Here is a 243,793-nt window from a genome sequence, read left to right on the forward strand (position 1 = left end):
GAAACTTGGTATTCTTTCAATAACAAAATAATATCAAAAAACATATCTAAACAAAGACATAAACTAGATATTAATAATACATGGCAAAAACACATATACCTTAAGAAATTATAGAAAAATTCTGGTTTTTGGTTCATTTTATAATTTAAACTTCTTGATAAATCTCTTGAAAACTACCTATTTATGCTGGTAAAAATAAAAGGATCAAATTGATCCAAATTTGGCAAATGATGGATCAAATTTCAAACTCTGGATGCACATTTTGTGATAATAAAAATTGTTAATTTGATCCACCCTTTGCAAAAGGATCAAATTTGGATTAATTTGATCTTTTTATTTTTGCCAGTGTATGTACGATACAATTAAAATTCTTATAAAAGTATAAACATGAACTCATGAGTATTTTCATAGAATTAACCACCTGTTAATTTATACCTGTTGAAATTAACTAATAAAACAATTCCCTTGACCCATTTTTAACATTTACAAGATACTCAAAACGATTGTCGTATAAATGGGTTTCAGAAACTGGTTAATAACTGGTAATAGCACTGTAGCAGGAAATAGACGGAGACACTGAACCTTTCTTGATTTTCACAATTTTATTCTCTACGACGTTTCGAGGATGGATGTCCTCTTCATCAGGTATCGAATATGGCAGGGAAAATCACGTACAGGTGGGAGTTGTTACACTGCACTTGAACTTTGATCACAAATTGATCTGTGATGTTCACCATTCGACTGACCGACACAGAATGAGTCGACACAGAATGAGACACAGAATTTCTGTGTCGGTCAGTCGAATGGTGAACATCACAGATCAATTTGTGATCAAAGTTCAAGTGCAGTGTAACAACTCCCACCTGTACGTGATTTTCCCTGCCATATTCGATACCTGATGAAGAGGACATCCATCCTCGAAACGTCGTAGAGAATAAAATTGTGAAAATCAAGAAAGGTTCAGTGTCTCCGTCTATTTCCTGCTACATTCTGTCGAACCGAAATTCTTCTGGGTAATAGCACTGTTTAAAAAAAAAACAATCATAAACATATCACATAAACCTATCAAAGGTATCACAAACTAGTCACATTTTGATTATTCACATGCTCTAACCCGATAGCAAATCTGTCATAAACCAACCAAAAATTAATCAAAAACCGGCAATAAAACTCGGCTGAAAATAATCATAAATTTGTCATAAAATGATCATATTTTTATCTTCTAAAATCTTGGACAAACCGGTAAAAATCTGTTATGAAATAATAATACAACTGCTTATGAATTACTTAAAAGTCTAAAAGTATAGGCTATCACAAATTGGTAATGATCCATTTAATAAAATGCTGCTTTGGACCTATAAAATAAAAAAAGTAATAACTTTATTTGTTTTGAGGTACGGGGGCATATTAGACTTTTTGTGCATTATTCCGCTTAAAAATGTTTATAGAATTTCCAATTGCTAAAATTAATAAAACATCAAGGAAAATTTAAATAGGATAAAATGGGATAATTCGGATCCAAAATCAATTCAAATTTGAAAATTTGAGATTTCCTGCTTGTTTCAAATGGGCAAAAAACCATGAAGCAGTAGGGGAAAGTGCCCATGCTTGATACCATTGGAAGCATTGTAATGACTAAATTTATCCTATGTTTCTCAATAAACGTGACTCCGCAGTATATTTTAAAAACTATCCACTTTCACATAGTTTTTAAAATTGCGATGTGATTAGTCACATATATACTGTGAAACATAGAAAATTTAGTCATTACGAAGCTTCTAATGGTATCAAGCATGGGCACTTTCCCCTAGGGGAAAGTGCTCTCCCTTCGAACATTCATGCCTTCGATTAATGTGAATTTCTTTTGTTTTTCGTAAGAGATTTCCACTAAATTATCATGGAATTATCAACAATTGATGATAAGTCAAGTAATATTTAATAGAAATATGTAAGTCTCTTAGGAAAACTAAAAGAAAATTCACATTATTCGAAGGCATGAACGTTCGAAGAAAGAGTACTTTCCCTTACATACTCTTGAGTGTTGAGCTAGGTTTTTCAGGACAATGTGTCCCTTCGGTGAACGTCAGAATCTGTTGATCAAATTCTATGAATCAAACGAACAATTTCACCAGAGCTTTCGACACTTATCGGGCCTTCCTCAGTCGTTTTTGGTTGGTGTTTTCTTTAGGATTTTGTCACTAATTCCTCTACTTTCTTATGCATCAGATTTTTGAATTTGGTTAGGAGCGCACTGACAATTTCGTGGTCTTCTTTACTGTTTTTCCATAAGAAGAGCAAATCTCAAAATCCCACATTAGAAATTATTAATCGTATCGAGATATTTATTACAAGGTAATCATTTTTACAATGCGTTATATCCCGTGTTGGAAGAATCTGCGAAGTCCATTGTAGACTGCCCAGGAGCGCCTTCCCGTAGTATGGTGAATGCTTCTTCCATGCTCCCGGAGTTGTTGGGCGAGGCGGTGCATTTTTATTACGTTATATCACAGTGAAAATGTCTTTTTCTAAACATTCAGATCTTTGCACCGGGCGGGACTCGAACTCACAACAGTGAATCGAGCTAGGGAATCGATCCGCCCAAGAGTCAACGGTCTTGCCTATTGCGCCACTGATTCCCCACATTAGAAATGATTTCGAATTACCCACTTTACCTTAAGTTTTTCACCTATTTCAAAACAAAACTTGATTTGTATACAATTGGGCGTATGCCCGAATGGCTCCTCACAGCTCAATTTGAGCTAGCCATTCTCATTTTTCTCTCACAATGCTTAAAACCGCGCAAGTTGCACAGATCAGTGTTTTTCTTGTTTCTTTTTCTTTACGATTTTATGTGAAAAGATTTTGTTACAAGGTGTTTTTTTTATCATAAATTTGATGAATTTACCATGGCATATAACAACCCACGAAAGATCTTTTCCACCGTTTTGCTCTGGAGGTTGGGCACCAACGCTAAGACGGCGGTGGACGCAAAGTCACAAACATCTCACAAAAATCCTATTGTAACGTGCTATTAAGACATTGTTGATGAAATAAATTATCTATCTATCTATCTATCTATCTACAGTGCCCGCTCTCTAATCCGGATCGTCGTAATCCGGACGAGTTATTGACGGTTCCTTTTTTAATCATTTTGAGATCATGTATGCATGTGTGTTCAGCAATGAAAATGAATTATACTGTGATGTTTTTGTTTAACAAATGAAGTATAATAGCATAGAATTCTCTAATTATGTCTTTTTAAGCTTCTTTAAAACTTTTATTCTAATCCTAGAAAAAAACTTGTATTATATTTTCGAGACGTTGAAAAAATTCAAAAAATCCATCCGGATTACGAAGCGGACATCTGTCATATTGCCTCCCAATCATCCGGATTACAAAACGAACACTGTATCTATCTATCTATCTATCTATCTATCTATCTATCTATCTATCTATAAGGATTGGGAGGTCCGAATCCAAAGACGAAACAGTGATTCCAAACACCTCAATATTCGTCTTTAAATTGTTCTTTCTATAACACTAGTCCCCTAAAATATTTTGCTATAAATCAAACTTGTCGATTCATTAAAATTTTAATGTATATAAATAGATTCAATGGAGACAAACATATCCAGCTAATCCAACATTTTCAATTAAAGTCTTCCATGGACGACAACAATTTCCTTCTGATCGGAGATTAATGGTGGATCAGGGAATGTTTCACGTCACCTAATTGGGATGCAAAGTACACAATTTCATTAAATTTAATTTTCATTTCATCTCTGTGCTGAAACTTCAACAAAGTGCGTATATAGAGTTTGTGAATAAACATGAAAGTCATTGCTGGGGGTATGGTTCGACAATTCCACCTCCTCCTTTAAGAAAATTCGGGAAAAAGGAATATTTAACGATAATATAACATTGGCCCCGCGGGGAGTCATTGAGCGAAATGTGAGGAGAATCATTCTTCCCCATTTATTATCGACATGTTTGATACACGGGGGCCAAAAAGGTAATAAAATCAAATTGTCTCGAGAGCCTTTTCCACCCTGAGATTCTGATGACTACATAGGTCCATATAGCCTTTGCATTATAAACGTTCAGTGTTTACAAATTACAAAATTAATACGACTTTGATTACAATTCGTTGTAGAGCTTCGAAGATTCTGTTAGGACTTTACCATGGAAGCTCTTGGCAGGAGGATGGGGATGGTTGGGGAGATGAAAAGGCAGAGATCCATTTCTATGGATGATTTCTTTTTTTTGGGGGAAAGGCAGGGCTTGGGTGGTTTGCTTAATGTGGCATCTGTACTTGTCGATCCCATCGATATGAATGGTATTCATTGTGGATGTGAGCAGAATTTACGATTCATGAGTGTCAAAACGTATTTATCTCATTCGCTATTTGAATAAATTTCTAATAACACGAAAATTTCTTTTTATTTCCATCCTATTGCCCTCGTACTGTGCTATGCTGTCTGTATATATCCAGAAAATCCTACAAAAGAGCCAGCATTTCCATTTTTTCGGTATGAGGCTGACAAATGCCACCAAAGGGATGGGTGGAAGCCCGTCGACTGGTTGTATCCCCCACCCAATACCCATGAAAATGCTAGGATTTTGATGCGAGGATATGAAACGCGACCAGAAGAAAAATGGCGCTAAAAATACAAAACGATTTTTATCGGAATGCCACGCCATTGCTACTCTTCTATCGCTAAAGCATCCCCCTTTTCATGCGAGAAATTTCTCCTGGCTTTCTCCGGGGGTTGGTAGGTAATACCTTAAATTTTATATCCCATGGCTTGACGACCCTCCCACATTTGCATCCCATCCACAGTTAAAAACGCTTACAAACCCCAGAACTGAAAAAGAGGGAATGGAAGGGAAAGATATCCCCCGAAATTGCGAATGCAAAAAACGTACTAGCGATATTGCCCATCGTAAATTTTGATATTCAAATGATATTCAGGGTACTTTTTAGGGTTGAGTGAAGATGGTGATTCTGTTTTTTTTTTCTGTTGGATATCCATAAAGGATATAGGAGAGGAATGATAAAAATATCAGAAACGCATGCGTGACAAGTGAAAAATTTCAATGCTAAAACAGAAACCTCTATCAAAGTCGATATTTTTATTATATCTACTATTTCCCCCAATTTTTTTCTTCTAAATCATAAATTAGTACGCCCCCAATCTGTATGAGTTTAGACATTACAGTGTCAAAACAAGTCATTAACTTCCGGCCTGGGGGCAAGAGCCGGAAGGAACATATGAAAATTCCTCCCAGTGCATTAACAGCAAAGTTTGCATTTCTGTGGATGGATGTGGCACGTGCCGATTTGGCGATTATTATATTTCATATTATCGTGTTATATTATGGTACAATTTGGGGTGTGATTGAGTGAAAATCACGGTCACGTGTCCGATGTCTTGTGCAATGGGTCGAAGCGAAAATGAGAAATATTTATATCATCACAACAATATTATTCCAATAGAACAACAACAACAAAAAAAAAGATGATAAACAGCTAAAAGTGTCAGAGGATTTAGGGACATTTTATTGGTAATCTCGACAGTGGTTCAGAAAAGAGTCAGATTCTTGTCAGTTGAGATAACATGGATTTCATTCTGTAATCCGACAAAATACCACTGCATAGTTGACTAAAGGAGATTCTCCCTCCTGGTGAATCTCTGTGAATCAGGATTTTAATCGGCAACCAAGAAAAGTTTCATACGCTAAGAGCCTAACAAACTTTGATGTCACATTACATTTCAAAATAAAATGGTAAATGATATAGGGGAAAGTGCCCAAGCTTGATACCATTGGAAGCTTCGTAATGACTAAATTTTTCGTATGTTTCTCAATAAACGTAACTTTGCAATATGTTTTAAAAACTGACCACATTCCCAAAGTTTTTAAAATATGGTGGCGATGAGTCACATATATATTGTAAAACATAGAAAATTTAGTCATTACGAAGCTTTCAATGGTATCAAGGGCAGTTCACACGGATAACTTTTTTCCTAAATACCTATCTACGAACTGTTTACAAGTTTTCAAGCTGAACCTATTTGTTTCTCTTATGGCCTCTACACATTGGGAGAAATTTTTGTCAAAAATTGCTTTTTTGAAGGAAATTCCCTGCAGCGTTGTAGGGGGAAACGTCAAATTTCTGTCAAAAACGCAATTTTTGACGAAAATTGCTCCCAATGTGTAGACGCCTTTAACTATGAACTATCTCAAAATGTTTATCATATTAGGGCGATTACGGGGGAAGTGGGGTACCTTTGAATTGAAGTACTTCTGCAGTAGGGGAGACTGGGGCAAAATTCATCAAAACGAAAATTTCAATATTCACTATTTTCAAAAATTAAAGAGACTAAGGCTTGAAATTTTTATTATAGATAGCCTTCATGAACTTTCTTAAACTTACAAAATTTCAAGGTTTCAAGGGATTCGAGGAAGGATTATGTAAAATAAAAAATAACGAAATTTTGTGCCCTATTTTTGGAATATTTGGCTTACAGAAAATATCAATACTGATTAGCTCAATTTAAGCACATTTCTCGTTGAGATAGAGAAAAATTATCTTCGACAAAGTTGTATCTGAATAAATTTCCTATAAAAGTACGTCTATTTCATATTTTTAACGTTTGCGAGAGTAAAACGTCACAGATTATCCGAAGACTAACAAAATTTGCCCCAGCAATTTTGAGAATCTCTACAAAATCGACTTTTAGAAAATGATTCGAAAATCACATTTCTTTCGAGATACAGGAAAATAGTCTTCTGCAATGTTGTAGAGCACTAAATTTTCTATAATAATATGCCCATTATAAAACGTTTAAGTTTTCTCAGAGCTCGTGAAAGAATTAAATATTTGTTTTGACAAGTTTTGCCCCAGTCTACCCTACAGTTCAAAAATTTAAAGACTTTTCGAATTAATTCGGATTTAAACGAACAGATTAAAATGGGCTTACATCTCAGCCCTTCAAATCACTTTCACTGAGAAATAACAGGGTACGAATTTCTACCAAAACTGAATCGGTTATACTGGTTTCAAATCTGACGTTTAGCTATATGACGGTAAAATGTATGACATATGACGGTAAAATTCAATAGCCCTATTTGTGAACATTCGTGAACAAGTGTTAAACCTTCAGCCTGAAGACCGGCTTACAATCGGTTCTGCATCGATAACGAACCGATTATGAATCAATTTCATCCGAAAATCAATTATATTACTCCTAAGCTATTTTGGGCGATGCTTTGAGCGATTTATAAATTGGTTCAAATCGGTTGTGAATAGGTAAGCAGTAAACTATACGAAAATGCTTTTAAGATACAGCATCGAAGTCACGAGTTAGAGAATTTAGCAATTTATGGGACGCATTGCCAGCTCTTTTTAATACATATTCCTTTGAGAAGAATTTCGGCTGCCATATTCCTTTGATGAATCTAACATAATCTTTCAAGAAATGTGTGACTGAAGATTATATAATAAAATAATATTACCAAAATAAGTCAGATTCATTAATTGAATATAGGAGAAATATAAAGAGTACAAAGCCATACTGTGTGCGAAACCTAAAAAACCTTCCCCTATATCCTTAAATTTATTCTGCAAATATTTAATAAAAGAATAAAATTTATTTTTTGTAATCAATCTTATTTTTAGACTTTTTTTTTTATTTTCACAGGATTAATATGAAGAATAATAATCCTAATGTTTTTTAAGCCTTAATAAGCGATAATATAAGAATTACCGTAAGTTCGCGTGACGACCCACTCCTGTTCGTAAGCTTTTCTTTAATTCTAAAACTTAAGAATGGTCTTTACCGATTCTATCTATCATGAGAGAGATCGAACCATTCTTAAACGTAAATCTAAATGTAAATCTTAAATGTAAATTGGATTGAAATCAATAAAGTTTTCTACAATCAATGCTTACAATAAGTCTCTAATAAAAAATCCTAAACTAAATGATGTTAAAGAATTAAATGCTTTTAAAAAACTTGGAACTGAAATAATGAAATAATCTTTCCTGTGTCAAAACAACTCTTGTGTTGCTGGCTTTTCTTTATTATTTTCAAACTTAATCATATATTAAAATATTTATTGTATAGTCCTGTTTGTTATATTATGTAACCCGGGCATCAATCAATAAATTTTTATTATTATTATTAAGAAAAAGTATTATTAAAAATCTAATCCAAATTTTTATCTTAATAAATGACTTCAACCTGATGATGACGTTATTTTTAAATATTATATTATGATGAAATAATAGGGGACGGCTTTCAAGTTTCGCACACAGTCTAACTTCGTACACTTCACTGTTTTGTCTATCTAAATCGTATTATATTAATGCCTTTCTTTCTTTAGGAACATCAGAAAAATAACGTTTTCAAATTATCCCCAACTCAATATAGCCCCACGTTCCCCTAGGTTATTCACTAATGATTAATCCTTTAAGGGCGATTGGATCACCGGTGACCCTAAAATAAAATTTTGCCTCCGGTCATCAAAAGTTCTGTTTCGTTCTAAGACCTCCGATTTTTGACCCTCTCATCCTTAAAAGGTTACAGGGAGAAATTCAAATTTTTGACTGGCAATTCAATGTTTTTTTCAAATAGCTGTGTTTCATGCATTCTCGAAGACAATTTTGTTAAAGAAACATGTAACAGATAGAATATAAATTTCACACTGAGAGAAATTCGCAAAAGTTAAAATAACATTCCGGAAATGTTAGTTTTACCCTGCAGTATTGATCCGAAATCGGTGTAAATATTATGCTTTTTAGGTGTATTATGGGTTAAAGTTACCCTTCTTTCATGTTGCATTTACCCTTAAAAGGTTTAAAATTAACATTAAAAAGGGTTGATATATTTTTACACCTAAAAAGTGTTATAGTTACGTGGAAAAAAAGTTAATCGCACCCCCTTTTTTTCTCAGTGGTATAATTACAAGAGTGGAACTTGAATGAATATGCTTTGTTATTTAATTTTTAACAGTTTCCATTGAACTACTTTCAATTGAAAAATTAAAAAAAAGATCTAGATGGATCGACTGCATTTTTTTTATAATCGGCTTTATCTACGAAAAGATATGAGATTACTGAATTAAATATCTAGATCGTATAGTTAGAAAATGCACAGTGGTTACATTCCCATGCTCGTCAGTCAAAGAGAATGTGTATGAGCATAGATATATAATATCTGCATTTGTGTTAAGGGTGAGAAAAGTTTCGCACCCTAAAATCATTTCAAATATTAGCTGCTTCTGTTCATTTATGCAGAAAGATTTCTAATCAATAACATATGTAAACACATAATTGCACTCTCTGTTCCACTCAGTTGTCGGTACGGTTGTCGTTGAGGATTAAATTGAGAAAAAAGGCGGAAAATGGGGTAGACACTAGGAGGATAAATAATATCATGGAATTAATGGAAAAATTATACAAGATTCATTGGTTGCAGGGAGATTTTCAGGATGTTTTCTTATTCACTGAAGCGTGCGGCAAAGAAAGAAATTGCAGATTTATGATTCAGCGATAAAAACATGACATTGCAAAAAATATAGAAAGTATTTCATATGTATAATATCATAATCATTCGCTTATTAAACAGGATGTTGACAAGGATTAAAGCTATAAATATAATTTTATTTTTCGTCGAAGTGCATAAGGAAGAGATTTTGTGCTTAAATTATGCTCATATGGATCACAATAATCATTATTGTGGGAGTTATCTAATGGGAAATTCATTAAGCATTGAAGATTTATCCTGATACATTAATCTGAAGATGTATCCGCCGGGGTCAAAATTAATAAGAAGACAAATTTTTATCTAGATCAATTCATCTCTTGGGATAGCAATCATTCCATATGGGATAACTCTGGCTATTCAGAGGGATATTTTGTGAAGTAGTGACCGCACCCCAATGCACACAATTTTCCAAATGTATAACCTCGAGGCTCCATTTACCTCCCCTTCTTTTCTGCTGTGATCATCACTCATGTCCCATTCGAATGTGCAACCCTTCGCCTTGCGTCCCAGCCCCACAGGGTCATGAGAAGGAGGACCAGAAACGAGAGAGAATCCACTTGGTATTCCGGTGGAGGATTCTGGTATATGAATGTGTTTGTGCGACGATATAGACTCGCCGCTATCCGCACTTATGATAAGGCGCTGCTGGCCAGTTGAGATCCGAGAGGGAGTTGCTAGGATACGGCCAGTGGCTTGCCTCCCCCTCCGACTGGACCCGACTGACTGCTGGTCATCCATTTATTATTAGTGTTCGTATCTCAGGGCTGTTCATATATGTGGCCACCATCCCCCTACAATTTCCTCAAATGTAGAAAGCGAATCGACTGAATCGACGTCGTTGTCGTCGTGGTGGTCAAATGGACACTCCATGGCATACATATATACAATTCCCAGTGAGAGCGCGAGAATTGTATTCAATGCACACACACGGGATTATATCTCATCCTCCAGGGCAGGACACCCACCATTGAGTGAGAGAGTTTCTGCAACAAAGGATCCTCAACCACTTTTCGCAATATAACCATAAGCACAATGTCTGAATCTCCAAGCAATAATTTGATTTCGAAATGGACGAATAATGGAAATAATTCAATTTTCACCATTCATTCCAACATTTTCTCATTTAAACTCCAATACAGATTCCCCTTTACAACATTTTCAGAAACATTTTACAAATAAATTTAATTTTTCCCCACAAAATGGGCAGTACAAAATACATAATATTCTTTCATTTGTAAAATTAACCCCCATTTGAATGCTTATTTTCTTTTTTTCAACGAGACGGAAACCCCAGCAATTAAAATTCCTTTTTAAATAACACCCGAAATTTTTAGGAAATTGGCTCAATTTATACCCCTGTGGATGAGAGGAAAAGTGCTAAAATGTTTCTCAGAATTGGTATGGAATGCAGGAAAAAAAAGTATCCAAACTAAACCTCTAATTTGAACGATATAACAAGCTTTTTCTTGCCTACAAATGGTTTGTTCAATTAATATTGGGAGTTAACGATAAGTTAATCTGGTTTTAAACAATAGTGGTAATGGGTTTGTTCTACAATGGAAAATTAACAACTTTGAAATATTTTCTTAGTAAAGAAAAGACTATGTAGGGCCAAGAGGAAAGCCTATATCGAGAAATTAACAAGACATAGAACTATTTTTAGAGTTTCAATCATTCGCTAATGCCAAGAGAAATTCTCAGTTGATTTTTTTTTTCAAATTAGTCAAATATTTCTAGTATTAGTTATTGATCCAATTTTAAACTACAGCTAGAGGAATTAGCAAAGGGAATTATTTATATCTATTAATCAAAACCTTAAATACCCATTTCAGATCAGGCATTATGAAAACTGAATTTTTAACATTCCAATAAAGCATTAGGGGAGACTGGGGCACATGTAACCATTTTCGATAGATGCGAATTTGAGGTGATTTTCCAAGGACACCGTAATTTTTTGGAAAATCTTTCTTAGCTCATGTTTTACCCTTGGGTATAGGCAATTCGTCGAGGGTAATGCGGATGCTGGAAAACAATTGAGTTTTCCATAAAAATAAAATTTGTGTCCCTGTGCATTTTTCTCTTTTCACAAAATACCTGGGGTAGAAGTAACCACTTTCTGGGGAGGAAGTAAACACCTTTTTTCCCACCCTTGAAATTAACTTTGCACCACTTTCGATTATTTTAATTACTTAAGAGATATATAAAGACTGTATATTTTTCAAAAAATCACGACACTTTTTACAAAGAATAATAAAAATAGAAAAAAAAACTGAAAGCATGCATATCAAAGACATTTTTCAATGGATTTTCCCCATATTTTGACATCATGTGACTTTTTATTGAACATAGCGCCACCAATTTTTTTCGTAGTCAGTGAATTATAGATATTTCGCATGAAGGTCAATTTCCCGCTCTTTTACCTACTCATTTTGTGAAATTGAAATTGCCTGTTTACATCTACCCCAAATGCTGTTTCCTGACCAATTATTAATTCTTTTGAAATAATGAGAATCTCAATTTGTCTAGTAAATGCATAAATATAATCCTAAAAGATGTTGGAAAGAACTGGTATTGCTACATTTCGATTATTTTACACAGTTTTTAATTTCCAGGTGGAAATCCAAATGACCTAAATAATCGAAATATCAACATTTTCGGGAAAAATGATTTTTATTTTTAAAGTATTAGGATTTTATTGACCAATTCATCTGTGGACATACATCCCCATGCTATCTATGAATGCTTATGGGTTTTATCCTCTGGAGTCTAAAAATTAATGAAAAAAATCACAGTGTTTACAACTACCCCAGTTTACTACTGCCCCAGTTCCCCCTATGCATCAACTATACAAAAGTTTTAAACATGAGAAAAATTTAAAATCCTAAATTTCGAAGAGGCAAAATCCCGAATGGGTCAAAATCCAGTAAAGCCAAAATTTCGAAAGTCAAAATCCCGAAAAGCTAGAATCCCTAAAACCAAAAATCCGAATGGTCATAATAATAATAATTTCACAAAAAACAGAAATTTTCTCTTTGCCTCCAACGAGCGCGAATCATTCGTGGAAATAGCTATGACAGCTTTAAGAATTCGAATTTTTGTCTTGCAGGATTTTGGCTTTTCTGGATTTAGACTTTTCGGATTTTGGCTTCTCGGAATTTTGCTTGAAAGAATTAGGGTGTTTCGGGATTTCAACCCAATCGAGATTTTTGCTTCCGAGATTTTGACTTTCGGGATTTTGGCTTTTCGGGATTTTGGCTTTCCGGAATTTGGGCTTCTCGGGATTTTCGCATTTCGGGATTTTGCTTTAGTGAATTTTGGCATTTCGGAATTTCGACCCATGCGAAATTTTTGATTTCGGGATTTTGCTTTGAGAATTTTGATTTTTGGATATTTTGGCTTTTCGGAATTTTGGCTTTTTTGAATGTGGGCTTTTTGAGATTTTGCTATAGGGAATTTTGGCATTTCGGGATTTCGATCCATGCGAGATTTTCGATTTCGGGATTTTGCTTTAAGGATTTTGGCTTTCCGGTTTTTGGTTTGGTGATTTTGGCTTCTCGGGAATTTAGCTTTTCGGGGTTTTGCTCTAGGGAGTTTTGGCGTTTCGGAATTCCAACGCATTCGAGATTTTGGCTTTTCGAGATTTTGGCTTTCGGGAATTTCGACCCATTCAAGATTCTGGCTTTCGGGATTTTAGATTGCCAGATTGTGAATATCCAGATTTTGACCAGTACCCGCGAAATTTATGTTATCAAGATTACTAAACACTTATTAGAGTAACTTTTATAACGTAAAAAGTACGTTTCTTCAAGTTTGTTGCTAATATAGTAATCAAATGCTACTTGGAATGTCTCAGTTGTAAGATGAAGACTAATTGTATGATAACGTGAAATCAAATACTCTCAAAGTTCCTTATAGACTTGATATTGGAAACGAAACTTCAAGTATTTAAATATTTTCATTTCTAAAACAGAAAATTTATAATTTCTTTAATAATTCTAAGGATCTGTGATGTATTAAAATGAGATTAATGCTATAAATAAATTCCCCTAGCTTTTATTTAACTCATAACTTCCCATATTACCAATTTAAAACGACATCTTTATAGAATACCAAAAACTTAATTCGGTTTTATCGTTTCCTAACCGCTTAAAAATGGTTTAAATTTGTCATATAATTTAAAGTTCTTTTCAACGAATTCAAATTTGTCCTGATTGGTTTAGATAGAACACTAATCTTACAAGAATTGTTTGTTATTTGGTCTTGAAAACCTTTTCAAAGCAATAAAGTAGGATCACTGTCTCATAAATCCGGAATAGACAGTCTATCAAAAGTCTGAACTTACAAAAGTCATTGCTAAGTTCGAAAACTGTAACTAAAAATTGTACACCGATCAGACGAGGTGAGATAGTTCCGGACGATTAAGGGAATTACTCGTCAAGATTGAGTGAGGATCGCAGCCGTTCGTGAGGAGGTAAGAGTCGAGGAATTCCTTCTTCGAGTTGAGAGATCACAACTTAGTTGGCATGGTCATGTTCAGCGTATAAATGAAGAAAGATTGCCCAGAAAAGCTATGCAAATCAATGTGAGGAGACCTCCTCAGGGTAGACCTAGGACAAGGTGGCTGAATCAAATTCACGATCTTGCCTTGGAGCGCCCTGGGATTTATGGCGAACATCTTCCTAAAGTGACGGAGAATCGACTGACGTAGGCTCTTAACCTGCGCGGTTGAAAATGATGATAATGCCGTACACCGCGTTATGCCTTAGGCACACTTACGACTTAAGCCGAGAGACGACTTAGGGAAAAATTATGGAAATGTAGTTTAACCATTATTTCAAATATAATTACGCTAATCCGTCTCTCGGCTAATCCTCAGGTTTGTCAAGGCCTTTAGAGTATCAGATTTGTCAGTCATATACCCTGTACAGTACACCCTATAGAACTAAACATAATAAATAATATCATTGAATACGATTCTAACTGTGTTATCACACTTGCATATTAAAATTTTAATATAATTCACATTATTTGTCGCTGGTGAGAGTCCAAATTTGTAATTTATGTGTTTGAATCATTTTATATACAAAATTTGATCTATTTGTTGATAAAAAGGTAGACTTGACGCGCAAAATTTGATATAAATTGATTTATAGCATTAATGCGAAAAATTAATGCGATTTTCTCTTTAATTTTTTAATGTGAAAAATATTTATGCTTTAGGTAAATTTAAACTTATTTTTGCAGGCCAAGTCCACTTCTTTATCAATAAATAGAAAAATACCCCAAATATTAAGTGACTCAAAGATACAAATAACATATTTGGACGCTCACAAGCGACAATTAATGTGAATCACATTAAAATTTTAATGTGCGAGTGTGATAACACAGTAACACTTTTAATGCCAGAAATTTTCTGCTCATTTAAAGGGACCCGTAGAAAATTAATAAAATTCTCATTATAATTCTCACAAATACTCTATAAAAAGAAATTATTTTTTTCCGATAAATCAACGGTACAGAATATAAAACGAATAAATCGTGAATGGCTATCTTTACAGGAGAGCGATTTCAAGCTGAGATTTTACATACTGAGCATAGGATTTTTAAGATTTGAAATCCCTATAACTTTGGGAATAATTAACTTTCCGGTATTATATAGGGTAAGGGAGGGTTCATAATTTTGCCCAGTCTGCTTATAAGCATCAATGTTCCAAGTTTGAATTGCGATATTTTCGATACACAGAATTCACAGAACACATGAAAGGTAGAGGATGTCAAGAAGTACACAAAAAACCAAAAAAAAAAACAATCTTGCAAAAAATCGACTTATTCGACTTATTTTCTTACAAATCGAAATTATATAATTAATTGGATATCCACGTACGCTTTACAAAACTTTACTAAATTGCAAAATATAACAAATACCATTTTAAGATTATAACACTAACCCTAGAAATCTCTGAAGGGGATGATGGAGAGTAAAATTGATGAAATGAGTGAAGAACCCAGAGAGGGTCAGGGGAAGTTACGTATAGAACTTTACTTGTCACACTTTCCTAGCAGAATCCACCCTCAGTGGAAAATCTCGTCAAGAGACACACGCATATTTTCATTCATCCCATTGTGTCAGTCTCTTATCTTTTGACGCCTCACCCTCGCCCCTTGGAAATTTACATAATGAATTGAACGTTTAAGGGTACTTATGACGATAAATGACGACGGGTGGCTCTTCGGTATGATTTATTATTTTGAGATTCATGCCAGAATATCTCTTTGAATTTTCCCCACAAAATTCAACAATATGAGTACTCAATTGGAAAATTGTCTCAAAATTGCCATCTGGCTCCTTCCTGGTTCATAGTATAACGAATATTTATAAATATTCGGTTAATACACAGCGGGCGAAAAGCAGAAAAAAAACATAGATATGAACTCGAAAGAGGGATGACACCCCTTTTAGTAGCAACCATTGAACAAGTGTATAATTTCACACTCTTCTGCAAACTTATTCATCACAAATTGGAAGAGTTATTTGTACATGCAGCTCCGGAGTGTTTTGGGTGCGTGAAAATCAAAAAGGAACAATTTGTTGATGCGCTATTTGTCAATTCTATTAAGAATATGTTCAAATGAAATTGAAACTTGCTCCCTCGAGACAATAATAGTGCACTTATGCGAAGGGGACACTCTTTTTTTTATTTACATATTCCCTACAATATCATTTCTTACTCACGACGAATTATTTCAACCCCTACATTTTTCTATATGCCATCATTTCATGCTGTCACTTCACCAGAAATAGCGAAAATATGTAAGAAAATTGATTTCAAACGGTATGCTGAGAATAATAAACTTGTAGGGGAAGATAGAGCAGTTCAGGCAGTCCATGCATGCATTACTTTGGAAAAAATTAAATTTTGCATAATTTGTCTGATAATTCCCAATAAAATTACATGATAAAAAAGAATTTGAGTAGGGTAAGTGTGCCAAATTTTGGCCAGCTTTGTGTTTCGGCCACTTTGAATGTAATTTCGGCCAAGTAATTAAATGAATTACAATTATGGATTTAATCTTCGAATAGTCAAGGAATTTATTTTGCTTTTAAATATTTATTCATTTCACGATGTATTAATACAAAAATCGTTAAATTTTAGGTGTAATTTGAATTTGAATTGTTTTGTCAGTGTGAAGAGAGTCTTACAAAAAATGTGACAGATCGCTCGTTTTTCTAGCAGTCTTGTGATTTGTGGTGAAGTGTAGAGGGTTTTCCTTCGATGTTTTTCATGAAAATTAATTAGTCTTGATTAAAGATTCTTTCTGTTTAAGTTAATAGTGAATCACACTTTAAATTTTGTGTAAAATTTCCCAACTGGATCCTGTACTTCGTGTAAAAAAGGTAAATACTTCGTGAGCGTCTATCCGGTGAAGTAATGTTGCCTATTCCGGCAACATCTCTTGCTTTCCTCAATTTTTTATTCATTTTATTTTTTTACAATTTCTAAGGTCTACAATGCCCACAGAAAAAAAGCATCGACTCTATGAAAAAGATGATGTGGAATATGCCTTGGAAGAGTTCAGGAAGGGCAAACTGCTACGGGAATCTGCGCGTAAATTTAGGATGCCAAGGTAAACTCTTCAGGTCTTCAGGACAAATTACACGGAAGATCTCAGGGCTTGTGGGTCATATAAACGTATTAAAGAAAATATTTTTAAACTCGTTCCTTATGACGTTTTGAAATTTTCTATCCGTTGCTTCACAAAAGGTGGTCACAAACAAGGTGACCGATATTACACTCAAAGTGACCACTCAAAGCAATGCTCATATTTTTATTAATTTTTCAATATTTTAGGAACTGATTTAAAGAAAACAAAGATGATAAACTAGTTTTCAAGGTTCCATACAACCCTCTCGAAAAGAAAGCAACAAGAAATTTCAATAGGGTAAGTGTGCCAAATTTCGGCATAGTTGCTCACAAGCGCCAAAGTCTCAAATTTGAAATGTAATATTTTTTATACAAATTGAATTTTTTATTACTTCATTTTAAGGAGTGTTGTTTGTAACCTTGTAGACAATTTATCATCTTTATTTTCTCTAAAATCATTCTTAATGCATTTTAAAATGCATAAAAAATGTAGACATAGCTTTGATGGCCTATTTCGACCACCTTGGTTCTCATAGTTCCGTGCCCTTCCGGAAATCTTTCTAGATCTTTATCACATCATCTCGATCGTAGAATGGACATTTTTTGCTATTATTTTGCATTGTATATTCTCTAGAGTTTGCAAAACCTAAAAATTCATCGAATTTTGAGAAGCTAAAGAAATGGCCGAAATTGCAAGCTGGCCGAAATTGCAAGCTGGCCGAAATTTGGTAAACTTACCCTATGTATTAAAAATATTGCATTTCAAACTTAGGACTTCGGTGCTTATTTGCAACTATGCCGAAATTTGGCACACTTACCCTAATCTAAAAATTCTATATATTTTAGGTTAATCTAATTACATATAACCTCAAATAGTAATACAGCATCGTGATGAAAGGATTGCAATTAAAGAATTCTCTCATGTCCTAATCAAGTAAATAAGCTGACAATTAAATGCACAAAACTAATAACACCTAAATCAAAATTAATGAATTTATGCTGGATTAGGAATTTTATCTGAAAACGACAAGCGCTATAAACGGTTAAATTTGTATTACAAATACAAGTAATGATGATTAATCATTCGTTTGGAATTTCATCTCTATCGTCATCATCAAGCAGTGGTTCGGATCCCATCCCCCAAAATGGGAATGGGGTGTTGTGTCAAAAGGGGTGGAAAGATAGATGAAATTAATGGGTGAGAGAAGCGTGAACGACTATTGGAAATATTTGTCTAATTCAATGTTAAATTGAATTGGAAATTTCACAACTCTCCCATTTCACCTCTCAACCCCACCCAACCCCCCCAAAAACCGTTCCCATCGTATGCTGAACAACCTAAACTATAAGCTTTCTATTTGTTGTGCTAGCATATGAGAGACATAGAAAATGAATGAGGTTGTAAAGTGTTTTTAAGTGGGAGGGAAAAGTGGGTGGTGTGTGTAGTATTATAAGAGAGCATGAGTACTCTCCATTTAACCCCAACATCGTCACCACTCAACCTCCCCCATTCTCTATTATTATTTCGAAATAAACGCATAACATGGTTTGGAATATGCCTCCGATGCAACTTCAGACAATTTTCCCACTTCCATCCCATTCATAACATTTCTCTAGTGTGCTATAAATTACATCTGATAATAAAAGCAATTAAAGCGAACGATTGTTGTAACATCGTGAATTATGTAATCAATTTTCCAGAGCCACTGTCTACACCCATCCCTTGAGCACTGAACCACCCCCGTATTGTATGGAAAACAACCCAGACGTGGCTATTATTATTGCTCCCCAACCAAAAATGTATAAATTTCGCGATGATGATAACAACTTTCATTGCATGAAATTCCACTCTTCATTATAAAAAACCATTCAAACTTCCCATTTTTTTCCTGTTCTACACTATTCCACTTAAAAATTCACTAAACATGCCAGTTAACCCTCTTTTATTTCGAAATATTCTCAATATGATTGAACAGTACTATAGTGACGTGTAAGTAAATAAATATTCAATTATAAACACAAAATTCTAATTTCAGAAAACATTGTAATGGAGGCTACAATAGCCTAACTCAGAACCTTCTCCAAATGAGAATACAGAATTTTTCTTCAATAAACACTAGGGGAATGTACGCATGGTTCGCACACAATGTTATCTGCAAACGATTCTAATTTTCTAGTTGGTTGCTAAGAACTAGTTCGTCATTTCTTATGCATATTACACTGAGAAAAAAAGAGAGTGCGATTAACATTTTTTCCTCATAAATTTAACACTTTTTAGGTGTAAAAGTATATCAACATTTTTTAATGTTAATTTTAAACCTTATTAAGAGTAAAATTAACATAAAAAAGGATACCTTTAACACCTAATATACCTAAAAAGGGTAATATTTACACCGATTTCGGATCAATAATGCAGGGTAAAATTAACATTTCCGGAATGTTATTTTAACTTTTTCGGATTTCTTTAGTGTAACCTAATGAGACGAGATGAGAAATGGTTTACAAACAAAGAGAAAATTCGTATCGTTTGAAGGTTCACTCACTATGCCTACATTCCCCTATATTTCCTTTTTCTTTATATTAATCTGATTAATCTATACTGAGAGAAATCCGAAAAAGTTTAAATAACATTCCGGAAATGTTAATTTTACCCTGCATTATTGGTCCGAAATCGGTGCAAATATTATGCTTTTTATTATGGGTTAAAGTTACCCTTTTTCATGTTAAATTCACTCTAAAAAAGGTGTAAAATTAACATTAAAAAATTTTGATATATTTTTACAAGTAAAAAGTGTTAAAGTTACGAGGAAAAAAAGTTAATCGCACCCTTTTTTCTCTCAGTGATGTAATAGTCTTATTATTTGATTCTTGCTCTCCAGAAAAATCGAAAGTCATCTGTTCATATTGATAAATTTTAGTTTTAAAAAAAACTATTTCGAGCAGGTGTTGAATTAAGTTCTACTAACTAACATTACCTAAATCTCATGACATAAGTGAGAATAGAAATGAACACAGCTTTGAAAACCTATAATTTAGCTGAACGACTGAGCTCGGCCTTCCTCAGCACGGTTCTGCCAAGCTCCTTCATAACTGCAGAAGCCTGACCAATTCGCGACGAGAGTTTTGCACCCATCCTACCATCGGTCGGTTTTTGAAGTGCCGTTGTCGTCGTGGTAGGCTTACCAAAACTGATGTCACTCTAGAGCTTCTTCCGTTACTCTGGTGCTCTCCTACCCTAGGACCAGCGATTGAAGCAACAGCTCGTCCATTGTCTCGCCTAGGTCATTCCCGGTGCAATCCATCCGTCATCCGAGGCTCTTTACCCAGGGCCTCCTTACTGTCACGTATTGACAAGATGTAAAAAGTGATAATGTATGGGTAAGCCCGACCCGGCTATAAAACAGAGTTCAAAACCGGATCGGGCCTCTTCTGCTATAAGCTTTTGAATAAAGGACATTTTACTTTCCAATGAGACGGGGTTTTGTGGTGGTCCACGGTTGAGTATTCACTAAGGATTTCTAGTAGACGCAAAATTTGCCGATACGTACATGTAGCTATTTCCAAAACCACTATAGCCAATTCTAGAACCAATTACATCCATTCCCATTGTAGTTGCCTAGTCTCGAACCCGAGACCTCTCAGTCATAGAACCACTAAACCTCCAAACCGAAATCAGTGCTACTTTACTTATTAAAGTCATATTCTAGATTAGGATTTCATCAGGATGGCTTTAGATTCTGATGGATTTCATCAGGATGATGATTTATAAATATTTCAAATTTAAGGAAAACAAGAGTTAGTTTCATTTGTGTTTTTAATAATAGAAAATCATTAAGCCCAACGCACAATAACTATTGTTTAGAAAGCATGTTTTGGAAATAGCCTATAAGTGTGAGCGAGATTGCATTCATTCTCACTGAAATGTTGAAAATATGTTTACAAAACAAAAGTTTGTGTGCTTTGGGCATTATACAAATCTTTTTCATCTGTGCACAAATACGATTGAAAACAAAACTTTTTTTATTTCAAAAAAATATTGCATTTACAATATAAATTATTAAGAATCTGATAGTTTTTGAATGTAAATATTACGTTTTTTAGTTTGTAAATATGTTTTCAAAATTCCTATGAGAGTGAGCGAGATGACTAGATCTAGATCTCACTCACTCTAATTGAAATGCCTAACACATGCTTACAAAGCAAAAGTTTTTGTGCGTTAGACATTAAGAATTCGCATTTATTTTTATAATTCTTCGTCAAAAGATACAATTGGAGAAAGCTATCTCAGCTTGTGTTTTGGTGTATTTATTATTTCACAATTCACTAATAGAATTATTTTTAAAGAACTTCGGAACAGTAAAAAAAACAGTAAAAACGTGTAGCAAGTCAAGCAGAGCATGTGGCCTCTAATAGCTCAGTTGGTGGAGCACTCGTCTAGTTAACGAGAGGTCTCCAGTTCGATCCTGGGTGAAGGCAGGAATTTTTCCTATCTCCACGTAAAAAAACTGGATGATTTGAGAGTCACTTGCTTAGATTGACGATTTCTCTGTACATAAATACAATTAACATTGAACTAAAGTTCGTAAAATTCTCACATTGTAAAATGTTAAATTCCGGACAACGCTGAATTTCGGACATACCATTTTTCAGATATCGGGCAGTTCTCTTGAAAACTTTATTTTAAAGAATCAATAATCTTTAATGTACTATAGAATTATAATAAAATTGCTGAATTATAACCAGATTATCAAATTTCAAACTTCCGGATTTGTCCGGAATTCTATATTTTCCTCTAATCATTTAGAGAATTCATAGCTAAGAGAACATGGCGCTTCCTTTGTACCACCGACATCTCAGGTTCTATTCGTGAGCCTAGTCTAGACTAGGTGCGCCTAGTGAAAAAAGAACAACTTTGAAAGAGCCCTAAGGTAATTTAGAATACCTACCAATTATAATGCATTTGTAAAGTTTGCAAACATAAGCTGTGTAAACATAGTTTGAATCACAAATCAATTCAACGAATTGGTGCACCTATGCAGCCCAGAATGGATCATTCTTATAATACGACAAATAGGTATCTAACAGAAGGATTGCAAAACTTTTTATCAGAATAAGGTAAATGTCCTAATTCAAAACCATTTCCAGATGCTTTAACTTTGACAGAAGATTCAACACATTAAGTTCATATTTCTTCTGAAGAGAATTACATAAATTTGCTCCTTGACTCTTCTAGAATGTTACTTTTTAGTGAAAATTCTTTAGACATAATTTAAAAACTTCTTAAATACAAGAAAAATACGCGAGCGTAAAATGCTTCTATTGGAAACAAATTAATCTAAATGGAGACAAGGGAAAGTTTCTAATTGGAGACAAACAGTGTAAGTGAAACCGTGACAAAAGGCTTCCAAAACCTTGTTGAGTTGCTCCTGAGTGCTGATTTGTTCTAATTCCTGGTCTTTTCTCCTTTCCCATCTAAAACAATAAAAAAATCTCTCCAAAAAAAATCATATTTCCAGGGTTTCCTATTGAAGCATTTGCAGACACTTCAGAAAAATCCTTTTTGTTCACGAAATAGGTAATTATTTCATTTGAAAACTTCACGTACCGTTAACAATGAAGATTAGCACTTAATTTAATTAAAATAACCCAGAAATATGACATAAATGCTAAACGAAACGAATAAACAACAGTCACCTCATTGTGTTTTTCATTGGAAAACATGGTCGATCGATGAAAAATTTGATGGTTAAAAGGTACACTTTTAATTTTTCTGAGATTTTAACAAATTAAAATTTGTGAATATGAATGAATTTTCGCCTTATTTGGAGCAAATTTAATTAACTATATAATGAAACTGAGGAATAGAAAATATATAAATATAGTAATTTAGTTGTATTTACAGTATACTCTCGCTAATTCGGTTCCTTTAATTCGGGCAGAAGTTAAATTTGAAAAAAGTTTGTTGATATTTTTCGAATTCGATTATGATTATCGAATGAAGCAAATAGGCTCAAACTTCCCATGCTTTATCTCACTTGTGATGTTATTTTGCATTATTAAGGGGCTTTCATGAAATTTACAGTTAATATGAGCATGTAAACTTAATATGAGTATGCATATCAACAAAAATCGTTGCATTTCAAACAATTTGATGCCCGAATTTCTCTCTAATTCGTCTGACATTTCGGTCCCAAATGTCCGAATTCGGGAGAGTCTACTGTATCATGAAAACAATGACATTTCCATTTGGAGTAGCGAAAAATTTCCATTTAGAGCAGGTTTTGAATTATCTTAATTTACCCTAAATAATTTCCAATAATATCTAAAAAAAAAGGGTTTAAATTATGCCTGATTTTGTCATCGTCTTTGTGAAAACTTTTGAACCACAAAGAAATTGAGCATTGAAAAACATTCTTCTTCTGTGTGAAAATAAAGAAGACCTTTCCACCTCGAAAATTCCCATCCAAATTTTTACTATCCACTTGCCTTATCATTGCACCCACTAGAAATGTCGGAAAAGTTTTGCTGGTCGTAAAGCATGATCTGTAGCTGTTCACCATTAATTTTGAACACTTTTCTCTTGCTCTTGGGTGCTGAAGGATATTATTTTTCTTGTCCCCCCTCGCCTCGCAACCATTTTGAGGTGAAGCCCCTTTTTTTTCCTGGGAATAGTTGAACCAACTCATGAAGAATGGGGAGGGCTAGAAGCGACGACCTGATAAAAAGTCCACGGGATCTGAGAGCAACATATTAACGGGAAAATACCCTTACATCGTTCTCTGGAGAAAGTTTACGACTTGCACTTTGCGATCTCATAACTCAGGAAGGAGCGCACCGCTAAAGTGCTGCCTAAAAACAAAAGCCCTCTCCATATCTGCAATCCCCTGCACTTCTTGTCGCTGGAATTGGCGGTGGGTCGGTCAGAATTCCAACGGAGAGTGCTTATACTTTTGTCACCCCATGCCCAGATGGTATCCCCAACCGTGGCCCGTTGTTTGGCCTCCCCCCATCTGCCCAGGTTATATGGAAACTCTCCATTGCAACTGGACTGAATTATTAAATGAAAAGCAGGAAGAGATATGCCGGTGTGACGAGAAAAATGTGATGCATCCGAAGAGGTATATCTGGGGTGAGTTGGTAACAATCCCTCTCCCCATAGCCCCATTCCACAAATTCAAGTCCTCTTTTTTTACCCCGGGTAAATAGCGTCTAGGATAGTGATTTATTCAGCAGATCCATTGTTTGATATTCTATTTCTCTCTCTTGATATGTAATCGTTTGAAACAATTGATCGGTGTCATGATTAATGCAGCAACTACACAGAAAGCAATTTATTTCCACAATCGTTTTGATTTTTATTCTCCCAATCACTCTGAATTTCTCCCGTGAAATGAATGAATGACTGTTTAATTGAATTATTCATTGGATGGCGTGTGCGTTTTTTTCCTCCCTATCCGCGTATATATAGAGTCTCCCTCAGTCGCCAAATGTATTTTAATAAAAGCCACTAAATTTCTTATCCTCACAAGAATAAACGGCCTTATGAACTTATGGTCGTTGAGATTCTTTACTAACCTCAAACACGGAATCAGTACAGCTTTTACAATTTCGATTGTTCCACAATCACTTACCGATTTTTAACATTAATCGTCGGCTCCAAAGAAGACTATTGTAAGTCTACTTACAATAGTATAAAAAGATGGTATCATTATAGATGCAGAAATCTTAGATCTACATCCCCACAAAATTTTATGTTGATTAAGATATTCCTGGAAAAGTTACAAGAAAAAAAATTAAAATCATCGTGCCCAATTATTGAGTTTTTTGCCCACAATTTTACTGCAAATAACTTAAAATTATCGTTAACCAGAAGATATTCAATGCGTAAGTATGGTACAATAGTTTCAAAAGTTGAAAGTAATTAATTGCAGTGAAATTAATAAAAATAAATTTTAGCTGTCAAACTTTAAAGCTCTCTCCTGTAAAGTTTACATTTTAGACTTACAATAGTCTTCTTCGGAGCCGACGATTTTTAACGTTATATTTAACAAGGTCAAAGTTAAGATAATTAGATCAACTATTTTAAACGCAAATAATTTTCTATACCTTTCCGTAGAACCTATTCTCCCTTTTGGCAAAGGATCTGTATGTAAAGAAGGGGATCACACGGGCTTCGGACCTAAGGTTTAGCCCTAGGGGAAAATGGGGCACCATCGTATTACATTTTCTTTGAAAGTGGCATTTTGTATTATTTTTAAAAAGAATAAAAGCTTATCATGATGCAATTTAGCTTCATAATGGGTTAGTAAAGCTAAATTATATAAAGGTTAAGATCAAGTTTTGTTTAAAAATTGGAGAAGAAATCTAATTTTTAAAGCTTCTCCAATTCAAAGGTACCCCACTTTCCTCTACCGCTTAACTACTTTAATTTTTTTTCAATCAAGATTTTTTAGAAACTTTGATCTAGAATTTGTTACTATTTAAGATTTTGAGACCTTAAGTTATTTGACTTAACCTCAAGCCTGAAGACCTCTTTAAATTCTGTATCTATACCCGTAAAGTAGTTCTACACCACTTACCTAGCAAATTAATTAAGGGTTTTAGGAGTTCAATTCACGAAGGAGAACTTCTTAAGAAGGACCTGGATAAGTGTTTCCCAAAGCGTAACTTTTTCTAAATCTCAAAAGATCACCTAAAATAGCTTAGAAAGTAGTACAATTATCTCAGGAAAAAAATCGATTTATAATTAATTGGGACAAAAATTCCAAAACCTTTCTAAAGAACCTAAACATGTCATATTTGGTTGAGAAATACACTTTCTGGATCCATTTCAAATTTTGATCCCAAAAACCAATATTAAGAACAATTCAAAGGTATACGAAATGTCTCATTAGGTAAGTTAGAAAATGTATTTCAAAAAAAGGAAAAAGAAAATGGCACAACACGTTTTCGAAAATCCCAAAAGAAATTACTTTGGAGGGAAAGGGATGAGGTGACAAGACAATGAAAGTAATATCAAAGTAATGTCTTTAGGTCGACAGTCGAAACATAAGGGAGTTCCTTAAAATTTCGAAATCTAAAAAACCTGAAACTTTAGATTTCGAAAATTTTATTTAAATTATATCGACCGCTCAGAATAAGAAACGAATAACTCGCAATAGGCAAATTTTACAGGAGAGCCATTTAAAGATGAGATTTTACATACAGAGTATAGGAGTTTTGATATTTAAAATGTCTATAACTTTGAAAATAATTATCTTTCTAGTATAATATTTACAGGGAAAGTTAGAGGGTATAAAGAAGTATCCAAAAAAGCGAATAAAATGAATTTTGTAGAAAATTGAGTTGTTCGACTTATATTCTGAGTCGTTGATATGACCTCTCTCTTTCTGAAGATAAAGATATTATAGTACTTAAGACTTGTCTTTAGACCATCCTTATCCTAGAAACACTTACGGCGTAACGAAATTATAATCAAAATAATGATTTCACTGAATATCCATCAGTTTATCACTAATTAAGCTGTTTCGCGACTCGAACCAATAAACAGATTAGTCAGAAATTGATCATTATTTGGATTATAATTACGTTAAACCATCTCCCGGGTTAAGTCGTAAATGTGTCTAAGGCAGGGGCATGACATTTCCTATGTTTTTCCCATATTTTTCTAGCGCGCCGAAAAAACTTTTGGGTCAGTGTAGAATGAATTAGCAAAAAATATATATGAAAAATAGAAGCCAACTTAATATTGAATAGGCAACCAAAAACCCCAAATTGGCAACCTACATAGTTTTGGAGATATCTCGTGAAATGTGTACGAAAACAGGGAAAAATTTACACTAAAACTGGTCGCATTTTTTCGGAGCTAATGTCACTCCCCTGGTCTAAGGTGTAAGTGTTCTTATACGGGCTTCAGACTTAAGGCTTAGCCATATGGCTTAACTGCTCTAACTTCTTATCAATCACAACTTTTTGGAAAAATTTACCTTAGGATTGGATTCTTAAAGATAAGTGACCTATTAGGTTTTGAGACCTTCGGGAACTAGGCTAAACCTCTAGTCCGAAGACCGCTTTATGGTTTTCAAACCATTCCTAAATTCTAAATGTAAAATCATCTGCGTCTACGATATCCGAAAATTGGGGGTTTATATACTGTTCTATCAGTAAAGTTTCGTGCAGTAACACGATTTTCACAGTCATTTTTTATGGTGAATTCGTTCCACCATTGGATTTTTCTAGATCAGAGAGGAGATGATAATCCGGCGAAGCATTGATCAGGGACTACGCGGAGAATACAGCAATGCATCGTAATATATCATTCCCTGTTAATCATTGGCTGTATGTTTTGCATAATTTTACAAGTGCTAAAAAGACCTAAGGTAGTTTATTTTGAAAGGCTATGTACCAAGTTCAGAGGGCTGCTCATCCAATCCATATGACATCAGTTACATAAATAAAGGTCGGGATAGATGATCTAGTTCAGAGTCAGGATCAACTTAGTTTGTAAATCCAAAAGTATTTAAACCCTAGCGAAAAAAAGCATTAGCAATCTAATAATAAAATAACGGAACAACGTAATATTATATTTTGTGTCAAAGATCTATTAATAGTGTCGGAATTCGTGTCAGCTCTTTAGAATATTTATGGATGAGGTATGATTTGCAGAGTCGCGTAATTACGAAAAAATCATAATTAACAATTTAGTAAATACCAGAGATCCGATCAAATTAGTAGGGCTTTGAATATTTCGATTTTCGAAATATTTTCGATCTTAGCGCTCCGGGCGATAATTACTCGAATTCAAAGTGTTTCATTCAGTATTTCATTCAGATCCTCGATAAATAAAACAGTCCTTCGCCACCTAGTTGATATGAACAATTTTGTCAAAAACCGCATGTTGATAACTCAAACCGTTCTTATGGATGCAAAATCGTTTTCTTCCAAAGTTTGGGCCCGATCGGACAAAGTCGAAATCCACCTCGGATACACAGAAGTTAAAGAAAGTCAGTTTACATACAGAAAAAAAAACATTTTATATAAAGTGGCATTAAGTTAAAAATTGCTTGATATCCTACAACATTCAACCAAAATGATAAATGATTGACGTCATTCATCTCTCTTTCGTTCCTCTACAACAGAGTCCTCAAAAGTGTGACTTTGAAAACTTCCTTGTCGCATAGCTGGAAATGGAAATGTCTCATGAATGCCCATGAAATGATAAATGACCACATCCAAATGACAAATCTACAGTGACGAGATCTGGAACCGATATATATAAAAGACGCTTTTTATTGCCATTTATTTTAGCCACCCTCCTCTAACCCAATCCCAAAGAACTTTGCATACAACCTAATTTGAAGCTTGCTGACACTCTCTCTTCTTGTATAAGAAATATAATTAATTCATCTTCACTGTGAATAAACAAAATCCCTTCTTATAGCACTTTCTCCATCCTCTTTTCACTCTTCTATCATTATTCGGATATTTTTAGACACGACAAAGAAGAATTTACCCTGGTAAGAATTCGATTCTAATAATTATTTCCTTCGCTTGTAACTTTATCCATGAGATGGGGTTTGATAGAAATTTTCTATGGCACGGAACGTTGACTGAAAAATTGTGCTATTAATGAAAAGATAATGGGTGGGATATTGCTGCCGTTTCAGGAGGAGAAACACTGAATGAAGTAACATTTATGAATTAATTTCAGATTATCTCACCCTCATTTGAATACCAATGCGATTAAAATAATCTTATGTCAGTGAAAAATCTCAAACGCAATAATCGGACTTCTTTTTTTTATTCTTATGGGCACCCTCAAAGTGAGGAAGCTGTCTAAAAATAATCCACTTTCCATTTTGTTGAAAGCACTTTACATTTTAATAAATCCCCAGAAGGGGTGAAAAATGGATAAGCAAAAGTGCAAATGAAGAAGGACAAATCTCTAATAGTCCTTTCTACTTGGAGTAACATTTTTATGAAACCGTCTTATCTTGAAAAACGAAACATTTGCAGAATTTATGTAATGATATAACCTATAAAGATAAGAACGACCTTAGAAGTGCTCAGACTCAAAAAAAAAGAAAAATATTAATCCTTCTACTTGTCTCGAGATACTTAAGACAGGGCAGTTTTAGTAGGGTAAGTGTACCAAATTCCGGCCAGCTTGCAATTCCGGCCACATTTTTATTCCTCAGATTTCCATGAATTCTTAGTTTTTGCATATTATAGAGATTATACTATGCAATAAATTAACAAAAAATATACCTTCTATAAACGAGAAGATGTTAAAACGCCTTTGGAAGCATTCCGGAAGGTCAAGGAACTATGAGAATGAAGGTGGCCGAAATAGACCGCCAAAGCTATGTCTATATTTTTATTCATTTTAAAATGGATTTAAAGTGATATTGGAGAAATTGAAGACGACAAACTCTCTACAAGGTTCCAAGTAACACTCCTTAAGAAAAATTAACAAAAAAATCAATTTATATGAAAAATATTACATTTTGAACTTGTTGCTTTGGCGCTTGCATGCAACCATGCCGAAATTTGGCACACTTACCCTAAGGGGTCGTTCTATCTTCCCGAATTTTTCAGATTTTCTAATTTCATGAAACCTAATAGACTCTACACACACACTAGAAAAATTTACGTCCATATTTGACCGTTTTTTCTACATAAGCATAACAGTTTGCTTCAATGTGAACATAATTTTTTTTAGTGTGTAGAGGCCATAACTTTAAAGACATTTCTTCCAAAATCGTTAACTTCGGAAACCTTTTTTAAACGGTCTTCATTCTTCTATCTTATTGAAATGAACGAATTAAAACCTGCATGTTAATTTCATTCACTAACTTTGTAGTTCATGTTAATTGAATTCTGTAATTTATTTCATAAATTTTAAAACATCTAATACATTAATAATTAATTAAACCTTAAAAAGGATCTTGAGGTGCTTCAAATACAAAAATATAATTTATCATTATGTAGTTTTCACGTTGTTTGAATCAAAATGTTTAAAGGAAACACGAAAACTTATCGCACTTCAAAGACGCCAGCCAAATTAGTAGCTAAATTAAATTTAAATTGCGAATTTGAATTTAAAAATAAAATCAAAAGAAAATAATCAGTCCTATGGCGGGTCTCAAGAAAAAGAAATCAGAGAATTTGAATACCAAAAATTGGATTGAAAAAGGCAATGAGTTCAAATAAATACTGATAAAATAAGCTTTTCAAAAATATATAACACATGCTTTGAAGTTAGGGTAAGTGTGCCAAATTTCGGCCAGTTTCTAATTTCGGCCACTTTGAGTGTAATTTCGGCAAAGCAAATAAATTAATTAAAATTATGTATGTAATCTTGGAATAGTCAATGAATTCATTTTGCTTTTAAATATTTATTCACTTTAGGATGTAGTAACAAAAAGATTGTTACATTTTAGGTATAATTTGAATTTAAATTGTGTTGTAAAACTCAGTGTGAAAAGAGTTACAAAAAATGTGACAGATCACTTGTGTTTCTAGCAGTCTTGTGATTTGTGGTGAAGTGAAAAAGGTTTTCCTTTGGTGTTTTTTAATGAAAATTGATTAGTCTTCATTAAAGATTGTTTTTGTTTATGTTAATAGTGAATCAATCTTCAAATTTCGGGTAAAATTTCCCAGCTGGATCCTGCATTTCGCATAAAAAAAAATTGTGAGCGTCTCTCCGGTGAGGTAGTGTTGCCTATTCCGGCAATATCTTTTACTTTCCCAAATTTGTTATTAATTTTATTTATTTTTCCAATTTCTAAGGTTTACAATGTCCAGAGAAAAAAAAACATCGATTCTATGAAAAAGATTATGTTAAAAAGCCTTGGAAGAGTTCAGGAAGGGCAAATTGCTACGGGAATCTGCGCGTAAATTTGAGATTCTACTCTTCAGATCTTCAGGACAAATTACACGGAAGATCTCAGGGATTGTGGGTCATATAAACGTATTAAGCTAAATATTAAACTCGTTCCGTATGACGTTTTGAAATTTTCTATCCGTTCCATCACAAAACGTGGTCAGAAAAAAGGTGGTATTACGGTCGTTTTTCCATTTTTAAAAATTTAAAAATATTTCCAATGCGGCGTAACACTAGCCGCTCAATTATTTGGCGATCTTCGGGATTCTATGTTTTGTGTCTGTCTCTGTGTGAGTGCCTATCTTGTGGTACCGGTGGTGATATATCGTCCCCTCCCGCTGTCGAGAGGGCAGTGAGGAATGAGTTGTGAAGCTGGAGGGAGCTCAGCTCCCAAAACTTTTACTAAGTTTTAATAAAGTGATTCTCCTCAAAAATTAGAAAAAAGTAGATTCCCCATTCCCCGAGGAGAATGAGTGAGTGCCCCCCTGATCTGCGTGTGCAAGGAAGAAGGAGCTATGCGGAATTGGATTCATTATTCCTACGGAGGGAATAGTGCTTATGGAAACATCGTCTTTACGGATCACGTGCGCCCCTGAATTATCCAGCCATACTCTGTAGATTCTCCGGTTACCACAGGGCTCAGAGAAGATCGATAGAGAATTCATGAAACAACGCAGTGCCATCGTTAGAATACCTGGAAGGTAGAATTTCCCGAAAGACACTGGCCGGCTAGTAGGAAATCCCATCAGACTTGACTACAAACTTAACCTACAAAAGAGATGAGTACCGGAAAGCTTCGAGTCATGTCATTACTCCAGGCCTCTGAGCACCTCTACACATCATACTGAAAAACCTTAAGTACCTTGCATGTAGATTTATATATTTCTTTGTAAATTAAATTTTATCTTCACATGGGCCCACAAATAACTATATTTTCTAATAGTACAGTGAAATGAAGATCTTGGGAAGTGGGGCTCGGGAGTGTAAGAAGAAACTATAAGAAATAAATGATCTTTGTAAGAATATTACTAAGGGAAAAAGGTGGTTGTTATTTGGAGAAGAGGGAGGTGGTTGATCGGTAAGGTTTGGGGAGGTTGGAAATAGAACATGTGAAATTCAGTGAATTTGAAGAAATATAGTTGTGTCAGCTCCGGCAGCCTTAAACATCGTTATAGTGGCCTGTATTTCACTCAAAGTGGCCGGAATACTACCCAAATCAATGTCCACATTTTTATTAATTTTTCAATATTTTAGGAAGTGAATTAAAGAAAACAAAGATGATAAACTAGTTTTCAAGGTTTCACACAACCTTTCCGAAAAGGAAGTAACAAAAAATATCAATATGAATTAAATATATTGCATTTCAAACTTAGGACTTTGGTGCTTATATGCAACTATGCCGAAATTAGGCACACTTACCCTAACCAATATTTTTCTGAAATTTTCATTTAAGAATTTTAAAAATTCAGCCACTGGGACTTAATTTTCGAAGACAATTTTCGAAAAAGAACAATGTTTCTGACATAAAAAAAACTAAATATTTTTTGTTAGATGATGAGTTAAACTCGTACTTGAACGATAGGATTATTTTTATCTTAATCACAACTTATTTTGTAACACAAAACGTGGTGTAAAATACGACGAAAGTTGTATTTTTTGTATAAAATTCTGCCAAAAAAGAAAAGCATGTTTTTCAAAGTAAGTCTCTGAAAATCACGAGTGACATGATAGGGTAAGTGTGCCAAATTTCGGCATAGTTGCATGCAAGCGTCAAAGTATCAAGTTTGATATGTAATATTTTAAATACAAATGGATTTTTTTATTCTTTCTTTTGTAAGAGTGTTGCTTGGAACTTTGTAAAGAGTTTACCGTCTTTATTTACTCAAAATCATTCTTAATACATTTTAAAATGAATAAAAATATAGACATAGCTGTGGTGCTCTATTTCGGCCACCTTCATTCTCATAGTTTTTTGCCCTTTGGGAATTCTTCCAATATTTTTTTCACGTCATCTCCTTTGTCGAAACTACATTTTTTGTTATTCTTTTGCATTGTATAATCTCTAGAGTATGTAAAAACTAAAAATTCATGGAAATTCGAGGAACAAAAAAGGTGGCCGAAATTGCAAGCTAGCCGGAATTTGGCACACTTACCCTAACTTATTAGGTGAGATTCTTAACAATCTCACCTACTATAATCCTAACAAAATTTCATGTCGTCCGATCGACCTCAAATTTGGCCAAAATGTGTTTCAGCACTTCCTGATCACGAATATATATGTGGCTAATTTACGTTCCCGGCCGGCCGGCCGGCCGCTCTTTGGAGCTTAATAGCTCCTAAACTAAAAAAGATATCGACTTGCGGTTTTCGGCAAAGGTTATATATCGGGTGAAAATTGCAACTTGGTGCATAGACCCCCCACCCCCCACCCCTCCTTCCGCCATTTTGAAGACCCCCCTTTTTTTGTTTTCTCAATAGCTCCGCCCCTATGGCATTCAGCGGACTCAAATTTTAGTATGTTATAGCTGGGCCTTAGAGCTTTCCATCAATACCAAACTTAAGGTCCCCCGACCCCCCTGACCCGAGCTATAAGGGTCCAAAAAAAATTTCTTAAAATGGCCATAACTCCGGTTCTAATTGTCAGAATTTAAAAAGTGAGGGCTTTTTGGAAAGCTCTCGTGAAATTCCACTTCCCCTTCTAACATCGAAAGTTCATAAAACCACCGCTAGGGGCGCTTTTTTTAAAAAGAAAATTTTTAAATCTTAAAAGTTAAATAACTCGAAAATTCCATTGTGCATCGGGCTGAAAATTTAGTATGTTGTAGCCGTTGATTATACCTATCAAACAAAAAAAACCTTAAGTCGATCCATAACCCCTGACCCGAGCTATAAGGGGTCAAAGTTCGAACATTGACCGGCCTCTATCTCCGGTTCTAATTAACATAGCGACCTAAATTTTACCTTTTTGGTTTCGTCTCGATGAGCACTTTCAGATGGAAGTTCAAAAAGTCACCACAGGTGGCGCTGTGATAGCGTCAAAATTCATCGAAATTCAAAGTCACTTTTCTCAAAAACGGCATTGTGCAAGTTAATGAAATTTTAGTATGTTGTAGTCCAGTCTAGGACGTTTCCAAAATGGTGCGTATGCGCGCTGTGGTTTCAATAGAACCGGAGATATGAGGGGCCAAAGTTCACGAAATTCAAAAAATCATATCTCCGGTTCTATGTGACCGATTTTGATGAATGAGGGCTTAAACGAAAGATCTCACCAAATGCTACAACTTTCTAGAATGTTTGAACTTCGTGGGACCAACACCAGGGGCGCCACAGTCGAAAAACCAATTTCAATATCACATAACCTCAATTATCTCGACTGTCGCTGAACCGATTTTGATGATTACTTCAACATAATTGTAGAGCACATTTGTCTCTATATTTCGTCCATACATCATTTTCCGCTCAGACTACGCTATCACTCCGATTTTGCCGTTTAAGTGTGAAAAAATTGATTTTTCCCATAATAACGCTTTGAAATCACTCAGATGCCAATTTGACTGCCTCTACTCCACCAAGACACTTAAAATAGGGGTTTAAATGGAAAGTCCCGCAAAATACAACAATTCTTTGATTTAGTTGAAGTTCAACAAATGAACACTTGGGGCACTCTGGATGAAAAAACGAGTTAAGAAACAAAAAACCTCGCTTATCTTGGCTTCTGAGTAATCGATGAGTTCAAGTTCTACGGCAAAATTATAGAGAACATTCTGGTCTACATTTCACCCATATAACACTTTTCTGTCAGTTCATCCAAATCCTTGACATTTTGGTTCAAATACAAAACTTGTATAATTTCACGAATTTGGTTCAAGATAACTGAATGGCGTCTCCCTACTTCAGCATCAAATCGAATTTGCATGCACTCCGAGTTAGCTCACGTTAAGAATCTCACCTACATAAGCCGGTTAGGATTATCTGTCCCTTTTCGATACTATCGACTGTCGATTCTGAAAAATTTAAATAATAGCTGCACTTTCTGTAACTAATATAAATGTTAATCAACAGTCTCATTCTCTTAAGGATGTTGCAATGAATAGCCCAACAATGCGTAAAAGGTCGGTATTCACTTAATCTAGCATATATAGATTTATCGATATTACCGATTCGATAGTGTCGAAAAGTCATCATTCCATCGCAGATCTCAACGGCTGAATTTTAATGATTTTTAAATGAAAATTTCTGAAAATATAGTTTAAATGTTGTACTTTTATTTACTTAACCTTTTAAGGACGATAGGAACACCGATGTCCCATAAAGAAAATAATTTTTCCTGACTACCTAAAGTTATTTTTTTCTTATGTCTGTACATAATTGTGAAGTAGAAGGTTAAAGGAATCTAGAATATTTTTTGCAAGTCTCTAGCTATTTGCTATATAGTAAATATTTAAGCTAAAAAATAGCGAAATTTAAATTCTCAAATTCATAATTGATTTTATTTATTTTTTATACTTCCAATTTTTTTTAAGCGAAAACCTTTTGGTAATATAAACTATAATACTCATACGTAATATTTTTTTATTAAAGCGAAAAATATTATTCATTGGTTATTGTCAGAAAAATTACTTAAATGTTTGGGTATTTTTGTCCCTATCATCCATAGAAGCACAAAATACACCGAATCAGACTCTGTTGGACTTTTCAAGGTTAGATGTAAGACTTATCATCGATTATGTTTCTCAGTTTAATTTTTATTGTTGATTTGCAGTCCGTAAAAAGTGTCACGTCGTTAAAGGGTTAAGAACTTAAATTAAAATAAAAAGTTTTTATAACGAAAAAAATTAGGGAAAACATGATGTTTTCCAATCTTTTCGACCCACATAACCCCTTAAAAGAACACTAAGGTTCTGAAAATTAAGGTTCAGTAAGGATTCGCAACTTGGCCGAATAACAACATACTTATAACAAATTAGACCATTAAAATAGAAGACTAACGATTCATTTGTTCCACTGCATACAATTTAGTATTCATATTATGACTAAAATTAATCTAATTTTCAAGCATCTTATTCAAAATTTTCATTAATTTAACGCCATTTCCCCCATAATATTCATGTTATCACGTAACGACCTCCAACCATCATTTACAGTGACGAATAAAGAGATGAAGAAGACACTGCAGAAAAGGGAGTCTTTTGTATTAAATAATTTTATACATATAATACGAAATTAACGTACGTATTTAAGATGATTTCATTTCCTCACTCTGTGCCAGTATGAGCGTGAATGGAGCATTTACCTTGGAGAAATTCAATTAAATTTAATTTCAACCCTTATTATCTCCCAGACGTAGAAATCTTAATGTGGATGCCATAGGAGTTGAGTGTCATAAACTCGGTTATACCGGGAATATGAAGAAAAGGGGTGTAATTCTGTGTGAACGTCCTATTTTATAGTTATTATTAACACAACATATATACCGTATCACCTTTCGCCATATATATATAATACATAGATCTTCCGACCTAAGAGGCATTTCATATTCATGGAAAATTTCAGATGCTTCCTCACATCTTTCTCTAAAGTTATTTCATTCTACACAAATTCTTATTTAGAATATTCGTAGACGTAGCAGTGGCTTTTTATGGCGCTTTATATTTTATTCAAAATAATTAGGGTATGTTATTGAGGTTACATCACAGGTATATATATATACACAAGATCAATTTTTCAAATTCTGCCCAAAATTTCCCTGACGTTAATAGTTTTCAAAACGAATAAAGCATAATTCAACTTGGCAATCAGAAAAGTTTCATAAAAAAAAGAGGCAGATGAATTTGAGTTCTTGCAAGACAAATAAATCGATCTTTGAGTTTCAATTTCCCTTTATTTTCTTTATGGTTGGAAAGTTCAAGCATGGTAGATGGGAGAGGAAGGAGTAAACTTTTATATTTCCAATAGGAAATTAAAAATCTGTTTATGCCACACACAGATTGACCATAAATCACACATTTTCCTGGCCTTTATTCCTCAAACATGCTAAAGTATCATAAAAATTTTATAGATGAATTTTAGACTCTCTGAGGCAACAAATTAATTTGTGTTGAATGCATCAGTTTAATTTATTGTTTAGACAACCACAGTGATTTGATTTATTTATTCAAAAGTGATTCAGAAATGAAAGCATACCAATAAAAGAATCAGGATTTTTCACTCATCCAACATGGAAATTTTCATATAAATTTGCCATGAAAGAAAATTAAAATATAATATGAAAAATATAATAGGGGAATTCTGCAACAGTATGACAAGGTCATGACAAATTTTCATACTAAATTCTGGAGTAAGAGTATATATACTAAAGCCCAGTGAGCATCTAATGGCCACTGTAAACATCTCTGTGAAACACTCAGTAACTGATATGATCCACATTTTCAATTAGTTCTTCCAAATTTACTACATAAAAAATTTTAAATTTATCATATGACATTGTCATACTGTTACAGAGTTACCCATACACTGAGAGAAATACGAAAAAGTTAAAATAACATTCCGGCAATGTTAATTTTACCCTGCAGTATTGATCCAAAATCGGTGTAAATATTACGCTTTTAGGTGTATTGGGGGTTAAAGTTACCCTTTTTAATGTTAATTTTACCCTTAAAAAGGTGTAAAATTAACATTAAAAAATGTTGATATATTTTTACACCTAAAAAGTGTTAAGGTTATGAGGAAGAAAACTTAATCGCACACCCGTTTTCTCTCAGTGTACAGGTCTAAATTGTTGTGATATTTCTTTCCATAACGTTTTATAGTTGTGACTGCCGCCGTCTTATCAATAACGGCCTTATCAAGAAACAGAAAAAGACGTCTTGATTACAGCCAATATTGCCTACTCCCACAATTAAGGGAACTTGTTATAGACAGACAAAGTGTTACCAGGACACATAATAAGCGTTGTCACAACTAAAATCTAACACTCGAATCAACGGAATCAACCAATTACCCTCAGGTGAGGTTTGCTATTACGCTCGAGGTTTGTTCCAACACTAATGACGATAAATAGATAAAGATAATAAATAAATAATAAAGATAAGATAAATAAAGATAATCTGAACCCCAATTAGGATTGCTGTGACTTCAACCTAGAATACAGTAGTATATACCGTTTGAGTGGCACTCACCCGCCAATTCTGAACTCTGGACAGTGGTACCCGGCTCCGGAGGATCCCTCCACTCGTGAACCATCTGTGAAGAGTGCCACCGTATCGGATTCATTAATGTCTCCTCCTCGGTCTCTCCATTCAGCTCTCGTGAGGATAAATGCAAGCCTTATTCAGTGTGAGGATGTTTCACCTCGGTCATGATTACTGATCGCCGCGATCGAAGCAATCAGCCGATTTGCCGATCTGTAAGTCATCACAGCCAAAGCTCATTACAGGAATTAATTTAAGATTCACTTTCATCGTATCCTAATCATTTGTTTTAGTTTACAAAATCATCGACTTATACGACTACTGATTCGGGATTTCTGACGCCTTGCCTGATGAAGTCTTTTGTAAAGTCGGCGGTGATGATATTCTGTTCCATTTTTTACAATATATTGATTACAGCAGTGCTTGACCTTGATGCATAATCCCTAGTGATTTGAATAAAATAAACAAAAAGTCATTTAAAATAATAATTAAAAAAAACTCAATTTTTCTCTCAGATTTTTTAATGTGAATGGCGTAAATGCGTTTCTCATCTGAAGTATAGAGATAATATGTCAATTTCACTAAATCACCGCACTAACCCAGTGGAGCCCTGTACAGCATTCCTAAAGGACCTAAATAGACCCAGGCTGAGTCTCGAGAATATTTATCCTGTAAAACTTGGCAGTGAAAGATTAAGTAAAGGAAAGATTTGCAAATGACCTCTAAACGATGATCCTAACCCTTATGCCAAAAATCGACACAGGCTGATCCTCGAAAATACTCAACTCGAAAAAGTTGGCTGTAAAAGATCAGCCTAAACTATAATACACTGAGGATTTAGGACAAGACTAAGCGTTTTCTGCGTAAATTTCTATTAAATGTGCAAACCTTGATTGCTGAAAGACTTCTTATGACCAGCATCAACGGATTTTGCATACAGACAGGAACACTCGGACCTTTCCATTACTCCAAACTTCATGCATTTTATGATTTTGCAACATTGCGTATTTACTCGCCATGTTTTACTCACCCAATTGACATTTCGAAAAGTACCCAAAAACACCCAAAGTGAAGTTTTATATTTTTGCCACTGGCGCTGATGTCACAAATCCTCGTAAATTTCACTAGACCTTATGATCCTTGAGTGTATCGACACCAATCCTCCTTTTTCGGGCTGATCCCTAAGCCGATCTCCGTGTCTATTTTGGGCTTTAGTGAGTGATAGTTTGGGATAAATAATTACTGCCAAATTTTGGAGACTAAATATTCTCTAGGATCAGCCTGAGTCTACTTGAGCCAGGGATGAGCAAGAACCGTTTGAAACCGAATAAACGTCAAAATAAGTTTATCCAGGTAGCGTTTTCACCATTGACATACCATTTTCATTTGACATTTGTTTGGTTTCAAACGGTTCTTACTCACCTCTGATTTAAGCCCTTAAGCAGAGTGCACAAAAGCAGGTCTGCGTCTGCAACACTATTTACATATCTTTAAAAAAGAAACATAAATTTGAACTTTAAGATTTGCTCACTTATAAGATTGCTCACTTACCCGTAGGGTAAAGTGTTCTCCCTTCGAACGTTCATGTTCATGCTTTCGAATAACGTGAATTTCTTTTGCTTTTCGTAAGAGATTTACACTAAATTATCACGAAATTATCAACAATTGATGATAAGCCAGCTAATATTTAATAAAAATGTTTAAGTCTCTTTAGAAAACTAGAAGAAAATTCACATTATTCGAAGGTATGAACGTTCGAAGGGAGAGCACTTTCCCCTACTCATTTTCAGTCTGCTATTTCTCCTTGCCTATCTGACACTGTGAGAAAATCTCAAAGTCCAAGTTTATGTTCTGTTCAAAATTACCTCATTAGAGGAAAGTGCTCTCCTTTCGAATGATCATGCCTTCGACTAATGTGAATTTTCTTTTGTTTTTCTTAAGAGACTTGAACATTACTATTAAATATTAGTTAGCTTATCATCAATTATTCATAATTGCATGACAATTATGTGTAATTCTCTTTGGAAAAATAAAAGAAATTCGCATTATTTGAAGGCATGAACGTTCGAAATGAGAGTACTTTCCCCTATACCCTAATTTGGCAAAAGAAACATGAAAAAGTTAATATGCGTTCAAGTACTCCAACCAAACCCCAACCTCGACTATCTCAATTGGGCTATATGTATATTATCCCTCATTTAGCTGTGAGACTTTCACTGAAATTTCTGTGAATCTCAATATCGATTTCCATGTAATTTTCTTTGCTTCAAAAGTCTACTGCTATAGCGAAGTAGAATATATAAATTTCAAACATTCAAGAAGTAGTTCAGTGTGTAACGGACATAACGGTTTTGGAAAAACAAAGTAAAATTTCAAATATCAAAATCCAACGTTTACACCTTCATACGAAAAGGAAAATTGCGCATCTACTTGGAAGTGGGACGTTCCAAATATAATTTCATTTTCATATTTGCCCCACATACACTTCGCCCATAACCGTGGAAAGATATTCCATGGGAGGCGGGACTTTTCCATCTGCAGGAGGCCCATCAGAAAAGGAAATTTCTATGTACATTGCGATATCATTTCATATTTTCCGACACAGAGCGAGATGGAAAATCCGACCAATACAACCCACTATGCGCTCCAAGAAAAGTTATGACGATGAAATTTCATCCCAGCCACATTCACCGATCGTCGTTCTAAGGAGAATGTGTGTATTTCATACACGAATTATGCTTTTCCCTCTCACTTCCACCCACATCATCATGCTCTCGAGAAAGTAGGACCAAGTGTCGCATGCGCAGCCGGGAAAATACATTGTGTGGGGATAATAATATTATATCAGAGATTTTTCTCTTCGATAAAACTATAGGTAGACAGTTTGTGAGATATTCTCCTCGCATGGCAAGAGAAGCAAAAAAAAAGAAAAAGAAAAAGTTCTCCAAAAACTCATACTGCGAGAATGTTCTTATTCACCCCCTCGAAAAACTGCGATGTCTCTCATCTTCTCCCCAGATCTTTGGGTATCCAACAGAAAATTGTGTTTGCAGGCAATAGAATGAATTAAAGGCAATGAGGGTGGTTTTATATAAAAATGACTTGTGTAGAAAGTCACGTTCTGCTGAGGAAGCTTTATTAGTTATTCCAGTGGATAAACTTTATCCATAACACGTTTTCAAACAATCGTCATGACCAACAATCTCTCTCTCACTCTATTTGAGTATGTGTGTGGATGAAAAAGAATTTTCCACTGTACTCTTGGGGTGGAAAAAAAAGAAGAAAAAAATTTAATGCAATAAGATGAATATAGGAGCAAGCGAGAGCGAATCAAAGTAAAAGTTTTCCTTGCGGATGATAAGAAATTGAAAGACGAAGTCAATTCCCCCCAGAGGGATGTGAAATCCACAAGAGAAATATATATGAAGAAAATCTAATCAAACTTTCATATATTGATTCAACCTATACAATAAGTGGGGGGTTGAGCACTTTTCCAAAAGGTGCATCCCACAGACGGCAATCTCAAGATGATATTCTACGTCCCTTACCATTCAACAGTGCCACAAGGGGTTGAGATTGAGAATTCATCAATTCGTCTACATTTTTACACTTAAAATTAAGCATTGAAATCCTCCACTTAGATAGTACCTTCTTCGAAAATACTAATCTCTAGCCCACTAATCCCTACACCCTTTTTATAATCAGCAAGTAAAGCTATCATCCCTGAAAGAAACCGCTTCGCTACATCATAATTTCATATCAAACTATCATAATTTATATCTCTTTATAGAACTTTTTGTTCCACTGAAGTATACCTCTAAAAGGAAATTTTACCATTAAGGCGGGTGTGCAATCCAAAAACCAAAGAAAATAAATTATTGATCGAGAGGTAATTTATTGTAGAAAATAAACACAAAAGGAGACTGGGGCAGTAATAAACATTGAGTAGGGTGGAGTAAATACTTTTGGCCACTTTAAGGTTTCATGTGCTTGTAATTTTTATAATCTTTATTTAAATAAAATGAAATTTTGTACAAAGATACCTTAAAGCCGTTTCTTCCTATTAATCAAAGAGAATTTCCAAAATTTTTTGGATATTTTAGTAAAAAATTGTATTTTATACAACTATGCATATTTCAGTACTTTTGGACACTTTGTAAGCACTTTTGGTCATTGTGTGTAAGCACTTTTGGACACTTGTTTCCAAAAGAATTTTAATAAAATAACAGAAGAAATAGCTCTCGAAAACTTTTACAAATACACAGCACAAGTCCTATTCTTATTTAACACCAATTTTATGTGATTATTAGTGTATTTTAAACGATTTTTTGCACATTTTCTATTTGATGTAAAAATCAGTCAAAAGTCACAATTGGTTTTACTGAAATCCGCGAGGTGCGCCACGTTTAAAATGTACGGGAAAATGAATGGCCAAAAGTACTAACACAGCCTCAAAAAGTAAACTCTTTTAGCCACATCCGATTTTCATTTAATTTGTTAGAAAATCTTATGAGGGTGATATTACAATAAAATTCAGTTAATTAAGAAATGGACTTTCATTGAATAACATGAAATATTTTCATCAAAAATATGAAATAATGCAAAACAATTTCTCTTAACATTAACAAATTTCTCAAGAATCCATGTTTTTTTAGTGATTGATTACCTTGTCGAGAATTTCTTTCAATAACTTAGAATTAATCAAGTCGATACAAAATCAAATATGGTTTTCTGATTCGTTAGATTAGAGGTCACGAAATTAGACCCACTTTCCTGTTCTAAACAAACTCATAATTGCCTTACAATGTGATTTTACTTTAGGTGGCCAAAAGTGATTTTACTTTAGGTGGCCAAAAGTGCTTACATGGCCAAAAGGGCTGACTCTACCCTAGTTTTAAACACTGATTTTCATGTCTACACTACTTGAACTTATGTCAAACAATTTTTCAGTAGACAACGCTGCCAGAATTATGGAAACTTTACTGGGATCACAGAAACGTATGCAACAGTCAATAAAAAAAACGTTCTCAAAACCATAAACACCTCCACGAAACACATCTAAGGACCCCAGAAAAGTGAAAAGTTGTTAAATAGCACAAATGTATTCAAAAATGAGTGTCAAAACGTGTAATGGTGCTATTCCTATGAAAAAATGAGCATGTTTTTTTAGCACATTACTGTTCTCAAGTATTAAAAAGACTATAACTGTTCCCACATGTTATTTCAATTAATGTCAGATGGCATTGTAATCGGGTGAAACCTTGCTAGGTGTGGTTTAAGGTAAACTAAAAAGTGTTAAAGTTACGAGGAAAAAAAGTTAATTGCACCCTTTTTTCTCAGTGTATGTACCCCTTGTGAGTTGATATTCTAGTAATCCAGTATGATGTTATTCCAATGAAAAATGCGCATGGTTTCTAGCACATTACTTATTTTGACGTGCTTCTGCATTATCGACTTTTCTTTGTGTTGATTCCTGTGTTAACTGTTTTTTCGAGTCCTTGCCGTGTTCTAAAATGGTCAAACAGTCGTGACAAGAACCAACCTTAGGAAAAGTCGATAATTCAGAAGCACTTGCGAACGGTATAATGATAAAAAAAACACATTAATTTTTTCATTAGCACCATTACACATCTCATCTATCAGTCTTCAATGCTGCAGGATTAGAAAATGTCTACGCCAGAATCTGTAATAAGGAGTGCTCTTACAGTAGAGCCTCGCTATAAGCCATATTTGGTTCCAGATTTGACACTTGGGTCGCACTATAGTCCGACCAATAGATTGTAGTACTTGTCCTCGCTCTCTTCATTATGGATCACAGTTATCACAACTACTCAATAAAGTTTGCCAAAAATATTAAAATTATTATGATAACATTGCATGTCTCGTACTAAAAAAACACAACCTAACTTAAAATCATTGTTTTGAAATCAAGGGTCGATAATTTGTGGACTATAGAGCGATGGCCTATAGCGGGGTTCTACTGTAATGAGTAATGTCCATGACAATTGTTCTCTTGATTCTTTGATGCCTTGAAGAAGATCCCATTCAGGAATGAAACTTTGGCTAAATATGGATAAATTATATAGCATGAACCGGACCAAATTCTTGTCTTGATTCGGTAGCTAATTGAAATAGTTTTATTACATTGATGTGACTAATATTATTATATTATCATTATCACTAATATAAAAGAAAGGTCTAATGATACTAAAATCTATTAAATTGAAATATTAATTGGGTAGTCTAATAAAAACGTTATTTAAAAATTGCTATAAAGCTCTCTCTGCTTGCCCGATTGCTGTTTAAATTTGTTGAATCGAACAATTTATTCATTCTTCGAAACAGTAATTTCATGCAAAGTTTAGAAGGCAATTAATCTTGGGTCATGCAAGGCAATTCTGTAATAATATGACAATGTCAAATGACAAATTTAAAAATTTTCATGTAGTAAATTCGATAAAAAATATCAATAATCAGATTCTTATCAACTACTAAGAAATTAATAAAGCTCCTTGTAATGGCTGACCATTCGATGCTCATTGCGCTGTGATATTGTCCTGCACATGAATCCACCACCAAAATTTCTCATATGACATTGTCATGTTGTTACAGAATTCCTCTACGGGGTATCTTAATAATAAATCTAGCGTTTTAAAACTCACTTAATACAGGACTAAGTGATGACGGAAAAGAACTACACAGAAAAAAATATTTTGTAAAAATGCTCGTAAATGTTTGTAAATTCCTATGGGTGAGTTACAAAATGCTCGTGAATCGTATAAACCACAAACAAGTTCGTAAAAGTTTGTACTTTTTTTCACAAACATTGATCGTAACATGATCATTTCACGAACATTTTTTGTACTTTTACAAACATTTGTTCGTAAATGTTCGTAAACACACAAAAATATCCGTAAAATTTTGTCATTTGTTCGTAAATGTTTGTTTTAGAACATTTACGAACAAGTGACAAAATTTTACGAACATTTTTGTGTGATTACGAACATTTACGAACAAATGTTTGTAAAAGTACAAAAAGAATGTTCGTCAAGTGATCATATTGCGAACAATGTTTGTGAAAAAAGCACAAACTTTTACGAACTTGTTTGTGGCTTATACGATTCACCAGCATTTCGTAACTCCCCTATAGGAATTCACAAACATTTACGAACATTTTTACAAAATATTTTTTTTCTGTGTATGTTAAATATTATGGTAGTACATTAGACTCTCGCTTATCTGTTTATTTATGACTAAAGTGTCGTCTGGATTGACACACGTCAAACCGTTTAATCCAATAAATATTTTTTGTTTAAGTGTAGACTGTATCCTGACCTGACCTAATGGAAATTCTTCCTGAATATGCGGTATATTCCACCTAAAAGAGATTCGAACACATAACATTAGAATCATAAAGCGAAAGTTCTACCAATAAAATGCTATTTTTTCAATGTTATTCTTTCACTAACCATAAAATTTATTCTGATTATAAAAACATGGAAAGGTTCTTTGTTAAGTAACACGTGGACCATCAAACTACTCCTCGTCCCTAAAGGGTTAAGTATCTGATTGCTCCCTAAACTTCGAATACTAACTCAAATCATTTATATGTAATCCCCAACGGTAATATTATACCAAAGTAGTATACCACCTCTTATAAAGATTTATATATGTCAACCATATGATTGTAGACTGAGTTCATGGGGATTCATTGTAAATTGCAGAGACGTCGCATAAAGATGAGATATTCATTTTACCATTCAACTTACAATGCAATTCCTTACGTTGTGTGTAATCTCTTGCGTGGCTGAGGACACAATCCTGCAGCGCGAAAACTTTCCCCCAAGAATGAACAAGAAGCGCTGAATTCTTGAATTTTCGTCAAAAGTTGGAATGGGGTATCACCCAAAAAGGCATAACAACCCCAAGATAACAGTGTTCTCTATTTTGGTGTATTTGCTCAAAGTTACTCCCGGCATCTCTAGAAAGTCAGTGATGAAGTGAAATACCACCATGAGAATGGGTGATAGGGTGGTTGAGTTATGGTTCAATGTTGCTCCTTTGTTATTTCCTTTGTTCTCCCTATATTATTTCTCGCGAGTACAATCTTAGAATTGCAACCAGTACGCCATTATGATAAGTTTTTGTTTTTTAGATTGAAAAATGTTTTATGTAATAAATGTCCGGAAAAATCACAGAAACTCTAAATTGAGTAGTTCAGTCAAAATCTCGGTCGTTTTGTTGTATAGTGAACAGAAAACCAAAAAATTGATATACATTCTTCTTCTCTCAAAGCCTCTACTACGTACAATGAAACGTATGGCCCTGGAAAGCCTTGAAAGTGTTTCTCTGAAAGATAGAAAGAACAAATAAATTGCCATGGCTGTTCGAATGTCATGTAAATGTGCCATCGGAATTGTTACTGTAAATTTCAAAAGATTCCAAAACTATACACAGCAACTTGAAGTCACAAACTTTGACTTGGTTGTTGGAACAATGACATGAATTCCCCTAAAATCTCTTCAACAAGAAACCCGTCCAACCATCAGAGCATCTCATTGTTGTTCAAACAGGAACACAACTAATAAGAAGGACTGCTAGTAAAGATTTTCTCATAACGATTAATGACTACCAACTATGACTCCAATTCATCCCGAACTACCAGCTTGAACTCCTTGAACTCTAAAATTGGTGACGCCAAGATTGATACGAATCTTTCATACCTTTTCATACACTGAGTGAGAGAAATCCGAAAAAGTCAAAATAACATTCCGGAAATGTTAATTTTGCCCTGCAGTATTGATCCGAAATCGGTGTAAATATTACCCTTTTGAGGTGTATTATGGGTTAAAGTTACCCCTTTTTCATGTTGATTTTATCCTCAAAAGGTGTAAAATTAACATTAAAAATGTTGATATATTTTTACACCCGAAAAGTGTTAAAGTTATGACGAAAAAAAGTTAATCGTAGCCCTGTTTTTTTTTCTCAGTGTAACATTCAACTCATAAAAAATAAAATTTTTAATGGAATCAATGTGCAGTAAAACATACTGAATGTAATCAGAAAACTCTTAGTCCTAGAAAAATTCCTGGTCACTTAAAAGGGATTCAAACCCAAGACACTTGCATCATAACCCTAACACTTGATCAATTGAATATTTCCCTATAAATTTATTTAACTTCAATTTATTAAAATACATATCCTAAGACTATTTTTTCATATTTAAAAATATTATAATGCTAGCACATCAGTCCATTGAGGGAATAGGCCTCCCCCTGGTCCAACGAATTGCAAATGTTCTAGAAAGTCGTGGCATTTTGTAATAGCCTTCATTTGCGCCCTTACTTATTAAAGGCTAAAACATTTTTGGTAAGTATTTTGGCAAGTGAAAAAATCACTTGGTAAATAAAAAATCAAAAACGGTAAGTACAAAAATCAAAAATAGTAAGTAAAACAGTCAAAACTGGTAAGAAAAAATCAAAAAGGGACAGATAATCCTAACCGGCTTATGTAGGTGAGATTCTTAACGTGAGCTAGCTCGGAGTGCATGCAAATTCGATTTAGAGCTGAAGTTGGGAGACGCCATTCAGTCATCTTGAATCAAATTCGTGAAATTATGCAAATTTTGTATTTAAACCAAAATATCAAGGATTGGGATGAACTGGCACAAAAGTGATATATGGGTGAAATGTAGACCAGAATGTACTCTATAATTTTCCCATAGAACATGATCTCATCGATTACTCAGAAGCCAAGATAAGCGAGGTTTTTTGTTTCTTAACTTGTTTTTTTCATCCAGAGTGCCCCAAGTGTTCATTTGTTGAACTTCAACTATATCAAAGAATTGTTGTATTTTGCGGGACTTTCCATTTAAACCCCTATTTTAAGTGTCTTGGTGGAGTAGAGGCAGTCAAATTGGCATCTGAGTGATTTCAAAGCGTTTTTATGGGAAAAATCATTTTTTTCACACTTAAACGGCAAAATCGGAGTGATAGCGTAGTCTGAGCGGAAAATGATGTATGGACGAAATGTAGAGACAAATATCCTCTACAATTATGTTGAAGTAATCATCAAAATCGGTTCAGCGACAGTCGAGATAATTGAGGTTATGTGATATTGAAATTGGTTTTTCGACTGTGGCGCCCCTGGTGTTGGTCCCACGAAGTTCAAATATTCTAGAAAGTTATAGCATTTGGTGAGATCTTTCGTTTAAGCCCTCATTCATCAAAATCGGTCACATAGAACCGGAGATATGATTTTTTGAATTTTGTGAACTTTGACCCCTCATATCTCCGGTTCTGTTTTAACCACAGCGCGCATACGCACCATTTTGGAAACGTCCTAGACTGGACTACAACATACTAAAATTTCATTAACTTGCACAATGCCGTTTTTGAGAAAAGTGACTTTGAATTTCGATGAATTTTGACGCTATCACAGCGCCACCTGTGGTGACTTTTTGAACTTCCATCTGAAAGTGCTCATCGAGACGAAACCAAAAAGGTAAAATTTAGGTCGCTATGTTAATTAGAACCGGAGATAGAGGCCGGTCAATGTTCGAACTTTGACCCCTTATAGCTCGGGTCAGGGGTTTTAGATTGACTTAAGGTTTTTTTTGTTTGATAGGTATAATCAACGGCTACAACATACTAAATTTTCAGCCCGATGCACAATGGAATTTTTGAGTTATTTAACTTTTAAGATTTAAAAATTTTCTTTTTAAAAAAAGCGCCCCTAGCGGTGGTTTTATGAACTTGCGATGTTAGAAGGGGAAGTGGCATTTCACGAGAGCTTTCCAAAAAGCCCTCACTTTTTAAATTCTGACAATTAGAACCGGAGTTATGGCCATTTTAAGAAATTTTTTTTGGACCCTTATAGCTCGGGTCAGGGGGGTCGGGGGACCTTAAGTTTGGTATTGATGGAAAGCTCTAAGGCCCAGCTATAACATACTAAAATTTGAGTCCGCTGAATGCCATAGGAGCGGAGCTATTGAGAAAACAAAAAAAGGGGGGTCTTCAAAATGGCGGAAGGAGGGGTGGGGCGTGGGGGGTCAATGCACCAAGTTGCAATTTTCACCCGATATATAACCTTTGCCGAAAACCGCAAGTCGATATCTTTTTTAGTTTAGGAGCTATTAAGCTCCAAAGAGCGGCCGGCCGGCCGGGAACGTAACTTAGCCACATATATATTCGGAATCAGGAAGTGGCGAAACACATTTTGGCCAAATTTGAGGTCGATCGGACGACATGAAATTTTGTTAGGATTATAGTAGGTGAGATTTTGTTAAGAATCTCACCTAATAGTAGGTATATAAATCAAAATGGCAAGTAAAAAAAATCTAAAATGGTGAGTAAACAAATCATAATTTTAAGGAAAAAAAATCAAATTTAGTAAGTAAAAATTTCAAAAATGGTAAGTAAAAAATCTAAATATTTTTTCTTACTTACCAATTTTGATTTTTTACTTACTAAATTTGAATTTTTTACTTACCAATTTTGAATTTTTACTTACCAATTTTGATTTTTTACTTATTAAATTTGAATTTTTTACTTACCATTTTTGATTTTTTACTTATCCATTCTGAATTTTTGATTACCAGTTTTGGTTTTTTACTTACCAATTTTGAATTTTTACTCATCAATTTTGAATTTTTACTTACCAATTTTGATTTTTCACTTAACAATTTTGATTTTTCACTTATCAAATTTGAATTTTTTACTTACCATTTTACCAAAATACTTACCATTCTACTGCAGTCCTTATTAAATTCAGCCAAATTAAACCGGAAATACGGCGTTTTGAATTTCATGAACTTAAGCCTCATATGTCGGGTTCTATTTTAACCCCAGGAAACCCCCGACACTTTTTTAGAATTTAAGAATTAACAACCTAAGCTTTAACTCATATTGCGAAACCTTTGTCAATTCTCCGGAAAAACCTTCGTGAAACCTGAGAAATCCATTTTTTTTATTTTGAAATATGAGAAACCCAATTTTTCCATCGCGAAACCCATTTTTTGCTTTGCGAAATGCAAGAAAACCAATTTTTTTTGTATCGTCATACCCGAGAAACCCAATTTTTGCATTTCGAAACGCGATAAACCCAGTTTTTGCATCGCGAACCCCATTTTTTGCATTTTGAAACCCAAGAAACCTATTTTCTTCATTGCGAATCGCAAGAAACTTAATTATTGTATCGTCATACCCGAGAAACCCAGTTTTTGCATCGCGAAATTCGATAAACCCACTTTTTGCATTGCAAAAGGTGGGAAACCCAATTTTTGCTTCTCGAAACGCGATAAGCCCAGTTTTTGCATCGCGAAACCCATTTTTTGCATTGCGATACTCAAGAAACCCAATTTTTGCATCGCTAAACCCAAGAAACCCAGTTTTTGCATCGCGGAACCTGAAAACCCAATTTTTCCATTCCGAAACCTGAGAAACGCGACTTTTACATCTTGAAACCCGAGAAATCGAATTTTTCCATTGCGAATTCCAAAAAAAAACCGAATTTTTGTATTGCGAAACCCGAGAACCCCGGTTTATGTATTGCGAAACTCGAGAAACCAGAAACCCTTGGCAGTAAAAAAAGGGAGATGAGTTACCCCTTGACTACTATACTCTAAAATGCGGTCAAGTTACCCAATTAGTGCTCTTACAATAGGTGAATTTGAATTTTTAATTTGTTTTGGAAAAAAATCAAAATAACTAAGTTTATAGTATTTTTGCCTAATTTCCCGTATGGTCGCTAAACAACTTCGGCATTCCTTCTTAATGCATTTTTACGAGTTTTACTATAATCAGTCTCGAAAACTCAATCTGAATATTCGAATTTCAATTTGAATTTAACCAAAATCAATGGGATTTCCTCCAGATGCCAACTGAGTTGGCCTCAGATCAATGTCCAAGAAGGAGTACCCGCGACGAATTCCCGATTTTCCCTGTAAATCCTCATTTGGAGTAGTGGACAGACAGTGTGGACACAATTTCAGAGACAAATCACAGATTTGACCACTGCACAGTGGGGCCGTGACGGCCAAAACCTATTTTTTTCGATATTTTTAATCGGTCCAAAAGTATTTTTATTTGATTTGGCACTAATTGAAGATCATTTTCCCAAATTTTCACTAAGATCGGTTGGAAATTGTGGCCTATAGAGATTCTTAAAGTCACCACTTTCATGAATTTTTTCGTCATTTTTGACTCCCTGGAGATGTATGCATACACCGAAAATGATACAGATAATTGTATCTTCCTATAGGACTTATGCCATTTAGCATGTCTTTTTATATAGAAGAAAGACTCCCAAATGCAATAGTCATAATTTAAATTATCCTCGTAGTCCTCCTCTAGGACATTCTTTAATTTAGTCTTAACATTAGCCAAAAAAAACGTAATTCTCGGGATTCATCAAAGGTTCTACTTATGAAGCCGCAGAATGCCGGTATTCTGAATAGCATAGTTTGTCTCTAAATTTAATCTACTTTAAGGAGATACTAAGCTCATTTTGCGATTTTTTGCGATAAGGACCTTCCCAAGCAATTTTCTGAGACCATGCACACCTAAAGAACACTTTTTTCACGTAAATCAGTAGTCTTATTTTTTTATGCATTTTACAGATTTGCCTTCTTTTGTAAAAACACATCTAATTTATATATACATACATATATATATACATATATATATATACATATATACATATATACATATATATATGGATATAGCTATGGACACGAATGAATTCGTTGAAACTATTTGAGTCCAAAAAAATCTATTAAAATGGGAAATTCACGAGAGAATTAATATATTATTTGATGTTTGTAATAAAGCTACACTACTAGAATAATTCATTTAATTAACCTGTAAATGTAAATACTATTAAGGATTAATGAAAATCGAACATTTTTTATATTTATTTTATTTGAATTTTCATTTTATTTTAGTTCAAAATTTTATGGAGTTCTACAAATAAGAAATATAAAATTAAATCTGATGAGCAGAATATCATATTTAATTATTACTCAATTTAATTTAATTTAATTATTACTAAAGAGTTCTTTTTAATTTAATTATTACTAAAGAGTTCTTTATGAATTTCCAAGTAAGATAGCTAAAGTTTCTTTGTTTTTTCAAGAAATCTATGAGCCTATGCGTTGGTATTCTTCTTCTGTTACAATTTTTCCTTTTTTTCGTGTAGGTATGTCATAATACGATTCACTTTCGAATTAGAAAAACTTAGGAAAAATCCCTTAATCTCCGAAAAATCACTAAAAACTTATTAATATATCTCAATACACTTAATAGACTACAATTCTAGCTGAACTTTTTTATAAGGAAAAGATATTTGTGGAACTATAAATCTCAAAATGAAATTTTTTTTCCTGTTCACAACATAAAATGATTTTACAAATTTATAGAATTCTTCACAGAAAAATATGAGAAAAAATAATATAAAAATGCCTCAATTAACACTTTAAAAAATGAAAGAAACTTCAAGAAACTAAATTTTATTGGAAGCTAAATTTAAGAGATACTCTTTATTTCTCTACTTTTTTCCGTAATAACCTTTTTCGAGTTGTTTCGAGACATTTTTAGTATTTCAATTGAATTTATTAATTTATTAATGGTATAAGAATAGAAAAAAGAATTCTAATTGATTGAAGAAATAAAATTATTTTTTACTAAAACAATTAAATTGTTAATATCCGAATTTTATCATAATATTGCTATATCTTTAGATACACAATTTTTTATGTTAAAAATATAACGTTGGTTATTGGTATAAAAAAGACCATTTATCTTCGAAAATACTGTAAAACCATACAATGTTAGTTCAACAGTAAAGAAATGATTACATTATTGGAGTTATTGGAGACACCACAGAAGTTTATAGTGTAAATAAAATTACTATTGATACTATTGGAGATTAACACTACTTTATAATTATATATTAATTAACCTAATATTATAGGTATATTAATATACCTCGCGAGTTTTTCTTCGCTATTTTCTTCAGTGCATATGGCAAAAATGACCTATCTACTATCTAGAGAGAGTCGTCAATCAGAGCAAATGACACTCAAATCATCCAATTTCTTCTCAGGAGAGACTAGAAAAAATTCCTGCAGTTAACGAGAGATCTCCAGTTCGATTCTGGGTAGAACAGGAATTTTTTCCTGAGAAGAAATTGGATGATTTGAGTGTCATTTGCTCTGATTGACGACTCTCGTAATAAATTCTCACTATTTACTATCTATTTCAAATTTTCAACTAATAATCTAAAAATTGCTACTAAATCGCAATAGGTTTAGAAAATTATTTAATGCTCTTAAGTCATTTTTTTGTTTCTTGAGGTGTATTCTTCAACAGTTGATAAAGTGGTTTGTTTTATGTGATTCTTTGAAGTGTTTTCAATGAATATGGAGACAAAAGGTAAAGGTAATGTTTATCCTTTTATAGCCTTCTCTTAACAAATTTCCTTTCACTGTGAAAAAATAGACTTTGAATTGAAGATTGAGGATATTTTTGAGGCTGTCGCGAGCATCCCATTCAAGAACAAGAAGTATGAAATTGAAAAATTTGTGAGCACCATGTTAAATGGAGAATTAAAGGATGATAATAAGAAGCTAGTGGGACGTTTGTGGAAGCAATTTGAGAGGAGGTGGGCTGCCGCTCACAGGCACCCGGAAATTTTTAAGAGGGACAACGCCGTTTGGTTGCAATCAACTATAAAGTTCTGTTCTTCAGAGGAGATTGACAGTAATGTCGTCGACAAAGGTAAAAAAAATTATTGCATATAGTACTTTATAAAATTATTTTGTAGTTTCCTGACCTGACTCAAAATGCTACAATTTTAATTGCTCGAACTCGACGAGAAAGCAGTTTTTGTTATCCGATTTTTTTCAACCCTTAACTATTCTGGCTTCATTTATATTTAAGGCTAATATTTCTTAAAAAATACTTTCTAATTGATAGATTTTCAATTTTAGGCTGTTGTTATAATAATATATAGACAAATTTAAATCGATATTAAACTGATATGCACCAAATAAATTTTCGAAAAAGAATATTAGACAGAGAAAAGAAATGTCCAATCGTCTTGAAATTGTATTGCCTAAATTTAAAGACAGAGCAGTTTAGGGGAGTCTAAGGTAAAATTTGTCAAAATGCATGAGCACACAGAAAACTTAATCGATTTATAATAAGCATATTCTTATAAGATTATTCCAAATATTTCTGAATATTTTTCTGAAAACTATTTTTCTATATTTTGAAAAAATATGGTTTTTAAGCCATTTTCTAAAAAGTAAATTTTGTAGAAATTTTTCAAAACTTCTTGAAAAAATTTTGTCAGATATTGGATAATTTGTAATATACTGCTCTCACAAATGAAAAAAACCAAACTGACATATTCTAATAGGACATTTACTCCTCTAAAACTTTGTCGAAGGACATTTTTTCCAACAAGAAATAGGCTTTAGTTAAGTATATCAATATTGAGTTTTTCTATATGGAATACATTCCAATAATAAGACTGAAGATTTCAATTTTTTCCTATATTCCTTACTTGAATAACTTATAAATCGTAAGATTAAGAAGGTTATTGGTAAAAATTTAAAGCCTGCGTCTCTCCTATTTTGGAAAGTATCGAGTTGTTTTTTAATTTTAAATTTGATAAATTTTGTCACTATCTCTCCTATATTTCAACTTGTCACCATTTTGAAGCCTAAATCTAAAGGGAAATCGATTTCAGGTCTTTAATGACCCTATCTAAAAGAAAAGGGACAGATAATCCTAACCGGCTTATGTAGGTGAGATTCTTAACGTGAGCTAACTCGGAGTGCATGCAAATTCGATTTGATGCTGAAGATAGGGGACGCCATTCAGTTATCTTGAATCAAATTCGTGAAATTATACAAATTTTGTATTTAAACCAAAATATCAAGGATTTGGATGAACTGACAGAAAAGTGTTATATGGGTGAAATGTAGACCAGAATGTTCTCTATAATTCTGCCGTAGAACTTGAACTCATCGATTACTCAGAAACCAAGATAAGCGAGATTTTTTGTTTCTTAACTCGTTTTTTCATCCAGAGTGCCCCAAGTGTTCATTTGTTGAACTTCAACTATATCAAAGAATTGTTGTATTTTGTGGGACTTTCCATTTAAACCCCTATTTTAAGTGTCTCGGTGGAGTAGAGGCAGTCAAATTGGCATCTGAGTGATTTCAATTTCAAAGCGTTATTATGGGAAAAATCAATTTTTTCACACTTAAACGGCAAAATCGGAGTGATAGCGTAGTCTGAGTGGAAAATGATGTATGGATGAAATGTAGAGACAAATGTGTTCTACAATTGTGTCGAAGTAATCATCAAAATCGGTTTAGCGACAGTCGAGATAATTGAGGTTATGTGATATTGAAATTGGTTTTTCGACTGTGGCGCCCCTGGTGTTGGACCCACGAAGTTCAAATATTCTAGAAAGTTGTAGCATTTGGTGAGATCTTTCGTTTAAGCCCTTATTCATCAAAATCGGTCACATAGAACCGGAGATATGATTTTTTGAATTTCGTGAACTTTGACCCCTCATATCTCCGGTTCTATTGAAACCACAGCGCACATTTGCACCATTTTGGAAACGTCCTAGACTGGACTACAACATACTAAAATTTCATTAACTTGCACAATGCCGTTTTTGGGAAAAATGTCTTTGAATTTCGATGAATTTTGACGCTATCACAGCGCCATCTGTGGTGACTTTTTGAACTTCCATCTGAAAGTGCTCATCGATACGAAACCAAAAAGGTAAAATTTAGGTCGCTATGTTAATTAGAACCGGAGATAGAGGCCGGTCAATGTTCGAACTTTGACCCCTTATAGCTCGGGTCAAGGGTTTTAGATCGACTTAAGGTTTTTTTTTTGTTTGATAGGTATAATCAACGGCTACAACATACTAAATTTTCAGCCCGATGCACAATGGAATTTTTGAGTTATTTAACTTTTAAGATTTAAAAATTTTCTTTTTAATACTAGCGCCCCTAGCCGTGGTTTTATGAACTTGCGATGTTAGAAGGGGAAGTGGCATTTCACGAGAGCTTTCCAAAAAGCCCTCACTTTTTAAATTCTGACAATTAGAACCGGAGTTATGGCCATTTTAAGACATTTTTTTTGGACCCTTATAGCTCGGGTCAGGGGGGTCGGGGCACCTTAAGTTTGGTATTGATGGAAAGCTCTAAGGCCCAGCTATAACATACTAAAACTTGAGTACGCTGAATGCCATAGGGGCGGAGCTATTGAGAAAACAAAAAAAGGGGGGTCTTCAAAATGGCGGAAGGAGGGGTGGGGGGTGGGGGGTCTATGCACCAAGTTGCAATTTTCACCCGATATATAACCTTTGCCGAAAACCGCAAGTCGACATCTTTTTTAGTTTAGGAGCTATTAAGCTCCAAAGAGCGGCCGGCCGGCCGGCCGGCCGGCCGGGAACGTAACTTAGCCACATATATATTCGGAATCAGGAAGTGGCGAAACACATTTTGGCCAAATTTGAGGTCGATCGGACGACATGAAATTTTGTTAGGATTATAGTAGGTGAGATTGTTAAGAATCTCACCTAATATTATTATCTCGAATTATATTTTTGCATTATGTCTTAAAAATATTTAAGCTCAAAAATGACGATTTTTTTAAAATTCTCAAATTCATAATTGATTTTATTTATTTTTTATACTTCTAATTTTTTTTAAGCAAAACCGTTTCGGAAAAAGAAACTACAAGCCTCACACGTAATATTTTTCATTAAAGTCAAAATTATTATTGATTAGTATTGTTATATAAATGATTTAAATTTTTGGGCTATTTTTGTGCTTATCGCTCGTAGGTGCAAAAAATACACCGATTCAGACTCTATTGGACATTCCTAGGTTAGATGTAAGACTTATCATTGATTATGTACACCAGTTTCATTTTTATTGTTGATTTTAGGTCCGTAAAAAGTGTCTCGTCCTTAAAGGGTTAAAGTCTTCGATGTTCGATCAAGGGTTTGTAAACCTACTCGGCACTACTTTGCTTCCATCTCTGTATCTTAGAAAGTACTTCGAATTGGGTTTTAAAATTCTTCTTCGTATATTCTTACAGATTAGTTTATCTATCAATTTAAGCAAACCGATTTTTTCAGTCTTTTGACCCATATAAAATTCAAACGGTAAGAGATATCAACTTCCGGTCTTCGGTGACTCCACCTCAAATGACATTATCTCAAAAGTATTTTTTTTTTGTTTTTACCCTCTCCCGTTTCATGCGCTCCCTCTCCCCCAAATTTAACCCTACAATGCAGGGAACATCTTTACTTAATAAAAATGTATAAATATTTATAATTCTGTAGGAGGCCGGCCATCAGTGCCATTTGAAGAATCCTCCCTCCGAAGCAAAAGGAGGAAAACACAAGAGTTGAGAATAAACTACAGTTCAGAAGAATTGCAGTTCTCAGCAAATATGCGTGCACGAGTAGAGGGGAAATTGACAAAACAGTCGGGGTTTGAGGCCAGGCCACTCTCTAAAAGTGAGGCCTTGGCCAGATATGTAGAAGCGAAGATGACGAGGCACTCTTACAACATCTTTTACGAACCTGCCAAGTCGATCTATCCACCATACAAAAAAATTCAAGAAGCTAAAAAGCTGTGCTATCTTCCACAAAGCAGCAGTAGTGTTTCGGAGACCGAGTGTCTCTTGGACTTACAAATGCTATTGGATCACACTGCCAGAAGAATTGTGGAAGTTAGTGATATAAGTGGACTAGGCCAACACGACCTCCAATTATTTTGGAAGTGGGGATGCGATGGAGCAACAGGAATGAGTGAATACAAGCAGAAGTTTTTAGATCCAACTTCAAGCGACTCCGCAATATTCATGACCTCTGCTGTACCGTTAAAGATGTCAGCGTGCAGTGATGGCCCAGAGATCTGGCAGAACCCCCTGCCTGCGTCCCCAAAGTGGTGTCGACCTATACGCATCCAGTATGTCAAAGAAAATTCAACGGTGGTCCAACAAGAGTATGAGCGAATGATGGTGGCAATAGAAAACTTACAGCCAACTTCACTTGATGCTCAAAATTTTCACATCACTATTAAGCATCGGATGATGTTTACAATGGCTGATGTGAAAGTTTTGAACATAATAACATCTACTCCGTCCAATAAACACTGCTATGTGTGTGGGGCCAGTACGGCTCAATTCCACAAGTTCAGGGACATCCAAAACCTCACCCCGATTGATTCACATTTGAACTTTGGCCTTAGTCCACTTCACTGCTGGATACGAACATTCGAAGCCATTTTACATGTCGCCTACAGGCTCTCCTTTAAAAAATACTTCAAAAGACATCATGAGGATGAGTTTAAAGCAACAAAACTTCGCATCCAGCAGGAATTTTTTGAACAGTTGGGGCTGCATGTGGATAAGCCAAGACCAGGATCGGCCAATTCTAATGATGGAAATACCGCTAGGCGGTTCTTTGCTAATCCACAGGTAAAAAGTAAGCATAATACTTGTGAGATTTCATTAATGATCTTCCGTTTCAAATACCGCATGTACAGCATCACCTTTATGCTGATGATCTTCAGATTTATTATTCTGGTGATCCTCAAGCTCCTGCTTCAGCTTTTGCTCCTATTAATAACAGTTTGTCCTTGGTAAATAACTAGGCTGTTGCTAATTGATTGGTTCTTAATCCCAAAAAGTTCCTCTTCCTGTTAATTGGAAACAGACAAACTAAGCCCTCCCCCAGCCCTGTTTTACTCTCCGACGAGCCTATTCCTGTATTAAATCATACTCGTAATCTTGATGTCATTTTTAAGGACACTGTTACTTGGCATGATCATGTCTCAGAAATTTGCCGCAAGTTTAATTTCGCTCCTTACACCCTTCGTAGAGTCGCTTTTCTCTTGGTCCACTATCCGCTATTCAGATATTCGCTTGCTCTTGGTCCGCTCCCTTCTTGTGCCACACTTCCTCTATGCTTCAGGGCTTTTCTATTTCTGTGATACTGACTCAAATCAATTTTGTCGTTTTAGTGTAAAAACAATGATTTTTTCAATCCAAATCCTTGATATTTTGGTTTAAATACGAAATTTCTAAAATTTTACGAAAACTTGATTCAAGATCACTGAATGGCGTCCCCTATCTTCAGCTCTAAATCGAATTTGTAAGCATTCCGAGTTAGCTCACGTTAAGAATCTCACCACATAAGCCGGTTAGGATTATCACTCGCTTTCTATTTTCTTGTTTCATTACAGTAAACTCTCGCCGATTCGGCTCTTGTAAAATCAGAATACTTTTTAATTCGGGCAGTAGTTAAAATTTAAAAAATGCTTATCGACATTTATCAAGTTTTCGAATGAAGCAAATTCACTTAAATTTGCCATGTTTTGTCTCAGTTATGATGTGATTTTGCATTATTAAGTGGTTTTCATGAAATTTACTATGAATATGAGTACGGAAACATAATATGAGTTTGCAGAAGAACAAAAAAACGTTGCATTTCATACAATTTGACGCCCAAATTTCTCTTTAATTCGGGTGACAGTTCAGTCCCAAATACTAGAATTTGAGGGAGTCTACTGTTTTTTAAACAAGTGAATTATTGACATTGAAGACCTGTTGTAGTTTCAAAACTCTTGTATTAATCTTATATCTTAAATCGACAATCTGGTAGATTGTTGGAGAATAATATAAAAAATATATTTTTTAAATAAATAAATCATCTGTAGAAGTATTTTTCACATTCATGTTTAAAACACCAATCCTCAGGTTTCTTCTGAGATCACTGGCATCAAAGAAGAGCTCATTACACGATTGCGGAATTTGCTCTTGGCAATATCCAGTGGGAAACTTCTGGACCCAGGAAAATTCGAAAGATATGCCATGAAAACCGCAGAAATATATGTGAAAGAGTATGGATGGTATAAAATGCCTCCTACTCTTCACAAAGTCCTGTTTCATGGACACCAGGTTATTGCGAAGAGCCAATTTCCTATCGGGTATTTGTCTGAAGAACCGCAGGAAGCTCTCAACAAAGAAGTGTACCGGATTAGAAGAAATAATACTCGCAAATATTCGAGGTATATGAATAAAATCATTTTAATCCAATAGTAAAAAATATGTTTATATTTGTTAGTTTATTTTTATAATATTAATGTAGTTGTAAAGTTATAAAAAAATATAGTTAAGAAAAACGCATGGTCTATAAAAAGCACATGGTTACTCAAAATTGATTTTTTTTGTAATATTCCATTAAACAAAGAGATCCTTAGTTTATACTATTTAAGATTCAACGTAGTATTCTCCAGTTGTAGTTATCCTCAATGATTTCATTTTCGATCCTGATTCATTTATAAAGTCAAAACTCACACTTTTCACTTTTTACGATTTACTTTTGATAGTAGTGAGAAAAAGACATTTTTTAGAGACTAGCATCCAACTATAAAAGATAAATTAATAGGAAGGATCATTATGTAGCCGAAAAATTATGAAGCATACATAGAGCCTTCAATCTTAGAACGTTTCGCCAATAATTAAACAATTAATAGTATATTTAACCCTCTAATGATTAAGAGTCACTGCAGGGTAGCATCACAAAAATTACATTTACAACGACAATAAAGTTTTTATTTATTTAAAAGTGCAATAATATTCTCGGTAATAGTCTTCCTAACATCTTCTGAAGGTTTGAACTCATTTTGACTCTTCGTTTTGTTGCTATTCCCAGTTTTGTGTGACAAGTCAGAGAAAAAGAGGGAAAATTTTTTTGTGCAGAAAATCTCATTTCTAAATTCAAAAAAAATAAAGATTTAAAGTAATCTGACTAAAATAAGTTAATTTTTTACTGAAAGATATGTCATTCTACTTTGTAAATTATAATTTAGGAAATTGAAAAAAATTAAAATGTGAATTTTAGAAATTTCTGAATATTTTATTAAAGTTTTAAAACGAAAAAATGAACTTAGAAAAAAAAATAGAAGAATGAGGGCCGCAGAAAAAAAATTATTCGTTCACAAAGAAAATGAAGCATGAGCCATTTAAATTTTCACGGATCGACAAAATTTAAACTTGCTTTTATCACTACCTGACACCCATTTTTTGTATCATTGAAAATGTTTTATCATAAATAAATCAAATTCAAGTTTCTTTTTATTGATTAAGTTTCAAAAAATCGAAAAGTTGTGTCAAGCAGTACTAACTTTAAAAATTTTTATGTTTCTGTGATTCTCATCTTTTTAAAATTATATTTATTGCATAATAAAATACCATTTTATATTGTAGGACGGCCGCAAACCAGGATTTGATTAATGGTTTAATTGTTGGGTCAGATCCTGTAATCTCCCACTATCGCTATCACCAAATGGAGAAGAAAAAGACAGAAAATGTACTCCCAGAAGACGTGCAAGATTTAATAAGAACCTAAATCAAAAAATATATTGAAAAGGAAAATCAAAAATTAATTTCTTTGTTTTTAGTATTTATTCACTCTTTCACACACATGTGACGTAGAAAACTACCACACATGGATAAATGGTTTAATTGTACTATGGATATTCTAAAAGCAGACTCTTGAGGAGAAGAAACAGAACAAAAGAGGTGGCAATACGTTACAGCTTTGAATTTGAATTTGAAGTTATTTATGCCCAAAAAATACAAAGAACTTACATAGCGTAATTTTCAAACCCCATGACATAAAACCTTATAACGTGGGACTTTCACACATATTTTACATATTTTACTCCGGATTCCTTATTCACATATAAATTGTTTATAAACACCTTTTTAACGTCAAAATTAAAAAATGCACTTTTTGACGAAAATTGCTTCTAGTGTGTAGACGCCATAAGACTTCAACTTATGGCTAAAATCATCGTACTATAGTATTCGAGCATATAAAATAAAATATGTATTTCTTAGAGTTTTTATTTATATCTTCAAAGTGTTTTCAATTTTTACTGGATTACAATCGATTTGAACTGGTTCATAAATCACTCAAAAGATCCCACAAAATAGTTTTTGGAGTAATGTAATTGAATTTCGTATAAAAATTAGTTATCGGTTATGAACCGGTTCATTACCGGTTTAAAACCGATTGGAACCGGTTAAGTTTTGTCGGAAATTTCGAGACCTTTCCAACGACCCCAAACATGACTCCATTCGCTTGATAAATGCGCTTTCTAGATCCTTTATAACTTTTGACCTTGAAAATCCGTTATCAGGAATGATTCAACGGGATGTTCGTATATGGAGAAGATGTCCGCCTGTTTAATCTCTAAAACATATCCAAAAATGAAGACAATCGCACTGCACGTTTTCGAGATATCATAAAAAACATAATTTTGGTGGGTGGGCGAGGGGTGGGGGTTAAATGAGGAGCATATTAATAATCCCAGAGTAGACTTATGGGGGGGTGCCCGGAAGGTCCCAAATCTCTATCTCTAACCGTATGCCTTACAAAATATATTTTGTTGGTGTTTACTGGTTCTATGTAAGTTTACCCGCCTTTCCCCTATGATTTTTCAATTTTTGGTATCAGAATTGGAATCAGGGACCCCAAATTAGCTATATATGACCTTTTCGCCACAGAGCTGGGGTTTTGGCCACTTTTTGTATGGAGCGGCCCCACTGTGCACTGAGGAAGACGCGTTGAAGCGCCGAAAGCTTTGGCAAAAAATTTTGTGTTTTCCTGTCTTGAAAGGATTGCACCCCCTGACGCATCCGGAGGGAGTTCATCTCCTTGACCGTCCTATACTAATTGCCGTCAGTAATCTACCGAAAATTCAATGGGATTTCTTATGGCTCCGACCAGGGGGGGTCGGTTTCTTATACTTCCAATGCTTTAGAAATGGAACCTCAATTTTCTATATACCTCTCACTCATTTGTTTGGAAAAGAATAGCAAATGAGGGAGTGAGACAAACAATAGCAATTTTCGATGGAAGAAAGAATCTTGATTTTCGGACTCTAATGCAACTTAAAATCAAATGTACTCGGGCAACTTTTGTTTAAATAGGGTAGAGATCATATTTCATTGAAAAGATATGATGAGAAAAGAAAGATAATCGTGTAAAAACGAAAAAACCAATCTGTAAATAATGCCCGAAATGACATTTCAAGAGAGTCGAAAGAGAGAAAGTGGGTGGGGGAGAGACCTTCACGAGAAATATGTGATTCGCTCAAAATTATTACTGGAAAATTAACTCAGGTCAAAGTTAATGCAATTTTAGATCTATTGTGTTAATTTGGTTGAGGTGTTATTCCTTAAAATAAATTAAAAAATCAAAGAGAGTCCAAAAATTCTCTCGCGAATCTCCCAATTTTCTCAATTTGACTCCCCCATAACAACAGTTCTGCAGTTAGGATTTTCATAGGACATGTCCACTGAATTTTAAAGACATGTCTTATTCGCACCCAACACGTTATAAAATCTATTGAAATACCAAATTATTTTGTGAAAAGTGTCTAAAAACTAAAAAGAACTAAATGATATAATATTGTTGAATAAAATAAATAGCAATATGAAGAAGTAAGGCGAGATAAAAATGGATAAACTCACAAGGGAGGTTCTCACTCGATATCGAGTTCATTCATGAAACTTTGCATATTACCTTATTTGGGCATGCCAAATTCAATGGTGATAGTCAAAAACTTCGATAGGCCTCGATACCCCCGCTACAGGGGGTGGGGTTGGGGTACAAAATTCATAATTTTGGCTCTAGCCGCCAGAGGGTTGGAAATAGCGACTTCGGGTCTTCGGGTGACCCCCCCATAAGTTATCCTTGGGAATCTAAATATGACCTTCATTTTCCCCCCACCCCTCCCCTTCTCTTAAAAAACGTGTTTTTTGGGATATTTCGAAAACTAATGATCCGATAGTTTTCATTGTCGGATATGTTTTAGATGTTGTCCAGGTGGATATTTCGTCCATACATATCAATGACCTTGAAACATTCCTTCATATCATTTTTCAAGGTCAAATGTATTACGCTTTAAATATTCATTTTTTTCAATCAATTTTATCAAAGTATGATTTTTTATTAACGCTCATTTATTTAATAATGAATATAAACCCATTTAAACCGCTTTAATGCTATTGACATGTTTTTGACATTTATATGTACTTCAATTACAAATATCATTTTAAAAATACTCCATGTCTACCAAATTCTAATATTGGGCATTGACTTTTTTCCTAAATTAAGACATTAAGGTAATGAAATTTTCATGAAATTTGTGAAATTTATGAAATTTTATGAAAGTTATGAACATTTTCTGGATTATGTTTTAACGATTGCTGATTATTAATTTAAAATTTATATTAAGGATTATAATATGTGAATGAAATGAAATGGCACATATCATCCAATACGACAATAATGTATTGAATTTCAAGTATATAAAGACCTACATGCAATCATTAACACAAAATGCTATTTTCTGATAGGCTTAACTTTTAAAAATAAGTATTTTGAACTCATACTAGACATCTTAAGAAAATCTACACAGATCAATCACAAAACCGGGAAAAAAGTATATTTAAAACATGTACAGTTCAAGCATAAAACGACTAACCCCGTCCTACAAATAGATAAAATATAAAATTAAACGGTAAGTGTACTTAAAATCATGCACAGCTGAATCATAAAACGGTTAATTGTGCGCCTAAATTCACGCACAGATCATTCATTAAACGGTAAATGCGCTTAAAATCACACACAGTTCAATTTAAAAACGATTAACCCTTTAAGGACGATTGTAATACCGTTTTCCCATAAAGAAAATAATTTTTTCTGACCACCTAAAGTTATTTTTCCTTATATTTGTACGTAATTGCAAAGTAGAAGGTTGAAGGAATCTAGGATATTTTTTGGAAGTCTCCAGGTATTTCCTACATAGGAAATTTTTAAGCTAAAAATTGACGAATTTTTATACTTCCAATTTTTTTTAAACAAAACCGTTCTGGGAAAAAAAAACTACAAGACTCAAACATAATATTTTTCATTAAATTGAAAATTTTATCATTCATTAGTATTGACAGAAAAAATACTTGAATTTTTTGGCTATTTATGTCCCTATCGTTCGTAAAGGCCAGAAATTAATCAAATCCCACTCTGTTGGCATTTCGAAGTCAAGATATAAGACCTTTTACTGCCTTTGGTCGGTGGTTTTATTTATATTGCTGATTTTCGGTCCGCGCAAACTGTCTTGTCGTTAAAGGGTTAAGATTGCGCTTAAAATAACGCACAGATGAATCATAAAACGGAAAATCCGCTTAAAAACACGCAAAGTGTGATGATAAAACGATTAACAATTCAATCATAAAACGGTAAGAACGCTTAAAATCACGCACTTTCCAGTCATAAAACGGTAAATGTGACTAAAATCACGCACAGATGAATCATAAAACGGAAAATGCGCTTAAAATTACGCACAGATGAATCATAAAACGGTAAATGTGCTTAAAATCACGCACAGTTGAATCATAAAACGGTGTGCGCGCTTAAAATCACGCACATCTGAATCATAAAACGGTAAATGCGCTTAAAATCACGCACACTTGAATCATAAAACGGTAAATGCGCTTAAAATCACGCACAGCTGAATCATAAAACGGTAAATGCGCTTAAAATCACGCAAAATTCAATCACGAAACGGTAAATGCGCTTAAAATCACGCACAGCTGAATCATAAAACGGTAAATGCGCTTAAAATCACGCACAGTTTAATGATAAAACGGTAAATGTGCTTAAAATCACGCACAGTTTAATGATAAAACGATTAAGATATCGCTTAAATTCACGCACAATTTAATCATAAAACTACAAGTATGCTTACAATCATGCACAGCTGAATCATAAAACGGTAAATGCGCTTAAAATCACGCACAGCTGAATCATAAAACGGTAAATGTGCTTAAAATCACGCACAGCTGAATCATAAAACGCTTAGGCCTGCATTTACTGTTTTATGATTCAGCTGTGAATGATTTTATGCGCATTTACCGTCTTCTGATTGAATTGTGCGTGAATTTAAGCGCATATACCGTTTTATGATTCAGCTGTGCGTGATTTTAAGCGCATTTGCCGTTTTATGATTGAACTGTGCGTGATTTTAAGCGCATTTACCGTTTTATGATTCATCTGTGCGTGATTGTAAGTATACTTGTCGTTTTATGATTGAATTGTGCGTGAATTTAAGCGATATCTTAATCTTTTTATCATTAAACTGTGCGTGATTTTAAGCGCATTTACCGTTTTATGATTGAATTGTCCGTGATTTTAAGCGCATATACCGTTTTATGATTCAACTGTGCGTGATTTTAAGCGCATATACTGTTTTATGATTCATCTGTGCGTGATTTTAAGCGCATTTACCGTTTTATGATTGAACTGTGCGTGATTTTAAGCGCATTTACCGTTTTATGATTCAGGTGTGCGTGATTTTAAGCGCATTTACCGTTTTATGATTGAATTGTGCGTGATTTTAAGCGCACATACCGTTTTATGATTCAGCTGTGCTTGATTTTAATCGCATTTGCCGTTTTATGATTCTGCTGTGCGTGATTTTAAGGGCATTTACCGTCTTATGATTCAGCTGTGCGCGATTTTAAGCGAATTTACCGTTTTATGATTCAGATGTGCGTAATTTTAAGCGCATTTACCGTTTTATGATTCTGATGTGCGTAATTTTAAGCGCATTTACCGTTTTATGATTCAGATGTGCGTGATTTTAAGCACATTTATCGTTTTATGATTGAATTGTGCGTGGTTTTAAGCGGATTCTTAATGGTTTTATGATTCAGCTGTGCGTGATTTTAAGCGCATTTTCCGTTTTATGATTCATCTGTGCGTGATTTTAGTCACATTTTCCGTTTTATGACTGGAAAGTGCGTGATTTTAAGCGTTCTTACCGTTTTATGATTGAATTGTTAATCGTTTTATCATCACACTGCGTGTTTTTAAGCGGATTTTCCGTTTTATGATTCATCTGTGCGTTATTTTAAGCGCAATCTGAACCCTTTAACGACAAGACAGTTTGCGCGGACCGAAAATCAGCAATATGAATAAAACCACCGACCAAAGGCAGTAAAATTCGAAATGCCAACAGAGTGGGATTTGATTAATTTCTTGCCTTTACGAACGATAGGGACATAAATAGCCAAAAAATTCAAGTATTTTTTCTGTCAATACTAATGAATGATAAAATTTTCAATTTAATGAAAAATATTATGTTTGAGTCTTGTAGTTTTTATCCCAGAACGGTTTTGTTTAAAAAAAAAATTGGAAGTATAAAAATTCGTCAATTTTTAGCTTAAAAATTTCATATGTAGGAAATACCTGGAGACTTCCAAAAAATATCCTAGATTCCTTCAACCTTCTACTTTGCAATTACGTACAAATATAAGGAAAAATAACTTTAGGTGGTCAGAAAAAATTATTTTCTTTATGGGAAAACGGTGTTCCAATCGTCCTTAAAGGGTTAATCGTTTTTAAATTGAACTGTGCGTGATTTTAAGCGCATTTACCGTTTAATGAATAATCTGTGCGTGAATTTAGGCGCACAATTAACCGTTTTATGATTCAGCTGTGCATGATTTTAAGTACACTTACCGTTTAATATTATATTTTATCTATTTGTAGGACGGGGTTAGTCGTTTTATGCTTGAACTGTACATGTTTTAAATATACTTTTTTCCCGGTTTTGTGATTGATCTGTGTAGATTTTCTTAAGATGACTAGTATGAGTTCAAAATACTTATTTTTAAAAGTTAAGCCTATCAGAAAATAGCATTTTGTGTTAATGATTGCATGTAGGTCTTTATATACTTGAAATTCAATACATTATTGTCGTATTGGATGATATGTGCCATTTCATTTCATTCACATATTATAATCCTTAATATAAATTTTAAATTAATAATCAGCAATCGTTAAAACATAATCCAGAAAATGTTCATAACTTTCATAAAATTTCATAAATTTCACAAATTTCATGAAAATTTCATTACCTTAATGTCTTAATTTAGGAAAAAAGTCAATGCCCAATATTAGAATTTGGTAGACATGGAGTATTTTTAAAATGATATTTGTAATTGAAGTACATATAAATGTCAAAAACATGTCAATGGCATTAAAGCGGTTTAAATAGGTTTATATTCATTATTAAATAAATAAGCGTTAATAAAAAATCATACTTTGATAAAATTGATTGAAAAAAAATGAATATTTAAAGCGTAATACATTTGACTTTGAAAAATGATATGAAGGAATGTTTCAAGATCATTGGTATGTATGGACGAAATATCCATCTGGACAACATCTAAAACATATCCGACAATGAAAACTATCGGATCATTAGTTTTCGAAATAACCAAAAAAACACGTTTTTTAAGAGAAGGGGAGGGGTGGGGGGAAAATGAAGGTCATATTTAGATTCCCAAGGATAACTTATGGGGGGGTCACCCGAAGACCCGAAGTCGCTATTTCCAACCCTCTGGCGGCTAGAGCCAAAATTATGAATTTTGTACCCCAACCCCACCCCCTGTAGCGGGGGTATCGAGGCCTATCGAAGTTTTTGACTATCACCATTGAATTTGGCATGCCCAAATAAGGTAATATGCAAAGTTTCATGAATGAACTCGATATCGAGTGAGAACCTCCCTTGTCAGTGCTCCAAATTGTAAGTTGCCCAAAATAGTGCCATTTTCATATTAGTATTAAATATTTAATTCCCACGAAAATATAGCAATTGTCTGGTAAGACGAAGGATTTGTCCGAGGATGTTTTTCCGACATGTCAAGTGACATTATTTATAGGGCTCTCTCGCAAAAAGAATTTTCTCGAAAGAGAGAGCTCCAATTCTCAGTCGATTTTCAATGTGTTCGGACAAATTATTTTCCATAAACAGTGTATTAGGTGATAGTTACTAATTAGTTTTAGCATTAGTGAAAATATGGTTGAGGTGTTATTTCGGAAAACAGTAAGTTTTATTATAACTCATTCGAGTCGGGGGTCTCTCTGAGAGAATTATAACTCCAGGGTCAAATTAGGTGAATGTGGACAGAGAACTCGCGCTGTGATTGGCTTATTTTATTTCTCTCAAGTACGTCCGAAATCGGTTTGTTTGGGAGACAGCGATATCAAAAAATGTTCCATTTTATTCTTGTTTACGAGGGGGCTTGGCTCCGACACATCTTTTAGATTAGGAAAATTTCATGAAGTCGAAATTCGAATCTGATTCTTTCTCACATTTTTACGTATGTCTATCTCATTCTTTCGCTCTCTGAATTCATTTGCGCTAAATTGAATTTGGAGTGATTTTTATAAGAAGAAGAAGAGTATGAAAGAATGAGATAGTCATATGCAAAACGTGTGAGAAGGAAGAAGATTCGAATTTCGACTTCATGAAATTTTCCTGACCTAAAAGGTGAGCCAGAGCCATTACAAATTTTATTCAATTTTCTCTGAGGGTGAGGATCAATGGCAATTGCATCAGTGATACTCAACCATGCGAATTTGGTGTTCCCCAAGGCTCCGTTCTGGGGCCCTTGCTATTCCTCGTGTATTTAAATAATCTTTTGGAATGTAGCCTGACAGGTTCAATAACAGCCTATGCAGACGACATGGCTCTACTATACTCCGAAACAACAGAGGAAGCAGTTTTCAGTGGAATGCAAAGGGATTTGCAGTTAATAAGAGACTGGTTGGATGCGCATGGAATGGTCATGAGTTCAAAGACGGTACTGATGAATTTTGGCCATGAGACACGTATGCCTCGGCGCCTGATGTGTCACTCCTCTTCTTGCGTTGGGGGCGTGGGGGCGTGCCCTGTGGAGTGCATTGAAATACGTGAGGTTCCTCAGTTCAGGTATTTGGGTTTGACGCTGGACTCTGCGCTGACTTGGCGGCCTCACATTGAAGAAGTTAAAAAAGGAGTGAGGCAGGTGTCACGGCAGATTTTCGTTCTTCGAACCTGTTGTTCTTCCCCGCTCATCAGGGCCTTCTATTTTGCTTTGGCAGAATCTAGGCTAAGATATGGTCTGTACTTTTGGGGCAACGCTTGCAGCACTCACATCAGGCCGCTTCAGATTGCACAGAAGTCCGCTGTCAGGGTGATGTCTTTTGCAGGCAGAAGACAGCACACACGACCTCTGTTTGAAAGTTGGAGGATTCTGCCGATCCAGCACCTATACGTGTATAGAGTGACGGAGTTGTATTTCAAGCGAAGTGGACAGCGCTTCTTCAGGAGGGCTGATTCTTCACGGCGGAGGCGAGGCACATACGCGGTCCCAAAACCAAGAACAGTTGCATTTCGAAGGTCAATAAACTTTTCTGCTCCAACGATTGTGAACAACCTGATGCAAAGACTTCCCTCCTTGTCTCTGGGGACACTTAGGGCGTGGTTAGCCAGTGCAAACAATGAGGATGTGGGTCAAATTGTTACATCAATCTATGTGTAATGTAATCGTGCAAGTGCAATTCATGTCGTGAACTTTGCCAATCCACACCTACAGTGAACTTTTATAAACTTAAAGTGATAGGGAATCAAACAGCTATTGTGGCTCGATTTCCCTCCCGTCTCTCTCTCTCTCTCTCTGGGCATATCCAACTCCCTCGGCTGGTAACCCTGCTACTCTGATGCTGAGCTACATAACATACAACCTGAGAAGGGGCTTTTCCATCGTTTTGCCCTGGAGGTTGGTCTCGACGCTAAGACGGCGATGGCCGCATGGGGGGTGGGTTAAAAGAAAGAGATGAAATAAAAATTCTATTCTAATTCTATTCTATTCTTTAGCCGAGACTCTATAAAATGAGAAAGAAGTAAATTACAGCTGCGAACACGCAGAAACAGGAATTTTGAATTTTTAGTGTCTGTGATAAACATATTAAAGAGATTAGAAAGGAAAATATAAAGTAATAACCTTACTGTGTACACTTTTATAAGGATATGCAATCGAGAAATACTTTCCTTGATTCATAAATTAAGTGCAAGCTTAAGTGAATTTATATGGAATTTTCATTTGTGCAAGATGTCAGTTTAGTAGAACATAAAGATGACAACTCATCTCCCATGCTTTAGAAATGAATGAAAATTCTCAACTAATGACATCACAGTGCCTTCAAGCAAATATTTATAGACATGCTAACCACATTCACATTATGCTTCAAGTCTTAAAGGGTGGTTCTCCCACCCACTTCATTCCTCCTTTAGTTCATTTGACGCGCATCCAAACAACTCAATCTATTCAAATACTTGTTGTTCTCCTTCTCTCTGTTTCTCAAATTCATTTCTCACTTTCTCCACCAAACGTCTTCACATGTGGCGCGCATTTGTATTCCCCCTAAAGGGGCTTTAATACAATTTATTCCACCGATTTTAACGTTTAAATACAAAAGAAAATGTCGTTGAGCAAAAAAAAAAGAGAGAAAAAGGAAGAATAACCCCTTAGGCAGAAAACGACAAAAAGAGTCAAACTAATCCACAAGTGACACTTGCAGCACAGGAAACAGGAAATACCAAAGAAAAGAAAGGTATATAAATCAAAAAACACATATGGAAACTACTTGGAAAATACATTCGTGGAAAATTGCAAAAGCTTCAGAAAATCAATTTTCTAAAATTGTCAGAAAATGAACTGCGTTTCTTCTTAAATCATTCAACTTTTTTCTTGTTGCATTAACTAAGAATCGATCATGTATTAAAGTTTTTTTACTGTCGCACCATTTTTTTTTAATATTTTTTGATTAATATCCCATGGAAACCGAAAGTAAAAAAAATAGTATTGACTAATTCATTACAGGTTCATAATCATATGAAACCATTTTAAATTTGTGAGAAATTCAAAGACCTTTCAAAGAAACCTAAAATCAGCCCAATCAGTCAAGGAATTCATTCTCAAGAAGATTTTTAATATTTGACTTTGAAAAAAAGGATAGAGTTATCAGTCCCACGTGCCCGTTAGAATTAAGTGCGGTAAAACATACTGACTATGTCCTGAAAGTATTTGGTGTGCTACGATACGGGCAAATGTTCTATATTAACACTACCTGGGTAAAAAAGTAAGATTTACAAAATTGCAAAATTTGTAAACAAAATATTTAAAATATTGTGAAATTTAACATACACCCAGCGAAATTCAATTGAGAGAGTAGCATGAAGTGGGTGCTGTATAGGTCTGATCAGGCAAGATTTTTTGTACAAAATAGGTCTGTATAAGAGAAACCGTTCTAATACAGATCTACTTATTGTAAAATAAAAAAAAGTTCTAGGCTTATCGGACCTACAAACCACTCGCTTCAGGGTAACCTCTTAATTAAATTTCGTTAGATGCATTTAAACAATATATTTTATTTACTTCAAAAATCAAAATATTTCTTTATAAAATTTATTTTACAATTTCAAAAAAAATGTTTTTACAAAAAATTGTTAATGTGTTTACGATGTAACACAAACTACCCAAGTAGCGATGAATAATTAGAGGCACAATATTAAAACGTGTCCACGATAAAAATGTTTCCAAGAATAATGCTTTAAAAATGAAATCTACATAATATTAAAAAGAAAAAATATATTTTTTTTAAACTTTAATTCATTGTAGATTTATTAGATATATTAGTTTTTTTTTATTCAAGTATTTGTTTGGCGATATCTCGAATCTTCTTCTTGAGTCCTCCCATCAAGGTCTGTACAAGATCATCACCGCGGTTCTTGGTTGTTTCATTCAATTTTTTCTTAAAGTCCTCGATGTTCTCGATGCGTTTAGCCTTCTTGTTCAGATCCTATTTGATAATAGCCCAATATGTTTCAACTGGACGGAGATTTGGAGTGTTTGGCGGATTCATCTCCTTGGGTACATAACGAACGTCGTTCTCCTCGTACCATCCTTTGGTTGCTTTTGAGTAATGGCACGACACTAAATTTGGCTAGAAGATAGGGGGTATGTCATGGCATCTGTACAGAGGCAACAGGCGTTTTTGGAGGCACTGCGTGATGTAAATTGACGAGTTCATGTTGCTCTGCATGAAGAACGCCTTGCTCTGACGTCTAAATGAACAGATCTCCAACCAAACCATGTATTTTTGTGGAAACTTTTTATAATTTTTGTCCCTGTACTTTTTCTTACATCCTGCGCGAGACTTTGCGGTGTAATATTGCTGTGCTGGGTACCCACTAAAACTAGACATCATCTTATCGAGCAACCTTCGAGCTCGTGTTTTAACTGACTGACTTTGTGTATCCGTGCGATGAGAGACTGCTTGGGCCTTAAGAGTCTTCAGTCCATTCCTCTGTTTAACTTTGTTCAAAAGACTGGGAGAACATTTAAGTTTTTTAGCCATATCCCTCACAGATGTCGAAGGATTGTTCTTGTAGCGCATGATCACCTTTTTCTCCAAATCTCGATCTCCAATACCCCGATTTTTTCCACATCCAGGTTTCTGGGCAGTGGTTTTACTGTCGAGGAATCGAAGAATCACTATCCGGACGGTCCGGCGTGAGGTATTTGTGAGTTTTCCAAGGTCCGCGTAATTGATTCCAGGATTTTATAGATACGTGTGTACACGATCAGTTCCCTTCTCTTTTCCATTATTATTTCGTATCTCAGTGAAAAATGAACAGAATTTGATGAAAGTTTCACCAAAAGGAACGTAAAAACACGTGTTACAATGTTTGCATACAATGAAAATTCGGAGCTAGTGACATCTGTCATAAAAATATCAAATATCAAATCATTTGGAGCAATTTTATCGTGAACACGCTTTAGGTCATGCAGACGTCATTTGAGTACCTTCAATGCTACGTCAGCAAACTGACCAAAATTTTACGTTTTCTAAAAAGAGCAGTATTTCGTCGGTTGCGGCTACCTCTGTCGTACCTGCATTTGTTTTGTATCTGCATTCGGTGCAAGCTACAATACAGACGTCCCCTCTTGCGTGAAATGCTGACACAAAGGAAATGCAGATACGACAGAGGTAGACGCAACCGACGATATATATATATATATATATTTCGACTCCTTAACTCCTAAGGGGTCGTATTTTGGTAAAATTTGGGAAATCGAAATATCGAGTTTTTCTGACGTCACGCTGATTGTCCGTCCGGTCGTTACCATGCCTAGATGCCAAGCGATTAGTGATAGACACTTGGGACCTACCGGGAATTCTTCCACCCATAAGTCGGCTCTGGGACCATTTACAGGTCCCTCATTTTTCCACTAACCTGCCCTTCCTCTCCAAAACCTTGCTTTTTTGGCATTGCTCAAAAACATGCCGTGTGATTTTTCTCACTTTTGGATATGTTATTGAAATTGTAATAACCAGAAAATACCGTTTAATCCTCGGTTGAATCATTCCTAATGACGGTTTTTTAAAGTCAAAGTTTTAAAGAACTCTAAACTGCGTATTTCTCAACCGAATAGTACAAGGTTTTGCTAGTTGGAAAGGTCTTGGAATTTCTGACAAGTCTAAACCGATATAAACCAGTTTTGCACTCGTAATAAACTGGTTCAAAACCGATAACTAATTTTATTTTATCAGAAAATCAATTTGATTACTCTCTAAAACTATTTTGGGAGATCTTTTGAGTAATTTATAAATCGGTTTTTAAATCGGTCAACAGTAAATGTTGCGAAACTAACTATATTCGATCATTTTGCAAAGCATGGGACACTTTGCCACCCCTTTTTATTGACGATTCTCAATTTAGACTTATTAAAATTTACGTCCTCTGAGGACCAATTTTTGCTACTTGGGTACTTGTACTTGCATATTGCGATGTACAGAAAAATAAACAAATATAAATACTTGAAATAGTATATACCTTTTATAAATGAATAAAAGAACTAAATATACCTTAATATTTAAAAAAAAAGAGACAATTTTATAAAGAAAATGACTTTCAGTATGAAAAGGATTTTCATGTGAAACTAAGAGGGTGATGGTGAAGAATATAATTTGCGAATGGGATGAGTAAGATTCTCCTCAGAAGGCCTCAATTCTCATCGCCATCAATGCTTCTGTAGCTGTTTCCTTTGAACTCGAAGAGTCCACTTTACTGTGTAAATATTTCTATCCCCAGATGGACTCTTGCTATCCCATGGACATAGTGCCATCTTCAATGGATAGCAGATAGAAGTAAATCCCTGGCGAACCAAATACAAGAACTCAAGACTTTCAAGTTTTCGAGAACTGAGAATTTATTTCTTGCAACTAAACTTTCGTATTCGGAGGTTGTTTGTTATTCGGATGGATGGGAAAAGTACCAAAGGATTCATCTTTTTCTTCTTCCTTCTACCCCAAGAAATTTTATGTCCCTTGTGCACACACAAGTTCAAATACTTTTACACATTCTCAATAGTTACAGAAAATACTTCTATCTTAGTCTTCTTGCACATCCTTAAATTTCTTTTTGCTGGTGCTTTTTCTTATACCAAATTCTTATATCAAATTTTAAATGAAATCTTGTGAATTTTCATGAATTTCCTCCTGGTTTTGACCACAAAAGCCACCACAGACGAGATCTTGCAACAGGATGTACTTTGGCCGTATATATAGAAAGCATAAGCTCAGTGTTAGCTGCTTCTGTGGCCAGGTGAAGTGGATATTTCTGAGCCTGTGGTATTGGGTGGCTTGTGTGTGAACAAACAAAAAGGCTAAGGTATACCAGATTACACACCGAACTAATGATGCACCCTTTGATCAACCAACCGAACATGTAATTCCTTTTCTCATCTCTTTTCAATAACTCGGAAAATCACAATTTCTCCAATGGTATCACTTTCAGTTCTGTTGACTTTTTTTCCAATTCAATGGCTTTTTTATTAAATAAAAAAAATTACTAATAAAGAAGTTTGGAAAATTAGATAGGTTGAAAAAGAAAATAAAAATTTAAAGTAAAGTGAGCTCTCAGCACCAAGAGTCCCTGTACCCTGACCGAAGCTCCAGGAATCAGAAGTAAGTTCATGCAACGCGTATATTTTTATTTATTCATCGTATGATTTTTACAGACAGGGTGAGTCAATTGAACAGCAACTAAATTTAGATTGCTATAACTTTGAAACCGTTCGGGACAGAATGCCCAAATTTTGCATAAAGTTAATTCATTTTATTGGTTACAAGCCCACAAAAGCATTTATGATTTTTTTGCGATTTTTGTTAACCGTAATGGCAAGGGTTAAGGTTAAGAAGCGAATTGAACGAAATCCGCGTCACAGTTGTAGACAAACGGTCCCTGAGATGCACATATCGCAAATAACCATCCGATAAAATCAGAAAAGGACCTCTATATGAAAATGCCTTAACAATATCAAAAAGCATAAGGTTTTTTCAATGTTCTAGAAAAAGTTATGCTCAATTGGGTGATTAAGTTGCTTCGCTTGGCCGTTAGAGGCTAATTCCCAAAGATCAGCTTCTCTAATGAACATAATTATCCAATTGAGCAATCTGTGAACAAGTAAAATTGTTATATCTACCTAAAGGAACACTCATACTATAATTTCAACATTCGAACATCCACCGGAAGTCAGGGACCATATTTTTTCTGGTATGGACTTCCGCGATGTCAAATCATCGCTTTCCTTTGGTATTTCTGGACTATGGGGCCAAATTGAATATCAGTGTGTATCAGGAAATTATCCTGGAAGAAGCTCTGAAGCCGTGAGTACACAAAAAAATCGGTTAGAAATAGTGGTGATTCCCATAAGCCTCGGAACCATTACAGAAATCGCGCGTCAAAAAAGGCCCCTACCATAAGCGAATGAAAATTCTCTCGCTTTCTCCAAAAGAGGCATTTTGTTGGTCAATATCATGACTAAAAAATACCAGAGTGTCAATTCGCTGAAGGCAGCCCTTCGTCTTGAACGGGCCCACATTCCGGAGACTCATCGTCGGGCAGCATGCGTTTTATCCATTCCAAAGGTGATTTTATACAAAATTTTAAATAGATTCTCAAATGTTGACTATTTTCTAACTTTTCTCGTTTACATCAATAAATTTCATTTTCAAATTTAAAAAATACAGCACTTTCAAAAGTTGCAGTTCAATTAGCTTCCGGTTTTCAAGGATTCCCCCATAAATCGATGTTATACAGGGGCATTTTTTATTCTCTGCAATTCTTTTGTCCCTCAGAAAGTATGTTGTTTTTGAAATGATTCGAATACTTCTAATTAGTTTTAGTAATTTGGTTTAGTTTAATACTTCTTTTAGTTTTCGTGTGAAAAATGGGCAATTTTCTTAGTGATTCACCACCCAAATAGCAATTTGGAGTACGATTACCGTTGGATGTATGTATTCTGGATTCCAAAAACGGGTCCTATGACGGTCGTCAGAGAGTTGAATGACGGAAAGTGAGGAATAATATGACGGTAATTACGGAAGTCTTTTGGCGTCATAATAACTCTGAAATTACCCGCCTACGACTAAAATATGACGCCGACTTCCAGTGTACTAATAAAAACTCTTCTCCTCACTGGATATATCTGAGGAAAATTTCACTTGTCAAATGGCAAATAGAACTATTCAGAGCTGTGAATTCGCAAAGTAATTGATATTTTCGCGTATTTTCTCAACAATATAATAGTATACATTGGGAGGAAAAGCTCCTTCAGTAGAGATGTGTGTTGTGATTCGAAAAAGTACAGTGCCGACAGAAGTTAAGAGAAAATTAAGCAATTTTTTTCATGATAAACACACAAACATGTTTTTTGCAAAATGAAATTTTGTGATTTAGGAGTTTGCTCCAGTCTCTGGAGTGTCCTGTGATTAAAATTTTGTGTCGAAAAGACCTATTTATTGAAAATTTTAAAAGATTTTTTTGTGTTGTTGCTATTAAGTTGGAAAATTTTCGACATGTCGGATGCCTCATTCAACAGTATAGTCGAACGGCAAAAATCTTCGCAAATGTGTGTAGTGATTTAGAGAAAAATTAGAGAAATTTACATAGAACGTAGTAGAAAACGATGAAAAATGTGAAGAATTGTTGAGAAAATATTGTCTACAGTGGTAATGCAATACAAAGTTTTGAAGTGCACTTAACGTTTTCATTCAAATCAAAGTGTGTACGTCGATTTCGTACCTATGCGCTAGAGAAGGACGCCAAATGCATTGTTTTTAGCGCGTCATTTTTTGTACGGAAAAATACCGTCATTTGGAGTCGCTTTTGTCACTGCATGGTAGAGTAAATTTTAGAACCGTAAAATAACTATTATATTACTAATTCAATCTTGAGTAATGCTGTGACCAAAATTCTACGCGATTATGACTAATTTTTAAGATTCCAATTAGCAGTAATTTTTTTGACCATTTATCAACCAGTCATTTTTTGAGTCAGAGTAATTTTTTGCGGATTGGGCAGTGAGGTGATACCTCTTATGTTGGACAGGTATTTTTCTCGAAATTTCGTGAGTGTTTTAGCTTTTGTGATGACTAGGTTGTATAAATGCCTGGAGTAACGAAAGAGCATCATCTCTACGAACGAGATGTAGTAAGAAAAGCCCTAAAAGGCTCCCGGAAAGACCAGGGAATGCGCAAATCCGCTCGTACTTTGAGTACCGAAGTCAACTCACTTTAATGAATGATATGGAAAGTTTCCGGACTTCTTGTGACATTCTACGTTTCCCTTACATGAACAGGAACAGGACTTGGTAAGATTGGTTCCTGAAATGAAGAACAATGGGCATCCTGTTGAAGGGGATTAACAGTCCGAAATTACAATCAAAGTGTCCCAATTTACAACGAAGGTGTCCAAAATTACAGTCAAATTTATCTGTGCATATCAATTCATTTTTAAACGTATTAAGACTAATTTTAATAAAAACAAAGGCGAATAACAACTTGCCAAATTTCTAAACAACCCTTCAGAAAAGATAGGAACAAAAAAAATAAAATAGCATTGAAAATATATGCACTTCACACTGCTTATAAGCACCCTGTACAAAATTATGAGCTCTTCCCCTATTCAGTATTAAAATTTGTTGATACTTTCCACAAGATTCCTCTGTACTCTTTAAATAGCATTAAAATATAAAGAAAAACACAATTTCCAGATAGTTTAATGAAAGTTTGTAACGGGCTACGGCAACCCTTAACACTAAACCTACCGTTTTTGGTAGTTTTTCGGTCAAATGACAAACCGCGGTATGTTAGGATACTCAACAAATTCGTCTTGGAATAAAAAATTAAACATTAAAATTTAAACACTGAAAAATATATTACGCATATTTTAAGAAATTCGTAATGTTTGATAGTGACATTGTACCGTTTAAATAAGTGTTATTTTTAAACCGATCAATTTGACCGGGTCTTGGTAGGTTTAGTGTTAATAAATTTGCATTTCAATGATAAAAACTGCTTTCACATGTTATCAGAGGTGTCCAGACTTTAAAAATAAGTTCTTCTAAAAAAATATTTTTTTATTGCAATATAATCAATTTCGAAGATGAACGTCCAAATATAAAGATGTGAAAATCGCGAACGTCATACTGAAAAATTCTACCCTAAGGTGCGATTGGTTCGTGGGGCGGCGCATTGCGGTCAGTTTATTTCTTTAGTCTCGAAAGTATCGATACGCGATGGGGAGAAGGAGCGAGAAAGTGTGCTGTACAATGGAGCAGGAATATAAAATATCGTCATTTGAGCGCACCAGGCTCACCAAGGATGGTCAGCCAAGGGTGTTGGAGAGTGGCGGATAGAAGGAGAAGATATGGCGGCGAGTGGATATGAAGAGGTGAAATATTGCGCAATAACCAAGGAGGGCGGACTGAGGCGATTCCCGGAGAGAGCTTTCATCCAAACGGAGAACAGTATATATCCTCCACAATATTAATATCCATCTAACCCCACACAAAGATATATTCTTCATCCCCTTGACATGCTCAATTTCAGAAGGGTGAATTTTGTCTTTGTCTCCTATGTCATGGGTGGTGTTTGTGTATATTCTGTTGCCACCCTATCATTTTCGGAAATCCATAAATCGCACTTTGTTCAAAATCCTTCTGTTCTCATACCCTCTATTCACCCCCCAATTTCATATCCCAACAAACATAAATACTCCTGAAGTGAAAGCAACTTTCGCATGGAAGACTTTCCAATATTTCACGTAAATCTCAATTTTTGAAATACTCCAAGACTCACAAATATATGGCTCTCATACCTTTATAGTTCTCGAAGAGGTACTCTGAAGCTCAAAAATCTGTACCCTTATAGAGCTTTTAAGCGCTTTCCAGAAGTGAGAGAGTACAATTCTTCCACAAGAGAGAAGTAATCCCCAACCCTTCAACTTTATGTTCATATACAGCATAACTGGTGAATGGGATACTCATGGGGGGATGCCATAGGGGTAGGGTTAGAAAGAGAAAAGCTCTGGTTAATACAATATGAACATTTCTATAGTCGAACCAGATAAATCCAATGCGCGCGCATTCTGGTAATCTCCAAGATATATTTTGTATACTTCACCAAATTCCCCATTTACTCATATTCCACAACATAATATATATAAAAGTTGGTGTAACAATAGAATTTATATTTTATTCCCGAAGATATACGATTCCCTATATGATTAACTTTCTTCGCGGTCTCTGCCATTTTACTCATTTCCCAAAAAAAAAAAAACTTTTTTGCTCCAATCTGTGGAGGGGAAAGGAATCAAGTGAGAAGCAAAATTGTTCTCCTGCCCCTATGTCCTTTAACCCAAATGCTTTATGTGGATGCGATGTCTTTTCTCCAAAGGAAATAAAATGGGTTGCAATTTGTCTCCCAAATCGATTTCAATAAATAATGACTTGACTGTGAAGCATTGCATTTATACTTATTCGACAGCTCTCTACATATTAATACTCATTGTATACTATGTAACACATACAGTAGATTCATTTCTGACCATCCAAATCATAGGCTTACACCTGGTACGTATAGTTCTTGTAATAGTATAAATTACTAATTCCAAGGTAAAGGTGCAAATGATAAATTAATTGAATTATACTCAGTCTTAACTTAATTTAAATACCATTGTTTTTTTATCTAAATAAAAAAAGGATATGAATTAAAATATTTTTTAAATAAGTATAAGTCTATTTAAAGTAAAACAACTGAGATGCTTTTTAAAAGCTTCTGATTAGGGGAAGGTGGGATTGTTTCAAGCACCCATATTTTATGTATGAATTTTACTTATAAAATTGAGCTATAAATTTTCAGATATAAGATACTTAATAATAATAAAAATAAACAAGACATAGTTCGTTTAAATAAAATACATATCATTTTGTCAATCAGTGAATTTTTGGGAATTTGGGGATCTCAGTGGCGCAATAGGCAAGACCGTTGGCTCTTGGACGGATATATCCCCGGCTTGAATCACAGTGTTGTGAGTTCAAGTCTCACTCGGTGCAAAGATCTGAATTTCTAGAAAAAAACATTTTTACTGTGTTGTAACGTAATGAAAAATTCACCGTCTTCGCCCAACAAGTCCGGGAGTAATAATAATAAATTTGTCAAAAGCGCTATGAAAGAATATTGAGCTACATGAAGCAGTCTAATGCTCTCATATTAAAAATCGAACTGGAGGCTTCAGTCATATAGAGGAAACTGGGGCACCACCAAACACGGGGTACCACCAAACACTACGATTTTTTAATCGGATATTCGACTTCAGAGGATAAGACCGATAGGAATTTATAGGCACTATAGGTATGCTTGTCCACTGAAGGAATGGTCGAGATAGTCCCAGTAGTTTAGAAATAAAAATTAGTGTTTGGTGGTACTCCGTGTTTGATGGTACCCCGTGTTTGGTGGTGCCCCAATTTCCCTTAGACACTACTCTGTAAATATAAACTGATCTAATATTCTCTGATCAATGGTACAGACAAGAAACAATTATTTTTAATATAGTCTTGTAGAATTCTCTAAATAAGGCGTTATGAGACAAATATTCTTATAATCCTCCAATTGCACTTTTGGTTCTCTCACCGAGGCTACTAAAAGTAAAATGGCGCACTCATAAAAGGCTTAAGAGTCTCTACAGCTTAATAGCTTCAATACAAAATTCTCAATATAACCCTTTTAAAGCTGCATTAAAAGATATGTCAAGATCTTGGTTCTATCAAACAGACATATTACTTCGCGAGACTGATCACTCAATAAAATACTACTGATTTATAATCCAGTAAAAATAACACCCTGAAACTTAAGAGTAGTACAATTAAAATTTGAATTAAAATTAATTTACTTAATCAATTTAATTAATTTTTAATTACTTTAATTAATTAAAATTAATGAGTTACGGGATCATTACCTATGGAAACCGATTTCTCTGATCAGAGATTTAAAGACCTTTCCAATGAACCCAATTTTGAACAAATAGGTTAAGAAATAAGCTCCCTAGAGAATTTTTAGGAGTAATTTGAGAATGAAAATCATGTACATTTATACATAGATGGGCGAAATGTCCAGTTAGGCAACTTCTACATAATTTTACTGCTCGATCTCAAAGAGAGAGAGCACTTATATAATCGTCTTTTTTTCTACTTTTCACCGTCCAGGAGCTTAAACGGTAAGATATGTCAACTTCCCATCTTCGATGACCCCCAGTAAAAAAGAACAATATCTCTGGAAGTTTTCTTCCTCACACTAACCTTCCCACCCCCCTCCATTCACTCCAAAATTATGTTTTTTGATTTTTCTGAAAATTGGCACAAGGTTTTTCATTGATTTTCGGATATGTTTTATAGTTAGTCCAGGCGAAAATTTCGCCCAAACATACCTATGACCGGAAAATTCGCCATTTTGAAATTATTGAATGACAAAGGTCAATCACTTTGGAGAGCTCATTTTTCAATCGATTTGCTTAAATTTGGATTTTTTGGACTGGTATTGAAATTCAGAACCCGTTTGCATCTGTCTTCATCGGTAACGAATCAGTTAAGTACCGATTTTTTGATTTTCAAATGCTCAAAAGCACTTTCGCATCATTTACCGTTCACTGGTTCACAACTCATTTGAATCGATTCATAAATCATTCAAAAGATTGCCCGAAATAAACCTTATGTGTAATATAATTGAATTTTAGAAAAAAATTATTTATCGGTTAATAAAAAAAATATAATTAGATAAAATTATACTGAAATCGGTTCAGGCTTGTCATAAATTTCAAGACCTTTCAAATGAGTCAAAAGTTGACACTATTTACTTGAGAAGTGAGCCCTCTAGAGCCTTTTATGTCTTTGACCTTGAAAAACCGTTATTAGTAATTATTCAACAGTATTTTCGTATATGAATGAAATGTCCGCCTGGTACCCGACGAGCACCAAAAGCTAACCCTCGCAAAGCAGTGTCATTTCCATTTGGTCAGCACAGACGAACAAACAGCGAGCATTCCATAATAGAAGAAAAACCTCTATTTTAAAAATGCCCCAATTCAAAGGTGCCCCACTTCCCCCTATAGACAAATTTTCCAATTTGTCAATTATTTGAATTTGAGTATTCTTGTCATTAAACAGTGGTTTGCACAATTATTCTCTATAATAAAATGGATCATCCCCTGTTTAATTTAGCCCCTTTACTCCTAAATCTTTTTAGTGTAGCCCCCGTTCTATGAAGCCCCAAAACGAATACATGCGATTCATTTTACGAATATCATTCATATCCCAAATGATTGTGTGTATGTGAATTCAGGTGTAGAATTGATGGAGGATGAAGGTGAGTCACTATGCAAATCCGATAACTAAACCCCCTTCCACCTGAGAATAATTCCTATCCGGCGTTTTGCTGGGACATAGCACAGTGGCTGTTTGAAGAGTGGGTGGCATACAATGAGGAAGAGAATATGTAGCGCGATGAGGTGCATTCATGTCATTCAAAATGAATATTCACCAATGTACATGGGGAATGTTTAGTGAATAAATTTGAACTGGGAGCGAGTGGAGATTGAGGGTGACGGTTCCAGCAAACATATATATAGGCAGATGCCACAAATGTCGATTCTGGAAAGAGTTCTGGGATGGGACAGGAAAAGGTGGAGGAGAGTCAACGGTACAATATCGACGGACATGTGTGCATATGAATTGGAATCTCTAAGCGACTGTCAGAGGTGTCCGGCAGCCCGGAAAATGAAGCTTTTCTCCCAATGCGCGCTTTTGGGGAGAGAAAATGTCCAAAAGAGAGCTTTGGCATTCATTTGATGACGAAAGCTCTTCCACTATTTGTATGTTGGGGGGACATACAGAGAATTAGAATATGTATCCTGAAGTAGCGATTTGTACGACTGTGCATCAACATGAACATAAACCTGCTACATATAGTGCTTTTGGTATTCTGAGATCCGTTCAAAATTGAAGGAATACAAAGTAGCCATCCAACCACTATTTCACTAAAACTTCCAAATCTGAATGGGAACACACATATCCTAAATCTAAATAATGCAATATGTGCATGTGCAATATACTCATAGAATACATACTCACAGAATTGAAACACATTCAGTGTCCGTAGAGGAAATTTTCAATATGCGTTTCCCAGCTCAATGTTAGACAAAGAGAAATTTAATTTACTGAGTTCATATTCAAGATACGATTTTTTCTTAATATTTAATATTGTGCAAATTATCCTATTTCGTAATGTAAATTGTACATAAATAATAATAAAATTCTGCTAAGAATTATTTTTAAAAATGATTAAAATTCTAAAAGGCGCTAATACTAAGCTGTTAATTATTGATCCTTATATAGGGAGAAGTGGAGTATCTTTAAATAGACACAGTATGAATAATAATGATGATGGCACAATGTTGCATAGAGGATCTCTTTAATTTTGCCATCACATTTTCTTCTTTCCCACTTCCCTGGAAGAGATGTGTAGTGGTTCCCATCCCTAAGGTGTCTGCGCCCACTACTGTTTCTGACTTTAGGCCAATTAGTATCCTGCCCGCGCTGTCGAAGCCTCTCGAGATATCCTTTTGGATGAGGTGACTGCACATCTGATCCAACCTCCTGTGTAAATTTCAGTCTGGTTTTCGAAAGAATCACAGTACTGTCTCGGCTCTCCTTAGGATCAATCATGATATTTCTCGGGTTTTGAACAGAGCCATTTTAGCGTTCTGGTCCTTTTGGACTTCTCTAAGGCTTTTGACAGTATTTCAAACTCTTTTCTCTATAACAAACTTCAGGGACTCTTCGGTTTCTCTACGGTATCCGTCCGTCTTAGACAATCCTATCTCGCATCTCGATCTCAGATTGTAAGGTCTGGCCAAACAATCTCGTCTGCCCTTGATCTTACTCACGGAGTCCCCCAAGGTACCATTTTGGGACCTATCCTTTTCTCTGTTTTCATAAATGATCTTCCGCAAGTTCTCAGATAATGTGGGTACCATTTGTATGCAGACGATCTTCAGATTTACTGCTCAGGAGATCCGTTAAATGTGTGAATGATGATTTGGAAAGGATCTCACACACTGGGCCGACAACAACGGTCTGGTCTTGAATGACAGAAAGTCCCAGGCAATACTGGTGCACTCGACTGGTCGGATCGATTATCGATTGGTCGGATCACGTAGCTGAGATTTGCCGCAAGGTTTTTCTTACGTTGCGAACTTTACGACACGATATCAAACTTTTACGCCCAGAGAACCCAGATTGCTTTTGCTTAGAGCACTTTGGTTTTTCTCTTTTCTTTTTTTTTGGAATTAGTGACACAAATTTTAAAGAAAAGGCAAACCAAGAACCATTGAAAAAGACACGATAAGTGTCGAAAGCTCTGGTGAAATTGTGTGTTTGATTCATTGGATGTGATCAACAGATTCCAACGCTCATCGGAAGAGTAGATTGCCCTGAAAAACTTCAGTTCCACCACCGTCGGCTATCTCTTTATCCATCCATTATCAGTTCTATGCCCCATGGAATCAAGTGCACACTGAGAGAAAAAAAAGATTAAAATTTAATCTTTTCTTCATAATTTCAAGTCTTTTTAGGGCTTAAAAAATATTAAGATTTTTTTATTCTTAATATTAGTCCTATAAAGAATAAAATTAAGTCGGAACTGAAAATAAGATTTTTTTCGAATAACTTTAAATCTTTTTTTCTAGAAGATATAGCAGATTAAATTTAAGACTGCAGAAGATTAATTTCAAGATTTATTTCAACTGATTTTAAGAATAAATATAAATAAAAATAAGTTGTAATTTTAAGATTTTTTTTTAAATTAAAAATAAGTCTCTGTCACTGTTTTCAGAATTCACTTATTCTATCCAGCAAGCACAATGATATGCTGAAAACGCTAAGTTTTTTAGCTAACTGTGCTCGCTGAGTAACAGCTCCTGGAATTTCCTTTTTGAACTTTTCACGGTCTGAAAAATCGAAGTATTCAGCAAAAGAAGCAGGATACAATTTGCGTATGAGTCTGAAACAAATAAAAAGAAATTGAATTTTAGGATAAAAGAATACAATAAAATGATCGTTGTATTACCTTCTGTTAAAAGGGGATCATAAATTTTCTTCAATAGTCGCTTACTGGATTTATCTTTAATATCAATCGCCATGTTGGACAGGAGCCTAGTGACAATCCGAGCAAAATTCCTTATAAATGATGCACTTTCACTGACGTTTGGGTTTTCAGTGTTAAAAACCGTCATCTGAAATGGTTGAAACTTCATGAAAAATATCTAATAAAAGTGTGTTGAGTATTAAAAAGATAATTTGTAAGAAATTATGAATTGCGATAAAAATATTTCTGATTGAAACAGAAATGCGGTAAATATAGGGCAGAGTAAATATTCTAGAAATATTCAGAAAACCTATTCTATTCCATGGGAAAGTCCTACATCCTATGCCTGTCACCCTTAGACCTTTTAACGCATCTTGCGTACATATACACAAACTGAAAGTTATTGATCTTCTTTCACTAACTATTATCAGTCTGTTATTTACTATTTCAAAAATACAAAATAAAAGATTTCTAAACAGATTTCTACCTAACTTGTATCCGGAAATACATAGAAATCCAGCTACGTCGATAAATATAGTTAAATTTACTAAAAAACATCAATCATATTGCATTCAAGAACACAAAAACTCATATAATACCAATAGAAACTTAAGATTCTCAATTAGAAATCATCCAACTTGCATTCGGGCATTGAAACCCTCCAACTAAAGGCTCAGATTCTTTATCAAAAATGACACAACTTGCATCCGGAAACTAAAAAAGTTCAGCTAAAAAAATAATTCACAGTGATTTCCACTAAAAACTCACTAATCTTAAATTAAGACACGGAATATATCTTTGTCAACGTCCCGGATGCTCCCATGGAAAAGTTAGGTTAGGATGGTTAGCACATTTGTATTGAACTTACCCAGTTTTCTTCACACCACTTCCTGGGGTGATACTTAAGGACGATTACGTCTCCAATGAACTGATCATAAACACTTTGGAGAGAGCTTCAGCGTCTAATATCTCCAAATTTTTTTTCCTGATGAAGTCGCATTCTGACAGACGCTTTACACTTTCCTCACTATCTCCAAATTCTCGCACAATACCTTCAATCTCATTTGCTTCCTCAGCTTTACACACATCACAATAATGGTCGTCCCATTTGCTATCCATTTTTCTAAAAAAAAATATGGCAAATTAAAAAAAGAATATGAAGAAAGAAAATTGTTTACCTCTGGTGCTAACGGCTTGACGCTCACTGCCAAAATGGCCGACCATCTCGCTAAAAAAGCTAAATTCTTTTTCTCACTCTCTCACACAGCACGGACACATACCTGCGCGCTATATTGGTTTCTTTCTCTCAGAAAGAGTGAAGAATAAAAACAAGTCTCCAGAAAAGATTTGAATTTATAACTAAAACGACTAAAAACTAATCGAAGTTATGAAAAAAAAGATTAAAATTTATTCTTTTAGATTAAATTTTATTCTATTTTTGCAGAATAAAATTAAGTCGTCAAAAAATATAATTTTAAGATTTCTTTTTTCTCTCAGTGCAGTGAACGACAGTGAAGCTCACCGGACGCAATTCGAACACCTTTAACGTCAGAAAAAAATCCAGGTGATCTAAAGGAGATTCGAACCCGGAACACTTGCATCATAGAGCGAGTGCTCTACCGCTTGACATATTTAGTGCCCCATATACTTAGATCAGTCTCAGGATCTCGAGCATCAGGCTAATCTGCGAGATTATTTAACATGTAAAATTTGGTTGTAAAGGATATGGAAAATGAAATTAATGCAAAGGCCCTATTATAGATGATCCTAAGCCCTTAATGTACGACAGTTTATGATAAATCCTTTACTGTAAAATTTTACAGATTAAATATTTTCGAGGATCAGCCTAGGTCTTTTTATGGCCTAGAAGTAATTTTCGTAAAAAATGCCCTTTTTTAAAAAATTCTGACGTTTCTGCCTACAAGGATAAAGGAAATTTTCTTTAAAAAGGCAATATTATTAAAGAAATTTCTAACAGTGTGTAGAGACCTTAACACAGTGTAAGGCGGCTTAGTGGTAAGGTTTCTTTCAAAACCTAGCTTTAGGTATTATTTAGGGGGGTCCTGGTCAAAATCTCGAAAGCCAAAATCCTGAATTCTTAAAAGTGCTATAGCTACTCCCAAGATTGCACCCGCGCTTGCAGAAGAAAAACGGAAATTGTCTTGGGAAATTATTCTACATATTATAGGGCAACGTGTGGTATTTCTGGACCAGGTACTTTTCGGGAAATAATATGGGTATTTTAGGACACATCAAAAATCCTATAAATATTTGTTTCTAATTATTTTTAAGTTCTATATGAAATACTAAGCTCTTTACGTATCAGATAAACATAAAACTTCTGAAATTTTATTTAATTTAAAGCAAAGAAATACGCGTGAATTGTGAGTGTCACATTTCACTTTTTACAAAACCTTCAATGTGGTCAATTTTGCAGATGTTAATACAAACAGTGCTTAGTTTTTTTTCGATTTAAGCCACTTTAAAAGTGAAATTTAAACCAAATTATTATGAAAGAGTGAAGTTTAGAACTTCTACTTAAAGGTAAGTAATCAGGCTCGGTGAAATTTGTTTGCATAATAGCGACTTTAGTCTGTCCCAAAATACCCAACTGTCCCAAAATATACCACTCTTACTTCTTTACATTTTTTACTATTTTGTATAAAAAATGATGCATTTTTCAACATTTTTCGATAAGAATCTTATTCTGCATAGCACAAGGAACATAAATATTTGTATCAACAAAAAAAATATTTGAGAAGTCGTTAAGCTGTTTAAAACTTGAAAGTGCTAAAGAGTGTCCTGAAATGCCACACGTTACCCTACTCCAAGAAAAAGATTCCCCAGGAAAGCTATACAAGCCATTGTGAGGAGGTGTCGTCCTCGAGGCAGATCTAGGACAAGGTGGCTGAATCAAATTCCGAATCTTGCCTTGAAACGCCTTGGAATCGAACCTGAATTGAATATCTGCCTGAAGTTGAGGAGGATCGACAAGCATGGGCTGCTAAACTGGATATCTTGGGCTCGCGACCCCAAAAGGGATAAACGGCTGAAAATGATGATGATGATTATGATGATAATACTCCATATAAGTTCATCCTTTCAGGATTTTGAACATTCCCGATTTTGGCTGTCGGGATTCTGGCTGTTTTAGGTTTAGGGCCTTATCGCTAAAATTTGAACGATTCAGGACTCAATTTTATACGATCTTTTATCACATTTTATGAAGTGTGCGAAGCCTGAAAGCCTTCCCGTACAATCTATTAAAAAATATTTTAAAGTTTTTTTTCCAACACAGCTTCATGTTCAGTTCGTTTCGAACTTCTGTCGATTTTTCCACGTTATTTATTAACAACCACAACTAAAAGGAAAAGTCTTATAATGTTGAGAAAAAAATTTCCAATTCATTGGAGTACGATTCAATCATAAAGAGAAAATCAGCGTGAACTCCCCGGGACAAATAAATTAAATGAACCGCACAAGAAGAAAACTTTCTACCACATTGAGTGCAAAGGAGGGAGTGGAAGGTGGTGCTGATGGAGAGACAGAAATTCATTTAAAACTTTTCTTTTGATTTTTCCCATAAGTGAATCTTGGGGAATAGGAATGAAAATGCTGTGAGAAAATATTCTGAGGGGTTGGAAAAGTCATATAGGTGTGGGAGGGTGAAACTGAGAAAAAAAGATAGTACTTGGAAAAAAATACGACTCAAACAACCCGAATTCATCATTTTGTGTCGGAAATGAAAATTCTTGCTATACTTGTTTTTTTTCTTCACAAATCCTCATCCCCCAAAATCTCTCTGCAATTGTTTAAGCCAGCCAAAGTGAAGTTTTTCTTCGTGTGTGCTTGGGGATGACCACGTATTTCTTTTACAAAGCAATTTTCAATTTTCTGTGGTTGGCAGGACGATTCTATTCTCTTCCATGGTCGTTTTAGTGCGGGCGATGGATGTGTTTTTGACCAAACGAAAAATCCCAACCACCTTCGCCTTCACTTCCACATCACTTCCACCTGACCCCCTCGAGAGATAGATACTTTTATGATACTTTCGTGCTGGTTTGCTTTTGTGTGCTGGCCCAGAAGCACCAACGGTGGACCATTGAGGCCCCGAAATGATGGAAAAGCAATTTCGTTTTATTGAAGCGTGACAAATTTGTGACTTTCCACCACACATCTACCGCTTTTACATCCATCACAGGGCGCCATATACAAAGAGATTCTTGTTTTATTAATTTTTTTGTTCAACATCCATCTCCACCTACATTTTCTTGTCCTTTTGCTTCTTCTATCCCTTTTTTTCCCCGAACTGTTGTCCTCACTGGTTGAGCACTTTGGCTCGGTACACTTGGCAGGATACTGATACAAAAATAGAGATAAACTCAATCTAACTTATGAAAGCTGTGATTCTTTTGTTGGATAATCGAGATTGATAACCATCTCTTCAAAAACAATCATCATTTGCAAACTATTTTATTGTTTCTAAATTTTGGATCTATTTTAGAAGCTATAGTGATAAACCTTGATCGGATTGCATGCAAATTCGATTTAAAACTAAAGACAGAAGATATTATGCATGAATTTGGAATAAAATTTCTGAAAAATTGCAAGCTTTTTATTTAAACCAAAATATCTGGGATGTAAATGAATTGAGAAAATGATGACAGTGGAATATAGACCAGAATCCTCAAGTTCCAAAACTTGATCTTATCGATTGATCGTTAGCCGTGACAATTCAATTTCTGTTTTGTTTTTTTTTACCTGTTTTTTTTTACCACAGGGAGATTTTTGTCCATGTGACGTACTACGACAATATCTAAGAATGATTGAACATTGTAAGACTTTTCTTTTAAACTTTATTATAAATAACGTAGTCGAGTAAAACCGGTCAAATCAGCACCTGCGTATTTCCGCAACCTTAGACCGTCTTCAGACTAGAGGTTTAGCCCAGTTCCCGAGGGTTTCAAAACCTTAAACAGCAACCGATTTTAATGATTTTTCAAAATCTAATAGGTAATTTGTCCTTAATAATCTAATTCTAAGTCAAATTTTTCCAAAAAATCTCGACTGATGAGACATTAGAGTAGTTAAGCCATATGGCTAAGTCTTAGGTCTGAAGCCTGTATTATTGTCGAAAAAATCATTTTCTTTTTATACCGAAACGACAAAATCGGACATATGGCATAATCTGAGCAAAAAACTATATTTGGAAGAAATATAGACATAAATGTCCTCTATAATTTTGCCGAAATAATCTTCAAAATCGGTTGAGCAAGAGCCGAGATAATTGAGTTTTGTAATACGAAAATTGGTTTTTCGACTATGGGATCTACTCTGAAAAAAATATCTCGTAAACAATCTCGTAAAAAATTTGTAAAATAGGTCAATTTATATGGAAAAGTAACAAGATGTTTGGCTACCCCGGTCGCCATAGGGATTTTTGTAAAATCTTTTCATTTTCAACAAGATATCTTGTTAAAACCGAATCCATCAAAATTAATTAACAAAATTTTTGTAAGTTTTTTCAAAATCTGGTTTTCATGGGAATTTCTCAATAGATGGCGTTACAAAATATATTGTTTTCTCTTTCATTTTTATCTCTTTCTCTCAAAATGGTCTTGGAATATTTTCTGTGAAATTGTGCATCAATTTGGTGGAAATAACAATCACACGATTTTCATTTCATTTCATTTTTTTTCATTTCATTTATTTTTAAATACTGCTTTTGAGCTAGAGCTCTTGAAAGCAAAATTTGGACAGAGATATAGATGTACAAAGACTTCAATGTTTGTGTGATGGCGGCCACCGCCGTCTTAGCGTTGGTAACCAACTTCCAAAGTAAAACGGTGGAGAACTCTTTCTCAAATTCTATGAGCCATCTGCATCAAAAAAACAGAAATAAGATATACACATATAAGAGTAAGGGAAGGAAAAAAATAAAAAGCAATCTAAGATGCCGGAAAGGTTTGGATAAGCCGCCGTTTCCTGTCCCTAGGAAGTTCATTCCAGAGAATTACTCCCTCTTGCTTTATATTATATATAGGAATTATACACCGGTATGCTGTCTGCAGGAAATGGTTAAATGGGACTTTAAAGACCATTTCCGACTACAAAATTGGCATTTTTTGGTGAATAAAAAAAAAGAATACTAACAAACAAAACTTTTACAAGATTTTGTATATTATTAGTAAAAAAATGTGGAGTATCCGGTATCAACATGATATCTTGTTGAAAATGAAAAGATTTTACAAAAATCCTTATGGCGACAGGGGTAACCAAACATCTCGTTACTTTTCTATATGGGGCAACAAGATTTTACAAAACTTTATCATAAGATTTTTATTAGAGTATGGGGATTGTGGGGGCCCTAACATTTGTCGTACGAACTTCCAATGTTCTAGAATATTGTATCGCTTTGCCATACCTTTAATTTGCGCCCTCAGTTATCAAATTCGATTAAATAGAACCGAAGATATAGCGTTTTGAATTTCGTGAACTTTGACCTCTCATATCTCCGATTCTATTTTAACTACAGCGAACCCAAGCCGCTTTTAATAAACCTCGTAGCCTAGGCTACAACACTCGAAATTTTATCAAAATGACTTTTTGAAGTGTCTTTTTGAACTTTCATTTGAAAGTGCTCATTGTGACGAAACTAAAAAACCAAAATTTAGGTCAAAATGTTAATTAGAACTGGAGATAGAGGCCGGTCAATTTTCGAAATTTGATCCCATATAGCTCAGGTTAGGGGTTATCAATCGACTTATATATTTCTTCAACTGTAAACATTTTGAAATTTGAGCACATCCTATACCAATAATGCAAAGTTAGTAAGAGGTATTTCAAAATTTTGACTAGAACAGATATGGACATGGCTTTAACACCTTCTGATATCTGGTTGATATAGACCTCTTGAAGAACACCACAAATCAATCAGTATTACTGTTCTCTCTCCAGTATAGCTTTTGTGCCATTTGCACAACACTTACTATGTGGAAATGGACAAAAAACAAATTAGCGATAAATAGAATTTTATCAGATATTATTTGTGATCAATAAGTTTTTGAATGTTTCTTCTCAATTTGAACCTGATCAGTTAAAATTATTTGTCACATCGGACTACACAAACTAAGATTTAAAAAGATTCAACTAAAACGGATCACAGGAGATCATTTAAAAAGTATCAAAGAAAATTCTGTCTTTTGATAAAACCAGTTAGAATTTTGAAGAACCATCTGCTTTGATACCTGTCCTCAAAAGAAAAAAATACTCTCCAATTTACTTTCATGTTCCTTACTAGTCATTGAGTCATTTTAAAAATTGGATGTTGCGTTTTAAAAATGTCCTTATTAGAATTACAAATTATAAAAAATAGCTTTATTCAAGTTTTTGAACTAATGTCATAAAAACAATTTGAAATAATATCTTTTTTATTTGCTTAACCCTTTAAGGGCGATTTGGTCACCCGTAACCAAAAAAAATGTTCTATGGTCATCTAAAGTTATGTTTTGCTCTGAAACATGAAAAAAAAATATTTTTCTGACCCTCCTTTTTGACGCTCTCGTCCTTAAAAATTTAATTCTTTAACATTATTTCCAATATTTTATTTATTATATTTTTAAAACTCCTGAGCTTACACTCTTGAAAGCATATCATTAATAGGGGTCCCGGTAAAATCTCGAAAACCAAAATTCCGAATGGGCCAAAATCCAAAAAGATAAAATCCCAAATTCTTAAAAGTGTCATAGCATAGCTACTCCTATGCACGATTGCACCCGTGCTTCCTAGAGGCGAAGAAAAATTTTCTGTGCTTGGGAAATTATTCTACACTACACACTATCCTCCATATATAATTTCAACCCTTACATAATTTTGAACATTCGGGATTTGGCTTTTGGGATTTTGGCTTTCTGTATTTTAGCCCTTTCGGGATTTTGGCGTTCGGGATTTCGGCTTTCGGTATTTTGGCTTTAGGGATATTGGCTGCCTCTGCATCAAAAGAGATCGCTTGGAATTGTTGTGACCCGGCGGTGCTGGCCATAATACCGGAAAGCCAAAATCCAGAAAAGCCAAAATCTCGAATCGACCAAAATCCCAAATAGTCCAAAATCCCGAAGAGCCAAAATTCCGAAAGGCAAAATCTCGAATGCCTATTCGGGATTTTGGCTTTCGGGACTTTAGCCCTTTCGGGATCTTGATCCATTCAGGATTTTGGCTTTTCTGGATTTTGGATTTCGGGATATTGATTGGGACCTATTGTGTCCAGAAAACAAAATTTGCGTCCGCTCTCGTACTAGTATTTCTGACCGACCTCTAATGCAAAACGACGAATTACTTTTTTTTCTGGTAACTAATTTAATTGTAGAAAAGTTCTTCATGATTAAGACAAATGACTAATCGATATGTAATCTGTTTTCAGACAGATATAAATTTGTAGGAGTGGATTTTCGCGATTATCGGCTTAATTAAATAGGTACTTTCCAAAAGAAATTTCCTGTAAATATGAGTTCATTCGAACGTAAATTACCTAAATATCAGTATTCCAATAGCTGTGATTATGACAAGATCCCAGCTAACACAGGGATCCCCTGCATGATCCTGTTGATGTTACATATGTCCAGCAGGAAAACACCCACATAAATTTATATCAGGAAAAGAAAGGAAATTTCTATAGTTGAACATATGTCACGAATGCATATTTAATGAAGGTACAATATCCTTTAGTGGCCGAGAAGTTACCAAGACTAGTAGGTGTTTGTGTAAAAGTTTGAGAAAATATGTATAAAGCATTTTGGTATGAAAAAGTGTTTTTTTTTATTCTCTTCGGTACCTTCGTCACATTCCTCATGAACCTTTTATGGATTGTATGACCAAAGGTGGGATGAGAATATATAGTACTAGGACTAGACCACCCTCTCTGATTTTGCAGAATAATAAATAAAGTGGTACATGTGAAAAGCAATCTTTTTCTTTCAAATGTCCAAGTTCCCGATGACTTGTCCCTTGGGGCAATATTCCCAAGGCTTGATTTCCGAACCACTTTCCACCACCAACTGTACTTGTGTCCCTCTGGAAGGACATCATTTTCATTGTAATTTCACAAAAGTTTCCACCTCTTTTTATACCTTTTTGCCGAGAATATCTTAAATAATAGATGAAAATTTGTTTTTCGTACAAACCCAATTTTCTATGTCGAATTCAGACTTTGGCTCAATTTTAACCCTTCACCATACCACGCATTATGAAATATTTACGCATTTGAATTTTCTTTGGTTAACCTTTCAAGGGAATTTGATATCAAATTTTATTTATAAATATTTGGGTATTTTACAAAAGTGTTGAAGCTGCTTTTTTCGTCGAAAATTGGCTTTTTAAGGAAATCGACTGTACAACTGTGAGAGGAAAACTCATCGTACAATCGACAATTTTCACGAAAGTTGGTCTCAGTGTGTCCTTTAACTTATGCAGTCCCCAGAATAAAGGCTTAGTTCATTACATGAGCTATGCCTGATTTAGGCTATTTAGACTGATTTAAGTGTATTAAGTTTCCAAAACTTTAAGTGAATTTCTTTTAGATCTTCTAGATACAAGTTTCATTTAACCGAATTTGAAACTGGACCGGATTTTCCGATTTCTTGTAATTGGATTAATCTCGTAGAAGAGCGACTGAATTGAGATGACGAAGCAGTAACCTCACGCTAGAGCAGCTCACTCCCACCAGGACTTAAAATTGTCAATGGATAAGGAATATGACACAAAATAATACGTGCTATCACAGGGAAATAACGCAGATCTGGAAGTGTTCACTATTACTAACAGGATACAATAGGCTAATATGTGAACCGAGGCTAGGGGAGCTTTGGTAAAAAAAACAGTTCAAAAACAAATAAACTATTATTATTAATCGTATTGGGATATTTGTTATAATGTAATCATTAGAATAAAGTTGATAGAATCTACATAGTCCATTTTTAGACCGCCCAGGAACGTCTTCTTCGGAGTGTGAACGCTTTTTCCGTGCTCCCGGAGTTTTTGAGCAGGGGCGGTGCATTTTAATTAAGTTTTATTACATGTGAAATTTCCTGTTTCAAACCATCCACCGGGCACCGGACGGGACTTGAACTCACAACAGTTAGAATCGAGTTAGAGAAGATCTCATCCGCTCAAAACCCAACGGTCTTACCTATCGCGCCACTAGATCCTCACAAATAAAATGAGTTATCTCGGTTACAGAGCAACAGATAAGGTCAAGTCCAGTTTCTTTCAATGATATTGTGTCAGGTATAAGTCTACGGCTTAACCCTTTAAGAACGATTGAAAAACCGGTATCCCATAAAGAAAAAAAATTTCCTGACTACCTAAAGTTATCTTTTCCTTATGTTTTTATATAATTGCAAAGTAGAATGTTAAAAGAATCTATGATATTTTTGCAAATCTCCAGCTATTTGCTACATATTAAATTTTTAAGCTAAAAAATTAAGAATTTTTATATTCTCATATTGAAAATTGATTTTAATTATTTTTTGTACTTACAATTTTTTTAAGCAAAACCGTTTTGAAAAAAGAAACTACTCAAACACAATATTTTTCATAAAAATAAAAATTATTATTCGTTAGTATTGTCAGAAAAATTACTTAATTTTTTGGGCTTTTTTGTCCCTATCGCTCATAGGGACAAAAACTACACCGAATCAGACTTTGTTAGTTTTCCTAAGGTTAGATGTAACACCTTTTACTGATTTTGTTGATCGGTTTCATTTTTATTGTTGATTTTTGATCAACGAAAACTGTCTTGTCTTTAAAGGGTTAAATCGCCAGGATCACATAACCTCTCATAGAAACGTCTTAACTGGCTGTGATCTTGTATCCCTGATGAAGATGAAATCTGTTCTATTCCAGTTTCATCTGTTGATCCGGATGTCCCGAGTACCTGACGAGTCTTCTGGTTAGGGGAAGTTCGGCCAGGGTTAGAGGACTTATAGTGCCTAACGTGCCTAAGGTTCAAGGTGACTGTCTCTATCGATCGCTTTTTGTAAAGGGCGTCACTGGCGTCACTTTATTTAATTCGATTCCGGGTAGTGACCATATTCAGCGGCTGCAATCTGCGACTTGTATCAACAGGCTGGATCCTTGAAAGTCTCTGATTTTGTTTCTTTTCTTCTTTTGTTTCTTTCTCTTTCTTTTTTTTCTTTTTTGATTATCACATATTAAGAGGGATGGGATAACCTTATTTTTTGTGATTAAATGAATAATAATAAAAGTCATCCTTTGAAAAAATACTAGAGAACATTCCGATCTAACAGAAAACGCGCTCCCTTCGGACAATTCTAGCTTCAGACAACTATTTTTTAATGCCCTTGATGGACTTCACTCATGGCTTTCATCAGGAAATTTGTTGGATCGGAATAGCTAATAAAATGTTATATTATAATGCGTCAAATTCATTAAAGACATAATGAAAAAAATAGTTGTTCAAAGCTTAAATCGTCCGAAGCTAGCGCGTTGTCCGGTATATTTCATTCGTATAATCATACATTTGTTAGTTTATCCAAATCCTAGATATTTTGGTTCAAATACAAAAATTTGCATTTATTTTACGAATCGGCTCGAAATTGCTACAGATCAAATGAGAACCTACAAATGATCTAAGTTTATCACTGGTTTTTGAATAAAGACAGCAACATAAAACATTAAATAAGAATATTTTTAACTTTTCATTACGTTTTGATTAATAAATATTTTTTTATGGCAAATACTGAGTTCGGGGATTCATAAGTGCCTAAGGTCACGAGTGACTGTCTTTACCGGTTATTATTTGTAAAGGGCGTAGTTATCTTTAACTCCGTTCCAAGTGATTTACGTAGGTTTGCAGATGGCATTCGACGCTTTTTTTTATTTTTGAATCTTTAGAAAGAAGCTATTTCACTTTTTAGTCTTACTTAATTTTCTTTTTTCCTTTTTTTATACTATTGTAAATTCTTATATTCTTTTTTTTTGTTACTGTTTTTTACTTTTCTTGTTTTTTTTCTTTTTCTCTTTATCACAATCGTAAGAGGAATGAACTCTATTTTTGTAATTGAATAAATATTACTACTATTACTAGAATATTATTAAAAAGATTAAAGAACACTGTGAAATAATGCCTTCGTTCCCTCTTAAGCCTTGTTGTAATACTGACCAAAACCCTAAACGAGTCTCAGAGAAAAATTTACAAGACTTGAGTGAGTTATTATTAGAAAATTTTAATAAGAATGGATTTTTCTACGTTGCCCTAACCATTAAATGAAGGTTTGGAAACCAAGCTGAAAGCTTTGGAGATAGTTGATGTATTTCATTTACAGAATTCCGAATGTGCCCTATGTGCTTTTTCAACTTCCGCACCAAATTTCACCAAATTTGTATTAAATGGTTTTCGTTCACGAACGGACTGACCACGTCTCACTACCACAGTGATTGTTCTTACATAGGCCTGTACAAAAAGATGCTAGACTGATCGGATCTGCCCACCATCTACACCATCAACTTTATGATATCTTCTTAATTGAATTTCGCTGGGTGTATATTTTTTAAACAGAATTTTCATATCTCCACCTTATACTCCTTTCAAATATAGGGTGTGGTCATCACTCATGGACGTTATATACTTATGAACAGCGCGAAATCAAAAAATTATTAGTTTACTTATAAAATGATTACAATTTTGTGATTTTTCGAAAACTGTTTTAAATAAAAACATACAATTTTTGCAAGCTGTCCATAAGTGTATATCGTCCATAAGTGATGACTCCTCCCTATAAAACTTTAAAATTTCATAGTGTTTCCACCAAAGGTAAATCAAAGTATTAATAAATGAACTCTAGTAGAATATAAAATAAAATTCATATGTTTTTCATCCTTGTGGATTTTATCAAAAATATTCTGCCACCTTTCTATCTCTGCTATCATAGTTAATTCAGTTCCTCCCACTCACCTCAACATGATATTGCACAATATCCTTCTTGTATAATTTATGTAGCGCCATTTATATTTATATATTTTATGAGGCAATAAAGTTAGGAAAAATTTACGACTTTACTCATTTCCCACCTCATATCGGATGATATTTATTTAGCAATGTATTATATAAATCTAGTGTTCACTTCGTACTTTCGACGCCCCAAGAGTGAGAAAAAGCACATTACATATGGATATTGGTTATGTGGATGGAAAAGAGCAGGAAATATGGAGAATTTTTGGTGGTTGATACGGGAGGGGGGGTGTGAAAGTGGATAAGGGCAGCACAATGTTGGATATGGTTAAATATATTGCGGGTGGAATGGCGTAAAACATTTTTCCGTTTTGCCTGTTTCGTTATTTTCTTTTCTTTCCCATACCTCTATTTTTTTCTCTCCTTTCGTAATTCTCGCAAATATATATAATATATATACATATATGTACTCTACTTGCTCAAATGTACATGTAAGGATATTCCCTCAAAATAGAAGTTAACGACCCCCTTCATTTACGTCATAGAATCATACAATCAATATTTTATGTAGCATTATTGTATACTCTCATCTATATATCCCCATACCACATAAGATACTTTTTCATTTTCCTCCTCTGTGGTATTCTCGATAAATGTACACACCAGTGATATTGATGGTGGATACTGGAAATGATGCTGAAGCAACGGAAATATGTGGAACAATTTTTCTTTCAACGTTAAAAGAAAATGTATTAAAAGGGAAAGAATGAAAGAAAATTGCGCCATTTTTAGTCCCACCCACTCTTCTAAGGATCCCGCCCAGAATATGAAAAAAAAATATTGCGGCCACAATATTTTCCATATAATAATTCCACTCACCCTCATCAAAAAGTTGCACCACCCTCCTAACCTGCGAGTGGGTTACGTCATCCCTTAGCTTCATAGTCACAGACCTGGGGTAGAATATAGAAAACAGAGAGGGTGGCTGTTATTGGTGTAGTGGCAAGAATTTATAGCTATATGAAATTTTACACTCTACATCAGCCAATATACATGAAATATCATATATATAGCATCCTCATGTCCAAGCTTGCATCTGAAAAGGAAGTATATAGTTGGTTAAAAAAAAGAAACTGATCCCCCAAAAGTTGTTGTTCATATTCTTGGACGAAAGTCGAAGGGAGACTCACTGACCAATAGAGTTTGTGAAACGTGACAAGATTGCAGAATTAGCGAACAGAAGTGAACGTTAGAAGCTGTATGTGCAGCGAATATAGAAAATAAATAAAATTGTTCATTTTGGAATTAAGGATAAAAAAGGATCCATCTTGAATGATCACAGAGAAAAAAAGTTAATTTGTCAATTTTATAATATTTTGAAATATTTAGATAAAATTGTTATAAAAATTTCTAAGGATAAAATACTAAATTCACTCCCAAGAAGCATTTATCGCTATAAATGAGATGTCTGATATCTGTACGAAAATGATGGCGAAGACTTTACGAATTTCTTCTATAAAACCGCATAATATTCGGGTGAATGGGGAATTTTTACATCCAAAATATAACAATTATTTGTTTTAGATACAATTACGTCATTATGTGCGATAATATGTATCGATTATGACTAAATAAAATATAATCACTATACTATATCAATTTTATAACTAGGGTAACATGTGGTATTTCTGAACAAGGTGCTTTTCGGGACATAATATGGGTATTTTAAGACATATCAAAAATCCTATAAATATTTGTTTTCTAATTATTTTTAAGTTCTATATGAAATACGAAGCTCTTTACGTATCAGATAAACATAATGCATGGAATCGTTTGAATTTCCCCAACACTTGATATGATTTTGAGAGTTTCAACTATTGTTTACTTTTTGTTTGTCAGTTGTAATTTTTAGTGAATTTTATCAGTTTTATTTTGATAGCACTCTCGTTAAAAAATATTGATTTTTGGTTGAGATATCTCATTGATGTGATATCTGTATGAAAATGATGGAGAAGACTTTACGAATTTCTTCTATAAAACCGTATAAAAGGAGTCCATATTCGGGTTAATGGGGAATTTTACATCCAAAATATAACAATTATTTATTTCAGATATAGTTACGTCATCATTTGCGATAATATGTATCGATTATGACTAAATAAAATATAATCACTATACAATATCAATTTTATAACTACTGACCGAAAAATTGTCATTTCCTCTGCATTTTCATTTAAGACTTGTTCAAATCAAATATTTTTCTCAAATGAATAATTTTTTATCCTCAACGATTCAGTCAGATTTTCTGTGTCTCGTGCACTTTTATTGCGTAGGGTAGAGTCAGGCCTTTTCGTCATCTAAGCACTTTTTCGCCACCTAATATAAAACAACTAATTTAAGGCATTTAAGAATAAGTATCATTTCAACACTCATAATATATTCTATTCTAATATCCCAATAAGTTATTACGTCTCTTAATTAATTGAAATTCGTTTTAAAACAGGTGGCGAAAAGTACTGAAACAAGCATAATTGGGGAAAATGCATATTTTTCAATGAGAATCTCTAAAATTCTCGAGACGTATCCTAGATATATAGATAGATATTGCTTCAAAGTATCTTTATACAAAAATTAATTTTAGTCTGACAAAAATATTACACCTTACGAGGCCCCTAAAGCTTAATGATGGCGAAAAGTACTGACTCTACCCTATGAAGATTTAATGAAATGACTGTTTTCCGTTAGAGGATACAATATTAGTCAATAAAATTTCATTCCCGACTTGAAATTCTCAAGGGAAAGATGGGAAATTAAAGAAAACAAACTGGAATATTTCAATTTCTTGCTTTTCATAACCTCATACAAAAAAAAACTTAAGGATATCAGATTTTTATTGCGTGAATTGATAAAATACACCATTTTAAGCACAGTTCTGGACGAGATTCTGGACAAATATTGAGGCTCCAATTTTCTGTAATTTTCCACGCCATAATCTTCTTTTTGTTTCGATAAAATAAAATTGAGATGTTATAACCTAAATAAATGAAAAATAAAGAAGAAAACACGTTTCGACATATTTTTGTGAATATTATTTACAGAATATTGTACATTATATTCACATTATAGATTCCTTACTAGTCCGTACTTTTTCGCCAGTAAGCCCTTTTTCGACACCTAAATTAAAATCACACTTTAAGAGAATTTGAAGTTCATGGAACTACGAAATGAGTATTAAATCTGGTATTTTAGTCTTATAAATCTGAAAACCATATCAGGTTCTTTACCGATTAGATTATTTGCAAGTAATTAAAAGAAATTCTCGACAAGATGAACAATCACTAAAAAAGTATGGAGTACTTAAGAAATCTATCAACGCTGAGAGAAATTGTCTTGCATTTATCTTACGTGTTTTCTGTACGGTAGGGGAGACCGGGGTAGAATTAGCCACCAAATGACATTTTGCATTGCGTACAATTTTTACAAAAAATGCTTGTATAAGGCTGATAAATATTTCAATGGATAGCAAAGCAAGTATATATTTAGAATAAAGAGTGGTTTCCTCAATATTCCTTCGTAGGCAAACTATAAGATACCACTATCTAATACTATACGTGGCTAATTCTGCCCCGGTCTCCCTTATTTGATATTTTTTCACTGAAAGCCAATCAGTTACTAACTAAGCTGTGTTGTAATATAATTTTTAATTATGTTCTACAAAAAAAAATTAAAGAAATTCGGATATGGTGAAATAGGGCTTACTTTTTTCGGCTATGTAAGTACCTTTCGCCACTCATTTTTTCCAACCATTTTACAAGTGGCGCACCTCGCGGAATTTAGTCTAAACAGGCGTGACTTTTGATTAACTTTTCTTTCGAATAAAAAATGCGAAAAAATCATTTGAAATACTCTAATAATTGTCTGGTATCTGTGTTAAATGAAAAAGTACTGTGTCATGTATTTTTGAAAGTTATCGAAAAGTACTGAAACGTGCATCGTTGCAAAAAATGTATTTTTTCAACCGGATACTTAAAAACTCCTGAGAAGTCTCCTGGTTCAATAGAGAGACAATGCTTAAAAGCATCTGCACACGAAATTTCATTTTATTTCGACAAAAATTATAAAAATTACAAGGGTACCAAACCTTAAGGTGGCGAAAACTACTTACTCTACCCTATATCAATAATTTCTCTGCGCAATAAACAATGTCAAAACACTGAAATTTTATGCTTTTTAAGAACTTTTTCTGCATTCTGGGCACTCTGTCTTCAATTTACACTCAGTCCCGGCATTAAGTCCTTCGGGATTATGCACCTGACGGAATTATGCACACACAATTATGCAAATTTGCCTACCATCGGGAGTCAATTTATGAAATCATTTTTGAAATACGCCTGAATGCATACTATGTTGCGACGCGGGAAATTTGAAAACATTTTGCTACTTTTTCAGAACAAAATTTTAATTTCTTTTTTTTAAGGTATTTTTTTTATTATTCTAACCATTTATTGAAGAACTCTGGCCATGTACTGTTTGTTAATGCATTTATATTGTTGAATTAGTTGAAACATTTGAATCTTTTTGTTTGAACTACTTTTATCGACTTTTACTTTGCGCGAAATTCGTTCAACGGTCAATTTATTCAAAAGAAAGCCCCTGTAGGTATGCAAATTTTCTCGATGCATAATGCCATTTCGCGCGTTTTTTTCGGTCCCGAAAATGTGCATAATGCCGGGATCTAGTGTAGTTTCACGTCAGAAAATCAGGATGTTGTTCTAATACTTGCATTTTCGCTGCACTGTAATTAAAGAAAATGTTAGCTCTCTCAAACGAAGCATTAATCCACAATTTTTCCATCAACTACACTTACTTTCTCAAATTTGATACCTTCTATCTATATATTCAACTCTAATGCACACTCTGGCGCCCTTCAGGACTCTAATTTATGTAAGATATGACTTTTTCACAAATTTTTACTCGAAGATGAACCTCTGCTTAGTAAACAAAGCAGAATTTGATAATCTGGCAACGTCATACAAAAAGAACACAAGTTAGAAAAAACGACTTATTCGGCTTATATTCTGAGTGGTCGATATCACAACATGATGTTCATACAATTTCACTACATTATGTGAACACAACAGCAAGAATATGTAAGATAAATATACTTTAGGTATTTTCGACAGATTTACACATTTTCACTCAAAAATAGAATATATTATAACTTGTTTATGGATCTAAAAACATTGTGTCGTAATTTTAAGTGAAAATACCAAGATACTAACTGAAAATTATCAAACGAAATGTATTATTCTTATTAATAGAAAATAACTGGCATTTTCTATACATTTTTTAGTTATTTTTCTGACATACAAAGCTCATAATTTTCAGATAATATACTTCCATCATGTTCATACATCGTATTTTTTAGAAATAGCTCGATTACGTTGAAAATATGATTTAAAACACGGATTATGACCTATGTTTGGATTTATTCAATTGTTACTTCATACGCCGTTTCGGAGATGTTTGTCTCCTTCTTCAGGTATGGAGATAATTGGGATAAATCGGGTCACAAGGGATTTCTGATACTACCACTTTACAACACTCAGAGCACATGAGCACCATGATAGTCAAATGCAGACTCCGAAACGTCGTATGAAGTAACAATTGAATAAATCCAAACATAGGTCATAATCCGTGTTTTAAATCATCAACAAGTATAACTAACTGACCGTACCATTCCAACGTTGAAAATATGTTGGTTATGTTTGAGACATACATTATTTGGATAGCAAATGCCGCTTGGGTAGTGTAGGGGTTGACTTTCAGGCTTCGCACAATCTGGCTTAAAGCACTTTATATTTTTCCCATGTTCCTTTAATGAATCTTATCAAACCTATCTGTGGCAACATATTTCAAAAGATAGTCATAAGACACATATTTCCTGATACAGTTATGTGATAAGCTCCTGATGCAACGCAACTTAGCATTAATTGACAACAAATTTATCTCAGAATTGATGTTACAATATTCAAAAACTAGTGATAAGCCTAAGTCATCTCATTGTAATTGGGATTCTTAATATGAGGCCATTCGAAATATACACGAATTTGATTTGGAGCTGAAGTTAAGGGTCGTACAGGGGGTTCCGGCTTAAGTGAAAACGGATTGAAAGAATTTGATATAAATTGCCTACCGTTGGGAGCTCATTTATGAAAACATTTTTGAAATGCCCCTAAATGTGTGCAATTTTTGCACGCGGTAAATTTGAAATACATTTCTTATGAACTAATTGCCACATTTCTGAAAATCTTGCTTTAGGATATTATTCATCATACACTATTACAATTATAAAAAACGAAAACAAAAAAGTATTTGCAACAAAATTAGTTTTTCTCAGTGCATTTTGACCCAAGCAAAAATCTCATATAGAAATGAACTGTGTGGCGTATTTACTTCCCTTCATCGCCACCCCCTTGGATTTCTCCACTCCAAGAGAAAATTTATTGACCAGTCCCTCATGGTGTGTGGGGTATGCTGCGAGGATATAGGAGAATGGCAGAGAAAGATGGACTAAAATGGCAAGGAAGTGTCTGTGACCACTCGAAGGGGGTGGCTCAACGGGAATGATCGCTGGGTGGAAGGAGTAATGTATTTTATCTCATTTAATATTTCATGTTGCTATACATGAGAGGCGCACACATTTATGGGAATGTGGAAGGATGTTTCTCAAAATAAATGACAGCAAACAAATGGCCAAGTCGAGCATCTTTACGATGGTCAATTTGTATTCACATTAAATTATTCATTTCATTTTCCATCTGCACTAATATATCTTACATTTCAACATATTTTTCTTTTTTTAGTAAAACTATTGGAAAATTTATCAAAAACATATTTATGTAAAATAATATACATTGTTTTGGATATGCCATAGATATTTTCATGAGTTATCAATTTATTGTACAACATTCAGAAAAATTGTACTCATATCCTTAAACCTAAAGTTAAGGGGAAAATGGAAAAGAAAATGAGAGCATGAGTCATTCTCAATTATTTTTACGATTATTTCCTCAATTCCAGAATAATCAACAAACAAAGGCGAGTTGAGATGCAGAAGGGTGATATGTATGAAGTTAAGGCTTTCGAAATGGGAAGATATAGAGTGTGAGAGAATTACTATTATTATACAATTTAATATCCGTTTATTCTCCTCTATCTTATCTTACCAATCTCGGTCTTGAATCCTGAAGCTTCGTTCATGAAATGGCCAACCAAGAGTGAACCCTTTAGTAGTCATACATTTAACCCCATCTTGTATCTCTTTATGTGCCGGAGGTCTTATCACAACTCCTATAACAGCCACTTGTAATCTTTCGCATTTTCAGTACCTAGGTTTTTTGCTGGAACATCATAAAGAACTAAAAATAATTCTATCACTTGAGTTAATTCACGTAAGGGTTAACTCTCAAATATCTTTTGAAAGATTGTAGAATTGATAAATTTGTTAAACTGCAAAACATTTAATTTTATATAGATTCAGGTTTAAAGTATTAATAATTTGTTCATGGTAAGCTCCATGCAGAACGATGAGAAGTCTTCAGATGCTCCGGATCCTTCGGGTGATCTAGTAAACAGAGTGCATTGTCTTTGATCGTGTCATAGATTTCAAAAAGGATTTCTGTCCATAGGGACACATACGACATGTAATTCTTTGTGAAGAATAATTAAAAAAATCTTCAGTCAATTTCGTCGTTTATTTTCTCATGCATTCTGATCGTCGTGATCGAATTGGTTTTTGACATCCTGCAGAATGTATGAAAGATTGCATACTCGAGCTACTTTGAGCTGATTCGCTTATATTGATATACAGGGGGTCTCGAGATTATACATATTTTCGGGAGATTTGTTGCGATTAAGTTACAGAAACGCCGTAAAATATGCAAAATATATCTGACGCCAAACTCTCAGGCTATTTTCAGTGTCAACGGTTCATAAGAAGTTGATTTCACATTTACCGTCTCGAAAAATTGCATACATTTAGGCCATTTAGGGGTATTTCAAAAATGATTTCACAAATTAGCTCCGAGTAGTAGGCAAAGATGCATAAATATATGTTTGCATAATCCCATTTATGCATAATCTCGATATGCATAATCCCGGAAGCCCCTATATTATTTTTTTTCGAACATTTCTTAAGAAGGAAACTGGGCTCCAATATACTGTAATTTAGCTCTGCAATAGTGAAACTATTTTTTAAAAAAAAGTGTAAGGTCCAGTCTCCTTTCAGAATAAACGAAAAAATCGTATATCTAATGTAGCCCCAGAGCTCAAAATAGCCCCATCTCTTTCTAATATTAAGAAACCACTTCAATTTCAGGTTCAATTTGATTTTTTGGTAAAGAGCTTGAGATAACAAATTCATTGTTTTATTTGTGCTCACTATTTCCTTTGTCTTGTCAATCTTTTTCTTTGACTGACAAACATCACAAGTTTGTCGAAAAACTCGTAAAGCCTCATTGAATTTTGATATGTTTATCATAATCAAGGATTTTATTATTTTTATATTCGCACCTCGGCATTTTGTCCTTCTACCCTGTGATGTAATGCATGAAGTGTGTAGTACAATATAATCATGCACAGATTGATAATGTAATATTTTTGGAGCGCCGACCTTTCTTTCCATTTTTGTGATATAGGGGCAACTGAGGCAGTTGTAAACATGAGATAGTTGTAATCACTGATTTTTTTCCTACATTACTAGGACATATCGCTGGTTGCATTTACCGTTGTCGTATCTGCATTTGGTGTAAGCTACGATACAGATGTCGTCTCTTGCGTGAAATGTTGACACAAAAGAAATGCCGATACGACAACGGTTGATGCAACCAACGATGTCAACCATTTCTTCAGTGGACAAGAATCCCTAAAGCAGACCAGAACCAGAGCTCATTAAAAGTCGTGTAATATCGGAAATTTTGTCTTGATAATTTGAATGGAAATAGCAGATAGCCGTGCTGGTAACACTAATCTCGCTTATTCACGGCGCCATGATGAATATTTTTGCGCCAGACTAATAGAAAGAAAACTTCACATAAAAAGAAATTGTCTTCTTGATATTTTTGTCGGAAAACGGGTAGCTCTTCACTACACACCCTTTCATTTGAATCTCGTAGAAATACTAAGAAATTAAATGCAAATATCACTTCAAATGGAAAGTTTCTTAAATCGCGTGTAATTCATTCGCAAATCTGGCGCGGCTGCGGTTGCAAAAAATCTCTAAAATGCGATAAAATATTTTCTCCTCTAATTTATGCTCATTAGCAGGTCGTGTACTTATCTTCTTGTAATATCGACGGTTCCATTCTATACTATGCTATCTCAAAATGACAACTTTTCAGGAGATCCATTTGAAATATTTGATATTTGCCATTTGATATTTGAAAGTCTCAAATATCTCGTTACCCGAACATCGGATGACCACCAAATTTTCACCAGTTGTAGATCTCAGTCTCAGGAACAACATATCTCTCGGAGTAATATAAAGCTAAGTCGACTTAGCATAGTATGGAATGGAGCCGTCGATATGTACTTTTGCATTCCTTATTAACCAAAATAGTGTTATATAAAAGTATTTTTCTCAAACCTATCCTGAATTTTGAGACAGATCAAAAGAATATGAGTCTTTCAGCTCAAAATTTCAGCCCAATGTTTTTGTTGCAATATCGACAAGTTATTTACAATTAACGCAAATAGCTGTATTCAACTAAATTATAAAAAGGATTTTCTTGTGAAAATGACTTAACACTAAGGAATTAAACAATTTTCACATTAAAAAACCTATTATTTTCTCTACGTGAATTTTCGCGGCATTTCGAAGAATGCCAACAGGCAACACCAAATTCACTTCATCGGCTTTTCTTTTAGCTCAGTCCTGCCCTAAAGTATTTATGAATTCATATAGGTCTCATACTTAAAGTTTAATACCGAATATTAAAATTCCACGTGTTTACAACTACCCCATGTTTACAACTGCCTCAACTTCACCTATATAATTTTATTATGGCCTCTACACATTGGGAGCAATTTTTGTCAAAAATTGCTTTTTTGAAGGAAATTCCCTGTAGCGTTGTAGGTGGAAACGTCAAATTTCTGTCAAAAACGCAATTTTTGACGAAAATTGCTCCCAATGTGTAGACGCCTTTAGGGATGGCATCAAATGGAACAGTGCATTACATGGTTCCTCTGCCCTACCATATAGTGTTAGTTCCAAAATTGTATTCCATCACTGACAGCAATCAGCAATTCTCCATGGCACCGTAAAATTCCTGCATAATAGAATATCTCTTTTGATTTTAAATTATGATCATGGCATCGTCATAGTTTCTAAAGGATGTCGTCGGTTTTCGTCGGTCTGTTTCTCAATTAGGTCGTAGATACATATCGCAATCCTTAACCTTATTGTTATCTCCAGTTCCTTCTAATTTATTTTTGCAAAAATTACAGTTTTACTTCATCCTCACGATTTCCGCATTTTGCGAAACTGATTTCCAATTTTAGAATAAAATGATTGAGTAGGATATTCTTAGGGCCGAACTAAATAGACTCAGGCTGATCCTTGAGAATATTTATTCTATAAAATTTGGCAGTACCACTCTCTGAGTTATATAAGGGGCATCTCGGAGAGGATCAGGTCTATCATCCACAAGTCCTCAAGCGAACATGAAATTTCATTCAAACCTGTAGCAAACAATAAGAAATTTTACACAAAAGTTAAAGACCAGATACCCACAGAACTCAAATCGAACGTGGTACACGAAATTCCATGTGGAAGTTGCAGCAAGAAGTACATCGGCACCACAAGTCAACTCCTCAAGAACCGCCTCAGGCAGCACAGAAGAGATTGCAGGCCCCCAATCCGGAATGATCAAGCAACAGCACTTTGTGCACACACAGCCAACACGGGCCACATTTTCAAATTTGATGAGGTGAGGATCATCGATGGGCACAATAATCGGGAGAAGAGGATGTTCCTAGAAATGCTGCACATAAAAAGGAACATCCCTATGTTGGTAAACAAACGCCAAGACATCGAGAAGTTAGCAGCAGTATATGCCGCCCTAATTGAGGCGGAATGCGACTCCCAGTCCCAATACACTGATGATCCATGATGAAGGGAGAGGGGGGATCTAATTCAGCACAATTTGAAATCCCCAACGGCTACCAAAGACAACGGTTCTCAAATATTGAACTTTGAAACCAGTAATCTCACAAAGAAATATTAAGAAAGACACACAAAAAGAGAGAAAAATTGTTAAAATATTAAAAATAAGTAGAAAATTAAGTGCAGTGCCCCAAATCCCATGCCCTGTGAACAAAAAAGACCCTTTGACAAAGCAAGAAAAGACTAAAAATTTGAGTAGTAGTTAAATAATTGTAAAATGATTTGATGAATAAATAGTGCTCTTTCCTGCCCCAGCCACTGAGGAAGGCTTGAAGTCCGAGCCGAAAGCTTTGGGAAGAATTTGAGAATTTTCTTTGCTTCTTCTTACCCGACGCTCACCGGTTTCCACACCTATAAAAAGTAATAAAGTGGATTTGTTACAGCTAATCGCTCTTCCGGAAGGCCTTCAATTGGTTCCTTTACTCCTCTAATTGTTCATAGGCGGGCTGAAAGAAATGTTGATGCATTAATTCGCCAATGACTGTTAAAAATTATCACTTTTTTTCTCCTGGCAAATTTCAGTTCCAAGTAGTTTTTAACATCTCTGCAATAGGCAAATACATTTGTTTCCTGAAAATTCATAACAAATTGGCAGAACGTGAAGAATGATTTATATTTCTGACAACATCCTTTTACTTGAAGTTGCATCGGACGCTTTTTTTCGGGATCTTTACTGTTTCGAGTTGCAAGAGCAACTCGTTTAACCCTTTAAAGACGAGTGGGCATCTCTTCCTTCAAAAGGTAAATGCTGCATACTTTGAATACTATCTCTTCATAGACATAGACACATTTATCACTTATCACTCAACGATTTCAGAAATCTGAGGGAACAACTGGATCAGTAAAGGACATCCACTCCATTTGACTTTCAGGAAAATTATGAGAAAACCTTGTTCGCAGTTCGCACAGATTAAGGATTGCACGGCTGGATTTATTAAAAAATAAATACTTTTAAATTAAATCTTCAACTTCTTGATGTCATCCACCCGGAAATCAATCCTCAGGGCCATTATGGTGCGTATTTCGTTGGGTAATAGGCGCCAAGTAGGCGTGGTGCTGGTATCACTGGGATTGTAGTAGTCACTGAGTTCCGAAACACGATCGAGATTGAGAATTGTTGCAATTTGCGTGAGTCTGGCGAGTTTATCTCGCACAGACCACGATGTGACACCCGTGAGATACGTGGACAGTGCCCTAACCTCCTGATCCAGTACCAATCCGCCCAAGCGATTAAATGTCGACTTCCGGATGACCCTCTCGAGGCGAGCAGTGACGTCCGTTGCGAGAATCTCAACGAGAATCCCGTAATTTCGTGTCGTCAGAACACTTTCGAATGACTTCAGCAATGCATCAATCTGCCCAATCAGTGACTGAATGAACGTCTCGCCAGCATCATAGGCTGCAAGTTCTTCCTGAGTGAAATTGTGACTCAGCGAGAGGAATTCATCCACCCATTGATGCAGTCGCGGTTTAATGGCACTGGAACGCAATTGCTGCATCCCAAAGTCAATTACCGCCTTCAGAGTATCCCCCACAGACTTAAGTCCACTAGTACAACTCTCCAGCTTCTCACTGTCACGCCCCGAAAGGCCTGGGAATGCAATTTTGATCTCTTCACTCATCATCGTCCACAGAGTCTCAATGTACTCCGTGGCCACATCAGCATCATTCAGCTTCACCACAAAGTTATTCCTGGCCTGCTCAGTGTCCGATGTCTGAATCTTGCCCTGCTGAATGGAACTCTGCAGAACGTTGTAAGCCTGCGCCAGATCAATGTACCCCGATGGATATCCGGCCTTCAGGGGCCCCTTCAATGCACCAATAAAATCATTCTCGAGACAAGTGGCAGCATTGTTGATCACTGCACAAATCCCATCGAGCGATTGCGTTGTATTGGCTCTCCGGATGCATTTGCGCACGATGAAAAAGACATCATCGATTATGCTAGAGCACTGCTGCCCAGGTTCATGAGAATCCAACGCAATTGCCTTAAGGACACTCTCTTCCATGAAGAATCTCTCAAAGAGAAGATAAATCCCCAGAAGTTCTTGCATCTGGCGATTTAAGTCGGAATTCTTCAGGCAATTCTCAACACCTGCCCAAGCTGTCTTCTTCCGCTCTTCATCCAGGGAACTATTCTCGAGATCCCTCTGGAAGAAAACACGGCTCATTGTAAGTGAAATCTGCTTATTACTCCAACTTGAGGGAGGGATGCATCGCTCATTTGATATTACAGAGCACAAAATAAGATACAAGTACATTTGATTTGGAACAGCTTAATTTTTTCACTTTTTTCCACTTTTTCAAAAGGAAAATGAGAAATCTTTAAAAATTTTCGCCATAAGTAAACTTGCTCAAGTCCCTGTAATATCGAATGATCGATAATCCTTCAACTTTCTTGTATCTTTATATCTCAGGGGCATTACGTTTCCTATGTTTCCCATATGTTTCTAACGTGCCAAAAGAATTTTAGAGTTTATTCGCTGTTTTCTGCCATTGTGGAATAAATTTGCAAAAAATACAAATACAAAATAAAAGCCAATTTAATATGGAATGGGCAACCGAAAACTTCAAATTGGCCACCTTCGTAGTTTCGGAGATATCTCGTGAAATGTGTACGAAAACAGGGAAAAATTTACACTAAAACTGGTCGCATTTTTCAGAACTAATGTCACCCCCCTGTTTATATCCCTCCTCATATCCCTAGAAAATCATGGAAGTAATAAGTTAGCCCTTTTTTGTCTTCTTTTTTCCTTTTTCTCTTCATCTAATCCTACCAAACGGTAAGAGATATTGACTTCTGGTCTTGGATTATTCATCCCTTATCAATTTTCCACGAATAACCTTTGAAAATTGAATTGTAGGATATGTATGATCCCAGTGAGCACATTTACCTGAAAAAAGCAACGTTTTCAGAATATTTTTGCTGAGTCGATCAGCAAAAATATGCTGACCGGTCAGCAGTTCTAGAACAAAAAGTGCTAACCAAATGGAAATGGCACTGCCTCGTGAGTGTCGTTTTAAAATTAGCAGAATGCAGCGGAAAATACATATGTTTTCAACTGAATTGAAATCGATTAGCATTTGCTGCTCGCTGGGATCTGGGATTTTCGAATAAGGTAAAGTACCCTCTAGTCGGCCGGTTTCTCAACTCGGCCAGTTGAATTATTTAACCAATTTTTTAACGTTTTATAGTCAACTTCTATGAAATTTTCACTGAGTTACGTTATATATAATATAATACACCTTCTAATGTTAAATCGGTAAGACCATATTATAACAAATCTAAGTAAATTGAATAAATAGTCGCACTGGCCGAGTTGAGAAACCGGCCGACTACAGGGTACTTTACCTTACTTGAAAAATATTTTCTTATTCCAATACGCTATTAGAGTAATAAGGAGTTAATAATAAATTAGCAAAAAATATGTGTGGTTTTTTTCATAATCGAATATCTTTAGAAAAGCCAAAAGTCCTACAATTTCGATCTTTCATGATTTTTCGTCATTCTAAGTATTTAAAACCCCGTCAAATCATTGCTCTACCTGCCGATTTCACTCGGAGATTTTTTTGAATTGTAACGGTATATTCCGGTTCTAGTACATTCAGAAGAAATCTGTAGATTTTCTGCAGAAATTCTGAGTAGAAAATCTGTAGATTTTCGGCAGAAATTCTTCTGAAAATCTGCAGATTCTCGGCAGAATTTCTGCAGAGAAAATCTGCATAGTCTCCATTGTCTCAACAAAAATATTGTTGATTTATCAAGAAACTGTAGAAGTTACAAAGAAAATGGTATGCTCTGCTTAACAAGCATTACCCATTAAACATTTTAGATAACTAAAAAGATGCGAGCAAAAATACTAATTTCTTAAAAATCCGTATTACTAAATCCGTATTAATCGTATTACAGGCAATTTGAGCAATTTTCCATGCGTGGCAACTGTGATTCGGTCACTTTTTGAGTGAAACGCAAGAGAGAGGAATGATAAAACACTTCCTATCTTTTTTTGCCATTCTCGCAGTTCAGAAAGTATTAATCTTAATATTAATCTTACATGTGACATGGTCATCAAGGAACCTTGTACTTTGCAGTTACGTACAATATAAGAAAAAAATAACTTTAGATAGTCACGGAAAATTATTTTCTTTATGGGACACCGGTGTTCCAATCGTCCTTAAAGGATTAAACCTTTATCGGTTCCGCTGCATCTAGGCCACTTATTTGGGCCCATTTTGCACTCCATTGTATCTTAACCCCCAAGGCGGTCCTCCAGCTTTATATTTCGGCTTCTGTGTGGCAGAGATACACACACAGTGCCATTTCTATATTGCGGCAGACCAGCCTTGGATCAGTTGCAGTGAATGTGTATTTGTATCCACAGATCTATTTCTGCCGAACTTGTTTCTGTACCAGCCTCTCTTGTTTAGATGGCTCATTGTCAATACATTTAGGCATTACTTTTTCATCCATTCACTGGACTAATTCGATACGACTGCTGAAAAATCTGCAGCTGCCGAGTTTTGAACCCGAGACCTCACAGTCATAGAGACACTACTCTACCAACTGATCTCCACTGAGGCTCAATTAGGTTAAGTTTGAGGTTATGTTGTACATACCCTCCAGAACCTAATGGTATTACAAAATTTCGAAACTCTGTTTCATAAACTGTTAACAGAAAAATTTCGAGACGGTTTCAAAACATTTAGGCTACAGTTTATAAAACAAGTTAACTAAAAATAAGTTTCTAAAGGGTTTAGAAACTATTTACAAACTAAAATATTAAATATAGTTTGTATTGAATTTCGAAACTAAATATCCAAACTGTTTAGAAATGTGTACTAAAATATGTTTATGAAACAAGTTAACTAAAACTAAGTTTCTAAGAATCATTCTGTCCATGCAATCTGCTTTCCCCAATGATAGCACTTCCTGCCATTCTTCTGTCCCACCATGAGCCTCGAGTGGGTCAGTGGATAGAGTAGTAGCTCTATGACTGCGAGGTCTGGGGTTCAAAGCTGAGCAGCAGCAGAAAAAGATTTCTCATGCCATATCGGCTTTGAATTCGTCCAGTGAATGAATGAATAGTAATGTCAATGGTGCATATTGACAAAAAAGTGAACCGCCTAAACAATAGAGGCTGGTACGAAAACGAGTTTCGATGTGAAAGTGGTACTTCAATCGATACAAATATTCGCTGTCACTGATCCCAAACACACACCGAGAAGGGATGCTGTGACATAGTAACGGCACTGACTGCTCACAGAGCTGTGATATTGAGCGACTACCCGTATCGGGGGATAAGATAGAATAGAAGTGGGGAAGCATAAGGGGCCCAATTGGTGGCCTGGATGCATCGGAATATCCGAAATGGAGAACTGACCCCTGGCAAAATCTTATCTTATCTTAAGTTTCTAAAGAGTTTAGAAACTATTTACAAACTAAAATATTAAATATAGTTTCTATTGAATTTCGAAACTAAATATCTAAATTGTTTAGAAATGTGTACTAAAATATGTTTATAAAACAAGTTAACTAAATAAGTTTCTAAATGGTTTTGAAACTATTTACAAACTAAAATATAAAATATAGTTTCTATTGAATTTCGAAACTAAATATCTAAATTGTTTAGAAATGTGTACTAAAATATGTTTATAAAACAAGTTAACTAAATAAGTTTCTAAATGGTTTTGAAACTATTTACAAACTAAAATATAAAATATAGTTTGTATTGAATTTCGAAACTAAATATCCTGTTTAGAAATGTGTACTAAAAAATGTTTATGAAACAAGTTAACTAAATAAGTTTCTAAAGGGTTTCGAAACTGTTTACAAACTAAAATATTAAATATAGTTTGTATTGAATTTCGAAACTAAATATCCTGTTTAGAAATGTGTACTAAAAAATGTTTATGAAACAAGTTAACTAAATAAGTTTCTAAAGGGTTTCGAAACTGTTTACAAACTAAAATATTAAATATAGTTTGTATTGAATTTCGAAACTAAATATCCAAACTGTTTAGAAATGTGTACTAAAATATGTTTATGAAACAAGTTAACTAAATAAGTTTCTAAAGGGTTTAGAAACTATTTACAAACTAAAATATAAAATATAGTTTCTATTGAATTTCGAAACTAAATATCTAAATTGTTTAGAAATGTGTACTAAAATATGTTTATAAAACAAGTTAACTAAATAAGTTTCTAAATGGTTTTGAAACTATTTACAAACTAAAATATAAAATATAGTTTCTATTGAATTTCGAAACTAAATATCTAAATTGTTTAGAAATGTGTACTAAAATATGTTTATAAAACAAGTTAACTAAATAAGTTTCTAAATGGTTTTGAAACTATTTACAAACTAAAATATAAAATATAGTTTCTATTGAATTTCGAAACTAAATATCTAAATTGTTTAGAAATGTGTACTAAAATATGTTTATAAAACAAGTTAACTAAATAAGTTTCTAAATGGTTTTGAAACTATTTACAAACTAAAATATAAAATATAGTTTGTATTGAATTTCGAAACTAAATATCCTGTTTAGAAATGTGTACTAAAAAATGTTTATGAAACAAGTTAACTAAATAAGTTTCTAAAGGGTTTCGAAACTGTTTACAAACTAAAATATTAAATATAGTTTGTATTGAATTTCGAAACTAAATATCCTGTTTAGAAATGTGTACTAAAAAATGTTTATGAAACAAGTTAACTAAATAAGTTTCTAAAGGGTTTCGAAACTGTTTACAAACTAAAATATTAAATATAGTTTGTATTGAATTTCGAAACTAAATATCCAAACTGTTTAGAAATGTGTACTAAAATATGTTTATGAAACAAGTTAACTAAATAAGTTTCTAAAGGGTTTAGAAACTATTTACAAACTAAAATATAAAATATAGTTTCTATTGAATTTCGAAACTAAATATCTAAATTGTTTAGAAATGTGTACTAAAATATGTTTATAAAACAAGTTAACTAAATAAGTTTCTAAATGGTTTTGAAACTATTTACAAACTAAAATATAAAATATAGTTTGTATTGAATTTCGAAACTAAATATCCTGTTTAGAAATGTGTACTAAAAAATGTTTATGAAACAAGTTAACTAAATAAGTTTCTAAAGGGTTTCGAAACTGTTTACAAACTAAAATATTAAATATAGTTTGTATTGAATTTCGAAACTAAATATCCTGTTTAGAAATGTGTACTAAAATATGTTTATGAAACAAGTTAACTAAATAAGTTTCTAAAGGGTTTAGAAACTATTTACAAACTAAAATATTAAATATAGTTTCTATTGAATTTCGAAACTAAATATCTAAATTGTTTAGAAATGTGTACTAAAATATGTTTATAAAACAAGTTAACTAAATAAGTTTCTAAAAGGTTTCGAAACTATTTACAAACTAAAATATAAAATATAGTTTCTATTGCATTTCGAAACTAAATATCCAAATTGTTTAGAAATGTGTACTAAAATATGTTTATAAAACAAGTTAACTTAAATAAGTTTCTCAAAGGTTTCGAATCTATTTTACTAAACTAAAACTAAATATTAAATATAGTTTCTATTTAATTTCGAAACTAAATATCCAAACTGTTTAGAAATGTGTACTAATTTAGAGATGTACTAATTTAGAGATCGAGATGGATCGAGATTTAAAATTTAACTAAAAAGTAAAAGGGATACTAGAGACTTGGTCAGGACTTACCGTGACTCTCCTCTTGATGAACTTCACGTACAACTCAGCTCTGGAATGCATGATCGTAATCTCGCCAATGAGAGAATCAATGTCCTTCGGATTGAGCTTATCGGTTGATCCTCCAGACGGTTTACGGTAGTGCCCAGCCGCTGATGGACCACTTCCACCGCTCTTGATGTACTCGTTGATCTGATTGACCCGGCGCTGAATCTGGCGTCCCTTGTTGAATTCCAGAAGGCAAATCTTTACTTCCTGATCGCATTCCTGCTGCAGAATCTTCACCATTTGATGCAGACGACCTGTTCCGTAGTAGGTCTCTATGATCGGCTGATTCACTTCCACTACCCTGGCAATATTCTCCAGGAGAATGGTCAGAGTGTCAGCAAATGCCACGACAGTTCGTTTTTCCGCCTTGGCTGTGTCCATTGACGTTCTCAGCTCTTTTTGGGCCTTGGCATTGAGCTTCTGGCAGATGTATGAGGAAAATTTCTCAATCCCATGATCATGCATTCCCAAAAGTGGGAAAATCTTGAAGAATCGCTCCACGGACGCCAGATCATCTTTCTTCACGGATTCATCGAATTTCTGAGTGATTAGATGACGTAGCTGCATTGTGGCCTGCTGCAGGGTGTCCACGGCTTTACTGACCGACGATACAGACTCCGAGACATCATCTGCTGTCTTCTTCAGGAGAGATTGATCCATTGAGAGAAACCTGTGCACATGAGCTGCTCCTTTTTCGTAATCCTCCTCCTTGATGGCTGTCATGACGCCCTGACTGCACAGTTGGAGATCAATGAGATCATGTACCCTCTGCTGACACTCCGACACACGACTCCTAGCCTCATCCAGGCGCCTGACTTTTGCACTAACATTCTCAGCCAGGACTCCAGTATGATTAATCATTTCGGACAATTTTCCTGCATCATTCTTCACCAGACCAATTTCACTGATCCCTCGAATGATTCCCGCAATCTTGGCATCCATCTGATCCTGCCTGGACAGGATTTCCCGCAGTTTCTCATTCACCACATCCTTCCGGGAAGGAAAACATTTTTAAATAATACAATGGAATTATAAATCAGGCATCTTACCTCCTTTTCTGCAATCCTTTCGCAGAATTCATCAATTTTCTCAGTTGTGGAGAAATCACAGAGATGTATTTGATATTCCAAATCCTCAATTTCCTTCAGCATCCTGGACAAATCGCCTATTTCTTTCTTGCAGTCTCTTTTTCCCGGAACCGAATTGACACGTAGGGATCTGCGCACAGAGTAATCTTGCGCGCTGCGCGCAGGGGTGAGGGAGGGTTTGCGCGCTAAAGCGAGCAAAAATTAATTTCGTCTTTTGCGCGCAAGCTCTATTTTTACGCGATAAAACATTTTAAAAAATTACAAGTACAGTAAGACTTCCTCAAATTTGAACATTTGGGAGGTATAGATGACATTTCTCACTCCTCAAATTTGAACGATATTTTCAAAAACGTAACGGAATTCATGTGAAATGCACTTTCCCTAAAATTAAGAAAGATAACTTTAGGGAATATATCAATGCATTTTATTGTTAAATAAATGGAATTTGTTGAGGAAGTTAATAATGCGATAATATTGAGGAAATACCAGAGAAAAATAGTTCTAATTCAGATTCTACGCAAAACTTTCTTTACATAACCTCAAATTTTACATTTTGAACTCAACCGTCGTTCAAATTTGAGGAGTTCAAATTTGAGGAACTCTACTGTATATATTATAATTAATATATATTATATCGATCCCTCAGAATATTATCCGAACAACTCGCGAATGGTCAACTTTACAGGAGAGCGATTTAAAGCTGAGATTTGCATTTGCTAATAAATCAATTAATTTAACTGAACATGTAGAAGACTTTCATATGAAAATTGATTAATAAAAAGATATAATTATCGAACCAAGAGGAAATGTTTCAGTGAAGTAGGATTCCCAGGACGGGTAACCACACAACCTATAGGTCTTATATTATTTAATTTTTATTGTTTTCACTTTTTCACATATTTCTTGTTATTATTTCAAACCAATTTTCAAGCGACAAAACCTATTAATATTCTTAAGCGTGTACTTATGGAGAAATATTTAGGGTGAATTCTTAAGTTACATTTCATCTTTGTAGGTTCCAAAATAGGCTAAAGGAGCCACTAAGAGGAAGAAAATTTCTTAGATCTCGCCAAGAAATTTCCTTGCTCTTTGGGACGATAAATGCCTGAAGCTTTCTATCTTTTCAGTGTCGCTCGGCGTCTTTTAAAAGACGCCCTTGGTAACGGCAATTTAATGCCACTGGGATATAGGCAAGATGCCCCTCAGTTATGGCGACCAGAATTCTGATGCCTCCAGAACGTAATAGAGATTTGAATCTCTGCACTGGGTACGAATGCCTCAGGATAGAAAGTGCTTCAAATATTTAAAGTCCCGGCTGCCATTTAAAGAAGGCTATTTAAAGCCGCAGTGGTAGGCAGCGGAGCCTCTTCTGGCTGCTGAAGATAGGCAATCTAATGCCGCTGAAGAAGCCAGAATACTTGGCCGCTGGAGTGGAAGGCATTGTATGTGCCGCTGAAGGTAGACCAAGGAAATTCGCAAATAAAAGGAAAAGGCAACTTACTTATTGCCGCTGAAATGAGAAGTCCTGGGTTCTCGATGCGAATCTATCTTTATTTTCACAAATTCTGGTCTTTTATACAAAAATTCTGTTCTCTCCCACCTATAAGCATTATTTACATCATTTATGCTAAGTCCCTAAAATTTGATATATGCCCTATCTGCAGAATTGCATTTTTCCCATTTCTCTTTTGCACCCAATGACGCACAATTTCATCGGTCATTCACCGGGTGAATGTTCAATTAAAAATGAAATTCTTTAATATTTCCTAAAATATTTAATTATTAGGGATGAATCCTTTAGAATATGATAATTTATGTTAGCCTGAATCTGTAGATATATTTTTCTATCCGGAATTCAAATTCAAACTACTTTAAAAATGGATTTGAAAATATTATGTGACATCTTTAAGGATTCATATGGTTTTAGGATAAACTAGAAGGATCTAACAAATGGTATTAAGTATACTTGGAATTAAAGAGTATAGAAAATTGATCTTGCATATAAACATAGGATAACTGTTCAAATTATAGGCAAAACTAATCCTAAAAATATGCTATTTTCATGCTCGTGGAATTATAAAATTTTACTTAAAATTAAAAATGTTTCTTCGTCCGGAACAATCTTAAAAACTATTAATCCATGTTCATGCGCGAACATCTATTGTCGTGAAATCAGCCGGGATACTTTTGACAAGCAAAATGATGACGTCACACGGTCGAGTTATGTGGCTCTTATCCTGACTAAATTGAAAAATGAGTGTGATTTTGCTTTATTAAAAAAAGCGCTATAACTTTGGGAATAAATTATTTTCATGTATAATATTCACAGGGAAAGTAGAGGGTGTCCAGGAGTATCCGAAAAGCGAAAAAAAAACGAATTTTGCAAAAAATCGAGTTGTTCGGATCTTATTCTGAGTGATCGAAACGTAAAACATAAAATGCTGCGCGCATGAAAATTCTTGCTGCTGCGCGCATTCGGCGCGCATAAAATATACTTTGCGCGCTGCGTCGCAAAAATTAGCTTGCGCGCAGCGCGAATAAATGGGCACTTTTACGCAGATCCCTAATTGACAGCTCAGCAACTGGGATAACCTCACTCTTTGTCTTGAACTTGTTCAGGAGGCTGCCGGGGAGATCTTTGAAAATCAAATGTCTTGTGGGTTTTATTGCTCCATATATAAAAAACGATATTGCGAGGCCCTGGTTTTATTAAAATGATCAAGGGAGTGGTAAATATTCTCCGGAGGGCGTCTACGCTGACATCAGTGCATCGGAGAGGGATAATTTTAGCGCCAAAGCAGTGGAATTGCACAAATCCAGCTTCCGATGTCGCTTCCGATGATATCTCTGATCCAATTCTCAATCAGACTTTTGAGGAGTACCGCCGAAAGAATCTCCTGCTGCTCAAGGTGAAGGGACTGTTGAAATGTAGCCACAGGGAAGCGGAGAAATTCATTGAATCCTCCAAGTACCTCAAGGTAATGGAACAGAATCAGATTGTGGAGATTTTGCGGTATCTGCTGAATAGGAAAGTGCCACCGGAGAGTATTATGGAGAATCCTTGGCTACTGCTGCAGCCACAGAATACTCTTAGGGAGAAATGTCTGACTTTGCATGCCATGCAGCCACGGGAACTGCTCGATTTTGTGCCTCTGTTGCGAGTATCACTGCTGAGTCTCTTGAAAATCCAGAAGAAGTACGAGTCGGAGGGTTCAACAATCCCAGGGAAGCATAGGGTGTACTATCTCAGCGATCGGCTGGAAGTGGAGCCAAAGATTGTGTCCAAGTATCTGTCTACGCATCAGTTTATGTTCTTCATTGCCTTCTCGACACTCCAGGAGATCCTGGATCTCATGGTGAAGTACAATGTCGCTCCGATGAATATTTTGAAGGACCTCTGGGCATTCCGGTACAATCCAAAGTCCGTGGAATTTCGACTGGATCGTGCAAGGCAGGCTGAAGTGGAAAAGCCAATGCCGTGGATGGTCCGTTGTCCAGTGCCGATCCTTGAGAAATCCCTGCAGATTTCTGTAAAGCACCGTGCTCTGCTCGGTAGCAATGAATCTACGCTGGAGTATCTGTCTGAGAGACTGGGATATGACCTAGAGACGATGAGATACATCACTTCCAAGCATCCGGCTGTTCTTCGTGTCCGGATGACCAAAATCAAGGAAATACTCGACTTCCTGCTCCTCGAAGAGGGATTTACAACGCATGATATCGCTCAAGTGCCTCGGATTCTCTGCCACAGTCTCGAGACGACACGGACACGCCTGGCGGAACTCAAAGGATACGGCTGCGTCCCGTCAACTCTGGTCATCCTTTGCAGGAGTCAGCGGGAGTATGAAAAATTCGTCAACAATTGGCTAATAACCCGAGAGAGGCTTGGACTTTTGAAAGAAAATAAAGAATAGAGGGATTTGTTTCTAGGATTTATTTTATTTGAAATATTTCTAAAGAGCCATTTTCTGTTTCACGAAGCTTCCGGAGCTGTTGAAGTAGACGAAAAGGACAGCTGCTGCAACTCTGGCTTGCAATTCCTGCTGACTGGAATCATGTGCCCACTCTACACGGCCCCAGAATCCCAGCTGGAATTCCTCCTCGAGCCGTGAGAGAAGCACAGCTCGTTCTGTGGTCAGGAACCTGTCCAATGTGGCAAAGGTGAGGATTACAGATTTTAAACTGTCCACAGCAAAGGTTATTCCATGCAGGGCAGCTTCATTGTGTGACATCAGATACTTGGACACATTCATCCGGGTCTTTTCGGATACCTGCGGAGTATTGAGGTCTCGGCTCTTCTCCAAATCAGCCTCGTACCTTTCATTGAACCACGCAATCACCGGATCCCATTCCTTTGCCTGAACTGGCGCCAAATCCTCCTCCTCTCCGGCCTGGAACAACACTGTATCCGTGGGCAGGTAGTTGACGATGTAATTTGTGAGATCCAGCTTGGTCAGGTGATTGGGATTATCAATAGCCGTGTTGCAAAGCGATGTAAGATGCATACTAGATCGATCGATTGTTCCCCGCTGTGAATCCCATTCCGTAGCCACAGCTATGGCCAAGGGTTCACTGTCCACCTGAAAAATCTTCCCATTGGGTGTCTTTAGTTTCTTCTGGTCCAGTAACACTTCGAATTTTCCATCGGCTGAAGATATACTGGTATTTTTGTAAAATCTCTTCACTGTACCTGGAAGAAAAAGTGAGGTTAGATGCTATATTTCGGCAATATTTCTCAATTCTTACTGTAATTCCTGCCGACCTTCAGCTCAGAATAACACCTCTGAGACAACAAACCAATTCTAAAGAAACTTTTCAATGGGAAATTCATTTTTCACGAAGGAAAACACAAATTTTCTTTTTGTTTTGGTTTTATTTCACCCACAAAAGAGCCTTCCGAATTACCCGGCCGGCCATCTACTATGTACAAACTCAGTATATACTGAGTATAATACTTAGTACGAAACTACTATGGCCCATATAAAATACATAGTAGATTTTGTATGAAATTTCGTCGGTTCCAAAGAAGACTCTTGTAAGTCTGCAACTTTTCAGGAGAAAGGTTTAAAGTTTGAGATACAATATTAAGCTATAAAAATTTTAGTGCAATTAGTATACCTCTACTTTTTGCATTATATCGTAGAAAAATGTATGAAGAGGATGGGGGATATGTGAGTTGATAGCTCGGGGGGTGGCAGAGCAATCGCGAAATAGCAGTATTGTGGTGATTGAGACCAAAGGGGGTTACTTCAACCGGCGAGCACTAGCGCTTCATCAGCAGTTGAAGTAAAAGAGATTTATCTCAAGCGCACCGCGCTCGTAAATAGATCCCTTGGCAGAGTTGACTGGAACACTGGAACCTCCAAGTTAAAAGACATAAGTTCTTCTTAAACTTACTTTTTCTTCCTTGCTGCATCACCTTCTAGAGGCTAATATGCACGAGCAGTTACTCTTTCAAGAGGAGAAATTTTAAAGGCGTTTATTCTCCAATTTTCTCTGTTTATAAAGTAAAAATTCTTAGTATTAAATCCCCTAACAAAGTGGAGAGAGAAAGAAATTCCCGAAGTCTTCGATATACACGCCCACCTTTTGTGGGGGAAAATTGGCTGATACATAAGAAATCAGCATAAATTGCAATGAACTGACCTATGGCAATGGGACTTTTTCTCTCTATTCTTATGAGAACATACAAAAGTAAATCATTAATAACAACCAAACTATGACCCAAATTGTTTTCTAATCTTCATTTCCAAACGATTTAATAGTGTAAAAATATATCCCAAAATGAATTAATCCTCTACGATAATTCTAAATGCTAAAATTTTCCCATTGAATATTGATAATTTTCCTATTGCAATAAAAGTTAACATATACTTGTCTTAGCTATTTGATAATATTCTTAACTATTTTCTTATAAACTAAAAACCCATGTTCACTGTGTGAACAATGTAAGTGCTTCCACATGAAACATGTTCCACGATTGTAGTTTTAGTGGAAAATGTAAAAAAAAATGTCCATTTATTAGTGTTTTTTTGGAAAATTTAACAAAGTCTGAAAAATCTGTAATATATCTCGACTTATCATAATCTAGCGCGGAATTTTTAACAAAATGCATGTGATAAGTCGACATACAATACTATAATTTGGAAAAACATCAGAACTCGGTAATTTAAAATGACTTGCAATAGAAATTATTTATATTGAATTTGATATACAGATTTTTTTAAAATATAAATAGAGCGTAGTTACAGCAATTTAGTTTAAATCGTGTGAATATTTTAACTGCTCGAACTCCAAGAGAGAGCAATGGAATTCTGAAATGGACTTGAGTGGGGTTCCTTTTGATTGAATTAACTGAAAATAATTAATAAATTAAGGAAAACTCACCCTTTTCCACTGAGCGACGCACATCTTTCACAATCAGATCACAATTTTGTCAACTAGAGAGAAAATGGTCGACGGGCACACCGATAGAGAAAGCTGTGTAGTTATAGGGACGTTAAACCAGAAATACAAAGTTTATACTCGATATATGAGACGCTCAGAGCAGAAGTGGACTGTTTTAATAGGGAAATGTATACAAAGGAGACCACTTCTGCTCTGAGCGTCTCATATACAGAGTATTAACATAGTATTTTTTGCGTATAGATACAAAATTTTACTTGAGTATATAAATTTAAATTTGTGTATCTTTCACGTAAATACATAGTATATACACAGTGCCCGCTCTCTAATCCGGATCGCCGTAATCCGGACGAGTTATCGACGGTTACATTTAAAATAATTTTGAGGTCATGTATGCATGTGTGTTCAGCAATGAAGATAATTATCCTGTGATGTTTCTGTTTAATAAATGGAGTATATAATAGAATAGAATTCTCTATGTCTTTTTAAGCTTCTTTAAAACTCTTATTCTAATTCTACAAAAAAAACTTGTATTATATTTTTGAGACGTTGAACAAATTTAAAAAATCCATCCGGATTACGAAGCGGATATCTGTCATATTGTCTCCCAATCATCCGGATTACAAAGCGGGAGTAAGTTTGGAAATAGTAATTTCCTCACATAAATACACTCGACTCTTCGTTATCTGGCTGACGTGGGGACAAAATGACATTTTGGTTTTTTGAATCTGGTCAACGTTTTTTATATTTTCTTCTGTGGGAATTTGTTTTCTATCGAAAAACAACAGAATTTTCTTTGTGGTGTGTTTATGTTTCATTTTGTAGCACGATTGTGTGTCAAAAACTTTGATAAAATGAAAATAACACATTAATTCACTCTGGACAAAATGCATGCTTCGTAAAAAAAATCGTTTTGAATACATCAACCGCTAGCGTTTGGCAGCTGTCACCCGGATAACGAAGTGCCGGATAACGAAGAGCTGTGTGTACACTGTATATCGTCGGTTCCGAAGAAGACTATTGTAAGTCCAAAATGTAAACTTTACAGGAAAGAGGTTTAAAGTTTGACAGCTAAAATTTATTTTCATTAATTTCACTGCAATTAGTATACTTTCAGCTTTTGAAACTATTTTATCATACTTACGCATTGAATATCTTCTAGTTAACACTACTTTTTAATTAATTATAGCAAAATTGTGGGCAAAAAACTCAATAATTGGGCACGCTGATTTTAAGTTTTTTTCTTGTAACTTTTGCAGGAATATCTTAATCAACATAAAATTTTGTGGGGATATAGATCTAAGGTTTCTGCATCCAATGATACCATCTTTTAATACTATTGTAAGTAGACTTGCAATAGTCTTCTTCGGAACCGACGATATATACTCAGTACGATCTGTAAAGTCAGTGCAAATGGCCGGCCGGGTATCTCCGTAATTGATTTGCAGACAACTTCGTGTGGTGCAAATGCAACGTAACCTCAAAAAGTGAAAATTTTAAAGTTGAATGGCCTCACAATGAGCAATTCCGAGGATTCTATGAAATTCCTATGGTCAGCAGCCATCCAGCTGCCTGGAACTTCACCCACTATGCAACTACTAAAAGCCCACTATGCGTAAGTTATTAAATTCTCCACAAAACACCTGCAATTCATGACAATTCCCCGCAGATCTCGATCAATTTCCTTGGCTGAACGATCAGGCGCGCCTCCGGATAACTTACAGAGCTTCACTGGCGTCTCATCAATGTGCCCCAAATGTGCAGCTTTTTGGGCCAGTGGAGCTTTCAGTCTGTCCCTAAAGCCAGCCAAGAGGCTAAAAGCCCGAACAAAGAGATTCGTAATAAAGCACTACAGAGACAAGAAGAACACCAAACTCAGGAAAATCTCCCGGAAACTGGCACAAAAGAACTTCAATTCCGCAGTAAGTTTTTCTCCCCAATTATTTCTTTCAGTATGAATTTATTACACTTCCAACTAGGTCTTTACCTGCAGAGTGTGCAAAAATATCTCGAAAATTCCCCTGGTAAGATCAGTAAAGAAAAAATCTCCTGAACCCCGGAATAGTCTTACAAGTTCTCCCGGAAAGAGATTGCTAGGCAGTCAGCTTGAGAATCCGCCAAAGAAGAAAAAGAAGAAGAAGGATCCATTTGCCGGACTCAATAGAGACGTCCTCCTTGCAGTTCAGAAGAAGCCCCAGAAGACCAAGGAACATCCCATCCAGGAGAGACCAAGTGTTGGAAAACTGGCCAGGATACTCAAGAAGACTGTTTCCATTTCCGGAAATAAGCTGGACAGCATGCTCAAATGATTTTTTTTTGGGCGTATTTTCAGTACAGTCTTCCAGATTTGCGGAAGTTCCTGGTCAATTGAGGGGTATTTGCGTCTGGACAATCTGTGAAAATGAGGTGCTATCAATGGATGATATCTTCCCAGTTTCATGGATGTATGAATGAATAATAAATGGTATTTAAATGTGGAAGAAAAACTTACTTTTTTTTAATTCTGCGTCGAACTCAACAGAAAAATAACCAAAAAGCTACAGAAATTAACCCATTAGTACCCAGCATACCGCAATCATGAAAAAAAATTACCGGAATTGCAACATTTTGGGGGCTTCTGTGGCCAATTTTAAGAGGAACCGGACAATATTTTGGCTGAGTAACCATTTTTTAATACCTAGCCTTATTTAACCCATTCCTTACCATGGTGTTATACATCATACGCAAATTGAGTGATTTTTAGATGATTTATTCCCGAGCAATTTTAATCCGAATTGCTGTCGGGAATGGATTTTTAGTAATTCTAGTTCTTCAATTTCTTGAGAAAAATAGTCCGACAGAGATGGGAATACATTTTGTTGTTCTTTTCTCGCTTCGCGGAAAATCATGCGAAATTTTTGCTCAAAATGGCGGACGGAAAATTCGACATCCTGTCGAATTTGTTAAAATTGGCCTCTTTTCCTTATTTGAATTCTAGTTGCCAATTTGTTTTCTTGGATAGTTCCTTTATCTAAAGCTATAGAATAGAGTTTGTAATGAATTAATGTACAGAATTTAAATTCAGTGACCGTTAAGACGTGTGTTTGAGGGCGGCTCCCCACGCCCCCATAAATGGATAAAAAAATATTCTTTTCAAAAAATTAATCTATTACAGTAGACTCTCGCTTATCCGTGGAACGGGACCGAAATGTCACACGGATTTTGAGAGTGATACACATCAAATTGTTTGAAATCTAACGATTTTTGTGTTTACATTGCAAATTTATGGAGTGAATCCTGACCTCACTGAATCGACATTCTCTCTAAACATGCGTACTGTCCAAAAAAGTTACAATGAGAAAGAATTAACAGTAGATAGAGCACATTTGCTTTAACAAAAAAACCCAAAACGGGGAAAATATGTCAACAAAATTTTTAAAATTCAACTGTCTCACGGATTTTTTTATGTCACCCGGAAAAAGAGTCCACGGATAAGCGAGAGTCTACTGTAATCTGTAAGAAACTAATCCCAAAATATGAATATTCTATCTCAAGTATTTCTAGTACATTGACTGAATGAGTTAACGTGGTTAACGTTAACGGAACTTTTAAAATGTGAGGTTATGTTCCTGGACATAACCTTAAAATTCATTCAAACTGGAAGAAAATTCAAAATTCACTGACAAAAGGCAATTACTTTCATCAGTGTGTAGACAAATAAAACGATTTTAAACGGAACACAATTCAGATTATTCTAATTTTTTGATAAAGTTCATCCTAACCTAAAACATATCGAATTCTAACAATATTTAGTTTATTAATGAGACAGTTTAGGGACTTTAATATTAGCAGCCTAAAATTATTTCTATGTAAGAGGAGTACACTCAATCCCGGTATTATGCACATTTTCGGGACCGAAAAAAACGCGAGAAATGGTATTATGCATCGAGAAAATTTACATATCCGCAGGGGCTTTCTTTTGAATAAATCGGCTGTAGAACGAATTTAGCGCGGAGTAAAAGTACAGTAGACTCTCTCAAATTCGGGTATTTGGGACCAAAATTTCACACGAATTAGAGAGAAATTCGGGAGACAAACTGTTTGAAATACAACGATATTTTGTTCATTTGTATAGTCACATTAAGTTTACGTACTCATATTTATTATAAATCTCATGAAAACCTCTGAATAATGCAAAATCATATAACAACTAAGACAAACCATGGCAAATTTAAGCATATTTGCTTCATTCGATAATCATAATCAAATCTGGAAGATATTAACAATTTTTTTTCAAATTTAACTGCTGCCCGAATTAAAAAGTAATCCGATCTTAAAAGAACCGAATTAGCGAGAGTCTACTGTAATCAAAACAAAAAGATTCAACTGTTTAATAGAAATGCATTAACAAACAGTACTTTTTGGCCAGAGTTCTTCAATAAATGGTTAGAATATTAAAAAAAAAATTACCAATAAAAGAAATTAAAATTTTATTCTGAAAAAGTAGCAAAATGTTGACAAATTTCCCGCGTCGCAACATTGTATACATTCAGGCGTATTTCAAAAATGATTTCATAAATTGTCTCCCAATGGTAGACAAACTTGCATAATTGTATGTGCATAATTCCGTAAGGTTCATAATACCGAAGGACTTAATGCGGGGACTGAGTATAATTGCTAAAATTCTTAATCCAACTTAAACAATTTTATTCATCATCTATAAGTAAATTTGTATCTCTAAAACAGGCCTGAGCTAAAAGAAAAGCCAAAGTGAATTTGGTAGTGCTTGTTGGCATTCTTCGAAATGCCGCGAAAATTCACGTAGAGAAAATGAGAGGTTTTTTAATGTGAAAATTGTTTAATTCCTTAGAGTTAAGTCATTTTCACAAGAAAATCCTTTTAATAATTTAATTGAATACAGTTATTTGGGTTATTTGTGAATAATTGTCGATATTACAATAAAAACAGTGGGATGAAATTTTGAGCTGGAAGACTCATATTCTTTTGAGCTGTCCCAAAATTCAGGATAGGTTTGAGAAAAACCCTTTTGTACAACACTATTTTGGTTAATAAGGAATGCAAAAGTACATATTACAAGAAGGGACACGACCTGCTAATAAGGATAAAATAGAGAAGAAAATATTTTGTCGCATTTCAGAAATTTTTTGCAACCTCAGCGCCGCCAGACGTTTTTTAAGTGAGTTATTTGTGTCTCTATCTCTCTCTCACAGTTGAATTGCGCGCGATTTAAAAACTTTACATTTGAAGTGATATTTGCATTTAATTTCTTTGTATTTCTGCAAGATTCAAGTAAAAGGGTGTTCACTATCCGTCTTCCGACAAAGATATCAAAAAGACAATTTCTTTCTATATGAATTTTTATGTCTGTTATGTCTTTTTGGCGCAAAAATATTTATCATAGCACCGTGAATGAGCGGGATTAGTGTTACCAGTATGGCTATCTGTAATTTCTATTAAAATTCAACACAAAATTTCCGATATTACACGACTTTTAACGAGCACATTTCTGAAATAAGATCTCAAGTTTTCCCGCCAATTTTTAGTTTATTTTTTTCTCCCGCCAATTTTTGTTCCTTTTAATTTTGATAAATCGGGGGAGAAATTGAACGCAATAAATTGCAGGTAGTCAGAGAAATAGATGAATTTCTCTGATGGTAGAATGATATTTAAGCGGATCCGTCAAGCCAGGACTAATGGGTTACGGGGAGACAGAGAGAAAATGGGTACAAACCTCTTGGCACATTCCACGGTAAATTTCATCCGTGTCCCATGGTCCACGTTCCGGGAGTGGAATGCCACTTCGACGCAGTTCTTGGACACAGTCAGTTAAATCCAAAATAGGCAATGGATCGACATTGGCTTTTGCCACCGCACTCACCAAGTACTCCACATAGTGTGTTCTAGAAATGGAAAAGAGAAACGCACAAAGTTTTAGACGAGACTACGCTCCCGGTAGCTCACCTTGAGCAATTCAACACGGTACAGCCCATCGAGGATCCCATATGGACGCGGTGGCATTCGCCTATTCTCTCGCCTCACGATATTCTCCAAATCATCCGCCGTTAGTATGTCCAATGTCTCACAATTGTTTGTGCGAATTTTCACGCAAAGATACTCAATGTAGTGGTGTCTGCAATGGTTTGGCCAGGATGGATGAGAGAAAAAGAGCCCATATGGCTGGAAAGTCACCCAAGGAATCGCTCCCGAGATTAGTCTGTGATTCTAGGGGTTTTTGGTACTCACCGACACAATCCGGCAAATCCATCGAGAACATCACCATTGCAAATGGTATCCACCAGTCCAGTTGGTGTTTCCTTCTGTAGTGGAATGGGACACTTCAGGACAGCCTTGGCACCTTCCTCTGTGCGAAACTTCAGCGCTTCCACGGGCTCGGTATCATAAGGAATCTTGTGCATCTACCAAAACGTATCAGAACTTCAAATCAATTTTACTTTAAACGGCCATTTTGAATCCTCACCTTTAGGAGTTTCTGGAGATCATGCGGTTCCTTATCTCTAAGATAGAACAGGCAATTCCTTGGGTGGTGCGAATGTAGCCCAAGTTTTGCACAATACTGTGATATACCGCATTTAGCACCCATCATGAAGGGCCTTCCGCACCCATAGCAAAATTCAAATTTGCACTGAGTACAGGTGAAGTGCATGCATCCTCCTCTGGCCAGGGCATAGCGATACTTGCACTTTGGGCAGTCAATTCCATGCAGCTGAAGGTGTTTCGTAACACCTTCAACTTGTTTATCTGGATCATTGGCCTCCTTCCATTCGGAAAATTTCTCACATGTTATTCCTTCGTGCTGCTTCTCCCACTGCACGGCAAAATTAAAAAGATTAACTACCTCTAGTATTTATTTAATTATTTTTTTTGACTGTAAAATTCTTTATAGGAAATGAAAATTTGCTTTTCACTTAGAATTTTCCATTGCTATTTTTACTAACTTATTTTTAAATTCCGCGCCATTTTCCTACAGCCAACGGGTTAATTCAAAAAATTTTAGGTTATATTAAGCCTAACCTAAAAAAAATCGAGGTATGTTTTGTGTTAATTCTTTTGCAGGCTTTTTTTACTGCTCGAACTCAAAGAGAGGGAGCAGTTATATAATCGACTTTTTTTCAACTTGTCACTGTTCTGGAGCTTAAACGGTAAGAGATATCGACTTCCAGTCTTCGATGACCCCCAATAAAAAAGCAAAATCTCTCGACGTTTGTTTTTACCTCTCCCCACCTCCTCTATCCCCTCCAAAAACCACATTTTTTGGTTTTTCTCAAAATTGGCCCAAGCTTTTTCAATGATTTTCTGATATGTTTTAGAGCTAATCCAGGCGAACATTTCGCCCAAACATACCTATGACCGAAAAATTCGCCATTTTGAATTATTGAAGGACAAAGGTCAACCACTTTGGAAGGCTCATTTTTCAACCGATTTGGTTAAATTTGGATTTTTTGGAAAGGTATTGAAATTACGAACCCGGCTGCATCGGTCTTCATCGGTAATAAATCGGTTAAGTATCGATTTTCTGATTTTCAAATGCTTTTGTGAATTATGAATGAATTTGATCTCTAGTAGATCAGTAGCCGTACTCACTATGGCGTTGTTATCTCGTAATCTCCGTAATCTGTTATCTTGTTATAATTTTTCATTCATAAAATACATTACGAGAACATAACGAGATAATGGACTCTGGGGTGCGTAATCTTGTTATCTCGTAAAAATTTTATTTTATTAAGTACTAGCAGCTAACTTCATGCCTTTCCGAAAGCTTTCGGAGCTTTCAGAAAAAGCTAAAATTGAATGAGAAATGACATAACCTCAGAATTTGTGCTGTGTTTTGGTTCGCGCCCGACATTAAAATGGGAAAGAACACCGATAATTCTGTAAGTATTAATTTAATTCATCGGGAAAACATGTATGAACCAAATTGTAATCTTTTTAGGATGTGAAAAAGCGAGTAAGGAAGCACCCAGTCCGCAAATGGAATGACGAATGCATCAAGCTTATTTTGGAGCATTTAAAGGAGAATATCCCAATCGAGAAGCCAACAGCGAGGCAATATTATACGAGATTCTGCGACCTGTACCCTGAGCTCCAGATCGAGGATCCAGATTTAGTGCGTCAGAAGGTTGTGCACCTCAAGACAAAATATATCCAAGTTGAGCAGTGGCGCAACGAGTCGGGGAATGGAGTGAAAGACGGTGGAGAAACTATCAATGAAATACTGAACAGGAAATGTCCATTCTATACAGACTTGGATGAGATATTTTCCCAGAAAAAGAGTGTACGATTGCAGAGAATTCTCGACAGTGGCAATGATGAATCCGTCCAGCACTTTAGGGCATTTACACAAAAATCAGTGACCGCAAAACGTCCAACAACAACTGTGACCAACAACTCTAGCCAGATTGAAACCGTTGCACCCCATCGTCTTGAAAATTTTGTCCCTGCTGAGAGTCCCGGTGAAGATGAGGATATCGTAATTTCGTTGACTGATGTGAATCCAGGCACATCAAACATGGATGACAATCGCCGTGATATCTCGACATTCAGGAATAATTTAAGCAACTGTGCTGACCACTCACAACAGCTTGATGAACCTGATGACTCTGATGAAGCTTCACGTCCTGCAGTATGCGAAGCACCGGGAAAAAGACTTCGCGGACTATCAGGCACATCTTCTTCAGCCAAGAAGAAGCGTAAGATTACCAGCGCTGGATCAATGCTGCCTGGAATCGATGCACTGGCGGCTGAAAGGAAAGCTTCAACTCAGATGCGGGTGGAGTTCGAGAAAGAAAAGCTCGCCATTGAGTCCAGCTTGGAAGACCGGCGACTCAGCCTCATGGAGATGGATATAAAAGCAAAGATCGAACTTGAGAAGCGCAAGCAGGAGTTTGACGAGAGCATCAGGTTGCAGGAACTGAAATACAAATATGGCATCACTGAAAATATTCCTCGAGACCTTGATTGTTGAGCAAAACCAAAGAGTACAAAATTTCTATCAAGTTTTTTTTTTTAATTAAATTATTCATTTGTTCAAGAATTCTGTGATACATTTAAGGAGTGAAATAAACTTTGAAGTAATCTATTAATCAAATGTTTTGCAACATGTGTTCATATATGTACTGCCGTTTCCTCTCTGCAGCATCATTGCCAGCTGGAATCTGAAGCTCTTCTTCAATAGGATCATCATTGATTTCGCCAATATCATCAAACACGATTCTGTAGCCACGATCCATTTTGTATTTGAGGAGCATATTGTAGACTATGAAGCAGACCATCACCCAATTACAACAGTATGCATAATTTTCTTCTGTTCCAAGTCTGAATCGTAATTCCTTGAGACTTTGGAATGTTTCCTTAGCATCTCCAAAAACTTGCTCCACTCGTACACGATAGGATGAAAATATACGATTAAATTGTCGTCTTTCTTGCGCAGTCATGGCCCTGGAGTTTTGCCTATAGGGAGTGATTACTCTCTCCGTGCACTTGTAGGATGAATCGGCAGCTATATATTCATCTCCGGTAAGAAATTCCTCCGTGCGTTGTCCAAGTTCAATGTTCACAAACATTCTGGCATCGTGGACACTCCCTGTGAACACAAAAAGAATCGATATTAAAAATCCAAAATCACTTGCAAAATTACAAGAATTACCTGGCACTCCCACCGCGAGATATCTCACCCTGAATCTGTGATCACACACGAGAGTGGCTTTGATCGAGTGTACTTTCTTCCGTGAATAATATGAGTCGGGATCATGGATGGGAGCTTCCGCGAGTTTAAACTCGGTCCCATCCATGTACCCGACACATAAAATCAACTCATCTGCCGTCTCTCGTGTGAGGATCCTTCTCTCCTCGGCATCTGGCCAATATAAATACTGAGGTTTTAGTCGTAAAATGGCCGAGAACACTCGTTGAGTGACCTTGTCCAGAGTTCCACCATCTCCAGTTCCCAACATAGCAGCAGTTTTTGCAAGAGATGCAGAATCACCGTAGCCTCCTAAGCGATATAACACTATTGCTAATTGCTTCTCGACAGGAAATTGCAAGCGCGCTCTCACAGTGAAGACTAGGTCATCAGTGATTTCATTCAGGATGAAGTCAAATTCTTCCCGTGACACACGCAACATTTGAAGAAATCTTGATGGATCATACTGAGGCAGTATTCTCTCATACCAGGCACTGGATTTCGGCACTCTTGTCCTGTACAAATATCGATGAGTAATCATGATTAATAATCCCTCCATAAGACGGTCAATCGCGGCTTCCATCAAATCATCTCGAACTTGTCCTAGAAAATTCATTGGGTAAAAATTGTAATTTTGTAGGAAGTCAATTTCTTACCTGTCCTTTCTTCTTCCTCATTCACATCCAAGAGATCGCAGATTGCCTCCTGCTCCAAGAAATTGATAAAACGCTGTTTATTGTACTTACGACTCATTGTGACGACAAACACCAAAATGTAAACAAAAAAACTTAAAAAGATTACGAAACGTCAAAGTGACCAAACTTTTGCCACTCACGATGATGGCCTTAACAGCCCTTAACAGATTACAGATTACAAGATAACAACGCCATAGTGAGTACGGCTTGATTCCAAAAGATTATGCAAAAAGCTAATTCACGGTGAGCTCTATCTCGTTAGTTCGAGCATTCCGCAAATCTGGAACGCTTTGCCATCTCTTTTTACAAAAAAAATACCTAAGACAAAATAAACGGAGTTTGAAGTTCCTAAAATTTTAATTGTATAAAATCTAACCTTAAAACGTACCGTTGGTCATTTAGCTTTTTCAGTTATTTTGAAAAATTCTCAAATAAAAAGTTTGTAGAGTTTTAAATCATAGGAGATTTTTACATAAAAGATTATCCTTTTCTTGGTTAAGGCATACATAACCCCATATTAATGGAATAACCTCTTAGAGTTAGGGAATTTGGCTTATTCTAGTGAAAGCGTATCTTTGACATACCTGACAATCTAATTAAAATAATAATATTACAGATTATCGTAATTTATAAATAGCAATCTTGATTATTTTAAAAATTATTGTAATAATCCGTTAAATAGAGAAAGGACAATGGGCAAAAGTGGTTTGTGGAAGAAAAATAATGTTTTATATATAATATGTGCATTTAGTATCCTTTTTTAAGAAAAAAACATAAATGCAACATAAAATATATTAAATGACTGCATATTCTCGAAATGGACATAAAAGCATATGTCTTTACAATACATAAGCATAACCTGCGTAGGAGAATATTGAAACATGACGGTTAAAGTCAAAATTTTAAACCTTATATCTCAGAGATTTATTTACCGAATTTGATCGATAAATACTCAATTGAAGGGTCTCGGAAAATCCTACAAAATGACGGTATAGAGAAGTTCACAAGTAGACCGCAAGGGGCGCCCCAAGTTATCAAAGTTTACAAATAAAGAAAAATAGTTTCGAGACTATTCAACCGATTTTAATGACCTTATAATACATATGTATGTTATATGAGGTCTTATAACTTTCTCCGTGTTTCCCTTGTTCCTCAATCAATCTTGATCAATGTAGTCTTAACTGAAAAGTTAGTTGGACTATGCAGTACCTATAAAAAAGTTTCAAGAACCACCTCAAGGGGCGTTTTGATCGACCTCGTTGGACTGTATAAAATAGTTATATGGCTCTATAAAAAGTTAATATACATTTTCTGGATATTATTAATATGTTACAGAGAGATATTTAGCCTCATTGTATTCATTGATTTCAATAGAATCAATAGCCTTCCATAAATCCTGTTCCCATTCCGAGTTTCAGCTTTCTCAGAGGAGTATAGTGAAAAAAAGTTCCCATTTTGTATGGGGACTGGTGTAAAGAGTGGTGAGGAGAAAGGTATAAATACACTGTTAAAAATCCTGCCATTACCCTTGATCATGATTTCTACTTTTTGATTTCTACTTCTTTTCACAAGGAAGTTACAGTGGAAAAAGACATTATTTTGTATGGGAGCTATAAGAAGGAGTGGAAAGGGGAGGAGCCTATATACATGGTTAAGGAACCTTTCAAAAATCTTGATTTCAAGCCAAGTTTCAGCGTTTTACTTGTTCTCAGAGAAAAGTTATAATGAAAAAAGTCCACATTTTGTATGGGGGCTACTGAAAGGAGGGGTGGGGGGAAGGGGTAGTATCCATGGCTAAATAGGTTAAGTGATACACTGGCTTCATACCAAATTTCATCATAATCGTTTTAGCCGATCTTGAGTAATTCGATCCCAAAATAATATTTTTCGAAAGGATAAAGGAGTTTTTACAAGAACTCCCAGGGAATATCCTAGTCACATCTGTGGATGCCACACAGATCAACTCCCATATATTTCTGCCTAGGATTTTTGAAAGAGGTATGCTTAATATAACCTCACTTTGCTAACGAACATCAGATAAATAAGAGAATTACCTTTATTATGGAAATTTTGTTCTGATTTTGGGTTAGGCCCAACTTAAATAATAGTTATCATTCTTTAACTTCTGAAAATTATCCTAATGAAGAACATAACCTAGAAGTTTAAATGTGTTTTAATCTAAAAAATCTTAAAATAGAATTGAATCCATTAAAATTACAAACAAAAAACCTAAAATGTAATTATTCTAAAAACGGTAATAATATATTTAACTTAAAAATATTTGTAAAATTACCTAAAAAATATTCTGTATAGGTTCAGATTAGTAATTGATAAAAAATATATCGTCAAAATAGTAGCTAAATTACTGACAATTACTCGGGTGAATAGATATTTTGTAATGCTTGTTTTGATGTAATTTTCTTAACTTGTGAAGACGTTGTTCTAAGTTCTAAGATCTGTATTTAAGGTTAAGTATGGTATAGTATAACCTCAAAAAAGAAGATCGTATAAGGTTAGATTCCTAAAACAAAAATTTTCAAAAAAAAAACAGAGCATTTTTTTAGTTTTTAAAATATGGGTGCGTTATTTAAAACAGAGGTGTGCAAGAACCGTTTGAAACCGAACAAACGTCAAAGGAAACGTGTACGTCAATGGTCAAAATGATACCTGAACAAACTTTTTTGCCGTTTATTCGGTTTCAATGATTCTTGTACAACTCTGAATTTTGAAATATAGGGTAAATTTATTGATTACGAAGCTTGGGATCGTACGAAGCAAATGGGCACTTTCAAAGTTAGGTAGTTTTTTTGTAACACCGAAAGATCTAGATCTATTTAGACTTAAGCCTTATCCACATGAGCAAAATATTTTAGTCCTGTCAAAATATTTGAAAAAAAAATTGGTGCTTTTTTATAACAAATTGAGCTTTTTTATAGTATATCTGTCACAATAAAACTATAACAATAAAACGCGAAATTGGAAATGTGTTACTTGAACTAGCGAAAGCTGAGCCTGCAGTCTGATTTAGAGGTTTAGTAGCTTGATTGGGCACTCTGTTGGATGTCGAAACAGACACGTGTACTGGAAACATGGTGATGGGAGTCTCAAAAGAAGACCCTTTTGTCTGAGTAGAAGGTTTATAAGCTTGGCTGGAAACTTTATTGGAAATTTGAGTTGACACTTGATTTGGGAGAGTGCAATTTGAAGATCCAAAAGATTGTCCTGGGTTCTGACTTGAATATTCACGAGCTCGGTTGGACACTTGGTAGGGAATCTCTTCAACAGTTTGGTAACAAATTGGATCACAACTATTTTCAACAGCCCTGGGACTATCAAGTAGAATTATGTTATCACTTGATAAATGAGAATCCAGCTCTAGGATATCTGATTTTATTTGAGAGGAAATCCCAGCCTTTCTCTCAAGAAATACGACGGAAACTGAAAAAAACACAATTCCCAAAAAATATGGAAATAGCTAAATTAATAGAATAGTAATTACCTGATTCTTCAGTAGATTTCTTTATCAAAAATTTTGTCGAGGAATGTCATGTTTTCAAATAGGTCCCAAGACTTGATAATGTATTTCCTCCCTCCTGCTGCCCCCGATCGTGGTTTCAATGCTTTCTCCTTTTCCTTTTCTTTCTTGTACTTTTCCTTCAGCGCAGACCATGCCTTGATAATTTCTTCGGGTGGTTTTTGAAGTTTCTTTGCTATTTTTCCATACACTCTATCTTTCGCGACCACATTACGATATTCAGGGCAATAAAGGTCCCAAATACAAGGGTTTTCACGCACTTCATTTATTATAAACTCCTGCTCGCGCGTACTTAATGCTTTCATTTCAATTTTCACGAAAAATTATTAAAAATATCGAAAATCAATCTTTGTTTTTATTTTTCTTTTACCGCGCAATCATATAACATTTGACAGCTTTGACAGTGTTGACAGTATATCCATAAAATTTTATTCCGAAATCTTTCCGAAAGTTGTTCCCGCCAAGAAAATAGTTCGCGTAATAATCACTCTGAGCGTGGAAAGCAATTTTTGTCATAAATATTTTTCTATTATAGCACCAAAGTTCAAGAGCGTTTAACTTTTTTCAATAAAAAAAAATTTTAAGCTCTCGCCTATTCTAGTGTGTAAAATAGCAAAAATATTTTGAGAGAGTAAATATTTTGCCCATCTGGATAATGCTTTAGACTAAAACTAAAACTCACCGTTTTCCTACACGTGGCACATGTAACAGATCCACAATCTGGACAAATGAGCCTCTTCTGGCGTGGTCTTGCAAAGAAGCCCGAAGAGCACTGAATGCACCATTTGAAATTAGGATCCTGCATTAGAGTTCTATCTCTCAGTTTTCTCTGAAATAATTCATGCACTTCCTCACTGAGGATACTCTTTAGCAGGATGTCGAGATTAGAAAAGTACTCTAGGATATCATCTTCAGACACATCATTCCCATGTAATTCGGGCATTTTGCAGAATGGACAAACGCAATCCACGATTAAGCGGTCTGTAATCTGAAAGAGATATTCTAGTTCAAAGTTCAAATTCTAGTTCAAAGTCCATACCCGAACATAAGGATTTTCTTCAATAAAGTACCTGAATAGTAAAATAATTCCTAGCACATTCGTGGCAACAGCGATGCGTGCACTTGAGCATGGAAATCATTTGATTCATGGGATATTTTCCAGTACAGAGTTCACATTCCTGTTGCAGAAGGGCGATTGCTTGGTCAAGATCACAGGATTCAGCTGCAGCCCAAAGAGCTGCTTCTCTGTCAAATTTCAGTCCAATTAGTGACGCAGCCAACTGACCGGTTGCCAAATTGTCTACAAGTCCCTCTTCTAGCAAACTCCTAGCTCTTTCCTGCAGAGGAAAACCCAAGATATTCATTGCATGGAATGATACCTTCCTAGCTTGAAACCTACCTCAGTTGTCTGAGAATCCTCTTCTTCTAATGGAAGAGATATGAATTTCTTTATTACTCGAATCTCTGTCCTATCTTTGGGCTTTTCATCCTCCTCACTCGACTGATAGTCATCGCTGAAGCATGTTTCATGGTACTTCTTCTTAGGAATCTTCATCTCATGACCTCTCGCTATTGTTGGCTTTCCGTTCAAGACTGGCTTCTTCTCGGGAGACACACTGGATTTTGGGGATTTTGCAAAGGTACCCCTTCCATTTGTGACTGGAGTCATGAGTTTGGTTATCTTACTAGTTAATGCTCCTATTCCAGACTTTGGTACTGGTTTCGGTGGAACGAGTTTTGAGGATTTACTGGCCTTTGGTTCCAATTTCGGCTTAACTTCCACCTTCTTGAACAACTCTGCCTGAATGGCTTTAATGCTATTCGATCTGGTGACCCGAGCTGTTGGTTGAGGTCCAGGTATCGATTTCTTCCTTACAGGAATCTTTCTTGGAATTTCCTTTGATGGGGATACTTTAGGAGACGATCCTTTGACCTCAGTTCCAGTTTTTGTGGTCCCACTAGGTGGAGATTGCTCATGCTTTAAATCAGTTTCTGTAGTGGCAGAAGGAGAATTTGTAATCTCATTTTCTTCGTTATTTTGAATCGGTTTTTCTTGTACTATTTCTTGAATCATCAGATCTTCTTTCACTATTACTTCCGAATCGTTATTGCCAATAACAGGATTAGAATCTTTCGACTCTTCTCTTACTACTACATTGTTTGCATTTGATTCTGGAATAGGGTCTTCAATTTTACCGTTTTCTTCGCCAGATTGAAGTTTTGCTACTTGTATCAGATCTTGTTCAACTGTATTTCCTTCTGATACGATCTTTTCCGATCCTTGATCATGGATAACTGGAAGACTTTCTTTCTGTGAGACCTTTTCTTCAGGTTGTAAGTTGTTATTACTTTCAGTTTCAACAGTTTTCTTCAATTCCTGGACATCTTCATTCATCTTTTCATTTTCAACAGAAGATTCGTTAACAGATCCTATTTGTGGTTCTTCTAACGCTTCAACTGATCTAATCTCTTCTCTTTCTATCTTATCATTTGATTGAGTTGGACTGGCTGGGACTTCTTGTGATGTCACTTCTAATCTATCCTCTGGATGTTTCTCAATATTCTCTGCGTTATCTTCCAAAGGATTCGATGGAATCTCAAGTGATTCGTTCGGCAATGGTGAACTATCCGTAGTTGTGACATAATTTTCTACCAATGACTCAACGAGAATTGTATCTTGATTAACAGGATTGTCTCCTGAAGACTCTTCACGTACAATCTGATCATCAGAATCTTCAATTTGAATTATCTTCATTGTTTTTTCTGTTGAATCGTTCAAAGATTCACTTTCTTCTTCTTGAACAGACTGTTCGACATCCTCGGGATCTTCATGTGAGACTTCATCTTTACTTAATTCATTTGAATGTTCTATCAATTCATGCTCTTCAGGCACTTGTTCCTCTAGTTTTGATTCTTCTTCATTTTCCAGAGGGTTATTTTCATCAACTGGAATTTCTCTTTCAATTATTTCAACTTTAATTATTGTCTCACTGTCCTTAAGATCAATCTCTTCATCTAGATTTTCCCTGGCTTCTACGTAACTATCACTTTCAGGACTCAGACTCTGCTTGGCCAGTTGTACGATTATGGCTTGAGGATCTTCTTTGGGTTGCAGAGGTTCGTTTGCAAATTCTTCATTTGTTTCTGCCCATTCTTCATTCTCACTTTCTGATTCTTCTTCTATCAATCCTTCCTCTTCTTCCTCGCCTTCATCTTCAGCTTCTTCTTCACCCTCTTCTTCTTCTTCTTCTTCTAGTTCTTCCAATTCCTCTTCAGTTTGTTCTTCTTCATCAACTTCTTCATCTTCTGTCCACTCAAATGAATCAGCATAGTCATCTGAGCTGTATTCTGTGTTATCCATAGACGCTATATCTGATGTTATCTCCTCTTTCATCTGCTTTATCAGCCTCTGAGTGTTTTCTACGAGTTCTGATAGATTTTGACTTGTCTTGGAGGTGGATTGCGGAGCTTCTGAAGTTTTTGGTGGTGCATCAGCAGTTGGGGTAATCTGTATGGTAGACGTAAATGTCTTCGGTGGTTGTCTTAGATTCTCCTTCCTTTCTTCCAAATTATCTTCATTTTGCTGATCCCTCTCGGATGACTCATTAATCTGAGCATTCTGAGTATTTTGTTCAACAGATTTACTCTTCAAAACTATACTCTTTGTGCTAATCTTAATGGGAGGTACAGGAGATGGAGGAATATCGAGATTTTCTTCATGATCAGTCGTCGAATCATTGATATAAATTGCATTTCTTTTCTGTGTTTGTTCAGCTTTAGTAGCTAATGCCTTTGATGTCTTTCTTTTCTTGATTTTCTGTTTTGTCGGGGAAGCATTCTTCGGTAACTGATCCACTCGTGGAACATTTTCTATCGCTTCAAATGGGATTTGTTGATCTTTCTGGATTTTATCATTCTGTACTTGATCTTTCTGTACTTGATCTACTGGTTTTGTAGATTTTACTTCAACGTTTTGCTCAGCTTTTATTTCCTGTGGTGCCTTTTCAGAAGAAATTTCTTCAGGATGACCCTTGATATCTTCAGCAGATATTCTGAGAACTTCTAATTCGCTGTTTACAGGGATAATTTCGTCCTGAATAGAGTTTTTTCTCTCTTCGGTAACTGGAATGAAGACTATTTCGTCGTTGGTTGAATTAATTTCCAGCAGTTTGTCCTCAAATGGAACGTCTTCTTTAGCAGTACCCTCCTGAAGTTCCTTCTCAATTTGATCCACCAAATTTGGAACAATTTCCTGAATGTGCTGGGAAACAAAGAGTTTTACATCACTGACAACATCCGTGATGTCTTCCAGGTTGGCCTTTGCTGTGGTTGGTGGTAGTGGACTCTTGAGATTCAGCAATCTCTCTTGATGACTACTTGCTGAAAAGTCTGATGCCACAGATTGTGGTCGAGAGACTTTAGTGAGAATATTTCCCAGAAGATTTTCAATATTCTTCAGCATATTCTCATTCTGTTTTGCCTGATTCTGTTCCATATTCCCAATTAGAATTTCAATGTCTCTCAAGACATTAGAATTCTTGGTGAGATCACTCTGATCAGCATCAGATTGTGTCTCCCGGTTCTCTGACGAATTTATAGACAGACTTGAATAGGAGTTGTCTGTTCTAATTGGCGATTTAGGTTTTTCACTTTCCACAGTTTCGCGTTTTTCATAGAGATCAAGATAATCCTGAACAGTGAGGTCACTCAATCCTATGGTATCCCTTTTCAATGTTGATCTTGGGATATTTTCCAGCAAAGTATTACCACTCTCGTTATCCGCTCCTGCTGGAGGACCCCAGATTCTCATGAGAAAAGGCTTTAGCTGACTTTTGCCCAATTCCACGAGAGCCAATTCAGTATTCCCATGATGAGCCGTAAGAGCAGTCACAATGTCTTCTCTTGGATAATTCCCCCTGCTTGATATCTCATTGTACTTCCTCTGCCTCTGTTCAATGCACTCAGTAACTGCATGCCATACATTTCCTCGATGAATTCTAAGTGCTTCCCGCGCTTCAATGGCTGATATTGTCCCAATGATATTTTCCTTCCTCTCCTGTCCGTATTTGGTAGCCAGGGTCTGGACAGTTTCCACAAGCTTATGCCAATTTTCACGTAGCCAAACAATGGGATTGGAATCACCGCAATGAGCCAAGGCAGCCTGAAGCTCCTCCGCAGTGAAATTATGTTGCTCAGCATCCTAAAGGGGAATGGTACGTTATTAACTTTGAACTAAAGAAATCCTAATGGCTCCAGCACACCTTTTAGGTCAGGAAAATTTCATGAAGTCAAAATTCGACTCCCTTTCTTTCTCACACGCTTTGCATATGTCTATCTCATTCTCTCGTACTCTTCATCTTCTTTTAAACATCACACCAAAATCAATTTTTCTCAATCGAACTTGAAGAACAAAAGAATGAGATAGACATTGCAAAATGTGTGAGAAAGAAAGGGATGCGAATTTCGACTTCACGAAATTTTCCTCATCTAAAAGGTGTGCCGGAGCCATAAGTTACTAACTTACTCTAAGCATTCGGATTAGTTCAAGGCCCGGGTTTTGTAGGCTTTCTTGTCGACGCTTTAATTTCAAATCTTCCAGAGTGAGTATATTGGGATCCGGTGGCTGGGAATCAGCTCGTCTTGTCATCTTTAGAAATAAAAACAAAAATTTAGAAGATTTCATACTTTTTTGTAAAATATTTTATTTCAAAACATTATTTAAATTGAAAGCTTTAAGTCTTTGGATATGCTTACGAAATAGGGGAAAGCACGCATGCTTTTCACGGTCCCAAGCTTCATAATGACTTAATTTTAACAACTAGGCGAAATTGCCCAGTTTTTAAAATATAATTCTGAGTCAGATCTATTAAAACTTAGGAAAAATCTAGTCATTACAAAGCTTAAGGTTGTACCAAGCATGGATACTTTCCCCAAGTCTAGATGAACATTTTTAATCGCCTATCAATTTTTCAAAGTTTTTAGGATATCGGGTGGGCCTAGAAAATTAATGAGTTAAACATATTTTATTCACAATCTATTAAACTAAATGTTTGACACTTTACAAATAATCTACTAATCCCTGCAACGATGTGAATGAATTTTCATTTGTAGATTTCTATTATTTCTTTTCAAAAATGTTATAGGTTTAAATGGATCTTTAAAGTGTCCATTTTACCAACGGTGGTCCGGAAATCGTCGGACATGGAAAATCACTTAGGGAAATGCATCAACTTTTTCAAAAGCTTTCGGCTCAGTCTCCAAACCTTCATCGCAGTGGCTGGAGCCAGGAGGCTGACATTAGCTCTGAAAAATGGACCGATTTTAGTGTACATTTTTCCTTGTTTTCGTACACATTTCATGAGATATCTCCAAAACTACGTAGGTTGCCAATTTCGGGTTTTCGGTTGCCTATTCAATATTAAGTTGACATTTATATTTTGGCATTTATTATGGCATTTATATTTTTTTACTAATTCATTCTACACTGACAGAAAACAGCTAATAAACTCAAAAGTTTTTTCGGCACGCTAGAAACATGTGGGAAACATAGGAAAAGTGCTCCGGGCTGGAGCAATACAAAGAGAGACAGCCTTTTTTATTCACAATTAAAAAAAAGGCTCTCTCTTTATATTGCTCGAGCTACTGATGAAGTTTCGGAGACTGAGCCAAAAGCTCTGGAGAAAGTTGATGCATTTTCCCTGTGTGATTTTCCACTTCCGACGATTTCCGGACCCCCATTGATAAAGTAAATTCACGTCGCGCCAGTTTTTCTTTACAATGTGTCCATCTCACGTTCAACTACGACAAATTCAAATGGTTTCTAGAAGGTCTTTAAACAGAAGCGTTGAGAAAGAAAAACAGATGGTCCATTGCCTCTCCCTTCCCTACACAATATTCAATAAATTAATAAATAAAAACTAAGATAAAATAAAAAAAATTGTTCAATAATACTAAGATTTATCTCACCGTAAGAGCATTTTCACCTAAGAAATCTGCCTTTAGAGGAAGATGAGGCTACACGATTTTTCGCATATTTCTAAAGGAAACTGGATTTTAACATAATGTAATTTGGATACACAAAATAATTGTGGATCTAAATAAAATAATTGTAAGGACCAGCTACATTTATAAATAGGCGTAAAAGTCGTATAACTATCTAGCCCCACAGCTCAAAGCAGCCCCACCTCTCTCTACTGGCTTTTGATATAAATGGATCTTGAAATGGCTTTAGGAATGCTTGATCACCTTTTCTTAAAAAAGCTACTAATGTCGTAGTAAAGAAGCATTAAGGAGAAAATCCCTCAAGTTTTTCACTTCCCCCTAAAATGCCCTAAAAAAATAATTAAGATCATTTAATACTGAATTTTTAGCAAATTTTCTGACTCGTAAAGGGCACATTCCATTCAATTTTTGTACAATTTCTCGGTATTTTCTTCACGAATAAGTCTTTTTGATGTCTTTAGTAAGCTTTTAACTTACGAATCCGCCAAATTCAATAAAACTCGGTTTAAAATGGCTTCCTAACTCTCTAGAGACTTTTTAATTATCTAATAAAAAGAGTAAGGAATTTTTTCTAGACTAAATTGTGGTTTAAAAAACTCAAAAATACCATCTGTTCCTTATTATCCTTTTTCCGTTTGAGCGGCAGATTAGAAAATATAAATATTTTGAAACCTTATTTTCTCTTCTAAAATTCTAGCTATTTTTTCAAAACACTGCACATAAAAGAACCTTTTTCCTTGTCAGAAATTTTCAAAATTTTCAATTCGTATTATCATCGTATAAAAAAAAATTATCAACTAAAATCATTAAATTCGGATAAGGAGAGAGTTTATGTCGATTTTTTAAGAAAGTCTGAAGCCTTTTTTGGTCTAAGAAATTTGTTTTGGGACATTATTCTCAGGCTTAATCGCTATTTTTTCTTCAAAAAGTTTTCATCGTAAGAACGTTTTTGTACCTTTATCTAAATCCTTTAAAATCATTAAAATCAATGTAGAAATGAATCAAAAAATAAAGTTTCGTAAACGAACAGTTTCTAAATGATTTTTTTAGCTGAGATTTTTTACAATCTTAGCTTTTGTGGTCATTTATAAAATGTCTGAGTATTTAAGGTCATAGTACAGGATTTAATTAATTGTTCAATAGTCATAATTTCATAAATTCTCGTTGAGTACTACACAAGGATGATTAACTAACGGATGGAGCATTTTAATTTACAAATGGTATATTTTTCTTAAATTCTTTATAATTTTTAAGCCTTGGATCCCACAAAAATAAATATAACACGAAATGGTAGACACATATACAGAGAATATATTTTTATTGAATTTGAAATTTTACTGATGTTAAAGATAGAAAATTTGTCAGAAAAATTCAAAAAATTGCGAATTTTACGTCTTTTTCATATGGGTTTTAGGAACTGTTATCCTCGTGCAATCATTATAAATTTTGTGCTAATAACATAACATTATATACTCTTTCATTTGGTAAAAGTTTTAAAATGATTGCATTGGGTTTTATACTAAAACTAAAAAATCACTTAAGAAAAAATATACCATATTTTTGTTTGGAAAATTTATGAGAATGCTCCGCCCTTACTACAACCCTTATGACACCCCAATTTCATCCGATTTAATCAAAGTTTTGATTAATCGAAAAATCGATTTTTGGAAATTCGATTCCGAATATTTCGAAAACTAGACGATGCTTTTTCTTTAAATTTTAATATGTCGTAGCTGAGATCGAGACCTTTCCAACAGTGGGACGCACTCCTCCCTCGATGTACCTTGAACCGATCTATAATCAAAAATGTCTTAACCGGACTACATTTTCGGTGTTCATAAAGTGATTTCGATAAAATGGGGTCTGATATTGAGATTTTTCTAAGGATGAGTCCCATAGTCTCTACACCAACCCATTGTACCCCGACCCTTACTATATTCAAATGGGCCGGACTCTATCTCTAATATTTATTAACCGATTTCAAGGAATTCTTTTTCTTTTGTTGGCCTTCTGTACTCAAACTATTTAAAATAGAAAATGACCAGTGATAAGCTCAGACAAGCTTATGGGAGCTCAGATTCTTTACAGGTGACTTCGAAAAACCAATTTCATTCATTTCGACCGATAACAACTCGACGCGATTCTTTACCCTCAAAATTTAACTCACAATCGAATTTTCACGCATTCCGAGTTGCAATCACCCTGAGTTGCACGCAATTCGAGGTCACCTAAAGAATATCAGCTACCATAAGCCTATCTATATTTTGGTAAAATGTTGGAAATCTGAAATTTAGAATTTTTTGAGGTCATGTTGTTTGTCCGTCTGCCAATGTGTATATTATCACGCATAGAGGCCAAACAGTAAAAGATAGCGACTTTGGACCTTCGAGAGACCCCCTTGCCATAAGTCGATCCAAAGACGGTTAAACTTCAATTTATTTTAAAAACAGAAGAAAAAACTCAATTTCAGAAGTTCCAATTCAAAGGTGTGTCCCAGTTCCTCCTATCTCTACCAACCTTGTTAGAACTGTTGTAGTCTAAGTAGGAAGGTCTTCTTGATGAATACATTTCCGGTCGACGAAGATCGTTGAAGCTCCTGTAAGGATCTCGATGGTTGTAGGATTTCTGGAGTTGTTGGGTAGCTAAATGGGTGGAATTGAGAACACGATCGATATAAGCAAGGGTGTCTTCCTCGAAGTAGTTGTCATTCAATCGTTGACGTGGAGTCGGACTTAATTCTCTCGGTGGGGTTGGTGGTAAACTCTGATAAAAGGAGAAAGAAACCAACCTTCCGCTTTATAGCTGAAGATTTTCTTTATTTTCTTTAGATCTTCTTACTTGGGTGTCGCTAGAAAAACTCATGTTACTTCTTGCCCCATGATTGGTGTTTGATGTTAGAGCTCCCGCTGCAATTGAGTAGGATCTCTTGAAATCACCTCCATGACTAGATTTACCACCACTTGATCCACCAGGTTCTTCTTCTCTCATTGGCAAGTAGTCGTATGTCTGAAGACAGAGAATTTTAGGATAAATATTCATAGTTTCCGGGATTGAAAAAGAGATGGATCACCTGTGTGGATGCACTCTGGGGCGGTGGAGATGTTCCAGTTGATGTTTTCTCAATATGACTCATTGTCTCGGGCACTTTTTTAGGGATCTCAATCACTTCCTTCGGAGGTGATGGACCACATCCGGTGCTGACTTTAGGCGACACGCGTTTCCCATCAAAATCAGAAATATTTGCACAAACCGCCGTACTTTTCGATCGTACGGAATCCCGGGATGGAGACTCTGAGACTTTTTGAACCCCTATAAGAGAAACACGATTTTTATTCATTACTGATTTATTTGAAGTCAAAAATTACTATTTGTTTCTTTTTTTAGTAACACAGATAAGAATATAAGAAAAATGCAATTTGGATTACATTCTAACAAAAGAAGGATTCAACTACAAGAAACGTACAGAGAAAACACTGTTGTGTGGATTTGATGAAAAGCATGATAAAGTGATAATTTTTTGTGTCTTGCACTCACAATCGCATGATGGGTAATTTTTTTTATTGGACGGAAAATATTTGCCATGGTTTTATTTGGTTTTCGTGCCAGGCCAAAAGGATATTTTTCTTATCCTACCTTTTTTATTTCCTGTATCATTCTTTTTCTCCACAATTTCTTTAGTCGTTTTCTTCGGTTCCGTATTATCTTTCTTCTTGATCACATCCTCTTTTACTGGATTTGGCTTTGGCGGAGATTCCCTGGGCGTAATGTCAGGAATTGGATCACTGATGGTCTTCTGTGGTGCCTTTGTTGGTGTTTTGCAGCAAATTCCACAGATTTTGGTATTTGGCTCATTGACGTAGGTGCAGTATTCACATTCCCATTCATAGTCGGGAGCGGATGGTGGTGGACCTACTGGTCCCTCCTCTGCACTCTGAACTTCATTGTTTTCTTCTGGTTCCTGGACAGGAGGTGAAGATTTAGTTATACCACCCAAATTATTGATAATATCTTCGATATCTTCCTCTTCTTCCACCTCTGAAGCCTTCTCTTCTGGCCTATCTTCCGGCTTCTTTGCAATTTCACGTGGTAGTGGTTTTTCAGCTTCTCGTTCAGATTCCTCCGGAGACGCCGAATGTTGAGCTTTATTTTTCTGCAGCAATTCTCGCTCACGAATCGCATCGGACACTCTTTTCGAGGGAATCCAGTCACTCTGAACGGATCTAGACACTGATCCTCCGCGACGTTCTCGACCGGCTTGACGTACTCCTGTTCCAGTCGCACTATCTGCGGTATCCTCATCAAAATCGAGACTACTCTGAGTTGAGTTTTTCCTCGGGCGACGTCCACGGTGACTTGTGCTTCCTCTTCGTCGATCTACTCCTCTCAGATGACTATCGTCGAACAACTCCATGTCTGAATCCTCATCATCAGCATATTCCTGACCAATATAGATCTCATGGCGTGGTAGTCGTGCAGACATCGTGGATTTACGGGATTTTATACTCAATGCAGGAGAAGCTGCCCGTGAATGAGTTCGAGATTGAGCTCTCGAACGCGGAGGATGTGGAGCTGGAAATTACAGAAATTATGAATTATCTTTAAGGAAATGGTCATACAAATAACTCACTAGTCGCCATCACGGGAACCATTCCAATAGGATAGGGATAAACGGGCGGAGGAGCCCAGGGACTCATCCATGCTTGTCGAGCATCATGCTGTGGATGAGGATAGTATCCTTGCGGTGGTAGATTCAGACTCATGTTGGATCCATGAAGAGAAGAATCTCCCCATTGAGGTGGTACTTGATGATTACAGTTCATGCAATTTAACTGAGCCACAGATTGTGTCTGAAATAATCAAAAGTTTAACATTAACTTTCTGATCTTGCAAGGATTAAGGTAAAGTGCCCTCAAGTCGACCGGTTCCTCAATTCGACTGATAGAGTTATTTATTCAATTTATTTATATTTGCACTAATATTTGGCGTATGATCTAACATTAATATAGGTCAATTATTCCATAAAAATACGAATAAGTGACAATTTTATAGAAATTCACCATCAAACATTCAAATATTGACCACCGGTCGAGTCGAGGAACCAGTCGACTCGAGGGCACTTTACCTTATGTCCACTTTGAGACTCATACTGACATTCTTTTAATTCATTTTGTTAGAGAGATAGCATTATTTAATCTCCTGAATAAGCTTTACTCTTATTTTATTCTAAACGAACTAAACGAAATAGAATTTTTAAATAAAAATTTAATAAGAGGCGTGGCCTGTGTATCTTCATGAACGAATTCCTTCCAACCTTTTCTTGATATGCTGAGAATGTTTTAATTCGTGGATATTGTAATACACTCTACTAGCTACTAAACTTTGAAAATACAAAGAAAAGACTATATGTCACCAAATTTACCCATCAAAAGGGGCGTGGCCTAAAATTATTAGTGTTAAATTTATTACAGGATCTTGATCAATAATTCAAAAACTATATATTTTTGACATCTATCATCTAAGTTACTGAAAAAATAATACAAATCCGTCCGTGGTAGATAAATAATATGAGTTTTTAAATAAAAACCTCCAGTACTACGTCCGCACTTCTCAAGGTAAATTATGATATTTCTTCAGCTATTGACCGTGGTCGTTTTGTGACTCTAGTTCTTCTAGATTTCACTAAGGCCTTTGATAGTCTTCCTCACAATCTCCTTTGCTACAAGTTGTAGTCTCTTCAAATTTTCTTCTTCCGCTGTTGCCCTTATTCAATCCTACTTTGCTGGTAGGTTACAAATTGTAAAATTTGGTGACAATAATTCACCACCTGCATTCTTAAGCAAAGGCATTGGCCAAGGTTCAATACTCGGCCCTCTTTTATTCTCCCTTTTCATCAATGATTTACCTTCAATTTTGTTAAATTGCCTATTCCATCTCTATGCAGATGACCTTCAAATCTATGTGGAGGGTGATCCTACCAGTCCCTTGGGCGCTTTTGAACATATGAATTCCAACCTTTCTAATATTGAGCACTGGGCGTCGTCGAATGGTTTGCTTTTAAACCCGAAAAAGTCTCAAGCCATTGTTATTTATAAGAGAACTGCTTCTTTTGATTTTTATCCTCTACTCCTTCACGGAGAAATTATTCCCTTTGTTGATCAGATAAAAAACCTTGGAGTAATCTTCAATTCTTCTTTGTCTTGGTCTGATCATGCCACATCAATTTGCCGTAAGGTCAACTATTCTTTGTACACCCTTCGACGCTTCCGGGACATCACACCTTATGACACTCGCTTGCTCCTCGCGAGAGCGCTTCTTCTTCCTTTCTTTAACTACGGAGCAGAACTCTTCTTTTCGGCGGATAGTGACACCATCCGTCGTCTAACAGTTTCTTTCAATAATTGTGTAAGGTATATCTGTGGCTTAAATCGCCGGGACCATATCACTCCCCATAGAAATGTATTTATTGGCTGTGACCTTACTTCACACTTAAACTTAAGAGCTGTGCTCTTCCTATTTAATTTGTTAATATTTGGGTGTCCTCAGTACCTGTCGAGTCTTCTGGTTAGGGGGGGGGGGGGCTCGGCCAGGGTTCGGGGACTCATAGTGCCTAAGGTCAGGAGTGACTGTCTTTACCGGTCATTATTTGTAAAGGGCGTAGTTGTCTTTAACTCCGTTCCAAGTGATCTGCGTAGGTCTGCAGATGGCATCCGACGCTTTTTTCAGGCTGAATCTTAAGAGAACACTTATTGGATTTTTTTTCTTATTTGATTTTCATTTACCTTTCTTATACTACTGTAAATCTTTCTTTTATTTTTCTTTCTCCTTTTTTTGTTGCTGTTTTTTAACTTGTTTTTTTTTCTTTATCACAATTGTAAGAGGGATGAACCCTATTTTTGTGATTGAATAAATATTACTATTACTATTACTATTACTATTACTAAAGGCGTGGCCTATATTTTCATAAACGATATTTCAACACCCTCCTTAGCAAGAGAATAAGGATTAGATTCGCCGATGTTATAGTACTCCTTACTAAACTCTGAAAATTTAAAACTGCCGAATTCAATTAGCCAAGTTCTTTAAAGGAGGCGTGGCCTTAAATTATTAATGAGGTACATTCAGTAATTTAAATACTACATCTCTTTTGACATATCTTCTCTGAGTTACAGAAAAATTTAATAAAAATTCCTCTGTGGTAGACAAATTATATGAATTGTTTAACACTTGGAAGGACCCTAGTGGGAGCCGGTGCCAATTTAGTTTTCAATTTAATTTTTTTATAGTGAAGAATATATCATTTCGCCTGGAGGCCTGATTGAATGTGTACAGAATTTATCTGGCTATTTTTTCGTTATAAAATTTTTAATAAAAATTTAATATTAATGTAAATATATTGCAAAAACAAAAAACTGCACTCGGAAGGACCAAGTAGCAGTTGCTGCCATATGCATTTTATATGGGAGTTTGACGTTCTGCAAATGTAATTTTCTTGATTGTTAGTGTATAAAAGCCTTAAAAGAACAAATTGAAGTGTTTTTGCAAATTATTGAGAAGAATTATGGGAAATATTGAATTGGCAAATATGAATAATTATGGGAATTATTCAATTTTTCTCTTATTTCCCAAAGCTCAAAATCCATTTTGTTAAGCGAAGTTAATAGAAAATAGTTAATAGTATTAACTATTGTTCATAAAGTAGAATTTTTGCTTTGAAAAATAAGAGAAAAATTGAATCATTCAAAGGCTGCCGCATTCAAAGGCAGACCACTTTCCCTTACTCCATGATTCTGATAAAGATGAAAACATCGAATGAATAAAAATCTTTAGATGCAGTACCCAAGGAGATGAAATTTCTGATTCAGACGCCAGAAAAGAACTGACTAAAGCTTCGAATATTAAAATATAATTAAAAATATCAAAATATTTTGTAAAATCCGATGAATGGCAGCGGCTGCCACTTTTAGTCCGTGACACTTTTAGTTAGGGTTCTACGAGGTGTTAATAAAACCTAACAAAAGGCGTGGCTTGTATTCTTACAAGCGAATTACTTCTACATCTGCTTCAGAAAGAGGATAATTATTTGATTCCTGAAGATTTAAGTATCTGCTATTAAACGTAAAAAAATATACAATATTATATTCAATCAGTTAAATCGAAAGAGCCGTGGTCTAAAATAACTAATGGACAAATCTCATTCAAACGGATAAAATACTAATTATAAGACGAATCGGTTTCGCGGCTAAAGTCCCTGCCGTTATTATGAATTTCCAGAGACTGATTGGGTACACAATGTGCCTTGTCCCTAGGGTTAGCCCTCTGAGTGGGAGGTGAAGGGTGTGCATATTTAAGTAAAGAGCGATCATGCCTTCCGATGGTATAATCTCTAGATAGTTTATCGTCTTTATTTACTCTAAAATCATTCTTAATACCTTTTAAAATGAATAAAAATGTTAACATAGCTTTGATGCTTATTTCGGCCACCTTCATTCTTATAGTTCCTTGCCCTTCGGGAATTCTTCCAATGTCTTTTTACGTCTTCTCGTTTGTCAAAGCTACATTTTTTGCTATTCTATAGCGAGGAGGTGCTATGTATAGTTAAAGAGTCTTCCCTAAGCTTTGTTCCCACGTTGAATTTCAACTTTTTACCTCTACGCACTAAGGAGTTATAAGGTAAAATGCTCTCATTTTGTATGGGGGATATCAGAATGGAGTGTGAGAGGAGGGAATGGTATGCATCGATAAAATGTTTAAGTCATACAATTACTCTATACTGAACTTCATCAAGATCGTTTTAATCGTTCTTGCACAATTCATTGTCAAAACTGCGATTTTTCGGAAGGTTAAAGGCTTTTTTAAAAGGACTCCCAGTGTTTATCGTCCTGGCAATTTTTTAATCTTATATCCCTTATATCAATCCCTACAAAATGCGGCTACTCTCGTTTGTGGCAATTTCGGGACAAGTTTAGTTTTTTTTTCTGTGGCTTACCTGATGCATCATTTGTGGCTGATTCCATCCCTGATTTGGATACTTGGGCGTTCGCATTCCCGCTTGCTGACTGAGATCAAAGACTGATGCACTGAGATTAGGATTTCTAGCACGCATATCATTATTTTGTGATGGATATGCAAAGGGATGAGGATGACTGTCTGGTGAAGCACTGTTCATTCCTGTCATAAGACTTCCTGCTTTTTTGGGTACGCCCCAGAAATCTGTAGAGTTCTGAACAGGAGTCTGCCGAATAGATTTATTTGTTAATTTTTTTTTTGAAATCCGAGAATACTTTAGGGTTATACTTACAGCAAATTCCCAATTAGATGTCGTACTGGGACGACGACCCCTTTCGCTATCAGCTCTCATTGCTTCCTGATGCTGTCGATAGCGCTCCTGGAGCAATGCCATTCGATCCAGGGTAGCAGATTTGTGACTCTGAATTTTTCCCATCTCAACTGATGGTTGTTTCTTAATGCTATCGAACACGGAGCCAGAACTGACACTGTTTGGTGTCTGAGGGCGTGAGGATTGTGGTGTATCCGGTAGGGGACGATTAGATGGTGCAATAATTCTCTTGAGACTACTCATCTTTTCACGCAATGACAAAGCTGGACTCGGAGGAGCTGGTGGTCTTGACGGAATTGATGTCTTCGAATTGACCTGAGGGTGAGATCTCAATTATGCTGATGGTTAAAAGGTACATGCAATAAAATCAAGAGTTTATTTCTACCCTCTCCTCTCATAAAGACTCTCAAGTTAAATTGGAAAAATTTTATTTGCATGTTGAAACATACAGAAAAGAAATCTTTTAACTGTGAGCTGTTGCTTTTAAGTTTAAGTGTGAGGCGTGAGGGTTTTTTGTGTTAAGCAAGATAATTTTCTTGTTATGATAGTGTTGTTTTTGCTCTAAATTAGTCCAAATTTTATCACAAATTTCTACATTTTTCTTTGTTGTTTGCTTAATCACACTTTGTAATCACAATATGGTTCACTTAGGAGATGTTGCAGTGTCGTACCTGATCCGTTCGTCCAGATCCTGGACCTGCCAGTCGAAAGCTACTACCTCTCTTATTGCGCCTTGGCGGTGGAACGGGTACCAAATGTTCACCTTTTGGTGGCAACGGTGGCTTCACCGTTTGATCACCAATCGTCACAGTCTTAGGGGCAAAAAAAATTATTAGTATTAGGAAATTATTTAAATTTAAAAAAATATGTCTTCACCTTTCGCATATGTGTCTGCCGTTTAGGATGGCGATGGTACATGTCGTCACAGGAAGCGCAAAAGAGATGCTGATCGCACTGATCACACTTTATTGTTGGTGTTGTTGATCCACATAATTCACACTTTATCATCGGACTCTTCTTCAAATCTGTATAGGGGAAAGGACAAATGATTGCATTAATTTATAACCTTTACCACGCAATTTACCAATAAATAATAATTAAGGTCCTATCCTAATTATTCTACTAAAAAAATACTAAAATTAAAAAAAATAGTAATACTTTTTAGATATTTGGGAAAATCATTTGCAAATTATTGAAAAACAATTAGGGTAAATGTCCTAATTCAAAACCATTTCCAGACGCTTTAACTTTGACAAGAGATTCAACACATTAAGTTCATATTTTTTCTGAAGAGAATTACATAAATTTGCTCCTTGACTCTTCTAGAATGTTACTGTTTAGTGAAAATTCTTTAAATATAATTTGAAAACTTCTTAAATACAAGAAAAATTCGCGAGCGTAAAATGCAGCTATTGGAAACATATTAATCCAAATGGAGACAAGAGAAAGTTTCTAATTGGAGACAAACAGTGTATAAGTGAAACCGCGACGAAAGGCTTCCAAAACCTCGTTGAGTCGCTCTTGAGTGCAGGATTTGTTCTTATTCCTGGTCTTTTCTCCTTTCCCATTAAAAACAATAGGAAAATCTCTCCAAAAAAATCATATTTCCTGGGTTTCCTATTGAAGCATTTGCAGACACTTCAGAAAAACCCTTTTTGTTCACGAAATAGGTAATTATTTCTTTTGAAAACTTCACGTACCGTTAACAATAAAGATTAGCACTTCATTTAACTAAAATTAGCCAGAAATTTGACATAAATGTTAAACAAAACGAAAAAACAACAGTCACCTTATTGTATTTTTCATTAGAAAACATGGTTGATCGATAAAAAATTTGACGGTAAAATGGTACACTTTTAAGTTTCTGAGAAATTAACAAATTAAAATTTGTGAATATGAATGGATTTTCACTTTATTTGGAGCAAAATTAACTAAATAATGAAAATATATAAATATAATAATTTAGTACTGTCTTTATCGTGAAAACAATTATGTTTCCATATGGAGTAGCGAAAAATTTCCATTTGGAGCAGGTTTTGAATTAGCGTAATTTACCCTAACTTTGTATAGAAAAAGAAAATTATTTTTCATTTTGGATATTAACCATTCGTCGTTAAAAGGTTGAAAACGATTTCGAATTATTCCATCTAAAGCAATATCTGTTTCACAAAGTGTGAAATTTAAACTTCAAAAAAAATTATCTTTATTTTTTTCGATATTATTCAAATATTTGTATAATATTTTGTCAAAAAATGGATATCACATAGAGGTCGTTTGAGAAATTCCCGTACATAATTCATAATCTTAAAAGGTTATTTTTTTTAATAAATAATTTTCTATAATTTCAACTCACTTGACCCAATTACCTTTCAATAATTCTAAACAACGCAATGACGAAATTGTGTTTCTAAAAGGTCTGAAAAATATGCTTCTACATTTATTATTTCTTCTTTATTCGATTTAACCCTTTAAGAACTACTTGATACCGATGTCCGAAAAATAAGAACTATTTTTTCGGACTACTTTTAGAGGACAAAATAGCATTATACCATTATACAGTAAAAATATGGTTTCAATGACTAAATTTTTAAAAATTTAAAATGAAAAATTTAGAAAATATAGGTTATGTTAATGTTGTACTTTTATATGCCTAAGAGCTTAAATTAATTTCTTTTAATATGCTGAAAAAAATTATGAAATTATGTATATTTTTACAGTCTTCTTGATCCACGTAACCCCTTAACTATCTTGAAAATGCGTAAATGAGAGAAGGAAATGTATTCAGTTTTTTATGTAAGAATCTTTACGCTCGTTTTGCTCAGAACCATTAAAAAACATTATTTCATTTAATTAATCATCAAATAATTGCAATTTCAACTCATTAATAACAATGCCAAATTGATGGATAAATATTCTATTTTATTTTTTTAAAGATGTTTGTGAAAATATTTAAATTTTTCACAAAATTATCGTTTGATTTTCCATACGATTTTAACCAATTGCATTAGGCACTTCAATCGATAACTTTATTAGATTAGACGTATCAGGCCATTTAATAGGAGCTTAATTTCTTCTCAACCATATCATACTACAAACAGTTTATTTAGAGCATTATCTTGGTTTCTGGTTTTTAAGGTAGGGCATTGGAAGTTTTAAGGTACGGCATTGCCCCGCAATGCCGTACGATCGCTACGGCCCTGTGCAAATATGCTCAAATTTTCCATGATTTGTCTTGGTTTTGATGTGATTTTGCATTTTTTATGAAATTTAAAATAAATATGAGTATGTAAACTCAATATGTGTATACAGATAAATAAAAAATCGTTGCATTTCAAAAAGTTTGTCGTCCGAATTTCTCTCTAATTCGGGTGACATTTTGGTCCTAAATGCCCGAATTTGAGAGAGTCTACTGCAGAGGTGTGCAAGAAACCGTTGAAACCGAATTAACGTCAAATATGAAACATGTACGTCAATGGTCAAAACGCTACTATAACAAACTTATTTTGACGTTAATTCGGTTTCAACGGTTTCTTGCACACCTCTGGTCTACTGTATAGTCAAAATATTTGTTTTTAGTTTTGGAATACCGACCGGTGTCCTACTCGTCCTTAAAGTATTAAATCGTTAGCCATAAAGGAATTCCTTTACGGTTATGGACAAATAAAAGCGCCGGGAGATAAAATCTAACGAATGCACTGGATGACCAAGAAATTCGGAATTCGAATTTTTAAATTACGATATTGCTGTCAAAACGTCTTTGTGAACAGGTGTTTCGTCTTGCTGAAAACGATTTTTTTTTTAAATGTAATTGAAATTTAGATTATTTCTCAAGACTTTTAGTTATATTAATCCAAAAGTTCACCGTAATTCTAATAAGTTAATTGTTTTGCCTTATTCAAGATAATCATTTAATACGAGTATCCTGAAAATAAAGACCAAAACTCTGTTAACCGATATTTCAAGCTGTTTGCTTTAGATTTAGATTTTTTTTGTAAAGTTTGTTTTATTAAAGCAATCTGCGCTAGCAAAAGGTACAGTACAATGAGTGGCCAAACAGTGTATAAAACGACTTGGAGGTTACCAAAAACAATCAAGACAAAACTATAAGAGCATGAATAAGTCAGAAGGTCTCATCATCAGGAGCCTTCTTTCCGATCCCACATCAATCGCTAACTGCCCTGCGAGATCATTAGGATGTCCTAGGAGTCTGTCTTTGTAACGTCCACTAACTGCCACAATTTCCTCTTTTACTGTAGCTACACTGAGACCCTTGTGCAGCTGATCGTTAGTCACGTACCAGGGAGCGTCCGCGATTTACCTTAAACCTTTATTTTGAAACCTTTGCAGAATATCTATATTTGTTTGTTTTTTTTATTATTATTTTAGATTTAGATGTTTGGGTTTAGATACTCTTGCTATCAATTAGTAGAGAAAAACGCACAATTCTTTGTTCTAATTTAACTCTTACCGCCAGGTTTCGCAGGAAATATCGGCATCGTATTGGAGTACTGTCCTCCGAATTCGATTATCTCATAATCTGGTTCATTTTTGGCATTTTTTGGTGGCAATGCTGGTGGTGTTTTGCCATTTTCTGCTGGTGGAGGTGGTGGTGGTTTGGGTCCAATCTGATTGCTCTGCTCATGAACCCATTGTGGCATTGCTCGAGTACTCCGGAATTGAGTACTACTCTTGGATTTTCCATTCATATCCTAAAATTGCAATAAAACCACTCGTTAATCGTCAGTGGGAAAAGGTGTAACCACTTGAGAGGGAAGTATGTGTTGAGATGTCTCAAAAATAGCCCACGCAGTCGAACTTTTAAAAACGATTCTATTTATAAATTGTTATTTCCGTGCAATTTCACATTTCAAGGAAATACATATGTTACTGATCTCACTTCTTTCTTTTACTTCTCGAATTAAAAAAGAGAGGAATAACTACAGCAGTGATCTCTCTGTTTTGGATTATCATCTGTCCCTATCTTTGTGGAAAATGTATTTTAAGATAATCTTCCTAATTAGGTGTGATTCCTTCTAATCACACCTATTTAGACTTAAAAATCCATTTGTAGATGAATTGTTATAGGCATTATTATGGTAGTAGAGCAGAAATTTATTGTAACAAATTATGGTTCTTCGGAGGCCTCTCAAGAAGAACGTAACAAATGCTAATAGCTCAAATGCTACTAAATATTTCTTTAAAGTTCGGAAATTATATGAAAACCAAAATTTGGTTTTCTGTTTGCTTTATTTTAAGTTCACTTCATAAAGTGAGTATATTTCGCAGTGTAAAAAAGTGCTAAAAATGCTAGTGTAAAAAATGTTTTCAATTGCAAAACTCTTAGAACAACTTACAAGCCGTACTCACTATGGCGCTGTTATCTTGTAATATCGTTATCTCGTTATCTCGTTATGTTCTCGTAATGTATTTTATAAATGAAAAATTATAACAAGATAACAGATTACGGAGATTACGAGATAACAACGCCATAGTGAGTACGGCTACAATAAGTGAGTCCAAATAACCGAGTTTTCAGGATAGATGTTTAACTGCTTTAACCGGTTTACGAGATAGTAAAAACGTTTTGTTGAAACAGTTTTCAAAATTCGGATTATTATTGACTTTAAACTATTTTTCAGAACCCAATCTTTGATGTAAAATTTATCACATTGAGAATGTTAATTACTATATAAGTTACTATCATCTTTTTCAATTTTTTAATAAATTAATTAATAAAAAAATTCAGATCCTATTGGAAAAAAATATTGTATTTATAAGAAAAATTTCTTGTAATTTATTATGTGTTACCTGAATATTACATCAATTTTTCTCGATAAAATAACAAAAACGGTACTAATAATTTTATCAGAATTGTTGATCTGAAGAAAAGAATGTAAATTTCCTAAATATAATAATAAAGGTTTTAAAAAAGGTTTTACTTTCATTTACAGACCTTAAAATATCCATCTAGAGTTACAAGGGTTTGTAATGACAGCACCAACTTAGGCAATCGAAAACTAAAGTTTTCGTTATATACATAGGTATTCCTTACTAATTGCTCAATTTTTATGCAAACGATATAGGTTTATTTATTGAATTTTTAATTCGTCTGAATGTTAAAAGATGCTGTAGTATTTCCTTTTTTTGTTTGAACAGTTTAATAAACATTTGAAAACCCTAATTCTAGAAATAATAAGAAAACTTTTTTTTTATGAGTTTAAAATTTTAGGAAAATTATTAGGGTCGAAGGAACACCTCGTTTACAGGGATCCCCTATTGACACACTTTTGTTCAAATGTTGAAATTTATTTATTGCATTTAACACTAAACCTACCGAGTCGGGTCAAATTGACCTTTTGGACATATTTCTAATATTTACGTTGACTTAAACGTTCAAATGCCACTGTCTAAGTGCATAACTTTTCTTATGAGTTTATTAATACGAGTTCTTAAAGCGTTATTATAGATGTTTCTTTTCAGCCTATTATAATTTTATTTTAAGATTTGTAGTCATTAAGACAGCTTTCAAAATATTTTTTAATTTCTTTTTGTTCCTTTAATACTGCGTAATCTAAATATTTTAAGTTGTTTCAAACTACAAACTTGAAGAGTTTTTCCTACACAAACATAGGGAATTTTCTCCAATATGGACATAAATTTCTTTAGTGTGTAGACGCCATTAGATCGATTCTCTGATAAAAATCTTTAATTTTAAGGTAACCTTTTATTTAAACTATAAATACTGAAAATAATTCGATTAGTTCACACAATTATGTGACACGTAATTAGGCTTGAAATAAGAACAGAAAATCTTATTGGTAATAAATGTTTTGAAATTTTATCATCTTAGGATTCATTCAGCAGTTCTACACAATTTTGGTTATAATATTTATTATTGACAAGAGTAATGAAAACACGCGTAATATTATTTTCTACGATTTTTCTAAAGGACCTACATATGTATAAATCGAAGAACAATTTTCAAAAAGTGCACGCTAAAATGCGAAATATGCATGATATTTTACCATAATATATACCAATATTCCTCTTAAGCAAAACGTTTTATAGACCAATTACTAATGAAGTTAGTGTATCTAACAATATTCTTTCATCTCGTTTCGGTCTGAACCTTAATTTTTGGAAATAATATGCATGAAAGAAGTTTTAAAAAATCTTGAAAATTTTAATTGCTAAAAGTCTCTGAATGCTTTATTTATTGTGCAGTTTTACAAAATTAATTGCAGAACCCGTAATAATATGAGCTATTTGCTAATAAGGCTAATAACACTAGCTTGAGATCACACAAAAGTTTTAGGATTGTAAGAGATTTGTCTCTTGTCATTTGCACTTTTTCTTATCCATATCTCATATCTTTTTTATTTGGTAATAAATAACAGTGGGACCTCAATAGAGTCAACCCCCGATAGAGTCAATCTCCAATAGAGTTAACAGCTATTTCTTTTACTCTACGGACTTCGATAGAGTCAACTTGGACCCAAATTGACTCCGATAGAGTCAACTTTTCCATTATTATTAAACTAATAATATTGTATGACTTTTCTGAAATCAAAATCAGTGTTTTGGTGTATCAAAGTAATGTTTTTAACACAAGAAAAACAATATTATGATAAAATTCGTATATTAATCCTGTAATCAATTTTCGACAAAATAATTTTCTTTTCGTGATTTTAAGCGTTTTGACCGATTGTCTTTTCTCTCTTGTCTTAAGATTTTTTGATTAAGGTCTATGATCCCAAATGACGTGTTTTCCTGAAATCACAAAAAAAACTATTTTGGCGCTGAAAAGAGAGGGGTAGGGAGGAAATGAGGGTCATAATAATAATAATTCATAGGTTGACTTATTAGGGCGTCATCTGAAGACTCCAAGTAGATATCTCTAACCATTTAGCGCCCATTTTTCAGAACAAGAAGAAAATGAGAAAAATTGGTTTTATTGCTCTTTTTGTGAAGTTTAGAGTCATAGTTATGTCATAATGAGAAGAACAACTATCAATCTCTTCTTTCAGAAATAAAAGTTTAAAATAAATTCTAATTAATAGCGTTAATTGCATCAAAATTTTCAACAATTAAATATCTACCGGAGCTCTTCTACTCTCAGAAAAATATTCGAGTAAAACTTACTCGAATCGATATTGAATTAACTCTTTTACGTTGTGATTTTCGATTAACTATATTTTAGAGTTGATTTTACTTCTATTTAGGTGCAATATTCGGAAGAGCTGTTTTAACTTTTTTTCCTAAAATTTACATAACAAAAGAGTATAAATAACTCTTTTTAAGACTGAAAATAACTCGTTTCAAGAGTTAAAAAAAAATTTTTAGAGTTAAAATAACTCTTTCAAATCCCAAAATGAATATGTTGTGCTATTTTATGTTTTTTTTTTAATCATTTTCTCTATTAATATTTTCTTGACCTCAAATTCCCTATGTTCCGAGCACGTATGATACAAGCACATGTTTTTATGAAGCACTGTTAGGCATATTTCTAATTGATAATTGATGTTCCACATGAACTTTGTCACACGAAAATCTTCTTGACTGAAGTATAGTCTTAAAACGAAAACACTTAAGCATATACTTCAGTCGAGATGAAATTTTACATCGAAAAAGAGTAATAATTACATCGATATTCGACAAATTAATTCGACGAAGAGTTGTTTCAAATCTATTTACTAAAATTTATAACGAAAAAGACTAACAAATACATCGATATTCGTAGAGTTAATTCAACTCTGCCATAGAGTTGTTTTAAATTTTTAGGTTTTTTCTTAGTGTAGAAAAAAGCGAAAAAATAAATCTTTAAGACACCATTTCCTTATCTTAACATCGTGGATGGACTTCAATATTATCACATGGATAGTAATTTTCACTTAAGATACTCACTAATAATAAAAACATTCCTTAATCTTCAACTTTTGCCAAAACATATAAATTTTTTGGACCAGAGGGTGTAGAATTTGTGGGACAAGCCTGGAAATAATTAGTTGACTCTATCGAGGTCCCACCGTATATGCATTAAATGGTACAAAACAGGGTGTCAATAGGTCATGATACGAGTTTTTTTTAAGTAGGGTCGAAGAAACACCTCTTCGACAGGAAACTCCTATTGATACTTTTGCCAAAATCTTGAAATTTATTTAAAGTATCTAATAAAATGTAAATAATATGACGTTTTTTCCTAAAATGCTTTTTTAAAGAAAATTTCCCTTATCCTTGTTGGCAGAAACGCCAGATTTAAAAAAAAAGCATTTTTTGATGAAAATTGCTTCTGTGTAGACACCATGTGTCTACATTTTCTGATAAGGATTAAGTGTTCAAATTTCGTATTCCAAATGGCACAGAGTAGGGTGTCAATAAGTCCTGACACGACTTCTTAACGTGTCAATAGATGTTCCTTCGACCGCACTCAAAGTCCTAAAAGATGAGAAAGAGGTAACACAAACTATTAAAATAAGCTAATGGTAACCAAGATTATGATCATGATTGATCAGATCCAATCAACCCTTCTGTTTATTCTTCTCACTTTAGAATGGTTCACATAATGATTCGTTTCGTTTATTTTTCAACCGTTGGATTTTTTATTTAATTTTTTCATAGTTTTTTTATGTAAAAAAACAGAAACTTCTCCAAACAGATGACTCGGAAATGGTTCTTCTTCCTCTTTCAATTCTATCTGGTCTACCAGAAAGCAGTTATAATAATGATATTATAATAATACAGCCTGCGGAGGGACGTTTCTAGCGTTTGGTCCTGTCCTGGAGGCTGGAATTAACGCTAAGACGGCGATGGACGGATGGGAAGGGGGATAAATAGGCGAAATAAGAAGCAAATTGAATTTAATTGAGAAGAAAATCTATCATTGCGTTCTATGTTACTGTGCTATCGCTTTTAATTCAAATAACGATGAGTATATAGTGCAATAAATTCTATATTGATCTCTTTGAAATGACTAATTCAAAAACAAACTTTCAAACTGTGCATATGGTTAAATGAATAATGGGCAATTGGTGTGGTTTGGCCCAATTTACTTTCACACTAATCCTATCATTAGTGAATGGTATATGTGTGATTTAATTCACATCAATTTGTGTGCCAAATTTCGCAGATTCTGCTGAAAATGTGTTAACGAATGGAGGCGCCTGGTGGTAGTGCATGACCAGGCGTCTCCATCGCAAGCAATTCAAAAAGGGTTATCAACTTGGAAGAATTTCACATAAATTTTAGTGGCTAAATTTAATGCTGAAATTGGCGGTAAGTCGCCTTCCAGATTTTCCTATTTTCCTTTCATCTTCTTGGTCTCTTTTGGATGGTGTGTGTGTGTCGTAAACGGTTGGAAATCTATTTATGTTTGTATCACATTTTTGGGTATATATAAATGTGTTAGAACGAAATGTATTTCGAAGATCATTTTCGAGGAGTGATGACATTAAAATGAAAATTTCCAACATATATACAACACACGTTTTATTAAATCTGCGAGTTCGACATTCCCCCGGGGAGAAAGCCAACTATTTTTGTACACCAAACTCTTACACAATAAGAGTATGTCTCGAAAAATGTAATATATCTTGCGTGAAAATAGCACTTTTTCCGTCACCTTATTTTTCTTTTATTCTTTCTTTAAATAATTCCTCTCTCAATTGCACTTTTACCACATTTTTTTTAAATTTTATTCCATAATTCATTTGTTAGTGTCACAAAATTATATCCTTTCTTTCGAAATCACTTTTTAAACATACTCAAAATAGATACTTGCGTATTATTTTCGCGATTCAGGTGCACTTATAGGAAAAAAAATGGTGGATGAAGCTTTAAATAAAAATCTATGTCACATCTTCCTGAATAACCGGGAGATTTGTACTCAACGACGATCGAGTGAAGACTGAAATTTTCTCTTGTCTCACCAAACTCTCAATGATCATTGAAGATGATGATGCGTGAGATGAAAATTGCCGGCAGTAGCACCGAAAAAGCAATTCGCACTTGACGTTGACGCATCTCACCAGGCGTCTTCCATCATTCTTCTCAAGTGTGAAAATTCTTGATAATCCAATGCATTTTCTGCATTTTCTCCACTTTTTCCCCCCTTCTCCTCAATTGGTATTTATTTTTCTTTTATTTCTCATTGTTTGCCATCTTTTGCAAAATTGATGGAAAACACTTTTAAAGAAATTTCTCTCTTCAATTTATTCTTAGTTGAAATTCTCAACTCTCTCTTCTTGATCATGTGCCAAAAATTTTGCTTCCTTCTCTTACGCCTATTCTCCGATATCTTTTTTTCTTAATATTTCTTATAGACTCATGTCGTATAGAATTTGTGTAAATTTTACAAAGTCAAGAAATTATTCTTTGTGCTAAGTGACACTTTCTATCAACGTAGTTGCAACTTGCGAAAGATACAATTCATTTTTTGAAGGGAAAGGTTGGCTGTTACAACTAAGCCCTGTGGTCCTTTGCGCCTTGGGCCTCAATAACGCTGAACGCTCACAAAACTTGTACATAAATTTATGTGATTTAATTAGGGAAAAATTTAGAATTCCGAACAACACTGTAATCAAAACAAACGGATTAAAAATTTGGATATCTCTCTTACAACTTGATAAAAATAGACTTTCTTTTTAAAGTACACTAGAAGTGCATAATTAACAATTAGAAAATGAAAAACAGAAGAATGTGGTCAAGCTTCTGCAGTCATAAGAGAGCTTGGCAAAAGCTTGATTAAGAAAGCTGAGCTTAGTCGTTCGGCTAAATTATCGGTTTTCAAAGCTGTATTCATTCCTATTCTCACCAATGATCATGAGATTTTGAGTAATGACCGAAAGTATAAGATCACGTAGGGGAAAGTACTCTCCCTCTTCGAACGATCATGCCTTCGAATAATGTGAATTTTCTTTAAGTTTTCCTAAGAGACTTAAACATTTCTATTAAATATTAGTTAGTTTGTAATCAATTATTGATAAATATGTGAAAATCATATGGAAATCTCTTAGGAAAATTAAAAGAAATTCATTCAATTCGGAGGCATGAACGTTCAAAGACAGAGTACATTCCCCTGTTTAATGGCATTGTTAACCATTTCAGATGTCTTCGGATGCGTTGGCTTCACTCGTGGTTTCTTGGCGACTGCACTTTTTGGGGCTTTGGCCTTCTTCCCCGATGGGAATACTGCTGGGGCTACTTCCACAGATGTCTCTTCTGCCATTCTTGTGATTACTGGGTAGATATCTCAAGAAAATTACTTGAAAATGCATAATTTTACCTTACTCGAAAAGGGTGCCCATTTATTGGAACCTGAATTTTGCTTTGATCTACAATCAATTTTTCAGTTTGTTTGCAAGGCTTTCATAAAAACTTAATAAATTCAACTTGTAAAGATATTTAACTTATCTCATTTGAAAGAGTAAACGTTCATTAAATGTATTTTAAAAATATATCCGTGTTATTCTTATATTTTCGAAAATAATCACATGCAACGACAAAGTCCATCATAAATATTGTCGAAAAGTAATAGCATTTGCAAATGTTAGTCTTTTTACTAAATTAAATTCTCATTTTTTTCAGTTTATTTATCCTATAATACAACTAAATATATTTTCAAGGTTGTTTCAATATCAAAAGTGAGATTTATTAAGTAAATTAATTGTTTTTTTAAACCAAAAATGGTATTCGTCGTGAATTGAAAGTGATGGTCTTTTTCGAATGTTATTTTCACACATTTTACACTCAAAAATTAATGTTATTTTTGAGATTCTACTTACTTAAACAGGGGGAACTGGGGCAGTAGTAAACAGGGGTAGTTGTAAACACTGTGATTTTTTCCATTAATTTTAAGACTCCAGAGGATAAAACCCATAAGCATTCATAGATACCATGGGGATGTATGTCCACAGATGAATTGGTCCATAAAATCGTAATTACTTTAAAAATAAAAATCATTTCTCTCGAAAATGTTGATATTTCGATTATTTTGGTCATTTGGATCTCCACCTGGAAATTAAAAACTGTGTAAAATAATCGAAATGTAGCAATACCAGTTCTTTCCTACATCTTTTAGGATTATATTTATGCATTTACTAGAGAAATTGAGATTCTCATTATTTTAAAAGAAATAAAAATTTGTCAGAAAACAGCATTTGGGGTAGATGTAAACAGGCAATTTCCCCGTAATTGTAGATGTCGCGAGTGTAGAATGAATGGCAAAATATTCTGTCTTCTTCTTCTTCATTTCATTCGTTTGACAGCTTCATCTCATGGTGGGAAATTTTTCGTTGTACCGCGCAAACTTTTTAGGAGGAAAACGCAGAAAATACTCTTAATTTCTTTCATATTTCTAGATAAAATGAGAAACTATAAGAAGTAGAGTATTTACGTTAGAAGAAAAAATACGCTAACATTTTTTTTCAATTTCACAAATTGAGTAGGTAAAAGAGCGGGAAAGTGACCTTCATGCGAAATGTCTTAATTCATTGACTCTACGAAAAAAATTGGTGGCGCTGTGTTCAATAAGAAGTCACATCGTGTCAAAATATGGCGAAAATCCATTGAAAAATGTCTTTGATTTGCATTCGTTTAGTTTTTTGCTATTTTAATTATTCTTTGTAAGAAGTGTAGTGATTTTTTGAAAAATATACAGTCTTTATATATCTCTTAAGTAATTAAAATAATTAAAAGTGGTGCAAAGTTAATTTGAAGGGTGGAAAAAAGGGTGTTTACATCCTGCCCAGAAAGTGTTTACTTCTACCCCAGGTATTTTGCGAAAAGAGAGAAATGCACAGTGACACAAATTTTATTTTTATTGAAAAATCAATTGTTTTCCAGCATCCGCATTACCCTTTATGAATTGCCTATACCCAAGGGTAAAACATGAGCTAAGAAAGATTTTCTAAAAAATCACTGTGTGATTGGAAAATCACCTGAAATTCGCATCTATCGAAAATGTTTACATGTGCCCCAGTCTCCCCTAAGAAAGCATATGCACAGTAACCAGCTTACTTATTTATAAATAAGTTACTTATTAAAATGGCCGTTGAAAGCTTAATTTCAAATTAATAAGTGTTCCTATATGCACAGTACTTAACATTTTATTAACTAATAAAATTTTTGATTTATAAAAATGCTCCTCGAGAGGAGCTTGTTAAACTTATTATCGTCAAATTAAGTAGAAAAAACATTAGGAATTGATATAATTCACGAAGTAAATTACGATTTATGTGGTCTTATACAGTTTTACAGGTGATCACCTTAAAACCAAGTAAAACAGTTTTGATGAGAAACTCCAGAGGGGTCATGTGTTACAAAAAACGAATACACATTTTCTTCTACAAATTAGTAACACTTTCTTTGGGAAATCCACAAAGAAAATAAATGTTCATACATCATTACTAAGATATTCAACATCTCACAGTAAAAAGACCTAAAATCAACATAAAAAATAATCTCTTGAATGCTTCAAAATGTACAAAATTCTTTAAATTGGCAAACCTCTCAAGATTTTCTCAGCGTTAGTCCTGTCCCCGGGCGGTGGATAGGGGAAACCAACTGATTTATTAACAGAGCTTTCGGGACGTCATTTTCTGTGTTTGTGCATAGGTTTTCTGATTAATTAATAAATAAGCCTAATAAATCAGCTGTTACTGTGCATCCCAGCCATAATTAGAGAATTCTATGCTATTATACTTCATTTATTAAACAAAAATATCACAGGATAATTCATTTTCATTGCTGAACACACATGCATACATAACCTCAAGATTATTTTAAATGTAATCGTCGATAACTCGTCCGGATTACGCAGATCCGGATTAGAGAGTGGGCACTGTATGCATAACGACGGCTCCATTCCATACTATTCTAAGTCGACTTAGAATTATATTACTCCGAGAGATATGTTGTTCCTGGGACTGAGATCTACAACTGGTAAAAATTTTATGGTCATTCGACGCCCGGGTAACGAGATATTCCATTTTTTTTCCAAAAAAATTACACGGTCAGCATAGGAAATCGCTAACTTCAAATGGCCCTCCTGAAAAGTTGTCATTCTGAGATAGAGTAGGGTAAAGTGGTACAAGTTAATAAGTGCAGTGGTAAAGGTTGGACAATGGTACAATTTGGACAGGGCTTTTTGTCTTGATAAATTTAATACTTCATTTTTATTTGTATATTTTTAATGCTTTAGTTTTATAATTTGTTTCCTTGTGCTTAAAAACAAATTTTGTACTGTATTTATCAAGAAAAAAGCCATGTCCAACTTGTACCGGCGAATTGTCCAACTTATAACACTAATTCCAAATTATATCACTTTACCCTGCCTAGTATGGAATGGAACCGTCGATAACATCCAGATGTCCTTTTATGATGGTCAGACGGGTTTTGGAACCATTTTTGAATTCAAAATTTCAAAAAAATTCCCTATATGCACCTAAGCGCCACCTCGAGTGTAGCACTGGAATTAAAAACTGTCTGTCATATGTCAAAATTGCGTCTGGAAAGAGATTTTTTTGTATCAAAATACGCAATATCAATTGCAGCATTTGTTCACTTTTTTCGCTTTCCTGGATGGATTAAAGTCGCTGTAATTGTTGCAGGGACCTTTGAGAAGTTACACAGTGTTAAATTATTTTGTGCTGAAAGGTATATTTTGTGATTTTTCCGTGTGAAAATGTCAAGTCGCAATTGTGGCAGCAAAAACAAGCAGGATGTACACAACTTGGATCACCTGTACTGCCACAAAGCTGACAATAGTGCTTACATTAAGAATAGCACCAATTCCGATCTCATATCCATTATCAAGGAGAATAAGCAACTGAAATTTATGCTGCTGCTTCATCTGGATCTGATTCAGGAGCAAAGTGATCAGTTGGTGACAAAAGAGAAACAAATCTCGACGTTGCGGCAGGAGAATGAATCACTGAAGCTCAAGATTGAGCGCATGGAGAGGCGAATGCATCTCAAACAGAGTCGCAGTATCCTTCATACATTGCCACCGGTGGATTTGAAGACAAAGAACAATGGAGCATCACCGAAATCGCACTTCCGGATGGACTTGGAGGCAAAATGTGACACCATGGAGGATATTAAGCCGGATTTGGGAATTGTGAACCAGAGATCTCTTGCGGAGATCATGACGGAGAAGCCGCCAGAAGTCAATGGGCTGCCCATTGGGAAGATTGTGCTGAACAATGCAGGAAATATTGAGAACATCACGCCGGCGACTACACAAATGCCGGAAATCAAAGTGGAAGCCATTGAGGAGCAATCTGAGTGTCCGATTGAGGTACAACCGCCTCCGCCTGTGTCCGAACCGCCCATTCCTGGACCATCGGATGGTGTCCTGGAGGCAGCTGAGCAGGAAAAGAAGCCCAAGAGGAGACTGTCTGAGGTTTCGACCAAGGATCAAGGCAAAAAAGCACCCAAACTAACGTCTATGAGCACAAGTAAGCAGTACGTGACGCGAGATTGGGAATTGATGGATCTGGAGGAGGAATTGGTGCAGGTGATTGAGAAGCGAGGAGATTCAGAAATCAATTTGGAGGTACCCAGTTGGCGAATAGTTGAAGCAGAAGAGGACGATGATGGCCAGGAGCGGCAAACGGACACACAGAGTGAGGAGGAAATCCGCGAAGAGACTTACATGAAGCGCCATCTAAAATTTGAGATTGACGAACGTCGCCGGAAGAAATGGGATGTGCAGAGGATACGAGAACAGAGAACAATTGAACGACTCCGGAAGCGCCATTGTAAATCCGATGCCGTGGCCGGGGCCGAGGAGAAGGCATCAACATGTCCAGCTTCCTTCTATCCAAGTCCCAATACCATTCGCTTCATTCACATCACAGATGAATTGCCTGTCCAGGCATTCGGTGAACTGATACCTTCCGTCGCACCTCTGGAATTTTGCCTGCCATGGATGACATCCCACGAGAGTCCACACGTGATTCTGGGTGGGCCACAGGAGGCAGCAAATATGCCAGCCACTTCCTCCATTCGCCTCAAGCTAAAAGATAAAAATAAGAAAATTAAAAAACTGTATTAGCATTAGAGAGAATAAAATTTACTTATCACACTGCACAAAGGGTTGTCCAAGTGTAAAAGTCTTCGTCGAATGCTTGAAGTTGTGATTGTTAAGAGAAAACGATCAGAGATTCACGAAGTCAAGTTTACAAAATTTCAAAAATGTTTGCAATTTTTCCAAAATTTCACGTCCTCCGATCGAGCTCAAACTTTGGCAAAGTTGTTGAAAGGTTTTCTTTTGCCCGGCTGGAACAAAATCGGAGTTTATTACATACAGTGGCGGCCAATAAAATAGAATCACCCCTTAAAACTTGAGTTTTTTAACTTTTACAGTGCTGTCTCTATATGCACAGTTTGGGTACTTTTTTTGACAGTTCTCTCTCTGAATATAATATAATATATAACTTTTTTTGAAATTCCCAACGTTTTTTTTTCTTTCTTTTAATAAATTATCATTTTTTTAATGTTCTAGAATTTTCCGTGTTATTTTAAATATAATATGAGACAGAAAAAATAAAATTAAGAAAACTAAAAACAAGAAAAATTAGTTCTCAAGAAAATAATTTTCTTTATTACTTTGTCAAAATGTAAACAAATTGATTTTGAATTCAACCGACACAAAAGCTGTGCATATAGAGAGTGTACATATAGAGAGATAGCACTGTAGTAACTTTTTTCAAGTATATTTAAAAACCAGTGATAAGCCCAGATAAGCTTATGGTAGGTGAGATTCTTTACATATGACCTCGAAATGCATGCAACTCGGAATTGTGAATTGAATTTTGGGGGTAAAGAACGTAAAGAATCACGTCTAGCAAACGTTTTCTATTTTAAATAGTTTGAGTGCAGAAGGACAACTGAAGAAAAAAAAATTCATTGAAATCGATCAATAAACATTAGAGACAGAGTCCGGTCCATATATAATAAAGGCCTGTATTGTATACAGTTGGTGGATACAGTTGGTGGCCTGGATACGGGTTGGTATAGAAACGAATGGGACTCATCGTTAGAAAGATCTAGAGTTCAGATACAATATAGGCTAAAATTTCATCGAAATCGCATTATAAACACAGAAAATGCAGTCAGGTCAAGACATTTTTGATTATAGCTCGGGTCAGGGAACATCGAGGGAAGAGTGCGATCCATCATTGGAAAGGTATTGACCTTAGCTACATCATACTAAAATTTAAAGAAAAAGCATCGTCTAGTTTTCGAAATACACACGGCTCTTCGTTATCCGGGTGACAGCTGCCAAACGGTGGCGGTTGATGTATTCAAAACGATTTTTTACGAAGCATGCAATTTGTCCAGAGTGAATTAATGTGTTATTTTCATTTTATCAAAGTTTTTGACACAATTGTGCTACAAAATGAAACACAAACACACCACAAAGAAAATTCTGTTGTTTTTCGACAGAAAACAAATTCCCACGGCAAAAATATAAAAAACGTTGACCAGATTCAAAAAAACCAAAATGTCATTTTGTCCCCACGTCAGCCGGATAACGAAGAGTCGAGTGTATTCGAAATTAAATTTTCGAAAATCAATTTTTCAATTAATCGGACATTCGATTAAATCGGATGAAATTGGAATGTCATGAGAGTTGTAGTACTCCACGAGAGCTTTCCAAAACACTAAAATTTTTCGAATTCCGATAATTAGAACCGGAGATATTGCCATTCGAAAATTGAATTTTTTAACCCCTTCTATCTCGTGTCAGGGGGGTCGTGGGGGCTCAGGTTTGGCACTGATCGAAAGCTCTTAGGCCCAACTATATAATACTAAAATTTGAGTCGCAAGGAAAATTGGTTTTATAAATTAAATCTTAGCTAATTCACTGCATTCTTATAACAGGTAAATGGTAAAAAGTAGATAATCATTTTTAAAAGTCATTTGAATTGGTGCAACACTATGGTGAAAACCTGACGATCCGAGGAAGACTGACGATCGCTGGTGCTCTTCCCTTATAACATTTTAATCCATGCTGGATAAACTGCATAGCTGCTTATGTTTGGCAGCTATCAGCCAGATATCGAAGGGCCGGATATCGGACAGAACTGTGTATTTTATTGGGGGTCATTGAAAACCGGAAGTTGATATCTTTTACCGTTTAAGCTCCAGGATGGTGACCCTCTTCGAGCACAGTTAGCCGAAAAAGGTAGCGTTTTCAGCATATTTTTGCTGAACATGCTGCGTGTTTTAGCTAACTGTGCTCGCTAGGTAGTCAAAAAACACATTATATCGACGGACGCTTCCATTCCATACTATGCTATCACAGAATGACACATTTCAGGAGAGCCATTTGAAGTTGGCGATTTCCTATGCTTCCTGTGTATTTTTTTTTTTTTTGAAAAAAAATGGAATATCTCGTTACCCAGACGTCGGATGATCACGAAATTTTCACTAGTTGGCGATCTCGGTCTCAGGAATAATACATCTCTCGGAGTAATAAAAGGCTAAGTCGACTTAGCATAGTATGGAATGGAGCCGTCGATATACACTGCTGTCTCTTTGATGTTCGAGCAGTGAAATAAAATATTAAATTTTATCTTAAATTTTACCACCGCTATGCGCGCGAGGCAAAATTTCACGAAATTTTCAAGAAATTTAACTTGCAATTTTTATCTATCTCGAGCCTAAAGAGAAGCGCAAGAGCATGCGAGCGAAAAACTGTTACACTGATAAACATTAATTTATTCGTTAGTGTTTATTCACAGATGGCACTGCTTCAAACATTAACCCGAAATTTCTTTCTCCTGGAAATTCTTACTTTTTTACAATTTGATATTAAAAAAAGATATTTCACGTGAAGTAAAAATATTTTATCTAAAATTGCTAAAAATTGCTTCACGTCCGGTAAAAGTGGGATATTTGAAATGAGAAACATAAAACATTTAAAGGGTTTCTTTATCTGTATGCGTCTACAGTTTTTACAAAATGCACTCTACAGAAAAGAACCCAATGAGTGTTTTTCAGTGAGCAATTTTTGGATAATTCTAAGGAAATGAAGGAGGATTTTGAGGATTTTGTGTTGTGGGCTTTGTAGGAAGATTGTATGTTGTTTCCTGGGGAATTTGGCAATAGATTAAAATTTCTAGGAGGCTTTTTGTTTGACGGAGAGGAAGCGTCCATGGAAAGTCAGTGTGACTGAGGGGACTATCTGTGGTGGGGTCTGTGTAAAATGATGGCGACATTGTTTATTGGGTTGATAGTCAGCCATCATTCAGCGAGATGGCTTTGTGCAGTTGTCGTTTGCGATATTTGCTTTGTAAAATATTACTTTAAAACAGCAAAGAACACCCTCCTAATCTATTTATTTGTAGTTTTAAGGATTCTACCCTGTGAATAGTGGTGTATTTCGTGATGTGGCAACCAGAGAAGGCGGTCAAAAGTGTCTAAGAAAAATCGAGTGTGTATTTAAAAGACGCATACAAGAGTGAAGAGAATAAAAAAAAACAGCTTAGAGCTTTTTGTGATTGTGTGTGTGAAATCCCTGATAAAAGACGGCATCGAAGAGATAAAAACACAAAGAATTTCTTCTTGTTGGGGGGACTGAGAAGGAAAATTCTCACAGAGTCTCTTTTGGCGTGTGTATGAGTGTGTTGGGAAATGAAAGGTGAAGCGGCAGATGTCTGTCAAAAAGCCACACGAACTCTCCATCATCTTTTTTTTTATGTCGTTCGTCTTATCTCAATTCGCCTTTTTTATTGTTATTTCTCAATTTTTTTTATCCGTTTAAATTTTGAAAATCTCTCAAGAGCAATTACTTCAGTGGTTTTTTATTGGTGAGGAGCTTCTTTGAGAGATTGCTTGAGTGTGTCCTGTAAAAAAAGATTTTTCTGGCTGTCATTCGGTGTGCCTTTGTCCAGGAACTTTCTTGGGTTTGTGGATAGGAGAAACTTTTTGAGGAAAAAAGAAAAGAAGAGGATTGTGGAAGATATCCAACACATACACGCAAGGGGCACTGTCGGGATAGAAGCTAAAAAAGATAGAGAGAGGTAAGACAAATAAATCATACTCCCAGAAGCCCAAGCGCGATTCTCGGGAGCAGAGAGAGACAGACGTGCCTCAAGAAACTCAAAAAGCTCACAAAAGCGATCAAAAAAGTGACGACAAAAAAAAAACAGACTCTCAAATCACAGTGAGTCACGCTTGAAAGTGCGGATTTTGTCTCCGGAACCCGTAGAGAGTGAGAGAGAGAGAGATAGAAGGCGATACTGCTGGGCCACACTATTGATAATCGGGAGATTTTTGTGAAAGATTCCCCCAAAAGACAAAGGAAGAACGCCAAAATCCGCTGCAGATGTCAGAAATATTCACTAGAGAATCTCTACTTAATCAGCAATAAACTCATACATGTGCACCAACCATCGCTAAGACCGAGTGAATCTCGACCAGTCTTCAGTATTCCGCCGAGACTTTGCCACTCAGCACGCATCGTGGGGCCTCTGATTTTATGAGCAAATAGGAATTTATAAGGAAAAAAATGTGTCTCAAAGTGCAGTGATTCATCAAGCGCGAAAAACCGATTGAAAACAGCCCGTAATCCGTATTATCCAACATCTCCATTATCACAAGGATTATCCCCAGGATAACTTGGATAAAAGAACAGGCAGTTTTAAAAGAAATGTAAAAATTAGTGCTCTAAACTCGATCAAACGCGAAAGAAAAACAAGTGAAAAAATCCTCATTTTGTCCTTAAGAGTGGAACGAAAAAAGAAAACCGAAAAAAACAAGATATCCATCCTTTCCTCACATTCTTTTTTTTTGTGGTTCATCCGTCTCTGGGTGAATTTCAATTGCAAATCCCCAACACACGAAAAAAAATAAAGAACCCCTCCCTCCCGCCTATAGTGCGGGGGTTTTTTCTTCTGTGGAAATTCGACCTAAATATTCATCGTATGTGTGTGGAAATTGATTGTGTTATGCTGCAGTGAAAATGTGTAATGTACCGCCAAAATTCTACCAAGTGTGCCGACTCTGTCTAACAGTTGTGAGTGATAATGACCTAATCAAATTGTCCATCTATCCCACCTTGTCACCTGCGGGCAGGACAAGGAGGGAATCATCGGCTCACAATGATGCCACAGATGATAGTTCACCATCATCACCCAAATCCAGTGCAGAGGATGAGGGTAGTGAGTCAAAGAATGATGGACAACAGTGGAAAAAAGTGAAATTGGAGGATGAGGGGGAGGATTTAGTTACCAGGAAAACGGTGGTGGAATCAACCAACAACTGTGATCGTCATGTCAATGATGATCATCGTCGGGATGTTGAAGCTACGATGATTGATAGTAATGCTCACCTAACCAATGGTGGCTCACACGACATCCCCGAGAGGATATACCAGTGTCTCTCCATCACGGTGAGTTTCAAAACCCATATCTCCAACACAATTCTCCTTCATTTTTCATTGCTCTGTGACTGAGTTGAGAACAAAGAGAAACAAAACCAAGAGAGAGAAAAACGTGCGGGATGAATGAGATTGAAATCTTGATAAAGTAACACTGATAAGGAATTTTTGCTCTATAATTTTGTAAATCATTTTAGAAAATGACTCTTTTAACCCTCACTGAGAAAAAACGGGGTGCGATTAACTTTTTTTTCCTCAGAAATTTAACACTTTTTAGGTGTAAAAATATATCAACATTTTTTAATGTTAATTTTACACCTTTTTAAGGGTAAAATTAATATGAAAGAGGGTAACTTTAACCCCTAATACACCTAAAAAGCATAATATTTACACCGATTTCGGATCAATACATCAGGGTAAAATAAACATTTCCGGAATGTTATTTTGACTTTTTCGGATTTCTCTCAGTGCTTCTGTGCAGGAGAACACTTTCAGGCTTCGGACACACATTTTTAATGTTATTAAGAAAACCTATTTTGAAGGTGAGACCCATACGAAAGCCGGACAATTTGTCACAAAGCGATACAAATAATTAAAGGGTGATATCGCCAACACTGACAAAAAAAGGAAGGTGCGATTAACATTTTTTCCTCAGATATTTAACACTTTAGGTGTAAAAATATATCAATATTTTTTAATATTAATTTTACACCTTATTAAGGGTAAAATTAAAATGAAAAAGGGTACCTTTAACCCCTAGTACAACTAAAAGGGTAATAGGGTGAAAGGAACGTCTATTGACACTTTAAGAACTCGTTTCAGCACCTATTGACACCCTATTCACCATTTGGGATATGACATTTGGACATCTCTGTTTATAGTAAAAGGTATATTACAGAAAAAAACGTTATATTAGGGGAGACTGGGCCAAAACTTGTCAAAACGCATATTTAATTCCTTCATGAGCTCTAAGAAAACTTAAACGTTTTATAATGAGCATATTCTTATAGAAAATTTACTGCTCTACAACACTGCAGAAGACTATTTTCCTCTATCTGGAAAGAAATGTGATTTTCGAATCATTTTCTAAAAGTCGATTTTGTGGAGATTCTCAAAATTGCTGGGGCAAATTTTGTCAGTCTTCGGATAATTTGTGACGTTTTACTCTCGCAAACGTTAAAAATATCAAATAGACATATTTTTATAGGAAATTTATTTCTCTACAACTTTGTCCAAGATATTTTTTCTCTATCTTAACGAGAAATGTTCTTAAATTAAGCTAATCAGTATTGATATAATCTGTAAGCCAAATATTCCAAAAATACTGCTCAAAATTTCATTATTATTTTTTATTTTTCATAATCCTTCCTCAAATCCCTTGAAACTTTGTAAGTTTAAGAAGGTTCATGAAGGCTATCTATAATAAAAATTTCAAGCCTCAGTCTCTATTATTTTACAAAATAGTGAATATTGAAATTTTCGTTTTGACAAATTTTGCCCCAGTCTCCCCTACTTATATTTTACTACATTAAATTATTTTCAACATTTTGACAAAAGTGTCAATAGGGGTTCCCTGTCGAACAGACGTTCCTCCGACCCTATTTACACTGATTTTGGATCAACACTGAGGGTAAAATTAACATTTCCGGAATGTTATTTTAACTTTTTCGGATTTCTCTGAGTGAAGGCAAATTTGCATTTTAATGGACCATTTCCATTGAGAAATTTCTCAACATGGGAAAAAATAAAATTTATTAACAGTTTTTCATACTGTTCCCATTGGTAATAGCGCCATCTATCGAATATTCATCTGACACTTGCATGCCAGTGAGTTATCAAATGAGCAAATTCCTATAAAAAAACTTGTTTATATTTCGAAATGAAGGTATTTTTAGTGTGGTTACTTGGAAGTGACAAATAGTGCTAAAACAAACCACCAAAAATGTCAACGAGATATTCGGATTGAAAACTGACCTTTTATTGTGAGCTTTTGTGTAAATTTAGAATTACAAAAATCTGATTTTTTTTCAATGGAAATGGCCCATATTACATAACTTTCAAGAAAAAAAACATCCTATAAATCTCCATTCCCTCCCTTGGATGAGGTGGATCCTTCTACATTTTTTTTTTCATAAAATTTTGACTTAGAATTGTATTATAAAATCCAAATAATCTATTGGATTCTAAAGATCCAAACTAATTGGTTGCTCTTTACGATTTTGAGACCTTAAACTTAAACCTCTAGTCTGAAAACGGTCTAATGCTTGTACAAAAATTACCAACCATGTTTAGTCATTTTAACTGCTCGAACTCCAAGAGAGAGCGGTTGTCACAATCCATTTTTTTTTTAATTATCATCCTGGCTGCTAAACGGTAAGAGGTATTGATTTCCGGTTTTCGGTGACCCTCCCACAAATCAACATTCTCTAGTGAACTAACTTACCTCCGCCGCTCCGCCCCTTTCATCCCCTCCAAAAACATGAATTTTTGACTTATCTCAAAATTGACCCAAGCGATTTCAATGATTTTCGGATATGTTTTGTAGTTAGTCCAGCTGAACATTTCATTTTTAGACACCTTTCACCGGTTAATTTGACATCTTTTTGTTATAAAAGCTTAAAAATCATTAATAAAATTTAAGGAAAATACTGTAGAAAGAATGACTTAAAAGCGATATAAATTTGCGGAGTGCTAAAACTTAAAGAAATCCCAGATTGTTTTTGAACGTATGTTAAAACGATTCAAAATGGTTTACAGAAAACGTAATTTCGTAAAGAAAAATTTCTCATAGTGTGTAACAGCTATAAATCGCATTAGAATTCATAAAAATGCTCAATTTAGGGTGGAGTCATCACTTATGGACGTTATACACTCTTTTACTTTTCATTTGGGAAATTTAATCTTACCTTATGTACTACTGTAAAATCTTTAGACGTTACCTAAGAAACTTACCGTACTACTGGTTTAAAATAAACATGATTAAATTCAATTAGAATCTTATGGGTCCAAATTTAAAATCGGTAAAATTAAATTAGATTTGTCTAAAGGAATTTAATAAAATTTGTTTGGATATTATACAAAAAAAAAAGAATAGCGCAGTGTCAAAAGCGTTTTATATAAAAAAATCTTTCTTATTAGTTTAATAACAACTAATTGTGATTGCAATACTAATGGCGCTGGTACGCCTTTTCAGTTAAGTGAAATTCAATCGACTGAAGTTTATTTTTATTTCTTACTCTTTCAAACTGAAATGTGATCTAACTGTCTATTTCTATTATATAAATATCAAAATTAATTTTTTTTTATGCCACCGATATACCCATTGGATCAGTTAAATTTCATGAACTCAAAATTCGCGTCGCTTGGTCTCAAAATCTAACTGAACTGTATTTAATTTGGCTGTGATGTTCAAAAGAAGAAGAAGACTAGTGCTAAAGAGTAAAATAGACATGCAAAATTTTTAAGACTCCGGTACACCTTTTAGATCAGGAAAATTTCAACAACTCAGAATATAAAACGTGTAACTCACGAATGGCCAACTTTACAGAAGAGCGATTTTAAGCTGAAATTTTACATGCTGAGTATAGGTTTTTGACGATTTGAAACCCCTATAACTTTGAGAATATTTAACTTCCCGGTGTAGTACTTACAAGGAAGATATAGGGCGTCAAGGAGTACCCGAAAAAAAAAACAAATTTTGCAAAAAATCGGCTTATTCGACTTATATTCTAACAAGTCGATTTAATGAAGTCGAAATTCGTATCCTTTTCTATCTCAAACATATTACATATGTCTATCTTACTCTTTCGCATTCTTATTCTTATTTTAAAGATTACAACAAATGTGAATTTTGACTTCATGTAATTTTCCTGATTTACAAATGTGCCAGTACCACTAAATTCGAATTCAATTTCAATTTAACAAAAAAAGACAATTAATTTGCTTTTCAATAGCGCTGGCACACCTTTTCAATTGAATAAAATTCAATCGATTGAAATTTCACCTCTTACTCTTTCAAACTAAAATAAGACATGTTTATCTCTTTCTGTCAAATTGAAATTGAAATTTCAATTTCATTTTCAATTTTAATTTCAAATTTCATTTGAGGGAAAGAGATAAACATATCTTATTTTAGTTTAAAGGAGTGAGAGGTGAAATTTCAGTGGATGAATTCTACTAAAATGACTAAAATAAAAGGTGTTCCAGGGTCAGACTGTAACAGGGGCAAAGTGGGGCACCTTTGAATTGGGGTAGCTTTGAAATTGGACTTTTTCTCCTAATTGTAAATGGAACTGAGCCTTATCATAAAGTAATTTAGCTTCACAATTGCTTTGTGGAGCTAAATTATATCACGATAAGATCTAGCTTAATTTACAAAGTTTCTAAGTTCTGTATGACAACTTGTAATGACTTAATCCTATGTTAGAGATCTAATGCGTTTCTACGATAAATTTGAATTAGTTTTAATAAAATACTGTCTATTCCAATCTTTATTAAATTGAAATTCGCATGAATAAATTAAAAAATAATAATTTGTTTAATTCATGCGAAAAATCGTAAATATTCACATGGGATTGGGATGTATCAAGTGAAATAACTGAATGGATGATGAATAGTTGTGAATTTTATATGAATACAAATGTTGTAGTTCTCAAAAAATCAATGAATCAATTTCCTTCAGTTACTAATTTCCACATTAATATACAGAAAATTGTAAAAAAAAAAAGAAGAAAAGTTTGTATAACATAGTTCTTCGATGGAGCCAGAAACTTCACATTATTCACTCCACATAAAAATGATAAAACTTTTCGTATTTTCATACAATCTTGCGAGATATTCGATACGGTGTTCGATTTCTCAGAACTCTGCATTACTTAAAGTGGAATCAGCCACAATGAGTGACTACAAGTGAAACTGATGAGTGTGTGATAAAGCCCCCTGTATGCTTTTTTTTGTTTTTGGGGGGCCTGAAGCATACAGAAAGAGTGTTATATGGGATTTTCCATAAGAAAAAAAAAGAATTCAATGTAATTAAAAATAAACTCTCACGAAGTTTATCAATGAGGAGTTTGTGATTGCAAAAAATTTCCACGATAAAATCATCAATTTTCTCTAGATACCTTTTGGTATATACATATTCTGTCTCACAGATCTTTTCTCTCGCATAAAATTACTATATAATTTCGGTTTTGTCTGTGTCTCATTGAATACCAGCGTGATTCACATATAAGTTTGAAATTTCCCATGAGAATTATGCAATTTTAATCTGTGAGCGAAAAGAGTTAAGATCAGCTGAAGAGAGATTATAAAGAGATCTGAAAATTATTTTAAAAAAAATGTCCAATTATTTTTTTGGTGGCTGAGTTCTTTTTTTTTTCTTTTGATTTTTGAGCTATCTGTCGAATTTCAAGGAATCAAAAATTGGAATTAGAAAGGCTGATGTAGCAAGAGTAATCTTTTTTTTGTGAGATGGCAGAATTCCATTAACAGCCGAAATAATAAAATTATATTCAATTAGGGAATGAGGCAGAATGTAATGTAATTTTTGAATAATTCTAAGAAATTTGTCTCACATTGAATTTCTTTTCTTTTTTTTTTCGTTGTTCAATTTCAATTTCTTCGCGGCCTCACCTCTCTGAAATTCACAGCAGTCGAAAATTTTATATCAACACCTTTCTTGTGTAAAAATGGTATAGGACTATTGAGAAAGAACTTGAGAGTATGTAATATCTCTTTTTTTCTTTAGTTTTCTTAAGTGTGTGTATGTTGATTGCGGTGTTTTGCCTCTATAGGTGTTTGAATTGTTCATTTTGAGAGTTTCTTAAAAGATTCATAACTTATGTCGTATCTAAATAGTCGAATAAATATTGTTTTTTTGGTAAATTTAAGGGATGCTCAGTATGGTTAAATGATCAAGTGTTCGATCTATGATGCAAGTGTCCCGGGTTCGAATCCATTTAGATCACAAGATTTTTTTTAACATTAAATGTTTTCGAATCGCATTCAGCGTGTTTTCTACAAACAATACATATAGACAAAAACTCAACGATGTTGAGCTTTTGTTTATCTGTACTATAAATTTAATGAGTAAAAGTGAGATGAGCGCTATATGTGGACATTCTCCGAAGTAGTTTTTTACCAGTAACGATTTTCGGAAGATTCGGTGACCCCTTTCTATAAAAATTGATATTTGAACAAATGCGCTCGGAATTTCACTTTTTCTTTTGTAAAGAAAACTCTGTATGACGAGAAGTGACCGGTGAATAGTAACAGAATAATCAATAAATGTTGGTCAGTCATGGACAACTCGGCAGGATTTGGAGCTAGCACCTATCCCCTTCGAACTACTGAGATTGAGACATCACCCTTGCTCGAAAACTTCGCAAATGAAATGAGTTTTCGGTTCTTTCAGCTCCTGCTAGTTTGTCAGAGCCCCTACGTTCATTTGTAGACATTCACTGCTATCTTCCACACAGCTGACATCATAGGCTTCTCGGAGATCCATTCAATTTATGACACTTAACAATTGTCATAACACGGCCCCAAAATGCTATAAAAGCTTCAAAGGCTTGATAGGTCTAAACATTCTGGTCATTTCTTTAAGCCTTTAGTCTTACTTTGTTTCGCGAGGAGTCGCGTGTAATCCAAAGATGTCGCTAACAGCCATTTGAGGCTTTTAAGACTAAACGTTTCCTCTCAGAATCGCTCTTTACAACTGTTTACCCCTGCACTAGTTTGTCTTTCTCCGACTACATTTTGTATCCATAAAAAAAAGATTTGTGAAAACGATCAAAGACTACCGTGTCTTTCAGTAACTCTTTTAAGAACCGGTGGATCATTTGTTACCAAAAAATAATGTGATGAAACGACGTTGACTTTAATTCCCTTTGGATTATGAATTTGGCTTCTTCAGAGTTAGTTCAATTCGATCCTTTTAAAGAGATTTACATTTAAATGTATAATTCAGGAGAGGAAACTATAGAGGAATGAAGTAAATAGATCAGTCTCCCAAAAGGAAGAGCAGCTTTTTTCTAGATGACAAACGATTAGGAGTGCAATTAAAATCATGATTTCCTTTTGGGGGCACTATACTACTATATAGAATTTGGCCGATAACTTGATGCAAATAGAGAAAACACGTAATTTCGACCTATTTCGATTTCAGGTATGAAAATTGGTGGGAAAAGGGTGTCAGGGAATCCCAGTCTGACCACCTTCATGTGGACATCGTCCATAAATGCAAAAGTGAAAATTCCTTGACACCATTTTCCCACCAATTTTCATATCTGAAGAAAACGCCATCTAGCTCCGAAATGTTATCTACAGAATAAAGGAGGAGAAGACCCAAATCGAAATTCCGCTTTTATCTATTTGCACTGTACCACTTTCTTGTTAACACTAAGCCTACCGACCATTTTTGGTAGTTTTTCCTAGCGCGCTCGGTCAAATGATAGACCACGATTTGTAGGATACTCAACAAATTTTTCTTGGAAAAGAGGAAAAAATTAAAATTTAAACACTGAAAAATATATTACATGTGTATTTTAAAAAAAATCATAAAATTTGACGGTGACATTGTACCGTTCTTTGTAGGTTTAGTGTTAAACCAGAATTGTACTTCACTTCATTTACATTTTTTTTGTCTTTTTATCACCCTTCCCATGCGGCCATCGCCGTCTTAGCGTTGATTTAAATCTCCAGAATTAAAATGATGGAAAATTCCTTGTATAACCCTGTTAGAGGTTCTTTCCCTACCAAATTTCGATAGCTTGTCCGTAATCTAATTTTTCATTTTATGTGACTGGGGTAGTTCCTTGTTTTTAGTAATTCATTACGTAGTCGTTGATGTAATAAAGGGCTTATTATTAATCGTATCTGGATATAATTTGTTACCATTCAATGACGTTGTCATATATGTCGTGTTGAAAGAATCTGCTGATCGTAGATCGCCCAGGGTCGGAATTCTCTAACTCTGTGAACGCTTCACTAGTGAAAGGTTCACGAGCTTCCCTTCACGACTGCTAGAAAAGTTATTCTGTAACTTTACGCGAAGCGGAGAGGGGAATTGTGTTGAAATTTTCATTAAAATTAAGATTTTCATCAATATTTGAACTAAATAACTATGGAAAACACTAGAAGTGAGTATTAGAAATGATGTGGTGCTGTTTTTCAAGCTGAACATGGAAAAAAATTTTACTGGCTTCACCGAGTGATAACATCATGTTCACCGAAAAATTGAAAAGTGAAAGACAAAGTGATCCTTTCACGTGAATCTCTTGCAAAGTTACAGAATCTCTTTCGCTAGCGTTCACCAATTTTGACAGGTGATCACTTCACAAGAGTTACAGAATTCCCCCCCCCCCTCAGGAACGCCTTCCTCGTAATGTGGATACTTCTTCCATGTTCCCGGAGTTTTTTGGACAGAAGCGGTGTTTTCATTACGTTATATTACAATGAAAATGTCTTTTTTCCAGACATTCAGATTTTTGCACCGGGCGGGATTCGAACTCACAACACTGACCGTGGTGTCACATATAAGATTAATATTAACAGTAAGAAAAGCCGGAAAGAGAAGTATACAGTATGCAAACTTTCGAATGGAAAATTATGTGTGTTAGAAAGAGTACACTCTAGTGGAGTAATACGATGAGTAAGATATTACTGTTCGTATTATTTGCTTTCTGAATCGTATTACAAGCAATTCGAGCAATTTTCCATGAGTGCCAACTGTGATTCGGTCAGTTTTCGGGCGAAGCGCGAGAGAGAGGCATGATAAAACACTTGCTATCTTTTTTTTGCATTTTCGCAGTTCTGAAAGTATTAATCTTAATATTAATCATATAGGACAGACCTGTGCTCGTTAAAAGGAATAATTAAAGTCGTTTAATGGAAATTACAGATAGCCATACTGGTAACACTACTTCCCGCTCATTCACGGTGTCATGATAAATATTTTTGCGCCAAAAAGACATAACAGACATAAAAACTCATATATAGATAGAAATTGTCTTCTTGATATCTTTGTCGAAAGACGGATGGCTGTTCACAACACACCCTTTTACTAGAATCTTGCAGAAATACAAAAGAAATTAAATGCAAATATCACTTCAAATGGAAAGTTCTTAAATCGCGCGCAATTCAACTGTGAGAGAGAGAGATAGAGACACAAATAACTCACTTGACAAACGTCTGGCGGCGCTGCGGTTGCAAAAAGTCTCTGAAATGCGACAAAATATTTTCTTCTCTATTTTATGCTTATTAGCAGGTCGTGTCCCTTCTTGTAATATGTACTTTTGCATTCCTTATTAACCAAAATAGTGTTGTACAAAAGGGTTTCTCTCAAACCTATCCTGAATTTTGGGACAGCTCAAAAGAATATGAGTCTTCCAGCTCAAAATTTCATCCCAATGTTTTTGTTGTAATATCGACAATTATACACTATTAACCCAAATAACTGTATTCAATTAAATTATTAAAAGGATTTTCTTGTGAAAATGACTTAACTCTAAGGAATTAAATAATTTTCACATTAAAACACCTCTCATTTTCTCTACGTGAATTTTCGCGGCCCTTCGAAGAATCCCAACAGGCACCACCAAATTCACTTCGGCTTTTCTTTTAGCTCATCTATCTATCTACCTATCTATCTGCCCAAGGACCAACGGTCTTGCCTATTGCGCCACTGAGATCCTCAGGGTTTATCAGGGCAAAGTGTCAATATCATCTTAAACCAAAAGCTGCTATCACATGTTGATCACTTACAAACTCATATAATCAAATTGACCCACACATCCGGGTTTGCAACGGGTCAATATATGTATTTATTTTTTTTTCTATTCTCCTATTTTTCTCAACTTGTATTTTATTTCATTAAATTCACCTTAGATCCAAACGATACACTTGCGTATTAGAGAGTCTCTCTCGAAACATACATAGAAATGTGATTAAAGTCTTTTGTGGTTGGATAATTCGTGTACCAACTGAAATTGTTACTTCTTAACACAGAAAAGCAAAAAAAGAAAGAAAAAAAGAAGAAATCCCACTCGAACTAGAGCCACAGAGGTGAGAGAGAAAGGGAGGTGGATAGAGTGTGAGTGAGATGATGAATAAAAAAGATTTATCAGAGAAGTCAATCAGCGTTACACGAAATTTGTGTAACGTTTTCTTCATTATATGCTAAATAATGATAAATTGTATTAGGTGTATAGGCTTTTAAAATTTGTACATTATACACACATACACGCTTAATTTTTACCATTCAGTTTAATTTTCTAAATAGAGATTAACTCAACCGTCTTTAGTGAGATTTTCTTTCCTTCAAAATATGTACATGATATCCAAAAAATGTATAATACCTTGTATTTATAATGGTTAACATTTAATGCAGAAGGAGAGGAAGTAGAGAAGTATAAGATCCATAAGTTCTCAAACGATTATGAAATTTATTGAGAATATTTAATAAGGGTTATTTGTATGATTTGATTTTGATGATTTTTTGAAATGTTCTTTTGAAATTTTCGTGGCAATATTGCAGAGTATTATTATTTTTTTTGTATTTGCAATTCCAAATGCTCGAGAGAAGAGAGATTGAGGAAAATTACATCATATCATGACATCATGATTTTCATGATCTTTTTATCATGATGTCAAAATTTTCACAGAATTTTTAAAGCATCAATTTTCCTTTACAATGTCTTAAATTCTTTTCTCTTTCTTTGGTCTCACTATTTTTTTTTAAATTTTTCTCATCAACGAATGAGAAAACAATGAATTTCAAATGAACATAATATTTCATTTGAAGCTTTCAACATTTCTTTCTCTCACTCTTTTACTGGCTCAACATAAGAAATAATATAAAAGTGCTTTAGTTCAGAAAACCACTCAAATATTATCATTACAAAAGTTTGCTATCATTTTTTTGGATGGTTGTTCCAAGATGAAAAATTACGAATTTCCGCTTAGGCTTTTTTTGGGTAGTATATAGTTCCTTCTTGAATCAACCAAATGGTAGATTTTTAAGTGATCATTGTACGTTTCTTTTTTGTATTGCACGTCAGAAATTCAATTATCAGCTCAAGTCCCACGAGATTCATCATCCTACGCATTTCTTTTATCCATGCAAATTCACGATATGCAAATTATGATGGAGAATTGCGTCGTTAAGAGTTTATTTTTAAATTGTTTTTGTTTCATTATGGAAATACGTTACCAATTTGTTTGGTAATTCCTGGATCCTTGTTTTAGATAAGAATTTTAAGAGAGATAGGGTAAGTGTGCCAAATTTTGGCATAGTTGCATGCAAGCGTCAAAGTCTTAAGTTTGAAATGTAATATTTTAAATACAAATTGATTTTTATTTATTCTTTCTTCTGAAACAGTGTTGCTTGGAATCTTGTAAAGATTTTACCGTCTTTATTTACTCTAAAATCATTCTTAATACATTTTAAAATGAATAAAAATATAAACATAGCGTTGGTGCCCTATTTCGGCCACCTTGATTCTCATAGTTCCTTATCCTTTCCCTTCGGGAATTCTTCCAATATCTTTTTCACGTCATCTCGTTTGTCGAAATTACATTTTTTGTTATTCTTTTGCATTGTATAATCTCTAGAGTATGTAAAATCAAAAAGTTCATGGAAATTCGAGGAACAAAAAAGGTGGCCGGAATTGCAAGCTGGCCGGAATTTGGCACACTTACCCTATAGATTTTTTTGGATTTATTGATAAATAATTTCAATAAGTATTAAATTTGCGCAATTGCTCTTGAGTCTTTAAATATACTTTTACAATGAGAATCATATAATTGAGTTTATTCATCAAAATATCAATGTCTGCAATTTAACATAAACCACAAAACGAGGTTTAGAGTAATTTCTATGTTATTACCTAATATAATTGTTGAAGATGATTCCCACATAACGTAATGTAACAAGAAGATTTACATACTTGTGGGATGAAAACCACATAAAATAACATTAGAAAATTTTAATCTTTTGTAAGAAATAGTGTTACTGAACTATTGAAGTTATTGCAGAATTTCTAACTCCTATAAGGCATAAAATATTAGAACAATAAATCAATCACTTTATATGATTCATCATACAATAACTGACCTATACTTTGTATTGACAAACTCTATTGAATAATTTCTTCCTTATCTTATCTAGAAAATGTCGTTTTTCAACACGAGACATTATTTTGACGGAACCTAGAGAGTTCATAAAGTAAGTCAATAATTGAACTGATAAGAAGTCACGTGTTTAAATCAAATATATACAGAGTTCGCATCAAATATTTAATGTAGTTTATTCAAAGATCACAAAGTAGAAGACTTATCGCGGGACTGTTTTTTTTTTAAATGTGAATTACATGAGAAAAACTCTAAAATTAGTGGCAACATCACGCAAATTCTCATTAAAGTGCGTTAAGACAAATTTTCTTGTGAGAACAATGGTGAAAAAAAAATGTGGTTAGAGTAGCGTGAAGCTTAACAGTTTAGCAATGGACTTTCATTTATGAACACAAATGAGTTTTTATCTTTTGGTTTAATACCTTTTGTAAAATTGAAGGAAAAATATCAAAGAATTCGGCAACGTTGAGTGCTACTTTTTTTTTGCAAATCAGGTTACTTTTTTTTCCATTCGTCCATAGGGCAGAAAATATGATTTTTTTATTTGATTATATTGTATCTGCTTTATATAATTATGCGAGAATGCAGAAAGGAAGTCGAAAAGAGTGATGACGCAGTGTAAAGAACTTTGCGGAATGTTTGAATTTTTTGAGTATGATGCTATGTGATGTGCCTATCATTTGTATTTGTGGTTATTTTACAAAATCAAGTTAGGAGGCAAAGATTTCATCTAGCGAACTCAATCAAGTTTTTCCACTTTGTTATATTCCTTCGTGTTTTCATTTTTGTCCTTTCGGAGATAGATAGGGTAACTGTACCAAATTTCGTCCAGCTTGCAATTTCGGACAGTTCTTTTGTTCCTCTAATTACTAAAATGTCGCTTTGGGAAGAATTCCAAAAGAGCAAGGACCTATGAGAATCAAGGTGGCCGAAATATTACCCAAAGCTATGTCAATATTTTTATTCATTTTAAAATGTATTAGGGTAAGTGTACCAAATTTCGGACACTTTGAGTGTGATTTCGGCCAGGCAAATAAATTAATTAAAATTATGTATGTAATCTTCGAAAAGGCCTTGGAAGAGTTCAGGAAGGGCAAATTGCTACGGGAATCTGCGCGTTAATTTGAGATGGTACTCTTTAGATGTTCAGGACAAATTATATGGAAGATCTCAGGGCTTGTGGGTCATATAAACGTATTAAACTAAATACTAAACTCGTTCCGTTTGACGTTTTGAAATTTTCAATCCGTTGCTTCACAAAAGGTGGTCACAAACAAGGTGGCCGGAATTTCACTCAAAGTGGTCGGAATACTACCCAAATCAATGTCCACATTTTTATGATTTTTCAATATTTTAGGAAGAGATTTAAAGAAAACAAAGATGATAAACTAGTTTTCAAGGTTCCACACAACCCTCCTGAAAAGGAAGGAACAAGAAATATCAATATGAATAAAAAAATATTGCATTTCAAACTTAGGACTTCGGTGCTTATATGCAACTATGCCGAAATTTGGCACACTTATTCTAAGAAGGATTTTAGAGGAAACAAAGACGATAAACTATCTACAAGGTTCAAAGTTACACTTCTTTAAATGAAGTAACAAAAAAATCAATTTGTATTAAAAATATTACATTTCAAACTTAAGACTTTGATGGCTATTGGCAATGGCGCCGAAATTTGATTCTGTTAGGGATTTTGATTTTTTGTATTTTGGCTTTTTAGAATTTAGACCCATTCGAGATTATGGCTTTTTGTATTTTAGCTTTCGGGATTTTGGCTGTCGAAATTTTGGTTTTCGGAATTTTGGATTTTAAGATTTCGATACATTACTGATTTTTTTTTTTTTTTTTTTTTTTTTGGTATTTTGGCTTTTCGGGATGACTTTCGGAATTTTCGTTTTTAGGATTTTGGATTTCAAGATTTCGATTCACTAGGAATTTTGATTTTTGTTATTTTGTCTTTTCAGGATTTCGACCCATTCGAAATTTAGCCTTCGGGACTTTAGCTTTCGGGATTTTGGTTTTTGGTATTTTGGCTTTACGGAATTTTGGCGTATTAGGGATTTTGGACCATTTAGAATATTGGTCCTTTCAAGGATTTTGGCTTTCGGAATTTTGGCTGTCAAAATTTTGGTTTTCAGGATTTTGACTTTTGGGATTTCAGTTTTTTGGGTTTTGTTTTTTTTTGGATTTTGGTTTTTGGTATTTTGGCTTTTCGGGATTTTGACTTATTGAGGATTTTGGATTATTTGAAATTTTGGCCCTTTCTGGAATTTAGTGTTCGGGATTTTGACGTTTTCGGAATTTTAGCTTTCGAGATTTTAGCTTATGAATTTTTGGCTGTCGAAATTTTGGTTTTCGGGATTTTCATTTTTGGGATTTTAGCTTTCAGGATTTTTACTGTGAAATCCATTTAACTCTACTAGTCCAATAAGAATTCAAGAAAAATCCTTAACTCTTTCGTATCCTTTGGAATTCGGAGTATCTAAAGCAAAACATGGATACTTAGAGAAAAACAATTCTCTTGGACTATTTAGAATTGATAAAAATCCGATTCTTGTGGATGATTACAAAGTATAGGATGACTTAGTGTAGGATATCTTTTGCAGGAACCTGGTTAAATTCTGTGCTAAGATATTTTTGATGAAGAAAATTGTGAAATTAGCGTTCTTTGGAAAGAGTTAATCAAGCAGGAGAGAAGTCCTCGAAAGAATGGATGAACTTCTGTGATTCTATCTGCTACCGTTTAGCCTATTGATATTGGCAACTCGCGTATGGTTCATCTGCAAGAATAATAATAACAATATGGCAACCTGTTCCTTAGATTAAATAGGGCTTCTCGTAATCGAGATTTATAAGATATTGTTGCTTTTGTTTTTTTGTTAAAAGTTCGATGATATAAAAATGGATTCGAACCCAGGTCACTTGCATAATTTAACGTGCACTCTATCACCTACTCCATTTCTTGCAACCGTATGTTCCGTTTTCCAAAGTTAACTTATTTCGTGTTATCTCTCAGAGTTTAGCCAGTCTATAGGATTGCCAACTAACGCATGGTCGAATGCAAAAAATTGATTGCAGTAGATATTGCACTTTCTTTAAGTTCGAGCAATAACAATAAATTTGATTGCAAATGAGTTTTGCTAATGAAAATGCCGATGCTTATACAATATTTTTCTGGTGATGCTTTTTAAAATGAAAAGGAAAAAAAAATTATTGCTCACGTATTATAAAAATGTCTATTGGACAGAAGAAGTTGGAATAAGAAGTGGATGGAGAGAGAAAAGTCCGTCAAAATGCGCAAGTTATCAGTTTGAATGAATGAACGAAACATTCTGAGGTTTTGTGAGTCTCACCTCGCCAACAACGGAGTAAATTAAGAAATTCCTGTATTGTTAGGCTTCTTTTTTTTTCTGTACCACTTGTGTGTGTCTCTTTTTTAATGTTCATTTTGTTGTTCACAAATGAATAAACTTGAAGTACTTTGAAGCATTTTGACTAACGAAATGTAATTTAATTTTGATGATTCTTTCTTCTACTTTGGCTGTAGCACTTTACCTGGGTGTTATTCCTTCACACAGCATTTTCCAGACAGTCTTGCTTGCTCTTTCTGTTTTATCCGGGAAAGGAAGATGAAATAACAAAGAACCGTAGATAAATTGGTGTGAAAAAGTAGATTAAAATGATTCTATATGGCCGAGAATGGAAGTTGGCAGACAAAGGGAAAAAAAGATGCATGAAGGAAAATAAAGAGAGAAAAAAAAACAAATTTCCTATTTCTAAAAAATAATTGCCAAAAAGTAAATTTTAGGTTCATGCATGTATTTTCTATTGATAAACTATTTGTCAAAGTTTGCCGGATATCTTTCTTACTGCTCCGTTGTTTTTCGGTGTACACTGAATCACTTTATTTGCACTACTGTTGTGCGTTAATAACTTGAGAGGAAAGAAAAAAAAAAGTAGTGAAAGATTGTTTTTACCACTCATTCACTATCGTCATCAAGTTTTTTTTTTGACTTTTATTCCTTTTCTCTCATCTTTCTTTCTGCTTTGTCAAAAAGAAAACTAAGATAACACTGTCTGAATCATTATGAATAATATTTCAATCAATTTAGTCAGAAGATGAAAATTTACATTATTTACAACTTTGTTGGAATCAATGTATATATCTAAATTAATCATAAATGTGTGATTTTTACGTTATTACGTGTTTTCTTAAGGCTTCTTTTTTTCATTTTAATCATTTACTAATCAACCATTGACTTTGTGTTTCAGAAGTTCTCAGTTTGATTCTAATTATCAATCTACGCGGATTCAAAGATAATTTTCAACCACTGATAGTTTAATAAACGGTGGTCCGTAATATAGGGGAAAGTACTCTCCCTTCGAACGTTCATACCTTCGAATACTGTGAATTTTCTTATGTTTTTCTAAGAGACTTAAACATTTCCATTAAACGTTAGTTAACTTATTATCAATTATTGATAATTATTTGACAATTATGTGGAAATCTCTTAGGAAAAGTAACAAAAAATCATATTATTCGAAGGCATAAACGTTCGAAAGAAGAATACTTTCCCCTAATGCTGTAACAAGAAAGCAAGGAAAACCCTTTGCTCAACATAATTGTTTAAAGACACATTAAATAATTTAAAGGTTTCGCAGTCGTTAAACCATTTAGCAGTTAATTCAAAAAGTTTATACAGAAAAATTGATCTATCAGACTGAATGTTGATTTTTTAAAAGCAACATGACCATATGGCGCTCTAATGAAATATATCTTGTGGTAGGGGAAAGTGGGGCAGCGTTAAATAGTTCAACGTATTTTCAGTTGATATACAAAGTATTCAAGTTTTGACCTGTTTCCTTGTCCAGGGTTTTGGATATCTGGAAAAATTCTTAAATAATATATAATATTAACCTAAAGTGGAATGATAACTTTTCGATACCAACGAATCTATAGTATCACTACGAAAAATAAACGAGTAAAACTTACACGAATCGACGCTAAACTAACTCTTTTTCGTATGCCTAGAACTCTGATTTACGGGAAAGGCTGGCAATGTGTTACAAATGCGTTGGAAATAGTAACGTAGTTGTTTTAAAGTGGTAATGTTTTCAATTACCCCTCATTGTCTCTTTCCCTTCTTCAATTTGCGTACCAAATGATTAAAGATATCCTTTAGCAGTGATTTCATTAAGATTCCGGCTGTTTTTATGCATTTTTATCCAGAAGTTAAATCAAAACAAACAAATGTCAACGAGTTGTTCGTATTTAAAACTAGGCTTTTTTTGCGAGCTTTCATGTGAATTGGGAAATACAAAAATCTGAAAATTTTATCAATGGAAACATCCCATAACTCTTTAAGAGTTAAAATAATTCTGTTAGAGTTAAAATAATTTTCAAAATGGATAGATTTTGCAATTTTATGTTTTGTTTTATTTTACCATTTCCTTTATTAATATTTTCTTGATCTGAAGTTACCCATATTTCGAGCGAGATATCACATATCTTTCATTGCACATGTTCATGAAACACTGTTAGGCATATTTCTAATTAATGTTTCATGTGAACTTTGTCACGCGAAAATCTTCTTGACTGAAGTATATACTTAAAATGAAAACATTTAAGAATATACTTCAGTCGAGATGAAATTTTATACCGAAAAAGAGTAATATTTACATCGATATTCAACGAGTTAATTCAACTCGCCGATAGAGTTATTTCAACTCCACAGTTTTTTTCTTTGTGATCGATAAATTTGTATCTCTTAGATTTTTAGTGATTGATCGATTTTTTTAAAGCATTATTCGGCCATTTATTGTGCTATTTCTAAATGTATGTGACCATTGATAAGTAGTTATATTCGCTACAAAAAGTACAGCTATAATTACAGTTTTTCAGAATCGACAATCGAAAATCATAATCATAAATACAGTTAACGGCTTAAATCGGTTCACAGGAGATTTAAACTTACTCATAAATCACTCAAAAGATCGCCCGAAATGGTTTAAGAGTAATAAAATTATTTTTTGGTTAAAAATTAGTCATAAGTTCGAAATCGGTTCAAAACCGATTGGAATTGATTAAGTCCTATAATAAATTGCAAAACATTTCCACCTTTTTGACACCTTGAAACCCGTTATAAGGAATGATCCAACGATATTTTCGTATATGGACTACATGTGCCCTTTACAACCTCTAAAGCATATGCAAAAATTAAAAAAAAATAAAACAAACAACACGACGCGCTTTTTGGGAATCATAAAAAAACAGTTTTGGGAACGAACTCTGGCGAACACTGGAAGAGCAGCGTTTAGTTCTTTGTTCATGGCTTATTGAAGAAGATGTGCCCTGTAATGGAATTCTGTAATTTTCGTGGCATTGTCACGCGTGAGTTCGAAACCTGACAATGCCAATCGAGCTTTTTTTGTCATATCATATGAGTTCGAAAATGCAATTCACTGATTTTTTTTTATGAAATGTCTTTACTTAGTGATATTATGAAAATACAGTCTGTCTTGGATGATTTGTTTAACAATATTCATTGTCATTTTAATTGCCAGAAATCTCAAATATGTGACTTCTAACAATGTCACGCGAGCTGAAATGGCAATGCCACGGCTACAGAATCGCATTTTCGAAAAAACTCTCCCAAGATTCCAACCCAATTTGTCATATGGCATTGCCAGAGCGTTACAGAATAACCCTCCTGATAGAGTGATGCTTATTTAAAGTTTGGAAGAACAAAATATCAGTTTTAGAACGCCAAAATGAATAAAATGTTATTTCTTTACCACATTCATGAAAGGAATAATTTTGTATAGAGTAATCTAGGCATGGTACGCACACAGAACCTTCAAAAGCCATAAGATAGATAACGAATAACCTTATGATACGAGAAGAGAAAAAGTAAACCAGCTCTTTGTAAACAAAGAGAAAATTCATATCATTTAAAGATTTACTCTATGCGAATTATGCCTACATTCCCCTAAACGTTTGAAAACGAACTTAATTTATTTTTTGTTAAATCTAATTTTAAGTTTCAAATCTAGACCTGAAAAGATATCTAGTTCACCCGGATATGAAAATTATTTTATTTGTTCTATTGCTTATACAAATCCTTCAGAATCTTTCTGTTCATGCAATCTGCTTTCCCCAATGACAGCTCTTCCTTCCATCCTTATGTCCAAATATTGGAGCAAGGACTGTCTTACACTCGTTATGACTTTGTCTCCCGAAGTATACACTTAAGTGTTAAGGTCTTTGAAAGGATCGAATTGATTAAACTTTGAAAGTATCACTACATGAGACCCTTTATTTTTGGATCACTGAAGTGATATTTTAATCAATTTCTTTTGGGCCATTATTTTGAAAAGATCCTCAGTGAACGTTTTATTTTTTCTAAGTTCAATCATCCAAACGCAAGTCTGATAATACTTCCAATTTGTTAAAAATCTCGAATGAAAATAATTGACTTAAACATGCAATGGGAAAGGGAAAATTGTGACTATCTAATAACTCTATAGCATTCCCTCTGGAGAAGAAAATTTCAGTTTTCAAGTTTAAGCAACTCTGCAATATGTATTTCTTAGTAAATCTAGTCCAAATTCAATTTATTTTAATGGTCCTTGAAGCCCCTAATAAGTCTTAACTTGTTTGGGTGAGATTAGATGAGATACTTAATCTGTGTGGTCATTTCGTTACTTTGGTGTAGAGTCGTTAAATGTAGGGAGAGGTTGCGAAGAATTTGATAAGACTTTGCGAAATGATCAAACTTGTATCTTGAATTTATGTTACGCTCCGTAAGTTGATTTATCAGAACTATTTTAGTTGTCTATTCCACTTTGCCATTTACTTTGTCTTACACACAGTACTATACACCGAAATAGTGATTATTCAGAAATATGGTCAAATTTTTGTGTTCAACTTTATTGATTATAAACGATTATAGTGTATGTGTGTGTTAAAATGCTGTTAATCTCCTTTTAATCTTATTCTCTGGTGAATGGTCAAGAAGTGTTCAATGAAGAGGAGGGGGAATTAAAAAGAAAATGTAGATAAGACGATTTTTGATTGAAAACACTAATGAAAAAAAAAACATTTATTATAAGCTCTTCTAACTAATCAATTCTTAATTCCTCTTATAGGTCAATCACAAGAAGTTTTAGAGAGTGTAGATAAATTAACACAAGTGATTGAGGATAAACATTAAGAGAGCAAATGGTGGAAAAAATATTATTTCCACATCATCATTTTCTGAGTCAACACTATTATTATTGTGAAAGACGGCATATTGTTGAGCTTGTTTTTGGGATGTCAGGAAATTTTTATTTAACCACTTTTAAATCTGACCAAAAATTTCCGCTTATCAAAATGTGAATTTTGTAGAAACTGCGAGTGAGTAATATGCGAAATAATGTTGTGATCCACGAAGTATATAAGTAAGAAATTTAACCACAGTGTGTGAGATAGAGATTGAAATTCAATTAATGATCTTTTTACATGAGAAGAAAAAATTCCAACGTTTTGGGATTGCTCAATTTCTAATAGTTTTGCAAAAAGAGCTCACCTCTAAATTGGGTTCAAATATTTCGGTTACATTTGGTTGTTTTGATTTTCTGCTGCGATATTGATTAGTGAAATATGAATGGAAACCTTTATAAATTTTCTGCAATATTTACTAATTTTTAAAGTAGAACATTGACAGCTTTTTCCTCCGCAAGAGGACACTGATTTTGCCGCAAGTGGCGCTGTCAACTGTTCTCAATTTCAAGTTCTTAAACTTCTTGTTGAAGTATTCAATTGTTTAATTTTTAAAGAAAATTTTTCAAAAATAAAAGAAAACATTTAAAAGCTCCTTTTTATCATATTCAGGCATTATCGCGTGGAAAGAGCAAATATACATAATATAATTGATATACGAAATAGACGAAAGAAGAATGAAACTCTTGTATTTTTGATCATTTCTCTGTAAGCGACTATACAAAATTTTGTTCTCTCATGCACACCATGCGCAATCGACTTATTTGTATGGGGTTTCTATGGAAAAAAGAAGGAGAAAAAAGCGACACAATCAAAGAGCTTTTTTAGCATTTATACATACATATATCTATATACATATCACTTGTATATTTTTTTGTTCTTCAACAGAAATCACTATAAAACTTTATATTTAAATGATTTTTTTTTGCTATATAGCCTAAGTATTTGTGTGTATATGTCACTGTTGCGTGTACTAAGAAATCCTATTTATTTTATGTGGTAGTTTTCTTTAAGACTTTGAGTACTTTAAGTAGAGTTTTACCGTTGAGCTGCTTCACTTTTTGCTATATTTTATAAATAGATTTTGTGAAAGTTTTTGGGACTTGTAATATAAATGCTCCGGTATCTATTGCACTCTGTCTCTCCCATGTTCAACTATTACACATCAATTTTTCGGATAAAGGGGGCTATTCTCAAAATAATGCAAATGTATGGGTGATATTCTCTCGCTCTCTGTGTATAGCGTCTCGCGAGATTTTCTTGTTAATAAAAGTCAAGAGAAGGGAGATAAGTGTGTGGATTATATTCATCGCGAAAATTCAGAAATGCAGTAAAATTATCTTTTCTGTGCAGTTATGCAAAAGAACCAAAAAAATAAAAACTCAGACGAACTTTATAATACATAATACTTAGGCGCATTTCTCAATGAAATGCCAAATGCAGCAGAGGTCACAGAAATGAAACTTATGGGGATTTTGTGTGAATGAAAAGTCTCTCTGTGGGATAAATTAAAAACACAAAATTCTCCATAAACAAAGAAATTACAGTGAAGCGTATTAAAATTATACATGAAGGGTGACTTAAACACTTTTCCGTCACATTGGCATAAAAAGTATCGTTTGTAGTTAAGGAAAGAAGCTTTTATATGTAAAATCTGTTATTATGAAGCATTAAAAAAGCTTTAGTTTTGCAAAAACGGTTTTGACGATCACAGTCTACTGCTCGCGTGGGTTTGAATCCCACTTCTGATGTTGTTGTCGTTATCCTGACTCACTAGGAGTAGGGAAAAACGCTTCTAAAAGGTACTTCTGTAATATCACTTATGCCCTCTACATGTGGTTGTCAGCTGAAACACTCTCATAAAGTGTACATAGAAAAAAATATTGCTGCGAATCTGCTTTAAGGCATACCCTGCCTAAGGGATGCTGTGCGGTGCCCTTTAGGGGGTGAATGCCGTGCTTTGGATGAATTTAAATTTACCGCTATAATTCATGTGAGCAACTCATACTCGCAATGAAGTAAGTCGAGTATTTATGCTTTTACAGTTAAGTTAGAGTTTGGGTTATCGCCCGCGTTTCAGAATCAGGGGTGGAATGATAACTTTGCGATATTATCGTTTCGACAGTATCGATAAATCTGTATCTGATAGATCATGTGAATGATGAGGTTTTACGCATTGTTAAGCCATTTAGTATGACATTATGAATAGAATGTGACTGTTGATAAATATTTATATTGGCTACAAAAAATGGAGCCATTTTCAAATTTTTTCATAATCGACAGTCGTTACTATCGAAAAGAAGTTATCATGTCACCCCAGCTTCTCGTGCAGTTATCAGTGCTCTGTGCACTGATAAGCTGCACGAGATTTCCGGCGTGAATTATTTCATGTTAATTGTGCAGTAAATAAAGTCTTTGTGAGGTTAAACTCTCTGGCCTTTGCTTTCCTTCTGGCCGTCCTAATCTCCGGCCAAATCATGTTAAATCCGGCGACAACTATTTGTTCATCCGAGATTCTTTGTGAAAACACTGGAAACCAAAACCCAAAAATCATTGACACACTCGACCACTGAGGAAGACACTGAGCGTGTCGAAAGCTCTGGAGAAGAGTTGAGTTTTTGATTCTGGGTTGAAAACTCCACCAGTTGTGTTGCCGCATCCGGACGGAGATTCTCTCCGAATAACCCCACTGTTACATCAACAGCAATTTATTTCCTATAATGTTACGAACAATGTTGGAACTCCAAGTGGATCAGTGGATAGAGTAGTGGCTCTATGGCTGTGAGGTCTCGGGTTCAAAGCTGAGTAGCAGCAGAAAAAGATTTCTCATGCCATATCGGATTTGAATTCGTCAAGTGAATGAATGAATAGTAATGCCAATGGTGGCACATTAGCAAAAAAAGTGAACCGCCTAAAAAACAATAGAGGCTGGTACGATAACGAGTTTCGGCATGAAAGTGGTACTTCAGTCGATTCGATACAATTATTCACTGTCACTGATCCCAAACACACACTGTGATGGGCTGCTGTGATATAGTAGCGGCACTGGTTGCCCACAGAGATGTGATATAGAGCGACAACCCGTATCGGGGGATAAGATAGAATAGAAGTGGGGAAGCATAAGGGGCTCAATTGTGGCCTGGATGCATCGGTAATCCGAAATGGAGAACTGACCCCTGGCAAAATCTTAACTCTTATCTTTCGAGCAATGTTTGTGGAAAAATATAAAATTTTAATTGAGTTATACGATTTACGAATATTTTGTAAGTTCTCGAATAGCAATTCAAAAACATTTACGAACAGTAAAAACTAGCTGAACTCGACTGTGTAGGATTGAATTGGGACCTCTTACTCCCATTTAACTAATAATTACATGCTATATTTGGAAACGGTATCGTGAAATCATGGCATGCGATCAATGTAGCTCATTTAGTGCCTAAAACGTTTACGTACTACATAGAGAGGCCTTACTTTGGCCTTAAATTTACAAACTCTCACTGTATCCATTAAGTTTTACTGAATTTGATAACATACGTAGAGCATGATTCTGTCTATAAATCTCTCTTGCGAAAAGACTTAGGACATTTCAGACGTTCAGAGAAAAAGGGGACCCATTGCCCTGAATGTCTCCATTTTATCAATGGATTTGGGTTTCATACGAAAATCAAACCTAGGACTTCTGAAACACAATGCTACTGCTTTGTTTATTTTTCTACTGAGCCCTAAAGGGCCTCAATGGATCAGTGGATAGAGTAGTGGCTCTATGACTGTGAGGTCTCGGGTTCGAGACTAGGCAGCTGCAGAATTTTCATCTGTTGTATTAGTGTCGAATTCGTTTAGTGAATGAATGGAAAAGTAATACCAATGCATTGACAATGAACCGTCTGAAAAAAGAGGTTGGTATGGGAGATAAGTTTCGACATGCAGAGTTCAGTCGAATATAAATATACACATTCACTGTCCAGATCCATAAACCGAGGCTGGTCTACCGTGACATAAAGTGGTACTGTGTGTATCAGAACGTACACAGAACGCTGTGGTATATAGTAGGTTTACCCGCCTTGGGGGTTAAGAAGAACAGGAGAATGGGGAGTGCATAACGGACCCTAATAAATGGGGTCTAGGTGCAGCGGTTCCGAAAGGAATATAATGCCCTAGACAGACTTACGACTTAGTGGAAAATGATGGAAATGTAGTTTGATCATTATTTCTAATATAATTACGCTAAGCCGTCTCTCGGCTAATCCTCAGGTCTGTCAAAGCCCTAACCGACCCATAGACAAATCTTAGTCTTACTAAACCTTAATGTTTCAGTAAAAATGGCGGAAAGTAAGATACTGGCGGAAAAGTAGTGTATCTACCGTATAAAGTTGTAAAAAAAAGACCTCGAAAGTTCTCTATAGAGGTGTGTTGGTGTAAAAAGTGATTCTTATCATTTTTGTTCTATACATTTCTGATTACGGCTCAACCAATTCAGACTGTTGAGATCTGTATAAATAAAAAAAACCACTAAAATTTCTATTCCCAGATTTCGTTGAATAATATTTTTTTCACTATTATTTTGTATGAATTGAATGCGGTGTGTATGGGCAAAAGAGATGTAGTTTAGGTTGAGTGAGCGAGATAAAGTACAAAGTGGATTGTAATATGGTGAGAGCGTTGCTTTGCGCGATGATGATAATAAAACACAGAGCTATAGTGGCATTCTGTCTCACTCTGACTGTTTGTGAGAGATGGTGCTCAATGATAAGGGGACTTCAATTGAATGTGTAGTGTTGTATGTTATAAAGAAAACTAGCCAAGAGAGTCGCGCAATACAGATGAATGGCGAGAGAACTACCGAGAGAGAGAAAGAGGGAGAAAGACAGATACACAAACAATAATAATAAAAACAGAGAATCAAGCAAAACACACTATCATACTAGAGGATTTTTAGATTCGGTGGGGGGTGTGGTGGGTGGTATTTCATGACGATGAGAATAAAGTTGTGCTGTTGCTCTCGAGGAGTTGTATGATACAAGCGAGAGACACCCAAAAAGCATATTATAAGGGGCTGAGGGGGGTATATTATAGGATGGCTATCGCAAGAGCGGATGATTCAGGTACACAAATTATGGATTGAGGTGTGAGTGAGATAGAGTTAAACTTGTGACGTGAAGTTGGCGTTTTTCGTTATACAACGCCAAAGAGATCGCTGAAGCATTTGCTTGACGCGATTACGCGATTTGACTAGCACTTGACTAATGCTCTCTCACTCACACTCAATACCTCTCTCTGTCCCGGCGCGAAAGACAACAGCAGGGTGATGATCATTATGTTAATTCATTAAAGGGTGTCCAGGTAAAAGTTGGCCAAGCACTTATACGTATTCTCCATTGTTCTCAGCACACAGCAATATTAGGTTGAACATTTTAAGTTTTATTAATCCCATTTCTTTTGTTACATTTAAAATGATTTACTGTGTGTGGTTGTAAGATTTTCAAGGATTAGAAAAATTACATTTAATCTTATTGTGTCATCTTTCGTTCATCTTGTTATTAGCTACGAAACACTTATTTCTGTATTTTAAATCAAACATTTGATAAATTCAGATATTTTGATCAATGACAGGTTAGGTCTGGACGCAATTAACCAGCAAATGAAGTTTTTTTTAATGAATAATTCGTGGAAAAATACTTGGATTGTACTGATAAGAACAATACTGTTACATTAATAGGGTTACGTGTACTTACTTTGACCAAAAAGAAACTTAATACAACATCCCAAATGACTAATTCAACCCCGATTACCCTTTCTTATCGACAGTTTCGTTCTATAGGGGATGTAGGGCGACTTTTAACTGTGAGGCTAGAGAGAAGGGGGGTACCTTTGAACGTGGGGCAGTTTTAAAATTGGAATTTTTCACCAATTTTAAAATTAAATTGAGCCTTATCATGATTTAATTTAACTGCACTAACAAATTGAGAAGCTAAATTATATTAAAATATGGCTCAGTTCAATTTAAAAACATAGGAGAAAAATTCCAATATCAAGTGTGCCCCACATTCAAAAGTGCCTCACTTCTCCCTATATAGATATAGGGTCGAATGAACACTTCTTCGACAGGGAACCCCTATTGACACTTTCGTCCAAATATTGAAATTTATTTAATGTATTTAATAAAATGTAAGTAATATGGCATTTTTTATGAATCTACGTTTTTCGATAAGAATAAGTGTTCAAATTTCGCATTCCAATTGGTACAGAGTAGGTTGCCAATAGGCCCTGACATGAGTTCTTAAAGTGTCAATAGGTGTTCCTTTCACCCTACGATTTTTCGTATCTTTCTAAAAGAAATTGGCCTTTAACATATTGTATTTTAAGAAATATGTGAATAAATCGTATACCAATGTAGCTCTCCTCCCTCTAGCAGGGCCCTACTAAAATTGAAGAACGATTAACGAATGAGGCATGCTAATAAGAAATTGAAATTTGTCACATTTTAGTTACAACATTTTATTCTCCATCAGTTTTATCAATTTTGGTTTGCAACTCTTGCTTTACAAAGTTGAAATCTCTGGAATAACGAGCATTCTGTTAATCAGCTTATGTCATAAACATACATATATGTCCTATTCTTAAGTATATATTTTGAGTTCCATAAGATTTTTATTAGTCGTATAAAATTCTTTGGAAGTCGTTTGAATTTGCGTATGTGATTCTTGAAAATATAATTCAACTCTGTATAGGGTAGAGTTAGTCTTTTTGACCATGTATGCATTTTTGGCCACCTAAAGTAAGATCACATTGTAAGGCAATTATGAGTTTATTTAGAACAGGAAAATGGGTCTTATTTCGTGACCTCTAATCTAACGAATCAGAAAACCATATTTGATTTTGTATCGACTTGATTAATTCTAAGTTATTGAAAGAAATTCTCGACAAGGTAAACAATCACTAAAAAAAAATATGGGATTCTTAAGAAACTTGTTAATGTTAAGAGAAATTATTTTGCATTATTTCATATTTTTAATGAAAATATTTGATGTTATTCAATGAAAGTCCATTTCTTAATTAACTAAATTTTATTTTGATATCATCCTTAATAAGATTTTCTAACAAATTAAATGAAAATCGGATGTGGCTAAAAGAGCTTACTTTTTTCGGCTGTGTAAGTACTTTTGGCCATTCATTTTCCCATACATTTTACACGTGGCGCACCTCGCGGATTTTAGTAAAAACAATCGTGACTTTTGACTGATTTTTACATCAAATAGAAATTGTGCAAAAAGTCGTTTAAAATACTCTAATAATCACATAAAATTGGTGTTAAATAAGAATAGAACTTGTGCTGTGCATTTGTGAAAGTTTTCGAGAGCTATTTCTTCTGTTATTTTATTAAAATTCTGTTGGAAACAAGTAGCCAAAAGTGCTTACAAAGTGGCCAAAAGTGCATTTGGGAAAAAAAATTTGGGAATTCTCTTGGATTATTAGGAAGAAACGGCTTTAAGGTATCTCTGTACAAAATTTCATTTTATTTAAATAAAGATTATAAAAATTACAAGCACATGAAACCTTAAAGTGGCCAAAAGTACTTACTCCACCCTAATTTAGATTTTCTTATGTTAAATATAGATTTTATACAATCAGAGGTGAAATTTGAAGCGTCAATATCAGTTCCAATCTTGGTGGAAACACTTCAGTATGTGTAGGCAGTGTTCCTTCAGACATTTTGGAGAAATTGATCAACAGGATGCCTCGAATATGTGAGGCGCTTATCAAAGTTAAAGAAGAATTCTTCGAGGAGAACTGAATTTGATGATTTTATTCATGTTTTTTTAAATAAAATAATGAAGTAAAAGAAATGAAATTGCTATAATAATAAGAAGCAATTTGAAAAATAATAAAAAATGTATGAAAATGTAGAATTTAGGCTGGAAATTTTAATATTTAAAGAAAAAACCTCTTTCACAACAGATCGCACCGGAAACCGACCACAATCCGTACCAAAAATATTCCCTTGGCATAATTTTCAGTTTTTCTGACTCTTAATAATATTTACTAATAGTGATTCAGCTTATATTAAAATTAAATGATTATTAAAAGATTAGATCAGTTTTAGAATGTGGGGCTACTTTTGCATTTTTGTCCAAAAAGCTAATTTTTGATTGATCCTCAAATTATAAATTTTTTTAGCCCATGTATTTTCTCAAATCTTGTTTAAAACTGTTCTTAGGTTTATATATGAAACTATTTCAGTCACTAGAACTGGATACTACAGAGTTTTCCCGGTCCAAACCAGGTGTATTTAAGCTTACGAAGGGTGTATTTAATGTTTTGAACGTTAGTGTACATTACCTAATACGGATTTCAGATATAAGGTTTAGACTCATGGCTTAGCTTCTCTAATTATTATTTATCAAGCAATATTTTTGGGAATATTTCGACTTTAAATTAGAATTGAAAAGCAAATGATCCATTATATTGATAATGAAAAACCACTAAAATTGCTTATAACAGAATATTGAATTGAGAGTTGGCGAACGGGACTAAAATCTTCAGTCTTAAATCTGATACGTTCAATCGTCAAAACTGGGTATTTTTTTTTAGGATTTCTCGAAATCACGTTGTGCATTTTTTCATCTTCTAGACATAAAATGCCTAGGGGAAAGTACTCTCCCTTCGAACGATCATGCCTTCGAATAATGTGAATTTTCTTTTATTTTTCCTAACACTGAGAAAAAAAACGGGGGTGCGATTAACTTTTTTTCCTCATAACTTTAACACTTTTTAGGTGTAAAAATATATCAACATTTTTTAATGTTAATTTTACACCTTTTTAAGTGTAAAATTAACATGAAAAAAGGGTAACTTTAACCCATAATACACTTAAAAAGCATAATACTAACACCAATTTAGGATCAATAATGCAGGGTAAAATTAACATTTCCGGAATGTTATTTTAACTTTCGGATTTCTCTCAGTGAAGAGACTTGTATACAATTATCACGTAATTATCAATAATTGATGATAAGCTACCTAATATTTAATAGAAATGTGTAAGTTTCTTAGGATAAATAGAAAATTCACATTATTCGAAGGCATGAACGTTCGAAAGGAGAGTACTTTCCCCTATGCGAATATTTTATTCATAAACAAAAACACAATTTAATGAATCATAATATCAGTTTTCCAATGTTCAAAGTTAATAAGGCTCTATTGAGTATATTTTTCACCGTTGGAAAGGTCTTGGAATACCTAAGAAATCTGAGCCGGTTACAATAGGTGATAGACCGATTATGAACCGATAACTATTCGAAATTCAATTGGATTGCTTCTCAATTATTTTAGGTGGTCTTTCGAGTGATTTATGAATCGGATAAAATCGGTGGACTTAAAAAGAATTTGCAGTGAAAAGAATTTACGAAATCATAATTACTTTTCTATGTGCTTTAAACCTAATGCCGGCTTCAGACTGGAGGTTTAGCCCAGTTCCCGAAGGTCTCAAAAATCTAAATAACAAGCAATTTTAATGATTTTTTCAAAATCTAATGAATCATTTGCCCTTATAATCCAATCTTAAGCAACAATTTTCTAAAAAAATCGTGCCTCATTAGGAATTAGAGGAGTTAAGCCAGATGTCTAAGTCTTAGGTCTGAAGCCCGTATAAGGTCACATGGCTTAACTTCTCTTCAATCAGGATTTTTGAAAAATTTTTGTCTGAGGATTGAATAGTCAGGGAAAATTATCTACTATTATAATTAGATCCTGAAAGTCCACTGAAATTGCTCGTTATTTTAAGATTCTAAGATATTTCGGAACTAAACTAAACCTGTAGTCTGAAACCTGTATTATATAGTATATAGATTACGATTTCCAACATTTAGTAAAGTTGTAATGTTTTGTCATGCCTTTTTTAAATAATATCAAGATTCTTTTTAGCATAGCAAAAATTTTATTTGTTATCAAACAAAAAAAATTACATAAATTTAAATAAATTAGCGAGTATTAACATACAATAAATTTTTTATGTGAATTTATTTGAAATGTTCATTTGGTCTTATCACACTCTCTGCATCCAGGCCAATAAACAGAGGTTTTTGATTAAAAAAAATTGTTTTTTTTTTAATTGAAAAAAAAAACTATAACAAAATGATCCATTAAGCATATTTACACACATCAAAAAACTGGAAAATGATTAAATAAATATTGGACTGGAGCACGAGAAAAGTATGTTGAGAAATATGATTGAATAGTGCCTATCTATAATAGTTAGAAGTTTGAAAATGAATCATTGTCTTCAATACCATGACGAAATGAGATCGAGATTAAAGAAATCCACATCCAACACAGCACACAATCGAAACATCGTCTCATGACTGATGGGAGTCTCAATTCTCTCAACTTTTTTTTTCTCCATCTCCTTTATTATTATTACTCATTCTCGTTTATTCATCTTTCTATCTTCTTCTATTAGATTGCCGTAATCACTCCTCAATCATACAAGAATGATGATGGAAAAAATGCACAGAGTGAACTAGGCGAGATTAAATGATTTAAAGTGAAAAAAAATTAAATAAAAAAAATTCCATCCGATTGAATGCATATAAGTAAAAGAAGATATAGGTATATGCATATGTACATATATAGTAAAGAAAATAACAATCGTTTAATCTGAAGACGTTACTCTGATAAAGAGGTATCTCGTGAACGAAGAGATCCAGAGAGAAGAAATTGAAATAATTTCAACGTTTACATTTCGTGATATTTGAATTAATGAAACGAAGAAGAAAAACAAGCAAAATAATTCTTATATTCACAATGTATTAAAAGGTTGAGGAATAAATGGAAATGAATGCGTAGGACGCACTCAATACCATGAGATATCACAACATTTATTAACAAAAGCTCCGAGTCACACAATAAAGCATATCCCCCAAAACGAATACATATACACAAACTGTGAATATTCAGAGTAGAGTAATTTAATGTTATAAAAACCGCAAGTATGATCTCATAGCGAGAAAGTTATAATACTCCACAATATACCAACAACACATATATAAACTCCATTAACATTAGACACTCTATAAGATGAAAGATTACAAATTATAGGGTGTTGTAATTAAATTAGAAAAAAAAAATTGTGTGTAAACAACAGAAAGCTTTCCAAAGTTACTTAATAACGTTCTTCGCACTATTTTTCACTTTAAAAAGATATTCTTCATAAGGTGAGAACTATTTTCTCTTTTGCCCTCCCCATTAATTATGCCAATAAAATTATTGCATTATGCCTAATGGATTTAAGACTAATTCGTGCTAAATAAATATCTGGGGTAAACTTGAAGCCATACAAAAACAAAAAAAAAGTTGCCAGTATATTGAACGATTTTCTATTAAAAAAAAAAGTAAATAAATAGAACAAAGGGTCAGTAAACAAAAAAAAGGGTTATAGCAAAGTGTTCCAGCTTTGAAGAATATTCGAACTCGTGACTTGAATCTAGGTAGTGATCTTGTTACTTTTATTTATTTTTTGATCAATAAAATTTTTTAGCAGTCCAATTAATAGAAAAAAAGTATCATGAATTAGGATACGTGATATCTGACTGAGAGTAGTCAAAAATAGTACAATTTCACTCATGGATCCAGAATATTAACTTTTTAACGTCGTCATTATGGCCATTATAGTTAGATAAAGGCAGAGCTCTTTGCAACAAAAGAATACACAGTGCCATTTTGAAGTTTTGAACGGATTTTAATTCCTGATTAAAATTTGCAGACTGCTAGAACTCACGAGATATAGGGGAAGGCTTTTAGGCTTCGCACATGCTCTGGCCATTATTATTATTATTTATATTATTATTATTGTTATTATCAGGGGGTGACATTAACTCTAAAAAATGCGACCGGTTTTAGTGTAAATTTTTCCCTGTTTTCGTACACATTTCACGAGATATCTCCAAAACTACGTAGGTTGCCAATTTGGGGTTTTCGGTTGCCTATTCAGTATTAAGTTTGCTTTTATTTTCTATTTGTATTTTTTGCTATTTCATTGTACAATGTCAGAAAACATCTAATAAACTCCAAATATTTTATGGCTCACTAGAAACATATGGGAAACATAGGAAATGTCATGCCCCTGATTATTATTGTTTTAAGGTCTATTACTGATTTCAATTTGATTTAAGCTGATTCTTGAATTTTTAGAAAATTATTCCAAAATCGATATAGGGGAAACTGGAGCACCACCAAACACGGGGTACCACCAAACAATAATTTTTATTTCTAAACTACTTGGACTATCTCGATCATTCCTTCAGTGGACAAGCATCCCTATAGTGCCTATAAATTCCTATCGTTCTTATCCTCTTATATCCAATATCGCAGTGTTTGGTGGTGCCCCAGTTTCCCCTATATATATTATGCTACTGCTTCTGTATTTATGTGAATTTAACTTACAAAAAAAATTATTTGATATTATTTTTCTTTATTGAAATTTCAACAAAGATGACAATTAGACTGATCAACCAATTTATTCCTTTAAATATTAAGAGCCCAAATAAATTCAGGGTTATCCTCAAGAACATCTAAATTTTAAAATTTGGCAGTAAAGTATCGGGTAAAGCAAATTTATGCAAAGAACTTCTAGTTCCTAATCCTAAAATCTCACTGTAGAATAGTGTATAATAGGAAAACGAAATTCTGAATCTGTTGAAATCCCGAATGGGTTAAAATGCGGAATGAATCAAAAGTCCGGAAGGCCCAAAATCCGGAATCGCCAAAATCCCAAAAAGCCAATATCCAGAATGACAAAATCCCGAATGTTCAGAGTCCCGAAACGGACGAAATAATGTGGAGGCTGTGTGTTAGGTTTTCCCGAAGCACAGAAAATTTCCCTTTGATTCTTGTAAGCGCTATGGAAGGAACAAGGAAGTAGCTATGGCTATGACACTTTTAACTTCAAGATTTTGTCTTTCGGGATTTTAGCGTTCGGGATTTTGTCTCATTCGGGATTGGGACCCAATCGGAATTTTGGTCCAGTCGGGATTTTGACCCGATCAGGATTTTGGGTATTTGGGATTTCGACCCATTCGGGATTTTGACCTTTCCAAGATTTTGACTTTTATGATTTTGACCGCGGGATCCGTAATAATTTGGTCTTATTCTTTATTTCTGGATTTTACGGATTAAATATTCTAAAAGATCAATCTAAGCCTACGTGAGGCTTTACACAATGGGTTATCCTTCCAAAGGGGTATCGTATGGAGAGGAGTAGTGAATGTTAGTTCAGTTCATGCTGGATTGCGGTAGGAAATCGATCGTCAGGAGAATCTGTAAAGGCGCTGAGGGAATTCCAGCCGCCATGGCACTCATTCCTCGTGATTGTTGAGGACTTCGCCCTTAGGGGAAGGTGGAGCTATTTTAAGCTATTGGGCATTGGGCTACATTTATATACCATTTTTCGCATATTTCTAACACATTTTTTGTTTGCTTAGCAAAACTTTTTTCAGAGTACTTATATCAAACGCGAATATACGATTTTGAAATACGTTTTTTCTGCACTTATGTAAAGCTTCTACACGAACTTATGCACTACAAATTTCCGTCTCTGATTTGAATTTTAGCTGACATATTCTTTTCTAAGATAGCTGCACTATCTTAATAAATGGTGTTTATAATGGTTTAACCCTTTAAGCACGAGAAGGTCAAAAATCGGGAGTCAAAAAATCATGATTTCTGATTCTCGAGATTTCTGACTGTTTTAGAGCTAAACACAACTTAAGATGACTGTCGTCCTTGAAGGATTAATGTTATTTTTGGAAATCTGAAGTTTTGGGTTTTTTTTTTATATCGGGCTGTTTGTCTGTCTATGCGTCTGTCAATAAGTCGGGGAATTCTGTAATATGACAATGTCATATGAGAAATTTGTGCTGTAAAATTCGTGAACAGAATGACGTAAAAACACAGTGAGCATCAATTGGCCATTGCAAAGAGCTCTATGAAGTTTTTAGCAACTGATATAAGTCAGATTTATGATTATTTTTTCGGATTTTCCATATAAAAAAAATTAAATTTATCTTATGACATTGCCATACTATTACAGAATTCCCCGGTTGGAGAAGAGTCTTTTTTATATGAAGCTGTTTGATGTCAACTCACAAATTGATCTTAAACTCTGCTTACACTTCTCAGAACAAAAACGCTTTTAGACAGAAATATAGTATAGGGGAAACTGGGGCACCACCAAACACGGGGTAGCACCAAACACTGCGATTTTTTAATCAGATATTCGACTTCTAAGGACAAGACGTATAGGAATTTATAGGCACTATAGGGATGCTTGTCTACTGAAGAAATGGTTGAGATCGTTGAGATAGTCCAAGTAGTTAAGAAATAAAAATTTGTGTTTGGTGCTACCCCGTGTTTGGTGGTGCCCCAGTTTCACCAATTTATCCTTCTTTACAAGGACCAGAATCTTGTGCACAAGGAACACCTCAATTTTGACATTATATCGTGTAACAGCCACGAGTGCAGAAAAATTTCCATACGTATTTGTATGTGAAAGTAAGAAATTGCCTTCAACTTTGAAGGCCACTCGCCGGAGACTAGGTTTTAGAGAAATTACCCAGAAAGACAGTTCCTCTTTATACGAAAATCCCATTGAATCATTCCTAATAAAGGGAATGGGGCACCTTTCAATTGGTGCACTTTTGAAATTGGGCTATTTTCCTATTGGGCGTTTTCCTATTTGTAAATGGAACTGAGCCTTATCATATTGTAATTTGTCTTCACAATAGATTCATGAAGCTAAATTATATCATGATAAGGTCTCGTTTCATTTAAAAACATGTTTAATCCTTTAAGGACGATTGGAGCACCGGTGTCCCATAAAGAAAATAATTTTTCCTGACTAAATGAAAGAATCTTGAAAGAATCTAGAATATTTTTTGCAAGTCTCTAGCTATTTGCTATGCAGTAAATATTTAAGCTCAAAATGGTGAATTTTTAAATTCTCGAATTCATATAGTAAAGAGAGGTAATCCGGATACTTTTCATTGAGTGCGACTTTAATGCTTGTTTTTGGACTGATGAAATATTTTTTCCCCATTCCAAATCAATAGAATTATTCTTTGTTTAATTTAGAATCATAATAGAAATAGAATTTTAGCAATAATATTGATGAAAATTAATAAAATTACGATAATATTAATATATGCGCAAGAATGTTACTGCGACGCTTTTATGTAACTCCGTTGAATTCGATCAAACTCGGATGCTCATTTTAAGGAAAAGTTTAATGCATAAAAATGAGAAGATATTATTTCAAAAACATTTTTTTAGAGTTTTATTCCATCAATTCATTTCATTAATTTGTTATTTAATTATATATATTTTTATTTATTTTAAGATTGCACTCAATTCTTTGATTTTTCCTCGGTTTTCTTGGCTGACTTCCTTCCACGTTTTTTCTTTTCAGCTTCAATTGGCATTTGAGCCTTTTCCTTTACCATGTGTTTCTCCTTTAGTTTTATCTCCTTTTCTTCTGCCCTTATATTTTTGTTCCTCTCTCTGGTCAACTTCCGTTCAGCAATTTCTTTCTTTTTTGTAAATCCTGCCTCAATTTTTCCTCCTGTTCCGCGATAATTTCCTCGGAAGATACAATATACTGGTGTTTGACATTGCTGGCTTTGACCCTCTTCTTCTGACGACGTTTTGGAATTTCTCCTGGCCAGAAATAGCATTGTTTTAGTGTGTCGAAGATCGGTTGAGTCTCAGAAGTTACAGAGAGTTGGTTTCCAGGGATGACTGGATCATTTGAAGGATTATTGTCGGTGGCCTGATCGTGCTGGTTATTGATAATGGACTCCTCTGAATGTTGGAAAACAATTTTCGGGAAATAAAGACCAGCATAGAAAAGTGGCCCATCCATCCAGCCACTCTGTGGTGACGTTCCCATTTTCCATCCTTCTGCGTTGTGAATGGCAATTTTTGGAGTAATGTCAGTTTTATGAACAGCCATTGGAGGAGCAAGTTCGCCAGTAGCTGACACCCTGAGGAGTACTGTGATACATTGCTTCGGTCCTGAATTTTTAAGAGATGGAACTACACGTGAACCTCTCCTGGACAGGACATTTCCATCTTCCGGTGTCAAAAAGAAGGCACTTTCGTCGCAATTAAAAACACGGTCTGGTGAAATGCTCAGAAGGTTGTGTTCTGTGAAATATCCAAGACAATTCTGAAACCATTCCGTGAGGTCTTCAGCAGTAACAGTAGCTCTTTCCAATGAGAAGGATTTTGGTTTGCGTTTGCTGAGTTCTGGATGACGCTTAAGAAAATTCCTGAACCAAACGTCTCCGGGTCTTCCAGCTGTAAAATGGTTTGGAATTTTGTAGACCTCACAGATGAGTTTAACGCTGTCCGGAACTTGTTCCTTCCCGATGGGATGCCAGCCATCCGCACATCCCAGGATCCATTTGACAAGTTCTTTTTCCTGTTCTTTTGAAAGAATTGTTGGCCTGCCATTGGGGCACTCTTCCGGGTATCTGCCAGACAATTTGTTGTGCAGTGTTGTTCTTGGGACATTAAATGTTTTGGATGCATATGCTATGGTAGAACCATCTCGTACACACTGCAAGGCATTCCTAATACCTTCCTTAGAGTCGGGCTTGTCCTTATAGGTCTTTTCTTTTGTTCCCTTTGGCATCTGAAACAGAAAAAGAGTCCTGAACAATGCAAATTCTGAACCAAAACATTGACTTTCATCGCATCCGACATGCATCGAAATGTAAACATTCACAAAAATCACTTATTTCTGTATGAATTATTAATATATTATCAATAAACTCTTACTCACCTTGTAGATCAATAACTACACTAACTTTTATTAATAATTTTGATTGCAAATAATGTTTTATTATATAGAAAAAACACTAAACTTTTTCCAGCGACGAGCTGTCAACAGCAAAATTTTCTCAGAAATTAAATTTTTAGTACACAACCCAGCTGACCCGAGCTTAAAAAATATTTCTTGTACCCACTTATTAAACCGATAAAAATATAATTTTTGGTTTTTCTTAAAGTAGAATAGTTATAATATGATACTTCAGTAATTAATTACAGAAATAAAAATATAAATTATATTTTAAGTGGATGTATCGGAGTTAAATCGGTCGCGGCATCCGAGTTTTGCAATCGTCGGAGTTACATGGCCTTACTATAATTGATTTTATTTATTTTTTATACTTTCAATTTTTTTTTAAGAAAACCCCTTTTGGCAGTAAAAACTACAATACTTATACGTAATATTTTTCATTAAAGCGAAAAATATTATTCATTGGTATTGTAAGAAAAAGAACTTAAGTTTTTGGGAGTTTTTTAGTCCCTATCGTTCATAGAAGCACAAAATACACCGAATCAGACACTGTTCGACTTTTTAAGGTTAGATGGAAGACTTATCATTGATTATGTTTTTCAGTTTAATTTTTATTGTTGATTTTCAGTCAGTAAAAAGTGTTTCGTCGGTAAAGGGTTAAAAAGACAAATTTTAAAGCTGCCCTAATTCAAAGGTACCTTACTTTTTCCTAACGGTTTTTTTACAGTGCAAAGGTTAAAAAGGCTCTAGCTAGAGAGCGTATTTCTCAACCGAATGGTATCATGTTTAAGCTCGTTGGAAAGGAAAGGTCTTGGAGTTTCCGATAAAACTGAACCAGTTCCAAATGGTTTTGAACCGGTAATGAACCGGTTCATAACCGATAACTAATTTTTATCCAAAATTCAATTACATTACTCCTCAGTGTATTTTGGTCAATGTTTTGAGTGATTTATGAAAAGTTTTAGCGAAAGTACTTTTGGGGTATAGCATCTAAGAACGCTTTGCCACCCCTATTCATCTCGGACAGTGAGGAAATATCAAGTGTTCCAAATTGAAAATGGTTCTAAGTTGCCCTTTCCGTAAACAGCCTCACTCTTTCCTAAGTGTGCTGAAAGTGTAATACACTAGAAAGATAAGGATTTCAAAATTACCTCGAGACCGTCTTTAAAGTTAAGAAATGAACGTTGAGGTTTAAAACGTCTTTAAATCTTTATCTCTGACTACATTAAATCTTAGAATACTTTTTTAGTTTTCTTATCTTTATGGGGATGTATGAAAGGTATGTAATAAAAGCGAATGTCTTTTTTTTGCATTTAAAGAGTTGCAATAATGTAATGTAATTTCAATGAGATGAGAAAAAATATTTTAAAGTTAAAATTGAATAGAAATTTATTTATAAAATTTTGTTTTTTTGGGTATTTTATGGATAAAGACAGTGAAAAGGGAAAAATTTGACTGAAAAGTTATATAGAAAGAAATTCGCATAGTATGGAGAAAATTTGTGTGGAATTAATGAGCTCGCATTGCAATAGTAATTGCAATTATAGAATGAATTTGATTTTATATGGCAATAAATGTTAATATCCATGAAGATTTCGTAATGTAACTTCACTCAAGCACATGGTTAGTTTTGTGTATTAGTGTTTTTAGTATGATCTCTTATGTGCTTTTTGTGTAGTATTGTGGGATAGGAAAGGAGGTTGATTCATCGTGTGGTTGTTGTTGTTGTTGTTGCTTGTTGAGTCTCTATGTTACATCAACCTTTTTATTATATTTATATTGAAAAAAAAACGAAGAATATGTAAGAGTGAGAGATCAAGCTCAGTATATGTGCGCGCTAGAAGAAAATAACACAACTGCAAAGAGATAGTGAAGTTAAGTGACCGAAAAAAAAAGAAAAGCGAATTATTTTTGCAATCAAATAATGAATGAGGGGGAGGAGGACTTGCGAGAGATATGCCAATCAGAATTATTTTACAGAAATCTTTTATTCAACTTTTTTTTCTCTCTTGTGTGGGACCTTTTTTTTCTTATACTCAATCACGCGCCATTTTAGTCCGAGACGCTCTCTGTGGCAAATGCGAAGATGAATGAGATTTTTTTTTTGTAATTTCTTATGCATGATGTATTTTTCTTCTTTTCTATCACAGATAACTCCTGCTGATGGATTGCCCAATGTTGTGTGTAGGAAATGTCGTGAGCAATTGGATATTTGTCATCGATTTCGTGAAGTGGCCCACAAATCACAGAAAAGTCTTGAACAATTTCTCCAACTTACCACCAAATTTGAAGGAAGTGCTCAGGTGAGTTACCCAAAAAAGCAAAAACTAAAAGAAAAAAATCACACAAACACATCATAAAGGTGTAATTACGGAAGTATAAGAATGATATAAATAGACAGTGATGATGGGAGAGAAAGATTCATGGCGAAATTGTCATGTGTGTTAGTTCTTTTATTTTCATTTCATATGTTATTTCTTCATTTTTTTTTTCGTGTGGATAGAAATCTCGAAAATTTTGCCTCTCTTGTAAAATTTATTTGTTACAAAACTCTCCTTAAAGTTTAATGCTGTGGCACATACGTTTTTAGAGATTGCTCATAGAAGTGATTGATTGTTGGTAACAATTCATATGAGACGACGTTTGTACTGCTATTTTGCTATTATTATGTACCAAGAGATAGATTATACATACAATTTATTATATCAGGAGAAGGTGGAGGAGGACCAGGAGAAGGAAGGAGAGAGACAGAGCAAAAAAAAAGAATACAAAGCAGCCTCCCACTGATTTTGTCCCATTTTCTTTTTCTTTCTTTCACTCGTCTCTCATATTTTTTTTTGTCTAACACTCAACACGTTTTTTTTTCAACTTCATTCATTTTTATATGGGTCTTATTGTTAAAACGTTTTTTTTTTGGCATGGGTCTCAGTGTTATTGATAAATTCTAAATTGGTCGAAAAGTATATGCATAATCAAATTTTGAGCATATTGCGCAAGGAAAAGTAACTATGAATAGAAATTTTGATCTCTAAATTAGGGAGATTGTTAATTTTTAAATTATAATAACACTCCTGGATATTTTCTTGCAAAATTCACTGATGATTGTCTGTGGTCTGATTCTTCTTTATGACGAATCATGGTGCTTATTCCAAAGTGAAATAAAAAGGGGAAAATTTTCTCCTGGGTATGAATTCTGAGATGGTGAGTTTTTCACGTGAGAAATTCACGGCTTTGAGATGACCTTGAGTAAGCATTTTGTCAAGTTTTCGTAGAAACTTTCATGTGAAGTCTTTATATGTTGTATTTCACGTGACAGTTTTTGTGGAAGCTTCACCAAACGCTTACAGGAAACGATCTAAAAACTATGAGTTTCTCACGTGAAAAACTTACGCATCTCAGAATTCATACCCTGGGCATTTTTTTTTAGTACTTTACTGTTCTCAAGGGGATCGGAAATCTTCGTTTTTCCATTTTTGCTTTTCCCAACATAGAAAATTTCCCTTTGCCCAAACAAAGTCTGATCATTAAAAAAGCTTGATGTTCGACTCTACACTCAGCCTAAATTCCTTATCTTTATAAAATTGTAAAATATATGAAAGACAGTTCCAAAGACAAAGTTTCCAAAAAAAAAACAAAAATTACCGAAGACAAAGATTTAGTATTGATATTTTCTGTAAGCCAAATATTCCAAAAATAGGGCTCAAAATTTCATTATTTTTTATTTTACATAATCCTTCCTCGAATCCATTGAAACTTTGTAAGTTTAAGAAGGTTCATGTTTATGAAGGCTATCTACACAGTATAAAATATTTTGTAAAAATGTTCGTAAATGTTTGTGAATTCCTATGGGGGAGTTACAAGATTCTCTTGAATCGTGTAACCCACAAACAAGTTCGTAAAAGTTTGTACTTTATTCACAAACATTGTTCGTAACATGATCCTTTGACGAACATTTTTTGTACTTTTACAAACATTTGTTCGTAAATGTTCGTAAACACACAAAAAATGTTCGTAAAATTTTGTCATTTGTTCGTAAATGTTCGTAAAATTTTCGACAGGAAAACAAACATTTACGAACAAATAGTTTCTTAGTTGAAATATTTATGAAAATCTTAAATTTGCGAGAAATTTCAACACACTTCACTCTGCGATCGGATATCTTTGTTTTTTTTTTCAATTTTGTTTTTCCCACAATTTGTCTTTGGAATCTTTGTCTTCGGTAATTTTTGTTTTTTGGAAACTTCGTCTTTGGAAATCTTGCCTTTCAGACATTTTGCATAATTATCGGAAATTTTGTTTGTCACACATTTTGCACAAGTATATTTTTATGGATCCCGGTCAAAATCCCGAAAGCCAAAATCCCGAACGCCAAAATTCCGAAAGCCAAAATCCCGAATTCTTAAAAGTGTCATAGCTACTCCCACGATTGCATCCGCGCTTGCTGGAGGCAAAGGGAAATCGTCTGTGTCTTGGGAAATTATTCTATACATTTTCCTCCATATAATTTCATCTCTATCAGGATTTTGAACCTGAACATTCGGGATTTTGACTTTCGGGATTTTGGTTACCACCGATTTTTATAACTTCCCAAAAATTGCCCTTTTCTCAGAAAATTTCCCTTTGGCCCAACGGGCGATACAACTTCCCAAAACACAGAAAATTTCCATCTGCCCCAAAGGACGAAACTGAAAACTTCCCAAAACACAGAAAATTTTCCTTTACCCGAAAGGACAAAACTAAAAACTTCCCAGTTTGGCATTTTGTTTGATCACGAATTGTTCAATTGGCAAAAAAATCTTATCAAAGAACTCGATATATTTGGGAATTGACTTCTAGTGGCCTAATGTTTTTCGAGCCGTGTTAGGATAATTAATTTTGGAATTCGCAAGCTACTAGTTATCTCACAGTAAAAAAATGTGTAAAATTTTACTGCTATAAAAGTGCAAAATCGACCATTTTAGTTGTTTAATTTAAAAATTTTTAAAAAATGCTCAATAATTTGGTAATTTATTGTCACGTGATTAAAAAATTACCACTATTATAGTTAAAAAATTTTCAGCAACGTTGTTTAATTTGAAAATGTGTAAAATTTTAACACTATAATAGTGTTAAATCGGATAAATTAATTATATAATTACGATTTGTGTAAAATTTCTCACTATTATGGTCATAAAAAATTTTCAAAAATGTTTTGTAATTTAAGACTGTTGAAAAATTCTAAAAATTACCACTATTATAGTATGATTATAGTTTTTCACATTATTATAGTGTGAAAAATACACAACTTTATGGTATTTTTTGTCACATGATCAAAAATTAACACTATTTTAGTTTGATCATAATTTTTCACACTATTATAGTGTGAAGCCTTGTGTATTTCAACCAAAGTTGGTGATTTTATAAAAAAAAAAGTTGTGTAAAAAATTGTTGAATTTCCATTTAAGACATATACTTCAGTCGAGATGCTTTTCATTGAGCAAAAGTCATATAGAACATCAAATATTTATATGCATAATAAGTATATCGTGAAGATCCGAGCATCAGATGTAATTATCTCGCATTAGGGAGGATCCCGAGTACAGGAAAAAACATTACAAATGTATAAAAAGACAAAAAAACTAAAATAAACGAAATGAAATGAAAATTCAACAATTTTTAAGTTTACACACAAAAATTCAACAACTTGAAATTCAACAACTTTAAACAATTTGAAATTAAACATTTTTCCCAAATTTAACACTATAACAGTGGTATGAAAGATTACACACTATAATAGTGATATTGATGAATAAGTAATTGTCATGTAGATTGCTGTCAATGCATAACATCATTAAAGTTAGAGCTAATGATATCTGTGCTGGATATTGTTGTTTTTTCTCTCTCTCTCTGTCACTCAATGCAGTGTTTTGTCCAATACTCTCCTGCAGGAAGTACTGGCCAAGTCTGCGGCAAAACTGGAGGAACTTCTCACGAGCTCGATGGCAAAAGTGGCAGTGGCGGGTGAAGTGGCAAGATCAGCAGAAACATCGTTACCAATTCATCAGATGAGACAACAGCAGAGACATTCGATGCCAACACAGCAATCCCGGATTGATTCTGAGCGAACAGCTGTGGCGGCTCTGACAGAGTTGAGCAATATGTCATCAAACTTAAATGCAGTGTCCTCTTCCAGTGTTTCATCTGTCGTCGCATCGTCAATCACGGCCGTATCGTCTCCATTGACATCGACGGCGTCCTCTGTTACCTCAATCATAAGCAAAAATCATTTGGATCACTTAGAGGCGAATTCAGTGTCGGTTATACCATTAGAGAGTGGTGGTGGTGGTGGTGGTGGGAATAAGCGACTGAATGTTGCGGGTGATGTGAATCACATCAAAAATCTGTCACATCTTCAAAAATTGGAAACTGCCGCTGTTCTTATGGACATCAGTAAGAAAGTTATTATATCACCACCAAGTTCCAATCCACAGTCACCCAGTCATCATCAACAGCAGCAATTCCAAAATCACCTGAAACACCAGCAGCAACAGCCTAGTATTACTTCTTCTGTGATAAAGGTAAGTTTAACAAAATCACCTTTATCTCCTTCATTTCGCAGATAGAACTAAAAACCTTTATCGCAAGTGAGATTTTTACAATGAACCAAATCGAAAAGCTTACAAAATCTACTTGGTGCTGAATGAAATCAAAATTGGACTAAACTAAATTGAATTTGGTGTGATGTTCAAAAAAAGAAGAAGAGTGCGAAAGAGTAAAATTTTCCTGATCTAAAAGGTGTACTAGAATCATTTTAGGGCTCAGGCACACCTTTTAGATCAGGAAAATTTCATAAAGTCGAAATTCGAATCTGTTTCTTCCGTTTCAGCCTTGTCAGAGATTCCAAGACCTTTCCAAAGAACTTAAATTTGCTCCAATCGCTTGGAAAACTAGAATTTTATAGCACCGAAACACCTTTTAGTTCAGTAAAATTTCATGAAATCAAATTTGGACTGAACTAAATTGAATTTGGTTTGATGTTCAAAAGAAGAAGAAGAGTGCAAAAGAGTAGGATGGTCATATGTAAAACTGTTAAGAATGGAATGTAAATTTTGATTTTATGAAATTTTCCTGATCTAAAAGGTATGCTAGAATCACTCCGGAATACCTTTTAGATCAGGAAAATTTCATAAAGTCGAAATTCGAATCTGTTTCTTCCGTTTCAGTCTTGTCAGAGATTCCAAAGCTTTTCCAAAGAACCTAAATTTGCTTCAATCGCTTGGAAAACTTGATTATTATGGCACCGGAATACCTTTTAGTTCAGTAAAATTTCATGAAATCAAAATTGGACTGAACTAAATTGAATTTGGTGTGATGTTCAAAAGAAGAAGAAGAGTGCGAGAGAGTGAGATGATCATATGTAGAACTTTGAAAGAAGGAATGTAAAATTTGATTTTATGAAATTTTCCGGCACACCTTTTAGATCAGGAAAATTTCATGAAATCGAAATTCGAATTTTCTTCCTTCTCACAAGTTTTGCATATGTCTATCTAATTCTTTCGCACTCCAAATTCGATCGAGCTAAATTGAATTTGGTGTGATGTTCAAAAGAAGAAGAAGAGTATAAAAGAGTGACATAGACATATGCAAAATGTGTGAGATGGAAGAAGATTCGAATTTTGACTTCATGAAATTTTCCGGGTCTAAAAGGTGTGCCTGAACCATAAGTTAATGACTCCAGTACACCTTTTAGATCAGGAAAATTTCATGAGGGGGAATGTTATTTCCAAGGGATTTCCAAGAGTTGAGGGATGTTATTTACCAATTTGACAAAACTTTTACTGGCATTTTATACGAAAAAACACACTTTTGACAATCTCTTAAAATCCAGTTGGCCGCCGATTTGAATAAACTTTTCCATACTCTGTATTGAAAAATATCCTTTTAACAAACATGTCTTGTTAATTTGAAAAAAATCTTTTTTCAGAGTATAAATGTCCTCTATACATTTAAGTCGAAGTAATCACCAAAATCGGTTAAACAGGTGTCGAGATAATTGGGGTTATGTGTTATGAAAATTGTTTTTTCGACTGTGGCGCCCATAGCATCGGTTCTACGAAGTTCAAATGTTCTAGAAAATTGTGGTGCTTTACGAGACCTTTAATTTGCACCCTTACACGTCAGAATCGGTCAAATAGAAGCGGAGATACAGCGCTTTGAATTTCGTGAACTTTGACCCCTCATATCTCTGGTTCTATTGTAACCACAGCGAACCCACATCATTTTTGGAAACTTCATAACCTTAGTCTACAACACTCTAAAATTTGATAAAAATGCACCATGGCGAGAAAAATTAGTTTAAATTTTGACGCTATCGCAACGCCAAATGGTGACCTTTTGAACTTCCATCTGAGAGTGCTCATCGAGACGAAACCAAAAACCCAAAATTTAGCTCAAAATCTTAATTAGAACCGGAGATAGAGGCCGGTCAATTTTCGAACTTTGACCCCTTATAGCTCGGGTCAGGGTTATCGATCGACTTAAGCACTTTTTTGTTTGATAGGTATAATCAGCGGCTACAATATACTAAAATTTGAGCCCGATGCGCAATGGAGTTTTTGAGTTATTTAACTTAGAAAATTGAAAAAAAAAAAATGTTTTTAATAATAGCGCCCCTAGCGGTGGTTTTATGAACTTACAATGTTAGAAGGGGAAGTGGCATTTCACGAGAGCTTTCCAAAACGCCCTCACTTTTTAATTTCTGACAATTAGAACCGGAGTCATGGCCATCTTAAAATTTTTTTTGGACCCTCGATCAGAAATTTATCGTACAGTTTTTTTGCTTACCGTTTATCGAATTTTCGTTTTATTTCTTCAATTTTCTTATATTATTTTCACCAAGTGCCACCGAGTATGAGATAAGGTAATACGGTAATGGAAAATTTGGAGCACGGTACGGTAATGGAGCATTTTATTGTCAATGTGATTCTGGCCTTAACTCTTTCCGGACCGCAGCATATGCTGCAAGCTAATTTCACAATTTTTTAATCAAAAATATCTCAGCTCTAGTATTAATTGAGGTCTTACAAAAAATATCTTACATTTGGACATCATTATAGTTTGTAATCATCCACAAGAATCGGATTTTTATCAGTTCTGAATAATTAAAAAACATTATTTTTCACAGAACATTCATATGCTTCTTTGGGTACTACAGTCCCAAAAGAGACGAAAGAGTTAAGTCACTTTAAAAGTGAAATTTAAACAACGTTTTTATGAAAGAGTGAAGTTTTAGAACTTCTACTTCAAGGTAAATAATCAGGCACGGTGAAATTTATTTGCATAATAGCGAATTTTGTCTGTCCCGAAGTATACCACTCTTACTTCTTTTCATGTTTTGCTATTTTGTATAAAAAATGATGCATTTTTCAACATTTTTCGATAAGAATCTTATTCTGGATAGCGTCAGGAACATAAATATTTGTATCAAAAAAGAAAATAAATAATTTGAGAAGTCATTAGGCTGTTTCAAATTTGAAAGTGCTAAAAAGTGTCCCGAAATACCATACGTTACCCTATTCGTGATCAGGAAATGGACTAACACTTTTTGGCAAAGTTTGGGGCCAATTGGAGGACATGAAATTTTGTTAGGATTATAGTAGATGAGATTGTTAAGAATCTCACCTAATACCTTTGAATCGTTCCTAATAACGGTTTTTCAAGGTCAAAGGTTAAAAAGGCTCCAGAGAGTGCATTTCTCAACCGAATAGTATCATGTTTGGGCTTGTTGGAAAGGTCTTGGAATTTCTGAAGAGTCTGAAGCGATTCCAATCAGGTGTGAACCGGTTCCAATCGGTTATGAACCGATAAGTAATTTTCACCCAAAACTCAATTCTGTTTCTCTTAAAATATATTTTGTGGGACGTTTTGAGTGACTTATGATTAGGTTTATTTTGATAAAAATAAAGCTTAACTGAAAATTTTGTTGCCTGCCAAAGGAAAGATATGAGAAATGTTGATTTAACTGACTGTATTATTAAACTATGTACTGAAACTTACTAAAAGGTCATTGGAGAATTTGGTAAATTGAATTAAACCTACTCAAGAACCCCAGTTTTTCCATGAATTGAACGTGGATTGTACTTCTTGAAATTTTTTTGGGATGCAGCATTTAAGACACGAAATCAAGTATTCAGCAAAACCAGAAAGTTTCATTATCCTTTTTTTCTTGCTTATTTAGTCCCTTTCATTTCTTTTTTTAATCAGAAAAATAGCTTGTAATCTTAAAGATTGCAGTTTTTTTTTAATTCTATTTCCTATTCTTAATGTTCTGTTTTGTTCATTTGAGACTGACAATTAAAAGTCTGTGGATCAATAAAAGCTTTGCCAAATGACCACAAATTGCGATGAAGTCTCAAAAACTGGTTTCCAATTAAGTGTCATAGTTCCATTTAGGGGTTAACTAAAACATGCATCTCACTAAATGACGCTAAAAGAAAATAACTAGAGATAAGCTTAAATGAATTATAATAGGAAAAGTAGGATTTTTTTTTTTAATATTTCAAAGCTTTTATTAATATCGATTGCCCAATGTCGACAATAATAAACAACAAATGAAATTAGAAGACAATTAAAATCTCATTTTCCTTAATCTGGAATAGTTGTTCTATCTGTGATTTAGTGCGTTGACATAGTTTTAATCAAATAAACTTACAAATTTATATTTATTCCTCTGCAGTCGCACGATTTTATGGGAAATTCACTTAAAAGATCAATGAGTCACGAGGAAATTGATTTATCACTGAAACGCGTCAAATTACCATTGAAAGCGATTCCTGAACCATTTATAGTAAAACACGAGCAATTGGATGATGAATATCAGCAACAAGAGGAGAATAGTCTCAATACTGATTCTGGCGATGATAGTTCAGATCCGGGAAGACTTCAAGTGGACATTTCGTCGTCCCAAGAGGGCTTCGATGACAATGAAAATTTTGAGGGGAAGAAGACAGGAAGTGGAAAGACACCAGATAAACAGGCTAAAGATAGTGGAGTCAATTCGGAAATTGAGTCAAATGTAACAGATCCTGCCACAACGCAATTGTGGCAAGTTCTGGCTCAGTCATCGAGTAAGTGTCCATTATTACTCATTTTTTAATTTGACCACTTTTTTTTAGCTTTTAAAGATTAGATCAAGAGGAAAACTTGAATTTGAAATAATGTACAATATATATATATTTTTTTTGGGTTCACAGTTAATGGTGGTGGCAATGAAGCAACTCAATTGCTCAAGAGAATGATTAACAGCAGCAAATCTTTGGGATTTCCTCTCTCGCTGGGCATTTCAGGATCATTAAGTGATCAACCAATTGCTCTCTTAAAGGTAAGTCATTTGCCAACGCTATTGCACACATTTTCCCAAAGACCTTCTCATGTTACAATTGCCACAATCTTTCTTTTTTTTTCTTTGCTCTCAAGTGATTTTTATCGCTTCAGACAAAAAGTAACAGCTGTTTTTTTGCTTTCAATTTTTTAATACTGATTTCCGGTTTATCTATCAACCTATCCTCAATCTTATTCTATAACTTGTTTGGTAGTAAATTTTTTTTGCAGAAAAATACAGAGATGGCAAAGCGTCCGAGCTTTGCGGAATGCTCGAAATCGTGATTTAGATGCTAGACCTGAAAAGTATTTTCACATAATTTACCATTTCCCGGTTCTAAATCGATTCACAAATCACTCAAAAAATCCCCCAAAATAGTTTTAAAAGCAATGGAATTGATTTTCAGACAAAAATTACTTATTATTTTGTAACCGGTTCATTACCGGTTCGCAACCGATTTATGAAACACTGAAAATATTGCCCAAAATACAACTCAGGAGTAATATAATTGATTTTCGAATAAAACTTAGTTATTGGTTATGAACCGGGTCATTACCGGTTCAGTTTTATCGGAAATTCCAAGACCTTTCCAAAGAGCCCAAACATGGCCCCATTCGCCTGATAAATGCGCTCTCTAGGTCCTTTTTAATTTTTTACCTTGAAAAATCGTTATTAGGAATGATTCAACGGTATTTTCGTCTCAGGACGAAATGTCCGTCTGTATAATCTCTAAAACATATCCACAAATGAGAAAAATCGCACGACGCGTTTTCGAGCAATCCCAAAAATATGGTTTTGGAGGGGAAGGGGAGGGGTGGGGGTGAAATGAGGGGCATGTTAAGGTCCCAAGTCGCTCTCTTTTACCGTTTGGCTTCTCGAGCTGGCGACAGTCGGACGGACAGACGGACAAACAGCGTGACGACATTTCTCAGAAGTCGTCTGAAACGTGAAGATTTGCTGACAAAAGTGGTCTCCGGGGCGTGGAAGGTGGAGTTCGAGCAGTAAAAATACTTAAGTTGATCGATAACTCCTGACCCGAGCTATAAGGGGTCAAAGTTCGAAAATTGACCGGCCTCTATCTCCGATTCTAATTAACATTTCGACCTAAATTTTGGGTTTTTGGTTTCGTCTCGATGAGAACTTTCAGATGAAAGTTCAAAAAGTCAGCACAGGTGGAGCTGAGATAGCGTCAAAATTCAAACTCAGTTTTCTCTTAAAACGCCATGGTGCATTTTTATCAAATTTTATATTGTTGTAGACTAGGTTATGAAGTTTACAAAAAGTGGCGTGAGTTCGCTGTGGTTACAATAGAACCGGAGATATGAGAGGTAAAATTTCACGAAATTCAAAGCGCTGAATCTCTGGTTCTATTTGACCGATTCTGACGAGTGAGGGCGAAAATTAAAGGTCTCGCAAAGCACCACGACTTTCTAGAACATTTGAACTTTGTAGAACCAACGCTAGGGGCGCCACAGATAGAAAAAACAATTTTCATAACATGGTTATGTGCACATAACCTCAATTATCTCGACACCTGCTTAACCGATTTTGATGATTACTTCGGCATAAATGTAGAGGACATTTATACTCTGAAAGAGTTTTTTTCAAATTAACAAGACAAGTTTGTCAAAAGGATATTTTGACAACCGGATAGGATATTAACCGGATTTTGTTAAAAGATTGTCAAAAGGGTGTTTTTCCGCATAAAATGCCAGAAAAAGTTTTGTCAAATTGGTAAATAACATCCCTTTGACAAAATTTGAACAAAAATCATTTGTTCGTATAACAAGACTTTTTTTTTTGAGTATCTATATTTTGTCCAAACATATTTTCGCGTTTTAAGTGTGAAAAAATTGACTTTTCCCATAATAAGGCTTTGAAATCACTCAGATGCCAATTTGACTACTTCTTCTCGACCAAGACGCTTAAAATAGGGTTTTAAAATTAAAGTCTCACAAAATACAACGATTCTTTTATATAGTTGAAGTTCAACAAATGACTACTTGGGGAACTCTAGATGAAAAAACGAGTTAAGAAACAAAAAACATCGATTATCTCGGCTTCTCATTAATCGATGATATCAAGTTCTTCGGAAAAATTATAGAGAACATTCTGGTCTACGTTTCACCCATATATCACTTTTCTGTCACTCCATTAAAATCCTTGGTATTTTATTTTAAATACACAATTTGTATAATTTCACGAAAGATAACTGAATGGCGTCCCCCAACTTCAGCTCTTAATCGAATTTGCATGCATTCCGAGTTAGCTCACGCTCAGTATCTCACGTACAATAAGCTGATCTAGACTTATCACTGGCTTTCGTGAATAAAAAAGGGTTTTTCTAAAGTGTCTGGAAATGCTTCAATAGGTAGGAAACACCGAAATTATGATTTTTGATGAGAAGACGAGAAATAAGAACAAATCGTACACTCAAGGGCAACTCAACGAGGTTTTGAAAGCTTTTTGTCGCGGTTTTACTTAAACTGTTTGTCTCCAATTAGAAAATTTCCCTTGTCTCCATTTAGATGAATTTGTTTCCAATAGCAGTATTTTGCACTTGTGTAGTTTTCTTGTATTTAGGAAGTTTTCGAATTATATTTAAAGAATGTTCACTAATCAGTAACATTCTAGAAAGGGTCATGGAGCAATTTTATGTAATTCTCTTCAGAAAAAAATATGAACTTAATGTGTTGAATTTTCTGTTAAAGTTAAAGCGTCTGGAAATGGTTCTGAATTAGGACATTTACCCTATAATGTCTCTCATCTTTACAGTAGACTCTCGCTCAATCGGACGAAGAATTTTGTTGAAAATTTTCACGTTTGATTCTAAAGAAAATTTGTTCAAATTCGCTGTAGTTGCTCTTATTTTATCGCGATTCTTTATAATTGAGCACCTTTTGTGGAATTTACAATGACTTTGACGCCCAAATCTATCGATAATTCGGATGACATTTTGCCCCAAATGCACAATTGAGAGAGAGTCTAGTGTAGTTGCAAATCGAATTTACATGCAATCCGATTTTGCTCACGTTAAGAATCTCACCTACAATAACCTGATCTAGGCTTATCACTAACTTTCAAAAGTACCCGAATTCCCTCTATGCATTGCTTTTACCGGCCCCTTGGAATTTGTCTTAAATTAATTCACTTGCAGGACAAAGGAAGCCACAAATCGTCTGGGAGGCGCAAGCAATCGTGCCCGAGTCGAACTCCATTGGAGAATACATCGACAGTGGATACCCTTTGCGACAGTTCATCATTGTTGGCTGAGGCTGCAAATGCCGCAGCTGCAAATCTCGAATTTTCTTCAGCAAATAATCCCACATGGATTAATTACTCTGATGAGAGATCCAAAGTAATATACATAGTACATTAATACAGTAAAATACTTTATGCACAACCACTATCAAAAGAGATTGAGAGAGAGAGACGTTTATTAACATGTATCTCTTCACCTTTTGACTATTTTCATTTGCAGAATACCACAGCACAGTCGAATAATAAGAATTTGAACAATCAAAAAGATATGTCGTGTACCAACTGCGGTACATTAACTACGACAATTTGGAGGAGAAATATACGCGGTGAGATGGTTTGCAATGCATGTGGGTTGTATTTCAAACTGCACGGAGTTAATCGTCCACATACGATGCGCAGAGACACTATTCACACACGCCGAAGGAGGCCACGTGGGGATAAATCTGTTCGAAAAAGTAAGTTATCTCATATATATAAGTTTTTTTTTTAAAGGTATTTTCTCTCCTTATTTGCTCAGAAGGAAAATTCTCAAGAGACTCGTGCTATATGAGCTACAAATGTGAAATTATTACTCTAAAGTGGTAGTTCTGTTTCACATTTATGAATAGGGACGATTTATGTGAAAATGACGAATATTCAGAGAAGTTTTTTTTTGATAAATCCTTTGTGAATTTGCATAACAATTCTCTCAAACAATTTTCCACGTGTAATAAAATTATTTAATTTAATAAATTTATTAGTGTATTTGTGTTTTCTGGAAGGCCAGAGCTTTAAAAGAACATAATTGTCCGATATTGTAAGCTGTCCGAAACTTAACTCAGTTCTTCTACTTAAGACCTTCTCTTCAAGTTAAATTAAATGCCAGCTAATACATTCTTTACTACAGTAAATCCAAATCAAATTAACAGATATAGTGGGCAGTTAAAACAAAGAATTAACTCTTTCTGATTCCACTGACTTAAGATAAGGCGTTCGAAAATCGCCACATACAACTCTTCACAACGTCTCACATTCATGCCACCTCCACTAGAGGCGCTAGAAACTGGATATTTAAAAATTCCATAACAAGAATACCTCGAAAACTAAATTATTCGTTTCAATTCTTAATAATTCGATTAGAATTTCAATTTAAGAAAGGAAAAAAAGGAAAACTAATTAGCTAAGCCTAGCTATCCCCCCTAACCTTGGCTTACCTTGGACTGCAAAATAGAGAACTATAATTCTCTCTTTCAGTAATAGCCTTCCCGATTTGAGAGTTCTCTCCGGTTGAGGTTTTTCCTTTACCGATTCGAAGGTATATCAGACAGAACTTATACCTAAAAACCCGTTAGAAGTTCGAACGTTTAAACCGTCGAGTTATACAAAAGTAAGCAAGTTCATGAAAAGGACTGAATTTGCGATTAAAACGTTCTACCATCCTGAAATTCCACAAAGCTGCGTAAAAATCAACTTTTGCAGCAAACGTTTACACACTGTTGGTGATTGAAGTGTCAAGAATACCGAAATTCGAAATGGCATAACAATCAGCGCTAAAGCGGCGAGTACGTGAACTTGCACTTTTTTAGGCTTCCGTTAGATTAACGAATAAGCCTGGCTAAGCTTTGGAGTGGCTTTTTCTCTTCGAAAGGTTATTACTGAACGGTCAAGAACGGCCTCTCGTTCTGTAATAACCTTCCCGATTTGAGAGCTCCCTCCGGTTGAGGTTTTTCCTTTACCGATTCGAAGGTAAATCAGAGAGATTACCTAAAAACCCGTTGGAAGTTCAAACGTTGAAACCGACGAGTTACACAAAAGTGAGTAAAAAAGTTCTTGAAAAGGACATTTATTTGAATGAAATTGGAATTCAAACGTTCTGCCATCCTGAAATTCCACAAAACTACACAAAAATTCACTTTTTGCAGCAAACATTTGCACTCCGTTGACATTGTTGATAATTGAAGTGTCAAGAATATCGAAATTTCAAATTACAGTGCCCGCTTTGTAATCCGGATGATTGGGAGATAGAATGACAGATGTCCGCTTCGTAATCCGGATGGATTTTTTGAATTTGTTCAACGTCTCGAAAATATAAAACAAGTTTTTTTTTGTTGAATTAGAATAAAAGTTTTAAAGAAGCTTAAAAAACATAATTAGAGAATTCTATGCTATTATACTTCATTTATTAAACAAAAACATCACAGAATAATTCATTTTCATTGCTGAACACATATGCATACATAACCTCATAATTATTTGAAATATAACCGTAAATAACTCGTCCGGATTACGCCGATCCGGATTAGAGAGCGGGCACTGTACAGAACAATCAGCGCTAAAGCGGCGAGTACGTGAACTTGCGCTTTAGGCTTCCGTTAGATTAACGAATAAGCCTGACTAAGCTTTGGAGTGGCTTTGTCTCTTCGAAAGGTTATTACTGAACGGTGCCAATCCTCTCGTTCTGTAATAACCTTCCCGATTTGAGAGTTCTCTCCGGTTGAGGTTTTTCCTTTACCGATTCGAAGGTAAATCAGAGACAACTTACCTAAAAACCCGTTGGAAGTTCGAACATTTAAACCAGAGGTGTGCAAGAAACCGTTGAAACCGAATTAACGTCAAAATAAGTTTGTTATAGTAGCGTTTTGACCATTGACGTACATGTTTCATTTGACGTTAATTCGGTTTCAACGGTTTCTTGCACACCTCTGGTTTAAACCGAAGAGCTATACACAAAACTGAGAAAGTTCATGAAAAGGACATTTATCTTAATAAAATTGCTATTCAAACGTTCTGCCATCCTGAAATTCCACAAAACTACACAAAAATTCACTTTTTTCAGAAAAAGTTATAGTTTGCACACTCTTGTCGACATTGTTAAAGATTGAAGTGTCAAGAATATCGAAATTCGACATAGCAGAACAACCCAGAAACGAAAAGATTCGCGGTTGAATATGCTGCGACGGTGGCGGCCTCCTAATTTGTTCGGAGCGCGGTGGCCACCATGATAAACTTCTTGTAGTTCAGAGCGGTGGCCACCGCTCCAGCGCCACTGAATGTGCATTGACTAGTAGTCACAAAGGGTCACGCTATGCTAAATTCCAGTAAGGTGACTGGTAGTTGTTCAGGTATTCTTGTACTGTGGTACCAACCGCGAACTTTCGTTGCTGGGAATCAGCGCTAAAGCGGCGAGTACGTAAACTTGCACTTTAGGCTTCCGGTAGATTTTCGAATAGGTTTGGCTTGGCTTTGTATTTTCGAAAGGTTATTATACTGAACGGAGCCAATATGGAGAACTAGAGATCATTCTGCCTTCTATCTAAATGAACAATAGGACACTGTTTTTTTTAACTATAATCTTGGTTGACGTGACGCGTGCTTTGTGTAACATTGTAGAGTTTAGTTGGAACGTCCACTCCCTCTGATCAAATTGTTACCGTGGTTGCAGTTGCAACAAACCTCCTTTCAAGATAATTTGACGCTATAAATTAACTTTAAATTTGACACCATGAGACAAAAGCACCAAGTGGGTAGGACCATCTACCGATAATACAGCCCAAATCCTCAAAATGTTGAGGATTTGAAATGATGTATAGTTTTCGTTTAGGTAGACATGATAATTTTCTTTTTCCCTGAATTGGTCAATTGAATTAATTAATTCATTCTGAATTAATATATAAGTAAAAAAATCATGTCATCATTCAACCCCTGTTTCATGTACCTACAACTTATTTTCATTGAATGCTCGTTCTTCTTTTCGTTGCGGTATCAAAGTTCAACATCGTAGAGATCTAAAATGTTATTACATGTTGGATACTTTTACGAAACATTGGATGGAAAGTAAGTCAGCGCATAAATGCAATCACCATATCGCTGTGGAGCGTCTTTTGCTATCATTTGGAAGGTTGAAGAATTTTCAAACTGTTTTTTTATTTAAGCAATGGCTTCGTTCCGCGCCATCGATTTTCTTGGGAAATGATGTTGAACTCTGCTTTTAGTCTTCAATATATTGTAATGTGAAATAAAATCACAGAAAATGAATTATTGGTGATATATCCATTGACACGTTTAAATTTGGTAAATTTAGGAGAATTTGTATCAACTCAAATTTAAAAAATGTTTGTCGTTCACAAAATAATGATGATTTAGGAAATACTTTGCTAAATGCTCGAAGTCGTTAGGATGAGCAAAAATATTCGAGTACTGCTATTATTTGTTTTATAAAAAAAAACTCATTTGCTCGTAGAATCCAAACAACATGATGACGGAGGTGCTGCTGACCAGGAGAGGATATCAGAGCGGGGAATCGGGGGTAGTGGATCGGGCGCCAGTGGAGCGTCCGAGGATGCCCTCTGCGGAAATCCCGACTTGCAAGCACTCAATAATCACAATCTGCTAATTGCCTTAGGTGGTGTGGCTCGAAGCTCAAATGCTCACTTCACAATGCCGGTAAGTAACCATTTATCAATGAAAATTCTCTGATCATTGAACCCTCTAAACCTTCTTCATTTTCCATTGGAGTTTGAGAGTTGTTCAGACCGATTTTTAGTACCTTTAAAAAGCTTTTTTAAAAGGTTATCATATCGGTTTATCCCATGATACCAAAATTGTAGCCAGGATTTTAGAAAGAAGGGCAAATTTTAAATGATATCAGTCAGATGGTATTTAAAGAGATTATTTTTGGAGGATTATCCTTCAAAGAAATGTTTTTCGAACTCAAAAAACATGAGTTTCCCCAAAAATTGCAAAAATACATTTTAATCCTATTTTACTAAATTTAAGGATGTTCTGTTCTTAAATTTATTTCTGCACCGATTTTGACAGATTTAGACAAGTGTACGAGAACCTTCTCATAGATCTGAGTGGCCTTTGTGGAGGAAATTACGTTTAAGCTTGAGAATAATATTCCAGAAGAAATGTTTTTAAAACAGAAAAAGACTTTAGACTTTACTTGGAAAGTCGATATAAATTTTTTTAACCGTATTTTGATAATTTTTGAATGGTTTCAAATATCTTCTAAACTTCTAAACTTTTCCGATTTTGAGTTAAACAGGGTGGCTCAATTGAACTGTAACGTTTTCAAAAAGCTGTATTATTTTTTAATTTAAAATTATTTTTACTGATGTGAACGAGAACAAAGTCAGAAATCTTTGAATGTTTGAGAATCTAATTTGAAATTTTCTATATAACCATCTATGGCAAGGACTACTGTCATGAGTCTGAAGATGACGATGAATGCGTCGCACATTGGTCTGTAGCTATAACGCGGATTTCGTTGAATTCGCTTCTCCACTTTGAGGACAAAGATTGGCAAAGTTGGCGATGATGCATTTTTTTTGACATCCACCATAGCATTTTAAAATTCTGACAGTATTCCTGTATCGAGTTATATTTCAAAACCAGTGATAAGGCCAGGTAAGCTTATGGTAGCTGAGATTCTTTACAGGCGACCATGAAATGCGCACAACTCGGAGTGCTTGCAACTTGGAATGCGTGAAAATTCGACTATGAATTGAATTTTGGGGTAAAGAATCGCGTCGAGCAAACGGTTCCAGAATCTCAGCTACCATAAGCTTATCTGGGCTTATCACTGATCATTTTCTATTTTAAATAGTCTAAGTGGGGAAGGCCAACAAAAGAAAAAAAAGTTCATTGGCAGTCTTACCTGTTAGAGGATTAATAAAATTTCAAACATGAGAATAAAATAGATACAAAACTAAGAAACAATGAATGGAGTTACTAAAACTTATGTGGAAGGAGAAAAAAATATTTTTTCGATTCTTATAATTTTTCTGATTTATAGTCCTATAGCAACTGCGTTTAAAAAATGAATTTAGACTATCGTATAAGCATTTTTTTTCAGAAATAGGGTCAAAGAAAAGATTTTCTTTGACCCTAGCGCTTAAAGAACTACTGGAGATTTTTAAAAGTGCGCCACTTTTACATATAAGGGCCTCTTTGACTATTTTGGAACTTCTACAAGCGTTATTTTAGAAAATTTTGGTTCTGAATAGAATAGAACTGTTTAAGATCATTATAAGAAAATGCTAGTTGGGCCATCGTTAGAAAGATCTCGATCTCAAATACAATATACTTATAGCTTATACTAAAATTTCATCGAAATCGCTTCAAAAACACCGAAAATGCACTCCGGTCAAGACATTTTTGAATATAGCTCAGGTCATGGAACATCAACGGAAGAGTGCGCCCGCCGTTGGAAAGTCTCAATCTTAACTACAACATGCTAGAATTTAAAGAAAAATCATCGTCTAGTTTTCGAAATATTCGAAATTGAAATTTCGAAAAGTGATTATTCGCTTAACCAGACCTTCGATTAAATCGGATGAAATTGGGGTGTCATGAGGGTTGTAGTACCCCACGAGACCTTTCCAAAACACCAAAATTTTTCAAATTCCGATTATCAGAAACGGAGATATGGTCATTTTAAAATTCAAATTTTGACATCTTCTAACTCGGGTCAGGGGGGTGGGGGGCTTAAATTTTTATTTAATCGAAAGCTCTTAGGCCCAGCTATAACATATTAAACTTTGAAGTGGATCTATGCCGAACGGTTTCAAAGTTATGGCGATCTAAATTTAGTTGCAGTTCAACTGACTCACCCTGTAGTTTAGGTCCAAAACCGCTTCGTTTTACCATCGTGCTATACAATGTATACAGAAAAAATATTTTGTTAAATAGTTGGTAAATGTTTGTAAATGCCTAGTGGGGACTTACGAAATGTTCGTAAATCGTGTAACCCATTTTGTTTGTACTTTTTCACAAATATTGTTCGTAGTATGGTCACTTGACGAGAATGTTTTGTTCTTTTACTCGTTTGTAAAATTTTGTCATTAGTTTGTAAGGTTCTGTCAGACAAACAAAAATGTACGAACAAATGTTTGCAAAAGAACAAAAAATGAGTTTAAAATTTAAACGATTTAGGAGCATTTCGTAAGTCCCCAATGGGAATTTACAAATAAATATTTACGAAGAATTTTATGTCCAACGCACAATAACTTTTGTTTTGTATACATATTTTTGACATTTCAATGAGAGTAAGTGAGATCTAGATCTAGTCATCTCGCTCCCCAAGAAACAATTTTTTCTCAATATAGTCTTATAGAATTCCCGAATCATGGCTTATCAGAATGTCTCAAAGAACGATTAACTTTAATAACGCTCGTAGACTACCTAAAATAGCCTAAAATATTTGCATGCAGCGTTTGGATTGTAAAGCATTTTTCACACAAATTCATTCAATAAGAGTAGATTTGCTGTAGTGTGCTAATGTTTTAAGGTGAAAATGTGCTGTGGTATAGTAATGACGAGTGTATAATCAAGAAATAAAGAAATTACTAAGTTTTACAGCATCTTCTCAAAGAATGCCTTGCATTCTTTGTCAGTAGTACTCAAAGAACTTCCTGAGCTGAGCATCTTAGTAGTGCGCCACTTTTACATAAAGGGTCACTGAGAGACTCATTCGGGAGTACTACAAGCGGTGTTTAAGTAAAGCAGAGTATCGTATTTTGAGAACGGTACAAGCCAAAATGAAGGAGAAAATACTTCTTGGACGCTCCCATGGTATTTTTTATAAATTTAAAAGGTGCAAGTGCCATTGAAGGAAAAAAAATAAAAAAAATAATGGTACAAACTGATAAAAGTGGATAACTTTAATTTTTTGTGGAAATCATGATATTTTTCACGTGGAAAAAAGTGTTAGTGTACTGAAAGTCTCAGATTCTTCTATAAGACTATTTGCAGAGCAAATATGAGAATCTTATAGCACGTTTTAGTATTCTTCCATATTGTACTCATTGCGCTCTTCTATCCTAATAGAAAACTCACAGCGTAATTAATCTGTTTTCCGGTTTTATTCATAAATTAGGAAATAATAATTGCAAACAAATGACAGAAGGATCTAGAAAAATATTGAGAAAATCGATAAAATAGGACTATTTTTATTTTCAATAAGAAAATACCTAATATAGGATTGTACTGAAAAAAAGTCTATAAAAGAACTTGTAGCATACCTTGAAATAAGATTTATAAGAAAATAGTTCTTAAGGCTTTTGTTCTTATTAGAACATACTTTGAGCTTGATGTAAGTAAAATATTATAGAAGATATTTTCTTGAGAAATATTATCTTATAAAAAGGGTTTCGTAGAATTGTATTACGCTTCTTATGAGACTTTTATATATCTATCCTATAATTCCGCTGTCAGCTGTTTAGAAGATCATTATGAGATCATTTCAAGTATTTGGTTCTATAAGGCAGCTAATTTGCTAGTTGGATCACTCTTATAGGAACTTTTAAAAACATATTTACAAAAAAGAGTTATTGTGCGCTAGGCATAAGATAAGATAAGATTTTGCCAGGGGTCAGTTCTCCATTTTCGGATATTCCGATGCATCCAGGCCACCAATTGGGCCCCTTATGCTTCCCCACTCCTATTCTATCTTATCCCCCGATATACGGGTAGCCGTTCTGTGTCACAGCTCTGTGGGCAATCAGTGCCGCTACTATATAACAGCAGCCCATCTCGGTGTGTGTTTGGATCAGTGACAGTGAATATTTGTATCGAATCGACTGAAGTACCACTTTCATGCCGAAACTCGTTCTCGTACCAGCCTCTATTGTTTTTAGGCAGTTCACTTGCTAGTTGGGTCACTCTCATAGGAACTTTTAAAAACATATTTACAAACAAGAGTTATTGTGCGCTAGGCATTATAAAATATGTTTTTCTGTGTATTGACAATTAGATGACAAAAATCTTTAGCTTTTGAAGGAGGATAAATAAACCATTTAATGTAATTCGTTTTAAATTAAAAATTAGTTGATGATCTGGTAAATAATACGACTTTATAAATTGAGATAAAGCATTTAAGTCACGAGTTTGTGAATTTCAGGAAGCTTTCTTTCTATTTTATTTAAATTCGGTTATTTTTTTTGGCAGCACTATTCTCACTTCTTGCGTGCCTCTCAAAACTATCCGGATGTCACTAGTGGGGTGGCGGTGTCGGGTGCAGATCTAACTGCAGACGACAGCGCACCAGAAAATGACTTGGACTCATGCAACTTGCCCCTGAATCTAGTGGCAACCCAACTGGGTGGAAGTGATTCTTCGCAACACTGACTGATGATGATAAGTACATGACAATGATTCTCTTTTTTATACACCATTATTCTCTTGTTCTGTAGTGTTTTTTGTTTAAAAAAAACAAACAAACAACAAAAATACATTTGCGTTTGTGTCACAACGAAGTGAATTGACGATGGAACTAAATAAAAGAAAAAATGAACAAATTTCTCTGAAATCTTTGGAGGAAATTGTTGAGGAGGAAATTAATTTAGTAACTTTAAAAAAAAATATATGAAAAATCTCAAAAGGAAGAAGCATACATTTTTTTCACTATTTAAAAAAAATACAAAAACTCATTCTTTCTAATTCTTAAATACTCAAGTAAAGTCTCTGTGTTTTTTTTTTTAATTTTATTTGTGACTATTTAATAAATTATTTTATCGTACTTTTTGACAATATTTAAATAGAAAAGGAGGAAAAAATAATTACTATAAAGATTAATGAAAAAATCTAGCAATAATGAAATCTTGCGGTATTAGAATTGTTTTTGTTTTTTAAATCTTCACAAATCTATTGAACTCTCTTAATTTTTGCAAAAATAAATTTAAAAAATCATTTGAATATTTATTGAGTAAATAAAAGTGAAAGTTGCGCTCTAATCATTAGACAATTCAAACAGGCTATAAAAAGATATTAAATCCTTTAATTGAAATGGGGAAAAGATAGCACTGCGAAAACTTTACTCTTCTGCCTAAGACTAAATATTTAACTAAAAGATATTTTACACTGCATATAATGGAGGAAAGAAAAAATACTTATGAATTTGCAAAACTAGCATTGACTACTATATTATATAAGATTATTGAAAAAATGCAAGTTCTAATAGCATACTAAAAACTAAAAAAAAAAACAAAATCAAGTAATAATGAAAAGGAACTCAGTGAACAAAAATAAATAAAGTTTCAAAAACTGAAAAATGCTAAAATATTGTATTATAACTAAAAAAGAAAATTTAGAGAGTTTTCAAACAGGAAAATTTTAAATAATATTGACTTTAATCACATTTTACAAAATAAAGAAAATTAGTTCTTGATTTTCCCTCGAATTTACGTGAAGAAAGAAGAAAAAATAGCGACAAAAAATTTAATAAAAAAAGGGAAACAGCTGTATTAAGACACGACCTAAACTTACGTATTGAAAAAAAGCTACTTAAAAAACCGAAACTTATTTAAAAAACAAAATTTGCTAAAAACATACATTCTCAAAATTTTAAAAATAAAATCGTAGCAGGAAAAAAACTTATTATGATAAAAAAATGGAATAATATACAAGAAAATCAAAAAATTACAGAATAAAAAATTACATTTAAAAATATATTTAAAAAAAAGGAATAAAAAAAAAACATAACGTTAATATTAAAATCTTGCCTGTAGCAAAACAACCAATTGTGATAAGGATGAAATAAGATAGTGAAAAAAAAAATTAAAAAATATATATATTATGAAAAATTAATTAACAAAAAAAATTGGTAAGTATTCGCTTTTCTCCTCTTTACTATCTACTATATATACATTCAATGATTACTAAACACCAATAACAATAAAAAAAAAGTTTGATACTCAAGAAGAAAAAAAAATTAATAAAACTTTGGAAGATACAAAAAAATAGGAGGGAAAATCCTGATAAAGTCACTCGGAGATAAAATTTTCGAATGTGTCAGGGAGGGTGAAATTAAAAAAAAAAAGAAAAGTCAAATTGAGATGGAAGAATGTTATTTATGAATATATTTTTACACGATTTTAGACGTACTGTGAGAAACTAAAGATGAAATTGATAATAAAAAAAAGATAGATATTTCTTCATGTTAGTGGTGAAAAGGGGAAAAAGTAGAGAGAAAAAAAAAGAATTTTGTTGCAATGCAAGAAAAAAAAACTAACATTGATAATAATGCAAAATGTAAATTAAATCTTCCTCTGATATTTCCATAAATATATTGAATAATTCGTAATAAGTTTTAGGACTCACAATGTGAATGATGAATTTAATCGAATTGTCTTGCAATTCTGTTAGTATCTTATACTTCTACCTTACATGTTGAAAATTTTGACATTTTAGGGGGTCAATTTCCAAAGAAAACGTGTGCTACAATATAAAAAAAAAGGTGCAACGTGCTATTCTCGATAATTTTTATTGGAGACTTTTACAGTAAGAGATATCTACTTTGTCTCTTATTGGAGATTTTCAGGTATCGCCATCTATTGTTTGACATTTTCAGACATTATCTCTATAAAAAATTGCGCCATTCCATAGGGAAATCCTCAAGAAGTGTCATCACTTCCTCACCGAAAATTCTCCAATGAGTACTTAGGGAAAAGTAGAGTAAGACCAAGTAACAAAGCTGAATTGGCGTGTAACGTAACTTCGTAGGGCATCTCCTTGAGAAATCCCCAGTAACATCCCCGGAAAACGGATAATTTTCTTAAGAAAGTCTCAGGGAACTTTCCAAGAAAAGTGAGGAAAACAGAGATTTTACCCAGGGATATACCTGTGAACTCCCCTGAAAGAATCCGGGGTCGGAAAAACTAGGAAAATTTCTCAAAGAAATCCCTGGAAACTCTTCGGGAATGATCGGAAAAATTGAGTATAATTCTCGGGAAAATCCTTGGGAAAAACCATAAACAAATACCCACATTTCTTTCTTTCCTTTTTGATTTTTTCTTTTTCTTTGTATTTATTTTTGTTTTAGGTCTCTTCAATTGTTACTCAGTTGATGACTCGTATGTGTAATGTACACTCAGTCCCGGGATTATGCACATTTTCGGGACCGAAAAAAACGCACGAAATAGCATTAGGCATCAAGAAAATTTGCATAACCGCAGGGGCTTTCTTTTGAATAAATCTTCCGTAGAACGAACTTCGCGCGAAGTAAAAGTAGTTTAAACAAAAAGATTCAATTGTTTAATAAAAATGCATTAACAAACAGTACTTTTTTGCCAGAGTTCTTCAATAAATGGTTAGAATTTAAAAAAAAAATACCTTAATAAAAAAAATTAAAGTTTTATTCTGAAAAAGTAGCAATTTTTTTTCAAATTTCCCGCGTCGCATTATAGTATACATTCAGGCGTATTTTAAAAATGAGTTCATAAATTGACTCCTAATGGTAGGCAAACTTGCATAATTGTATGTGCATAATTCCGTCAGGTGCATAATCCCGAAGAACTTAATGCCAGGACTGAGTGTATAGGATGTTCATGCCTTCGAATAATGTGAATTTTCTTTTATTTTTCGTAAGAGTCTTATACAAATATCATATAATTATCGATAATTGATAATAAGCTAAGTAATATTTAATAGAAATGCGCAAGTTTCTTAGGAAGAATAAAAGAAAAATCAAAAAGAAAAATTTGAAGGCATGAACGTTCGAAGGGAGAGTACTTTCCCATATGGTGCTTCCTTACACGACTGCTTAAATTCCCCTATTCATTTATAAAATATGTGGCGTTCTATACGAACTTTGCAACCAGAAAACCGTCTCGCCCGAAGTCTAAGCGTAACTTTTACAGAATTTCCCCTGAACTCGCCACGGAACTTTCATGTATTTCCAGAAGGAATTTTCCCCTCGATTTAACTGGGAAATCCTTAAAAATGGTCTGGAATATCCAGAGACTTTTCCTCGGAAAATTTAGAGGAATCGTCTAGGAATGGCCAGGGAATTTTTCCAATCACTAGGATGAAATTTCCCCTTTAAATTCCCGAAAATTCTGGTAGAAATTTCTCCATAAAATTTCCCTTTAAATTCATCGGGAATTCACTGGGAAGCAGCTGAATTTTCCGAGGGAATTTTTAAGGAAAACTTTCCAAGGAAATTCAAAGAACTGTGTTTGGAAAAAGTCAACACCTCAGCAGGGTAATTTTTCCAGAGATTCCACCCTAATTCTCCTTCTTGAAATCAATAAAGCCCAATTGAAAATTTCTTCTCCTGAAAAGTTGGCAAAAGGAAGCTACGACAAATA

General features: G+C 34.6%; 10 protein-coding genes across 15 annotated transcripts; 5 read left to right on the plus strand and 5 right to left on the minus strand.

The window, feature by feature from the left end:
* The first annotated feature begins 53,687 nt into the window (after window positions 1–53,687).
* Window positions 53,688–70,761, plus strand: LOC129805184 (uncharacterized). The gene is made up of 5 exons (XM_055852943.1): window positions 53,688–53,700; window positions 53,767–54,045; window positions 57,650–58,791; window positions 60,073–60,383; window positions 69,891–70,761. Exons 1-5 carry the CDS (start codon window positions 53,688–53,690, stop codon window positions 70,759–70,761), a joined length of 2,616 nt encoding a protein of 871 aa, XP_055708918.1.
* A 41,107-nt stretch (window positions 70,762–111,868) lies between these two features.
* Window positions 111,869–119,945, minus strand: LOC129806595 (conserved oligomeric Golgi complex subunit 4). Its single transcript, XM_055855296.1, has 3 exons — window positions 119,760–119,945; window positions 118,675–119,700; window positions 111,869–113,108 (listed from the first exon to the last, which is right to left on the minus strand). The coding sequence occupies exons 1-3, from the start codon at window positions 119,859–119,861 to the stop codon at window positions 111,915–111,917; spliced, it is 2,322 nt and encodes a 773-aa protein (XP_055711271.1). The 5' UTR covers window positions 119,862–119,945; the 3' UTR covers window positions 111,869–111,914.
* Window positions 119,946–122,388: 2,443 nt separating this feature from the next.
* Window positions 122,389–123,730, plus strand: LOC129806596 (transcription termination factor, mitochondrial). Its single transcript, XM_055855297.1, has 2 exons — window positions 122,389–122,454; window positions 122,496–123,730. Exons 1-2 carry the CDS (start codon window positions 122,448–122,450, stop codon window positions 123,710–123,712), a joined length of 1,224 nt encoding a protein of 407 aa, XP_055711272.1. The 5' UTR covers window positions 122,389–122,447; the 3' UTR covers window positions 123,713–123,730.
* On the minus strand, window positions 123,718–124,717 carry LOC129806597 (ATP synthase mitochondrial F1 complex assembly factor 2). The gene is made up of 2 exons (XM_055855298.1): window positions 124,545–124,717; window positions 123,718–124,488 (listed from the first exon to the last, which is right to left on the minus strand). Exons 1-2 carry the CDS (start codon window positions 124,627–124,629, stop codon window positions 123,752–123,754), a joined length of 822 nt encoding a protein of 273 aa, XP_055711273.1. The 5' UTR covers window positions 124,630–124,717; the 3' UTR covers window positions 123,718–123,751.
* Window positions 124,718–127,653: 2,936 nt separating this feature from the next.
* Window positions 127,654–128,689, plus strand: LOC129806599 (uncharacterized). The gene is made up of 3 exons (XM_055855306.1): window positions 127,654–127,818; window positions 127,873–128,125; window positions 128,183–128,689. The coding sequence occupies exons 1-3, from the start codon at window positions 127,721–127,723 to the stop codon at window positions 128,510–128,512; spliced, it is 681 nt and encodes a 226-aa protein (XP_055711281.1). The 5' UTR covers window positions 127,654–127,720; the 3' UTR covers window positions 128,513–128,689.
* Window positions 128,127–167,377, minus strand: LOC129806598 (E3 ubiquitin-protein ligase lubel). Of its 6 annotated transcripts, none has more exons than XM_055855303.1 (19): window positions 167,091–167,363; window positions 160,941–161,181; window positions 157,349–157,497; window positions 157,144–157,284; window positions 156,434–156,787; window positions 156,122–156,367; window positions 151,763–151,982; window positions 150,769–151,704; window positions 150,206–150,444; window positions 149,974–150,141; window positions 149,653–149,898; window positions 145,658–145,780; window positions 141,533–145,333; window positions 141,204–141,470; window positions 140,816–141,121; window positions 132,682–133,029; window positions 132,447–132,619; window positions 131,935–132,103; window positions 128,127–128,596 (listed from the first exon to the last, which is right to left on the minus strand). In XM_055855303.1, exons 2-19 carry the CDS (start codon window positions 161,176–161,178, stop codon window positions 128,567–128,569), a joined length of 8,154 nt encoding a protein of 2,717 aa, XP_055711278.1. In that variant the 5' UTR covers window positions 161,179–161,181; window positions 167,091–167,363; the 3' UTR covers window positions 128,127–128,566. The 6 variants fall into 6 exon arrangements, with proteins under 6 accessions (XP_055711278.1, XP_055711279.1, XP_055711275.1 ...); XM_055855304.1 differs by lacking the exon at window positions 131,935–132,103 and adding an exon at window positions 132,165–132,333; XM_055855300.1 differs by lacking the exon at window positions 128,127–128,596 and adding an exon at window positions 132,165–132,333 and having other exon boundaries at window positions 131,444–132,103; window positions 167,091–167,377.
* Window positions 135,721–136,779, minus strand: LOC129806600 (uncharacterized). The gene is made up of 4 exons (XM_055855307.1): window positions 136,560–136,779; window positions 136,277–136,506; window positions 135,868–136,215; window positions 135,721–135,804 (listed from the first exon to the last, which is right to left on the minus strand). Exons 1-3 carry the CDS (start codon window positions 136,654–136,656, stop codon window positions 136,102–136,104), a joined length of 441 nt encoding a protein of 146 aa, XP_055711282.1. The 5' UTR covers window positions 136,657–136,779; the 3' UTR covers window positions 135,721–135,804; window positions 135,868–136,101.
* A 4,579-nt stretch (window positions 167,378–171,956) lies between the features above and the next one.
* On the plus strand, window positions 171,957–173,564 carry LOC129806601 (male-specific lethal 1 homolog). Its single transcript, XM_055855308.1, has one exon. It carries the CDS (start codon window positions 172,152–172,154, stop codon window positions 173,523–173,525), a length of 1,374 nt encoding a protein of 457 aa, XP_055711283.1. The 5' UTR covers window positions 171,957–172,151; the 3' UTR covers window positions 173,526–173,564.
* A 3,137-nt stretch (window positions 173,565–176,701) lies between these two features.
* Window positions 176,702–241,916, plus strand: LOC129806603 (uncharacterized). The gene is made up of 9 exons (XM_055855309.1): window positions 176,702–178,871; window positions 218,257–218,409; window positions 222,034–222,663; window positions 226,821–227,211; window positions 227,338–227,465; window positions 230,623–230,823; window positions 230,947–231,181; window positions 234,946–235,148; window positions 239,655–241,916. Exons 1-9 carry the CDS (start codon window positions 178,443–178,445, stop codon window positions 239,832–239,834), a joined length of 2,550 nt encoding a protein of 849 aa, XP_055711284.1. The 5' UTR covers window positions 176,702–178,442; the 3' UTR covers window positions 239,835–241,916.
* On the minus strand, window positions 214,262–216,445 carry LOC129806606 (uncharacterized). The gene is made up of 2 exons (XM_055855313.1): window positions 216,089–216,445; window positions 214,262–215,938 (listed from the first exon to the last, which is right to left on the minus strand). Exon 2 carries the CDS (start codon window positions 215,936–215,938, stop codon window positions 214,808–214,810), a length of 1,131 nt encoding a protein of 376 aa, XP_055711288.1. The 5' UTR covers window positions 216,089–216,445; the 3' UTR covers window positions 214,262–214,807.
* Window positions 241,917–243,793: the final 1,877 nt, after the last annotated feature.

Source organism: Phlebotomus papatasi, chromosome 3 (genome assembly GCF_024763615.1).
Source record: "Phlebotomus papatasi isolate M1 chromosome 3, Ppap_2.1, whole genome shotgun sequence".
Taxonomy (NCBI): domain Eukaryota; kingdom Metazoa; phylum Arthropoda; class Insecta; order Diptera; family Psychodidae; genus Phlebotomus; species Phlebotomus papatasi.

Coding starts and splice junctions, on each gene's coding strand:
- LOC129805184 (XM_055852943.1), top strand. Junction 54,046..57,649: donor CAGTAATGTCGTCGACAAAG/GTAAAAAAAATT, acceptor ATAATTCTGTAG/GAGGCCGGCCATCAGTGCCA. Junction 60,384..69,890: donor AATACTCGCAAATATTCGAG/GTATATGAATAA, acceptor TTTGGAATGTAG/CCTGACAGGTTCAATAACAG.
- LOC129806595 (XM_055855296.1), bottom strand. CDS start 119,861: ATGCTGAAGGAAATTGAGGATTTGGAATATCAAATACATCTCTGTGAT. Junction 119,701..119,759: donor AAAGGATTGCAGAAAAGGAG/GTAAGATGCCTG, acceptor CCTTCCCGGAAG/GATGTGGTGAATGAGAAACT. Junction 113,109..118,674: donor TCATCAAGAGGAGAGTCACG/GTAAGTCCTGAC, acceptor GTTTTCTTCCAG/AGGGATCTCGAGAATAGTTC.
- LOC129806597 (XM_055855298.1), bottom strand. CDS start 124,629: ATGAATTTCCCATTGAAAAGTTTCTTTAGAATTGGTTTGTTGTCTCAG. Junction 124,489..124,544: donor GAAGGTCGGCAGGAATTACA/GTAAGAATTGAG, acceptor TTTTTCTTCCAG/GTACAGTGAAGAGATTTTAC.
- LOC129806599 (XM_055855306.1), top strand. CDS start 127,721: ATGAGCAATTCCGAGGATTCTATGAAATTCCTATGGTCAGCAGCCATC. Junction 127,819..127,872: donor CTACTAAAAGCCCACTATGC/GTAAGTTATTAA, acceptor AATTCCCCGCAG/ATCTCGATCAATTTCCTTGG. Junction 128,126..128,182: donor AAAAGAACTTCAATTCCGCA/GTAAGTTTTTCT, acceptor ACTTCCAACTAG/GTCTTTACCTGCAGAGTGTG.
- LOC129806600 (XM_055855307.1), bottom strand. CDS start 136,656: ATGAGTCGTAAGTACAATAAACAGCGTTTTATCAATTTCTTGGAGCAG. Junction 136,507..136,559: donor TGAGGAAGAAGAAAGGACAG/GTAAGAAATTGA, acceptor TGAATTTTCTAG/GACAAGTTCGAGATGATTTG. Junction 136,216..136,276: donor CTGATGACCTAGTCTTCACT/GTGAGAGCGCGC, acceptor TATATCGCTTAG/GAGGCTACGGTGATTCTGCA.
- LOC129806598 (XM_055855300.1), bottom strand. CDS start 161,178: ATGAATGGAAAATCCAAGAGTAGTACTCAATTCCGGAGTACTCGAGCA. Junction 150,445..150,768: donor TGATACAGGAAATAAAAAAG/GTAGGATAAGAA, acceptor TTTCTCTTATAG/GGGTTCAAAAAGTCTCAGAG. Junction 132,334..132,446: donor GGATTTGCCGGATTGTGTCG/GTGAGTACCAAA, acceptor AAACCATTGCAG/ACACCACTACATTGAGTATC.
- LOC129806601 (XM_055855308.1), top strand. CDS start 172,152: ATGTCAAGTCGCAATTGTGGCAGCAAAAACAAGCAGGATGTACACAAC.
- LOC129806603 (XM_055855309.1), top strand. CDS start 178,443: ATGTGTAATGTACCGCCAAAATTCTACCAAGTGTGCCGACTCTGTCTA. Junction 227,212..227,337: donor AGTTCTGGCTCAGTCATCGA/GTAAGTGTCCAT, acceptor TTGGGTTCACAG/TTAATGGTGGTGGCAATGAA. Junction 230,824..230,946: donor ACTCTGATGAGAGATCCAAA/GTAATATACATA, acceptor TTTCATTTGCAG/AATACCACAGCACAGTCGAA.
- LOC129806606 (XM_055855313.1), bottom strand. CDS start 215,938: ATGCCAAAGGGAACAAAAGAAAAGACCTATAAGGACAAGCCCGACTCT.